Source organism: Carica papaya, chromosome 3 (genome assembly GCF_054855325.1).
Source record: "Carica papaya isolate Zhongbai chromosome 3, ASM5485532v1, whole genome shotgun sequence".
NCBI lineage: Eukaryota > Viridiplantae > Streptophyta > Magnoliopsida > Brassicales > Caricaceae > Carica > Carica papaya.
Genome location: NC_142311.1, coordinates 13,204,951 through 13,412,499, shown reverse-complemented (window position 1 = coordinate 13,412,499; position 207,549 = coordinate 13,204,951). Strand labels below are relative to the sequence as shown.

The 207,549-nt window shown below is 35.2% G+C and overlaps 31 protein-coding genes, 3 long non-coding RNA genes, 7 other non-coding genes and 2 pseudogenes across 63 annotated transcripts; 14 read left to right on the top strand and 29 right to left on the bottom strand.

Moving 5' to 3' along the window:
• Window positions 1–4,121: 4,121 nt before the first annotated feature.
• On the bottom strand, window positions 4,122–7,353 carry LOC110821746 (Phototropic-responsive NPH3 family protein). 4 transcript variants are annotated; one of them, XM_022051687.2, is made up of 3 exons: window positions 6,916–7,353; window positions 4,993–6,093; window positions 4,122–4,825 (listed from the first exon to the last, which is right to left on the bottom strand). In XM_022051687.2, the coding sequence occupies exons 1-3, from the start codon at window positions 6,976–6,978 to the stop codon at window positions 4,367–4,369; spliced, it is 1,623 nt and encodes a 540-aa protein (XP_021907379.2). In that variant the 5' UTR covers window positions 6,979–7,353; the 3' UTR covers window positions 4,122–4,366. The 4 variants fall into 4 exon arrangements, with proteins under 4 accessions (XP_021907379.2, XP_021907380.2, XP_021907382.2 ...); XM_022051688.2 differs by having other exon boundaries at window positions 4,993–6,109; window positions 6,916–7,352; XM_022051690.2 differs by having other exon boundaries at window positions 4,993–5,996; window positions 6,916–7,352.
• A 6,148-nt stretch (window positions 7,354–13,501) lies between these two features.
• On the bottom strand, window positions 13,502–15,622 carry LOC110821735 (scarecrow-like protein 32 pseudogene; annotated as a pseudogene).
• Window positions 15,623–20,212: 4,590 nt separating this feature from the next.
• SDG2 (SET domain protein 2) lies at window positions 20,213–33,945 on the top strand. Its single transcript, XM_088215980.1, has 20 exons — window positions 20,213–20,506; window positions 20,695–23,227; window positions 23,425–23,481; window positions 24,571–25,737; window positions 26,593–26,960; window positions 27,075–27,632; window positions 27,727–27,827; window positions 28,580–29,645; window positions 29,752–29,823; window positions 29,994–30,104; window positions 30,201–30,301; window positions 30,821–30,920; window positions 31,012–31,107; window positions 31,374–31,541; window positions 31,637–31,762; window positions 31,866–31,919; window positions 32,097–32,344; window positions 32,436–32,544; window positions 32,636–32,938; window positions 33,464–33,945. Exons 2-20 carry the CDS (start codon window positions 20,818–20,820, stop codon window positions 33,638–33,640), a joined length of 7,392 nt encoding a protein of 2,463 aa, XP_088072106.1. The 5' UTR covers window positions 20,213–20,506; window positions 20,695–20,817; the 3' UTR covers window positions 33,641–33,945.
• Window positions 33,946–34,018: 73 nt separating this feature from the next.
• LOC148266731 (uncharacterized) lies at window positions 34,019–35,290 on the bottom strand. Its single transcript, XR_015817826.1, has 2 exons — window positions 34,579–35,290; window positions 34,019–34,473 (listed from the first exon to the last, which is right to left on the bottom strand). It is a non-coding gene; the product is annotated as an uncharacterized LOC148266731 (long non-coding RNA).
• Window positions 35,291–35,538: 248 nt separating this feature from the next.
• Window positions 35,539–35,892, top strand: LOC110821757 (basic helix-loop-helix (bHLH) DNA-binding superfamily protein). The gene has a single exon (XM_088216040.1). The coding sequence runs from the start codon at window positions 35,539–35,541 to the stop codon at window positions 35,890–35,892; it is 354 nt and encodes a 117-aa protein (XP_088072166.1).
• A 1,523-nt stretch (window positions 35,893–37,415) lies between these two features.
• LOC110821768 (GPI inositol-deacylase C, putative (DUF1218)) lies at window positions 37,416–38,829 on the top strand. Its single transcript, XM_022051715.2, has 3 exons — window positions 37,416–37,941; window positions 38,038–38,243; window positions 38,317–38,829. The coding sequence occupies exons 1-3, from the start codon at window positions 37,843–37,845 to the stop codon at window positions 38,501–38,503; spliced, it is 492 nt and encodes a 163-aa protein (XP_021907407.2). The 5' UTR covers window positions 37,416–37,842; the 3' UTR covers window positions 38,504–38,829.
• A 1,251-nt stretch (window positions 38,830–40,080) lies between these two features.
• On the bottom strand, window positions 40,081–41,805 carry LOC110821827 (STOREKEEPER protein-like). Its single transcript, XM_022051781.2, has one exon. The coding sequence runs from the start codon at window positions 41,627–41,629 to the stop codon at window positions 40,382–40,384; it is 1,248 nt and encodes a 415-aa protein (XP_021907473.2). The 5' UTR covers window positions 41,630–41,805; the 3' UTR covers window positions 40,081–40,381.
• Window positions 41,806–42,188: 383 nt separating this feature from the next.
• On the bottom strand, window positions 42,189–48,393 carry FH3 (formin 3). Its single transcript, XM_088215981.1, has 8 exons — window positions 48,288–48,393; window positions 47,551–47,838; window positions 45,300–46,257; window positions 44,713–45,181; window positions 44,416–44,615; window positions 44,094–44,329; window positions 42,672–43,545; window positions 42,189–42,441 (listed from the first exon to the last, which is right to left on the bottom strand). Exons 2-7 carry the CDS (start codon window positions 47,677–47,679, stop codon window positions 42,688–42,690), a joined length of 2,850 nt encoding a protein of 949 aa, XP_088072107.1. The 5' UTR covers window positions 47,680–47,838; window positions 48,288–48,393; the 3' UTR covers window positions 42,189–42,441; window positions 42,672–42,687.
• Window positions 48,394–54,741: 6,348 nt separating this feature from the next.
• On the bottom strand, window positions 54,742–57,745 carry LOC110821682 (uncharacterized). Of its 2 annotated transcripts, XR_015817825.1 has the most exons (8): window positions 57,337–57,745; window positions 57,190–57,240; window positions 57,079–57,097; window positions 56,749–56,995; window positions 56,599–56,660; window positions 55,644–55,743; window positions 55,494–55,543; window positions 54,742–55,178 (listed from the first exon to the last, which is right to left on the bottom strand). XR_015817825.1 is itself a non-coding variant. In XM_088215979.1 (4 exons), the coding sequence occupies exons 1-4, from the start codon at window positions 56,613–56,615 to the stop codon at window positions 54,920–54,922; spliced, it is 426 nt and encodes a 141-aa protein (XP_088072105.1). In that variant the 5' UTR covers window positions 56,616–56,656; the 3' UTR covers window positions 54,742–54,919. The 2 variants fall into 2 exon arrangements, 1 of the variants encoding a protein (XP_088072105.1); XM_088215979.1 differs by lacking the exons at window positions 56,749–56,995; window positions 57,079–57,097; window positions 57,190–57,240; window positions 57,337–57,745 and having other exon boundaries at window positions 56,599–56,656.
• Window positions 57,746–58,805: 1,060 nt separating this feature from the next.
• On the bottom strand, window positions 58,806–60,733 carry LOC148266730 (uncharacterized). Its single transcript, XR_015817824.1, has 3 exons — window positions 60,012–60,733; window positions 59,759–59,906; window positions 58,806–59,659 (listed from the first exon to the last, which is right to left on the bottom strand). It is a non-coding gene; the product is annotated as an uncharacterized LOC148266730 (long non-coding RNA).
• A 1,497-nt stretch (window positions 60,734–62,230) lies between these two features.
• Window positions 62,231–63,449, bottom strand: LOC110821818 (uclacyanin 1). 2 transcript variants are annotated; one of them, XM_088215978.1, is made up of 2 exons: window positions 63,078–63,449; window positions 62,231–62,908 (listed from the first exon to the last, which is right to left on the bottom strand). In XM_088215978.1, the coding sequence occupies exons 1-2, from the start codon at window positions 63,232–63,234 to the stop codon at window positions 62,385–62,387; spliced, it is 681 nt and encodes a 226-aa protein (XP_088072104.1). In that variant the 5' UTR covers window positions 63,235–63,449; the 3' UTR covers window positions 62,231–62,384. The 2 variants fall into 2 exon arrangements, with proteins under 2 accessions (XP_088072104.1, XP_021907459.2); XM_022051767.2 differs by having other exon boundaries at window positions 63,006–63,398.
• Window positions 63,450–68,887: 5,438 nt separating this feature from the next.
• On the bottom strand, window positions 68,888–69,891 carry LOC148266729 (antimicrobial ginkbilobin-2-like protein). The gene has a single exon (XM_088214668.1). It carries the CDS (start codon window positions 69,719–69,721, stop codon window positions 68,996–68,998), a length of 726 nt encoding a protein of 241 aa, XP_088070794.1. The 5' UTR covers window positions 69,722–69,891; the 3' UTR covers window positions 68,888–68,995.
• Window positions 69,892–71,074: 1,183 nt separating this feature from the next.
• On the bottom strand, window positions 71,075–74,425 carry LOC110821680 (cysteine-rich receptor-like protein kinase 25). The gene is made up of 7 exons (XM_088215977.1): window positions 73,286–74,425; window positions 72,963–73,091; window positions 72,660–72,796; window positions 72,220–72,430; window positions 71,898–72,135; window positions 71,673–71,814; window positions 71,075–71,604 (listed from the first exon to the last, which is right to left on the bottom strand). The coding sequence occupies exons 1-7, from the start codon at window positions 74,076–74,078 to the stop codon at window positions 71,347–71,349; spliced, it is 1,908 nt and encodes a 635-aa protein (XP_088072103.1). The 5' UTR covers window positions 74,079–74,425; the 3' UTR covers window positions 71,075–71,346.
• Window positions 74,426–89,685: 15,260 nt separating this feature from the next.
• Window positions 89,686–93,723, bottom strand: LOC110821811 (cysteine-rich receptor-like protein kinase 25). The gene is made up of 8 exons (XM_088215973.1): window positions 92,971–93,723; window positions 91,982–92,861; window positions 91,663–91,791; window positions 91,346–91,482; window positions 90,860–91,070; window positions 90,538–90,775; window positions 90,313–90,454; window positions 89,686–90,244 (listed from the first exon to the last, which is right to left on the bottom strand). The coding sequence occupies exons 2-8, from the start codon at window positions 92,772–92,774 to the stop codon at window positions 89,900–89,902; spliced, it is 1,995 nt and encodes a 664-aa protein (XP_088072099.1). The 5' UTR covers window positions 92,775–92,861; window positions 92,971–93,723; the 3' UTR covers window positions 89,686–89,899.
• On the bottom strand, window positions 92,463–96,719 carry LOC110821730 (ERV-F (C)1 provirus ancestral Env polyprotein, putative (DUF604)). 2 transcript variants are annotated; one of them, XM_088215975.1, is made up of 4 exons: window positions 95,468–96,719; window positions 94,839–95,366; window positions 94,529–94,720; window positions 92,463–92,602 (listed from the first exon to the last, which is right to left on the bottom strand). In XM_088215975.1, the coding sequence occupies exons 1-3, from the start codon at window positions 96,221–96,223 to the stop codon at window positions 94,607–94,609; spliced, it is 1,398 nt and encodes a 465-aa protein (XP_088072101.1). In that variant the 5' UTR covers window positions 96,224–96,719; the 3' UTR covers window positions 92,463–92,602; window positions 94,529–94,606. The 2 variants fall into 2 exon arrangements, with proteins under 2 accessions (XP_088072101.1, XP_021907352.2); XM_022051660.2 differs by lacking the exon at window positions 92,463–92,602 and adding an exon at window positions 93,938–94,163.
• Window positions 96,720–96,948: 229 nt separating this feature from the next.
• Window positions 96,949–100,873, bottom strand: LOC110821729 (glycosyltransferase (DUF604)). 2 transcript variants are annotated; one of them, XM_088215974.1, is made up of 5 exons: window positions 99,446–100,873; window positions 98,591–99,121; window positions 98,261–98,477; window positions 97,271–97,454; window positions 96,949–97,070 (listed from the first exon to the last, which is right to left on the bottom strand). In XM_088215974.1, the coding sequence occupies exons 1-3, from the start codon at window positions 100,355–100,357 to the stop codon at window positions 98,370–98,372; spliced, it is 1,551 nt and encodes a 516-aa protein (XP_088072100.1). In that variant the 5' UTR covers window positions 100,358–100,873; the 3' UTR covers window positions 96,949–97,070; window positions 97,271–97,454; window positions 98,261–98,369. The 2 variants fall into 2 exon arrangements, with proteins under 2 accessions (XP_088072100.1, XP_021907350.1); XM_022051658.2 differs by having other exon boundaries at window positions 96,949–97,454.
• Window positions 100,874–103,242: 2,369 nt separating this feature from the next.
• Window positions 103,243–103,974, top strand: BBX31 (B-box type zinc finger family protein). The gene has a single exon (XM_088215972.1). The coding sequence runs from the start codon at window positions 103,323–103,325 to the stop codon at window positions 103,716–103,718; it is 396 nt and encodes a 131-aa protein (XP_088072098.1). The 5' UTR covers window positions 103,243–103,322; the 3' UTR covers window positions 103,719–103,974.
• A 1,310-nt stretch (window positions 103,975–105,284) lies between these two features.
• Window positions 105,285–109,930, bottom strand: BBX10 (B-box type zinc finger protein with CCT domain-containing protein). Its single transcript, XM_022051459.2, has 6 exons — window positions 109,514–109,930; window positions 108,703–109,342; window positions 108,152–108,376; window positions 107,602–107,945; window positions 106,764–106,938; window positions 105,285–105,928 (listed from the first exon to the last, which is right to left on the bottom strand). Exons 2-5 carry the CDS (start codon window positions 109,318–109,320, stop codon window positions 106,812–106,814), a joined length of 1,314 nt encoding a protein of 437 aa, XP_021907151.2. The 5' UTR covers window positions 109,321–109,342; window positions 109,514–109,930; the 3' UTR covers window positions 105,285–105,928; window positions 106,764–106,811.
• Window positions 109,931–111,919: 1,989 nt separating this feature from the next.
• Window positions 111,920–120,546, top strand: LOC110821677 (uncharacterized). 2 transcript variants are annotated; one of them, XM_088215970.1, is made up of 15 exons: window positions 111,920–112,181; window positions 112,426–112,517; window positions 112,829–112,962; window positions 113,078–113,208; window positions 113,388–113,426; window positions 113,551–113,643; window positions 113,738–113,854; window positions 114,695–114,790; window positions 115,984–116,097; window positions 116,527–116,580; window positions 117,379–117,426; window positions 118,581–118,731; window positions 118,867–119,032; window positions 119,815–119,884; window positions 120,115–120,546. In XM_088215970.1, the coding sequence occupies exons 3-15, from the start codon at window positions 112,881–112,883 to the stop codon at window positions 120,364–120,366; spliced, it is 1,413 nt and encodes a 470-aa protein (XP_088072096.1). In that variant the 5' UTR covers window positions 111,920–112,181; window positions 112,426–112,517; window positions 112,829–112,880; the 3' UTR covers window positions 120,367–120,546. The 2 variants fall into 2 exon arrangements, with proteins under 2 accessions (XP_088072096.1, XP_088072095.1); XM_088215969.1 differs by lacking the exon at window positions 112,426–112,517.
• A 522-nt stretch (window positions 120,547–121,068) lies between these two features.
• On the top strand, window positions 121,069–122,595 carry CYCP2;1 (cyclin p2;1). Its single transcript, XM_022051710.2, has 2 exons — window positions 121,069–121,901; window positions 122,186–122,595. The coding sequence occupies exons 1-2, from the start codon at window positions 121,480–121,482 to the stop codon at window positions 122,463–122,465; spliced, it is 702 nt and encodes a 233-aa protein (XP_021907402.1). The 5' UTR covers window positions 121,069–121,479; the 3' UTR covers window positions 122,466–122,595.
• A 750-nt stretch (window positions 122,596–123,345) lies between these two features.
• Window positions 123,346–130,098, top strand: PEX22 (peroxin 22). Its single transcript, XM_088215971.1, has 8 exons — window positions 123,346–123,704; window positions 124,986–125,222; window positions 125,319–125,366; window positions 127,445–127,501; window positions 127,580–127,681; window positions 128,962–129,027; window positions 129,473–129,574; window positions 129,695–130,098. Exons 1-8 carry the CDS (start codon window positions 123,588–123,590, stop codon window positions 129,797–129,799), a joined length of 834 nt encoding a protein of 277 aa, XP_088072097.1. The 5' UTR covers window positions 123,346–123,587; the 3' UTR covers window positions 129,800–130,098.
• A 555-nt stretch (window positions 130,099–130,653) lies between these two features.
• Window positions 130,654–136,454, top strand: ATXR2 (histone-lysine N-methyltransferase ATXR2). Of its 2 annotated transcripts, XM_088215967.1 has the most exons (15): window positions 130,654–130,808; window positions 131,011–131,086; window positions 131,170–131,255; window positions 131,398–131,756; window positions 132,343–132,455; window positions 132,579–132,610; window positions 132,709–132,860; window positions 133,136–133,223; window positions 133,777–133,825; window positions 133,931–133,985; window positions 134,072–134,141; window positions 134,227–134,296; window positions 135,284–135,360; window positions 135,532–135,588; window positions 136,063–136,454. In XM_088215967.1, the coding sequence occupies exons 1-15, from the start codon at window positions 130,725–130,727 to the stop codon at window positions 136,174–136,176; spliced, it is 1,482 nt and encodes a 493-aa protein (XP_088072093.1). In that variant the 5' UTR covers window positions 130,654–130,724; the 3' UTR covers window positions 136,177–136,454. The 2 variants fall into 2 exon arrangements, with proteins under 2 accessions (XP_088072093.1, XP_088072094.1); XM_088215968.1 differs by lacking the exon at window positions 135,284–135,360.
• A 1,334-nt stretch (window positions 136,455–137,788) lies between these two features.
• Window positions 137,789–146,868, bottom strand: LOC110821593 (Zinc finger C-x8-C-x5-C-x3-H type family protein). Of its 2 annotated transcripts, none has more exons than XM_022051485.2 (12): window positions 146,710–146,868; window positions 146,157–146,438; window positions 144,247–144,357; window positions 143,970–144,003; window positions 142,827–142,968; window positions 142,158–142,214; window positions 141,034–141,131; window positions 140,785–140,856; window positions 140,486–140,700; window positions 138,825–139,021; window positions 138,154–138,360; window positions 137,789–137,981 (listed from the first exon to the last, which is right to left on the bottom strand). In XM_022051485.2, exons 2-12 carry the CDS (start codon window positions 146,284–146,286, stop codon window positions 137,913–137,915), a joined length of 1,332 nt encoding a protein of 443 aa, XP_021907177.1. In that variant the 5' UTR covers window positions 146,287–146,438; window positions 146,710–146,868; the 3' UTR covers window positions 137,789–137,912. The 2 variants fall into 2 exon arrangements, with proteins under 2 accessions (XP_021907177.1, XP_088072092.1); XM_088215966.1 differs by having other exon boundaries at window positions 144,265–144,357.
• Window positions 146,869–147,136: 268 nt separating this feature from the next.
• Window positions 147,137–152,512, top strand: LOC110821784 (uncharacterized). The gene is made up of 9 exons (XM_022051730.2): window positions 147,137–147,787; window positions 148,546–148,593; window positions 148,727–148,786; window positions 149,645–149,728; window positions 149,826–149,930; window positions 150,310–150,423; window positions 150,543–150,643; window positions 151,784–151,895; window positions 152,104–152,512. The coding sequence occupies exons 1-9, from the start codon at window positions 147,281–147,283 to the stop codon at window positions 152,230–152,232; spliced, it is 1,260 nt and encodes a 419-aa protein (XP_021907422.1). The 5' UTR covers window positions 147,137–147,280; the 3' UTR covers window positions 152,233–152,512.
• A 517-nt stretch (window positions 152,513–153,029) lies between these two features.
• On the bottom strand, window positions 153,030–158,647 carry LOC148266721 (Radical SAM superfamily protein). Of its 4 annotated transcripts, XM_088215964.1 has the most exons (5): window positions 156,298–158,647; window positions 156,098–156,134; window positions 155,716–155,767; window positions 154,108–155,038; window positions 153,030–154,031 (listed from the first exon to the last, which is right to left on the bottom strand). In XM_088215964.1, exons 4-5 carry the CDS (start codon window positions 154,896–154,898, stop codon window positions 153,404–153,406), a joined length of 1,419 nt encoding a protein of 472 aa, XP_088072090.1. In that variant the 5' UTR covers window positions 154,899–155,038; window positions 155,716–155,767; window positions 156,098–156,134; window positions 156,298–158,647; the 3' UTR covers window positions 153,030–153,403. The 4 variants fall into 4 exon arrangements, with proteins under 4 accessions (XP_088072090.1, XP_088072088.1, XP_088072087.1 ...); XM_088215962.1 differs by having other exon boundaries at window positions 155,716–156,134; XM_088215961.1 differs by lacking the exon at window positions 155,716–155,767.
• On the bottom strand, window positions 156,898–156,983 carry LOC148266728 (small nucleolar RNA snoR77Y). The gene has a single exon (XR_015818174.1). It is a non-coding gene; the product is annotated as a small nucleolar RNA snoR77Y (small nucleolar RNA).
• LOC148266727 (small nucleolar RNA snoR2/U65) lies at window positions 157,020–157,168 on the bottom strand. The gene has a single exon (XR_015818207.1). It is a non-coding gene; the product is annotated as a small nucleolar RNA snoR2/U65 (small nucleolar RNA).
• Window positions 157,368–157,433, bottom strand: LOC148266726 (small nucleolar RNA U49). Its single transcript, XR_015818209.1, has one exon. It is a non-coding gene; the product is annotated as a small nucleolar RNA U49 (small nucleolar RNA).
• On the bottom strand, window positions 157,546–157,671 carry LOC148266725 (small nucleolar RNA snoR80). Its single transcript, XR_015818193.1, has one exon. It is a non-coding gene; the product is annotated as a small nucleolar RNA snoR80 (small nucleolar RNA).
• LOC148266724 (small nucleolar RNA Z152/R70/R12) lies at window positions 157,799–157,915 on the bottom strand. The gene has a single exon (XR_015818197.1). It is a non-coding gene; the product is annotated as a small nucleolar RNA Z152/R70/R12 (small nucleolar RNA).
• On the bottom strand, window positions 157,987–158,073 carry LOC148266723 (small nucleolar RNA R11/Z151). The gene has a single exon (XR_015818201.1). It is a non-coding gene; the product is annotated as a small nucleolar RNA R11/Z151 (small nucleolar RNA).
• On the bottom strand, window positions 158,295–158,393 carry LOC148266722 (small nucleolar RNA Z157/R69/R10). Its single transcript, XR_015818194.1, has one exon. It is a non-coding gene; the product is annotated as a small nucleolar RNA Z157/R69/R10 (small nucleolar RNA).
• A 685-nt stretch (window positions 158,648–159,332) lies between the features above and the next one.
• Window positions 159,333–161,022, bottom strand: LOC110821721 (peroxidase 3-like). The gene is made up of 4 exons (XM_022051643.2): window positions 160,643–161,022; window positions 160,367–160,555; window positions 160,130–160,292; window positions 159,333–159,971 (listed from the first exon to the last, which is right to left on the bottom strand). Exons 1-4 carry the CDS (start codon window positions 160,847–160,849, stop codon window positions 159,550–159,552), a joined length of 981 nt encoding a protein of 326 aa, XP_021907335.1. The 5' UTR covers window positions 160,850–161,022; the 3' UTR covers window positions 159,333–159,549.
• A 1,714-nt stretch (window positions 161,023–162,736) lies between these two features.
• LOC110821815 (peroxidase 1-like) lies at window positions 162,737–164,288 on the bottom strand. Its single transcript, XM_022051763.2, has 3 exons — window positions 164,063–164,288; window positions 163,775–163,960; window positions 162,737–163,685 (listed from the first exon to the last, which is right to left on the bottom strand). Exons 1-3 carry the CDS (start codon window positions 164,279–164,281, stop codon window positions 163,113–163,115), a joined length of 978 nt encoding a protein of 325 aa, XP_021907455.1. The 5' UTR covers window positions 164,282–164,288; the 3' UTR covers window positions 162,737–163,112.
• A 1,101-nt stretch (window positions 164,289–165,389) lies between these two features.
• LOC110821807 (peroxidase 1-like) lies at window positions 165,390–167,152 on the top strand. The gene is made up of 3 exons (XM_022051756.2): window positions 165,390–165,608; window positions 166,053–166,238; window positions 166,390–167,152. Exons 1-3 carry the CDS (start codon window positions 165,390–165,392, stop codon window positions 166,960–166,962), a joined length of 978 nt encoding a protein of 325 aa, XP_021907448.2. The 3' UTR covers window positions 166,963–167,152.
• A 611-nt stretch (window positions 167,153–167,763) lies between these two features.
• Window positions 167,764–169,323, top strand: LOC148266720 (Ubiquitin-like superfamily protein). Its single transcript, XM_088214667.1, has one exon. It carries the CDS (start codon window positions 167,868–167,870, stop codon window positions 168,642–168,644), a length of 777 nt encoding a protein of 258 aa, XP_088070793.1. The 5' UTR covers window positions 167,764–167,867; the 3' UTR covers window positions 168,645–169,323.
• Window positions 169,324–171,627: 2,304 nt separating this feature from the next.
• On the bottom strand, window positions 171,628–173,262 carry LOC110821794 (anthocyanidin 3-O-glucosyltransferase 2-like). Its single transcript, XM_022051741.2, has one exon. The coding sequence runs from the start codon at window positions 173,175–173,177 to the stop codon at window positions 171,723–171,725; it is 1,455 nt and encodes a 484-aa protein (XP_021907433.2). The 5' UTR covers window positions 173,178–173,262; the 3' UTR covers window positions 171,628–171,722.
• A 529-nt stretch (window positions 173,263–173,791) lies between these two features.
• Window positions 173,792–177,252, bottom strand: LOC110821676 (anthocyanidin 3-O-glucosyltransferase 2-like; annotated as a pseudogene).
• Window positions 177,253–180,551: 3,299 nt separating this feature from the next.
• On the bottom strand, window positions 180,552–182,425 carry LOC110821776 (anthocyanidin 3-O-glucosyltransferase 2-like). The gene has a single exon (XM_022051721.2). It carries the CDS (start codon window positions 182,302–182,304, stop codon window positions 180,838–180,840), a length of 1,467 nt encoding a protein of 488 aa, XP_021907413.2. The 5' UTR covers window positions 182,305–182,425; the 3' UTR covers window positions 180,552–180,837.
• A 574-nt stretch (window positions 182,426–182,999) lies between these two features.
• APO4 (APO RNA-binding protein (DUF794)) lies at window positions 183,000–187,102 on the top strand. 3 transcript variants are annotated; one of them, XM_088215960.1, is made up of 4 exons: window positions 183,000–183,397; window positions 183,663–183,937; window positions 184,536–186,417; window positions 186,582–187,102. In XM_088215960.1, the coding sequence occupies exons 2-3, from the start codon at window positions 183,681–183,683 to the stop codon at window positions 185,194–185,196; spliced, it is 918 nt and encodes a 305-aa protein (XP_088072086.1). In that variant the 5' UTR covers window positions 183,000–183,397; window positions 183,663–183,680; the 3' UTR covers window positions 185,197–186,417; window positions 186,582–187,102. The 3 variants fall into 3 exon arrangements, with proteins under 3 accessions (XP_088072086.1, XP_088072084.1, XP_021907117.1); XM_088215958.1 differs by having other exon boundaries at window positions 183,003–183,397; window positions 184,473–186,417; window positions 186,585–187,102; XM_022051425.2 differs by having other exon boundaries at window positions 183,003–183,397; window positions 184,473–186,417.
• A 1,268-nt stretch (window positions 187,103–188,370) lies between these two features.
• ICL (isocitrate lyase) lies at window positions 188,371–190,601 on the top strand. The gene is made up of 3 exons (XM_022051452.2): window positions 188,371–188,531; window positions 188,662–190,264; window positions 190,356–190,601. Exons 1-3 carry the CDS (start codon window positions 188,502–188,504, stop codon window positions 190,448–190,450), a joined length of 1,728 nt encoding a protein of 575 aa, XP_021907144.1. The 5' UTR covers window positions 188,371–188,501; the 3' UTR covers window positions 190,451–190,601.
• Window positions 190,602–191,178: 577 nt separating this feature from the next.
• LOC110821703 (uncharacterized) lies at window positions 191,179–195,781 on the top strand. 5 transcript variants are annotated; one of them, XR_015817819.1, is made up of 5 exons: window positions 191,208–191,383; window positions 191,480–191,583; window positions 192,329–192,424; window positions 193,328–193,476; window positions 195,387–195,781. It is a non-coding gene; the product is annotated as an uncharacterized LOC110821703 (long non-coding RNA). The 5 variants fall into 5 exon arrangements; XR_015817820.1 differs by having other exon boundaries at window positions 191,209–191,383; window positions 192,358–192,424; XR_015817821.1 differs by lacking the exon at window positions 192,329–192,424 and having other exon boundaries at window positions 191,204–191,383; window positions 193,211–193,476.
• Window positions 195,239–200,799, bottom strand: LOC110821675 (syntaxin-132-like). Of its 4 annotated transcripts, none has more exons than XM_088215957.1 (14): window positions 200,521–200,799; window positions 200,357–200,419; window positions 199,644–199,757; window positions 199,468–199,524; window positions 199,095–199,143; window positions 198,694–198,782; window positions 198,516–198,589; window positions 198,391–198,433; window positions 198,173–198,233; window positions 198,006–198,031; window positions 197,826–197,903; window positions 197,460–197,540; window positions 197,309–197,374; window positions 195,239–195,534 (listed from the first exon to the last, which is right to left on the bottom strand). In XM_088215957.1, exons 2-14 carry the CDS (start codon window positions 200,372–200,374, stop codon window positions 195,373–195,375), a joined length of 918 nt encoding a protein of 305 aa, XP_088072083.1. In that variant the 5' UTR covers window positions 200,375–200,419; window positions 200,521–200,799; the 3' UTR covers window positions 195,239–195,372. The 4 variants fall into 4 exon arrangements, with proteins under 4 accessions (XP_088072083.1, XP_088072082.1, XP_088072081.1 ...); XM_088215956.1 differs by lacking the exon at window positions 195,239–195,534 and adding an exon at window positions 196,731–197,204 and having other exon boundaries at window positions 200,357–200,409; window positions 200,521–200,784; XM_088215955.1 differs by lacking the exon at window positions 195,239–195,534 and adding an exon at window positions 196,731–197,204 and having other exon boundaries at window positions 200,620–200,783.
• Between the last annotated feature and the right edge of the window lie 6,750 nt (window positions 200,800–207,549).

Below are 207,549 nucleotides of genomic sequence, written 5' to 3'. Positions count from 1 at the left end.
TAACCTACACTAGCTCAATAAAAATATCACGCTACTCACCAACACATAAATGAAGGTTGATAGAAATCATAAAAATAGCTAATTGAGCTCTTAATTTAAATAAATTCGTATGTCATAAATAAAATCATTTATCACATACTTACCATAGTGTAGTTTCTAAAAACAACCTATAGAGTCAATAACATAACACACATCATCATTTCATATACGATCAGTCGGAATAACAACCTTTCCTTTTATCAAGCTATTGGTATCCATGGGTGTCCATAGGGATGTCTCCACTATGCATGAACCCTCTTTTTACATTTTACAATTAACGAACCGTCCCCATACCCCATCCGCTACGAGCACCAAAAGATACCATCCCTCAATACTCCGTCCGGTATGAGGATGAAATGGGTTGTCCCCATACCTCTTCCAGTATAAACACTCAATTATCAAACCTCAATACTCCGTACGGTATAAGACAATATTCATGGTAGGGTTCTACGTACCCGATCCATCCACCATCTCCCAAGATATCCAGTAAGGTTACCGTTTCATCCATCCACTTAATCAAACAATTTTATTTTTTTCTTTAATTTCCAGTTTTCCAATTCAACATAGTCACACAAAACAAGCAAAACATGCATCAAAGGAATACAATCGCATCATCATACCAATTTCAGTATATTATCATGCACTCAAAAACTGTAACATCAAGCAATCGGTTAAATATAGCAAACAATAGTAAATAACCGGTTCTATCTCCATTAATAACTTGTAATTAATTATAAATATTTTCTAAGTTTCACAAAATACCATATTATTTAAAATTAAACTTTAATTCCATAACAAGGAATAAAGTGATGAATTCTTACGCAAATTGATGTCCAAAATGCTAAACTTTTGACTGCGTCTATTTGCAGTCCCCAGGTTCCCTGAATTTTTTTTCAGGGATTAAAACGCGTTTTAAGTACCTAAAAATATCCCAAAAACCCCAAAATCAGTGTTAGGAACCCTTTTTTGCCAGAACATATTTTTTCGCAGCAGTGGTTTGCCTCGAGTCGGCCGTTTTCGGCTGTTTTCGACCGAATTCAGCCGATTTTGTACCAATTCCTGCGAGAAAATACGTTAAGGGGCCTCAGTTAGCCCAAAAAAATTAAAAAACCAAAACTCACTGGCGGCGGGTTTCTCTGATGCGATGGCTCTGCCGGCTCACCTTCGCGGTTGGGTGTTTTATTTCGGTCAACCTGTAGAAAAGGAAACAATGATTATAATGGTGGAAGAGTTACCTAGAACGAGAATCGGAAAGGGTCTCATCGGAGGCGATTTTTACAATTTCCTGCGGCGGCATCGCCGGACTTTGCTCGTGGTTTCTGGCCAATCTGCTGGTTCTTTTGCTACAATTTAGCCATGGGGGTGTTTAAAATCGAATTTTGAGCAAATTAGAAAATTTTTACCTCTTTTGGCGTTCAGAAGTGGCTCCGGCGCCACAGCCGTGCCGGTGGCAGTCGGCTTCCTTCCCTGCAGCTGGGTTTTCTTATTTGGTGAGGGAAAGGGGGGCCTGACGGTTAGGGTTAGGGTTTGGTGTGAAAAAGATTATTTATATATGTCCCCTTTTAATATGGGTCGTCCATTGTGTTTCATATGGGCCGTCCGATCGCAATTAAGTTGAAAGTGAATCTGAACTGTTCATCGCGATCTGATATGAACCGTACGATCGCGTTTAAATAGGAAGTGGATCTGAATCATTTATCGTGTCTAAATCTAACCGTCCGATCGCATCTGGGGAGAGAACAGATCTGGACCGGCCGTGCGCGCGGGAACAAATCTGGACCGTCCAAACGCGGGCATGGGAATCGCCAGCGTGGCCTCCCGCGTCAACGTAGCTTGCCACGCAGCGCACTTCGATTCGTCGGGACTGCTGACTGGGCATCCTACGTTGCACAATTTTTTTAAATTATATTTTGACTCCCGATTTTCGATTTTTCTTTCAAAAATATCCCATAACGTAAATTTTTACTCATTTTTTTCAAAATTATTTTTAATTTCTTAAAAATTACGTGTTAATCTTTTAAAACTAATATAATAATACAAGAAGTTGATGAATGTAATGTTATAAATTTTTAGACATGTAATATAGAAATTAAGAGTTAAATTGACGTCATTTGTTGATTAATAATGTATTTAGGTGATACTTTTTGCAGCTTCGGTTCACATATGTATATATATATATATATATATATACTTAATTGTATGAATTTATATTTTGGAACTTGCAATGAACAATTTATAGTTTATATTATATATATGTATATGTATATGTATATGTACATGTATATGTATATGTTTATGCCTCACCTTGAAAATAAAGAAGAGTAGCGTTTAAGGAATTCAGAAGCGGATGGTCTTGCGGGTTCTTCAGCAATTCGCCTCACATTGTGTCCACCAAACATGTATGTATATATATAAATAAGTATATATAATTAACCAAACCTGGTACGTACTCCACTGAGAAAACATATATTATAAGAACATTTTATTGTTGTCTGAAGATTCTAGATTATGATATCAATTCTCAGTTCCATGACAATAGTTTAATTAAAAAATTAAAAAATTATTATTATAGAGTTACTTAATGCTTAATAAAGTTAAATTAGATATTTAATTTGTTATAATTATTTTAATAAAAAATATAATTATTATTGAATTTTCTTTTTATTCAAAAGTACAATATATTCTTTTAAACTATATTTTACTGTGGTTTCAACACTAAAATAATAAATTAAAATTTTAATTTTATTAAATTAATAATTATAAATTAATTCATAATATAGTTACATAATTAATGATTTATCTAATAAATATAATAATCTTTTATCTATCTAAAAATAAAAATATAATTATAATTATTTAATTATTATTATTATTATTATTATCATTATCATTATCATTATCATTATCATCATCATGATTATTATTATTAATAATATTACCGCAATTATTATCAAATTATCACTGTCTATTCTTGTTAAGGAATAACTAAAACCCCGATTATCATACCTTTCATTTAATTGCAAAGAGCCATCAAAAAGCTTGTCTGCCCAAATTTCCTACATAATTCAAATTTATACCCGCTATTAATGATTAATTAATTAAGTTAGCAATTAAAAATAATGAGAAAATATCTAAAAAATCATTTATGTATTTTAAATAATATTTTTAATTCTAATAAATTTTTAGATAAATTACTAAATAAATTTCCAAAATTTCACATTTGTTACAATATGATTCTTAATATATATATTTTTTTTCATGAATTTTATTCATATAGTTTTCTATTTATTTTATTTTAAGTACTTAGTTTTCTTTATTTTCTAATAAAAAAATGTACAATGGTTAAAATAATATTTGGATACTTTAAAAAATAATTAATAACTAATTAGTAAATTAAAAACAATAAAAATAAATTTAACATTATTATTAATTTAATTAATTAATTAAAATTATTTTTGAGTTATTTTTTTAACTTATTTATACCCAACTTAATCATTTTAATATTAATTTAAATTATTTTTGTTAAATATTCTTGGTCGGACCCGATCTCAACCTCACGTTGAATCTGCTCCTATTTCCACCTGCTTCTCAGCATTCCCTTAATTTCTAAGTTATGTCAGATTGCTGCTACCCATTATATTCCTTTAGTGGAATTTTCCAAATATTTTATAATAATTAATTAAATTTATACAATCACAATTTCAAATTAAAAAAAATAAATAAATCCTGGAAGTTGACTTTTATTAAAACCCATATAATGACAAATTAATTTCAGTTCTGAAAAAGATGTGAACCCAATTTTTAGGTAACAAACCTTTAAAGAAGACGATGCTGCTGGGTAAAGAGTCCCAAAGATTCCTCCACTCTCCCTATCAAAAATGGACTGCCTCTGTCATACATAAATATATATATATATATGTACTGCTGCTGCTATAAATGTGTATGTATACACTCATATTGGTGTATGGGTTTGAGTCTTGCATTATAGGTCTCGATTGTTACGAAATTATTTTACTAGTGTACTGAATAAAAAGTTATGTTATTATCAATATAAAGATACCAATATGACCATGAGAAGTTAGTTACGTACAAAATGTATTTTATTTATGAAACTCATTACTATTTCAAATTCTCTGTAACTGTACAACAAATAGTTCAATCTTATATTAGAAAAGAAAAATATATCTTAGGCCCCTTTAAATTTCTGCAGAAAGTGAAAAAAAAAACTTTATAGACAGAAAAATGCCCAATTTCTCAGGCTACCTAATATACATAGATGAAATATATATATATATAGTAGGGAAGCAGATAGTATATAGAACTTAATTCATGAGCAAAGCCTGGGTAAAGATTTGGGACTAGTGTGGCTTGAGATTCTTGATCTCATAATTTTTCCCATCTGATTCTGCATTTTCCTGCATACTTTCTCCAATTCTGTCACCCTCCATTGCATGCCTTTCAAATGTGCTCTGAGCTTTTCATTGTCAGCTGTAATATCAAGTTTCCCAGCATAAAGCACAACCTGTTTACTGGCTTCGTCTTTGTAATTTTCTTTACTCGTAATCGCAGACAACCAGCAAGGTGAATTGGTAGAAGGATGAGAGTTCTTGGTGCAACGAAGTAGGCTTTTGAGTTTGGATTGCTGAGAAATCAGTGCATGAACTGCAGTTTTTGATGGAAATTTCGTATTCCCAGAAAGATGCATGCAAGTTTCAGCTGACAATTTCTCATAGTTCAATGCACAACAAATCTTCACTCTCTCTTCTTCAGACAATCCTGTATGGACCTATAAAAACCAGATCCAATCTAAGAACAGAATATATGATTATGGGTTAACCTAAAAATTCTTCAAGCAGCTCAAACAACAGATTGGTCAAACTCAATTTACATATTTATGTAGTTTGAGTATGAATTCGGCAAGCAAATTGGCCCTTGTAAAAGAAATCATAATACCTCTAGATACATGTCCATAGCGCTGTAGATTGCGTCATGAGAGTCTCTGGCAGAATCCGGCAAGGTCAGGACTAGAGCCAGAAACTTAGAAGGTTTCAAGCAAGGATCTGGGGCTACTTCTGACATATACAAATCCACCAAGCTTGCAACTTTCTTCAATCGTGGAATAGATGGACGACAGCCTCCTCTGGAGAGAAACGCCTTGACAAATCGAAGTACTAGATTCACATCATACAAGTAACTGGTCCCATATGGAGGTGGAATCAGCAGATTGTCTAGTGTAGCTTCACCCATTTGATAACCAATCATGGTCTCTAACTTGTTTCTGCAACTCTTGCAGATGTTAAGACCAAGAGAAACCCGGAGAATACCAAATAAACTCTTGCATGACACAGAGCTTCTATCAAGAATATAGAGCATATCAATGACAGTTTCTACAATCTTGCGCTTCTCAACTGATGAGGAAGAGTAAATCCTTGACTTATGATAATATAAGAGAAATCTATTTATCACAGAATGATCCAATTTGTGAGAAACCATTGATTTTACAACCATTTCAATCAAATTAGGACTAAAAACTGAAAGATCCTCGAACCACCAGGTTGCCCGCGAAAAGCTGTTCTTCAAACTCTCAGTGCTTTTTGTGTCACAGGAAAATCGAAAGCCAGAGCTATCTGGGGAAGAAGTAGATGCAGAAGGGCTTGTTTCCAGGGATAAACCCAATCTCCCAACAAGAGAATCCAAGCATCTCTCAAGGATGACTGAAGAGTTAGGACTCACAGAAAGTAAATGCTGCTGCTGTTTCAAAGCAATCAAAAGCTCAGGCCAAGTCCAGTAGCTGATCTCTTCTATTGATTTCTTTGTCTTTTCCAATAAGTTATGGGTACCAGTCATCTCCATGAATTCTGCAGCACAAAGCAGGAGGGAAAAATTGGAAGGGGTTACATCAATTCTGCCATTGTTGTAACAGAACCTTGAGATGAGCTCAAAACTCTCTACTCCTCCTGGAAACTCATTGAATATTACTTTCAGATTTCTCTTAGAACATGTAGATTTAGCAAACAGTTTGCTAAATTTCCCCGAATATGCAGAGATAATCTTCTGTAGTTATCGATGACTGAATAGAATCAGATTTAAATGATATACTAATTGACATTACAAGATTGCAATACCAGACATCAAAAGCAAATATGAAGAATATACATGGACAAAAAACTAGCTTATAGATCAAAAGAAAACCTTATTGATGGTTTCAAAGGGAAAACTCACTTTAAAGTGGTTGAGGGGGCATAAAAGAAATGACCCAGTAACTAATTTAATTCAAGAAAATATATTTAAAGAGAAAAAGCAGGATTAAAATTGGAAATCTACACAAGGAGCCTGCAAAAGTTTTTAGACAGATGAACAATGCCAATAAAAGAGATGTCTACTTGACATATACCAGCCAAGGAGGGAAATGAACAGTATTAAAATCCATGAAAGCAACCCCATAAGTCCTCAAAAGGAGTGAGAATATGACAAATAATGAAGTTATGAATGTCACAATCCGCCATTAAACCGGCAATAAATGAGAGGAAAGGAACAGAACATAAAAAGAAGAAGGCTCTACATATTTGTAGTTGATGAAAATGGTGCACGAAAACAATCACATGACAGGGAGGATATAAACCTCTAAGCTGTATATTTGCCCCATTTTGAAAACCATATAGCAGCAAATTTACTTCTGGAGGTACAAATGATGGGAAGAAGATATTGGGAATAACAGAAGAAAAAGAAAAAGGAGTTAAGCAATACAAATCATCTAAAAACACATAGCATTAATCAGAAACCAGAGCAAAAGAACAAAAACCCAGATAGGCAAAACACCAAACAGGTGACAGACATTGACACAACAAGAGTAGAATAATCAAATAGTGATTATACCTTGTCCACAAGGAAAGTCTCTTCGCCATTTACATCCACTTCGAGAACACAGCGATCTGCCATGACCCCTAAATAAGAAAACTACACAGAACCCACCTCAGAACTCAAGAATTTGAACCCTGCAACATTAAAGAAAAAAAGTATATACACGATTTTCGAGAAACCCAACAGAGAAGAAAAATATGAGAGTGGGGCCAAGTTGTGATATTCGGAGATGGAGAAGAAGACAAGCAGAAAGGAGATGACTTGACTAACTGAGTTTGCCCATGGAAATGGGGTGGTACTGAAAGAAGCTAATTGGGTCAGAACACCAACGTGGTGACTCTCTCTCTCTGTTCAGGTGCAGAGATAAGACCCAAAGAGGGTGTGAGAAGCAACAACATGCATAAAGACAGAAATTAGGTATATAATATATCACAATGAATCCCTCTGTGAGAGAGAGTAATCTGACATTCCTGTAATATATATAGATATATAGCTATATTCTACTAGCATTGCATATAATATAATTAGTCTGCGATTAAACGTAGTCTAAAGTTAATTAATTATTGTTTAACTACTCAAAAGATGAAGTTTTACATAGCAATCTGTGATTAAATTTTGAGAAGAAGGCTTAAGATTCAAGCTTTTTTGCTGGCTTTTTCTTTCTTTTTATCTTTAATTAATTTTTTCAATGTTAAAAATTTGTTATTCCATTTTCATCTCTGCAAGTCTGCACCAATCACGTTGCATTTTTGGTATTTTACCATACCATTCTTATTAAATTTTGAACTAATCCGGTTGCAGTTTCCATATCGTATTTTTTAAAAAATAATTTAATATTTTGTACTTTATTTTTTTACTTTACATATTTTTAAGTCAATTTACATTAATAGTTAAAATTTCTTAAATTATATATTTATATGTTCATGAATTAATTAATATTTATACATCAATATAACATAATTTATAAATAATAATATGGGAGAGCACAGTTGGAGTTCCTTCATTTCTCTCTTGAAGTACGTAATGACCGAACTACCCCCATGCATTTGCTAATTTTACTGGGGAATTAATGTGGGGCCCACCTGTTGGCTATTGCTGCGGGTGGTCCCACTGAAAGAACCACCCCTTACCTCGGGATTATGGACCACGTAAGTGGATTTAGCACGTCATTTTTTTTTTGTCTTTTTTGTTTATAATAACAAATATATATCTTTGGGATTTAAAGGTTAATATTACTTTAATTTTCTTGATTTTTGAACTTATAATTCTTACTGTAAAATATTACGAAATGCTTTTTCTACCATAATTGATTTTTTATTAATTAAAAATTTAAATATTAATTAATTTTATGATACATAAATACTAATTATGAGACAATAAAAAATAATATAACTAAAAATTTAAGAAACCATGATGCAATGATTTTTTAAAATAATTAAAATGTACAAATTATTCAACAAAAGCATAGTTGGTTAACCATTTAGTTTTCTAGTAAAACCCAAAAAAAAAAAACTTTTGAATTTTAAAAAAATTGAACTCACTTTTATCTTTTTTTGTTTTTAGAAAAAATCATCTACCATGCAAGTGTGAAGATGTGCGGCGATAAACAAGTGAGAGCATTTAAGATTGTGTATGAGGAGAACACCTAAAACTTTCCTTCCACATACCGCTCAAATCGAAATCATACACTAGAAAAAGCGAGACGCTGGACAGTTTTGTTCATGCGGTTAGATTAATGCTCGGGAGACTCACGTGAATTGTAACCTTATAAAAACTAACCACCTTCTATTTACAGTTTTACCCTTCGTTTTCGTCAATTAAAAACACAACTTGGACGTTGTCGTTTCAACTATAGCAGGAACCAGGAGCGTCTCTGTAAGTTTTGTGGGGGTATTTTTGTCATTTTAAATATGTAAAGTTATTCAGTACTTTATAGCTCCATGATGGAAGGCGAAGCAAATCGTGATAATCATTTGATAATCATCCCTTTTTTTTTTTTTTTTTTTTAATGTCATTATGAATAAAATTGTTGATCTTAAGAGTATAATATGTATTATCTTTTAATTTTTTTATGTTTTCCACATTTTCTATTATTTATCCTTAATTTAAATATATCAAATATCAAACCATATCATAAATATATATTTTTAAAATATGTCAAATTCTAAATAAAATAAGAAATTAATAAATTAATTAAAATACATTTTTTTTCTTAATATTCTTGAGTGGCAGATGAGTTTTATTCAAAATGGTCCACCAGCTGGGCTCTCACTTTACAGCCCAAGATTAGCTCTTTGACGTTTTTATTTATTTTTTATTTTTTAATTTAGATAATTTTCAGTCTTTAATTTTTGGACTGTTCAATTAATAAATGTTTTTAATTTAATACAATCTTCATTATTTACCCGATTATGTAGGTTCCCATATGACTTCCTCCAAAAAATTAACACTAATTTGGATTAATTAAATATAATTATTCTTTCAAAATTCAATGAAAAATATTTTTATATATCATTTTTATTTAAAGACTAACTGTAACATTTTGTTTTATATCATTGTGAAAATAGATCTAAATATTTTATTAAATTTCATACATAAAATTTATCTTTTGCAAATATATCTCAATTTAATGGAATAAACTAAAAAAAATTATTAAATATCATCAATGATTTTAAAACATCATATAAATATTTTTTATGTAATATATATATGTAACGGCCCCAAAATTTTAAAATGAAATGTGTGTATTAAAAATGTCAAATGCGAAAGCGAAATAAAAATTTTGGTTAACATCTTTTACACTAAAACCAAAAACGTACTCAAAGCATAAAAGAACAAACTAACTAAAAGAGAAACTCGAAAATAAAAACTGTAAATATCACTACGGAGTCTTTAGGCGTCCCCTTCGCCGTCTTCCTGCGGAACGGGTTCGGGAACAATGTTTTCCTGATCTGAAATGGTTAAATAAAGAATGAGCTACACCAGCCCAGTAAAGACATCACACTATCTCACCGTCACGGAGGTAAAGGTGGGTAGAAAACACAAAAAGACCAATGGAGCATAATTTACAACAAATTCTTTTATTAATAATAAAATCCTTTGCTATCCACTTATCTCGGTGAAGTTCATAAAAACAACATACGAAATCAATAACATTATCATCATCATGAAATCATATGAACTGTATAACATAATACTTATCACGCCTTTTGCATTTCAATCATTACACAACATATTTTTCCTCATTTACCAGCCTACTAGTATCCATGGGGATCCATAGGGGTCCCGCTACCCGTGAACCCTTAACACTTGTAATCAGATTCCAGGGTCGTCCCCATACCCCGTCCGGTATGGGCGCCAAAACTATAAACCTCAATACCCCGTCCGGTATGAGGGTGAAACGGGCCGTCCCCATACCCCGTCCGGTATGGGCGCCAAAACACATAAGGTCTCCATACCCCGTCCGGTATGAGAGACCACAATCCCGGTAGGGTTCCCCACGGACCCGATCCGTCCACCATCTCTCAAGATATCTAGTCAGGCTGACCACATTATACAATTATCAATTTACATAACATTTCATTCCCCTTTTCCTCAGTCAGCATCATTAAATCACACACAAACAAGCAAACCAGTAATTTATGCCAAACAAGACAACATACAACATCGGGTTCTCAGTCATTCAATCCATAATCAATAAAACAGTGATATATGCACACGAAACTATGAAATGAAAACATCAGACCTCATACTGCATTTAAAAACTGTAAAATATGTCAAACAACAGCTGACCGACAAACACACCAGACTCGAGCTCCATTAGCGACCTTAAATAATTTCACACATCTATTGATTCATGAAATACCGTTTTATCATTTATTGAACTTTAATACCGTGATAGAAAATAGAGTGAGGGGTCCTTACTTGTTTCGAGGTCTGAATACGGCTCTACAATGTGCCTACAGGCTGTCCCTAATTTTTCATGAATTTTTTTTCCGGGGAACTGAAACGCACTACTGGTACCTGCACGTGTCCCAAAAAATTCCAAATTAGACCCAGGCCCCTTTCGGCCAATATCGCAATTCCGGCACAGCGGCTCCGCCGTGCTCCGACGACGGTGCCGTCGCTTGCAGCGGCGATTCGCCTCGTGTTGGCCGTTTTCGGCCACGCTTGCATCAGTCCCTGCGATAAAACAACCCTAGGGCCCTCGAGGGCCAAAAAAATTACGAAAAACCGAAGCTTACCGACGGCGGTGCTCTCGGGTGCGGCGGCTCTCCGGCGGGGTTCGTGTTTTGGTGATTTGGCTCCGATCAACCTGTAGAGAAAAGAATGGTGATCACGGTGATATAAAAATTGTATCAAACGGAGGCCGGGAAGGGCCTCATCGGAGGCAAAAACTGAGGAGGGGCACGGCGTGGCCGCTGGGTTTCAGCCATGTTTTCCGGCCGTTTGGCCAGGAGTTTGGCTCCGATTTGGCCACAAGGGAACTTAGCATTGAAAAACGAGTCGGGGTATGAAATTTACCTCGATCGGCGGTCGAAAAACTCCCCGGTGCGGCGGCGGGTGGCGGCGGCCGGCTCCTCCGGCATCTGGTTCGTCTTCTCCGGCGAGGGCTGGCGGCTAGGGTTTTTGTGGTCAGGTGTGGGGGGTTTATTTATACCCTTTGCCTTTTAATCACAGTCGTCCATCTTGATTTAATCTGAACCGTTCGATCGCGATTTAATTTGGATTAAATTTGGGTCGTCCATCGCGATTAAATATGGGCCGTCCGTACTTGATTGAATCTGGACCGTCCGTGCGCGTGCATGTGGGCCGTCCGTGCGCGTGCATCTGGGTCGTCCGTGCGCACGCTTGATCTGGGCCGTCCGTACGCGCGGGGACGCATCTGGGCCGTCCAATCGCGCGCACGCGGATCGCCCACGTGGCCCGTTCCCAGGTTGGCGTGGCCTTGCCATGCGGCAGGTCCTGGTTGGCCAGGGCTGCTGACTGGGCCACTGACGTGGCTGATGACGTGGCGCTGACGAGGCACAATTTTTCTAAATTGCGTTTTGACCCCTGTTTTCCGATTTTCTTTTCAAAAATACCCTCAGAATCCAAATTTTCATCCCTTTTTTCGAAAATTAATTTCAATTAAATCCAAATAATATTTTTACCCAATTTTATCATTATTATTATTTTTATTTTTATTAAATTAAATTAAATAAATCAATTAAAATTTAAAAATTATAAAATAAATTAATAATAATAATAATAATAATAATAATGATAAAATTAGTGGGTGTTACAATATACATCAACTATACACCATACACAGTATTATCTTATTTGAATTTATAACTTTATATGAATGAAATGATGTACTGATCATTATGTTAAATAATAATAAATAAATAAAATATTTATTTACGTAAACCTTTAAAGTTTTTTTTTTGGATTGGTTGATGATAATTAAATGAATTCAGGCTAATAATTGTAACAATAAATATTTACGTTATAAGTTAAATAAGATATTTATAACTTATAATTTTATATGAATGAAAGAATTTACTGACCATTAATAAATAAAATATTTATTTATGTAAACTTTAAATTTTTTTTTTTAAAAAAAATTGGTCGATGATAATTAAATGAATCCAGGCCAATAATTTTGTTGGATGGTCAAGATCATATTCTACATTTGGGGTTGTGCATCGCATATGTATAACCATTAGCTGGACATCCATGGCATGAAGGAGGCCGAAGTCAGAAACAAAAGGCGTAATGTGGTCCTAATTTTTCCTCTTCTTTCTTTTAACATCAAAATTAGGTATTTTGCTCTTAAGACAATCTTACTATAGTTACAGATAGCTGAAATTAAATGCAATGATGTTAATTTCTTAATGAAAAACATAAGATATGCTAGTTTAATTACTTTTATAATGAATTAATTTCATTATAGTCTCAAACCATTCATATATATATATATATTTATTTATATTTATGGGGCAATAAAGTTATTCTCGAATGAGCTTTGTATATATTTTTTCGTTAGATAATTTTTAAAAGTGTAATTATTCATATCGGTATAATGAAGTTATAATATTTTTGTTTTAATTTATTTTAGATAGCAATAAAATTTAAAATAGATATATTACATTTGTAATAGAGTATAATCAATTTGTACAACTGAAGTCCCAGTAAATGATAATTATTAGTGTACTAAAAATGGCATTTATTTATATATAGTTTAGAGAACTCTTTTGTTAACGTTCCAAAACAAGAGAAGAGACAAGGAGCCTGCAGAAGTTGTAGTGGGACGTAAAAACTAAGTTTAATCTGGATTTTTTTTAATTAAAGAATATTAGATTCGTTTTCTATCCGTTGTGATTACATTAATTAAAGAAATATAATCGCATAAGATATTTCTTTCACCCAATAACATAATTTACTTATTAAAATTAAATATAATTTTATTAGTAATAACTTAAATAATTATTTTTTTTTACTAAATCAAATATCATAAATGGATTGATTACTTACTGTTAAAGTTAGAGGTCATCTCCATTACATTTTAGATAAGAATATGATGAAGATCATTATGGAACTCAGTGATTATGGAGACTAAAAAAGAAAGTTCTGCTTTTTCTGAAGCCCAGTGAAGATTGGAAAACGAAGTGATAGAAGATCTTGTCTTCAAACAAAGACAAATTTACGTACATTTTTCTTCTGATCTGTCGTTTGCCTTTCATGTGATCACAATACGAGAGAGCTCATCTGCAAAGGTGGTAGACGATAGTCTTGCTGCCAAATGAAGCTAGCTCGTTACATTATCTGTTAGATTGAAATTTTTTGAAATTTAAAATCTAAAAGATAAGTGCTTATAGAATAAGTCGAGCCGATCGAGCTTAATGCTTTATTATTATCTTATGTTTCGTTTTCTCCTAGGCTCCTCCTGTCTTATGCCAATTTGCAGCCTTTTGACAAAGACAAAAAAGCAACCTCCGGCCCCTTCTTTTGTCAATTTCCAATCACAATGGACCACTCAACCCATTTCCATGGCCACTTAGTCGTCTAACTCGCTCAGGGTTGGGGCCCAAGCGGTGGCGAAAACCGAGTTGTGACCCTTCCATGTGAGCATTAACGTGTCGTCTCCTCGCTTCATCCCCCAGCCGCTTGCGTGCTCGTCTAGCAAATCCTTTACTTCTTTTACTGTTTCTTCACAGAACGGAACACTGAAGAACCCGGCGGTTTTCATTCTCTGAGACAGTTTAGTCCCTGATTCTAACCTTTCTATCCTCTGCGAGCCTTCGAAGCTTATGATGTTCTCGATTTTATGGCCGATGTCTGACTCGTATTCCATTCTCTGGCTGCTGTCTTTAGGCAAGAAGGTCTCCAAAGCGTCGAAGGGTATCCATAGGTAGTTGAAGCAAGTGGTGATTCTTGTCGATAAACTTGATGAAATGAGATCACAATCCTCGTCCACCACCACTGCAACACAAGGGTTCAGGTCTTTAATTAGATTCAGGAAGGCGTCTCTTAAAGAAGCATGATCTTGAAAGCCTCCATTTTGCTCGTCGGAAAGATAACGAAGCCAGTTTTGGCAGTTTATCACTAAGGCTTCATCCTCTCTGAGGTTTAGAGAAGAAGGAGTCAAGTGGGTCATTAGTGATTCGAAGGAAAAGCTAGCGGGATGATCATGACAAGATGGAGATGGAGATAGAATCGGACTGTCTGCAAATAGAATATGGAACTCAAACGGGACATCTCTGAACTTGGCGAAATTTTTTAGGCGAAGGCAGACTTCTTCACTCGATACATTAAGCAGGGGAGGCACAGGTGGCCTACAAAAGGGCACTGTGATTCGAACCGAAGGAGGCCCTTCAGCCTTCTTTGCCAAAGCGTCTATAAGAGTAGGCCACTGCATGCAATAACTGATGCTGAAATCTAAGATATGAACTTTTGGGTAACCTTGAATTGCATTAAAAATGGCACTATTGGCTGCACAAAACCCGAATCTATGCCAAGGTAGTAGATCGACATACCCGGCAAGCTCAGTCACCGTCATTAGTCTCCTCTGAATACTACTGCTTCCGTCGTTAAAAGTGGTTGCGCTCATGGTGGTTGGGCAAACCCTAGCTGCCCTAGATATGAGTGCCCTCAAGAACCAGGAGGCAAGCCTTTGATTAGGGTCGCCAGTGAAGGAAGCGACATTGTTGAGCACCCACATGACTTGTTGAGCCAGAGTGACGTCGTTTGTCTCGAGGGCACTGGCGCAGTGAAGCAGAAGCTTCTCTATGCAGGCGCCGTCGAGGCTGCCAAGGCATCCTCTTAGAGCTCCAGAGAGAGAGGTTTGAGCTGGGGAATTGAACAAGGAACCTTGTGGAGAAAGTGACGACGTCCTTGCATTTCCTCTTAGTTCAGTTTTCATGGCTGTAAGTAAATACACTGATGGAGATAGAATTAGGGTTTTGTGGGTTTGACGTGCATGGATGAATACTATTGCTGAATTTCTCTATTGGGAAGCCATGAAAACGGAATTGCAGAGAAGTCAAGTATGAGTGTGTAACGTATGTATATATACTGATGGATGGGATTGAAGAAGAGGTAGGTAGCTAGGGTTTATATGCGGCCGTAATGGCGATGGAGTTTTCAAGATTTATCATGTTGAGAAAGTAGAACAATACATGACTTTTGATTTTTAATTGTATGTTTGTCTGGTGGCAGAGAGAGAGAGAGAGAGAGAGTTGAGAGAAGTTAATCTGCTAGGCTGAGGCAATATATATTGTTGGTGAAAGGTACTAGTATTCATATTATAAAATTTATTCATGAAATAAATTATTTTTGGATACCGATTATCATAAACTATGGTTTAATTTATAATTAATGTCGCCGTACATGCATGCAGAGAATTTCTATTTGGTTACTTTAACTTCTGCCATTTTTTATTATATATCTTACAACTACACGTGTGTATGTGAGTCTATCGGTATTTGGACGTGTGTATTTACATAATATATATAAGTATATCGATATATATATGTGTGTGTACACACACACACACACACACATATATACTGGAAAATAGATGGAAGATATTGTTAGGAAACCCCTAGCTGATTATGCATCATTGTTATATACATTTCTCTAAATCAACTTCCTTTTCATTGTTATCTACAAATTTTTGCAAACTTATTAAAACATTTTTAGAAAATCTTTGTTAGCAGCTCGTATTATCTTTTAAAAAATTATAAATTTAAATAATTATAGATGTTATTTGTATTATATTATAATTAATATATGTATATGCATTTTATACTTAAAAAATAAATAAATAAATAAAAAGTAAAATAATTAACTTACCTTTAATAAGTTTGCTAACAATGAACTTAATCTAATCAATTTTTTTTGCGTTGCCAAGGCAAAAGTTAATTATATCCATCAGTCTGATTTGAGCTAATTTGGCGGATTGCCATCAAAGCCAGCTCCATATCTTCACTATATGTGAGGCAGAGACAATAACATATAGTGAACAAAGAGTAAAGAGTAGGTCAAAGAAGCTGTCTTTGGCCGGCCATTCTTTTGTCCAATTTACACCAATTACCAATTAATTATTTTAGTTTAGTGTTAATTAATTATGCCCTCTTATCATCATATATATGCTTCACTCAAAGTAATCAATCTTTTAAGTTTCGACCACCAATTTTAGTGGGTATTTTTACTTATTTTCATTAAATCATGTTGATTTGAGTGGCACACTGTCGTCATTTCTTTGTTAATATAAAAAAAAAGAAATTATTTTTATTGCAAAGTTATATTAATTAATAGAATATAATGTATTGTGATTTCTAAGGTACTACACATAAATTAAATAAATCAATTAAATTAACTTTAGTTAAACTTTAATCCAACATAAAATAAATTAATTTTTTAAATTAAAATAATTCATTAATTATTATTTAACTGAATAATTAGTATATATATTTTTTATTTATAAGAATATAATAGTTCTTATATTCTGAGTTAAATTATGTTAAAAAACTCGACCTTTACATGAAAACATATATGTACATATTTAAATAAAAAAATCTTTCCACATGCATGGATATTGTATACGAACATACACAATCTTGATTGATCGTGCCACGTGATGACACAACTAGAGACAAAGTGGACCTATTGGGAGAAAGACAGGTTTTAGGTTTCTTTCACAATAATATATAAACACAAGCATGGAATTGTTTCATAATTAAACAATTGATTTTTTTATTTGCTCATTTGTTTCATCAATCTAGTGAAAAGTACCATTAAATCATTACCAGATTTTGGAATCATACCGTCACTGTTGAAATTATTGAATTTTAATATTTATTATTATTAATGTTGATATTTAATTCAATAAAATTAAAAATTTATGTCTTTAGGTGATAATAAAAAATATGTATATATATATATATATATATATTTTGTTAATTGGAAGTAGTTATGATAAGTTAAAATTTTGATATAATTAATTTGTATTTTCTTAATGTAAATAATTATTATTACTGCAGGCAAACTACTGCATGTATGTTTGGGACACGTCTCAATCACATATAACCAATATTATGTAGACAAGCCATGAAAATATTTCGATGACGTACGTGCATTCCTTTGCAGGTAAAACTGTAAAAGTAAAAATAAAAGTTCTTTCTACTTTCATGTTAAGCTCTTCCACTTGTCTTCACTCATGTATCGTCATCGCCTTATCTGCATCTGCATGAATTCGTTGCTTGCTCTATAATATATATATACATATAATATTTATCTATATATTGTGTACATCGATTGAACTAAAGTTATTAAACTGTTCGTTCTAATATATGTTAGTTTTCTTCAAATTTTAATTATATATATTATTAAACTGTTATAATACTAAACATATAACACATAGAAATAAAATTTTGAGTTAAAATAATATTTTAATTCTAAATTAACTCTATATTCAATTTATGTTATTTATTTTTATTTATAAATTCTTGTTAATAATTAAATAAATAAATAATTATTGACGATAGTATAAATAATATTAATTTAATTATATATATTCTATTATCACATGTCTACTATTAATATATACGAGATTTATCGTTTATTTAGTACTAACAGATATATTCATTATCAATATTAATAAAAAGTATAAAAAATAACGAGACTCAAAAGTTTTTATTTTATTTTCTTCTCTGCAATCAAATAATTATAAAAGAGATCAAATGCATTTGTGATTGATAACCAAAATTTAAGCTTACCTTATTCAAGATAATTTCTCAAGTTAGCATGGAGGTATATATATATATATATATAATGAAACTATCTGATACCTAATTAAAAATAATTAATGAAACTAGTGACGTCAGGCAATTAACATAGTTATTTTCACCCTCGATTTAGGTCTGATGATATAGAGAGCTGCATGTATATGGAAGTTTATATTCAACTGTTTGTAATGTTGATGGAGAATTTAAGTAGCCAGTAAGGATGGTGTTAATTAATTACAATTATTATGTGCTTAATTAACTTATTGTGTTTGAAATTATTGAGTGATCTGCCGAAATCACAACATATAGATAGATATATATATATATATATATATATAGAGAGAGAGAGAGAGCTAACTAAAACACTAATGAGAATCCATTGTATGAAGCACTTCCCAACAGATGAAGTTAACCAATAGAGAACAAAGCTTATAGTTGCAATTGTCTTTTTTTTTTTTCTCTATTTTTTTTATTTATTGTAAACGGTTAATTTTTTTATTTTCTAATATAAAAATTAAAATAACTACATCATATTTACATGTTTTAAAAATTAATTTTAACGAATAATATAATTTAAATATGTCATATTTATTATTTTAATTAAATTGTTAAAATTATTTTTAAAACTGTGTTTTAAAGTATTCAAATATAATCTAAACATTTTTATTATAAAATAAAAGGAAACTAGGTCACACGCAGTCTAGTCATTTTTTGAATTGTTCTTTAAAGTATATAAAAATAATTTAATTTTTTAATTTTTTTTTTACAAAGTAAAGAAAATATGATATATTAAAAAAATATCGGAAATAAATTATAATAAAAAGTATTTGTGATCATACTATAACAAGTACAAAACTTCCGAATTGATTTTGTAATTATGTAATTAACAAGCATTAGATTTTGAAAGTGAATTTAATATATATATTTTTTGGGTACAAATTCTAATCGCTCACATTTTTTTAGTTACATTTTCTTTTAATCAAGAAAGAAAAATTAATTAGGCTGGGATTTTAATGTTGAAATGCTTGGTTTCACCTAGGAAGACCGATTTATGGACCTCTTTTATAGTGTTATGGGCCGGATCTTGGACAAAACGCAAGTAGTGGTTTTCAAATTTGGTTTAGTTTGTAATATATTTTTAAGTGACTCTAATTTTAGATCACTAAAATCTCTATCCCATATTACACATGTTTATATAAATTAATTATACAACAAATAAATTATATGTAATTTAACATTGAAATTTTTATTTTTATATTAAAAAGAAAAAATTTAAATAGATAACCATTATATATGTTACATTTATAAATTAGGAGAATGTATTATTTATAGTCCATTAAAATTTTATTTTATTTGATATATATAATTATAATTATTATATTAATTTTATTTTTATATTTTAAAACTTAAACAAAAAACATATAATTATTTTTAAAATTTGATTCACTTCACGTGTTACAATCATTAAAATAAAAAAATTATAATTGTTTAATATGTGAACTTCAATAACTAATCTAATTTTTTTTTTTTTTTTAAAAAGTCTCTGGGCCGTTAGATCCTGGATATGGGCCAGATTATAATATTACTGAAATATCATAAAAGTATTTGTAATTCCCAAATATTTTGGGCTACAAATAAAATTCCAAAAGCCCAAAAGTTAAAAAAATTGGATTGACCTCGGGATTTGTACTCTCCCTCTCCTAACCAATCCCCGTTAGCCTCCCTGAAAAATATGTTCCCCCCCCCCACCCCAAAAGCAAGTTGAGCGCCAAAACGTTTACACATTTACCAAAATCTCCTTCCCAATTTTCATAAACCCCACGGATTACCCGAAATTACTAAAACACCCTTACCGGAGTCTCAACCGAGTCATTGGCTGACTCAACCGAGTGACTGAGTTACAGGAACAAAACAGCGAGCCGACGGGTAGAAACAAACATAATCCCATATCGATTTCTCTACGAGGCTCCGGGGGGCATTCCCGTGCTTTCAGTTTCTTTTTCACTCTGCCAATAATATAAAAAGGGCAGAGATCGGTAAAAAAAAATATAAAAAATAATAATAAAAAAAAGCACGAAGGTTTCGTCTTTCAGACCAAGAACAAGAACGCGAGCGAGCGAGAGAAAAATAGCAGAGCAAGACATAACAGAAGAGAACACACAGAGAGACTTTGATACGGAGAGAAAAGAGAGAGATATTTCGGCGCACTTATCGTTTTCTTGATCTGTATTGATATTTCAACGGGGAGGGTCTTCTCCATCGCGCGTTGTTTGGTTCGCGAGCTACAGAAGATATTTTGCCGATCTGTCCTTTCAGCACCTTAATTTTCCTCGGTAATCTTTCTTGTCTTCTTCTCCCTCGAATTCCAATTCGTTGCTCCACTCTTCTTGGATTCAAACTCTAGGGTTTTAACTGCGAGGCTTATTCAGCTCTTACTTCTACGTCTATATCTATGTATTGCTTTCAACGAAACCCTACATTTTGGTTTGGTGTTGATCTCGGCTTTATATTTTTTTATTAGGGTTTGCAATTGGAGGGAAGACAGAGAGAACTGAAAGCGAATTTTGAAGCATGAGCATCAATAGCCCCGGGATAGGGGAGAGCTAGGGTTCCGATATAAAAAGGGCGAACGGGCGAGGTTTCCATGGGCGATGGAGGTGTCGCATGCATGCCTTTGCAGCATATCATGGAGAGATTTGCAATTACGGAGAAGACGCTTTGCGGAGGCAACAACAATAACAGCAGCAGCAACAACAGCAACAGCAATAAGAATGGCAATGCTAACAACAATGGGCTCACCTCCAAGCCAGTTCAGCTACCAGAATTACAGCAGCGAAAGAAGAAGGTGGTGAAGGTGAGGAAAGTTATTACTGTAAAGAAGGGAGAACGTCTACTTCAACAGAAACAAGAGCAGCAAAAGAAACTACAACAGCAAACGGAAGAGCAGCAACAAGAACAACAGCAGCTACGACAACAAGAGCAGCACCAGCAGGAGGAGAAGAATGACTTGGGACAGGAGAAAGGAGGCAAGAGTTATTGCGGAGAAGTTGAGAATGGAGAAGATTGTGAGCAAAAGGAAGAGGTGGAGGAGGGTGAATTGGGCACTTTGAAATCTCCCAGGGCAGAGGAAAATGGAGAATTTTTGCTGGATAGGTCAACTAGGAGAAGTGAGATTGAGAAGGGGGAGATTATCAGTGAAAAGAAAGGAGAGAGTAAAGTGGACGTGGAGAAGGGAGAGATTATTTTGTCAAGAGGGCGGAAAGTTGATATGGAGAAGGGTGAAATAGTAGCAGATAAGATGAGTAAAGGAGGAGAAACTGAAAGGAAACAATTTGGATCATGGAGAGAACCCAGAGATGAAATTGAAAAGGGAGAATTCATTCCAGATAGATGGCATAAGGGGAATGCAGTGAAGGATGAGTACAGCTATAACAAACCGCGCAGGTACGAGTCAGGTAGGGAAAAAGGCTGGAAATATGATCCGGAACGCACATCTCCCTCGGGAAGGTATCCTGAAGACATTTACCGCCGCAAAGATTTCGGTAGAAGTGGTGGTCAGCATGCCAAAAGTTCTGCCAGGTGGGAGGGCGGCCAAGAGAGGAGTACGAGAATTAGTTCCAAAATTGTTGACGAGGAAGGTACATATAAGAGTGAATACAGCAATGGGAAGAACCACGGAAGGGAGTACACTTCCGGTAACAGGTTGAAGCGGCATGGAACTGAGTCAGATAGCAGTGAGCGCAAGCATTATGCGGATTATGGAGATTATGTAAGCTCAAAAAGTCGTAGACTTTCCGATGATAATAGTCGTTCTGCCTACTCAGAGCACTATTCACGCCGTTCTGTTGAGAGGTTTTACAGAAATTCTTCTTCCACGAGAATATCTTCACTGGACAAGTATTCCTCCAGGCATCATGATTCTTCCTTGTCATCCAGGGTGCTCCATGACAAGCATGGACGTAGCCCGGGCCATTCTGAGCAGTCCCCACGTGAACGAACCAGGTACTATGATCATAGGGATCGGAGCCCTGTTCGGCGCGAGAGGTCTCCTTATGGTCGGGAGAGGTCTCCTTATGGTCGGGAGAGGTCTCCAAATACTCGAGAAAAGTCGCCACATGATCGAAGCCGTCACCATGATTACAGGAACCGTAGTCCCAGTTATGCGGCGCGGTCTCCGCAGAATCGTGGTAGACCTCATGATCGCAGGGATAGGACTCCAAACTATTTAGAACGATCCCCACATAATCGAAGTCGGTCGAACAACTACAAAGAATCTGGTCGAAAAAGTGGAACAAGTGAAAAGCGCAACTCTCAGTATGTTAGTGAAGTACAAGAAGATAAGCTCAGCCAAAAGGATTCTAGTGGAACAGAATCGCATTTATCAGCTAAGGAATCTCAAGATAGAAGCAGTACCAGTAATGGTAATGTATTAGATGAGAAAAATGCAACGTCTGAATCTTTAGAAGAAGAGAAGGCTCAGAGTCCGAGCATGAATTGCAAAGAATCTCTGTTGAATGATGCAGTTCCTCCTGAAGAGTTGCTTTCCATGGAGGAAGATATGGATATATGTGATACTCCACCTTATGTTCCTGTTGTGGCTGATTCTTCAGCAGGGAAATGGTTTTACCTTGATTACTTTGGTATGGAGTGTGGGCCTTCAAAATTGTGTGACCTTAAAGCACTTATGGAAGAAGGGATTCTTTTATCAGATCATTTGATCAAACACTTAGACAGTGACAGATGGGTTACTGTTGAAAATGCAGCCTCACCATTGGTGTCTGCAAATTTTCCCTCCATCGTGTCCGATGCTGTGACACAACTGGTCAACCCACCAGAAGCTCCTGGTAATCTGTTAGCAGATACTGTAGATACTGGGCAACTTGGTCTTCAGAATGGCGAGGAAACAGATGCTCCTTTACCTCAACCCGTTTGTTGGTCAAATGGCCATGAAATAGGATTAGAAACTATAGAAGATCTCCAGATCGACGAAAGGGTTGGAGCTCTTTTGGATGGTTTTACAATCATTCCTGGCAAGGAACTTGAAACTATTGGGGGTATGTAATAATATACACATCCAAAAGTTATAAAAAAAATCTTAATGTTTTTTCTCTAAAAAAAAATCTGTATCCAATTATTAGCTTTTCTGTCATGAACCTTTAACTTATTTTGATTTGCTTCAAATTCCTTGTCTATCCATCTGGGAGTTGATTCTTTTTCTTAATCTCATCTTTAGAATATATCATCTTTGCAGAAGCTTTGAAAATGACATTTGAACACGGAGAGCCGGGTGGATGGGGAATCTGTGAAGGTACTTATTTATTAGCATTGCAATAGTTATTTAATCATATATAATAATTATTTACTGATTAAGTATATATTTTGATACTATTTTATTCATTTTTAGCTGGTTTAATACTATTTACCGGATATGCTAACTTTTTTTCCATACTGCTCTAGGGACTTATAGTTTCACTATTAACGGGATGTTGGTAGGTTAGCTACGACATTTTTTGCCCCTCAAGCAGAAAATTTAGTGATACTCAAACAGTGTCGCATTTATTGTTGACCAAGCTAAAGTCCTAAGGATACATTTTGTAATAAGTCAACATAAAGCATTGAATGGGCTGTTTATTTCAAAAAAAAAATAAAGCATTGAATGGGTTGTTGGTGTGGCGCACAGGTTATGGGCATTCTAACCCTTTTTTTGTTTGGTGAGAGAAAGTTGGAGAGGTTCAATTTGATTGGAAAATCCAGTAACAAGCTAAAATCTTCATAATATGTAAATATGCTCCATTGACAAACATTTTAACATTGTTATATTTTCATAGGAGCACAATGTTGAAAACTTCTTGCTGGGGTGAGGTCTAAATAGGTTATTGATGAGAAGCAAGTTGGAGAAGCTCAATTTAATGAGCTCTATTAAATTTATGGGACTGTTTGGTGCTTTATGAGTAATAATACTTGTTTCTATTAAAAAATTTTTGTTAATTTGATAAGCAGGTCAAACAAGCTTCAAAAGGAGCCTATTTAAGCAACAGTTCCACTATGTTTCGGGAACTTTCTTTGTCAAGACACTTATAAAATTAAACTAGATATATCAGTTGTCATGTTTATTTTGGGGTTCTATTTGATTTTAAGACCTAGTAGGCGGATTCTTTTCCAGTAACCTTTTATATTAAAGTTCTCTTCCCTTTTTTGATGAGTAGAACTCTTATTACGATTAATGGGATTAGAATCAATAGAGAAACTTACTCACCAAGAAAGGTGCGGAGTGATGATCATTGAGGCAAGCCTCATGGTCAAACTTCTGCATAGAAAACTGCTTTGGATTTGATTGCTATTTTAGCTACATTTTGAGGCATGCATTTCATGGAAGGTTCTATTTTGATATATGCAGGCTTTAGCTGGAATCGAGCTCCCACAGTTGACCAAGAAGATCAAAAAGCTGATGAAATCTCTAGATCTTCAGGCAACAAGTTGAGGGAAGGTGCAGAGTCTAGTTTAGTTGCATCCAGTGATAACAAGGATCATTGCTTTGTCAGTGGTGATTTGGATGACTGGTTTTCCAGCCGGTGGTCATGCAAGGGTGGGGACTGGAAGAGAAATGATGAAGCTGCACAAGACAGACCTCACAGAAAGAAACTTGTTCTGAATGACGGTTATCCACTATGCCAGATGCCAAAATGTGGGTATGAAGATCCTCGTTGGCATCATAAGGATGAACTGTACCATCCATCTCAAAGCAGAAGGCTTGAGCTTCCTCCTTGGGCGTTTTCTTGTCTAGATGAGAAGAACCAAATCAAGCCTAACATTGTAAGAGGGATGAAAGGAACCATGCTTCCTGTAGTCAGGATAAATGCATGTGTGGTTAAGGAGCATGGATCTTTTGTTTCTGATTCTCGCACAAAAGTTCGAGGGAGGGATAGGTACTCTTCAAGGTCTGCTCGGCCACAGTGTGCAAGTAGTGACCCGAAGAGAGCATCAACAGAAAGTGATTCTCACTCAAAATCTGCTAATGATCAAGAATTACACAGCTCTTGGAAGGGTACCGCATCCTTCAGCACCCGAAGGGACAGTCTTTTATCAGTTGACAACTTGCAATTGCATTTGGGTAACTGGTACTACTTTGATGGTGCTGGAAATGAACAAGGACCTTTATCATTCTCAGAGCTGCAGGTCATGGTAGATCAAGGAGTTATCCCAAAAAATAGCAGTGTTTTCAGGAAATTTGATAGGGTTTGGGTTCCTGTTACCTCTGCCATGGGAACTTCTGAAGCAACTGCCAAGAATCAGATAGAGAATCTTGCATCATGTGCTGATTCTGGGGAACTTTCTATTTCACAGTCACTGGGTGCTGCTCTTAGTGGAAATAGCATCGAGTGCAGTTCATTTCACAGTCAGCATCCACAATTTGTTGGTTATACCCGTGGGAAGCTTCATGAATTGGTAATGAAATCATATAAAAGTCGAGAGTTTGCTGCTGCCATAAATGAAATTTTAGATCCATGGATCCATGCAAGACAGCCAAAAAAAGAGATGGAAAAGCACATTTACCACATATCAGGTAGAGACGAGTTCCTTTCAGTTTCCCAGGGGCAGCGAGGGTTGAGATTAGCATTGAACATTTTCATCTTAGAAATTTTTGCCATGTGTTCTATAAATATCTAGTGTGGCTTCTCTAGAGGTTGCTCGTTGCTTTGCCAGATAAATTTTATTTTTCTTATTATTTTAAGTTTGGTCGGCCCGAAAGTGCTCTTGAAACATTCATGTTATTCTATTGTTATTTTCTACCTGTTATTCTATTTCATGTTGTCCAGAAACAACTTGGTCTTGGAGAATATTTTTTCTTCTTGTATTTCTTGTTTCTATAAAGGATGTTCCTTTAAGTTTCCTGTATTATCATCTTCCAACAAATAGTTCTAGTCCAATAAGTGAGTCAGTTGTTTTTTTCACAGAAACCTACTTGTATGGCTTCAATTTATTCTGGTAAGATCTATTAGAAACTTGGGTTAGAATTGTTGTTCTTTTCTCCTTCATAATTTTTTTGTATACTTCTATTGTATCTTTTTATTCAGTTTGTTAAATCAACAAAACAAAAATGCATCTGAGTGATACAACTCAACTGAAGAAAATCTATTTGCACCATTTGCAAGATTAAATAGGCAACTATGTTCTCCCTGTATCAGTGCTAAATGTTTGGACTTTCTTATCATATGTTCATTTTTTGTGCACCTTTTTTATGTCTATTTTCTTTCACATGTTAGAATTTTCAGATTTTTATTGTGCTTCTTTTCAAATTTTTGGTCTGCAAGTGTAGGATAGATAATTGGATTCATGTATTAGTTGAACATCCGTTTTTTTTTTTGTGTAATTCTGACACTAATATCTTTTTGGTGGATGCTTGTCATGCAATCTACAGAAGGTGATGCACATGCCAGCAAAAGAGCTCGGATGCTAACCAATGAGAGTGAAGAAGAATGTGAAATTGAAGATGTGCAATTACAAAAGAATGAATTAACATTTGAGGATTTGTGTGGCAATGAGACCTTCCATTCAGATGAAAGTGGATGCTCCGAAACTGAGTTGACTAGCTGGGGATTGTTGAATGGTCATGTTCTGGCACGCATTTTTCATTTTCTGAGATCTGACATGAAATCCCTTTCCTTTGCATCTTTAACTTGCAAACATTGGAGAGCTGCAGTGAAGTTTTACAAGGAGATTTCTAGACAGGTTGACTTGTCATCTATCGGTCCTAACTGCACTGACTCCATAATCTTGAATATCATGGTAGTCTGTTTCTTCTATTCAATTCTTTTTAAATGAAAAATGTTCTTCGAATCAACTTAATATGAGAAAGACAAATATTTTTTCCCCCATACTTATTGTTTTGTTTTCTTGCAGAATGGTTACAACAAAGAAAAGATAAATTCTGTGGTTCTTCTTGGTTGCAATAACATCACTTCAAGCACCCTTGAAGAAGTTCTTCGATTGTTTCCTTGTGTATCTTTTGTAGACATTAGAGGTTGCAGCCAACTTGGAGAGTTGGCTCACAGATTTCCAAATGTGAAGTGGGTCAAGGGACGAAGTTTGCATGGTACAAAGATCTATGAAGACTTGCATTCTAAAATAAGGAGCCTGAAGCATATCACAGAGAAAACCTCCTTAGTTTCTAGGGCCAAGGGGCTAGGTGGTGATATGGATGATTTTGCTGACTTGAAGGATTATTTTGACAGTGTAGACAAGAGAGATTCAGCAAATCAGTTATTCCGTCGAAGCTTATACAAACGGTCAAAGCTGTTCGATGCTAGAAGGTCCTCATCCATTCTATCTAGGGATGCCCGTATTAGGCGATGGGCAATAAAAAAATCTGAAAACAAATATAAGAGGATGGAGCAATTTCTTGCTTCGAGTCTTAAGGACATCATGAAGGAGAATACATTTGATTTTTTTGTGCCCAAGGTACTTTCAATAATTTGTTTTTACATCTTTATCTATCTTTATTACTTATCTTGACTGGTGTACTCGACCTTTACATTGAGTATTTATTGAGCAGGTTGCGGAAATTGAGGAAAGAATGAAAAATGGGTATTACATTGGCCATGGATTGAACTCTGTCAAGGAGGACATCAGTCGAATGTGCAGGGATGCAATAAAGTAAGCTTTTCTAGCTCTTTTTTTTTGTTTTTTATTATCTATCCTGATTAAATATTACAACATCGATAAGGTAGTTTAAGTATTTTTTTAAATAAGGTATTTTAAGTATAACAGTGTGTGGCTTTTGTTGAGTAAGGAGTGAATTATCTGTTTGGACATTAAGGGCATATCTAGTTTCAGAAAATTGTTTCAGTTTTCTATTTATAAGAAAGGAGAAAACGTGTCTTTAGAAATTTCCAATTGGAAGTAATTTTCTAACAAAATTATGTTAGTCTTTCACAAACTAAACCTTCTATTTGAATGCTGAAATATAATTGTTTTTTGGAAAAATAAGAAATTTTGCTATAATTAAACAATTCCTTGGATTCTAATTGAAATTGGTTTGGAAAATTTCTTTAAATAAAAGCACTTTTGAGGTTGACATCTTTTGTATGTCATCATTTACCGCCTTACTTGCACTTCTGTTTCTCCATTGCAAATTATTATTTCCGCTAGAAGTTTTTGCTCAAGTTAACCAAACCTTAACCCTGTTGGTTCAGTTGAATGAAACCTTACCCTTCAGACTATGTCATCTGGTTAAAACTGTATCTTTGTTCTTTACTTTTTTTTTTTTGCATTTATTTTGAGCAAAAATAAGGATTAATTTGTTACCCATGGTTCTTGCACTGTTTGTTCTTTTTTAGTCCATTATATTTTGGGGTATTTAGGGTTTTGTAACACTTATTTCTGCATGTATTTATATCTGCACGCAGAGCAAAGAATAGGAGTGGTGTTGGAGACATGAATCGCATTATTACATCATTTATCCAACTGGTGACACGTTTGGAAGAGGGTTCTAAAGTTACTTCTTCTCATGGAAGAGATGAGTTGATGAAATCATGGCAAGATGACTCATCTACAGGGTTTTGTTCATCAGCTGCCAAGTACAAGAAGAAACTGGGAAAAGTAGGCTCTGAAAGGAAGTACATGAGCAGGAGCTCTGGCGCTTCTTTTGCAAGTGATGTCTTTGATTATGGAGAATATACAACTGACCGAGAACTCAAAAAACATTTACACAGATTGGATAGAAAATCTCTTGATTCAGGAAGTGAAACATCTGATAACCTTGACCGATCTTCTGAAGATGATAAGAGTGATAGTGAGAGTTCAAGTTCTGATACAGAGAGTGACTTGGATTTCCGGTCGGAGGGTCGATCTGGGGATTCAAGAGGAGATGGATACTTTTTCGAAGATGAGGCTTTTGATTCTCTGACTGAAGAGCGTGAATGGGGAGCTCGAATGACAAAGGCTAGCCTTGTTCCTCCTGTTACAAGAAAGTATGAAGTCATTGACAAGTATGTTATTGTTGCAGATGAGGATGAAGTGCAACGAAAGATGCGGGTTTCTTTGCCAGAGGACTATACTGAAAAGCTCAGTGCACAGAAAAATGGCACTGAGGAGTTAGACATGGAACTTCCTGAAGTTAAGGACTATAAACCTAGAAAACTGCTTGGTGAGGAAGTTATAGAACAGGAGGTTTATGGTATTGATCCTTATACACATAATCTCTTACTTGACTCAATGCCAGATGACTTGAATTGGCCCCTGCTGGATAAGCAATTGTTTATAGAAGATCTTTTACTTCGTTCCCTGAACAAGCAAGTTAGGCAGTTCACAGGAACTGGGAACACCCCAATGATATATCCTCTGAAGCCTGTTATTGAAGAAATCAAAGAGGCTGCCGATAAGGACTGTGATATACGGACCATGAGAATGTGTCAAGGTATATTGAAGGCCATGGAGAGTCGTCCAGATGACAAATATGTTGCTTACAGAAAGGTATAGGCTGATAATTTTTTAACAAACTAACATCAATTCTATTGATTTCTTGTTGCTTGTTTTTCTGATGCTGATTTGTTTACTTTTGCTTGATCTATTTCACAAGGGTCTTGGTGTTGTTTGCAATAAAGAAGGTGGATTTGGAGTAGACGATTTTGTTGTGGAATTTCTGGGAGAGGTATGGATGTGAAATTTTTTCATAGAAACCAATTATGAATATTGAACCTGAAACTTCTTCCTTCACTTTGTTATTTACACGTTTCTAGGCTTCTGGCTCTAGCATGGAGCTTTTATTTTAAAGTTTAAATTAAGATTTTTTTTCTTTACTTGGGAGTTACTTATTTGCAGGTTTATCCTGTGTGGAAATGGTTTGAGAAACAAGATGGAATTCGATGGTTACAGAGAAAGAGTAAAGATCCTGCTCCAGAATTTTACAACATATACCTTGAGAGGCCAAAGGTGTCACTTTGATGCTTTTGAAAAAAGTTGCTTTAGGCTTGTTAAGACTCTCTGTTGGACCATTTATCTTAACATGTATTTTATATGTGATGGCAGGGTGATGCGGATGGATACGATTTAGTTGTTGTTGATGCTATGCATAAAGCAAACTATGCAAGTCGAATATGTCACTCCTGTCGTCCTAATTGTGAAGCGAAGTGAGTTATTTTCGATGTTATTTTTGTTTCTTATTTTTTTGGGTGCATCTGGGATGCATTGGCGACTCTTGAAGTATTACATGTAAAATTATTCTATTTCAATTACTTTTTTTTTCATTACACTAGGAAAAATCAATACCATCATCAAATTATTATTAATGCCCAATTTCAATCAGAAGATTTCAAAGTTACCTTCAAATATTGAAAATTATCACATAATCTAAGGCAAGGAATGAATTTGGAGTGATGTGTGTGGGATTGCATATTAAATATAATAGTAGTTGACTTCAGAGCGGAGAGGTTTTCCTGCTGCCATATGGTGGCCTTTAGGGAGCTTCAGCTATAACTAAAATATTATACGCACTGCACGCGCGTGGCAGCATCTCGGTGAGTGTGGCCACAAGAGCTCTCTTCCACCCTGCTATGTGCCAGACTCTTTTTGTTGCTCCTTAGCAATCTTATTATAACTAACGGATTTTTCCTTCAATTCAGTATTTGTTGACACTTTGTTAAATGTAGGGTTACTGCTGTAGATGGTCAATACCAGATTGGGATTTATTCTACCCGTGAAATTCAATTTGGTGAGGAGATCACTTTTGATTATAATTCTGTTACAGAGGTATGTCTCTTAGTCTTTTCAGCCTTTTTGCACAATTAGAAAATTTTCATATTGCTTTACCTAAATAAGATATGGCTCTTTCATCTCCCAGAGTAAGGAAGAATATGAAGCATCTGTCTGTCTGTGTGGTAACCAAGTTTGTCGGGGCAGCTACCTGAACCTTACAGGCGAGGGAGCATTTCAAAAGGTACAGATTCCAGGGCAACATTTTCTCTTCTTTTTTATTGAAATTAAAAAACAGTAAGAGGGGGATAAGACTATCTCTTTAGGGGTCGTTTACCAGCCCCTAAGTGTCATTGGCTATGGGATGGTCTGTATGAGCAACACACTTTTTTTCTGTCAGCAATTAAATAAGCCTAATTTTTCTTTTTACATGCGGTGTAGTGTTAGAAAGTTACACATTTCTTTCTACCTTGAGTTCTAACGTATGCTGTGACGTACTTTATTCGTCAGGTACTCAAGGAATGGCATGGCATTCTAGATCGTCATCATCTAATGTTGGACGCCTGTGAATTAAATTCAGTATCTGAAGAAGATTATCTTGAGTTGGGAAGGGCTGGGTTGGGCAGTTGTTTATTAGGAGGGTTACCAAATTGGTTGGTTGCCTATTCGGCTCGTCTGGTGTGTCCTTGATCTCTCTCATATCTTTGTTTGCCTTTGGCCAATGGGTCTATTTCTGTAACCTATAGACATTAACCTATTCTTTTTTTCTAAAGGTGAGGTTTATAAATTTTGAAAGAACGAAGCTTCCTGAGGAAATCCTGAGGCATAATTTGGAAGAGAAAAGGAGATACTTTTCGGATATATGTCTAGAGGTTGAGAAGAGTGATGCTGAGGTTCAGGTGTGTAATGACATTGAATTCTCTCTCATAATAATCTGTCTTTGTAAGGATATACAGGCAGTTGTGGATGCTCATCTTGTTATATTTTTTTAAAATGAGACAGGCGGAGGGTGTTTATAATCAGAGGCTTCAAAATTTGGCTGTTACGCTTGACAAGGTAACTTCCTTTTACTGCTAGCGAATTATTTTTATCCTGCAGCTGTATATTAGTTCATATGTTGTCTTGTGTGTGTGTATACATATATGTGCTGTGTTTGAAAATCATACTTTTTTAAGATGGATCATATGTTTTCTTGAGAGTATTGACATTTTTATTATCTAATGTCCTGCACAGGTGAGGTATGTGATGAAATGCGTGTTCGGTGACCCAAAGAAAGCTCCACCTCCATTGGAAAGGCTTAGTCCTGAATCAGTTGTTTCCTTCCTCTGGAAAGGAGAGGGATCACTTGTGGAAGAGCTTCTTCAGTGCATGTCTCCTCACGTGGAAGAACACGTCCTAAATGATCTTAAATCAAAGATTTCTGCTCATGATCCATCAAATTCTGATGATATCATGAAGGAACTTCAGAAATCTTTACTATGGTGAGTAGAATGCTTGCTTTGGCTGTTGTCTGCTTCTGTGTTTCAACCTGGTAAACATAAATCGTTTGACTGCTTGGTCTTCTTTGCAAAGGCTGAGGGATGAGGTACGGAGTCTTCCATGTACATACAAGTGTCGGCATGATGCTGCAGCTGATCTTATACATATTTACGCTTACACAAAATGCTTCTTCAGAGTTCGGGTTAGTCGTGCTATTCACTTCAGAGACTATTTCCAATTTTGTTTGTCTGTTGATCCTCATTTGATCTAGACTACATTCCTGTTTGGTACAGGTATATAAAGCTGTAACTTCTCCTCCTGTCTACATTAGTCCACTTGACCTGGGGCCGAAGTACTCCGATAAGTTAGGAACAGGTTTTCATGAGTATTGCAAGACATATGGCGAGAACTATTGTTTGGGGCAGCTGATTTTTTGGCATAACCAGACTAGTGGTGATCCAGATTGTAGCCTGGCCAGAGCGAGTAGGGGCTGCATGTCATTACCTGATATTGCTTCCTTCTATTCCAAGGTTCAGAAACCATCAAGGCATCGGGTTTATGGTCAGCGAACTGTAAAGTTTATGCTGTCACGGATGGTGAGCTTTCTGTGCACTTGGATGTCAATTTTGAAATCTTTAGGTTACAATTTATTTGAGCTTGAACTGATACATAATAGAAGTGTTCTGTATGTGCTCAGTTGTCTACATCTTTATATCTTAATCCTCGGCTTCTCAGTGGTTGCCCTTGCTACCTTAATAATCGGGAGATGGAGCTCATTATCAGTTCTTCCTTTTGTGCCTTAGCCTCTTGTAATAAATAAATATATAATCATGCTTGTCCAAGGCTGTGGTAATCTTGGATTAAATGGTTCATGCTGAAGTTATTGTTTTGATCTTTTGATCAGAGCCATTATAATTCCAACATAAGAGGTGAATCTTACATGCAAGAGCATATATACAGTTAACCAAGTTGGTTAATTTAATGATGAATTTTCCTCTCCCTTATATAGAGTGGGATCTTAGACAAGCTATTAATATTAATGAAAATTTCTTGTTTAAGTGGCTAAATTTCTTTATAGCTAAGGTGGGTGATTGATTAACTATGGATTCTGTTTTTAACAGGAGAAACAACCTCAAAGACCATGGCCTAAGGACCAAATATGGTCATTCAAGACATCTCCAAAAGTTTTTGGTAGCCCGATGCTCGATGCAGTTCTGCATAATACTGCTCTGGATAGGGAAATGGTGCAGTGGCTTAAATATAGAAGTATAGTATTCCAGGCCAAGTGGGATCAGTGAAGTCTAACATAGGCATCATGTTATGATTAATTGTTGTCCAACGCTTTCATTTGATGTTTTGGAATGATTTCTAAGTTTTGGTACCCGGCTGCCCCTTTTAACACGGGAGTTGGCAATCATTCCAAAACTTCCTTTTTTTGAAAAGGAAAAAATCTTCTTTCTTTCTCCTCATTCTTGTGTACAGTTTGCTGATCTTTGTAATTTGTAATTCAGTGTATGGGAAGTAGGTTGTGTTTTTTGCTTGTTTTCCCTCTCTCCTCGTAAAGAAAAAAGAAAAGGAATGAAAAGAGAAAAGTTATTATAGAGTTTGTGTGTGTAAGGGATCTCAATCTTTATTTATTTATTTATTTATTTTGTTAAAAATGAAAAGAGATTGCATAAAATAAAGTTTGGGTTTTATTTTTGGTACTTTTGGGGTTTAAAAAACCCAAGCAGTCTGCAAATGAATTCCATTGTCCGGTAACCTCGCAGAATTCCATCCTACTACTGACTTGAAACGGTTGCATCTCCATTTTGCTATCCTACTCATAACGGGGATTCTCCGTGGGAGAAAATGCTCGGAATAGATCAAGTTTTTTGAGTGATTAGTCATAAAATTGATCTGCTGGTGAAGCCTGCCGCGGGGTGGAAACTTCAATGTCAAGAATCTGGCAACACCGTGAATTGGAAATCGAGTAACTCCTGAATCAGAATGGTGAAGAGGGGTTTTATTCCATCACCGTAAAACTCAGACATGAATATTTGATGGAGGAAGACGACCGGATTCAATCCAACGTTGGTCTCTCTGTCAAACCAACGGTTCGTTGCGTAAAGATTGATTAGGGGCGGTTCACCTGAACCGGAACGGGCCGGACACGGAGGAGAGACAAACCGGCGACATGCAGGCGTCAGTTACACATATGACAAAAAAAACAAACAAAAAAGCCTGTATTACGTACCTCACTCCAATCGTCCTCGACTCTCGTGTCGCCGTTACATAACTCTATACACTCTCTCCTATAAACACCCGCCACGTGTCCCCAGGTGCCCACACACACAAAACTTACGACCTTTTCCTCTCCCCCTCGCTTCAAATATATTTCCATTGATGTCTCATCCCTTTCATTTTATTCCCTCTGGTTTGCAGATAATATGTTGCACTTTCTGCTTCTTACGTAGTTCTATCTCTGCCTTTTTTTTTTCCCCTTGGTTGGTTTTGATTCTTGAAAATGGAGATGAGGGATATAAAGCCCGTTTTAACCGCCGACCATCACCTCACGGCCTCTGCTTCTTCCTCACCGGCACTCCCATTTTTTCCCGGCGAGAATGTTTCCGATGATTCCACCTTCTTCTCGTCTCCTGACAGCACTATTCTTCAACCATTAATCCCTTTGCCTTATGAGTACTTCTCAACTTCGCTGTCTCCAAATTTCTACGCCGATGATTATCCGCCACTTGCGTACGATACGCCGGCCCATCATTTTCTCCAGTTCCCTGATAATTTCTCTTCTTCCTCCTGCTCAGCTCTCACTTCGCCTCTCTACCTCGATTCACAGGCTGCTTTTGACTCCAATATTAACTTACTTGACTTCTTCTCCAAACCAGCCCCAGATCTCTTCTGCAATCCGGGAACCTCCTCCTCCTTTACTCACTTACCCCATCTTCACTCAATCGAACATGCACAACTCAACCACTCATCTTCTTCCTCATCCGCTCGTAACAAACGAGCTCGCTTCGACTATGCAGCTGCCAGTTCATCGCAGAGCCTCGATTCAATCCTTCAGAACAACTTCAACTTCCAGAGCTACACCTCAGCTCCACCTTCGGTCACTCCTTCAAATGAACTGCCTCGGCAACGGCGTCCAAGGATCAGCGACAAGACTCGGTCCCTGCAAAAGTTAATGCCCTCCGACAAGAAAATGGACACGGCAACCCTGCTCGAGGATGCGTACAAGTACGTGGAGTTCCTCCAAGCGCAAATCAAGGCTCTCCAGTGGATGCCGGTAGGCTCAAGCTTCAGCGGCACCGGAGGCGGGGCTCTGACCGAGGTCGGTGCTGGAGTTAACAATAATGTACTGGGTTCGCTGGAGACGTTGAATAGACAGCAGCTGTTGCAGGTGATGGTGAACTCTCCGGTGGCCCAAACCATGCTTTACTCTAAGGGATTCTGCGTTTTCTCTCACGAGCAGTTGCTTCTACTCCGGCGGATTGCGCAGAAGAAGACGAGTCTTCTCGAACAGATGCTGTTTGATCCTTCGAAGAGTTGTCGGTGAAAGAGATGGCGGCATCGCGGGTGAGTTTCTTGTTCTGGGTCATTTTCATATTATGGCGTTTTGATCAGAGACGACTGGTGTTTGGCACGGTAGAAAATGGTAAGCTTTCACTTTTTGGTTTCTTTATTTACGGACAGAAAATTAATATTTTACCGGGTTATTAATACTACAAGTAGACGATGCTGTGAAGTTTTAGTTCTGGAAATAGTTTACTCATGGTGGGGAATCTTTTATGAATTAATTTTCCTGAAAAAAAATATAATTTAAATCCACATAAATTAATTAAAATTGTATGTATATATTAACTGAGTATTTAATATATAATTTCCAAAAATATTTCTAAATTTATAAATATGATTATGCCATTTGTTTTTCTTGTTTTAGGGAAAAAAAAAAACAAAAACATAATTAAGAGAGATTTGTGATCTTGATAAATAATCTATTAAAATTTTTTTATTTAATTTACCTCAAAATTATATTTAATTTTTGAGGGCAACTATTAGAAAATAAAAAAAGAAATAAATAATTAAATGGGCCAATTTTTATACTGAAGTAGAAGTTGAAGTCCATTATGCCAGATGGGGAGTTTTACACTTTTGCATTCATATTTAATATCCCACTCTAAAATGATAAATATTACAACAAATTCTGTTTTATGTATAATTATCAAGTTATTTGACTATTTCGAACAAATTCTGAAATTCGAAACTCTATCCATTATTCAATAAAGACCTAAAATTCTTAAACAATAAACTATTAATAAATAAGAAATCCATGGATAATTTTGTATATATCATGGCATGTTTACAAATGTTCATGCACCAACAAACTAATTATACCAACAACATATGTTCATCCACTTGTAAAATATTAACTTAAACAGCAATAATAATAATAAATGTATCTTTCAATTTTTACATTAATTTAACTTGCAACTTTTTGCCCCCATAAATCGAAAATACAATTAAATTTATTTGTGAAAAGATATTCAATTTAATTTGTATATTAGGATTATAAAAAATTAATTATATATTTTTTAGATCCTACATGAATTACATCTTTTAGGTCAAGCAATATTTTTATGTCTTAAATAATTAAAAATTACAAGTTGGATTCCTAATATTTCTATATACATTACGTTATAGAGGAAAATGATAATTTTATAATAACACAATAAAAATTTATATGGAACTAAAAGGCAAAACATTTTACGATTCATCAAATTTGTTATATTCTCTACATATGATTTTGTGTTTGGACATTTAATTTTAATTTTAATTTTTTTTTTTTGGTGCCATCTTAAGTAATTCACTAATTTTACAGGCCCTTTTTCGTGTGTGAAACTGGTGAGGCAGAAGAAGAGTTTGTCACTGAGCCGTGTTTGACTAAATGGGTAATATACATTCATTGAATTTCGAGCTTTGGCTTTATTCTTTGTAGTACTATTTTTTAACACGGGAAGAATTATTCATCAAGAATTAAATGCAAATTCACAATTCATGCTTCAAACACATAAAAATCTATAGGTGGGTAGAAATCTATAATATGTATACAGTGGTAACATGTAATCAGTAAATATTCCCGAATTAATTACAAACCCATGATAAAAATATTTAAAAAAAATAAAAAAATTGGAAAGATTATGAATTAGGGTTTTATGCACGCTCCTCCATGATCATGAGCTGGTTTATACCCTACTTTCCTTCTTCCCCCATCAAAGGAATCCGAAGAGTGATTTAAAAGGCGAAAATAAAGGTATTCACTGTATCGACAAAAGAAACTTTTACTAAACCTGTCCCAGCTAGTTATAACCCATTTTAGGTTTACATACATGCACTTTACTACTCCTTATACACACACACAACACATATATATATACACTCGTTAGCATCAGTTCTCTTAATCATTCCAATCTCAGCGAGAGAAACCCAGAACAGGGAAAAGAAAAAAATGGGGAAAATTGTAGGTGTTCTTCTGTGTCTGTTGATTGTAGGCATGGATGTTGCAGGTGGGCTTTTGGGCATTCAAGCAGAAGTTTCACAAAACCGGGTATGTTATTATACATGTTTCTTCTTTCACTAAACAGTGTGTATGTATATATTATATCTGTATATATTTCTGTGGGGTAATGGATAGATTTAACAGGCGAAGCATATGAGGTTATGGATATTTGAATGCAAAGAACCAAGTCAGGAAGCATTCAGGCTGGGATTAGCAGCAGTCTGCCTTTTCATATTTGCCCATGTTGTTGCAAGCTTGATGGGTGGCTGTGCATGCATTTGTTCTCAACAAGAATTTGAAAATGCCTCCCCTAATCGCCAAATCGCCCTGGTCTGCCTTATTTTTGCCTGGTAATTAACTATTCTCAAATTTATACATATATATATATAAGGGGGGGAAATATTTATATGGGTTGATGAACAGGCTTATATTAGCGATTGGGGTGTCAATGCTGGTGATTGGGACTCTATCAAACAACAAATCTAGGGCTTCTTGTGGTTTTTCACACCACCATTTTCTGTCCATTGGAGGGATTCTCTGTTTTGTTCACGCTCTGTTCTGTGTTGGACATTACGTCTCAGCCACTGCAGCCAATGAGGAAGGAAAGTGAAAATGGTTCATCAATACAGAATAAAATTGTATATTATATTTATATTGCTTTTTCTTTTTATTTTTGTAGCAAGACACTATTAACCTTTCTTTTTCTTTCCACCGCCATTATTACCTCCTTCCCCACTGCCACTGTAAGCTTTTTCACATTTCTTACTCTATGTCCCATTAGCTGGTACTTTTAACATTATTCTGCTTCCTTTAATATTCTTTTAGATATATATATATATATATGTATACATATATATATATATATATTGTTTTGTTGATATTGAAAGTAGACTACAATAAAAGAAATATATATTACTAAAGATGCATTATTGATTCCATTAGATGTCAATGTCCAATAAATAATAGTTTCTCATTGTGATGAAAACAATTAATTCAATTTTTTTATAATTGTTTTAATTAGTAACTATCAACTATTTCTTTCACTTAGAAACATAATGACTCAACATAATCGTTGCAACTTTTAAATTAAATTCTCACAGCAAATTAGCTTCTTCTTCTTTCTTTAAGCAAAAATAATAATAATAATAATTCAAAATTCAAAATTTTAATCTATTATTACTACAATTAAAAAAATATAAAAATTATAAAATATTTATTTATAATAAATTTATTATTATATAATTTAATTATTATAATTTCACCAATACATTCATAAACTAAATCTTAATTGTGAATTAACTTCTTATTTTCTTTTTCTTTTTTTTATAAAAAAATTAAGATAAAAATTGATTAAATTTTTAATCGAATATCACTGTACTAATTAAGAAAATTTAGTAACTATGAAATATTCATTTAGCCCAAAAACTTAATAAACTTTTAATCTAACTCAGATCATTTCTTCCCAAATACACTAATAAATAAATTAAATTTCTTATTACTAATTAGCTTCTTGTTCTTTTTTTTTTTTACCATGAAATTTCATCTTTAGTGATAATTTAGTTATTTAATTGTGGTTATAAAAGTATATAGGAGAGCAAATCTAATTAAATTTACAAGGGCCTATATGTGCAATTACATGATATTGCTCCTTGTATTCCTCTATGATCACTACAGTTATACTCCATTCCACTTTATGATCAATTACTCTATACTGGGTATATGCTAACTCAGCATCCCTTCAAAGTTTTACTGCCAAACTCCAAAATTTAACTCCTGAAACTCCATCAATCCTGATGGAATTCAAATAAATCAAACTCAATTTACCAGCCAAATTTCAGCTTCGGAGTTACCTGAAATGGCTTCTGAACCTCAAAAAAGCTCCCCGATCTAAATTCTAAATGACCAGCAAACTAAATAGGGTTTCTTGCAACAAGAAATTTGATTTCATATTTTTTTGCTTCGTTTACCATAACATACAAACATGATGTTAATGTTTCAATATTCATCAACATTTTAAGCACCGACTCCATTATAAGAGCAATCTCTGTTGCTAGAAGTAGCGTCAATTGTCAAACATCCGGATAATCCAATTCATCTGAAAAGTCTATCTTCTACAATAAGCACAGGATTCCGCTAATCACGGGATGTAAAAGCCAATAACTCTCACATGCAGACACAGTATGGAGATTTGCCATTAATGATGATTGGATAAACAGAGCAAACCGTACAGGAAGATGAAGTTTCAAAGAACCAATAACACACCCGTAGATCGATAAAGAAAGAGAGAATTTAAGTAATAAAGCAACATCAAAATCGTGCATGTTTAATATATATATCATCGGCTGATAAGCTCAATTCTCCATCAAAAACTTCCCATGCCCACAAACTGGCAAAGCTGCAATCACCTGTTCTGCCAAATGTTCATACTGAAAAATGAATTCTGAAAAACCCATTTGAGTAAATTGAGATATTACCTTCTAATAGAGGTCTATGAGTCTAATTTCATTGCATCCACCACCAGGGTTGCTTGCTCTTTAACCAAATCAATCCTCTTGATGTACAGCTTCAGTTCTTCCTCCCTCAGCTTCCTCCACTTGTCTTCCATCTCCTTCGCCTTCTCGTTCCCGATCTCTTTCATCGTATCTTTCAGATATTTTACGGAGAAATCCGGCATTGGAAACTGCTCACTATTCAATGACTCGCTAAAACAGGGATAACGTGACCAAAAGTCATCTAAATCGCCATTGGGTTCCTCAGCATCGACTTTGATTTTGGCGTCCTCTTTTTCCTCCTCCTCCGTTGCTTTCCGACTAACCATTATCTGGCTCTGCCTCTTGCCACTCGCTTCCCGACTGGGCAAACCCAGAGTAATCGGAACGTTAACCTCATCGCTCAACTTGCTATTGGTGTTAGTACCGCCATTGCTGTACTTTGCTTTCTTGTTGATACCATTAACGCTGTTGCTGTTGTTCTTGACGGCAGTATCGATTGATTCCTTGCTGCTAGCCCAAATCTTCTTCGAAAGTTGAAAGCACTTGAAATCATGGGGCTTAGCGAATTCCGGTTCCTGTCCGTTCTTTTCCCCTTTCTCAGCGTTTACTTGGAACTTCTTCTTCAGCCTCCTGATTTTATCATGCAACTGAGATTTCGAAACGTCGACATGCAGAGATTTCTTGATGAATTCATGGAACGCAACCATGTCGGCGTTCGGGTCGGTTCCGGTCTTGGATCTGTATTCGGTTATCCCCTTCAGAATTGCGATTTCGTCGTCCTCACTCCACAGCCGCTGAATTCCGGACCCTTTCTTCGCGTCCTCTTCTTCGGCGCCGTTCTGTGTTTTCTTCTCCTTCTTCTTTGGTTCGGTCTCGCTAGGCTGAGTATCGGCGGCGCGCTTTGAGCCGGCTTTGGAGGCTGCCTTGTTGGGCTTAGCGGGTTCAGGCATGGGCTTGGAGCGGATCGGCTTGATGGTGAAGTCGGAGATGTTGGGAGAAGGGAGGCTCCCTTCTGAGTCGGAATCGGAGCCTGAGTCTAACGCCGAGTTGGTTTGAAGGGCAGGGTTTTTCGCTTGCGTCTTTTCTTCTTCTCCATCAACGGCTTCGTTGTCGTCTTCATCGACTACGTCGTTTTCCTCGGATTGCTCCATCTCCTCTACCTCTTCTTCTTCTTCGCCTTCTTCTTCTTCTTCTTCAGAAGACTCAACCGGCGGTGGATTCTCGATGTGCCGCTTTGGAGCCATTTTTTTTTTTTTTCTGGTTCGGAATTTTAGGGGAGAGTGGACAGAAGCGGAAAAAGGGTTTAAGAATTTAGAGAGGATGGCTTGGAGAAATTTGTCAATTCCCCCTAACTAGGGTTTTGACCATTTAATTCAGATTACGTGTTCATTTCAATGATTCCCGCCAAGACTGATTTGTAGAGGGATATCAATCGCCACAACTGAATCCCGTTTTTAAATTCCATCAGATTTAAGATTATGTATGATGAAATTACATTTAATTCCGAGTTGGAGTAATGTTTTTATATTGATGCCCCTTTCAATTTAATGAGTTGAAAAAAGTTTTTTTAATAGCTAAACCTTATTTAATTACTCTGAAAATAATTGTTTACAAACATTATGAAAAAATCCCTCACCAGAGAGATATATTAGTTTATTTATGTATTAAAGATCAAGATCAGATGATATAATGAAATGCTTTTGATTTACTTCCATATCTGTAATTGAATCATTTTGGTCAAATCCATTAAAAATATATATATATATATATGTATTGAATTTTTTATTTTAGCTAACTGAGTAGTAATAGCCAAACTATAATCATCTGTTGATTTAATATTCATATAGTTTTGCTGTACAAATTAATCAAGGTGTTAGTGTAAAGAATTCTAAGAGATAGCTTTCACCTCCTCAGCCAACCCTCACCAAGAAACTTCCCCGAGATTACAAACAGAAAAAGGCCAAAAACGGAAAAGGCAAAGAAAATCTTGACAATGAGGTATGACTGAAAAAAGCTTAACACAACTATCATCATCCCTCCAAGGTTTTCAAGCCACCTGATTAAACACAACAGAGAAAGAAATAAAAGGTTAGGAACTAAACTGCAAAAATGATCAGGAGCGTACTTCTCTGCATATCTAAGATTGTCAACGAACAGAATAGTTTGAAGGGTTTGAAAGGTGCAGGTGCGCTAAGGCTACAATAACTAGGTATGAGGGATACAAACAAACCTAAGCCAATTCAGATATATAGAAATACTTTTAAAACCACATGACTCTGTCTGTACCTTGTAAAAATGAAGGCTACGGAGAGGAACTGTCATCATCTGAACTATCACTATTCCTTTGTCGGTCTGCTATTGCTGGAAATAACCTTTTTCTGATATCCTGCTGCCGGTTTTCTGAAGAAGCTGACGCTTTTGCTGCTTCTCTCTTATAAGTCTTCCGAGGCTTGGTCCTTGTGTCTTGGATTTCTTTACATGCCTTATCAACCATTATTAAGAAATCCCGGACAATTGCAAACAATCTCAGGCCTTCATCCTTTCCTGAATTTCCATGAAAGTAATCGCCTGTGCTCTTGACCAAAGCCATTATCCTCTTTTCTTCCTCCAATAACCATGAGTAATCGGCTTCTGTCCGTTCAACAAAGCTAGCCAATGCACGGTAAAATTCACCACCCTCATCCGTATTTTTCATTTCGCTGTCCAAGAAATCTTTTGTTTTTTCCAGTGAATTGCTTACTTTTGACATGGTAGATGTCAGGGTATCCAAATCAATAATTGCTGCTTTTTTAATATCAATAAGTTCAGTGCTTAAACCAGAAACGACCTGAAGCCCCAGTGAGCGGAGGTGCTCTGCTGATTCAGAGCTAGGATCATCCACCACAAGATCATCTGTTTTCACACTGGAGAAGCTCCGGCTTGATTTGGCTGTCCTAGCAGCTCGTATTCCTTCAGAACGGATTATCTCCTGAACAACAAAGTGCAAGAGAGTGGTCTTGCCATCCGTTCCTTTCACATCAGACAGTTTCAAGAGTGTGTCAAGTTTGAAGGCCTGAGCACCACCGCGGTAAGTACCATCATTCATGCGATTGCCAGTCTTCAATACTGCTTCTAAGAGTTTCAGGAATAATCTACTACTTCTGAGTTTGTTGGAAGCAACCTGCAATAAAAACATGGATAGGCTCAGATAAGTACGTAGAGCCTTGGAATTGACAGGGATGCAACTTTCCCAGGCTTGGTATACGGATATATTTTGTATATTTCTCTTTAGTTAGTCCCCACAAAAGAAAGTGTTTCTTTTTCCCCAAAAACTAAATAATTATTAGTATCTTCACTATTCACTTTCATAACTGAAACAAGTGAAAGAGAGCTAGTAATATGTTTTTGTTAATCATCATTAGTAGGAAAAGACTACGAACATAGGCAAAATACAGCAAGAGTTTTTTCCCTAAAACGTGTAGTAATTGAAAATTCAAGGTACCATATGCAAATGAGGTTTTATATTAAACCAAACAGATCCTTTCTGAAAACAGGTATAGTCCACTCCTAGACACTTCAGTAAAAAAAGGGTCTGATAATGCAAATGGCAGAATCTATCTACATTGAAGTATTATATTTTTCATAAAGAAAAAAAGAAATATCATAAATTTTTTTGGGATTAAAACCCTACTTTTTCATCAAAATAATTTTGTATATCTAGCATCTAACCTCAAGCGTTGCAAAGGACTCCTTAAGAGTACTGATATCTTCTTGAAGAGAACTCATGAATAGCAATGATTCTATCCGTTTAAAAGCACATGGAATTTCAACCAGGACTTTGAGAAACCTCTCTGCTGGGCCAAGCTGAGCAACATTGCCAGGAAATAATCTAAGCTTCAGTTCCTCTTCTGATGTTGGTGCCATCTTCAACAAAGTTTGAAGGAGCTCCAACGGAAGCTCATTGCCTGAATCAATTAAATCATTCAAATACACAGAAGATATACAGTATCTTTCATGCATAGAGTCAGTAGCTACAGGGAAGGAAGAATACCTTCTTGGACTGCATCAACAACTTCTTCTATTGTCACATTCAGTGCCCGGAGAAGAATAGACAAGTTTTGAGCTTTCCTAGGATCAATTATCTGTATATACTGGACTGAAGATTCAAGGGATGAATCTTTTCTTCTATCAGTTCTTTTGTCTTCGGCAACAGTATAACCAAATAGAGACTCCATCATCTCCTCATTGAACCTGAAATAATTTTAATGCAACTTGACATTTGGAAAGACAGACTTGACACTCTCATTCATGGGAAGATGATATCTTTTAAGGAAATCAATAGACTTACTGGAATGAACCAGCTTTAATTTCATGCCAAACCATGGACTGATCAGGGTTGGCCATAACTTTATCCCAGAAAAATGGCTTTAGTTTGGCCTTGGGAGCTCCAGATTCACTATCAGATTCATCCGCATCACTGGAAATGCTATGTCCCCGATGATGTGGAGCACCACCTCGAACTCCTTTTGGTGGCATAGGCGGAGGCCGAGCACCTTTAGGTGGTGGTGGGGGCCGAGGGCCTGGAGGCTTTGGAGGGGGTGGTGGTCCAGGAGGTGGGGGAACTGATCTTCCAGGGGGAGGTTTTAAGGTAGGGCCTGCTCCTTGGTCCATAGAAGCTTCTGACTGTGTCTCAGCCAGTGAGGAATCATAATTTCCTGATTTCATGGAAAAATTGCTACGAATAGAAGGATTTTTCCCGCCATTTTTGAAAGCTTTGCTGCTTGAAGTTCCTAAGCTAATTGAATTCTGTGATGAACCTGAAAGATGAAACAGGTTGAATGAAGATCATAGTCGTAAGGAGAGATAACTATTGACAATACAAATAATTTACAACTGCATATGATAGGAGTAGGGGAAAGAACAACAATAGCATACCTGCCGAAAAATCACTTAAGCTTAAATGGAGAAGAGGACTTTCGTCCCTTCGTCCATCTCTAGGGCCAATTTTGTTTCTTTTACCGCGAAAGCAACAAAAGAAAAGCAAAGCAACCATAGCAAATGTTCCTATTGCAGTTGCAACAACAGCAATTATAGTTTCTTTCAAGATGTCATTCTGTTTTTTTGACGGAGGATGCTTGCTAGCTTTTGGACGAGGTGGAGATCTTTTAGAATTTTTAGGTGGTGGAGGAGACGCAAATCTACTCGCTAGTTCTGATGCCTTGACTGGAAAATAAGAATTTGGAGATGAAGTGCTTGCAGGTCGTAAGCCATAACTAGGAGCTGGTGCTGGGGATAGAGCTGGAGCAGAACCATAACTAGAGGCTGCTCCAGGGGCTAAAGCTGGAGCAAAATGATAACCAGTAGCTGGTTCTGGGGATAAAGTTGGAGCAGGACCATAACTAGGGCCTGGTTCTGGGGATAAAGTTGGAGTAGAACCATAACTAGGGGCTGGTGCTGGGGATAAAGTAGGAGCAGCACCATAAGAAGGGGATGGTGCTAAGCCTGTAGCTGGAGCAGAACCATAACTAGGGGCTGGTGCTGGAGTTGGAACTGAAATAGGGCCTTGTGCCATATGTGAGTCTAAGTAGGTAGCCAAATTTCTTCGAGGATGACTTGGCCAAGCAAAGAACCACTCTAGGTGTTTGACAAACCAAAATTTCAAGGTAGTCTCTTCCCCAGAAAAACGAAAGGAATGACTTTTTCTTCTTGAGCAATCCAGAAGTCTCTGTTTCAAGTGTGAAGGCATAAAACTTGCCTTCTGAATGTTTTCTTTTGTCAATAATATTGATTTTGAGTGCTTGATTGCTTCCTTGGAGATGTGCAAGTGAAAATCATTGAGATCATCTTTTTTGTCTACCAATTCTTTCCTACAGTGTGTCCATGCTTGCTCTGCCTGTGAGAATTGAGTAAGGCATCATTTTTTTTACTTAGAAATTCGCACATACTATTAATTAATTAAGTGAGACACACACATATATATATGTATCAGAATAGAACCTCCTAACACAACTTACATGTAGTGCAATACAAAAGTATCATAAGAACCATAATTATGAGTTCAATAAGGTGATAACATACATATCCTTTCTCTTCATTAAAATTATTTGCAGTCTCTACAAATGCAATAATCATGCATGCTTTTTCTAAGAATTCTTGCAAATACAAATTTATATCGAAATGGATTATGTAACTTTTCATAGATAAATTCACTTCAATAGTGATAGACATGGATTAAAGTCTCATCAACCATCAAAACTAATTAACTGAAAGTAGGACCTCAGGTATCAGCATATGCTACAATCTGCTTTAAAGCCCCAGAAAGAACACTTAAACTTCATCCTATCAAATGGTTGCCAATTTCCAATTTTGAAGGGAACATAAAATAAAGTACAATTCTTCCTCTTGAGGAGAAAAACAAAACATCATCAGTTTTTGAGCACTATATTTCTGTTCTTTTGGTTTCCAGAATCTTAAAAATGAAATTGCTTCAAGAAGAATAGCAATAGTAACTTACACTAAATTAAAATGGCATTGTGACTATAAATATTGAAGGGGCTTCTTAAAGACAAAATTTTCAATGTGACTTATCTTTCCTACTTTCCCGAAGTGTCTGCATGTGAACGACTTTCCACACAGGATTCTACTTCGTGAATAAGTAGTTTTCTTCTATTTGATTTACAAACTCAATTCAGCTAACAATTCCTAAACGTTAACCACAAGGATAGTCTGGCAAGTAGTAGTATTCATTGTTTTAATCATCTGGATCCGGTTCTTGTATTGATGTGTGAAAGCTGGCCTAATATTTTCTTACCTCTGAAAAATAAAGATTCCTAAACATGTATCATTTAAACAGAAGAAAATGGCTGCATTTGTCAGTTGTCATTCCAAGTAGACAAAACCCCCTGCCTCCCCCCTCCCCCCCACCCAAAAAGGGAAAAAACAAAAGAAGCTTATATTTCTAATCTTTGCTTCCAAGTTTTGTAGCAGCAAAACAAACATGGCCAATACCCACTTCACCGCAAATGTCCAATGTTATATGAATCCAATAACCCAGAAAAACTCATGCAAATCATCTTAAGACTCAAAAGCTCAACAATTTTGTCTCCCATCACCATTAACAGCATAAATCATAAATACATGCAAAAAAAAAAAAAAAGAAAAGAGGAAAGAAACAAAATCATTTTACCGTTTCTTCATCATCGCGGGCGAAATTTTCCGGTGGGTCGCTAATCTTGGCTTCTGGATCTCCCATGGCCATCGCACAAATTAACAAAATGAAAACAATGGCCGCACGACCGCCTATTCTCATTTCCATTGCCTATCAAATCACCATCTAATGCGAGTATTTTATTTCTCATAATTTCATCGAAGGCTGAGAAACCAATCTAATTAATCTTCAAAATTCAATAATCAAAAGACGAAACGACGACGCCAGTTGCAGAAAACGACGATTTCCCTCCTCCTCAACCTCACCCTACAAACAAAATGCCATGCAGAAACATTCTCAGTCTCTCTCTTACCTCCTCTTGATCACAACAAACCCCAATATTAATTCCAAGCCCCTCAATCTTAATTAACTTTTAATTAAGACTGGAACGTGAAAACGATGTATCCGTCTATATGTAATTATGATATTAGTATTATACGTATAACAAGAAAACCAATCAAGTCTTTGCTGGCTCATGTCAATCAACATGCATTACACACACATACATACATATATATACATATTATACACATATTTCCCGAAGAACAAAACCAAAACACCACGACTGAAACAAATTGATTCAAAATGAGAACAATTATATTACATAAAGAACGAAACAGGAAAAAAATTTTACAAAGGATAAAATAGTTATTAAATTGGTTTATTTGCTTATTAATCTTTTTTAATTTGGGATTTTTGGTTGGATTGGATGTTACCTGTTTTTCAGGTGTGTGAGCGAGAGAGAGAGAGAAGAAGAATTGACGCGTCAAAGAGACGTGGGCGGGACAATGCGATACACCCATTCGCTTGTCGCTTTCGGGCCCCACCGTTTCTCTCATTTAAAAATAATTTATTAATTTTTTATAATATTCTCCCCGCTCCTAATAATAAATTGTAATTTTTATTTAAATACATAACATAAATTCTAGTAATGCAATATATGTAACGGCTTCGAAATTTAAATGAAGATGTATGTATTAAAAATCTTAAATGCGGAAGCGTAATAAAAATTTTGATTAACATTCCTTACACAATAACAAAAAATGTACTCAAAACATAAAAGAATAAGCTAATTAAAAGAGATACTCGATATAAAAACTATAAATAGAGCTATAAGGTCCTTAGACGTCTACCTCGTCGTCTTCCTGCGAAACGGGCTCGGAAACCACGTCTTCCTAATCTGAAATGGTTAAGTAAGGAATGAGCTACACTAACTCAGTAAAGACATCACACTATCTCACTGTCACAGAAGTAAAGGTCGGTAGAAAACAAAAACGACCAATTGAGCATAATTTATAACAAACTCATTTATTAACATAAAAACCTTTACTGTCCATTTACCTCGGTGAGATTCATGAAAATAACCTATGAAAACAATAACATGATAATCATCATAAAATCATATCGACTTTGTAACAGAACGCATGTCCTACTTTTGTACTTCAATAATCAGACAATAAATTTCATCTTTTACCAGCTTACTAGTATTCATGAGGATCCATAGGGGGGATCTCTGCTACACGTGAACCATTAACATTAATAACCTGATTTCAGGGCCGACCCCATATCCCGTCCGGTATGGGCGCCAAAACTATAAACCTCAATACCCCGTCCGGTATGAGGATGAAACGGGTTGTCGCCATACCCCGTCCGGTATGGGCGCCAAAACACATAAGGTCTTCATATCTCGTCCGATATGAGAGACCACGTTCCCGATAGGGTTCCATATGGACCCGGTCCGTCCACCATCTCCTAGAATATCTAGTCAGGCTGTCCACATTATCCACTTATCAATTCATATAACCTTTTTATCCTTTTCCTTGGTCTCAATTATTCAATCACACACAATATGTAAATCAATAATTGACACCCAACAAGACAACACAGTATCTGGTTAACCATAATACCAACCACAATAAAAGAAACCATGATTCATGCATACGAGACCATAAAATAAATACATTAAACATCATACTGCATTTAATACTGAAAAATAGATCAAACAATAACTGACCAACAATGTACCAGATTCGGACTCCATTGGCAACCTCAATCAATTATACATTTATAAAGTCACAAAATACCGTTTAATTATTTATTAAACTTTAATACCGTGATAGGAAATAGGGTGAGGGGTCCTTACTTGTTTCGGGGCCTGAAATCGGCTCTACAGTGCGCCTACGGGCCATTCCTAATTTTTCTGAATTTTTTTTTCGAAAAACTGAAACGCACTACCAGTACCTGCACGTGTCCCAACAAATTTTAAATCAGACCTAGGGCCCCTTTTGGCCAATATCAAAATTCTGGCACGGCGGCTCCGCCGTGCTCCGACGACTTACATTGGTCCCTGCGATAAAACAACCCTAGGGCCCTCGGTGGGCTAAAAATCACGAAGAACCGAGACTTATCGACGGCAGTGCTCTCGGGTGCGGCGGCTTCTCCAGCGTGAGTCGCGTTTTGATGTTTTGCTCCAGTCAACTTGTAGAGAAAAGAACGGTGATCACAATGGTATAAAAATTGCATCGAACGGAGGCCGGGAATGGCCTCATCAGAGGCAAAAACAGAGGGGAGCCGCGGCGGCGGTGCCGGACTTCAGTGGGGTTTTCTGGCAGATTGGCTGGTGGTTTGGTTCCAGTTTGGCCATAGGCGGATTCAGCATCGAAAAACGAGCCAGGAGGAGAAAATTTACCTCGATTGGCAGTCGAAAAATTCTCCGGTGCGGCGGCAGGTGGCAGCGGTCGGCTCCTCCGGCGTCTGGTTCTTCTTCTCCGGCGAGGCACTGGCGGCTAGGGTTTTGTGGTCAGGTGTGGGTGGGGTTATTTATACCTTTTGCCTTTTAATCTCAACCGTCTATCTAGATTAAATCTGGACCGTTCGATCGCAATTTAATTGGGATTAAATCTGGACCGTTCATCGCGATGCGATCTAGGCCGTCCGTGCCTGATTGAATCTGGGCCGTCCGTATGCGTGAAATCTGGGCCGTCTATGCGCACATTTGATCTGAGCCGTCCGTGTGCGCGGGAACGGATCTAGGCCGTCCGATCGCGCGCACGCGGATCGCCCACGTGGCCCGTCCCGTGTCAGCGTTTTCTTGCCACACGGCGTGTCCTGGTTGGCCGGGGCTGCTGACGTGGCACAACTTTTTCAAATTGCGTTTTGACCTCCGGTTTCTGATTTTTTTTTCAAAAACACCCCCATAATCCAAATTTTCACCATTTTTTTTCCAAAATCAATTTCAATTAAATCCAAATAATAATTTTACCCAATTTTATTATTATTTTTTTTTTATTTTCATTAAATTAAAATCTAAAAAATTCAAATACAAAAAATATAACTTGGGTGTTACAATATAGTTCAACTATATATTAATCCGAATCATACATAAAATAAAAAATATATATCCTGAAATATTAATGTACAATACAATATAAAAAAATTAAAATATATTTTCATGTTGTAATACCCGGATTCAGAATTTGGTCTGTGATTAATTTTAAAATTTAAAAAAATGTAAAAAAAATATAAGTTTGAAATTAATAAATTTTTATTTAATGTGAAATTAGGGAAAAAATAGGTAAAAGATGAAATTGAAAATAATTTTGAAAAAAAAAAGATGAAAATTTGGGTTCGAATGGTGTTTTTGAAAGAAAAATTGAAAATAGGAGGTCAAAATGCAATTAAAGAAAATTGCACCACGTAGGACTGCCTAGTCAGCAGCCCCCACGAATCGGAGCGCGCCGTCTGACAAGACACGTTGACTTGGTGCCAGGGGGGAGGCCACACTGGCGATCCGCGTACCCTGCGATTGGATGGTCTGGAAGCATTCCCGCGCATGTGGATGGTTTGGATCTGTTCCCTCATCAAGTGTGATTGGACGGTCACGATTAAACGCGATGAACGGTTCAAATTCGTTCCCTCTTTAAATGCGATCGTACGGTCGAGATCAAATCACGATGAACAATCCAGTTCATATTCATTTTCTCTTTAAATGCGATCGGACGGTCAAGATCAAACGCGATGAACGACCCAAATTTAAGTAAGACGGATATAAATATCTCGCAAAAGAAGAACCAATCGCCAGAGAAAGGAATCGACCGCCGTCCGCCACCTTGCCAGAGCCACCTCCGACTGCCAAAAAATATAAAAATTCTCCTATCCGCTCGGAATTTGATTACAAGCACCCCCATGGCCAAATAAAAGTAAAAGGAACAGCAGATGAGTCAGAAACTGTAGGCAAAGCTTGGCGGTCCCGCCGCGAGTAAAACACGCAACCGCCTCCAATGGGTCCCTTCCCGTTTCTTGTTTCGTGTAATTTTTCTACCATTGTGTTCACCGTTCTATTTTCTACAAGTTGATCGAAGAAAAATGTCTAGCCACGAAGGTGAGTTGGTGGAGCTGCTGCACTGAAAAATTTTACTGCTGGTAGGTTTCTATTTTTTCACTTTTTTCGGCCAATCAAGATCCCCTAACGTATTTTCTCGCAAGAATGGGTATAAAACTGGCTAAAAACAACTAGACCGAGGCAAACCACCGCCGCGAGCGGCGGTGCCGTCGCTAGAGCATGACAGTGTCACCGTACCGAAATTTTAAAATTGACCGAAAAAGATTTTTAACACCAATTTTAGATTTTTTAGAATATTTTTAGATACATGAAGCGTGTTTTAATCTCCGTAGAAAAATTCAAAAAACCTGAGGATCGTTAATAGGCGCAGTAGAAAATTCAATATTTTAGACACCGATTCGAAGAAGAATCCATCACCTTATTCTTTGTTACAGAATTGAAGTTTAATGATCGATAATATGATATTTTGTGTAATTTAGAAAAATTTTAAAAATAATTACAGGTTACTAATAGAGTCGGAATCGATTAGTTCTTTATTTGTCATATTTAACTTATTGTTGAATTTACAGATTTAAATACATGATAATATATTGGAATGGTTGAATGATTCAGTTGTGCTTCCTTGATATATATATTGTTTGTCTTGCGTGATTTACAATTGATTTGTGGAATTGAAAATTAATATGCAAATGGAAAATTATTTGGTCATGTGAATTAATGAATGACAGCTCTACTGAATATCTTGGGATATGGTTGACGGATTGAGTACATAGGGAACCCTACCGTGAATGTTGCCTCATACTGGATGGAGTATCGAGGAATGATATTTTTGGCGCTCATATAAGATGAGATATGAGGACGGCCGGTTAGTTGATAATGTTGAATATTGGTTCACGCATAGTGAGACATCTTTATGGGCATACAAGAATACCATTAGACAAATAAAAAGAGAAAGTAGTTGTTATTGCTCACTTGAAAATGAGATTGTAATGTTATTTAAGTTATTGTTTTTATAGGTCGATTTTGAAAATCTCGTAACGGTAAATATATGCAATAAATAGTTTTTTTTTTATAATAAATAAATTTACTTAAATTAAGAGTTCTGTTGGTTGTTTTTATGATTTTTACCAACCTTCAGTTTCTGTATCGGTGAGTAGTGTAATATTCTTAGTAGGCTAGTGTAGCTCACCCTTTCATTAATTATTTCAGATCAAGAGGATCAAGACCCATATCTCGATTAACAAGTGAGTTGTGAATAAGTTCACCACTCAGACTCCTTTCAGAAGCTAGTGAAGGTTGTTCTAAAATGCTCAGTTATTTGTATTTTGTTTATTTTTTTAATTTTCGTTTGTTTTTTTAGAAAGAACATTCTCGTAACCCTATTGAGCATTCTAAATTATTGTATAAGGAATATAAACCCTGAACTCTATTATTTCGCTTTCGTATTTAATTTATGATTTTATTACTTTTTAAGTTCCGAGTCTTTACACATGTAGCAAACAATAGCTTAATCTATCATAATATATTTTTAAATAAAATATTTATTCAATAATAAAATTATATTATTATTAATTATCATTTTTAAAGTTTGTTTTATACTGTTCAAGATTAAATACAATTAGTTTTAAAACTCTGCGCTACAATATCATAATTTAATTTTTTTTAAAAAAAATTTGCGTTCAAAACACATGGTAAAAGTACACCGTAAAATATTAAGATATATATTATTGTCGGATTCTAATTTATTTATTTTTATCATTCGTATATTAATCATTTTAAATTTTTATATAACGAGATATTTTACATTAGACAAGATATATTTATAAAAATATGAATATTATTTCATCTTAAATTTACCTTTTTTTTTTCTCGTTCGCATATTAATTATCTTAAATTTTTATATAAATATTATTTCATTGAGTATTAAAAACAAGATATATTTATAAAAATATGAATATTATTTCATGCATGCAAATATTATCACCAAATCTTTTGCAAGAGAGCTAATTGAAGAGAGAATAAAAGTCAATAGATAGAAATTTTAGGAGAAAATATATATACACATATAAAAGAATACCGAGAATTAAAAGGTATCAATTCCTCAAATGATAATTTTATTTTATGATTTTAAATTTAGTTGTTTTAATCATTAATCAATTAACAAAATTTTATCTGAAAATCTAAAAAGTCTAAAAATAAAAATAATTATGATGATTGTTGGGAGCTTCATATGGAGGACCTATAAGTAATTTAAAATTTAAATATTAGAATTATTTAATTTTTTAGTATAAAAATAGAATTTAATTTTTAATTAATTACAAATATATATAATAATTATCTAAATATTTAGTTCATTATAAATTCTTTGATGACCTATTTATTCCTCACATTTTATATGTCATGCAAATCTTCTAAAAAATAAAATATGATAATTTTTTAAATTAAAATTTTTCTATATTTATGTTATAATTTTTTTATATAATTCTTATAAAATTATGTTATGTACACAGCATAGACTGTAAATCTAGTTTAATTTAAAATAAGGGAAATAATTAAACTTCCATCACTATGTGTAACAGAATCAACTTGAGATCTAGATGTAATTACCAAATTTAAGTAGGAAATATTTTTTAAAAGATTTTTTTTTTGTTATATAGAAAATTAATATAAGAAACTAATCTTACCGATATCTTCCATTTTTTTCAATCTTGACATGCTATTAAATTTATAATTTTAGAAAGAACAAGTTCATAAAAACAACAAGAATCGATCTAATTCAATTCTTCAGTGCATATATTTAAATCACACACACACCAAAATGAAGTGGATAGTCAAAAGGCTAGTACTTCAACTAGAATATTGCGAGTTCAAAAATGGAGAGGTTAAAATTATATCAGTTTCATGGTAGCCACCCCACAATTACTTTGCTGAAGTTTGTAGCATACAAAACAACTACTTTTTAATGAACCAAATAGACTAGAAACCAGCTGGACTAATAACTAACATTCACTTACCACCACCGTTGCTGTTACAACTTCCACTTGCACTTCCACTGCGATTGTTATTTGCACTCCTATTCCTTTTGCCATTGCCATTGCCATTGCCATCACCAACAACACTGTCATTGATATTGTTCGAGTTTGATTTGTCTACTCCAATTTGAAGCTTTCCGTCATTAGCCTTTTTAAGTAGGTAATGAAGGGTGAGATGGGGTCCAAGATTGTCGTCTGCTTCATTTTCATCTTCTATAGGCTCTAAATTCAACCTGTCATCATTAAAACACCAACATATATCAAATTGTAATCACTATAATCTCCTTTTACCTAAATGAACATATGCTAGAACCTTAAATTCAAGTACCAATAATACTTGTTTAATGATACTTCAGACTTGAATAACTTCATCAGAAATCTTGATTTAAATTATTCATGGTAAATGACACATATAACATAAGGCTCAAAGTCATTTTTAGAGACCACAATAACAGATGTTCGATTACATTTGTTTATACATTAATTAGTTCATAAAACGGTCAATACGGAAAAAATAAAAAGAAATAACTAAGAACAAAACTCCATACCTATTCCTTCTAGACTTAGAAGATGATGACTCAGTGGAAAGCATTTCTGCCTGTAAAAGAAAAAGGAAGGAAAGATTTTTCATTCCATTACTCAAAATTCCTAGTAGTGAAGCAATTTACAGGGAGAGAAAGTATGCAGATGCTAATTACTTTCATTTGTTGCACTTGTCGAAGTGAAGTCATAAGAAAATTCTGGTACACATCTGCCTCCAGAATTGTATTAATCTTTTCAGGGTTAACTTCATAACATCTGTTTTTTAAACCATCCAAATTAAAAATAAACAAATAATAAGTAATACAACATTAAACTAACTGGTAAAAATAATAAACTTAGAACTGATTTTTTTCAAACTGTACAACAAGTAATAATTACTTAATCTATTAACACATTTTTTATGTATGAATTCAATATATTCAAAGCCTATTGAAAGCACACACAGACTTGGTTTAATGCCTATTGAATAATAATTCTTTTAAGGTAAATTTTGTAAAAAGTAAAAAAAAAAACAGAAAACTTAGTTTATTATTCCATATGATGTTTATTGTTCTAGTTTAAATAAATAGTTTAGTTATTAACCCACAAAAATAATAATCACACCTCATACTTGTGTTTAAATTTATTTCAAATGGAACTATATCCCAACAATGTTTAGTATGATCTTAGATGTAAACACGTAGAGATAAAAAAATCTATATATTTTATCTCAATTGAGACTTAGACAAAAAAAAATCAATATAAACGACAATTATAAAAAAAAAAAAAATTTAATTAAAAAATTATCCATTTTAATCGTAACTGAATCAAATTGAAAGATACGATCTGATTCGGACCATCAAACACGTGTTCAAGAGTTTCGATCCGATGTAGATCATCAAACATCGTGTTTAAGGGTTACGATACACTTCACTTAAATAGAGAAGATTGCCAAGTAGACAATAGAGAGTATTCTATCACATTTTCTATTGAAATTTTTTTAAGGCAGAAAAGATGTAACAACATACCATACCAATGAAGAAGGCAAAACAGTTATTCAGACATTCATTTAATAAATCAGAAAAAAAAAGCGATTAGAAATTGAAAGATATAAAGTTCAAGATACTTGACTTTAGTCTAGCTTCCATTTTCTCCTTCTTTGAGTTGACTTCTTTCAGATTTTTCTCAAGAGCCTTCAAAAACAGAGAGTTCATGTTAATTTCAGATTTGAAAAGAAATAGAAATCTTAATTATAAGACAGGGTATCAAATTGAGGGTTACCTCGATCCTGGGAATGGAACCATCCACATATGAAAAACAAAAAACAAAATAATTTAAAAAACATGAAAGACAAAATCTCAGTAGAAAAGGACAAACAGAGGAGCACGTGTTTGTTCATCGAGAGAGAGAGAGAGAGAGAGAGAGAGAGAGAGAGAGAGAGAGAGAATGAGAAAGGAAAAACCGACTTTGCTATCATGCCAAGCATTTCTCCTTCGTTTTTCATCTCGTTGAATCTCTTATAGAAATACTGCAAATCATGAACAATCAATTTCTGATATCCATCAGAGACATTGACAGAGATAGAAGAGAGATAAATCAGAGAAATGAAACCTCTTCGTTTTCCAGGGTGCTGCAAATGAAACCAAAACGTAAATTATCAATCATGGAGAAAACGACAAGAAAAAAGAAGAAGAGGATTAAAAAAATTGAAATGAGCTGGACCTTCTTGAATCTTCCGAAGAGTCCAGATATCGCAGCAAAACATTCTCAAACCTGCAAAAAAAAAAAATCAAACAATCGAAACAAAACAGAGAATGAAAACTCATTTTTCAAAATTGATTTTGTGTTTTTTTTTTTAATTTTGCAAACCTTCCGTTTGGTCCAGTCCCAAAGTTGGTCAATCGGCCATTAGGTGAGAACATGAGCAGACCGACATCCGTATCGCAGAGCACGGACAACTCACTTGCCTTGTTGATAAGTCCTTCTCTGCGCTTCGAATAGGTTGCATATCGACTGGAAGGATTCTCAATCTGCTTCATCTCCAGCTTCTTCCGAACCATAGTAAAAAAAACAGAGAGCCGTCGGAGAAGACGGCAGCGAAGAGAGGAGGAAAACGAGAGAAAAGAGAGTAAATCAATCTGAGGTGATGAAACGGAACACTGAATTTAAAGGTCATGCAAGAAGGGAACAATGCATCAGGAGGAGATGACAACTGTCCTTAACGTTTCAAGCCACAGAGCGAAGAATCCACTCCTTTTATTTATTTATTTATTTATTTCCGGTTCTATCTGGGTTAGATAACATTCAATTAATTTTTTTGAACAAATATATACAAAATAATTAATAATTTTTATTATTAAAAAATTGAAATTGCGAGAAAGAATAACTACACATGGTTCATTGAAATGCAATAGAGCGTCACCTTTCTGGCGTATCCGAAATTTTCTACCGTTACAAACATCTCTGATTGGTATCACCAAAAACGATACCAGCTGCCATGAAAGCTATTTTGGCTACTTGCAAGGAGGCTTAGAGTTAATATCTACGGCACCTTGATTTACACTCTATTTATTCTTAAATTTTAATTTAATTACTCTAATTTGTTTATATATTTTTTTTATTATATTATTTTCACCACGTCCGCTTCTTTTTTTATCCCGTAAAAAGTATTTTTTTTTTTATAATTATTTACAAAATTACATGTAATAATTACTTAATCGCATATTTATGGTTTTATGTAAGGCTTTTAAGTTTATAAGGTGTATTTTCTTCATTAAGTGAAAATATATTTCGATTAGTGAATTTCTATAATTAAATAGAAAAGTTAATTTGTAACCCTTCATTTTAAGTTATAATCCAAACTTAGATCTTATAATTGTTATTTTTGTAAAACCAACTTATACAAATTAGATGTCAAATCAATTACATCCTCCTCGCTATAGTTTGTTTTTTGGCATCAAAATGGCCAATAATGGTAATTTTTTTTTTATTTACACATAAAAAATGACCGATTGATGTGTGACTAAGATCAAGCAGAATGTGTTAAAAGTGAACATTTGGGATAGTTATAACTTATATTATGAATTTTAAAAAGGTTGTTAAAATAGTTATTGATCAAAAGTGTTTTAATTAAATATTATTTAATGTTTAATAAAAATAGTTGTAAAAAATAATTTTATTTTAAAGAAGTAAAAATTTTGTATTTAGTAAAACTGATTTTTAAAATATTAAATATAAATTTTTAATAAAAACTACAATGATATTTTATATTAAAAAATATATTTTGATTTTCAATACTAGCAAAGGTATTTTATATTTTATATATTTGGTTTAAAAAAAAAAAGTAAAAATATTGTATTTAATAAAATTGATTTTTGAAATGTTATGCGTAAAATTTAAATAAAAGCAATTTTTTTTTTTTTTTTAAATTACACATTATAACTTTTGACTTCAAACATTTTGAAAGCATATTTTGACTTTGACTATTGGCAAAAACATTTTCAATCTCTTCTCAATTTTGAAACACAGATTAGGACCTTAATGAATATGGATCCAGAGATTCTTTTCACGTTACTCTTGGCCCTTCCCACTCTATGTTAGACTCCTTAAATCCTACAGAAATACTTTCTACTAAATTTTGCAATACAGGATTTATGCGACACCAGGCCAGTTGTCTCCATGTTTCTCCTTTTCTTAATCTATTATAAAAATCAATTTTAAACTATTAGACATTACATATGTTTGATATTATATGCATGTATGTATGTGTACATAAACTCTGCAGCATGACCTTCAGCTTTATATCACCAATGAATTCACCTGATATCTTTTCAAATTTGAAGGGTTAATTAATTAAATTATAGAGGTACCCTTCCTCTTGGTGTCGAAAATCCCTTCTCAACCACCCACGGCGGCTGGGGGGATGTTAACGACGTCTCCTATGTTGCCTCCGCATTGGTAAAACGACATTATAGCCTACCGTTTAAGCCCGCACTCCTCAACCACTTGGAACAAGCTTCTGTAAGCACCCCAATCCTATTGCCGAGAGACGTTTGATTCCACGATCCCCCACCTAACTTCTACCATCGTACCGTCAGCTCCGGCGCCAATTAGCTCCTTCAGCTGCCTCTCAAGAGCTTCTTTCTTCTCAAAAATGTCGTCGTTTCGTATGACATCAAGCTGCATGCATGTCCTAATATTTATACATGTACACACACACACACATATTGAGAATGGAAAGGAAATGAAGCAAACAGAAGGTGAAAGCAGGAAGAGAGCATTATCTTCTTACATGGGACAGAGTGAATGCCTTAATTTATGAAAACTCTGCATTCTACTTTTGTTTGATACAACCCAGATGCATATCTTCTGATATGGACCACTTTTTCTTTCAGATTACTTTCCTCCTCCTTTGCAATTAGCAGGAAAATTATAGGATACTGATTCAGGGTTAAAATCCAGATTTGACAGTAAGCTTAGTTATGTACTGGGAACAAATTCTTTTACCCAAAAATTACTTATTCTCAACAGTAAATGTAATTTACCTGAGCTGGCTCCTCCGTTGTCGCGCAGTGAGAAATCATGAAGCTGCCATGGCTGCTCTTCCAACATAAGATAGCTGATCTGCTTAAACAAGAAACCATGGCTTGCTGGGTTTTTTTCCTCTTTTTTTTTTTTCTTCTCTATTTTCAAATTATTATTAAAAAAATCAAAAGGCTTTCATGTTTGTTTATTGTGTTGATAGAATGATAAGGACCACATCTTGATTTTTTGTTTTTGCAATTTCTTTTCTTCCAAGCATGATTCTCTGAGTCATTTTCTTTCTGCTTTGTTCCAAAGAAGGACACTGTCATTGGGAAGAGAGGCTCCCAATCAGTAGATTCTACGGGCGCCGCGCAGGGGAACACAGCAGACATACCCAGTCCACTATACCACTTCATTAGTTCATCCTTAATTCCTATTTTGCCCCTCACTTCTCAGATTCCCTACTTACTAAAATTAAGGACATTTCTGTCAAAACAAGTTTTTAACAAAAATTATTCTTTTGGTTAAGAAAATAATGGCCTTCACGTGTTACTCAGTAACTTCTTCGGCCAATTTCATAAATTCCCACAACGCCATAACACCCAACTCCATTCCAAATGCATGACTCATCTTCCTCACTCCAAAATCCACCATGAAAATAAGACGACAAGAATCCAAACCCAAACCCAACACCATCTCTGCAAATATTAGTCTAATACCCAGAAAGTAAAAAAACACCATCTCTGCAAATACTCACAGTTTTCTCTGTCATCAGTACGAAAATGTGTTATGTGGGGAAGGCTACCAAGATCTTCATCTTCATTATGACAGTGCTTGTCGTTCTGGGTCTCGTCTTGGGATTCGGCCTACTACATCACCGCCTTCAAAAGCCCCATCACTGCGCCGGCGACTCCTGCGACGGTATTTCTACTCCACCCTCTGTTTTCCCCAACCCGAATCCTAACCCTAACCCACCTGATCAATCCACCTTCAACCAGCCGACCCCACCTGGTACCGACCCACCTTCTATTCCAATCTCTAACCCTCCTCCCACTCAACCCAGCCCGCCCACCTCCTCCAACCCACCTAGTCCGCCTATTTCCAACCCCTTTCCTCCTCCGCCCATCACAGAAACTAATCCTCCTCCTCCTCCTCAATTTTCCCCTCCGCCGCCTGCGACGGGGACGCAGTTAGCAGCGCCGCCATACAATCAGCCGACTCCAGTCATTGTGAGTCCAGCTCCTGTGCATGCTTAGCCTCTAGCTGATTAGTGATTATAATGTACTCGATTTTTGTTTTCACGCTTTCGTTAAATTGACAGAACAATGTCATTGTTTTTTTCTTGGTTTCCTTTGATTCTTCTTCATTTCGTTATCCATTTTTGGATAATTTCTCAGAGATGGCCCTTTTTTTTTCTTGTATAGTAAAAATTAAGGTAGAAATTAAATTTTGAGTGGTGGGATGTGTTCGATCTGGTTTTTGTAACGATGGGTTCCGATTCTCTTTACCGTTATCTAGAATGTACAGTGAATGTAGAGTTTTATACAGAGCTGAGCATGATGATGGTGATGTGAATTTTTAGCTTCAATGTTGGTGTCACAAGAGTCAAAGAAATGTCAATTTCAGTTGACTGCTACTCGTTTGTGGCAATCCAGAGCGGATCGGGATGTGTGGATCTTGATTTGGGGTATGTTTGGCCTCTAAGAAAATTGTTATACCCCCTTTTTTTTCTCCCGTCTCTGACGTGGCAAATGACAATAGAAAATTAGAATATGACCTTCGTAATTTATTATTTGTTTTCCTGGTAAACAAACATATATGGGGCTTTTTCATGTGGGGGGTACCGATCAAAATATTCTTATATACTTTCTTCGCAGGCAAACACTGTTAGCTTCTAGACCTTTATATACACACACACAAATATAACTGAGATATTTACATATACATACTATCATATAATAGAAAAATACTGGAGTTTTGATGGGCAAGCAAAAGTTGATAGGTCAGAAAAAAGGGGTGCTGTAAGGTAATCACAGACAAAGTGGGTCAAAAGGTTAAGAATCCGATAAAAATTAAGTTGATTGTAGACATATTTGATGGAGGACAAAATTTGAGAGAAGGGGAATCTGCAAGGCTGGATTTGTCAGATGCTCCCACTTTCTGCTGAGTTATTGTCGTTATAAAACAGTAATAAATTCGGCCAGCTTGACTTTTGGGAAGAAGAAATCCTGGAAACAAATTAGCGTGAATTGATCGATCGATTGATTTATATTTTCATGGTGAATTCACAAATCGAAGTACATTCCACTTAAACTGATCTTCACAGCTTTTCCCTCTCCAGATCCAGGACCGTAAATGGAATACAAAGAAACTAAAAATTCACAATAAATTTCTCATAAACCAAGAAGCAGAATTATCATCATCACGCTCAGACCAATTACAGCTTCGTATTTGTTTGCCGACGAAGGAGATGGGGGCGGCAGAATATCACCACCGAAAGGCGAGTTAGCTCCAGTGGAAGGAACATCAAGAACAGAGCTGATTGAAGAAGGCGAGTCATCTGGCGCTGCAGGATTGACAGGAGACTGGACCTGCAACTGAGTGGGAGCTTCAGCTTGTTGGGGAGCTAGAGAAGAAACAGGAGTAATCAATGGAATTGAAGGAGATGACTCCGGTGGGCTTGCCGGAGATGGGATGGTTGGTGGAGGAGTAGCGGTTGCCAGAGTCTCCACTTCTAGCCTCATTCCTTGACTGCAATGTCCTGGTGTTCCGCAGATGAAATATCGTTTCCCCGGAGATGGCAGAGGGATGGCCGTGTTGCCGTCTGTGTAAGTCTGAATTGGATTTGTTGGCTGGCATGAATCGAAGTCTGTCTTGGTTACTTCGACCAAATCATGGCTCGGGGAGTACTGGAAAACTGCAAGAATTAATGGTTAATTTAGTCTTAATTTACATATACACACACGTATATATAAGTACGTCTCTGTCTCTGTGTGAAAAATTAAAGAACTAACTGAGATTATCTCCAACCAAAAATGACTGAGAATCAGCCCATGATTTCAACTCTGTGCCAACGGCCCACCCACCACTTGTCCCACCCACGACGTAGTTTGTCGCTGCCGCTAAGTCGATCAACATGGCTGTAAGAGCCAAGATAGTCAATGTCCTCACCTTCATTGCCATTAATCCTTCCAAACAAGAACCACTTTTCATGAAACGCACTTCGCTGGTTTGTGATTTCATGCATGTACAAAGCTATATATATATATATATATATACACACACACGCATATATGTGTATGTATTTGTTAGACTTTGGAGGAGCTGGTTGCAGTTGGTTTTTAAATATTAATTGCACGATTACAGATTTATGTTATGACAGGTTGGTTTCTCTCCACTGTATTCGTTTATCTTCTATATTTTTTGAAGTCCTACTAACTTCCTTCCTTGCTTTTGGCTGACCATTTCATGGATAAAGAATTTCTTCTGGTGTCTCTTTGTTTTTGGGGTAGGTGTCCTTTAATACTTAAAACATATATATATATATATACATACATGAGAGAGTGGTTAATTATAGGATCCATGTGAAAGGAGATGACTTTTACCCGGAGGTATTAAATATTAATACACCTAATCCAAAATATATATCTAAACCATCATCCATTGTTACACCAATTTAAAGTTCAATATAAAAACACGGATACTAACATACATCAACACACACACACATATATATATATATATTCACATTTGAGGCGGCCAATAAAATTGAAGGCACGATCATCTTGCTTTTTGTCAATGCATATCAATTGGTATGCTCAGGGAAATAGTCATCTATGCATTTAATTTTTTAATTTCATGACCATTCATAATATGTAGTAACCATTTTTAATTGAATTAATGAGTATTCGTAATTTTTCCAATAATAATATATTAATATTTCAAACAAAAAATAAAGAAAATAAGGCACAATCAAATAATTAATATGTTATTTTCTCATATTTTGAATTTATATCTAATTCAAACCAATCTATTTGCTTACATACATATTCAAATCCAGTTCAAGATGTAATTTATGAGATATTGGAGATGTGATTGAACTCAGCATAAATCTTAATTTATATTCAAATATAATCCAAAACCTAATTTATGAGAGGTTAAAGATGTGATTAAATTTAACACAAATGATAATTTATGTGTCTATATATATAATCAGATTCAGTCTAAAGTTTAACTTATGAGATGTTGAATATGTGATTAAGTTAGTCCAAACCATAATCCATGTGTCTGCATATGTATTCATATCTAATTCAAAACCTAACTTATAAGAGGTTAGAGATGTAATTAAACCCAATCTAAACTATAATTCATGTGTTTACATACATATTCAGATCTAATTTAGGCTTAAATTATGAGAGGCTGGAAATGTGATTAAGCTTAGTCCAAATCATAGTCCATGTGTTTACACGCATATTCAGATCCAGTCCATGGCCTAACTTATTAAAGATTGAAGATGTGATTAAGTACAGCTCAAATCATAGTCCGCGTACCTAAATACATATTCAGATCCAGTTCAAGGTCTAACTTATGAGAGGTTGGAAATGTAATTAAACCTAATGCAAATCATAGTCCATATGCCTACATATATATTCAAATCTAGTCCAACACTTAAACTTATGAGAGGTTGTAGATGTGATTACCCTAGCCAAAACCATAGTCTATGTGTCTATGTATATATTTAGATCCAGTCCAAGACCTAACTTATGATAGGTTAGAGATATTAATTTCAGCCCAAATAATAGTTGATGTGCCTACATAAATATTTAGATCTAGTCAAATACCTAACTTATGAGAGGTTGGAAATCTTATTAAGTCAGCTCGCCTTCTAAATGACTTTTTCTTATTTGTTGAATTTAATGAATAAAATTATTAATAGCAAATAATACTATCAAATGAGCTATGAAATTGAGTTAGTACTAAACTAGAAATGTTCAGATAGTTGTTCTGACTCGTTGATAAAAATATATATTTATACTCATTTTATACCTGAAGTTGGTAGAAATTTTTTATTTACAAAACTTTCTTGTTTATATTTTTTTTAATTTTAAAATTTTTTTATAATAATTTAAATAATAAATATTAAATAGTAATTAAAATAAAATGTTATTTAAAATAATATTTAAATATAATATTTAGTAACAAATATAACTAATATTATAAATATACAACATCATCAAATTTTAATTAATTTGAATAAAATTAAAAATGTATTAATTATTAAATTTATACCCACTACATACTCATTTTGGGTTTTTAATTTTCTATTGACACATCTCGTCAATTACAAATTTTTGTTTAAGATAAACTAAAATAAATTAGTAAGTCACTCTATCTGTCACTACATAAAGATTAGTTGGACTATACCTAATTGTCCCTAAAATAAATATTAATCTCATATTTTGTTTTATTTAGGATACCATTAGCACAATATTTATATATGTATATATGTACATATACATATATCAATGTGATGATCGTTTTTATTAATTATTTAAAAGAAAAAGGAAATGACCATAAATATTAGTTGAAAACATTGACCATCTCTTTCAGGCATTGTTCTAATTCACTCTACTTCTACTTCCCGGTGTTTGAGTTCTTTGAAAATGGATGACATAGTGGGGGGTAGAAGAACATTAATGTTGACTTGTTTTTTTTTTTTAAACTATGTGCTAACCTTAGGTTTTAGAGGAAAAGATTTGGGGTGCTACTATGAGATATTTTTTAGTAAATTTATATTTTTTATAAATTAATTTTTATATATTATATTATAATAAAAATAATTTTTAAATAACGATATACAATTTAACTTAATCTAAAAAAAATGTAATTGAATATCTTATATTTTTTTTTATAAAAAAAATTGTAACTAAATAAGTATATAAAATGAGTATATTAATGATCAAAATTTTGAAAGTACATTTTCTTTAAAAAAAATTAGAATATTTTTAATTAAAAAAAATTATTCTAGTATTATTAGACACACAATAATTTATAATGTATATTAAATATTTTATGTAACAACTCGAAATTTAAAAGAAAATAAATTATAAATTGAATGCAGAAGTGAAATAATAGAGTTATGGTTTACATTTCTTACACAATAATTTAAAATACCTAATAAGGCTCTAAGAATAATACTTCTAAAAGAACAAACGAAAAATTAAGAAATAAATGAAAAGTAAACAATTAGATATCTTACGACAACCTTCACTAGCATTTGAAGGAAGTCCGGGTGGTGAACTATTCACAACTTCCTTATTGATCGAGATCTGGATCTTGGTTCTCTTGATATGAAATGGTTAATGAAATGTGAGCTACATTACCCCAGAAAAAATATCACACTATTCATCGATACAGAAATGAATGTTGGTAAAAATTATAAAAACAACTAACGGAGCTCTTAATTTAAGTAAATTTATTTACCATAAGTAAAATCATTTATTGCATACTTACCGTTTGCGAGATTTTCAAAATTGACCTATAGAGACAGTAGTTTAACAACATCATAATCTCATATTCAAATAAGTAAGAATAACAATTTTTTTTTTATTTGCCTACTGGTATTCATGGGGATTCAGAGGGATATCCCACTACGTGTAAATCCATATCAAAACTTGTCAACCAACCGACCGTCCCTATACCTTATCCGGTATGAGCGTCAAAAATATCATTCCTCAATATCCTGTCCGGTATGAAGATGAATCGGACTGTTCCCATACCCCGTCCGATATAAGCACTAAAAGTATCATCTTCTTAATACCTCGTCCGGTATGAGGGTACATCGGGCCGTTCTCATACCCTATCCGGTATGAGTACCAAAAATACTATGCTTCGATACCTCATCCGATATAAAGTAACACTCACGGTAGGGTTCCTTATATACCCGGTCCGTCCACCATCTCCTAGGATATCAAGTAAAATAACCGTTTCATTAATTCACTTAACCGAGCAATTTTCTATTTACATTTAATTTTTAATTTTATAATTTAACTATAAATCATGCAAGACAAGCAATATGTACATCAAGAAAACGCAACTGAATCATCTTACCAATTCCAATGCATTATCATGCATTTAAAATTGTAAAATCAAACAATTAGTCAAAACATGACAAACAGTAATAAACAATCGATTCCTACTCCATTAGTAACATATATACAATTAATTCTTGAAATTTTTTAATTTACACAAAATACCATATTATTTATAATTAGACTTCAATTCTATAATAGAGAATAAGGAGAGAGATTCTTATGCGAATCAGTGTACTGCGCCTACTGGCGGTTTGCAGAGGTAAAAACACGCTTCACATACCTAAAAATACTTCAAAATATTCAAAATCGATGTTAAAAACCTTTTTCGGCTAATTTCGGAATTCTGGCACAGCGGTACCGCTGCTCACGGCGGTGGTTTGCCTCGAATTGTCTGTTTTCAGCCAGTTTTGGCCAATTTCGGCCGGTTTTATATCCATCCCTGCGAAAAAACACATTAAGGGGATTCGATTAGCTGAAAAAAATCAAAAAATAAAAATTTACTAGCGGCAGAATTTTTTGGTGCGGCAGCTCCGCTGGCTCACCTTCATGGTTGGCATTTTTCTTTGGTCAACTTGTAGAAAACAGAATAGTGACAGAAAACGGAAAGGGGCTCATCGGAAGCGATTTTTTATTTTTTCCCGCGGCGACGTTGCCGGATTTTACCTACGGTTTTTTGCTCATCCACCATTCTTTTTTTGCTCTAATTTAGCCATGAGAGTATTCAAAATCAAATTTCGAGCTAATAGGAGAATTTTTACCTTTTTTGGCTGTCGGAGGTGGCTCTGGCGCGGCAGTGGGTGGCAATTGGCTCCCTTTTTCAGCGACTGATTCTTCTTTTCTAGCGGGGTACTGGTGGCTTGGGTTAGAGTTTGGTGTGAAATGAGATATTTATACACATCTCTCTTAAATTTGGACCGTTCATCGCGTTTAATCTCAACTGTCCGATTGCGTTTAAAGAGTGAATGAATCTGGACTATTAATCGTGATTTGATCTAGACTGTACGATCGCGTTTAAAGAGAGAACTAATTTGAATCGTTCATCGCGCTTAATCGCAACCTTCCGATTGCGCCTGAGGAAGGAACGGATCCGGACCATCCACGCACATGAGAACGCATCCGGGCCGTCCAATCGCGGGCACGCAGATTGTCAGCGTGGCACCGAGTCAACGTGTCTTACCATGTGATACGCTCTGATTCGTCGAGACTGCTGACTGGACGGTCCTATATGGCGCAATTTTTCTTAATTACGTTTTAACTTCCAATTTTTTATTTTTCTTTTAAAAATACTTCCCGAACTTAAATTTTCACTATTTTTTTTTTCAAAATTATTTTTAATTCATCTTCCACCTATTTTTTCCCCTAATTTTACATTAAATAAAAATTTATAAATTTAAAAATTATATTTTTATATTTTTATTTTTTAAAAATTAATTCCGAACTAAATTTCAGACCTAAATATTATATTTTAATTATTTATTTTTTATTTTAAATTAGTACATATAAATAATTAAATTAATTGTACGTTGTTAATATATTTTATATTGGTTCAATCATATTATTTAAATGTATAACTAAAATAGATAAAAGTAAAAAATAATTAAATTAATTTTAAAAATAAATAATATTTTCTTGATAATATGATATTGGCGATGCTTATTCCAAGCCACATATATATATATATATACATACATATAATGTGGTGATAAATTTGAGCATATCATAAAACTAGTATAATTATTTTAATAATTTAGGTTAAATTTATTTAATAATACACGAGAATAATAAAACTTGAAATTAAAAAAAGGCACACAAAAGATAATATATAATTAATTGTTTATTATCACTTATTCTTCTTCATACTTCATATATATATATATATATATGTATATGTATTTATATTATATTATATACTAACTATGATAATTGAGAAAGGGATATATCTCATATCTAAAATTACAATTCGGCCCAACAACCCTCCCTCCTTCTTTCCCATCACAGCACCTCGGAAGCTCACTGATTATTCCATCAAGACACGTCTTGCAAACTCCGTTCGAAAGATCTCTCGTACACTGAGTCAACCCGTAAAGCTTCCTCGACCCATCAAGCTCCGACTCACCCGCCGCGAACAGTTTAGGACTCAAGTAAGCTTCCTCCGCGAGTTTACTCAGCAGTTCTTTAGTCTTCCCATTAAACTCAGCCGGGTCACTCACAGTCCTCACGTTCCACATATAGAACCTGTTCTGGTTATCAATCCGACCAAAGAAATCTTCATCGGAGTATTTCAATAAACAGTTATCGTACCAAATGACGGCGCCTTTGTTGTACGGACAGCGGCGGCGGATCTCGGCGCTTGCGTCGACTATGCAGGTTTTACAGTCGGTAGATGAGACGTCGCCTCGGCAGAGAGTGAGCCCGAAGGCTTTGCTCGGAGACTGGCCGACGGAAGCAACGGCGAAGCCGGAGGAAGGAGCTTGGGCGGAGAGAGAGGTGGCGAGTTTGTTGAGGTTGGCTTCGTATGGGTCATTGGTTGTGAAGTTTCCCGTGTTTAAACAGAAATGGAAGAGAGGGCCTTGTGCTGAGACAGTTTGTACGAAGAGGAGAGCAAAGGCGAGGAAGGAAAGAAAAGAAGAAGACATTGTTGTGAAGATATAATGTGTAGCGGAGGTGTGGTAGTGAGTGTAAATAATTTGGGTTTACGTGAATTTATAGGGATGCTGATGATGGTAGCTGGTATTGACCAAGATGGTAGATAAATGCAATACATGAGGGAGATGAATTTTCTCTTTGATTTTTTCTTTTAATTTCCCGGAAAAGTTTTATCTTTGAACTTGCCGAGTCTTCACTTTGACATAGATTCTTTTCTTTTTCCAATATGAGCTTGCAGAATTTAAATATTATTAATGGGTAATTAATGACTAAATCGCACTTCTAAACCACTTTCTTCATACTGTTTGCATGGTGCTAGAAAGCTTACAATTTTTTAATAAATTATTATATTTATTAAATAGTTGATACATATATTGATTATAATATAATAGAAATGAATTCTAAACAAGTATATATATATATATATATATATGAAACATTGTGTTAAAGTTCAAATACCAAATTACTTATTTATATGAGACAGTATACATATAGTCGATAAAAATAGATATAGTGCTCAAATACCACATTCTCACTTATAAAGTTCCGTATAGTTTAGTTTGTCTTTAAAAAAAAAAAAAAAAAATTAGTCAGACATATGCACTAAAATTAAATTATTTTCTTACCGCACATTAAACTTAATTAGTATTGACTAATTAATGTTTACAATAATGGTACCTCGAATGCTTTAAAAAATTATTAGTTAAATAAATTTATAAATTAATTTTAAAAATTACAGGATTAGCGCTTGGTTGAAATTAATAAATCCATGTTTGACGAGTAGAATGCACCAATCTCCTTTTCCATAGGACCTGCTTCTTGTCACTGACGTGGATAAAACTATGGAGTACTCCATAATTAATCAGAAGATTACAGAAAGAAGTGAATGTATATATACATATAATATATATATATATATATATTTAGGTGGTAACGCACAAATACTTCAGTAAATAATACTCAACCAGTGTGTTGTCAACAGTCACTTTCTGATAAATTAATTGGTAATAAAAATTAGATATATATATATATATATATAAAGTTGAATGAAATTAATAATTTTTCAGTTAATACTTAATGTTCTTATTTATTTATAAAGTGCATTCAAATTTAAACTATTTATAGATGTATGATAATGTTCAATTGTAATTTTTAAAATTTATTTTGTGCGTACTTGTAAAATAATTAATTAAATAGTAGATTGATTGTGATTATGATTATGATTATGTTTGTTCATTATTTTTAAGAAATTAGTTAAAAGGCAACATAATAAAATGTTTCTGTTTGGATAGGTATGTATTGTATATACGTTTATAAGATAGTGTCGTCTTTTAATTGTATTTAAAAAAAATATATATATATATATATATATGTGTGTGTGTGTGTGTGTGTGTGTATATATCGTATGCGTATGTATAGGATACATATTATCTTATATGCATGAATGCCGACTTCCTTTACCTGTTCTCATTCAATTTTGGCTTGGTAAACATGTCCAGATGACAATCCCAGCATCACCATTCTCTTTTCTTCATGATTACTAGCAACCGTGTAATCCGGAGATTGTGACCTCATTTACGGACTGTTGAAGTGGATTTGAATTAGACTTTCCCTGTCACCTGGTGGTGCAATTTTCTGCTCTTAAATCTGGCGCATATGCGAAAAACGCAGGGTGTGAAGGAGCTGGAGAGGAAATGGTCTGACTACTCAGCATGGTAATTATATGTGACATTGTAGGCCTATCAACCGGAGCTTCTTGAACACACAGTAAACCAATTTGAATGCACTTGATAACTTCATCTCTTGAACATTCGCCGTCTATGGCTGGGTCTAGCAGGTCCAAAGCTGTTCCATTTGCCCAGTGTTGCCATGCCTGTAACAAGTTGGGATTTATATACAAACCATTTGATAATCAAGTCATGTTAACGACAAAAATCTTACCCGACTTTGAAGGTTTATTGAATCACAAGAACTGGAGTTTTTTCGCCCAGAAATGATTTCCAAAACCAAGATTCCAAAGCAGTACACATCAGATTTTGTTGAGAACTGTCCTTTCTTAATATACTCCGGTGCCATATATCCACTTCAAGCCATAAAATAAGATATATATTAGCTGTTTCTCAACAAAAATCACAGAACAAGACTGGACATATCTGATGTACTTACTATGTCCCAGCAATTCGCTGTGTGTTGGCTTGAGTCTGGTTTTCGTCGAATAATCTAGCCAAGCCAAAATCGGAAATTTTTGGGTTCATGTGTTCATCTAAAAGAATGTTGCTGGCTTTCAAATCTCGGTGAATCACCCTGAGCTGAGAATCTTCATGGAGATAAAGCAGGCCTCTCGCAATTCCAACAATGATTTTGTATCGTCTCTCCCATTCTAGACTAAGCTCCCTGCTTTCATCTATATCATCCAATTCTCAATTAGTTGTTAAGTAAAACATCAATGGAAGATTTGAATGAAAGACTAAAAGAAAAAGTTTTGTACCAAATAGAATTTTGTCCAGGCTGCCATTAGAAAGGTATTCATAAACTAGGAGCTTCTCTTCTTCTTCTATGCAGAAGCCCAACAGCTTTACAAGGTTACGGTGCAGCATTTTAGCGACCAACATTACTTCAGTTTTCAGCTCTTCTACGCCTTGCCCTGATCTACTTGACAGCCTTTTAACTGCAATTTGCTTCCCATTATGCAATTTTCCCTGCACAGGATTATTCAGTACTAATCTCATTTGATAAAAACATATTAAACCACTAACGTTAGTGTCGAGTTTTGTTTTAATTTTTTAAAATAAGAACGACAAAATGAATTCACTCATGCAAATATGTAGATTATAATTAACTTTTATGTACTAATAATTAAAAATTGAATGAGAATAAAATAAAATTAAACTAAAAAGAAGGTTAGTAAAGACATTGAAGAAAGAGCACCTTATAAACTGGACCAAAACCACCTTCCCCGAGTTTATTTGAATCAGAGAAATTTTCAGTTGCAGCTTTAAGCGTAGTTAGTCCAATCAACAGCGACTCCATGCTTTTCTCACCCTCTTCATTAACAATGACATCACCTAAATGATGGAAATTAATATGCTTGGAGAGTATAATCTGTGAAGATGGTATGTCATTTTCTTTCTAGTTTCTTGATATTGCGGAGATTTTGATAGGCAGAGCAAATAGAAAGGATATATATGAACTTTTTGGTTCTAATTAATTAGAAAAAAAGAAACTAACTACCAGCTGCTCTTTCCGTCTTCATCTTTCTTCGGAAGAAGATACAGCAGATCATTGCCATGACCACTAACAGAAGCCCAGTAGCTACAGATATGACCACAATAATTATGTTTTTGGAGCCTTTCTTCTTACCTGAATTAACATGACACAATTACAAAATCACTATTCTCATATGCACAAAATCTGATCTCATGTAAAAGGCTGAAAAAAGGTATTGAATAATCGTCTAGTAAAATAGTCATCAATCCGTATATCCCAGTAATTATGGTTCATGTATTGGAGAAAGAATAATAAGAAGAAGAATTAAGAAAGGCAGTGAGAATTACTTGTGGGAGTGGGTGTCGAATTAGGCGATTGAGGCCTAAGAACTGGAGTAGATGGAGGAGGAGATGACAATTGAAAGAAGGAGTATATCTCAAAACGAAGAAAGCAACTTGGACAGAACACCTGACCACCTTCTGGTCCATTGCAACATGGAATAACAGCAGTAATGTCTTGAAGGCAACTCTGGCAGCCATCTTCTTCTAAATCTCTTGTACACTGTACTACAGCACTTATGTTGGTAAACTGTGTGTAAGGAATGATACCTGAATCAAATTTGGAAGGACTCAAAACAGCTTTGGACGACAGATTCCCTAGTAATGAGACCAGTTGACGATTAAAAACAACTGGGTCGGATACATTCTGGGTGTTTAAGTAGACAAAAGTTGGTTGACTACTGGCAGTAGAGAAGAATCTCCAGTATGAGTAGTGTAGCCAACAAGGACCACAACCAAGAAAAGCTTCCATCTTGAAAGGACAAAGTTGGTGAATTTCTACAGCTGCAGCAGCTGCACAGGCTTCACAGACTTCCTTAGAGATGTCTCCTCTGCACTGGATGAGTCCATAAACTGTGTCAAGGTTCTCGCCCTCTGAGGTCTCGAAGTAGCCAGTCTGCGAAGCATTTGCTGCAAGTGAAGCAAGAGTCAGGTTCAGATTTCGCTCATAAGCACTGCCAGAAGTGTAAGTAGCAGTGCTATCGCAGCTGGGAGACTTGTATTCCAGCTGAGCTTTAGCAGTAAAAACAGTAAACACAAGTAAGAGTAATTTGAAGATGTCTAATCCAGGGGACTTCATCATTTCTACAGGTAATTAATAGCTTTTCTGTAATATTAGTTTCACGTTGATTGATACTCACTAATCAACACTCTGCCTCCTAGATCATCTTCTTCAACTTCACCAAACTGATCGACAAAACAGAAGAGCAGCCAAGATCAACAAAACTATTGATGGGGATCAAAGAGGTAACAGAATCACTAAGATGCTGTCCTCATATTTATGAGATTTATTTACATTAATCTTTAATTCATTTCTGAGTATAGGTTGACTTGAAGAATCATGCAAGTCCAAGCATAAAATCCAAATGATCCGCTCTGTTTCTAGGAGAAGATTTGAGCAAATATTACAAGTAAATGATCTAGAGCAATATTTATTTTTTATTCCAGTGAAGCAAAAAAGAAACAATGTTAAATTAGTATTCGATGGTCAGAGAAAAGTTGATAACAGACCTTTCTTGCTAACATTAAATTACATTTATTGTACGTGTTTCTGTATCTCTATTTGCGAATGTACATTGACTGTCAAGCCGGCGATGCATATTGACTTTTAAGCCGGCAATCTATTCAGAGAGATTTGCTTGAAATTTTTATAACGAACTAAATAAAAGTTTAAATTACATGGACTTACTAATTCTAACTAGAATATATCATAACGATGGATTATAACGCTTGCGTGGTATACAGTAAAAAATAAAAATAAAAATATAATCTAATTTATTTGTGATTAAAAATTATATTACAGATTAAATATTAAATTTAAAATATATGTGACAGTAAATTTTTAAATTAAAATTATTTAAAAATATAAATATACTATGCGTATTCATACCGAAACTAATCTTTATCGTTAAATTTTTTAATTAATGAAACATACAAACAAATTGAATAATATAAATATGTTAAAATTTTAAAAGAGAATTAACCATCTTTCTTTTTAATATGCGGCTCATTTTCTAATTCCCCTCTCTTACTTTTCAAAACCCCCCCACCCATATATATATATATATATATAGGTGGCATGGGTGGATAAGTTACTTTTGGACTCTATCTGTGTGACGTACAAATTTATTTGGAGTCATCCAACCTTTTTTTTTTTTACTTTTTTTTCTTTTAACACTAAAAGACTTACACATATATATATTTCTCTTTTTTAATTATTATTATTTAATAAATAATTTTATAAATTAATTTAATTTTAAAATAAATTTTATAACAATCTCAATTACTATAATAAACACACATATTATATTATTATACTAATAATATAATAATTAAAAAATAAATAATATTAATTTTTAATTTTAAAAATAAAAAAATTTAGTTTATCTATAATATTAATTATATTTTCAATACTAATAAAAAATATAATAATATTTCATTTAAATTAAAAATTTTATTTATTTAATTAAATTAAATTTTCTAATTTAATTTTTAAATAATTAAAATAATTAATCTATTTAGTAAAAGTCAGAACACTCGTTAGTGTGCGACTAAACCAGTAACAAATTGGTTAAACTAATTTACTAATTAAGGTTGGCATATAACAATACTCTTCAACGACCGGATAGTATGAAATATACAATTACTCTTAAAAACTTATTAAAGAAATACGTAATATTTATTTATGTCATTATTGCTTCGGGTTAAATATAAAATATGGTTTAACCGTCAAATCTCAATAGGTGGTTATGTTTCATGTTAATTATAATTTACTAATGAATGACATAATAAATTCTTTTCTTCTTTCATTCAACTGCTCTGGCTAAAATCTTAATTTAATCATTATAATAAATGATAACATAGAACTTAAACTTATTACCCAAGTTGACAGATTCTGTCTTGACCAATCATTAATTTTACAAGCATTTAATCACAATCAATATTTTTTTAACTACAGTTCTGTAACACCCAAATTTTTTATTTTATTTTATTTTTATTTTCATTTTATTTTAATTTTTATTAGAATTTTGTTTTATTTTAATAATTAATTTATAATGTTTTAATTTAATTTAATAGAAATAAAAAAATAATAATAATAATATAGGGTAAAATTATTTTTGAGATTTAATTGAAATTAATTTTGGGAAAAAATGATGAAAAATTAGATTCTGGGGGTGTTTTTGAAAAGAAAATCGAAAACCGGGAGTCAAAATGCAATTTAGAAAAATAGTGCCACGTCAGCAGTCCCGGCTAACCAGGACACGCTGCGTGGCAGGGACGCTGATGCGGGAAGCCAAGCAGGATGGAGACATGTGGGCGATCCGCGTGCGAGCGATCGGACGGCCCAGATCCGTTCCCGCGCGCACGGACGGTCCAGATCAAAAGCGCGCATGGACCGCCCAGATCGCATCGCGATGGACGGTCCAGATTTATTTTCAATTTAATCGCGATCGAAATGTCCAGATTAAATCATGATGGACGGCTCAAATTAAAAGAAAAATATTATAAATAATCGCATCCACACCCAACCCCAAACCCTAGCCGCCAGAACCCTCGTCGGAGAAGACAACCCAGCCACCGGAGGAACCGGCCGCCGCCACCCGCCGCCGCACCGGAGGATTTGTCGGCTGCCAAACGAGGTTTGTTTGATTTATTTTACAGTTTTAAATGCAGTATGGTGCCTGACGTGTTTATTCTATGGTTTCGTATGCATGAATCACGGTTTCATTTATTATAGTTTGAATTATTGTGAACCTGATATTGTGTTGCTTTGCTTGGTGTCCATTACTGGTTTACGTGTTTATATTTGATTAGATAATTGAGATCAAGAAAAGAATGGAAAAAGGTATGTGAATTGATAAATGGATAATGTCGACAGCCTGACTAAATATCCTGGGAGATGGTGGACGGACCTGGTCCATAGGGAACCCTACCGGGAACGTGGTCTCTCATATCGGACGGGGTATGAAGACTTTATGTATTTTGGCGCCCATACCGGACGGGGTATGGGGACGGCCCGTTTCACCCTCATACCGGACGGGGTATTGAGGTTTATGGTTTTGGCGCCCATACTGGATGGGGTATGGGGACGACATTGGAATTAAGTTATTAATGTGAATGGTTCAGGTGTAGCGGGGATCCCCTATGGATCCCCATGCATACTAGTAGGCTGATAAAAGAGGAAATTTGTTGCATGATTATTGAAATAAAAAAGTATGATATGTGTTATGTTACAGAGTGTGTATGATCTTATGATGTTATTATTTCTCATAAGTTGTTTTCATGAATCTCACTGAGGTAAGGGGACAGTAAAGGTTTTTATTATTTATTAATGAGTTTGTTATAAATTATGCTCAATTGGTCGTTTTTGTTTTCTACCAATCTTTACTTCTGTGAGAGTGAGATGGTGTGATGTCTTTACTGGGCTAGTGTAGCTCATTCCTTACTTAACCATTTCAGATCAAGAGGACTTGGTTCCCGAGCCCGTTCTGTAGGAAGACGGCGAGTAGAAGCTAAAGAATTTATTAGTTTTCCTCATAGCATTCATTCATAGTATTTTCTTTAAGTTGGTTTATTTTTTCATACATTTAATTTGTTTTGGTTATTGTATAAGGGATGTTAATCATAATATTTTTTATTTCGCTTCCGCACTTAGAATAAATATATACATTTTCTTTTAATTTTCGAGGCCGTTACAGTTGGTATCAGAGCCAGGTTCCTCGAACCCGTCCCTTACACAATAATACTTAGATGAATACCAAACTGAGAATTATTACTCAACCCTTCCTTGTGAAATACAAGTGCAGAGAGATGAGGAGAGGGAGACCCCCACTAAACCGAGCAGCCTGGGATGATTCGCTTCGGGAGGATGTTAACAGAATATTTGAGATGTTCGAAAGGATCATTACTGCTCAACAAGGTCGAGAAGAGAGAAGGGAATTACCCGACCATCCCCCACTACCACAGTTTGAGCCACCGCTGCAGCGAGCGGATCCGGAGCCACCCCGACAAGAGCCTGCTCCTCCACAGTACCACCCGGCACCACCGCCGCAGTATAATCCGGTACCTCAGCCACAGTATTGCCCGACACCGCCACAGTATGATCCGGTGCCCCCACTATATCAGCAGGTGCCACCGCAGGGCCCCCCAGTCTATCCTCAGCCCGACCCAGTCCCTCTTCCACGGGACCCAGCTCCTTCCCTGATTGACCTGGGCTACGTAGAGAGGTACAATAGACTAAACCCTTCCACTTTTGTAGGGGAGTCCTCTTTCGAAGATGCCCAGTACTGGTTGGCGGAGACAGAGAAGGCTTTCAAGACCTTATGAGTGGTTCCTGAGTAGAGGGTTACTCTTGCTTCCTACATGCTGGTGGGGGAAGCAGATCGTTGGTGGGAGCTCAAGCAGACCACCCTGCCTACGTCAGTCACTTGGGAGCAATTCTTAGCAGCCTTTCATGCGGAGTACCTCCCCGAGCACATCCGACATTTAAAGGAGACGGAGTTTGTTCAGCTAGTCCAGGGAAACATTACGGTGTCGGAATATGCTCGTAAGTTCCTAGAGCTGGGCCGATACTCCCCTGAGACATTGATGGATGAGGGCAGAAAGACCAGGAGGTTCCAGTGGGGCCTCCGCCCAGATATCAAGTGGCACTTATTGGTACTAGAGCTTAAGACATATTTAGCCGTTCTGGCAAAGGCGTAGATCGTGGAGAGAAGTTTCAACACCCTTTCTCAGTCAGCAGGGAGTCACAGACCCTCAGTTCCACCCCGCAGACCAGCACCTACTGCACCTGTCCAACAAAATAAGAGGCTCAGATCGGCGATCCAGGCCCCCCCTCAGGCTCTAGGGGCAGCATGTGGCAAGATCTGTCAGCACTGCGGCATAGATCACGGGGACCGACCATGCTATCACCTCAATAACACCTGTCGCATATGTGGTAGTGCCCAGCACTATGCGAGAGAGTGCCCAAGGAACCAGAACCAAGGAGGACCTCCTTTTTAGGGCAGGGTTTACAACCTCACACAGCAGGATGCCTATACTGACCCGGACGTGGTACAAGATATGTACACTATCTGTGACTATATTGCTCATGTTTTATTTGACATTGGTGCATCGCATTCATTTGTTACACATTTTTTGCATCCAAACTTAATGTATCACCTGATAAACTTGATTCAATGTTATTTGTGCCTACTGCTGGGGGTAAAACACTATTAGGGAAAGTTGTCTATAGGGCTTGTGTTGTGGAGATAGTAAATAGAAAACTGAGTGTAGACCTAATAGGGTTAGACACGGAGAATTTTGATGTAATTTTAGGGATGGATTGGCTAGCAACGTATCACGCCACCATAGATTGCTTTAACAAGAAGGTTGTATTTAATCCTCCTAATGAGGAGCCATTTACAAATTAATAAAATCATTTGATACTTATTCCTTGATGGCAAGTTTCCTTAATTTTCAAGCACTTTAACCTTGCTATTTTCTTTAACTAGGCAAGCTCAAGAAGGAAATTTGTATCCAAGAGATTCTAGTAGTCCGAGACTTTCCAAATGTGTTTCTGGATGAACTGCCCGGACTACCAGTGGACAGGAAATTTGAGTTCACTATAGACCTACAACCAGACACCCAGCCCATTTCGGTTGCTCCTTACCACATGAGCCACGTTGAGATGGAAGAGCTGAGGAAACAGATCACTGAATTGCAAGACAATAGTTTCATTAGACACAGTGTATCTCCTTGGGGTGCCGGAGTCACATTTGCCAGAAAGGGAGGTGGAACGTTGAGACTGTGTATTGATTACAGAGGATTGAACAAGGTCACAATCAAGAACAAATATCCCCTTCCCAGAATTGACGACCTCTTCGATCAGCTGCAGGGTGCGCAGGTCTTCTCCAAAATAGACATGCGATCAGGTTACTATCAAGTGAAAATAAGAACAGAAGACATCCCCAAAACGGCCTTTTGAACCAAGTACGGACACTATGAGTTCCTACTCATGCCATTTGGGCTAACCAACGCCTCGGCCATCTTTATGGATCTGATGAACAGGGTCTTCAGAGAATTTTTAGATCAATTTATTATTGTGTTCATCGATGACATCTTGGTATACTCAAAAAGCAGAGAAGAGCATGCTCACCATCTAGCCCAAGTTTTTCAGGTCCTCAGAAAAAAGAAGCTATATGCAAAGTTGAGTAAGTGTGGATTCTGGCTTGAGCAGACCGTCTTTCTAGGACACATCATATCGAAGGAAGGAGTATCAGTAAATCCTGAAAAGGTTGAAGCAGTACTTGGCTGGGAGAAGTTGACATCAGTTAAGGAGATCCGTAGCTTCCTGGGAATGACAAGTTATTACCGCAGGTTCGTCGAGGGATTCTTTAGTCTAGCGGCTCCCCTAACCTGGCTCACAAAGAAGAATGCTAAGTTTGAGTGGAATGAGGACTGTGAGAGGAGTTTTTCAAAATTAAAGGAGTGGCTGACCACTACACCCGTACTGGCTTTACCGAGTGGATTGGGGGGATATACAGTTTATAGTGATGCCTCCTATCTAGGCTTAGGTTGTGTCTTGATGCAGCATGAGAAGGTCATAGCCTATGGGTCCAGACAGTTAAAGAATCATGAGAAGAATTACCCCACCCATGACTTAGAAGTTGCCGCAATCATACACGCCTTGAAAACCTAGCGCCATTATTTATACGGAGAGACCTTCCAGATCTATACCGATCATAAGAGTCTGAAGCACATATTCACTCAAAGGATCTCAACATGCGTCAGAAAAGGTGGATGGAACTCCTTAAAGACTATGATTGTGATATCTTATATCATTCGGGTAAGGGCAACATGGTGGCAGATGCTCTCAGCAGGAAAAGTGCAGGTATCTTAGCCCATTTAATGGTTTCAGAACGCAGGCAAATTGGGGCCACACAGCAGGTTCGGCTTCAGGACCTGAAGAGAGTCGCATGTTTGGGCTGTCTGACCGTCCAGCTCGAATTAATACAGAGAATAAGGGAAGCCCAGTCAGTCGACCCCGCCCTAGTTGTTAAGAGATTCGGACAGTAAAAGTTTTTATTATTGATAAATGAGTTTGTTATAAATTATACTCCATTAATCGTTTTTGTTTTCTACCAACCTTTACTTTTGTGACAGTGAGATAGTGTGATATCTTAACTGGGGTAGTTTAGCTCATTCCTTACTTAACCATTTCATATTAGGAGGACTTGGTGCCCGAGCCCGTTCTGCAGGAAAACAACGAGTAGAAGTCAAAGAATTTATTAGTTTTCCTTATAACATTCATTCATAGTATTTCCTTTAAGTTAGTTTATTCTTTCATACGTTTAATTTGTTTTGGTTATCGTGTAAGAAATGTTAATCATAATTTATTTTATTTCGCTTCCGCACTTAGAATAAATATATACATTTTCTTTTAATTTTCAGGGCCGTTACAAGTTCTATAACTATAAGTTGGAGAATCAAATATTATTGATTAACCACCGTCGCAAATAATACACTCTACAAATAGCTGAGTTCTATGTATTTAATGTATTTAATGATATTCAAATTCATGATCTTTAAAGTAGAGCACAAAAATCTTAACTATCATACTACTCTATTGTTAATTAGTTTATGTTTTATTTGTAAAACAATTTAAATTGATTTGATACGATAATAACATAAAATAACATCTTCTAAAAGTAAACTAAATTAGAAATATTAAATATAACAAAAAATTGACTTCTTTTATAGACACAAATTCATTCACAGACTAATTTTATCAGCCCTAAATATAAGATAGATATTCCCTTCTATGCCTATACCATATTTTATATTTACACAGTAACATAAGAAGGTGACCTAGAAATCATAAACTCAATAATTTACATCATAAGGAAGATCCTCCTCATTCTTAAGACTATGGTAATAATGTTATATAAATCGTCTAAATGCATGTCGTAACGATGGTTTAAACTCACATCGCATCAAAATGTTGATGATTAGCTAGCGAGCATCTAATTTAGAAATGGTAACCTCATTTACAGGTACGTGTAAGGAATATGAATAGAATTTCGGAGCTGGGTAGCGCTGGAATTTCTTGCTTCTAGATTTGCATAAAAACTTTATGTCTGCAGCGCCGATCATGTCCAGCTGCTGGATCTAACAGCTCCAGAGAATGTTCCTATGCCGATAACAAATTGAAAATGGTTAGTCATTTAATATTCGTGTTATGAAATATTAAAATTATATAAGGAACATAAACCTCATAGAATCTTGATTAATCTTACATAAGTTTGAAGATTTATTGAATATCGGAAACGAGAATTCTTTCAACCTGTTATAATTTCTAAGACTAAAATGCCAAAGGTGTAAGTATCAGTTTAAATGAAAAATGCCCCATTCGAATATGCTCTGGTCACATGCATCCTTATGCCATCAAAGATACAAATATGAGACTCCTTCAATAGGAGTATGCATATATGAGAAGTCAAATAATAAACAGATAAAACCAAAATGAAATTAAAGGAAGTATCATGTGTTCATAAAGTTAACTAGACTTATAAGTTCATTTGTGAACTGTGCTAACTTGGAATAAACATTGGTCACCTAAGAATATGTTAATTATTTAAAAAAATATGTATTGAACTTAACTATATTAATGCCCAAAATCCAAAAGCTACATATAATTTAATTTACTCATAAAAAATTGAACATAAGTTTCAAGATAATTAAATGTCCCACTAATTATCTAACCATTGTATTGCAATCAACATATAGCATTGAACATATTGGGTTGCACTTACCATGTCCCCCAGTCCGATCCATGTTGCCTATAATCTTGCCAAATTGAAGTCAGAAATTCTGGGGTTCATGTAATCTAATAGAATAGTGCTGGCTCTCAAATATCTGGGAATGATCCGAAGCTGCAAATTTTCATGTAGATAAAGCAGTTCCCCTGCAATTCCATTAATTTATCTTGTACCATCTCTCCCATTCTAGATTATGTTGGTTTCGATCTACACCATCCAAGTTTCAATTGATTATTATTAACATAACAGAAATGAAATTTTTTCAAATACTTAAAAGGGAAGGACATGTCCCTAAAAAACACATGAATAATAATTTTGAAGAATGGGTCTGTCTAAGCTTATATTGAATCTCTCTATTAGCACAATGTTAAGCAAAGGTGTAAGCAAATTTAAAGGAAAGAATGAAATGTACCAAAAGAAGGTTTCATGCAGGCTGCCATTAGATAGATATATATAAACTAGTCGTTTCTCTTCTTCTTCTATGCAGAAGACTAACCGCTTTACCATGTTCCTATGCAGTAATTTAGCAACCAACTTGACTTCAGTTTTTAGCTTTTCTAAGCCCTGTGCTGATATCATGGACAACCTTTTTACCATAATTTCAAGCCCATCAAGCAATTCTTTCAGACATAATTTTATACAGTAACATAATTAGCTCATAAAAGCATAGAGAATTTGTGAAATAGAAAGCATATGTTAAAGAAAGAGTTACCTAATAAACTAGAGAAAAACCACTTTCCCCAAGTTTATTTGAGTCTGAGAAATTGTTTGTAGCATCTTCGAGTGTAATTAGTCCAATCAAAAATGACACCAGGCTTCTGTCAGTTAAGAAAACATATTATCTTGGTTGATATGGAAATTCAGACAATTCTCAGCTGCTTGATTTCATTCAACAAACTATTGTTGCGAGAGTGATACATTTATAGAGCTCAATAGCTCTTTTCAAGGATTAAAAGAAAAATACAAATGACACAAGAAAATAGCAAACATTTGCTGCAGAAGAAACCAGAAAATATATGGAGCTTTAACGATTTTCAGTGAGGGATAATTTTGTTCTATCAGAAAGACGATTGCATGCTAGTTGTCGGTCGTGCATGTTTGTCTGGGAGCTGTAAGATGAGTTGGCAAGCTGACTGGGACCGTTCGCTGACCTGGACAAGTTGACACACTTGTCTTCTTGAGTCGACTGTTGACAGTCGTTCTTCGAGTGATCAGTGTTCTTTACATTCCCCCTCAAACTTATCAAGGGAAGCGATCGATGAACCAGTCCAAGTTTTTTTCCTGAAATACTTAACCTGTGTTTGTGATAAGGGCTTGGTGAAGCAATCGGCGGTCTGATCACATGAGGGCACGTATCTGATATCAAGAGCTCCTTTTGTCACTTTGTTGCGAATGAAGTGAACATCAATTTAATATGTTTGGTTCATGAATGAAACATAGGATTGCTTGCAAGGGTCGTGGCACTCATATTATTGCACCAGGCTATTAGAGTTTGCGGAGTGGTGATGTTTATCTCTTTGAGTAAGGACTCTAACCAGGTTATTTCACAAGACATGTGAGCTAGGGCCCTGTACTCAGATTCGGCACTTGACCTTAATACAACATTCTGTTTCTTTGAACTCTAGGAGATCAAATTCTCTCTAAGATAGACGCAGTAACTCGAGGTCGAGCAGTGATCATCCTTTGAGTAGGTCTAGTCAACATCCGAATACCCAACAATGTTCAGTCTGTCGCTAGGTTTAATGTGGAGGCCGAATCAGTCGTTCCTTTCAGATATCAGAGAACTCTTTTCAAGGCTTTCATGTGAAGATCAGTTGGTTTTTGCATTAATTGACTAAGTTTGTTAACAATGAATGATATATCTGGCCTTGTATGAGTTAGATATTGAAGAGATCCTATCATTTTTCGATAGGGAGTCGGATCTTCCAGTTCTCTTCCTTCTTCAGTGGACAAGTTGTTGTCGATTACTGCCGGTGTCGGATATGGTTTAGCAGAGTGCATGTTGCCTCTTTTAAGGAGTTCTTCAGTGTATTTTATTTGAGTATGGAAGAGATCATTATCATCCCGCGTTGCTTCGATGTCGAGGAAGAGATGAATGTCTCCAAGGTCTTTTAGTGTAAATAAGTTATGAAGTTGGTTGATGACACTTAGCATCATATCTAGTTTATTTCCTGTAACAATTATATCATCAACATAGATTAGTATGAAGATTCTGGTTGTCTCTGTAAGGAAGAAAAAAAGTGATGTGTCTATTTGTGAGTTCTTGAAGCCTATTTGAGCAGTGAGGATTTGAGCTTGTCAAACCATGCTCTTAGAGCTTACTTGAGTCCATAGAGGACTTTGTTGAGTTGACAAATATAGGCAGGGTGTTTGGGATCTTCGAAGCCTTTAGGTTACTTCATGAAAACCGTCTCTCTTAATTCTCTATTTAGGAAGACACTGTTCACATCCAGCTGTTTGATGTTCCACCTGTTTATTACTGCTAGAGTCAAAATCACTCGAAGCATTCATGCCTTAACTACTAGGCTGAAGGTTTGATGAAAGTCTATCCCAGGTGTTTGATGAAATGCTTTTGCCACTAGTCTAGCTTTACACCGTTGGAAGCTCCTATCGGCGTTGGTCTTGATTTTGTAAACCCATTTGTTGCCAACCAGATTCATTTCAGGATGAGGAGGAACCAGCTTCCATGTCTGATTGTTCCTGAGGGCAGACATTTCTTCTTCCATGGCCAATTTTCAGTGGGGAATTCTGGTTACTTCATTGATCAAAGTAGGTGTTGTAAGATTTCTTACAATGACTGCTTTGAATAGTTGGAAGTCTTGTGGCAGGTTCCTTGGTTTAAATATCCCAACTTGAGCTCTAGTCAGCATCTGGTATCTTGGAGCTTTTGTCAGGGTATTTTCAGCTTGTACTCTCTCTTCTTCTTGGTCTGATGGTGTTATGCTCTAACTGGGAGAAGACACTGGTTCTTCTTGCAACAAATTGTCACTAGTCGAAAGATCTCTTGTTGAGTGTTGCGGTGAGGATTCTGTCATAGGGGAGGAAGCTGGTGCTAGAGTTTCTTTGACGACTTGTCTACTAAGACTCCCTGGGAAAGGAGAGGCTGATGTAGGGTTGGAAGCTATATTCAGCCAGGAGGGTTAGTATGATTCTAGAGACAGTTTTAAGTTGATGTGTTTTTATGAAACTATGGTGATATAGGAATTCAAGTTTATTGAAGACAACATTTCTGGATACATACTTCTTGCTGGTGGAGCTGAGACATTTATATCCTTTGTGTAGAGAATTGTAACAGAAAAAAACACATTTTATTGAGCGAAAAATGAGCTTGTGATTCTGATATGGTTGTAGGCATAGAAAACAAGCACACCCAAAGGTCTTTAGCCGTTTGTAGTTGAGTTTTTATTGGTAAAGCTTTTCAAGTGGCGATGACTGATTCAAGATTGGTGTAGGCATTCTATTAATCAAGAATACGGCAGTTTCAAAAGCATCGAGCCAATATTTTAGTAGCACTCTCGACTCAGCAAGGAAAGTGAGACCGATTTCGGTTATATGCCAATCTTTTCTTTCAGCTCGTCCATTTTGAGCCGATGAGTAGGGACATGAGTATCTGATCTTAATTCCATTGTTTTGAAGAGTTTGGGCTAGGCCAGTGAACTCTCCTCCCATGTTTGACTGAAGACACTTTATTTTCTTTCCAAATTGGGTTTCTATTTCATGTTTGAACATGGTAAATGCCTGATAAACTTCTGATTTTTGTTTCAATGGATAGAGCCAAGTGAATCGACTGTAATCGTCAATGAAAATTACGTAATACCTATGGCCTGAGGGTGAAGGGAGAGCAGATGGTCCCCATATATCAGTATGGATAATTCCAAAAGATGTTTTTGCATGTGATAAAGACAGAAAGCGAGGGAGAATGTGGGATTTGCCCAGTTGACATGCATCATAAAAGATGTTTTCATTGAACTTAATCGGTTCATTACATGTTTTTAAGATGACAGATAAAATTTTTGAAGATAGATGTCCGAGTCTTCTATGCCACATCAGTGTTCTTGATTCAGGAGTTTGGTTGTTTTTGCTAGTGATCAAAGCTTGACAAGGAGGATGATAAAGAGAAATTGGTCTTGAGGAGCCCAAGCAGTATAAGTCGTCTTTAAGCTTCCCTAGCAGTAGTACCTTGCCTGTGGCTTTGTCCTTCACAAGACAAAAAGATAAGTTAAAGATAACTTCAACATTGTTAGATGAGGTATGTTGAGAAACACTTAGTAAATTCTTATTAATTTTTGGTATATGTAGCACTTTGTTTAGGGTTATTTTTCTGTTTCTGGGAGTGTAAATGTTTGTCTTATCGATGTGTCGGATAAGCATTTTTTCACCATTTCTAATCATGAGACTTTCACTTCTTTCATATTGTTGCTTTGACTGTAGTATGTTTACATCTCCTGTTATATAGTTGTTATCACCACTGTCTACATACCAGAATGGGTCTTCAAGGCTGTCTTCAGGAGTGGCTGAAAAGGTTGAGCTTTAGTAGGCCTTTGGGGAGTTCTCTGGAATGGTTCCCATGTAGCTGTTGTTGTAGCGATAATAGCAGTGAGCGGCGGTGTGTCCAATTTTGCCACACACTTGGCAGATTGGTCTGGAGTTACCGCTGTGTCTTGCTCCTCTTCTAGTGCTGTGAGGACCTCTTCTATTAAAGAGGCTGTTACGTCCTCCTCCTCTGTTAATCGATTGAGAAGGTGGGTTCTAATGGGTTCTGTTGTTCCTAAAACTAGAAAAATATGTTGAAGGACGTCCGAGGTTTAGGGCGGTCGTTGTTGTGTTGAGTTGTTCCAACCATCTTTCATAGTTGAGAAGTTGAGATTGAAGTTCGACCCAACTTATGCTTTCCTTTTCTGTGATTTAGTTTACGAGTGGGTTATATTCAGAGGAGTCTAAGCCAGCAAGAACTTGAAAAGTGAGATCTTCCAGGGTAACAGGGTGTCCTGCTAGAGCAAGGTTGTCAGCGATTCCTTTAATGGATTTGAAGTATCCTTCCATCTTCAAGTTTTCCTTTTGTATTTTAACGAATTTTCTTTTATAATAAATTATATTTGCTCATGTTTTTACTGCAAAGAGATCCCAGATTCCTTCCTATAGGAGTTTTGATGTTGAGTGCCCCATTAGTTCGAAGGCTATGTTTGTTTCAATCAAGCTATAAAGCCAACCCAATAGCATCTGATATTGTGCAAACCAATCTTCGAATTCTGGATTCACTATGGTTTCGACTTCAGTGCTTCCTCCTACAATTCTTTCTGTATATTCTGGTGGGCTCGGTTTAGCATCAGTGAGGAACCCTTCGAGTTTGTTTCCTCTTATAATTGAAAGCACCAAATTTTTTCAGAATAGATAGTTATCGTGATTGAGTTTCAAAGTACACACAAAGTTCATTGAGCTGCTAGATAAAGTTTGAGTTTTTTGAGGTGTTGGGTTAAAGGTTGAGGAGTTGTTGTTTTCTCCTGCCATTTGCTAGCTCTGATACCAAGTTAAGAAAATAAATTATCTTGGTTGATATGGAAAGTTGGACAATTCTTAGCTGCTTGATTTTCATTCAACAAACTATTATTGCGAGAGTGATACATTTATAGAGCTCAACAACTATTTTCAAAGATTAAAGAAAAAACACAAATGACACAAGAAAACAACAAACATTTGTTGCGAAAGAAACTAGAAAATATATGCAGTTTTAATAGTTTTCAGTGTGGGACAATTTTGTTTTATCAGGAAGACGATTGCATTCCAGTTGTCGGCCATGTGTGTTTGTCTTGGAGTTGTAAGATGAGTTGGCAAGCTAACTGGGACCTTTTGCTGACCTGGACAAGTTGGCACACTTGTCTTCTTGAGTTGACTGTTGACAGTCATTCTTCAAGTTATCAGTGTTCTTTACACCGTCACCCTCTTCATGAGCATCACCCGAAAGAAGAGTAATTATATGTACGGACTAAAAGAAGAGCTCAATCATGGGCTTATTATTGCATGTGTAACGCCCACAATAAGCACCTGAAAACTCGAAAGGAACAAGGTTAAATATGTCTACAATATCCTAGCAAGGAGCAAGAACACAAGAAAAATCAAAGAATAAATGAAGTGCAACACATTTTACAAAGCGGAACAAGTAAAACATATCGTAAATCTTCTGTTTAATGCCACTTACCTGCAAGCCAATCACGCTTTCATATAATTACAGTTTGTACGAAGAGGGGAGCAAAGGCGAGGAAGGAGGGGAAAGAAGAAGACATTGTTGTGAATATTTCAGATCAACTCTTATATGTACAACTAAATTAAATTATTTCCTTTTACAGCATATTAGACTTAATTAGTATTAATTAATTAGTGCTTAATTAGAAATATCATTTAATTAATAAATATATAAATAATTAAAAAAATTAGTATTAATAAATTGATATTTGACTAGTAGAATGCACCAATATCCTTTTTTATAGGACCTGCTTGTCACTGATCCATAATTACTCAGAAGATTACGAAAAGGAGTGAATGTATATATACATATAATATATATATATATATATATTTTTAGGTGGTAACACACAAATACTTCAGTAAATAGTAATTAAATAGCTGTAACATTGTTCTTAAGAAATTAGTTAAAAGAAAACGTACTAAAATATTTCTGTATGGATAAGTAAATATTATATGCACATTTGATCTTTATTTGATTTTTTGGTAAAATGGTATCCATTTTTTAAATCTTACCTTAACGCGAAATAAATATATATTATGCTTCATTTAAAAATGATATATATATATATATTATATGCGAATGTATAGGGTACATATTATATGCATGTATATCTACTTCCCTGGCCGGATTCTTGAGTCCTAGAAAGGTAAAATTTGTGGTTAAATCGATAACCATTTTGAATAGTGTGTATGAATTTTTGGCTGGGTAAACATGTCCAGATGACAACCCCGGCATCAGCATTCTCTTTTCTTGCTTGCAATAGCTATAGCAATACCAATAATACTGTGAATTACAGTCATACGATAGATGATTACTGTGTAATTTGAAGATTAAATTAAAAAGGAAGTAATACGATGATTCCTATCGACCGTGTAATTCGGAGATTGTGACCTCATTTATGGATTGTTGAAGTGGATTTGAATTACACTTTCCTTCTTGTGTGGTGCTAGAATTTTCTGCTCTTGAATCCGAATCAAAACCTGATGCAGACACGAAAAATGCAGGGTGTGAAGGAGCTGGAGAGGAAATGGTCTGACTACTTAGCATGGTAATTATATGTGACATTGTAGGTCTATCAACTGGAGCTTCTTGAACACACAATAAACCAATTTGAATGCACTTGATAACTTCATCTCTTGAATATTCGCTGTCTATTGCTGGATCTAGTAGGTCCAAAGCTGTGCCATTTGCCCAGTTCTGCCATGCCTGTAACAAATTGGGATTTATATGCAAACCATTTTATAATCAAGTCATGTTAACGACAAAAATCTTACCCGACTTTGAAGGTTTATTGAATCACAGGAACTGGAGTTTTTTCGCCCAGAAATGATTTCTAAAACTAAGATTCCGAAACTGTACACATCAGATTTTGTCGAGAACTGCCCTTTCTTAATATATTCTGGTGCCATATATCCACTTCAAGCCATAAAATAAGACATATATTAGCTGTTTCTTAACAAAAATCACAGAGCAAGACTGGACATATCTGATGTACTTACTATGTCCCAGCAATCCGCAGTGTGTTGGCTTGAGTCTGGTTTTCGTCGAATAATCTAGCCAAGCCAAAATCAGAAATTTTTGGGTTCATGTGTTCATCTAAAAGAATGTTGCTCGCTTTCAAATCCCGGTGAATAACCCTGAGCTGAGAATCTTCATGGAGATAAAGCAGGCCTCTTGCAATTCCAAAAATGATTTTGTATCGTCTCTCCCATTCTAGACTAAGCTCCCTGCTTTCATCTATATCATCCAATTCTCAATTAATTGTTAAGTAAAACATCAATAGAAGACTCGAATGAAAGACTAAAAGAAAAATTTTTGTACCAAATAGAATTTTGTCCAGGCTGCCATTAGGCAAGTATTCATAAACTAGGAGCTTCTCTTCTTCTTCTATGCAGAAGCCCAACAGCTTTACAAGGTTACGATGCAGCATTTTAGCAACCAACATAACTTCAGTTTTCAGCTCTTCTACGCCTTGCCCTGATCTACTTGACAGTCTTTTAACGGCAATTTGCTTCCCATTACGCAATTTTCCCTGCACAAGATTATTCAGCACTAATCTTATTTGATAAAAACATATTAAACCTTTAACGTTTGTGTCAAGTTTTGTTTTAATTTTTTAAAATAAGAACAACAAAATAAAAATATAAATATATTATTATAGAATTGAACATACAAACGAAATTAATTCAATTATACAAATATGTAGATTATGATTAACTTTTGTGTAATTAATAATTAGGAATTGAATGAGAATAGAATAAAATTAAACCAAATAGAAGGTTAGTAAAAATATTGAAGAAAAAGAACCTTATAAACTGGACCAAAACCACCTTTCCCAAGTTTATTTGAATCAGAGAAATTTTCAGTTGCAGCTTTAAGCGTAGTTAGTCCAATCAACAGCGACTCCATGCTTTTCTCACCCTCTTCATTAACAATGACATCACCTAAATGATGGAAGCATGATTATGGAAATTAATATGCTTGGAGAGTATAATCTGTGAAGATGGTATGTCATTTTCTTTCTAGTTTCTTGATATTGCGGAGATTTTGATAGGCAGAGCAAATAGAAAGGATATATATGAACTTTTTGGTTCTAATTAATTAGAAAAAAAGAAACTAACTACCAGCTGCTCTTTTCGTCTTCATTTTTCTTCGGAACAAGATACAGCAGATTATTGCCATGACCACTAACAGAAGCCCAGTAGCTACAGATATGGCCACAATAATTATGTTTTCGGAGCCTTTCTTCTTACCTGAATTAACATGACACAATTACAAAATCACTATTTGCATATGCACAAAATCTGATCTCATGTAAAAGGCTGAAAAAAGGTATTGAATAATCATCTTGTAAAATAGTCATCAATCCGTATATCACAGTATGGTTCATGTATTGGAGAAAAAATAATAAGAAGAAGAATTAAGAAAGGCAGTGAGAATTACTTGTGGGAGTGGGTGTTGAATTAGGTGATTGAGGCCTAAGAACTGGAGTAGATGGAGGAGGAGATGACAATTGAAAGAAGGAGTATATCTCAAAACGAAGAAAGCAACTTGGACAGAACACCTGACCACCTTCTGGTCCATTGCAACATGGAATAACAGCAGTAATGTCTTGAAGGCAAGTCTGGCAACTATCTTCTTCTAAATCTCTTGTACACTGTACTACAGCACTTATGTTGGTAAACTGTGTGTAAGGAATGATACCTGAATCAAATTTGGAAGGACTCAAAACAGCTTTGGACGACAGATTCCTTAGTAACGAGGCCAGTTGACGATGGAAAACAACTGGGTTCGATACATTCTGGGAGTTAAACAAGATAAAAGTTGGTTGATTGCTGGCAGTAGAGAAGAATCTCCAGAATGAGTAGTGTAACCAACAAGGACCACAACCAAGAAAAGCTTCCATCTTGAAAGGACATAGTCGGCGAATTTCTACAGCTGCGGCAGCTGCACAGGCTTCACAGACTTCCTTAGAGATGTCTCCTCTGCACTGGATGAGTCCATAAACTGTGTCAAGGTTCTCGCCCTCTGAGGTCTCAAAGTAGCCAGTCTGCGAAGCATTTGCTGCAAGTGAAGCAAGAGTCAGGTTCAGATTTCGCTCATAAGCACTGCCAGAAGTGTAATTAGCAGTGCTATCGCAGCTGGGAGACTTGTATTCCAGCTGAGCTTCAGCAGTAAAAACAGTAAACACAAGTAAGAGTAATTTGAAGATGTCTAATCCAGGGGACTTCATCATTTCTACAGGTAATTAAGAACTAATTTTACATTAAAGCTCACTGATCAACCCTCTGCCTCCTTAATCATCTTCTTCAGTCTCACCAAACTGATCACCAAAACAGAAGAGCAGCCAAGATCAACAAAACTATTCATGGGGATCAAATTAGTAACAGAATTTCTAAGATGATGTCCCAATATTTACGAGATTTATTTACATTATCTCTAATTCATTTCCGAGGATAGATTGACTTGAAGAATCATGTAAATCCAAACATAAAACCCAAATGACCATCCCTGTTTCTAAGAGAAGATTCGAGCAAATATTATAAGTAAATAGTTTGGAGCAATATTTAGTTTTTATTCTGGTGAAGCAAAAAAGAAGCAATGTTAAATTAATATTCAATAGTCAGAGAAAACTTGATAACAGACCTTTCTTGCTAATATTATATATATTAATTTTACGCGTTTGTGTGTCTCTTTATGAATGTATATTGACTGTTGAGCCGGCGATCCATTCAAAGAGATTTTCTTGAAATTCCAGGGACTTACTAATTCTAACTAAAATATATCATACTACGCATTACATGTAAATATATATATATATATATATATACACACATATATGTTAGTTTCAGATTCAAAAAGATTGATCCTTATGGTCAACATGCCAAAATCATTTGCATACAAAATTGTTAATGAAGTTTTGTGCTTCAAATATATATTCATGCATATATATATATATATATATATAGCAAAACGCAAAACAAAGGATGACCAATCCATGCAAACGTTTTTTCCCTAGCCTGTAAATGATAATCTTTTACACACTTTGACATGGATAAAATATTACTGAAGAAATCCAGATGTTATAAATTACCGGCAAAATTTATAACTGATATTTTTTATAAGGTATAAAAGGCTAGATCACATTTTTTTTCCTATGTTACAACTATTCTAAAATAAAGAAAATTTAATTGTCATAAAATATATATTTTTTATTTAAAAATACATAACTCAATAAAATAAAGTCCAATACAATCACTGTAATTTACTAATATATATTAATGAACTAATTTTTTTTTAAATTGTTATTTATAAATTAATAATTAAAATAAATCTTCTACAATTTAAATTACTTCATTAATAGTGTAGAACAGGAGTGTATATTAGAAAATACTCTAATTAACTATCTTAATATATATTTTTTTTTTTAAAAATAACTATTGAGTGTTTCTCAAGCTTTTTCACATGCTACAGTGTTGCAATATAAGTATATGTATAAGCTCAGACTTTGAAATTGAATAAATTAGGATGGTGATGTTCTTGGAACTTCTTGAAGCAAGTGAGATGTGAAAAGCTCTTTAAATTCATCTTTTACATCTCCCTTCCCATAAATCTCTTCAAGAGCCTGAAAAGGAAATTGTATATTTTACTTCAATAAGATTTGTAAATAAATTTCGTAAAAAGATTTTAAATTTACTCAAAACATAACTTAAATTTAGCATTTGAGCTCAGTTTTTATTTTTTATTTTTTATTTTTTTAACAATTTGAAAACAAATTAAATCAAGAAAATTCATATTAATATACAATACTTATAAATTTATAAATGTGAAATATAAGAAATATACATTGAAAAAATTAAGCTATGTTGAATAAATGAAAATATTTTCTAATTTTAATTTAATCTAAATTCACCTTCCAATTGCAAATAAAAAAAAAAAAAAAAAAAAAAAAAACTTGAGAAGCAACCTGGTGCTATGATTTGTACATACCTCGCTAGTGCTGCGCTTTGGACGACGAAGTCAGATATCTGTTTAATTGAATTGTTAAGCCAAACCAAACACTAATTACTAAACGTGCATGTGGATTAATTCATCTTCTTTGCATTCTCTGATGGAAATCTCCATTACTTTCCCAGTAGAAGAAGGTAACACCTCGCAGCAATGCCTTCTTGGAGCCTGCAACTGAATACACACACCCACAAAGAAGAAAGAACAGTAGCAATTTGGTTAATTGCAGCATGAGATTTCGGGGAATATATATATATATATACATACATATAATAAGAAATAGCGTATATACCTGTTTGATACCAAGGCGTAGTTTGTCTGAGAATACTCTGATCTCTTCAAGTTTCCTGGGGGAAGCCATGTCGTACGAGCAATTTTCATAATGTTTCTTATAAATGCTTCGGACTCCATTCCTGCCCGACGACGACAAGGTGTCCAGGAAAAAAATTGTGGGTCGCCGGCAAGGATCGGCGTGAGGTTGTTTTATGTCGAAAGAGTATGCCAAACCATCGTTGCCTTTCCACGGCCGGAAAGTCTGCTGCGCCGGCAGAGCGTCTGGGAGAAACAAATGATAGCCAAAAACCTGCACTGCGTAGCCCCACGACACTGATATCGTCCATGAAAACCAACGATCATAACAAACTGATTGCTGCAAGATCCTATCGGAGTCAACTTTCGCAGCTTCATACAAGTGAGTCAGAGCATTGACGGCGGTCATATTTGGGAATATGGGGTTTATGTGATCTATGTGATGTAGAGAAACCAGCGGCTTTAATGGATGTGCAGCCAACAGACCAAACGCGTCGCCCCGCACATCAAACTGCTTGAATTTGACGTACCCAAATGAAATTAAAAGAAGATTTGTCAGATTTAGAAAATGGGAAAAAAAAGGAGTGAGAAGAATGGAGGTGAAATTGTGACCTGATGGAAGCCGGGTTCGTGGGTCAAACCGATGCCAAGCTCGGCCAAACAGGAGTGGACTCTGGAGGCACTTCCGTAGAGATGGGGATACCGATGGAGACAGGAATCAAAAACTTTCGCTAGAGCTTTAGCCAGAGGACAACTTAAAGCGAAACCAGCTCCACCAAACGCCATCCCAAATCCAAACTCTCTGTTCTGCTCGGAAGTCTCGGAGTTGGCTCCAACGTAGTACCAAAGCTCGTGATCGTATTTCGAAAGAGTCTTGGCCAAATTCTCCGGGAAGAACACCGTGTCGTCGTCTCCAAACACATACCATCTAACATCATAATGATTCATGTTAACAGTCTCTAACACAACGCGCGCCAGCCGGATGGCCGACGGGTGACCACCTCTGTTCGTATATCGAAAACGGGAGGTATCTTCTGAAACGCAGAGGGGAGGAAGAGAAGCGTTGTCATTGGGAGAGGTGTCAGCGTCATCTTGGAGGCTGTCGACGAACACGCAGCCGCGCATCTGGCGAGGCTTCCACCATAACTTGACATACTCCTTGCGGGAAACCCATGTGTTTTTGTTGGCCCCAATGCCGAAAAAGAGGTGGTGGAGAGTGGTGGGGACGTGGTGAGGTTGAGGAGAAGAGTGATATGGGTTGGAGGTGTTGACTAACAAAAGAGAAATGAAAAGATAGAGAATGCAGACAGAGGACAAGAGGAGGAGGAAGGTGAAGCGGGAGGTAAGAAGCTGCATTTTGAGGTCCATCAATTGTTGGTTGTTTTGGTGACTAAAAATATGAAACCGGGGCGTGGAGGGGAAGCTAAACACAATGTGTTTGTTACTTTTGAGCCGGTTCGTATCCACGAGAATTGTAGGTATTAAGTTTAGAAAATCATGAATATTTTAATCAGAAGATTAAGATAAAATCAAGACAAGATGTAATTAAAATAAGATTAGGGGCTACTTTTGATACTAAAAATCATGTGCTTTCCTAACAAGACCAAAATCATACTTCCACTACCAAAATTATACTTTACTTTTCACAATTATAAATTAATCTTTAATTTTTTTTTGTGATCTGAATTATTTGCATCATATTTAAAAATTTTAATGTAAACCATCCATCAATTTTAGATAGTCAATTAAAATTCTAACTTTTTTTTTTTTTTTGGTTTAAAGTTATTGCTCAAACTTCAAATCAGTTTTAATTTCTCAGTAGTTTCCCCACTTTCACCCTTCTACATTTTCAAGCACTTAATTTGTCCGTACTTGGATAAGTAAACATGTCCTTCCCCATCTTAAAAACACTCCGTTGAATTAATAATAGGAAGGAAAGTTCAAAGCTACTGGGCTCTCTTGTCTCCTTCCTCAGATTTACCTCCGGATGGTAAGGTAATATTAAGTCACAGTTGCTCCCAATAAAATATCGGCATTTAAGCAATTTGTTCGGCTTTACATCATAATGTTATAAATAAAATGAATTTCAAATGGGAGAAAAAGTAAAAAATTTTACACAAAAGATGTGAATTAAGAAAGAGTAACAAAAATTACCATGGACTGGAAGCTGGGTTGGTAATAATGGATCATGAAGCTGCTAAAGATTACGAGTTTCCTAATCAAATAGACAAAATTAAAATTAATCAACATCAGTGTTCTTTCTTCTCCTTCAGGGTGCAAAGGCACAAACAAACCATAACCGTAAAGAAGATGTAATTTGACAAAAGTGTATCTCAAGAACTAACAACACCATCAACTGAATTTGGGATTCATTAGCTCCCACCTCCCAAGATCCAAATCAGATACAAGTGTTACCTGTCACTTTCAGAATTCCCTTGCTACAACCAATAAACTTCAGCTGGTAAGAGTAGTTTGAAAGGTTTCCATTCATGCAATCACTCAGTTTCACATCAATTCAACAGCATACAAATATCTGCTTGATGCCATAATGTTATAACATACACCACAAGCCCTCTCTAAATGCTCTTTCTCCATCATTCTGCCACATACAAAAGTTGATCAAACCAACCAATCTCAGACGCAAAATTTACTTCAAGCAATATAAGAAATTAAGACAAGACACAGGCATAAGACTAATACTAAGTTCCTGAAACATCCCTCTGTAATTTTTTAAGAAATAAAAGGTTTGAGCATCAAAGACCATTCACAAACATTCAATCAAAGAGCTCACCAAAAGTGAATAAAACTATCGTCTTTAAGGGCTTTTTGCTGGCACAAAAGCTCTCATAGAACAAAAATATTCATTTTACATAACCTAAGATAAGGAAACACAAGCCAAATCCACATGACCACTTACATGTTCTTATCTTGCAACTAACTTCAGTGCATGGCAACATGAAATATCCATACCACAGAATGGAAGGAAGGTACTTCAAGAAAGATTATTGAAATGGATCTCAATGAAGCATAGTATATTTGAAGGGTGTTTATGGAAATTACTTCCTCTTTTCTACCTAAACTAGATGGGGGTTGTTCAGATAGAAAATCATCTCATAACATGTCAAATAACATATATGAGCATGGAAAGTTTCTTCGTCGCATCTCCTGAGTTTCTTTAGCATAATGAAGCAGTTATGTCTCAATCTCTTTTGCAGGGAAGTAAGTACCTACTTCTCCTTGTAAAAGCTGGATATAAACATCAAGAGAAGTGAAGGGAAATTGTCTATTCCAGTTCTTCCTATGAAAAATAATGCTATGCATGCTACTATAAGTTTCCTTTCAGGACCATAACATATGCGTCTACAGAGAATTGAATGCACCAAAAACACACCAATAAAGAACTACCTCAAATCTTGGGTGCAGAACTCCAACAGACATAAAAACTGATTCCAATTCCCGGGGCTCACGGCCAACTGAAAATCTTTCTCAAAGAGGCGTTTCAACAAAATTTCTACTAATGCATTGAGATTCGCTCAACTGGTCCACACTGCCTGATGTGAATGACCATTGATTCATTATACGAAGGTAAAATGTCACAGCAACTACGACGGGGAGCCTTCATCTACAAGAGAGAAGGATAAAACTGGGAAATCAAATTAAATAAAAGGGGTACAAATACGAAAATAAAACATGATTCAGCAGTTATCAACTTCAAATCATGCAAATCCCTGATACCTGTTCAATATCAAACTCTAATTTCTGTGAGAACACTCTGATTTGCTCTAGACTCTTTATGGCTTTTGCTTTAACACAATTCCCAACAACATGCCCGGTGTAGTTGCTCCATGAACTCTTTTTACCTGATTCAACGCTTTCTAGGAAAAATACAACAGGTCTTTGACATGGATCTCTATGATAATCTCTTGTATTAAACATATAGTTATGTTGAACACGTGCCCCCCTCTTCCATGGTGAAAATGTTTTCTGTAGCATCAACAGATTGGGAAGAAGCTCATTGCCTTCAAGTACTTGAATAGCATAACCCCACGCAATTGAGATCGACAATGAATTTAGACTATCATAGCAGACAGTTTGCTGCAAAATCCTAGCAGGATCTACAAGCACAGCGTTAACAAATCTTTCCAATGCTTGAGTCTTGTTCATGTTTGGGAAAATTGGGTCAACAGCATCCAAATGGTGAAGGGATAACAAAGGGGACAATGGATGTGCAGAAAGCATTCCAAACAGATTCCCCCTCATGTCAACCTGGTAAAATCGAACATTATATTGCAACTTTTCTATTAAACTCAAATCATCCCTTGGTAAATTAAGCCATGAAAACTACGGCACCAATCATAAATACAACATATATACTATCTAGCAGATCAGACCAACAAAGGTTCAGTGGATCAGCCCAACGTGTGTGTGTGTGTGTGTGTGTGTGTGCGTGATGGGTGTAATTAAATGGGGAAAAGGAAAGCACAGCAAAGGAAATGATTGAAATGGACAAGGTACATTTTCTATAATTAATTGTCTAATTAAGGGTATAAAAAACTTGGAGAAAATGGACGTGGGCAAATATAAATTTACCTGATGGAAACCAGGTTCGTGAGTTAACCCAACACCCAGCTCGGCCAAGCACGAATAAACCCTTAAATCACTCCCGTACAAATGCGAATACCGCATCAAACAAGAATCCAAAACCTCAGCCAAAACCCTCGCGAGAGAAGAGCTGATGGCAAACCCTCCCCCGCCAAACGCCATTGAAAACGAATGTTTCACATTCTGCTCGTAACTCTCCGAATTACTCCCAACATAAAACCACTTCTCGTGGTTGTACTTCGACAACACCCCAACAAGATTGTCCACGAAAAAAACCGTATCATCATCTCCGAAAACGAACCACCGAACATCCGGCTCATTCCGATCCACCGCCTCCTTGACGACGCGCGCCACGCGGATCGCCGACCGGAGGCCTCCGGGAAACGTGTATGGGAACCGAGAAGTGTCGTCGGATACCACCACCTGAGGAAGAGCCGGATCATGTGGGACCGGACGGTCGAGGAAGGCAAGAGCGCGAGTCGAATTGGATTCCCACCAAAACCGAATGTATGGTTTGCGGCGGGGCCAGGACGCGTAGGAGGAAGCAATCACGAACAAGAGGTGGCGGCGGCGCGTGGGAGGGGAAACATCAATTCGCAAAAACAACGTAGAGGGCGCGTGGAGGCGCGGATTGTACAAAAGAAGGAATACAATAACGAGAAAGGAAAGTAGCAAGAGGATATTCTTTGCCCGGGACGGAGTCAGCGTCAGCATCCTCGAGGGCGACGCCATTTTGATAGAAGCGGAAGCAGTTGTTGGAGAGAGAGAAAGAGAAACGTCGGGATCCTTCTTCTTCCTTCTGGTATGATTGTACATTAGAGCCTTTTTCTTTTCTGGGTTAGCAGGAGCGTGCGAGAGAATCAAAATGTAAACAACACTGATGGCACTGACCCTGAACATTGAATTCTTTACTAATTTATTTTTTGGAATGTTTCTGCTGCTTTTCTTTTTTCCTTTTCTTAGGGTGGCGGGTCACCATGAATGGATCATCCTGTGAGCTTTCACAGCCGGTATTATAAGCCCAAATCTTTGTCTTTCCGCTTTAAGTTGTTTTTTTCTGAACTCGATCTGCCTTTGATTACTGGGCTTTATCGTAATTGGAGGTTGATCTCCAGGCCCTGAAGTGAAAACAACTGTCTGATGAGACACGAAACCTGTATTTTCATTTATAAATGGAACACAATTCGTCAAAATTAACGCACTAAACACTCAGAGTAACATTATTTAACAGAGTGAAAGAACTATGATATCAAATACATATCTTTATTAATAGCTGACTAGAATGCAATTAATTAGCAATAAATATAAACAAAAATTTGTAGAAATATAAAAACTCTATTAAACAAAATCCGGAAAAATGTCGAGGAAAAAACAATCAAGAACTTGGACGTGTTGCATGTAGATTAGATAGAGAAATGGAAGTTTTAGATAAGGTGTCTCCCTTCATATATATTGTCTATACGTAAGTGGAGGAGTGAGCCAACAAATTAAGCATCTTTTTCTTTATTCAAATTAACAATTATTGTTTCTTTTTTCTAAAATTAATTATTTTTTTTGGATCTGACAAAATCAATAATTGGATAAATGATTATGAATGTGGAGTGATAGTTTATATTTAATATTTTAATTAGAAATTTGGTAGTTCATTTAGATAATATAATTTGAATTAATTAATTCAAGAGATTTGTTTGAAATTTCGGTGGTCCATCTCTCTCTTTTTTTTTTTTTAAAAAAAAAAAAAGCCAAAATATAGGCACCGTGATTATGGTAGTCTCTTTAAATTTATCCAAACTTATCATTAAAGTTCAATAAATATATTAATAAATTAAATAATTTATAATACTTATTTAAATATAATTAATTATACTTAAATAAGTATTATAAATCAACTTCATACACTTATAAAATATAAATTTTTGTACTTTTAGACGTACCAATATTGAATTAAACATTATAAATAAATTATCACCATCTCATAACACTCACAAAATAATAAATTTTAAGTTTTCAATAAAATTTAAATTTATATTATATAAATATAATATAAAAATTTTAATTATTATATTGTCAGCGAACATAATAATTTATAAAAATATATATATTTTTTATAAAAAAATATCATTAAAACGAGATAAAATATAATATAAAGAATATTTGTGTAAATTATATTTTGAATTAATAAAAGATAGTAAGCAAATATTAGCTGATTATCATAAAACATACACATGCCAAAACCTAATAACATTATACCGTCCATCAATTATTTTAATATAGAAATTCCATTGGTGTCACAAAATTTGGTCCTAATACATTTTATTTATATATATATATATATATATAAAAAGTTACAAATTGTTTTAATTAATTATTTTAATTTATCGTAACTATTGAAACGAAAAAAAAAAATTAATAACTATGAAATATTAATTTCATTTAAGAGTAGAATAATTTGGCAGAGATCTAATAATTAATAATGTTTAGTTTTTATTTAAAAATGAAATTATAAACACATAAGATATGATTTTGATATATAAGTTTTGAAAATTTCATCCACACAGGTGGAGTGAGGAACCAACGCTCACCCAATTTGTGGACACCGCCATACATCCACTCCCGTCCTTCCGCGTAGCCTTCTAAAATCTATTCATCCCAAAAATGGATTTTGCACGCAACGCCAGAAATTCCTTTAACACGTGTGTGTGTGTGTATATACATACATACAGATATTTTACTATAATATTTAAAAATAGGATTTGGTCTCAGTCGGTGCAGTTTCTGTTCTACTATTAAAATAAGAATAATATAATTTGGATAATTAATATTTTAAATACCGCAGTTGATTTATATTTTTAAAATAAAAAATATTTAATTAAACATATTTATATATTAAATAAAAAAGAGAAAGAAGAATTAAATGGGAAAAGAAAGGAAAAAAACAAGTCAAATCAATGGGTGCAGCCTCTGCAAACAAACAAGTGATTGCCCCACGGAGTGCTTTAATTCTACACCATACAACAACCTCTAGTAACTCAAATTGACACGGTAACCACCTCCCCCCCCAAAAAAAAAAAAAAAAAAAAAAAATCATGGTTCGTAATTTCCCTTCTACCTTAATCAATCTCTTCTTCTTTTTCTATTTATTCAATTACCCCTTCTGCCCTTCTCTAATTACTTTGATTAACTCACTAATAATTGATTTTATTAACTTTGTACGCCATACCGGCAACCAACCAATTCTAATTTTATATATCTATACCTATACCTATACCTATATATATATATATATATATATGTGTTTTATGTAGACCCACCTCGCCTCTGGTGCTTTATTCAAATCACCCATAAAAAGAATTGAAGATTCTTCCTTGAATCATACATGACCATCATTGTATTTTTCTCTCAACCACACATTTCAACCTTTGTTCCAATTTCATATTTATTTCACTTTAATTTTCTAAAGGGTAAATAGTTTTAATGATTAATTTTTATGTCTCTGACACGAACCCAAATACAGAAATTATCTCATATTCAAGCCACTCATTTTCATGTATCTCTATCTCCATATATGCAAATAATATATTTCAAAAAAAAGATTTAGTAACAAAAATAAGAAACAGCAAGGAATTTGCCATGCAGTGGCATTTATGTCATTTTGCTGAAATTCCAAGGACGAAGATGATCCACACAATCGGCTGCATGTGAAAATTATTTTTATTTTTTATTTTTTATTTTTTATTTTTTATTTAAAAAAAAAAAACAAACCGTTCTTATATAAATTGCCGTTCTCTTTCAACTTATATTGGCCTCGTCCATAATAATATTGCATAATATTCAGCTACGCGCTATCTTCTTCCTCCCCATAAAAATGTGCAGAGGTGTCGAACGAGAAGGAAACGACGGCGTTTTTCCGTCACAGCAGAGAGCAGAGATGGTGTCTTGCGAGCTCTGCGGTTCACGTGCCTCCTTGTATTGCCAAGCCGACGATGCTTTCCTCTGTAGAAAATGCGATAAATGGGTGCACCAAGCTAACTTTTTGGCTCTCAGACATGTCCGGTGCTTGCTGTGCTCTTCGTGCCAGAAGCTCACCCAGCGGTATCTCGTCGGAGCTTCGCGCGAGGTGGTCCTACCGACGGTTGTTGGTTGGCCGGAGACGACAAGACAGCCGGGGCAGTGTGATAATATCGAGGTTGATAATGAGGATGATCAGTCGACGACCAAGATATGTTCAAGAACGCTCAAAACGCCTTTTCTTTTTCTTTGATATCTTTACCTCAGCTTCTTCTTCTTCTTCTTCTTCTTCTTCTTCTTTTCTTAGTTTCATGGGTGATTAATCTTGGATCGTGTCTGTGGGTGGCAGACTTTCGTGCTGGATCCATGTGAAAAAATTATATTTAGGGGAATAAAAAATTTGAGAAAATTAACAGTGAGAAGAAGTAGGTAGAAATTAAGGAAGAGTAGTAGTACTGTACTCTGAAGGTTGATATCAAATCATGATCAGTATCATCTTCTTCGCCATATTTCTTGATCTGTAAACCCTGATTAACATGATCTTTTATTTTTTGAGAAAATATTAACTTTACCAAATAATTAGCTTGTCGCAGAACGTTCTTCAAATTCTTGAACTCGCTCAGATAGCTTTTTTTTTTTTTTTTTACGTGAACTCACAACTTTATATAAAAGAAGAAGAGGCGTACGAATCACAAAACTAAATAATTTGCCATTTATCAAATCAAAATAATTTATCTTCAGCACAAAAATTTATTATTTTTTTTTCAAATCAAGTTTATTTCGTGTTGCTTTAGTGATCATAAAGTTATACCTTTGGTTTAGTAGTGTGCAGTAAAATGTATTCTAAAAAAATATGCATTTTGCTCCTCCAAATTTTTAATTCAGACCGAATACTTTATAGAAAAAGCTAATAATATATTCTTAAATCATGCACAATTTAATGGTTAATTTGTTAATTTTTATATTTGAGATCATAAATTCAGATATAAATGTGGTTTAATTTAAAAATTATTTATAATATATTATGATTAATATATGTATATTACATAATTGATAATAAATATATGAATTTTTTTTCTTAGAAAGGACCGACTCATGTTCTCATATATATATATATATATATATATATGAATTTACCCTCTATCCCTAGAAGATATGTATATGTTATATTCTTACTAATAAAATGCAGTTAGCTCTAAGAGGTGATCACAATATCTCAGGTTGTGGGCAAGAATGCAGTAGAAAATTGAGTCCAAGTAGTTTGTCAAAACATTTAAAAGGGAGTGGGGACTTGATTCCAACGGGCGGTTCCTACCAGTATCTCATCTCTTGTTTCCTCTTATGGGACCCATTAAAGAAAATAGGTGGAGTTGCGGACTCCTGTCAACCCTCCATTAAAATTGAACCCTATTAATTAGCTGCACTACCAGATCCTTAACGTGGACTTTCAGCAACATACTATTATTATCTGTAAATTTTGAAATCTGACAGGAGATAACTTTCAGAAACAGAGATGTATAAAAGGGAATAGTTCCTTCAATTTCTGAAACAAAGTTCAGATATTTTCATGGAAATATTTTCCCACCTTAAAAGGATTGGTGAAGTGAAGATGCTGAATGTGTTGTGTTTTGTTAATGAGCAAGACAAAACTGAATGCTTGTGCCCTGTAATTTCCCAGAATGTTCTCTATATTTATTTTTTTTGTAAACCATAGATGCATTATTGCTCAAAATTGTTCTTACAGATGCATTTACAGGTCTAGCTACCATAGATGTTCTCTAATACACAAGATATCTATGAATAAGTCAACCAAAAAACAAATGGAAATGCTAGCTAGACCTTTATTCTTACAAACAAATTGTTGATTACACAGAAGAGAAACTGAAAGATTATAAATTCATCTAAAGACAAAACCAATTTCATTTGCCACTGGGACTTTTGCCCTTTGGCAAGAAGCACGCAACGGTCCCATGAGAGAAGCAGAATGACAGGTCCCAGTCAGAAACCAAAGTGTGATTGCTAATTATTCTACTTGAGGTGAGAATAAAACCATTGATTTGCTGAATAAATTTTCCTCCCCTTTATTGACTGTGCTGTGTTTGTTTAAACATCCGGAAATCTAACTACTGCTTCCGACTATAAAGAAAGCAGGTGCTAAAAATTAGTAAAGAAAAAGAATTTAAATTAAAAGAAAAATAAGCAGAGATAGGCACGACTGGTATTCTGGCTTCTTCCACGTTCTTCTACTTTCCTCACGTCCTTCATCTGCTTTTCTCACGTTTTTCACCTCCTTGTTCTGCTTCAGCTGCGCGTCTCTGTGATCCACTTCAGACCGCATATCTCGGGTTCCTTCTCGGAACTCTTTGTGATTTTCTTGCTCTAACACAGAAGAAGAGTTCATAGACATTGTCAGACTGCATTGCTTCACCAACTCAATCTGCTACTGGAATTCCTCTATGTTAGCTGGTGTCAAAACAAAAGAAAATGTTACTTGCTAGGAAATTGAGGCATAGTAGTTCTTTTTCAAGTGTGTAAAGGCGAATGGACATTCAAGATCAGGAAATCATGATATTAAAGGTTTGCAAGTGCCATTATCATAAGAATGAATGGAACACAATCATAAGAATGACAGCTGAAGTAGTTCATAATTTGTCGATATACAATTGGGTTCTTCTGGTTTCTGAAACTCAAACAGTTCAAGGCGGTCAACGCTATAGATCTGCCAATATGTTTATGAAACATACTCCGATAATATAGAAGAATAAAACCGAGAAAGCTTGCAGGCTGTTTGAATTCTATTTCCAAAAAATTTAGGTGAGAATGGAGCTTATTCAAATATGAAAATTACAATGCAGTTCCACCTATCAATATTAGCCTGTTAATTGAGCAGGGTAACATTGAAACAAACGCAGATAAATAGTACAAGAGCAAATAGAGAAAGATCAGGTAGACAGAGATAAACCCATGAGATTATGAAGGTTGAATCCATTATCGATAATCCCACTCTGGATAGGAAAGGATGATTAGCTGTCGATATGTCAACTATCCCCATAATCTTTTGTTGACAAATTTTGGTGAGTGCACTAATTAATTTGAAGTTATTATGATCAAAATTTTGATATACCACTATCTCATATTCAACCCATAATTTTCATTGCCATCAATAAGACTCTGGGTTCTCATCATTTAACAAACGCATTGCATAAAGCAGAGTTCAACAGTAACTACGATACGCAGCTGAACTAACCTAGACAGTAACATGATAGACTTGAGAATAAGAACTAACTGCAATATATACCTTTTTGCTCTATCCTGGCTGGAAGTTCCAGATATAAGGAAATCTAGCTCAGAAATCCCTTGTCACAAGAGGGTCATAATCATATGCTTCACCAGCTTTCACAAATCTACCTTTCACCCGTTTCCTGGTATCTGCTCTGGCTTTACGAGAGGCATATCTTATTTGCTTGCCAAATCTGCACCATGACAATCATCAAAGATCTAGTAGAAGCAGAACTTATCATGTAAACTTCTATGATCAATGTGAAGTATCTTTACTCGAGCTCCATGGATGGATAAGAATGAACATCTCTCAAACAGTCCAACCCAACATATTAAAAAAGTTAAAATGACGGATGTGGATACATGCCAGCATAAAGTACCATCATTCTACATAAGATGAAACAGCTGGTAAGCTTACAATAAAATATGCTCTTGAATTTATTTCAGGAAACGAACACTTAAATCTGGGAAATAGATTCTCGATTGTGTATAAGATGTTTACAGTATAGCATCTGAAAAAAAAAAAAATCTGTTTCTGCCATCTAGTTAATAAGAGTATTATTAGGAAAAGTTCCATGAATCCCAGACGTACTCTTTCAGTAAATTAAGTTATTTACACTTTACATCTTTCTAGATGCAGAGAGAAGTGTAGCACATAAAAATAGAATTTTCATAAACAACCTAGATCCCATTTTGGGGTGACAAAGGGCCTTGTGGTTGAGAACATCAACAAATTGAAGACTCACAAGAATATCATCCTAGGATGTAATTCTCTAAATCTAAATTTGCTATATCTAAATATCTCTCCTAAAATATCAAGAGAACAATCTTAATATAATTTGAACTAACATACATACGTTCGTGTTTTCTTCTTTTCATTGTATCTCATCTTAGCCTTATCTCTTGCTTGTGGGCAGCTAACTTCCAGATTTGATTCCCATGGAGATTCACTATTCAGGAATACTGGAGACAATCCACAATCTTGATAATCAGCAGCACTACTTTCCCCAGTAATGTTGGAGACTGAAATTGATATGCCTGAATGAACTTGTCCGGCAGGAAATCCTAGATTGATGCTTCTGTTGCTACATGGATTCATGACCATGCAACCACTGCTATTCATTGCCTGCATGACGTTAGCTGACCTTCCAACACGAGAGGATTGAAAAGCTGCACAATCTTGTTGTCCTGAAGATGATGCCTGAACAAAGAAAGAAGCAGCAATTAACACTGGCAAAACATGAAAGCAAAACATTAATCAGCTTCAATGCACAAACAGAACTTCACAGGAAATATAAGTCCCATACTTTTGTGCAACTATGTTAATTAACATAATAATGAGAACAAGAACACAAAACTATGAAGCGTCTATGAGAAAGCTATGAGAAGCTGGAGTTTAGAGAAAACCTCTAAAGCACTTTCAATATGACCATTAGACTCGGTAACTGATAAGTTTTTCCCATTCAACAGGCAATCTGTCTCTAAGTCCTCAATCTGGTATCTCTTATGACCTTGATGACAGCCAAATATCTCATCACCAGCTTTAAAGTTTAATTGTACGTCACCCATATTCAGACTTTGACAGAGAGCATCACCATCATGAAGTTTGAGATCCCTGAACTTGGAATAATCCTGCAGAACATTTAATAAAAAAATACATCAATTAAATTTGTGAAATTATTGATTTTAACCAATTATCTAAAATTAAGTTGGTAGAAAAATATTCATCCTATATTATACATGGACATGCTTCCTCTATATATTTTAGTTTGAAAACGTTAATCAAACACAAACGCTCCATAATCTCTTATACAAAGTAGCAAAATTGATTGCTAAAGCTGAAAGGATTTAATCAATATATGACGAAAATTTACAGCAGAAATATACTACTAGACTTCAACCATTCAAGAAACCAGAAGACAACACCTACATGCTTATACACACAATTTGTATGTTACCTTTGTCACATGCAACTCCTCAGGGAGAAAAGCTGGTTGATTCCTGAAGTTGGGAACGTAACGTGGATCCAGAGGAATCATAGAAGAAGAGTCAAGCCAAGAATCAATGTTGGTACAAGACTCAAATTCACTCATCTTTGCTGCCACCAATCCGAACGATCCCTCATTATGATCTCTTTGCTCCAAACAACTACTCATGCAGTTGTCATTCACAGGAAAGTAAGTAAGTGACCCCCAGCCATTGTTATCAAACCCACTTGAGGAAGAAGAAGAAGAATAAAGAACCGAGGCCCAGATCCTTGAAAACTCAGCCAACGAAGGACACCCTGAATAAGAATCCAACGCCTGTAGGGAGTGGCCCAAACTGGAGCAGCCGTTGCCGTTCAAATCACAACTCTGACACACAGACATTTTATCATCCAGGCAGCGGGCAACCGCAGACTGCGAGTTGCACATATCACACAACAAAGACCGAGGGTGTTTACGCGACAAGGAATTTGCAGAGTGTACGCACGAGTCACAATGCAAACAAAGCCTAGCTAAATCTGATCTACAATAAACTACTGCTCTCACTACTCCACAGAAATCACATAGAGGTTCCATGCATGCTTCCTTCATCTAAGTATTAACGTTCAGAGTCCTTTCTCGCAAAATAACGAAACAGAGCATAATCAGATTCATAAAGCTAGCAAAAACAAGTTCACCTTTACACCATTTTCTCAGCTTTCAATCACGAAAAACCACAAAAAAGAGGAAAACGAAAGCGTATAAAAAATCAAAACCGTAGCTAGTGTTATGAAACAGAACTCACCAGCTGAAATATGCCGAATTCCCGCCACTAAACTTATCGACCCAGAATATTCAGCAAATATCGAGGAACCCAGAATCCATTAGTGGAGTCAGAAAAAGAAGGTGAAGTTTTTTTCACGAGACTTGATGAAAAGCAGAGTCAAGAATAGCAGAGTAATGGTAGGGAAAGCAGAGAGAGAGCTTTTTCGCTTTGGCGGATGTCAGTCTCCAAATGAGTTCAGTCAGTTCGGTAGTAGATCTCTGATTATTTTTAATCACGTGTTTCGGAGGAATCATGGGAAATGCCATGTGGCGCAATATGAGCTTTGAAAGTGATTCTTTGCTGTAAGAAATTGATCGGTCAGCCATTTTCTTCGGAGATGACAGCGAGCTTGCTCAAATTTGTGGCTGAGATGGAATTTGTTCGTTACAGGAACTCGGTGTGGCCGCGTCTAAATTCTACGGTCTACTCCACCATAAGAATCTGCACCTCCGTATCTCCAGATCTAGTCCATGCCACGTGGCAGTTTTCTATAGGGTCACCTTTTTTTTTTTGTAAAAAAAATGTTCTGAATAGAAATAACACCTCATCATCCCTGCGCTTTTCTTATTCTACTTTTTCTTTCGTTGTTTTTTTTTTTTTCTGGGGAAACAAACAAGGGGAGGAGGTTGGTGGTGGAACGCGGCTATCCGCGGAGAAAGTTTTTTACGCATTCTGCGGTAGGATGAAAAATGCGCTGAAGGCGTTTGATGAAATGTGAGAGATTCGTTTTAGATTTCTACTAACGATGAATTTCTTTTATATATCTGCTTGATTGTTTACTGAAGAAAGTTCAAATTACTCGTGCTTATAAAAACTGAGAGAATTTGATATGTTTACTGAAGAAGCAAATTGCATCAACTGAGAAATTTGCAGCAATTTAGAGCCTCCGTTCTTTTTGAAAAGTAAATATACAATTTACAAACCCTGAAGAACCAACGAAAGTTTTTCCATAAGATTTTGCAAGGATTTACGATGGAAATATGAGAAATTGTTGCGGGATATTTAGAATTTTACTTGGTCGAACACTGATTTGTTTTATATGTTTGGGTGGATTCTATTAGTACCGAAGACTTCTAATCATTTTATTACTAGTATTCGCTTGGTTGACAAAATTAGTCATTAGCAAGAACAACCCTGCAAGAAGGCGATAAAGAAAAACAAGAGGAAAAATTAAATCTTAAGAAGAAAGAGAGAAAGAACGAAAGAGAGATGTGTGATTTGAATAGAATAAAAAGGGTTGTTCAGAACTTATTCCATGTAATTTTATTAATATATTAATAAATTAAATATTTAATTAATACACATAATATATTTATAGAATATCAAATTTTAGTGAATTTTGAAATTTTGACCTTAAAATATAATACAAGCTATTTAAACTAATATACCACTAAATCAATAATCTTTATTATATAAACACAAAAACCAAAACCATAGTACATTTTTATTCTTCTATTGCTACTTAATACAATTTCACTAGCATAATTTTCTCTTCAACAGACTAAAGTTGTTCAAATATTTTAAAGTATCCATAAAAAAAAAAAAAAATGTATTGCTATAATAATATATGAGTGTTACAGTTTGGGAAATTGCATTCCCATATTATGTGATCTATTTTTTTTTTTTCAATTCAAATTATGTGATCTTTTTAACAAGTGATATTTAATTTTCTTCTTGTGTAAAATCATATATTTTGATAGTATTATTTATAAACGTTTTATGTTCTCTTTGAATAACTAGTAATTTTATTTTTTTATTAAAATAACAAACCGCAAATAATTGAAAATGTAATTTATTTTATAATCTGATTAATCAACTACCACACACGTTATCAAAATTTAAACTGAAGTCAAATACCCTCCTGTGAAATGGTTGACTATTTTTGCTTCAAATATAAGTATTTAATAAAGTCATAATCTATAATTAATGAGGTTAGCAAATTACGCATAGCTTGTCACACATTGGGCTGAGAAAGTTGAGCTTACCGTATCTGTTCGGCCCAACTGAAACCCCTTGCTTTGCTATAAGCATGATCTCTCTCTCTCTCTCTCTATATGTATATATATTAAATAAAATAATAGCAAAAACCATATAAATAATTAAAATATTAAAAAAAATAATTTTTTTTAATGGCAGTCACAGATTGAGTTGGTCTAATATTAAACTCAATATAAATATATTTTAATGTTTTCAATATTTTATATGAATTATATATATATATTTTATATAATTAAAATATTATTCATGAAAATTAATATGAGTGTTAATCAATTTAATTAAAAAAATTAAAAATTACAAGAGTTATTGTAGTTTGGCAACTGATGCATCAAATGCTTGCACATTAAAGAAATTACTTAAATTGCTTCTCTTTCTAACTTGACATTTTTCATTTTCACCGTTTTAAAGAAAAACACGTTTAGGAAAGGAACCCAAACGCGCCTTTAATTAGCCATTTCCTTAGATCCTGAACCTGAAACCAAACCCATATAAAGCTTCCAATTTTGCAAACAAACTGCCTTTTTGCTTATTCTCTCTCATCTTACCTTCATCCTCACTCAAACCTGCTCAATTTGGGTGGTGAGATCCCTAGCTAGGTCCGCATTTCAATCAAGCACAGAGTTCGAAGCCATTCCGACTGATTTTCTCTGTAAGTACCTCCTGATCTGATCTGAATTCGATAAATTTCAATAGCGTGTAATTTTTTTTTTTTTTTACTGGTTGTTCAAAGAATTTGCTGAAAATTATATTGGTCGATGTTTTTACACTGAAGAAAGTGGTTTTTAGGATTTTTCAATTGTTTTGGAACTGGGTAATGATGCCCAACTTTGGGGTTTCTTAATAAAATTTGACGCAAATTCCGATGTTGGGCACTTCGGATTTGTCTTATGCAGATCATCATTGTAGAAATTTAGAAGCGAATAAGGTTTCGTTCCTATTTTGGGAAGTTACGTTCATGGCTGCGGTGCATGTAGGGTTGTATCTTGTATGATTCTGGTTCCTCTACAACTTTTGGCCGATTGCAACTCTAGTAATTGTTGTCCTCTCGAGCTTCAGTTTCGTGAATATCTGAAATAATCTTTTATTATAATTTCTCATGACTGGTTATGTTATTTGGTATAAAGTTGGAAATGCATGCAGCTATAGTGATTTTGAAGTTGAAATCTATATGGTTAGAAGAAATAAATTATCCTAATTATCTTTTGAACACGATCTGGTTGTTCCCAGTTGTTAGTTATGAAACTCCTGGGATTCAGATTTGCTTCGATCATTGCATTTTAAATTGGCCTTTTGCAGATTATTGAAGCTAAGTGTGGCTTACGATACCATAAATTTTCTGTTTACATCTATGTTTGGGGGACTATTATCAACTCCGACTAATAGTCCCCATTTGAGGAAGTCCGGAAGCAAGCCTGTTGTCTCTGATCTCGGTACGAAATAATAAGTCTTTGTGATAAGAGCAGTTGAATAGTACCTTATACCTTCTCAATTTCCTTTTATGTGATGGTTTATGGGTACAACTAATAGCCCTGGAATCTTTGTCAGGTGACGAGTTTGGAGATGCTGTTGAGGATGGTCTCTTGCATTCAGCGGAGGCAAATGATTTGAAGAGTACAAGTATGCCAATGGTTACCATTGCAAAAATGCCTTCTCCAATATTGTTATGGAGATTCAAGGTTTGGTATCATTGTTCTCCTGATTTTTTTCCCCAATTACTATTTTTACACATCACTTTTACGCTCGAAGCACTATTATGATGATATATTGACTTTTGCCCAGAACATTCTTTTTTTTTTTTTTTTCATTTTTTGAATTTTTTTAGTGTTCCAAGCTCCTAAATTAAGCTCATGTTCAGGTATTGCTGTTCTTAATCTGGTCTTTCACTTGCTGTAAGGTTAGTTTTACGTAATTCATTTCTACAAACAATAGCTGTCAGATTGAATGATGATTATTCTTAAACAGCTATAGGATCCACTACTTATTTATTGGTTCTTACTAGTTGTATTTGAAAATTGCAGTTTGGATGGGATTCTGTAATGAGAATGAGTGTGGACTTGCGGGACCTTTTCTTATACGAGGCATTTCTTTATTATAATCCTCTTCTTCTTGTGGTTAGTGGAGGTTTTCCTAGAGAAACTGAACTGCTTTTAAAAATACTACATTCCCCTTATATAAATTTGCTTTCTTAATGGGTTTATACTGCAGACAATGATGGTTTGGCTGTGGGGGGTTAATTTGTGGGTTTTTTCCCAGTCCACCGTCAATTATGCAAAAATTTTTGATCTGGACCAAAATCATCTTACTCACAGAGAGATATGGAAGGTAAAATACATATATGTTAATGCTTTAAAGTTCTTTGTAATATGCTAGTACAGTTATCTGCTGGTTAAGGTTTACAAGCATGTTATACCTGCTCACTTATTGTTTTTTGGTGTTCTGTACTATTATACATATTGAGCTTTCATTCTCTTGTTTACACTCCCATCTGACACTTTCTGGTGCCAGTTTCCCGCTTTAAGACATACTCATTATACAGAAGCTTGGTGTTTGGGTGAAGCTTTCTAAGGAGGAAATATCTATTCACACTTGCATTTTGATTCATAAATTAGTTGTGTGTGACATCTTGCCTTTTGCTAATCAAGCATTTTATTTCTCCCCCATCTATCTGTGAGGAATTATTCTCTTGAAAGTGCAGAAGTATAGAAATAAGATCACATGAACAAAGTTTCATGCGCTTCTGCTTTCAAGAATGACTCATTGTATCATTTATTGGAAACTGTTGAAAGAAAGAAGAAAAGTTTATGCAAGGAGCAACAGGAAGAACTTAGCTGTTTTTGCTTGTCATCCACTGGAATGGATCTATAAGTGGCATGGAAATGTTTTAGTCTTGGAAGCATTACATCAATCCTTCACTGTTGCTAGCACTTAAGAAGACTTCTGAGCTAGAACTAGCATTGTTTCATCTGCTTTTATAATGTGTCAGAATTCTCTCTCTTTCTCTCTCTCTCCCCTTCTTTGCTCCAAGTCACTGTTGTATTTACATAACAGGACATGCATTCAACTTTTCTAAATAAGCTTTATGTACCAGCTTTTTGTTTATTTATTTAGTCAATGTGATTGTGGTATTTTCCCAGAGTAACTGCATTGATTCTGTGTTTCCAGTGTGCTATGTGGATGACGATCATTGTTCCAACAAGCATGACAGCATATCTCTATCTATATTCTCATGGGGAAGTATCATTGGCTGCATCACAACCAGTGTAATAGATGCATCCTCTTTTATTAGTTATAATTAAAGACTTATGTTGACTTATTGATTAATTATTTGCTTCTATTTATCCATTAAAACCTGTTCGCTAGTTGTTTCTAGTTGACTTTTAATCTCCTTCATAAACAAATAGTCCACAGTAAAATTTGGTATTCTGCCCTATTTAAATTCAGCCAATTAGATTTGGACTCCTCATCGATATTCATCAAATCAATTGTTTGTTTTTAACCTGATATTTGGTAGTCTGTGGTGTTTGTATAACATTTTTCTTGTTTTGCGGTACTTTTTTGTGAAGATAAGTCAAGAGTTGATCCGTTTAGAAGTGTTTCATTGAGATGTTTACCTGAAGATAAAAGGGAATGGAGGCAAATTAGTCTTAGGTGTATGCATCCAACAGAAGCTGAGCCCTGCGTTTGTAATGTAAATGATGAAAATGAAATTACAAAAATACTCTGCATGACAAGTTAAGCTTTCTGCAGTTCAAAGAAAATGATAAGTTAAGCTTTCTGAGAACAAAAGTTTTGGTTTGTAAAGGTCATTTCATCTGCTCGTTCTTGTAACTGAAAGCATAGTTGTGTTATCTGAAGAACGAGCATATGGTCTACAAAAACTTGCCATTGTCAATTCGATGACTGCAATGGTTTTCTATATCATTTATGATGCAAACAAATGTAGTAGATTTCAATATCATTTTGTACGGTTGCATGCAAAGACATTGCAAGACTGATGCTTATCCAAAACATTTGAAGATGAGGTGTCCCATAAGACTTGTGGTTCTAATGAGGATGAATTAATAGGTCTCGATATTGTGTACAAGACATGAACCACAAATGAATTCATTGGTTATCTTACTTATAAAACAGGAAAAAGACACTGGATTCTATAAATCCCTTCTCAATTGTTTGGACAGCCAAAGCATAAAACAGATTCTTTGTACATTGGGAGTTTCTTTTCTGTTCAAATTAATTCTGATTGAATTGATAAGGAAAAGAGAATCTGGTTGTCCAATCAAAAAAGAACAATTTAGTTTTTGAGAAATCTTGACCATAGAGTAAACACTTGTCTGACAATATCTAATAGTGAGTGTGAGTATTCAGATTTTGAAATGATTTGATTAGTTCAAGTATCTTTTGATGATTTTACTAGTTTCAAAATCATTAAGACTTTATGTTTTATACTGCAGGTGCTGCTATATTGTGCTGCTATGATGATTTTGATATTCCCTTTTGATATTTTCTATTTTTCTTCTCGTTACTACTTGCTAAGGACTCTTTGGCGCATAGTTCTGCCCCTGCAGGCAAGTTTGTTGTACTTAACGCCGGATCTGATTACTCTCCTAATTATGCTAATCTCTGCATCTTGCATTCTTTTTTTCAGCTTATATTCTGCAAAATTAAAAATGATGAATCTTTTTTAAATGAAAATTTAAAGAACTCAATGAACAGCTGTCTTACCTTTAGGTGTCTCTTGAACTCACTTGCTGTGATCTAAGATACATAAAAAATAGTAAATGCAAAAGTTCCTTATTTTGCCAATTATTATTATTACCTTAATATAGTTTTTGCAAATTGTTTTTTGACTGGCATAATAGGATGAAGTCATGTCTTTAATTTTATTTATAATTTGCATGCTGAATAAATTACTCCGTTTCAGCCACTGATTTGAATTTCCTCTTATGTGGGCCTTACTTTATATATCCTTATATTATGTCATCTGGTGAATACAGGCGATTTCGTTTTCCGACTTCTTCTTGGCTGATATCTTGACCTCCATGGCAAAGGTATGGTTTGATGTATTTCTTTCTAAGTCTGTTAAAGATATTAGGACTAAAATTTTGAAGTAGTTCATTTAACACATGGTAAATGTTGAGCAAGTTAACCAAATTGGTTGGCATCAAGTTACAAAATCTTGGTACAATCATGATCTCTTTTATGCTAAATTTTGAGCCTTTAAATAGAAAGACAACTTACTCCAGTTGCATGCTTGAAAAATTTTCTTCCTGAACTAACTTGATCAACTGATCAAAGTTGGTGTTGGAAACATAATGCCAGCCGATTAATACTCAAAGGAAACTTAATTAAACCAATCTTTCGGAGAGTTGATTTTCATTTGCTTAGCAAGAAGAAAAAGTTCTTGTTGAATCTATTGTAGCAGCAGTTTTTTTTTTAGCAAAGGATGTTGTGGTCATAGTTTGAAGGCGGACTTATGTATATTTTATTTTTATCATAATGTGTTAAATGAGGCCAGGAATCCTATATTTTTAAAGTGTTCAATAACTGTTTAAATAATATTTAAGGTTACTTTTCTATTCAACAATTTAAAAATATAGAAATAGGATTCAATACTAAATTATTTTCTAGCAATGTAACTACTGTTTCTTAAATATGTGTCACATGACTTGATTATTGTTAGATAATGGAAGATGTAATACCTGCTATATAAAATTGTGAAACAATAATCCATGTCTTGATGATGAAAAATCCGGGAATAATTTGTTCTTTATTTTCTGCTTTCAGTCATTTTTGAAAGTTCTAATTTGTTTATATATATATATATATGATTCTCAAACTTCATGCAGGTGTTCTCAGATTTGGAACGTTCAGTTTGTCGAATGGTCCATCGGCAGGTTAGTTAGTTGACTCCAGGAATTGGTAATGAGGCCACTATTAGTTACTGGTAATACAAAGACTGTATAGTTGTAAAACTACCTTCTCAAAAAAAATTATTGTTGGTTCAAGTAAGCTTCTTTGAAAGATTTTTTTTTTAGTTTGCCTTTTTGCTCTAGCAGAATTTACCTTTATGAAAATGTTGGTTAATGTTTTTGTCCGTAGACATGTAGCAGTAAAACAGAAATAAATTGATTGGGAACCAAATCATCAAAACTTGAGAAAAACTTTGCTTACTTGAACATCTTCCCACAATAGAAATGAGCTTAACTTCAATTCTAAAGCAGAATCAATTTGCATGGGAGAGTTGTAAGAATAAGGTTGAGAAAGTTAAGCAGGACTTCCATCTTCAATTAGTAACATCACTTTAACAGTGTTCAGATCGTTAGCTTTATGTTGGTTTTGGAGTCTTATTGAGAAAAAGTTCTTATTTAAGAAGTAAAGATACTTGTCTAGTAATTAATTACTTACAGGAATCGGAGAGAAATTCTGAGAGAAAACTTGCATGATGACTTGCATATGTTGCTTCAACATAAATATTTTGTGGAGAAAACTAGTGGTCTTATGTGTGTTTCAGACGGGCTATATTTCACTTCCATCTGTTGGGGTGCATGGATTTAAAAATTATGGTAGTTTTCATTGACACCATGCTTGCTGAGGAAGAATGTCTACCGTTATCTGCCATCAACTTACTTGACAGGGATAAAACAGATGATGCTTCTCCCTGATTCCACTGATGAGTGATTGTTTCATAGTTTTTTAGACTCAAACATCTTTATTTTAACCTAGATAAGCTTGTAGGGGCCGACCTCCAGAATTTAGAGATCTCAAATCAAGAGAGGTTCATATGGGCCAGGGAATGTTGATTCATTGACATGGAGTTCTATATGCAAAATTAGGGGAATAGAAAAATCCATTTTAAGATCCGGAAGACAACTGCTCTGCTCTGGTTTTTGTAGCTGCAGGGGACATTCGATGTGACTATTTTCCATGTCTTCACATAGATGTGACACTTCTTTGATGATATTGACTGATGATATAACTGTGCATCTTCATTTTAGATTTAACCTTTCCAATTGTCATGTCTTTTTAAGAGATTTTTGGACACATGCAGGTTGCAACTATTGCATGGTTTGAAGCTGACTCTGTTTGTGGCAGTCATTCTGTTGCGATTCCTTTAGTTCTTGTTTTACCTTACCTTTTCCGTCTATTCCAATGTCTTCGACAATATAGGGATACTGGGGAGAAGACAACCCTTTTAAACGGTAAGATAAGTTTAAAAGGGGCTTGTAAATTCTCTATTCATCTCCATTATATTAGTAATTTATGCTGGAATTAGATAGACAAACCATGTGTTTCTCGCCAAAGTGCTCTGCTAACTATAATTCCCTTGGTTTCAGCTTTAAAATATTCAACTGCCGTACCAGTGATTTTTCTCTCAGCCCTTAAATATCATGTATTCCCTGATAGGTGGACAAACTTTTACCGGCCTCTCTGGCTTTTCTCGAGTGTTTTGAATTCATTGTATTCATTTTACTGGGATGTTACACGAGACTGGGACTTGAGGTAAGTCATATTTTCTTTTATTCTTTCAGAAATGTAATCTACAATTTAGATCATCAATGACCCTTGACTATATGAGCAAAAAGCACTTAATTATAGAACTGTCGTCTTGTATGCCATGTAAAAATATTTTTTCATTTTTCATTCTCTAATTCATTTATACTTGTACATAAAAACATGTATGGTTGAATCTATAATATGGTCTTTTAAGTAGAAACAGAAATAATTTTTCTAGAAAACATTTTCTTTGAAATAAAAAAAATGTTTTCATTATCATTAAAACAAAAAATTTTTTTAGAAAACATTAAAACAAATTTTTGTTTTTTGTTTTAAACTCATGGCATATTTTCACTATCATTTCCTAAGCATTCATTTCGTTTTCAACTATTGTACATGCTTTTACATACAAATTTATGTAATATAGGAAATAGAAATTACAAAAAATATTTTCTTATACCAAATATCTTTTCTACTATTTGATTCCGTAGTGTTGGCACGACATATTTTATGGTAATTACCTCGATTCCCCTAAAATATTTTGTTGTGTACCGCAAAAAATTTGTGAAGTGTCTATACAGACATTTGTTAAGTTTTAATGCTAGATCCATAATTTTGCTCTAAGTTCTACAAATTGAGTCGTTCCCATCCTTCTCATTGTTTTCCAGAAGATGACTCACAATTCAGGTCAAGTCTGTCATAACACAGAAAATCTCTAAGCACTTCTATGTTTTTGTTGCTGCCAAAGTGTACTGTCTAATAAAATTACAATTTTTAAATGTTGCCAGTAACTTTACTCGGATTTTCAAGTTCAGCAAACCAAGTCTCTTCTCGCATCTTTTCTATGGACGCAAATGGGTAAGAAATCTCATGGTACTCGAAGAATTCAATTTAAAGTATGTTCCTTCTGTAAATCGTTTAGCCTTCTAAAACAACCAGGTTTCTTTCTTAGCAACCAGAACACTGTATTGGTTCTTTTTTTTTGTTTTTTTGAAAGAATAAAATAGGACCCATTACAAAACACTGAGACTGACTGGAAGGCTTGGTAAAATACTATACATTCATATGAAAATTGTGTGGATTTGCAGGTTTATTTCTTGGTCATAGGAAGCAATCTGATTCTGCGTTGTACATGGACATATAAGCTATCTGCCCATCTCCGCCATAACTACCTCACTGTGTTTGCCATCACTGCCTTGGAGATGCTCCGGCGCTTCCAGTGGGTTTTTTTCCGAGTAGAAAATGAGTGGAACAAGATTAACTCCAGGTCAAGTGTTCAGCTTCACGACATTGCAGATGAGGAAGACAAATTACTTGTTTCAAATGAGCACACTGTATAAATTTTTTACCCAGATGGCTATTTTGGCAGACTCAGCAGAGGCTAAGGGCAATAGCCATCTTCTTTTTCCTTTTCCTCAGAGAAAAACGGTTTTGAACATTGCATTTTTGGTTTACAATGAACATGATCATATTAAATTCTTTTGTTCATAAAAAAGAACATAGCTTGGTGATTAACATAACATTGTTTATTATCTGTTAGAAGCCTGTGTCTATGTCAACGTCTATCGATCGGGATTGCATAAAGTTTGCTGGAGAACTGATCCTTAGGGTTAAAGTCACTAGAGTTCCGGTTCTAATCACTATTGCAACAATCAGAAATTTGAGGGGGAAGGGAAAGGAAGGAAATTGGAGGGGATTCTAGGTGAATATAATAAGATGGAAATTGTTGGGAGAAGGGTATTATGCAGTGAATTTAATGTAGGATTTCTCTTACCCCTTCTCTTTGGCGAATTCATATGAAAGTTACATATTGAGCTGTGTATTAACAAACCTTGTGCAATTTTCTGTTCATGTGTTCAGTAAAAAATATGAAACTGCTCAACTCTTGTAGGAAGAAGAAAGGCATCTTGGCTTGGCAACTGAGTGCAAATTTAGCAAGACTTAAAATTACAAGAACCAATAACCCAATGCTGCTGCTTTGCAAACTGCCTGCCTACTCCACCTAATTCTTGTTTAGTAAAAAAAAAAAAAAAAAAAGGCGATAATTGATTATGATTGAAAAATTCAAATCTCTCACATTTGTTTATCGGACTCTGCAAATGCTGATGGAACTTACCAGACTCTCAAAGCTCCAGAAAATACTAAAGAGATTTCTCTACCTTAATCATTGTGATAATTTCTAAACCCAAAACACTAAGTTAAGCTGTTTTTAGGAATTTTCTTATTTTTACATGGTAAGCTCTCTAAATCTTAAAACTAACCTCAAAAGCCAATCACTATCTACTTCTCTCCACGCACCACATCTCAAAGGACCCACAAGGGAGATAACATCCGCAGACACCCACAAAACACAACCGATAACTGTTAACCCATAACCACCCAATTCTCCAAACCACTCCACACTTTCCTTTCAACACAAACCAAAAATTATGGCCTAAAGCCTAAAATTAACCATGTTAACCACCGGCAACTACTCCGACCACCACACCGGCCACCCAGATCCCACCACCACTCCCAGAGTGCTGACCATCCTCTCTTACGTGCTGGAGAAACTAGTGGCCCGCAACGAGCAGCTGGTCGAGGGCTTGAGCCAGCAGCAGCAACAGCTGGACCACCAGCATCAGGGGCTGATGTTGACTCGGCTGGGAAAGAGCTTGAACGCGTTTCACGGTGTGAGGGCGCCCAGCATTAGCATACCCAAGTATTTGGAGAGGATTTATAAGTACACCAGTTGCAGCCCGTCGTGTTTGGTGGTGGGGTATGTCTACATTGACAGGTTGGTTCACAGACACCCTGACTCGCTCGTCGTATCATTGAATGTCCATAGACTGCTGGTTACCAGTGTTATGATTGCTTCAAAGATGCTTGACGATGTGTAAGCTTTCTCTCCCACATACAGTTCTTCTTTATTCAATTAATTATATAATCCACTTGGGTTTACTTATAATTTTCCTAATGCTGTAATAATTACTCCCACTAACTACCCATAATGCTGCTTCCACCATCTTTCCTAATTTCTTCACATTGCCCTGCCCTCTTCTTTCCTCTTGAATACTTCTCAACTTTTGGGTATTTGGTTAAGTTGAGGTTATTATATAAGCACTTAAAAGAATTGAATGCTTTTTGTTGGGTTCTTCCTATGTGATAAAAACTGAACAGGCATTATAACAATGCATTCTATGCACGAGTTGGAGGGGTGAGCAATGCAGAGCTGAACAGGCTAGAGGTAGAGCTGCTTTTTCTGTTGGATTTCGGTGTGATGGTAAGCTCTCGAGTGTTTGAAAGTTACTGCTTGTACTTGGAGAAGGAGATGCTTTTGAGTGGTGGAGTACAGAAAGTTGAAAGAACAATCTTCTCCCCTGAAATTTCAGCCAAAGCTTCTGACACCATAAGCTCTGAACCTCATGATCTAGAGAAAGATAATCAGCCTAGTCTATAATTTGTAAATTAAGTTAATTTAGTATTTGGGTTAAGGTTTTGATTTTTAATTTTCTAATTTCATTCTAAAAAGATACTTGCTAACAAAATTTTAAAAATTGTTTAATTATTAGGTTAAGTTACATTTAAAATCTTAGTTCTCAAATTAGTTTGAACATGTATAATTAAAGCATAATTTGTTGTATTTAAGTTACTATAATTTAAATTTAAAATTTTCAATAACTATCAAAACCAAATATTACTAGTACTAGGGTTCTGAGCATAATTTATTGCATTTAAGAACAGTAAAAAGGATTTAATTATTAACGAAAAAAATGAAAGGCAATTAAGACCAAAAAATAATAAGAAATTAAATATGAATTCGGTCATTATCTTTGAGTGTGCTTATTTTGTTTGATATTAAATTTGACCTATTAATTTTTTAATACTATCCAAATTTAATAAATAATCCTAAGAAAATTTAATAAGTCACAATCTAAACTATCCCCCAGATTTAATTTAAAAATCTTTTTATGATTGTCAACTATAGTTTTAATTAATTTTTAATAAATCATTTTCTCTGTGTGTTCGATTTGAATTATTCATATATAATATAAATTGCAAATTGAACAATTTTAATTATGCATGGAACGAAACGTTTCGATCCGACCAAACTTCCATTGAAACGCACCGTAAGTTTCTCTCAGCATATGATCCGCTAGTTTGTCTCCCATGGTAAATCCAGCTCCTCCGCTACCATCAACGGTCTATATTCCGCCACGTAAGCATTCAAAATAACAGGACTGTGAAACAATTACTTTATCATAAAACACAGCGAATGAGTCCCTCGCAACAGAAGAGGAAGAAAGAAAACGAAGCAAAACTTTCCTTCCTTTTTTTTTTTTTTTTTTTTTTTCCTTGACAACATCGCATCGTACTCTCTCTCTTTTCTCTCTTCTCAAACACACACCATCCTTGGCGCTAACAAGCTTTCTCTCTCTGTTTTGTCTCCAAAGCCAAAAGTGGTTACTTAATTTCTAATGGCAGGCCTGAGAATCTAACGCTCTCTCTTATTAGGCTAAAGGTCGGTCTCACCTTTATCAAAAACGACGTATCTTTAAATTGGGGAGGTGGGGGGGGGGCCATGGCAGACGCATCGTCTTCATCACCAAAGGAAGAGCTGGTTCAGCTGATCAAGCGGTTCGGGGCTTTTCTCACCCTCAAGATGTCCAATTTATTTTCGATCTCCCTCCGTAGTCTGGTTCGTCTCTCTTGTTCTCTCTCTCATATTCTATTCTCGTTTTGACATTCGTTTTGCGAGTCTTCTTTCTTTTTCCCCAAACTGGATCTGGTGGGATTTTGTCGTTCTTATCTTTATTTCGTAGTTTGGGAACTTTGATTCTTATATTATTTTGACTTTCGTACTGGTTTTAATTTTCGGGGGATTTTGGGTTCACTGTTGTCTGTGAGTTTAGTAATACGTGATACTTCCGATAACTGAAAATTTTCTAATCTATCCGTGGCCACTAGGTCAAATGTGCTTACCTATTTGAATTGCTGGCTGGAGTTTTTACACTGGTAGTGATATGTAATACAGAAGGTGGAAGTAGAGATTTTGTTAGTTCATCCAAAATCGTATTTTTTGGTGGGATTAAATTCATGGGGGAGAGCAGATACTCGTTCAATAGGTTCTCAAAATGATCGTTTGTCGGGAATATTGTTTGATTTGATATTTAATGCCATTTGAATTTTGCATAAGTGCTTCTGTATTTAGTCCTGAGAGATATTAACTAGCAGTGTCCACATATGATATTTACTAATTATGGATTATGATTGATTGGGCAACAAAATGTGCCAGCTAAAATAAGTTATCAAAGTTTTGTTGCAATTTTGTTTCTTTTTGCTTCAGGATCATCTTTGTTGGGCCAATAATGTTACTGAATGATGAGTGTGTCAGAGTTATCCAGCTGTTCCTTTGTTGCATTTGCCCACGTTTTTATTGAATTAACTGTATTGGTTTGACCTCATCGTTCTTTATCAGTTTACTACTGGGACTTTATCATATAGTGCATTGTTGATGTTTACTAATTACATATTTGCAATAAGCATGCACCACCAACACGCGCTCATTTGTCGGGATATTTTGGCTTTTCCCCTTGGATGACTTGTATATTTTGAGAAGGAAAAAGTTCTGGGAAAGGGCTCTAAAGAAAACAATGATTATTCAAGGCACGATTTCCATGTGTAGGCTTTTTGTTAGGATTCTGAATTTCTGATGAGATTTTATGTAACAGTAACTTTACGTCTTGTTTCTATACCATTTTGAGTCTAAACCTTTATACCTCCAAAGTATCCATGTACTCAGTTCAGTGGTAGCATGGGTGAGGAGTTGGTGGAACTATTTGTGCTATTTATCAGGAACTCATTTTGAATGATTTTTGCTCATCAGTATCATGTTATCCATATTTATATTGGAGATCTGAAAAGACAGGCCATGTCTTTAAATAACTTCTGGTTCTTCCTACTGCCAAATTGATGTCAGGATTCACGATCTGTTGGGGCTATTGCTGGGCTTGCTGTTGCAATTGTCTTCACTTGGAGACTGTTGAGATCACCTGACGGACCTCAAAGAAGGCAGCCAAAACGACAACCTCAGGTAACTGGTAGTTCTGTCATCAATACTCAGTCAAATGAAACACAGATGCCATCTGGGGTTTGTTCTGCATCAGAGGACACAAAGGTGCAAAATGTTGTTGATGAGCTCTTTCAGCCAGTGAAGGTAGATCTTTAATTTTTTTTCAGCATCTCTAACTGTATATTTCCTTATATTAACTTATTATATTCTTAATCTGCATTTCCCCTTTGTTTTTGGCAGCCAACCTTGGGGCAAATAGTTAGGCAGAAACTTAGTGAAGGACGAAAGGTAAGTGGCTCCTACTCTCTAGCTCACTTATGATGTGGTTTGATTTTGCTTAGTGGTTGTTGTTAATCTGAAGCAGGCAGTCATAGCGCTTTTATAATGATTCATGATAGACTGGGAATCTATTAATAGGCATATTGTGACCTTTTCTTCGTTGATATGGCTTCATGTATTTTTTGAGCCTTTATATTTTCTCTAAAATGGTTAATTTATATGCTGATGGATCCTCTATTTAAAGCAGATGTTAGAATTTTTAGGTAATGGTCTCAGTCAGTCCTTGTTCTTTGGGATAAATAAGTTGTTTTCGTGCTTCTTTTGGCAAAGGCTAGTGGCTTCTTTAAGGGGAAATTTTATCCACACTGCAATGGGATTGTGACAGCATTTTTTCTTTATGCATCTTTATTTCGTTTGCTTCTTCTTTCATCCTGGAGGATACTCTTTCCCCTCCATCAAATTTGCAATCTGTTCAGCTCTCTAATAGAAGTAGGCTGGCTAACAATTGGTTGTTTTTTTGTGAGTCAAATTGTGAGAATCATCTTATTGCGTCTATGTAACAATAATATGAATATCATCATGGCTGCATGTACAATGATGTCCAGAGGAAAACTCTTTTCTGGATTTCAAGTAAGTGCTGAAACGTACAGGTTGATTTGTTGAGATCAGTGGTCCAAAATAGACCCTGATTGGTCATGATGTGTATGCTGTATTCATAAATTACCTTTAGAATATCCCAAGCTTATTCCTATAGCTGGGCCTCCCAAGCTAGGTCCCATGGAGGTATCTGTACATTATTTTAGTAACTTCCTATTAAAAATAAAGTGCAGGATAAGTACACAGAGAGATTTGATCTAGATATGGTCCTGAAGTAAATGTACTAACTTGTCATGCTCAGAATTGGATGTATGATTAATCCCTTGGTTTATAGCAAAACTTAAAGATTTCCTATGATCAATTTCGGATTGCATCATTAATCTGTGGGATTGGCACAACTTTTTATTAACTTCTTCAATGGCGAAGATGAAAATCCATGTGGCTTCACAAATGCAGGGAAGAAAATGTTTCTATCTCCTGTCAGTCTAACGTGCCATTTACATGAGAAGAATATCACGTGATATTAAGAGGAGTAGTCAGATTGTCTCGTTAGCATGACTAGATTCACTCTTGGAAACAGAGAGCCCATGTGCTTGTACTGGATCCTTATTGACAGAATCTTATGCTTCCGCTGATGCAAAGGAGGTTTAACACAGGAAACTATGGGACAGAAATAGTACTATCCTTAAACATATTCAAAATCTGTTGCATTTCTAGTACTAATTATTTAGCATTTAAATTCTCTTAAGTTTCCAATTGGTTCTACTTGGATTAGGGGACCTTGGAGGCTGTACGTACTCAAACTATCTCTTTCAGGATAGAGTACTATCTATCCAGAAAATTTGCAACAATTTGTACTCTTTATGATTTGGTGAAGCAATCATTAGCTGGTGTGAATTTTTAGGACACACTAGATGTGATGTCTAAAAAGGTTTTGTTACTGTTGATGCGCCAAAACAGCACATAATTCCTAAGTTGGTAGATCATATCAGTTTATCCTACTTCAGCATGGGCAAATTCATATTTGTATTGCATGTATGATGCAGCATACGTGAATTGTTGTGTTGATTGGTTACTTTTAGATTGTCATGCGACTTTTGGTATACTATTTTTCTGTAGTACTAATTGCTTCCTGTTCCTCCTGAAGTTTCTACGATAACTGTTCCACCTGTGTGTATTTTTGATCGTTGGCTGTGGTCTTTACTATTTTCTAGTCTTCTTGAGTATTGAGAATCTGTTGTCTGATCTGAAATTAGCATTTTCATGGTACCTATATTCTTGAAATATATGCTAACCTATTTTTTTTTCCTCCCCCTGAGCTTCCACTTTTAAGCATGTCCTGGATCCTAGTTCTGAAATGTACTAATCATGAGAATTGTGAGCGATTATGGCTAATGAAGTCAGTCAATTTCTATGATATGAGTTTGAGTCACTTTTAATTCATATATAGATTTCGACACTGACATGAAGAATTCAAATCTTTTTTGTAGGTAACATGCCGTTTGCTTGGAGTAATCCTTGAGGAAACAAGTCCAGAGGAACTCCAGGTTGTAATCTTTTCTGTGAATTTTGATCTCTAAACAGCCATTGGGTAAAGAATCACTGATTTATTTTGTTTTGGACAGAAACATGCAACTGTGAGATTGTCTGCGCTGGAAGTGCTGTTGGAGATAACAAAATTCTGTGATCTTTATCTCATGGAAAGAGTTCTTGATGATGAAAGTGAAGTGCGTGCTAGTTTTTTGCTTGGTTATTAATTCACCATCACTTACCTTTTTCTGGTTACTTGTCATCATGGTAGAACTTGCTTGAAAGTTGTATTATGCATGATGTTCTTTATTGTGGCAATATGCGAATGTCCTAAAAAGTAGATCACTCTCTGTTCTTGCTCTTTCATCCTCATCTGCATGTTTAGATAATGAAATTTTTTATTACTTCTCTTTTCAGCGTACTGAATCCACTTTCAAGAAAATTGATATGAAATGTTACTAGATTTTCTCACATATATATGCTTAGATATTCATGTAGTTGCTATGTAACATTAATAAATTCTAATAATGTTTTTTCTTCGCTTGGTTATATCTGCCTTATTGATTAACAGTTTTATCTCTTTGTTTTTTACATCCAGGTTTTAGATTAGTGATATCTGTAAACCATTCAAAGAGTTTATTGTTGACCTAAACTTCTATTAATGTCGTTAATTGTTACATCTTTACGTTTAGTCCTTGGGAGAATAAATTCCTTGGTGTTCTCATTAACATGTTAGCTCTAGTATATTTCCATTTTTTTTACTCCGAAGTTGCTAAACATGTATGAGAAACTCATTACTCAGAATGTAGAGAATCCCTTTAAGACTCTTAAGAGAATGATATATGAATGACTTTCTACTGAGATATTGAGTGCTTATTTACCTGATTCAAGATTCAGCTAGCACATTCCTTAATTTATCAGGATGTCATGTTGATAATTCTTTTGGCATCCATGAATTAAGTTTGAAGGTCGCTTTTTTTTTTCTTTTTATATGCTAGCTGATGTAGTGGAAATCACTGGACTGGGTATTTTTCTTTCCATAACTAGTATATTTTTTGTTTTTCTATTAAGCAAACTTAAAAGGTCAGACCCAACTTTATCGGTATGTTTTAGCACTCCCTTTACATGCAAACCCAGTCTCTGGTGTGCGTCCTTACTGCGTGAGGAAATAAGATCCAAATGGATTAAGAGCTATAGGAGTTAAAAGCTCTAACGCACCCCTTTACAAGATTAGTTGGCAATTAGTTAGTGAGAATGGTGTCTATGGGGGGATTCAAACATGAGATTTGAAGCTTCAGTATCTTGTAAAGGAAATTTGAGTGACTTATTCAAAACCTTAAATGGTTAGAAAAAGAGATGCAGGTTTTGTTTTATCTTTCAGAAGATACTTCGCTTGTATTTGTTCCTTTATTTTTTATATGCTAGCAGAAGCAGTTTGCATACTTTTCAGTTATATAAAAAACTCTATTATCTGCAGAACAAGGTTCTTCAGGCTCTGGAGAACGCAGGAGTATTTACTTCAGGGGGTTTGGTGAAAGACAAGGTAAATGAACTCATACTTGAAACTGCTGACTTTATTTTTGAAAAATCAGTAGAGCATTCCATGTGTTGCAGTGTGTGACTTGTAATAGAAGTCACGATTTTAAGCAACTGCAACTACTTGGTTGCTTGCGTTACAGAGTTTTGAGAATAATCTGGAGAGATAATTATATGTTTCAGGTCCTTTTTTCGAAGTCTTCCTAGCAAAGGCTCATAGAGTTTGTTTTGATGCCTGTATGAAGTAACTTTTCTATGGGGCTAAAAATAGATTTCTTGCAGCATATGACCTCCAAGTCCCAGCCATGTTTTAAATTTGAACTCTGAGATCTGTCTTCTACAAATTTTAACCTGTTGATCTCTGAGTGCAGTTTTATATTCTGATTTACTTTCTCTGATTCTTTATTTTTCTAAAATATTGCTGACATTGCATTATGTTGAAATGCATGCAGGTCCTTTTTTGTAGTACGGAGATTGGGAGGTCATCTTTTGTTCGTCAACTAGAGCCAGATTGGCATATTGATTCAAATCCAGAAGTTCTTTCTCAGTTAGCGGTATGTGTTTGCCTACCAATTTCTAGATACACCATTGCAACCCCTTCTACCATTTTCTCGCATTGATTTGCTTTCTATTAAGAAAGACTAATGCAAGTTTCATCTTTAATTTGACTGCAGAGGTTTATCAAATATCAGCTCCATGTTTCTCCTGTACGTCCTGAACGAACTGCTGCTAACGTGTTCAGCGCTCCATCCATAGAACAGTTTTTTGGATGTACTTGATTCACAAACTAGCAAAGACAACAGAAATATATATTAGTCTTCTTTTTCTCCCGAATGGTTTTTAATGTTGCAGGTCATAGTTCTTGCCTGGTTGTTGTTCTGCACAGGTGGTTTTAGGTCGAAGGGAGAAGCTTTGTTTGTCTCAAAATTTGTGATATAGGTTTACATCTGAAACTTTGGTGACTGGGAAAAAGGTGCATGAAAGAATTGGTGTTTGTAACTTATGGTAGTCAAGGAATATGTAATTTTTAGCAATAATTTTGGTGGTCGATACCATATATTCCAACTCATCTTTTTCATGTATGGTGGGTTTTTGCAGGATTTCTTTTAACATGTTCAGCTAAAATGAAGGAGTGGTTTTTTTTCTTTTTTTTTTGGTGTGTTTATAGTTTAAATTTATTTGCAAAAAATTAAGAAAAAAATAATTTTTATCCAGACATATAATTAATTTTGATACGAAATTTTATTTACTTAAATTTTTTTATTTTTATCTAAAGTTTTTGTAATTTTAATAATTTAAATAAATCAAAATATGATTTTTTTTTTTTTTTTTAACAAAGTTTGATTTTCTTTTTTCAAAATATTACATAAATGGATTTGGCATTGAAAATTAAAAACGTATTTATGCATCAAATCATTTAAGGTAGTCTGGAAGGTGGATGGTTTAGATTCTTAGTATTTTTCTTTTTCACACTAATTTCGTTAACTCACTTTTGTCAAAAGAATTAAACATGTAAATTGCAAAATAATAAATTTCAAACCTCATTAGTTTTTATTCTATATAAACTTAATTAAACACCAAAAAAAAAAAAAAATTGCAATAAATTTTAATTAAAATAAATTCTACCAATAATTTAAATGTACAAGTCATAATATAATTATAGCTTTAAGAGTTGAAAGGGAAGCAGCAATCGGAAACTAAACAATGGACTCCGTTTGCCCAATCGACAAGAAGTGCGCCAACGAAATCTCTGCTCTTCTTCAACCTCCTCCATCTCTTCAAGTCCAGGCAATCTCTCTATACCTCTCTCCATGTACACACATAAATGTTTGCACACTCGCGGTTTCAGTATAAATAACTTGACTTTTATTACGAAGATAACTGCAGCAAAAGGATTTAAATTCTAATAAGCTTTTACAACACTGTTTTTCTTGATTCCTCTTACTGTTGACTCCAGAATTTGATCTTTTTCCCCTCTAATCATATTCAGGAGTATTTTGATGAGCTTGTATCCGCCAGACAATGCCATGGTGTTAGAGTTAAAGAGAATACAGAGTCCGGAAAGGGTACTATATTGATAGCTCTACTTTTTTCTCCAGAGATGAATAGGTTATATATAATGATTTGCTTAACTTGTTGATAAGTTTAGGGGTGTATGCTGAGATGGACTTTGAAGAAGGGGAACTTGTCCTGAAAGACCAAATGCTTGTTGGTATCCAACATCCTTCAAACAAGGTCCTCTCTATCTCTTTCCTTCAACTTTTGCCTCAACTATTATTTTTCATTCCTTTGATATTTATTTTCTCTTATTGTTTCCTTCTCCTCTTTTTTTTTTTTTTTTTTTTTTTTTTCTTTTTCTTTTCTTTTTCACTTGCAGATTGACTGTTTTGTCTGTAGCTATTGTTTTCAATTTATCGGTTCAATAGAACTACAAATTGGGCGGAAGCTTTATTTGCAAAACATAGGTGTTTCCACAAATCATGAATGTGATACAGAAACCTCTTCTTCACGCAATGTGAAAGATTGTCTTAGTAGTGGTTCAGTTGACGAAGAAGACAATTCATACATGAAATACAGTGAAAAGATGAAAAAATGTGCCGTTGGACAATTTAGCCATTCCAAAGGAGTGGCTGAATTGTTAATGAATGGAGATTTGGTGTTGCCATACTCGGACAAGTTTTCTCTGCCTTCAGTTATTCAGTGTTCCGGGGGATGTGGAGAGGCTTACTACTGTAGGTAACAATGTAACACCTTCTTGCTTGGCAAATGTTCTTGTTTTCAAAATCTACTGTTTTGTTTAGAATTTTTCCTTCTCCACTGGATCAATTTGTACACTGATAAGAAAGCAAATTTAGGCAGCCTATTACTGCTAGGGGTGCTAAGGCCTTTTAAAGAAAATTCCTTCTAGATCTATACATGTCATACAAGAAGTTGGCCTTCCTACTTCTAAACTACTAGAGAGGAAATAAACTAGACATACACCCTTATTGTTAGAAAAACTGCTTGAATAATCATTAACTGGCTCTAGTTTAGTTAATTTTTACCATTATATAATTGTTTTCCTTAAATTTCTCCCAAATGGAGAATTACTAGCCTCTAGCATTCCAACGACATAACTAGGACACTAGTCATTACCACTTAATCTTTGGTAAAGATCATATTCAGCACCCAGGACAAGGTACTTGCTTGGCTCTTTGACCCCTTTATAGTAGTATTTAAAAGGTTAGGTAATTGCATAACTTATTTCGAGGGTGTGGTTGCTCAAACTTTGTTTATGGCAAGCATGCATTTTTACTTGTGATAATTTGCCAATGTGATTCAGCAAATCATGTGCTGACTTGGATTGGGGATCATCTCATTCTTTTCTTTGCACCGGACAAAGGTCACAATCGCTATCAACAGATGCACTTTTGAAATTCATAGAACATGCTAAAGGTAAAGCTCTAATGTCTTGGATTCTTCCAAATGAAATTTTTTGTCCCAAGTAAATAGTTCTATCTATGCTTACATTCCTTTAGGTTTTCTTTTATCATCTACTTGTTATTTTGCTTTTTCCAGAAACAAATGATATCTTCCTTCTTGCTGCTAAGGTCTGTTCTATTATAACTACAATATGCTTAATGTTACCTAATGGAAGCTTGATGGACGAATAAGAAATTTACATCCTTATTTTGCTTGTCATCTACAGGCAATTTCTTTTACCATTTTAAGATACAGAAAACTAAAAGCGGATCATCTGAAGGAACAAGGGAAGGGCAATATACAGTATTTTTTGGAAAGTCCCAATCTGTCTTTACTTTTAGAGGCATGGAAGCCAATTTCAGTTGGATACAAGAGAAGGTGATTATTTATCAGTTTTATCCATTTTGTAAGTATGAAGTCTTTAGGAAATACAATGACCTAGTATGCAGATGTATAGCATGTATTAACCAAATGGTTTCTAAACATCAAAATGTAACATCACATTGCACTTTACTGGATATGAGCATTGTGATTGCATTGGTAGATAATTGGGAGGTATGTTTTAAGGTGTTTTTCCTGTTTGCCTATATTCTATTGCAGGCTGTGCTCCCAATGTCACATAATACTTAATACTGCTCTCTTGTTACTCTTAGGTGGTGGGACTGCATTGCGTTGCCAGATGATGTTGAACCTTCTGATGAAGTTGCATTTAGGATGGAAATAAGGGAGCTTGCATTCAAGGTAAGGCTTCATTTTAGAGGCATGGGTGTGAAAAAATGCCAGGTTGAAAGGCAGTTTCAACCAGGTATCTTCATAATGCTTGCATTTTAGCAAAAATTATCAGGCTACAATCTAGTCCTGTATCTTATCTGCATTTATAGCCTCTTTCCCGGTTTATTCTAGGAAGACACGTTATGTTTCTAGTAGCAGAACAGATTTGTTTGGTCTTGATATGATTGCTCTCACCAATTATTAAGTGTCTGCTAACTGAGGTGCAGATTATATTAGATAGGCAGATGATAATCTAATTGATGGAACTGGAAAGGACTGAACCTAACTCGAGACTTAATTGGTAGATTACATGGATATTGGCTTTCGTTTACTAAAGGAAACAATCAATTTGATGATCAAAAGTGGGTTACAGGGAAAAAATCTGTCTACATGTTAGTAACATCGTTTTCATGTTCCATAATTCCAATAGTCAGTATGTGTTTTGCTTTTGCCCTCTTCTTTTTGACTACTTTTCCTCAACATGAAAGTTCCTTTAACCTGACAATCAGTTGTGAATTCTCAGTCACTGCAGCTCCTTAAGGAAGCTATTTTTGACAAGGGATGTGAGCCATGTATCCTTTCTAAGGTGTAGATCTTGTGGAAAATTCTTCTTTGCTGTAAAATATTGCTTGTACTATTCCTATTGCTCAAACATAGAACTCCTTGACACTAACAAGTATTTTCCCTTGAAATATATGGGCATATTATTGGCATGTTTGAGCTGAATAATCTGTAAGTCGTTGCAATTTATTTGAGGCTTCTAGTTCCTGGTTAATCTTGACTATCTATTCGCAAATCTGAAATTTTGTTTATGACAGAGATTTGGTTGTTGCATCACCTGTGGAGGATTACTTTTTGTATATTGATGACCTTCAAACCAGTAAGAAGGTTAGAGCACGGGCCCTTGATGCTTCTTTTTTCCCCCTCCATAATAGAACCTTCTGATGCCCTGCTCTGTTACTTATTATCTCAGAAAGAAGCCGAGGCAATCACACGACAACTTCTGGATGCTCTTGGTGATGACTATTCAGTTTGTTGCCAAGGTATGCTTTGAGGCAATTTTCCAGTTTATGCTGATCAATCCATTGTACTAAACTTTGCATTTTTACGTGCAAAAATTTCTGTATATTCTGCCATTTGCTTCTTAATACTGAATTATAAAGACAGTTTAATTCATTGCTATCTTAAGAAACCCAGGTGTGGAGCCAAAACTTTTTCTTTTGGTTTATTTGGGGCTTAATCAAACTTGAGCTACAGCCTACAAGTATCATGCAGGTTTTAGTTGACTCATAGAATATTAAGTGGTGGGGCATGTGAGGATTCACAAAACAGCTCTTATGAGCTTGTTATGTGCCAAAATGACCTCAGTTCTATCCTTCTGTCAGCTTTCTCACTGCAATTGTGAAGCTTCCTTGGAGCCTCCTGTCATTTGGAGGCCTTTGGTCATCTGAAATTTCAGGCTCAATGTTGTCTGCTTTGAACCTGTCAAAATAGCCCTCAGGCTTTTTGTTTTTAAGGAAACTCAGAGTTTCGACATAGTATTATGACTGACATTTTTGTGGAAGTCTTAGATTTTGTGATAGCCATACATAATGATCATGCTATTTTGCCTTTTGAATCAATTTTATCAAGTCGTTCTGATTTAAATAAAAGTTACCATTTTTAACCTGTGACTTGTATGGATCAGTGACATCTCAAGACCCCAGCATATTTTCCTAACCACATACAACCTTTGTAAATTTTTTTATTTTACAACACTTTCCTGATCTCCTTGTTTCTTGTAATTGGACAATAAGGTTGTCTATTCATTTTCTCAAAGCCCAACGATGTTCCCTAATCATCTTGTTCTTATGTAGTACATACAACCGAAACTTCCTCTTCTCCTCATGTTTTGCTAAATTTCTGCATCTTTTTCGCTGTTTACTCTTTCTTCCACAATGAAATTGCCCAAAGTTTTCAGATTAACCCATGGATCTGATTGAACTTTCTTTCTGCTTTGTGATGCTGGGATCATTTTGGGGTTCAATTAGGCACTGCATTCTTTCCTCTGCAGAGTTGCATGAACCATTCGTGCTGCCCTAATGCCAAAGCATTCAAAAGAGAGGAGGTATGAGAAAATACAAGTGCATGCAAATTACAGATGCTGTTTGTTACCTTTAATGAGTTTATTTCATTTTCACCCTACTTCATCCAATGTGAGATTTTTTCATTCACGTGGCATAAGTATCTAGTTGAAGATTGAATGTAAAACATGCTTTTATTTGATCTTCATTTGCAGGACAGAGATGGTCAAGCAACAATCATTGCTATGAGAATGATTTGCAAGGGAGAAGAGGTAATTTTCTCAGCATGTGGCATATCCAATCTTAACTTATTGATTAAGATTATTTTTGGAACAAATGCAGAATTTGTGGAAATTCATTTGAAAAATATACACTATATCTGATTTGTATATTCATAATTCTATTAGGAAATTTGAAGTATTTTGATAGAAGTTGGAATACATAGTTTCATTTCTAAATGAAATTTCTAACTTAAATTTTTATGATTTTCAGATACAATTTTGACAAAGTATTGACTCTCAAATTAATTCCACAAAATTTTTTAATATATTCCTGACATAACCTAACTAAATCCTCCAACAAAATACTATTTTCACATGTCACTAGTTACTAATTACTTGTGATAATTATATTTATGAAGAAAAAAAATATATATGAACATACAGTCATACAAGGGTTTAGTCATGTTTGTCAAATCTTTGAAGAGTTATAATCATATCATGCAAGAGTTAATTTTCATTTTTCAGATCACCATTTCATATATAGACGAGGACCTGACATTTGAAGAGAGGCAAGCATCCCTTGCAGACTATGGTTTCAAGTGCGTATGTGCCAAGTGCTTGGAAGAGAGCCGGAATTAACGTTTAAGATAGATTAACTGATTAAGTTCTACCTGGAACAAGAGGGAAGGAGTAAAAAGGGACTCAAGTTTCACCAAGATGGTTGAGTTTTTCCTTTGTCTACTGGATATTTGTTAGGGTAGAGTTTCATATGTTGTCATGCTCAGAATCAAGTCAACATTTTAGCGCTTGTCTGGTTTTGAAATTTTAATCCTCTCGATTTGCTTATGTAGTTATTCTACTACATCCACATTTACCTCAAGAGTATATCCAAAATCAGTTGTGTTTGGTTTTTTTCAGTTCAATTCCTAATTAAGGTCATATTTATTTTAATATGCATAAAGAGAAAAAAGTTTTTGTTTGAGTTATTTCTATCTCTACACTAAATTTTTGTGTAGGATGGAAATTCATTTTCAACTAAGAAATTAATATTAGGAGATTCAATGTGAGAGACCGACAATTCAGATATAGTAAATTATGTATATTAAAAAACGTATAAATCAAAAATAAATTTTCAGTAGAAGCAATGTTAGTTATAGTTTGACAGTGGAGAATGGAGAGGTTAAAACTATCATTTTTGGGGCATCCACAACAAACATAAAAGCGTTTCTGTAGATAGCAGACTATACTGGGAAACTATCTGCATGTTGTATTATGGTTATTTCCCTTCTTTTTCATGGAAATAACGCAAAATTCAAATCCTATCTTACTAACTTACCATAATTTTTTTTGTTAAAATACTATGAATGGAATTTTTATCATGTGTTTTTTTAAGTTTTATTTTCCTAGCCTAAAGATTGGACAATTTCCTTAGGTAATTTCATTCATTATTTGATTGTAAGGTTATTACTATTAACATTTCGAAAAATTACAGACCGCGGAATAACTGCATCTGTAAGTGCAAATTGGTCTCCATAACCCTATAAAGACAAGTTCACCAATCAGCTTTTCAGAGGAACTCCATTTAATAAATGCACAAAAACTGACCAAAATTTTCACATAAAATTTTTCAATTCAGTAACTTAGATATCTAAGTTGAGAAAGTGAGACGAGACAGTTTAAATTCATCGCAGGACTGAACCTACCAAAATCCAAATTCAATTGAATAGAATGGAGTTCCATCATAATTGAATATGGTCCTTGGAAAAGTGTTCCTGTCCATGATTATGTACAATCAGTAGACGCCCTTTGGGAAGTGCTGCACCCTGCAATTGAACTTCCATTCAACTAACAATCTCTTCTACTTCACCATGCCAATGCGATTGATTATTCAGGCAGAACCTAGGACAGGATCATTTTTTGAAGAAGTGTAACTATTGGTTTTCCAAGACTAGTATTGGTAATCTTATCTAAAATGGAACAGGTGCGACCTCAACCCTGCAAAGATATGTGACTAATGGATAATCATAGCTCCTATCAAATCATCAGACATCCAATTGCTCAACTCAAACAAAATTATTTGAGCTGCATTGCATTCAAAAAACTCGAAAAAGACTCTGGGCCTATATGGATGTAAGATTTTGATTCTTATACCCGCTGCCTGTACACCATAATAGGGAGCGGAGTGTTGGTCAAAGAGTGCTCTTTTGCTAAGCTTCTGATAAATGGATAGGCTCAGGAACCCATTGCAAGCTGAGAGAAAAACATGCATAGCCCAACATATACACAAAATTCACTGTCAACTTGATACGCTCATTCAAATTAAAATAGCAAACAGGGCCCTAATCAGATATTCCATAGTCATATCATTTTCTACATTAAATTATGTCCACATCCACCTGCTCTTCAAGACCATCCACGTCTACATTCTCATCATCACCTTCAAACTGCAAAGTAAATAACTGTCCATATTAGATGCTTGCCTGTGAGGATTTCTTAGGAACTATGATGTTTTTTCTTAAATCACAATTGTTATGCACGATTTCCAAGTACTAAAAAAAATAAAAAATTGACAATAACCACCAAATAAAAAAGCCATGCTCTAGAAAATGGACTAACCTGTGAATAAGTATTAATGGAAACCCAAGGCAGTGGTGGAGGAATTGAAAATGGAAAGCCTTTTGACTCATAGGTAGCTCCTCCCTCAGGTTCTGTCGCATCCATTTCAACTACCTCTATCTTCTCTTCAATTTCAACTACCTCATCAATTGCATGGGCAGCCATGCTTGTTGCTGGCAATAGATGCCCTGAACCAGAAACTTTCAACTGCACAATAAATATAGAAGGGCCTGAAGTTTCCTTATGGTCTCCAATTAAAAGTAGAATTAAACTGTGTCCAATAAAACACAGCAGGCATATCAGACCCAGGACCCAGGACCCAAGACATCAAATCTCCACAAGACCATTTTCTGAGATGCCCGTGAATTACTTCTCTTAATTATCACCAAAGATATGTAAATTAATTAAAAATCTGCATTATAGTACTACCAGGACTTTATCGTATGTGGATGACAATAACTCAAGAGGATTGGGTTGCTATAAAATTACTAGTTCAATCTACTATTGTAACTTGAAATGTCTTCACAACTTAAAAAATGTTTACTTAGTGATCATTCAGCATCCGGAAGTTAATGGAACTTTCGCATGCCTGCGCATGGAGTAAAAGAAACAATGGCATTTGAGTCTCCATTGCATGGTAGGGAGACAAACTCGCCACTAAAAATAAGTACCTTATCTGCAGAAATGATGCCAGAGGAGCCATTCTTTCCTCTTCTTAGCTTGCCTCCCTTAGCTAAGGCCTCATCATCATTAGCATGTCCATTATTAACTACCGAGATTTCCTTTCCAAAATTGGACTGAACAGGCTGCATACTCCACCGAGAAAGTTTCTTAAATCTAACAGTATCAGCTCGGTCTTCTCCATACTCTAATAAAAAATTTCAAAACATATTAAACACAGAAACATATGCCACATATACAACCATATTTTTAAAGCTAATTGAACTTCACAAAAACTGTTAACTGACATAATTACATAAAAACAGCCGGAGAACCAACAACTGTCTACTTTCATCTCCTAATACCAAGAATTCATCTGTAGCATGATTATGGGAATATGCTACATAAGCTGAGATGAAATGCAAGACCTGGCTTGCACCAATAGCTAGAGACAAAGAGTAATGACACTCCGGAATTCTGCAACATTATTATGGAAACATGTAACATAAGCTTAAGATGAAATGCAAGACCCGACATGCACAATAGCTAGTGGTAAAGAGTTACACAATAGTATTCCATGCAGCCGATGACATAAAACAAAATGCCACAGAAGAATAGATACACCAATAGCTAGAGGCAAAAAGTTACAAAATCAGCATTCTGTGCGACCAATAGCAAAATAAAAAAAATACTATAAAACAGATAAAGTAGAAGCTCACAAGGGACCAAAATTCTCTGTTTTCCTTCCACAGAAATGAGATTGCATATCGATGACATTTTCAGATTGCTTCCCCACCTAATTTAAGTGTTAACTAAAGCTAATATGGCAGTTTGCATAGCATGTTCAAGTTCAGTCAAGTTTGTAACTTGATTAGGAAAGAGAACAACAGTGCTATGCCAGGCACATCTAATCTGTTAACAGTTAGCAAGACACGCACAAGCACCAAAATCAACTCCAAGATATCACTTCCATAGATAGAAAAACTGTAAAAATCAGGCTGGAAGACTATTAACCTCAATATTGGCATAGTTCTATCATCTTGTTTATGCAGTTTATAAGCATTATAGTAGACAGGCATGTGCAGCATATTCATAGGCACAAGCAGGAATATTAATGCTACTCTTACTTCTATTTAGAAAAAATTAGGTATGCAGTTTATAAGCATTATAGTAGACAGGCATGTGCCGCATATTCATAGGCACAAGCAGGAATATTAATACTACTCTTACTTCTATTTAAAAAAAAACAAGGCACAAGCAGGAAAAGTCATATCAAGTAGACTTCGAAACACCATTTGCTATCTTATTTGATACCCGATGACAAGATAAGGAAACGGGTAAGATCAAGTTGAAAGGGAATTTATGCTTAGAAGCTCAAGTAATCCCAAAATTTTATCTGCAATAACATGGGAATATAAAAGCCTGTTTCAATGCCTGATACTAATTTTACCTTCAACATTGCTCAAGATATGTAATTAGGATTATCATTCTAAAGAATGATCAGTCCCCCCTCACCTCCAGCCCTCTCACTCCCATTCTACCAATCAAAAAGAAAAGGACAAAGACCAACCTACCTCGAGATTATAAGTTTGCTCAAGTTAGCTGAACTTAAATCTGTATAAGAGATTACAGCAGCCACATGTTTAATGCACAGGAATATCAATTAAAGTACCATCTGCAATAGATTCTTTAGCAGCATCTCGGTCAGAATGCAATCTTTTCTTGCTCCGTGAAGAATAATTCAGTCTCTCACTACGGGGACTGAATACATGATAACCTGTTTCCGCATCACTCACAATATTGATGCTCAAGTCCTCTTCATTGCCTTCAGTTCTAGTAACATCTGAGAGAAGCTGATCTCCCATCTTCTTAAGGCGAGCTTGTGACCTATGTATTTAGATAATATAAATTAGAAGTTGAATTTACCAGCTCCTTGGAAAACTCATATAGAAATGTAAAAAAGAACATTACCTCTTTAGTTCGTCTTGTACCCACGATAAACGATTATGTACCTTGACAAATTTCTTGATTTTTGAACTAATCCTGATATGGTAATAGCCAAGCAAAGTGGTTAGGAGAGATCATATTGCCAAAAGGAAGAGTTCCATGAAATAAAATACCTATTAATAAATATGCATGAAATATGCCTTTTATGCCTTCTTTTTTAAACATAAGAAGGAAAGAGAAGAGTAAATGAAGCCTAGTATCCTCAAAACTTACCTATTATATTCCTCTTTCTCCTTGTCTAATTGGGCCTCAAGTTCATTGATCCTAGAAGTAAGGCTGTCTGCTTCTTGAACCTTCTCTTCAATATCAATCTTTGTAAAGATATGCATCAGCCATCAAGCATAAACTAATTATTGTTATTTTTTCTCTTTTTTGTAGAACAAAGAATAAATTTTTTTGCTTAAACACACAAAGGAAAATAATACATGCATGTAAGATGGAAACAAAATGATGCAGAAGGACAAAAGACTCGTAAACATGGATCATCGCATCAACCATTATAATCAGTTTTTCTGCAACCCTACAATCTGGAGCTTAAAAAAAAAAGGAACTTATGCCGATGTTTGGTTAGAAACCTCCTTTAAGTTTACTTAGAAATTACATTTGTGTTTCGCTATTTCTTTTTCAAAAGAAAAAGACACTCAAAAAATGATAAAAATGGATGTCTCTGAAAAAGTCTGACTGCTGTTAACTATGCATAATATATAGATAAAAGTCTTCATTAAGTTGTGTTCTCTCTGCGTTCAGTAGCTACTGGCTCAAAAAAATAAAGTGGCACTATTAACATAAAATTTAAAAGTACTTCTACTTTTATTGCATTAATTTCGAGCAGTATGTCAGATTAGTTGGTGGTGTTGCTTTGGCGAAGCCTGGTCCAATCGAGAAGATATGAACATAAAGAAAATATCGACAAAGCATAACAGATTTAAGCGAAAGTGAGAGAAAAAAAGTCTTTACTATGGTGAAGTGATGGAGCCTACTCCATAGAGCCACCTGTGGAATTTTCATTATTGAAAAACTACATCTTACAAAATGTTTACTAATGAAGAACATACCACAACCAGGGTTTTCCTTTTAGATAGAGGAAGGAAAAACCATACTTGCAAGAATACCACGTAACTAAAAACTGTGCTACACTCAAATGACAAGAATAATTTAACTAGAAATAACTAAGTTAAACTACCATAATTTAGAAGCAAAATAAAAATTCAATTAAGTGTATCCAAATTTCGTCTTCCACCAACCAAAAATGCATGAAATTGTATAAGAGGACTAGGAATCAAACAGAGAGCAGAAGATCTGAACAACAAAATTTGGAGCTAAAAGGAGTAACTAACCCCTAACTGAAGTTTGCGGCGATCAAGCATGTCAACGTCCAACTCAACTTCTTTTATCTGAACACAGTTCCAAAAAGTAGCAATTAGAGAATACGAGAGGAAGATAAACTTATGGGTACATAATGTGCATTCTTGAGCCATTCCAAAATACAACAGAGATGACTACTTAGCATGTGATTGTTATACGTAATTTTAGTACCCTCATAACAAGATATGTATGATTTACTAGTATGACCTGCTAATATTTGTCCAGGCAGAGTTAAATGCACTATCATGAGATGAAACAATGATTTATCAACCAAGAGCTGAGTAAACAATTCTCTAAACTCATAAACTAACTTACAGTTATACCTAAATCTCAAAAACTCTTTTATAACTTGCCTTAATAAATTACTACTGCCAGCCCCAAGTTTGGTTAACATTTTCCTTCTATAAAAAGTCATGATCAAAAAATCAAGTGACCAAGCTTATTTTGTTCCTCATAAATCTTTTTTTTTCTTTTTTTGATAGAAAAAGTAGTTCCCCATAAATTTTTGGTATGAGTGAGTTGCCATTATGGGCATAAAGGAAAAATTCCCACAATTCTTACTACCTGAAATGACAGGCTTTCTATATTAGATTATTCAAAATGGAACAATGAAGTAGGAATATTAAACAAAATCTTTGAACCTGCTCCTCAAGAATATTTTGGGAATTAGAAGTTGTATCTTTTCCTTCTTCAGCATGATCTTCAGGTCTGTTTGTGCCTATCAAACTTCCAGGATAATCACTTTGAGAACCCAGCTTTTGTCTCTCCTTGTGTTCTCTATCTCTGTCACGAAATAAGTACATATTTTCAGCCAAATATACATGCGTAATAAAGTCAAAAACAGATAGAAAAAAACTTGCTACTATTACGCATAAAAAAGTGGGGCAAAATAAAATATTTAACGATATTATAGAGAGAATAATGCAGACTTGTAAATTTGGAAATAATTTACTATTAGAGAAGTTTTTGATAATCAATACTATTATTTAGATATTAAATTTATTAAGAATTAGAAACTTCCCATTTCCTCTTTCATTACTTCAGTATCCCAAATAAAAGAAGTTATGATTAGACAATTAGAGGATGATGAAATGAGAATTTCTTTTGTTAGAGTTGTATTAACAATTATCTCTGTGTTCATTCTCTAGTTACCATTCTATCTAACCTATTTCATCCAAATTCTCACAATACTTCTTCTCTTTGATCTCCAATTTCCTTAGGTGTACTTCTAGTTTTCTCACCTAAATTTCTTCTATTTCTAAATCATCCCAGTAGTTCTAATGCTACTTATTGTACATAGGTATGCCCCTTCATATCACCATATGCTCCTCACTCCACCCAAAACCATGCAAAAAAGCAGAGATAAAGATATCAAGTCAGGAGGATACAGCATAAAATGCCAAACACGGAGAACAACCTATTCCAAAACCTTCCCACAGCATTAACCTCAATGACAACCTGCATGCTATAAATTCCAAGAGAGAATTTTGTTTCTCCATTCTGCATTCTTTCTCGTTCCATCTTAAAATGCATTAAGAAATGCCCACTTTGTTGTAATGTTATGCCATGGCCATTTATTTCTTACTATTTAGATTTGCCTCTGGAGATCTCCATTTTTCAGTTTGGGGACCAACATAAAATAGAAAAGAGAGAACAAAAAGTTGATTCTATGGCATAAGAATTGTCTACATATCCCAAAATGAATGAAGGCAAAACCTAAAAGAAACTTTGAAGTCAAATACATAATGAAGACATTGTAAAACTTATCAAAGAATTTTAATTACCTCTTCTTCTCGAAAGACTTCGGAGGGCTATATCCTGCAATTATAAATTTCAACAGAACATAAGAACAACAAGAGGAAAACTAAGAAGAAATGGTTAGCAGCCAAAAAGAATAGAAAGTCAAGACAGTTACGGAAGTGATGAAAGAAATGAGGGGATTAAAGAGGCAAATAGAATCAATAATGAAGAAATATTAAGATGCAAAACAAATAGGGGGATGTGAGAGAGAGATTAGACTGCCACAAGAAGAAGTAGATGATTTTAAGCAGTAATTTCTACCACTAAACGTTGGTCGACCTCTTGAATCTCTTCCAGGAGAGAACCTTCGATCATGGGATAGCCTTCGGTCAAGCTTATCCCTCAAGTCATTACCTCGACTCTCCCACCTACCTGCAATGAAAAAGATAAGAGTTCCAGTACAACCAGATGAGAATTACTACCAATCTCCATTTCAAATAAGAATACCCATGATATTAAGTAAAAGAAAAGCTTTTGCATTGATGGGAAGAAACAAATAAGACAGCTCGGCATGTAAAAGGCATGGAACAGCATGAGTAACATAATAGCAAACAGTAATGGTGCTTACTTGCCAGTTCCAAAGGGATCACAAAAACTAGAGCTCTCGTCTAATGAATAGAAACAGAAAATCCACATTTGAGCTTATATGATTGATATAACCCGTCGTATATCAAAGATGAATTGGGTATATAATACTTGATAGATCTCCACGTTCGTGTTGAGCAACAAGAAATACAATGTAATCTGGATAGTACCATTTTCTTCCCAGGGCCATATAATGATAGAATTAATATCCATCCACATGCAAGGGATTTTGATTCTTCAGACAATCCCATAAAAACTGCATTCTTTCTCCATCCAAGAAATCCCCTTTTGATGTAATTGAAGGAGATGTAAATGAAGCTCTTACCACATGCTCCACAAACATACAAACTGCGGAACTTACTATAAATGACATTTGATTGTTTCAGCAAATAGGCTTGTGATCCCAATTCATGGATAAATAAATATCCAACAAAAACTTAGAACAGATCCATCATAAATACTGCTGTTTCGTGAGAGCATTATGACAAACCAAGAATCCATTCTGAAGTAAAACAATACTAACCTGTTAGTTGATAGTTCATGTATTAATGCAACAGCCTTATTGCTTAACAATGCAAGTGTTCTCAAGACTTCTGATTGAAATCCAATCTCAAGGTCACAATATTATCATTCCGCTCACATACATATCAATCATCAGAATTTAAAAACATCAGTCATCAGAAGTACCATGCCCTTTAGTTCAAGGTAGCATAAAATCAACCAATGTCTGTAAGTTTCAATCATTGAAATGGTCCACATTCCATAGCCGTGAGCACTTCAAGTATGGTAATAGAACAAATATAGGCACCATATGATTTAGTGGAATGACAAGATCCACATATTAACTCACAGTTTCTGACACAACCAAGTAAATGCAAAAGGAACACAAGTCAGGAACTGACGAGTTTTGTAACTTTTAGATTGCAGGGTTCTCCTGTGTAAGCTTTCTGCATGAAATGCATTTAGCAACAAAGCATTGAAATGCAATACATGGCAGAAATTACTTGTGCATTTTCTATGGATTAGTATGTTTCTCACACAATTATCTTAAGTTAGATACAGATAACAAGCCACAGAGAATTTGCAACCAAAATGTAACTGCAAGAGGGAAATTAAAACCTCAACCTACCAACGGTTGTAAACAAATTCACTACAAAAAAAAAATATCATTAAGGCAGCAGAACTACACTAGCAGCTCATCATCATCGAAAAATTCCAGGTTGACACCATTTTGCATGGTTTTGCTCTTGTCAATCCCAATTACTCATGATTGCCAAAGGACAACAAAACCACAACAAATATACACTTTCAACATAAATTTGCACACTAGGGCACCATCAAGCCTCACAAGCCAAGAGGTATATATGTAAAAATTTTACAAATTCCCATTTGGATTTAACCCAATGCTTATTAACCATTTGGCATCTGCTAGGTGGCAGAGAAGTCTATGTTTCTGATTGGAAGGACTTGGGTTCTAACTCTATGCATACACGGCTTTCATCCACATACTCCATGCAAAAAATGGAAAGAAACAGCTAATCACTACTTCAGTTTACAAACGTTATCTTGAAGAAATAAGTCATTACCTCCATGATAGGAATCGATTAATCGCCTGAGCTCAGCATTTCCATGTGCAAATGAGCAATTCTGACGTGAACAACGACCTCTTTCGTACAACACACATAACTTCGTTTTATACAGCTTCCTCTCAACCATGATTATCAAGATAAAGAAGCCTAGTCTTCCAGCTTAAACAATCGCGTTCCCTTTGTCAGAGAGAATATCCAAATGAACCACAGAATAAAATATCATACAAGCTTCGTTATTATAGATAACTCCAAACTATTCAATTACTGATAGAACAACTCCTGCACCAAACGATAAATTTAAAAAAATAAATTAAATCACAGAAAAAAGAGCACGAGCTTAATAACATCGTGCTTCGTTGGATGTGCAGAAAAAAGTAAACTAATTCGAAATACAGAATCATAACTTTTCATTTAGGCTAAATTGCTACCTGAGGCCATAAGACGAGATGACGAATGGAGATTCGAGAACTTACCATTTTATTCTCCTTTATCTTCCACGGTTTTAGGTAACCATAAGGAGATTAAGACAAAATAGGTGCAGTAAACGTACCCGGAGAAAAGACGATAGATAGACCAGTTGACGAAAAGCCAAATATCATTGATGCAGAAAGCTTCCGAAGCAGTGAGAGAGAAACTCCAGTCTAGAGAAACGAATACTGAAAAGCTTGCGGTTTTAGGGATTGATTTCTTGCTCCTCCTGTTTGCTCTTATTATAATAATAATAATTATTTTCCTTGTTTCTTTTTCGGTCTCGAATAAGTTGCTACAGCGATGGTGACGTGGGTACCCAAGCGTCACCCCAAATTGCCAAGGATTAATTTTTATTTTTAGAATATTTTTAAATATTTAAATTAATTTTTTTTTTTTTTTACAAAATACATATTAATTTTTATTTATTTAATAATTAGTGAATTTGTCGAATATCATCTTATAAAAAAAAAAAGTAATAAAATCATTAAAAATAAAAGAAACAAAATCTTCCTTCTTTATTTTCTCAGAACCCAGTGGGCAAACTTAATGTTAAATAAATATGCAGTGAAAATGTACACGATAGGAACGTTGATCCGAATAAGATCTTTATAAACAGCAAAGTGATTACCCGGTTCATAGGCTCGATTTTTATGAATCGCTTGAGTCGCACAATCACCTCGCTCAACTCGCGCGATTCACACCATTTCTTGATTGAAAGCATCCCTGCCAGAATCCCTCTTCGACTCACTCCAAACATCGTTAATTTCACATCTTGTGGCGTTCGAAACCCCAGAATTATTGCTTCTGCCATCACCGGCTATCAACGAGGACTCGACCCTATATTTCCGGCGATGGATCCACCTCATGCACCGCCGCCGGAGTCTGAGCCACCCGCCAGCGAGGACTTTGTTCACATTGAAACGCCTAGCCCTAAGATGGAGGAATTGAGCGAGAGCATCGTGAAAGTAGAGGATGAGTTGCCAAATGAGGGGGAACCCGTTTCGGTGGATGGCGCGGAGACTGAGGGTTCCTCGGAGCCGAGGAGGGAAGTGCCTCCCGATGAGCTATCCAGAAGCGTCGTGGTTCTCACGTGTGAGTCAGCGGCCGAGGGTGGCACATGTGATGTGTACTTGGTTGGCACTGCTCATGTTTCACAGGTACCGTTGTGTGATTTCTAGTCTTCGGTTTGTGTTAGGTTGCTGGGAAAATTTTGCGAGGAAAGAGGATAAATTGGAAACTTCAGGACTCAATTTTAGCTGTTCTAGGTACAAGAAGAGAATATTTAGCTGTGCGATTAACATATAATCCTTATATTTTTGTTTTGTTATTTCCCTCTGCAAGAAATTATTGCCTCTCTCCTCTATAAAATTCGAGTAAAGAAAAATTCTCTCTAGTTTTTTTTTTTCCTAAAATTTGAATGGTTAAAGAAATTGCTTTAGGCATGATTTTAGTCATTGCATGACAAAAGCTGAGCCTGACGAAATTAATGTACTATAGTTAGCGATGGGTTATGCAGGTATTGTCAATACAGTTGTAAAGTATAATTGTTGTCCATTTTATTGAAGTTCTCTGTTCAACTTAAAGTCTTGGAACACCGAATAGTTATGTGACCTTAGTTGAAGAATATGGATATCTTGGAATTAGTTCTCTTGATCATTTAATTGTTTATTTTGACTCCCCCCCCCCCCCCCTTTTATATATAAGTTTGCATTGGTTATTGCAAGTTTATTTTCAGAAAAGTAGAATATTAAATTTCTCCAACAATGAAGTGATCTAACAAGATTATCATTTTTGTTGTTCTTTGTAATGAGCCTTCTTTTCCTGGACTTCAAGTTTGCAATTTTTTCGACAGTCTATTGATATTTTGATACCATGGAGATATAGTTAATTTGATTATTAATTTTTTCAATTACAGGATTCATGCAGAGAAGTTCAAGCTGTAATCAGTACTTTAAAACCTCAGGTGCTTTCCTTTTCAAACTTAAAACTTGATTGATGGATAAGTCATGTGGTAGGTTAGCAGCATGCATTTAGCATGTTTTATTTCTGGGGATATATTAGCATATAAAACCTAAGTGTGCATCTCTTAACTACAGGTCGTTTTCTTGGAATTATGCTCAAGCCGAATAGCAGTGCTTAGTCCTCAGAACTTGAAGGTTTGCCTTCCTTCGAAGTTTATTTTTTTAATTCATCTTTTCATGCTTTAGCATTGACAAACACAGAGAGCATTGTCTTTTCCCCCTGTCATGAACCTGATACATGATTCGAATCTGGAAGAAATAAGAAGGAAAGAGAAAGAAAGCCGAGAGATAGAGAGAGATAGAGAGAAAGAAAGCCGAGAATCGGTTAGATTCGGGAGAAAGATTTGATTCCAATTTCAATAATTTTCCATCTCCGTCATTCATTAAGTACATGCTTAGGTATAGGCTATAGAGTAGGAATTTGTAACCGCGGGATATGATGATCCAGATCTTCCTCTCCTAATTTATTATGATGGAAAAGACAAAACTAGCCTTGTCCAACTTATCCTTTTTACCCTTGAATTTTATTTTTCTATTTTCCTAATTTACCTTTGGTCCCTTACATGAGCTTTTATTTATTATTATTCTCCTCTTTGAGCCAACTTCAGGAAACCAGCAAATTATAGCATTTTGTTTTTACTTATTGTAAACACTTATAAGTTATTGTCAGCATTCTACTATTGCATGGGGATACCTGTATAATTGCTATCGTTCATGAGCTAATGATGGAAAAGTACTAAACCTTATGTGATTTTTATCTTTTTTTAAGTTATTTCTAGCTGCCAATTATGGTTTCAGCAGTTACACTTCTGTGCCTCAATAGTTGATCAGGTGGAGTGTGTAAAGAATATCTCCGTATCTTATTAATTCCTGCCTTGCCAGACGTTTATAATGTGAAAAAAGCTTGCTCTCCCTCTTTAAGAGTCTTGCCAGGGCAGTAATTTCAAGCCCTAAAATTTCTCCTTACATGTATACTTATTTTTGGTGCACCAGGTACCAACGGTGGGAGAAATGATAGACATGTGGAAGAAGAATCATAATATGTTTGGAATACTTTACAGCTGGTTTCTTGCCAAGGCATGTTTCTTTATTTTAAAGCTTTAATTTCTTTAGGGTTTTTTTTTATTATTGTATAAATCTATTTCTCTTAATTTGTTGCCCAATTTTGTGCTAGGTTGCTAGCAGGCTTGAAGTGTTTCCTGGTTCTGAGTTTCGTGTGGCATTTGAAGAAGCAATGAAGTATGGTGGCAAGGTGATACTTGGTGATCGTCCAGTACAGGTGACATATTTTTCTAATGGTGAAATTTGAACTTCTCTGTTTCCCTCATCATGATTCATTTGATCATCCATCATTTGATGTATTCAGCCGTCAATCTGCCCCTTTGACCATATACTAGGGTTGCTCCATTTGACCATTGGCTGTAAAGCACCAACTAGATGTCTGTATGTGCAACTTAAGATTTCCAACAGTTACTCGCCTTTTGCTTTCTTCTCGATAAAGCAAGCAGTACAGGATTTATGATAGCTGATTGTAAGATTTAAATCACATGGGGCTTCATGCAGGCGGCTATTTTACTTATTTCTTCTGCATCACCTAGCCTATGCTGGGGATTGATACAAAGAGCATTTCAGTTATGAATTGATTTTGGTTGAAACAGATTACATTACGGAGAACATGGGCAAAGATGCCACTCTGGCATAAGACAAAATTATTATATTCATTACTTTTTCAAGCAGTCTTCTTGCCCAGTCCAGAGGATCTTAACAAAATGGTGAGCCCACTAGTTTTCATTTAATGCACAAATTCAATTCTTTGTAGGTATAGGCCCTAAGAAACACTCATTTATTTTATTTTCTAAAATTTGGTTGACAATGATGTGGTTGTCTTTAGCTGAAGGAAATGGATGATGTTGACATGCTTACACTTGTGATTCAAGAAATGAGCAAGGACTTCCCCACGCTAATGGAAACTCTTGTGCATGAGAGAGATCAGTCAGTATAATCTTTTCCCTACAAACTACTTGATATCAAGTTTATACTGTTGGCTATCAAGTTTTATATGGTGCTTGAAACTGTTGACCAACTTTCTAATATATAACCAGAATTTTAATTACCCCTTTTGTATGCATGCTGCAGCAGACTAGCAGATGTAGCCATTCTTTAGAGTACTGTGTATGCTGAACTTGCTTAAAGTGGATGCTTTATTATTTTTTTCAGTAGGCTTTAGTAGGTTCCAGTGTTATTTATTAACCATACCGGTTGGTTTTTTACTCAAATCAGTGTGCAGAACTGGTTCTCTAGTTTTTGTTTTTTTTTTTTTTGGTTAAGGTTGTCTACTCATTTTTTCCTTCATGCCTAATGGAAACATGATAGAACAAATTTAACTACACAGGCTATTCTTATGTAATTTTAAAACCATTTTTCATCTCCATCAATCACCAGAGATATCAAGAAGCCCATAAAAATGTTTCAGTTTGTTATGTTTATCTCTTTGCTATTGTCGTTTAGGGTAAACATTATCTGTTGGAATGTTTCCTATTGGGAATAGCACACCATCTTATCAATGTCGGCCAGAATCCACAACTATAAGTGTCAAATTTGTTTACTCTCTAATTCATTCTTTGACAATGTAATGTTCCAATTGAGGGAGCATGACTCTCTTCCGCCATGAACATTGAAATAGATATTTTATCTTAATATGTATCTTTTGGAAAGATAATCACACACCTTGAACCTTTTTGCATTTTCATCCATGTCGTGTTGATTGATTCTATAACTATTGCATAAAGAATTTCATATGGAACTGGAAAAATGCTCTTCCATCAGATTTGATAGAGGGGAATGTATTGTTCCAATTCTATGGAATTCATATGATGTTAATATTTTCTTTTCTAATAAAACATAATCTTTTCATAGTTGAGATAAAATTTGGATTTGCAAATAAATTCCATCAATTTTCTAGATTTGTTTCAAATATAGCTAAAGATGAACATCTAGAAAATGCAAAGTTTAGAGCTCTGCTGGTGATGGCAGAGTGATTTCTCTTCTGAAAGCTCATGAGGTAACTTCATGGACTCTTTAATTCATAGTTGTTTTTTGTCCTCACTTTTCTATGATCTGCATAATCTGCAGGTATATGTCATCTACCCTCCTAAAAGTTGCTAGTGAGCACAGCTCTGTCGTGGCAATAGTTGGAAAAGGGCACCTACAAGGAATCAAGAAGTATTGGAAGCAGCCTGTAACAGTCAGTGAACATTTTCCTATCCTACTTACTTTGCTTTGTATTTCCTTAGTAAATCACACTTCCTGAAGTGAACCACAAGCACTTTTCTCACTATTTTACCAATCTGGTCCAATGGAACTTATAGATTTGCTTGTTTTGTACTGAAGAAACTTCATTGGCTGGACATCAATTTTCCTGCTTGATCAGTGTTTTGTTCACTTTGTTGCAGCTGCAAGAGCTGATGACGATTCCTTCCCAGAAGCCAGCTCATTCTACTATGAAGATTCTTACATCTCTAGGTGCTGCAGTTGCTGGGGTGGCCATTTTATCGGGTATTTACCTTGCATGCAAGAAATAGTTTGGTTAGATAATTGTTTCCGGAGAGAGGTAGCTGCAATGGGAAATTGCTCGTGCAATGAGATGTCCAGGGGGATCTCACACCCAGGAATGTGATGGTAATGAAGGCAATGAAGTGAATGTGCTTGGCCAAAAACTCTTTCTCTGTTTCTCTCTTTGAACTTACTATTCTGCTTCAAAGAAGCCAATGACAAACAAAAAAGAAAGGTTAGGCCAAGGATTTCAGCCATTTACTCATGGAATTTTGTATAAAAACCATTTTTTACTTCCTTTTCTCCTTATCATTTGAGTTTTTAAAAGAATCTGGATTTGTTGGATGGTGTCCTCTGAAAATAAAAAATTGTTAGGAAATCAAGATTCCTTATTGAATGTTCTGTGGCTGAAAAAAAAACCATAGAATTCAACAAGAAATTCTCACTTTAGTTCAATTAGAAAATCCACACTGAGGTTCAACTAATAAGAGATGCAAATTCTTTTAAAATGAAAAGTTGAGCAATAGATTTTAGATTCTATTTAGTTAATGAAATCCGAATGTCTACATTTCTATTAATTTTCAAACACAATACAAAGAACACAATGTGCAATAAAAACATATTTAAAGATTCGGGATGCAATATAATTTCTATGAACCACATATATATTTTAAAAGTATTTATTTTAGTTCTTAATGAAAAATACTTTCAGTTACATTGTTATTTATTACTTGCTATTTTATATTTAAGAAAAGCCGTCCAATTTAATTTTTAAAAAATAAATACAAATTCCAATGATTTAGTATTAATCTAAAACACCAATATATGATTTCAATATTTCTCCATATTTTATCCCTAACAAAAAAAATATATATATTCTCTCCATATTTTGTTTCACAAACAAATTGTCCCTTCACCATAAAAATTCTTGCGAAGGCCTAAGCTTTTCGAGAACTAACAAAATAATCATCTTGTCAATGTGCTTAGCTGGTTTATTCCGAGAATTGACAATTGAAAATTCATCTTCCCATTTGCACTTTCTTTTTTTTTTTTTTTTTTTTTTCCATCTATGCAGTATGCAGTAGCTAAATTTCCTAGTGTTAATGATGCAGCACACTCTGCATTTCAAGAAATATTTCAGTCTCCATACCCAGATGTTGCAGGTTCTTTCAGAATGTTTCGACTTCCGAGCAAGACTGTCTATGGAGCTATAGCACCAAAAGCAAGCGATATCAATTCATTTGATAATAAGAAACCGTCTGGGTCACCGAACCGAATATAAGCAATCCCTTGCGTGATCTTGCCTTCACTTGATAGCAAGCTACTGAACTGATCAGCAGATACATTTGTTCTCTGCTCATCCAAGCAAACCACATGCCCACTTTCTACATAAAGCTTAAAGGCCTCGCAGATAGAGTTTACCAGTGAGCAACCAAATGCTTCCTCAAAAGACTTCAACTCTAGGCCTCTAGCAGTTCTAAGCGACAGCATTACCACATCCATTGCCAAATCCTTGGCATCTACATGGCCATTTCCACAACAGTCCACGACCCCATTCTCCAAATTCTGCACATACTCTGCATACTCTTTCATCTTCCTTGGTCTTGAGAACCTCATTCCTTTGATGTAGCTAGCAGAACCCAGGCCGAAACCATAAAACGCCTTGTTCCTCCAGTATGTAAGATTGTGCTCGCATTCAAATCCGTCCTTACAATAGCTACTAATTTCATAGTGGTTGTAACCAGCCTCTCTGAGCATGTCTGAGGCCATTCTATAGAAATCTGCGGATTGTATTTCCGACGGCAAAGGAAACTCCCCTGGAGTATACCTGCAATTAAGCTTAACATAAATAAATTGTGCAACAAGAGAACCATAGTTTTCGTGGAAAGAATACTATTACTTACAAAGCTCCAAATTTTGTGCCTTGTTCCACTTGCAAATCATAAATGGACACATGCTTGGGCTGTGCTTCAATGGTGAGTCCCAAGCTCTCTTCCCACATTTGTGGCGTCTGATGTGGAAGAGAAGAGATAAGATCAAGACTCCAATTCTCAACTCCACATGATCCAATAACTTCAATAGCCTCATACACCTCCTTAACACCATGAGCTCTTCCACAGGCTTTTAACATCTCATCTTGAAATGCTTGAACTCCCAAAGAAACCCTGTTCACTCCCAACTCCATTAGTTGTTCCATTTTCCTAGCATCAAAAGTCCCTGGATCCATTTCAATTGAGATCTCAGCATCCAAGCTCAACCCAAACTTCACTCTTAAGGCATTTAAAATCAAGGAAACAAGACTTGGCGGCACAAGAGACGGCGTCCCACCCCCAAAAAAGATGGTTTTAAGAGGTGGGTTGGCCTGGCAATCAGGTTTCATAGCATTAATTTCTCTGCAAATTAATTCTACGTAGTTGGATATCCGTGGGTCGTCCTGATTATCTTTGGTAGAAGACAAGCCAAGGGCAACAATAGGGAAGTCACAGTAGTGGCAACGTCTTCGACAGAAAGGGAGGTGAACATAAGCTGAAGCTGGGGGGAGTTGGTGCCTAGTGGCAACATTGAGTGACGCCTTTTGTTGAACAGGTGGGTGGCTGCAAAGGAAAGCACAAGAAACAGAGTGCAGAAAGAGTTTTGATGTTCTGGGTTTGATAGGAAAGATTGAAAAGAAGGTAATGAAGGTTGCTTTAAGCATGATAGTGGCAGTTCTTAGAGGAAAAAAAAAAAAAAAAAGCAGGATTCTTAGAGCAAAATTAAGGCCAAAAGATCAACAACTTTCATCGAGAGAGACAAAGTTGAATGGCGATATGAAAATGCCCACCAAGCAAAGGAGACCTGCAGAATATCAAAGTCCAGCAAATTAACAAAGAAAAATCACGAAAGAAAATTGGAGTGTTTCCAAAGTCCTGTATAGGAAAACTTCCTCTTCAATCATATATTCTGGAGAAAATGCAACATGTCCAGCTTGTGGTCCCAAAGTTATTTGACTAAAGAGTTCACAAGAAAAAGTAGTAAAAAAACTCCTAGCATGATTTTCAGTGAAATAAACCAGTTAAGATATCCTTGGCCAATGAAGGTAACATAAGTTAACTCATATAAATCCAATCCAACAATGGATATATCATCTTAAAGCCTCCCTAGACATGTTATCCACTAACCTGGACATCCATTCCATTCATTCCTCAAGATTAAAAGAATATAATAGCAAAAATAGCACCCATTAATTAAAAAACAGATTAAAGAGAGTTATGGCATAATCATGCAAAACAATTTTATGAATCTTTTCAAAGACACACTAGAAAACACAGTATACACATGTTTAGGAATTGTTGGCACCGTTGGCATAACCTTATCCTACAGCTACATGATACTAAACCATGCAAAACCACATTGCAAAGAGTAAGGAACTCAAGTAACGAGACAGAAAAATACAGGATCCTACGGCTACATCATTCAGGCTTACCCTTCTTCAAAAAGTTATTGCATAAAAAGAAAAAGTTAGAACATAATACCAGTGTCAAGCCTTAGTTCACTTCAATAGTTCATCCTCCCTCATCAATCATCCTACCATTGTAAACAATAACTAATAGCCAAAAAACAGGGGAAGAAATCATAGTACATCTTAACTGGCTTTCTTAGGAATTTATTCAAACATATGGTACCGCAAACTAAAGTACGCAAACTAAGGGGTTTAACATATTTCATGAGTCCATCTTACATGAACAACTTAAACAAATCTTAGCATTGTAATCAGTTACCAGATATAACAGCGAAAGAAATGTGATAATAAGGAAGAAAACTGTTCGATTAACAATGGAAGCTCATGTCTCGAATCAATGGTTTAAGATCCTCAAATCCACTAATAATACATTAAAGGGAGAAAAGGCTACTCACAGAACGGAAACGTTATCCCAAACCAAATCCAGTAAAGCTGAAAAGCAGAAGAATACAAGATGAAATTAACCTGGTAACATTTTATTAACTTCATCAACCATTACAAGGAGAGAAAAAGAAATCAAAATCCACGCTGATAATCACCATTTTTCTGAGAATTTACAGTAAAAGGGAACATCCAAAAGAGAGAAGAATTTTACCGCTGAAGCAGAAAATACTGACTTGTTGTGTTTCACTTGCTTCACAAAATCTCTCACGTCTTAGCTCATTAAATAACACTCTGTTGGGTTTACATCAGAACAACTTCCATAGCACTCGAGCGTTCTATATTCCTGCTTCTCGAAACCCAGAGCCTATTTTCTTGAGTCGCAGCTTGAAGAAGCTTCACCAGAGCTCCTCTCTCTCTCTCTCACGCCTCCACCTCACTCTGCCTTATTATTCATATGTTGTCTTCGACCATTTACGTCAGATAAATTTGGCGTTATGACTTGATGACGTATTTTGAGCGGTAGAGGAAGCTCTTCCGCTTGATGGATGAGGGTGAAATGCTTAAGCCCTTTCGTCCTTGCTCTGATTTTCATTTTCTTTTTCTTGTTTCCATTATTGTATTGATTATTCTGATTTAAAAGATCAAATTTTTTGCGCAATTAAATTCACAAAAAAATCAACTTTATGACCGATCACAACATTGATTTAAGGAATTTATCAGTAAGGATATTAAGGAAATAATTCTTCTACACAATGTGTTCATATATTTGTTTGTTCTCTGAACATCATAATTAAAATAAGGAGATATAAAAACGGAACCTCAGAAAACCAGTCTAAAATGACATCAAAAGAATTCAGACGGTAATTCCAACTAAATATAAACAATCCTCATTGGCTCCACCTCAATTCACTTCATTGCAATTAAATCATTATAAACTGTAATCGCAGAAATCGGCTCCATGGATCACCCGAACTCAGATCCATAGGTTCCTATCAGCAAGCGAAACATGAAATCGCTCTTGGTCCAATCATAGCATCGCTTATCATCGCCATTTTCGGCTATCAGCGACGTGGCATCGGACCTCAAAAAACAAACTTGAATATTCTTCAAAAAAATTTATAAACAAAACCTCAGGGACCCGTTACAAATCACCCACACAGCAGAGCACCGTATGCCCGATGATCCCGACCAATCTGCGGCGCCCAATGAGAGCGAATCGGGAGAAGATTCGTATCAAAGGGACCGTGATTGGGGGCAACCGGGACCACCAGACTTCCGGGAGCCGCTGCTGCTGATTAAAAGTGTCATACGGCACTTCCTATTCTTGGGATTTCTTCCTCATCGGCAAAATCTCAACACTCTTTCCACCATTATCGTTTATGAAATCAAAAACAGAGAAATATTGCTACTAATCTAATAACTGCACAACATAAAGTTCATGTCTTGATTGAATTGAAGACAATATCTGTGGTGTTTCCGGGATCAAATGCCATTGAAGAACACCATTGATCAGGATAGCCACATAACTTGGATTTCGCGTCCGAGCCATTATACCAAGAGGAACTCATCATCCCCCAGAATTGGTAATGGACGCCAATTTTCCACACAAACAAACAAACCCTAATTCCACTTTCGCCTTTTTCCTGCCAGCCTACCAAATCTTACATTCAACATCTCCAATCTTAAGTTATAATACGATTACCAAAGGGAAAAATGCTCAGTGGAAGGAGAAGTCGTTAATGAAAAGAGAGCTCACGGCAAGAACCTTTTTACAGGCTTTGTCCACTACTCTTCAACACTTTTCAAGTGCCTCATCTCATCATTGCATCCAATTCCCTTCTACCGTAATACTAGAAAGAATATAAAATAAAAAATTTGAATTTGGAACCAAAAAATACAAAGGCCTCAGTGTGTGTAACAATCAGATCATTGATCGTGAAATCTCACTGAAATCCGCTAAGATAATTAGAATTATCATCATAAGCCATTTGAATAACAAGAAGAAAGTGATAAGGGTTGTTTGGAAATAGCCTTTTCTCTCCCTCTATCTGTGAAAATAGATGAAGGGAAAAGGGCTTTTCCCAAAAAACCCTAATACTTCGATAGAAACATCTGACGATCAGAATATGAAACCAGATCGAACCCAAACAGGAAGGTTCAGATGAAGAGAACACCTTTGAATATGCGAAAAAGAGAGGTTTCATGAAAAGGATTACTCAGACAGCCAAGGGTTACTCTTCAACTTCTGGGAATGAGACCCAGATCTGAAACTCTAGTCCAAAACAATTGCTTCCTCACCGCATCCTTTTCATAAGAAAAAGTTGGGAAAAACGAAATTGAGAAGAAAAAGAACAAATTAATGTCGATGAGATAGAAGATGATTAAGAATTGATTTATCACAAATACCTCACTGATGAAATCAAATTAATATACAACCAAGAAGAATTTGAGAGACGATGAATGAAGAACGACTGGGTGATATATATAGAGGAAGACACAGAAGGAGCGTAGAGAAATTAGGGTTTCAACAAGATTGGTGAAATTAGGGTTAGGAGTTCTGTCAAAGGAAACTTTTTCCTTTTAGTTATAGCATTGAACTACCAAGATATGGGCCCTAAATGGGCTAGAGCGTTTGGGCCCATATCCATTTTCATATATTTTGCATTTTTTTATTTAAAAAAAAAATAAGTGTGGAATGTTTTTTTCAGTCAAACTGAAATTTTAATTAAGATGCGATTTTATCATAAAATTTTTGAATTTTTAGATTTAATTATTTATAATTTATATAAAAATTTTAGATTTTTAGAATATTTTCATGTGTTTAAATTAAAATTCAAAAATAAATAAAAAAATTATTAGATTATTGATTTTAAAATTAGTAATTTCATGTTTAATAACAAAATAAATCCACCTGTCTTTGATTCATCATATTCTTTACATAAGCATTAGACGAATATTTCAAAATTTTTATTAACCATACTGTAATTTAATAGTTTATAAATAATATTTTTTTTGAATAAAAATTTATATATATCATTTGCATACCAATAATAATAATAATAATAATATACTCAACATTCAAATAAAATTACAGGGACGGAACTCACACTTTCATAAGAAACAAAAATGAAAAAACTGAGCAGACAAGAGATAATAATTTAATTTTTTTATGATTTTAATTTTTTTTTTTAAATATCAGTTTCATTTCATCTGTTATTTAAAAATTAATTTAGTATATTTCTAAAATAGGTAGAAGGATAAATTTTATAAATAAATTTATTGAAAGCAAACAGCAAACAAGGAAGCTCAAAAATATTGACAACAAAGAAAACAACACATCAAAAGAATTGATCCCATACAAATACACAACAAATCCCCTGCAACTACATAAATTAACACCCTGAAAACTAAAATCAAGATTGAATTTTTCTTTTTTTGTGGGGACGAGGGTGGTTGGGTTGATTTAGGCAGCGGCCACTGAACATTTTTTCCTTATGACACCGGCGGATCCGGTCTTGACATTGACTCCTCCCATTTTCTCCATGGACTTGGCAAACTCTGTAAAGAAGTCTTGAAGAGATCCCTTGAGCAGCTGGTTAATGTAAGAGAGGGTTGTGGAGGATGTTGTGAGAGCAGAATCAGATTGGAATAGACCTCTTCTCTTGATCACCTGTTTGTAATATCCGAGATCGAATGTTTTCCGACTTCCTGGGTCCATTTCCACTAGTGTGTTGTTGTCACTAAGGCTCAAACTTCTGCACTTAAAGGCCTTTAGATTGGCTGCATATTCGCTGTCAAGAGCAGGGTCTTGATCGCCTCTTCCGGTGAAGTTAAATAGCCGGTTGTTGAACGATGAGCAATGAGAAACTCCAATTGTATGAGCACCTAAAAATACACCAACATACTAATAAATTTTCTTCCGTACCAATTATTTTTTGACTCTTGTGTTTTAAAATTTGTCATGATTAATGTGTATATATTGCTTAATTAATAAAATATATAAATTTTTGGGAAACAACTGTAACTCTTTCGTGGGTTTTTACCGGAAAGTAAAACCAAGTCTTTGAGGTCAAGTCCTTGATTGGCGAAGAGTCTTTGCAGGGTGGTGAAGTTGCTGAATGGAGATGGGATATCATTTAAAGCTTCTGAGGAATTTGAGATCAACCCATCTCGTCTTCCCGTTGGAACTCTCCAAGACGGTCCTCCCTTTTGAAAATCAAATTAGGAACCCAACAAAGAATTCAAAGAAATGAAATTTGTTCTGCAAAGAAATTACTTACAGTGAGTACAACGGAATCTCTTGCGGCCAAAGCAATTATATCTGCGCAGGAGACAACCCCAGGACATTCAGCTTCCAGCAAACTCTTTATACTCTCAATGAAATTGAACCCTCTAAGTGTCAAATTTGGTGTAGCATCCTTCTCTGCGTTGCCTGAAGTTGAGTTTATAAGCACAGATCCATCACACCCCTTGCCACCCACATAACAAAAACACAAGAAGAGTTTCAGCACAGATCATGAGTTTTGAGCACTTCAAAGACAAAGTTAATTACTTACTCTGACAAAACAATCATGGAAATGCATTCTGATGAGCGGTGCAGCCAATGATGGAGCATTATGAATGTGCTTGTTGATGAAATCCTGGACAATCTTCTCAGCTTTTGGGCAAGTCCTAGCATAGTAGTTCATCTGCAACTGTGCTTCACCCGATGCTATTACTCCTAAGAAAACCAAGAAGACTAATAAGCCTGACCAATTCATCATCTTTACTTGATCACAGTAGACTAGGATTTTCTGGCTTTGAACGTTTGATACAACTGGTGTATATATATATGTGTGTGTGTGTTTATTTATATATAGAAACCTCGATTTTTGATGGATAACAAGACCTGAAAATGGACCACTTATCTAGCTAACATGTGCTACTTTTGTATGTTGTATGACGTATTTCTTCATTGAAAAAACAATACTCACAGACACGTATATATATATAGACAAGTATGTATTATCTAAAGTAAAAGGTTACTGTAAGGTTCCAAAGTAAGGTAGATTATTAAATATGATGATTAGTTATGCTCGTGTCTCCAACAAAAGTGAGCGTAATATTCAAACATCCTTTTTTGATCTGTAAAAATTGGCAATTTCCTTCTCTGACTTCTTAAATTAATCTTTTGCAGGATTAACAAGAAATTTAAGACGCGTAAACTTCTTAATTATTTGATTGGCAAAAACCGAGTTAATTAATTCCCATGCAATAATCATTTCTCAAACACTTAATGGAAATTCCTTACCGAAGAATAATTTGAATATTAAAGTATGACTTATAAATTATATGATATAGATTGTAATGTCTATCTGTATGTTTGTGTGTGTGTGTGTGTGTGTGTGTATATGTGCATGTTTTGTTGTGTATGAATGGATTTGGTGAAGATCTCTTCTTACAGTAGCAGACTAGTGAGGCAAATACAAAACTGGGTAAGTAGAATGAGTCAAATTATTTACCTGCTCTCTAATATGATATAATTGGGTAGGTTGTTTTACCAAGAAAAGCTATATTGATGAATTATATAGCTCGATTATATATATATACACACACCAAGGGATGTACGATAATTGGTTAGCTGCAGCCACTTCTCGTAGCCGACACTTGGAAAAAGTTATAAGCTATGATGCCTTCAGAATTTCTTTCTTTTTCTTTTTCTTTTAGAGGGGGAAAGAAAGAATAATGAACTGCAATGATTATTCTATATTTTCTTTACTTAAATTTTTATCCCCGTAAATTCTTTGAAGAAGCAAGAAGCCATTAATTAACAAGCTTTCTTCACTTGTTTTTGGTGGTCAAAGATATATGGCATTGGCTAGTTAGCTTCCATCCAAAGGCAAAAAACAAAAAAAACAAAAGGTTGACACGTTTGCGTGTGTATATATATATACGCGTGTGTGTGTGTGTGTATTTACATGATGATCAGGGTGACCTACAATTTCTACGTGGAGAATTGATTTTGTTCGCATAATTTTATGAAAATTAAAATGAGGTTATTTAACTTAGGAAATTTAATATCGTGAATTATTTTTCTTTTTTAATTAAGAAACATTATAAATCTGTTGGGGTTTAGTTTAAATAACACATTAGTAAATTTTTAATTTAATTTTTAAATTAACATAATATATATAAATGTATGTATATGAGAAATTATATATGGAAATCAATTTTTTCTGTTTGTGTATGTATGTTTTTTTTTTGTCTAAAAAGTTATTTTTATTATGGTATTATTGATTGTACATGTATTATATAATTTATAATTTATTTTAAAAAAGTTTAGAAAAATTAATAATTGGGAACTATACATGATGCGAGTGCTTAATTTGGAAGTAAGAATATTATTGTGTTTTTTGAACTTTTCTTTATAAGACAGAAAGTGAAAGGAGCACCTTTTTTTGTGGGTGCACCGTCCATGCAATGCAAGCTCCTTTGTCCTTTCAATTTGAACAAAATAAATAAATAATTAATTAATTATTCTCCCACAATTTTTCTAAAAGTTAATTCCTTTATAATTTAAACATATTTTTATAAATTACACGCACCCATTTTGCATATATTAATTTACTAATTATATATATATATATATATATATAACAATATTGAATACATAAAAAACGAAGAACAACCCGTTGGTATTTCTTTTTTGGGTGGAACGAAATTGTCCCTAATGTTGGTAAGAAAATTATTTACTCATACACCCTTACAGATATATATATATATATATATATATATCATGGCCCGATCCAGTCTAATTTGGGCCTGACCCGTCAGCCCAATAGGAGCTATCGTGTCTATTTCTCGAGAAGTGAAATAAACCACTTGCGGGGAATACAAATTGAAATTTAATACAAAACGGGATCAAACGGAAACTTCCCACTTCCCACCACCTGCATCCATGCGATCTCCAATTTTCCTTTTCAGAAAAATAAACAGAAACTCAACAAATCCGCCATTAAAACTCAAACAAGTAATTTAATACGTACTTCAATTCACGAAAGCGCACTTCTTCCTGATTTCACTAGCTTTACCAGTCAACACTCCAATTTTCCCCATCTTCACCATTGATATTGCAAAGTCTCCCGCAAAGCTGACTCCATCATTCTCCGCCTGGAGCTTAACATAGGCTTGGGTCTGAACATCGTTTAGAAGTGCTGCATCAGACTGAAACAATCCTCGCCTCTGAGTCACGACTTTGTAGTAGTTGACGTCGAAGGTTCTGAAGCTACCAGGGTCCATCTCCACAAGGGTAGTACGGTCCCCTGGTTTGCACTTCTTCTTCAACCAAACGACGTAGTTTGGATCCATAGATGGGTCGGCCTCGCCTTTTCCGGTGAAGTTGTAGAGACGGTTGCCGAAGCTTCTGCAGTGAGAGATTCCGATGGTGTGGCTTCCGGACAAGACGACCAGGTCTTTGACGCTCAGACCCTTGACGCTGAACATTTGTTTGAGCACTGTTACGTTAGAAGAGGGAGACGGCACGTTGGGTCTCACCTCTGATTTAAGTGATACTCTTCCATCTCTTCTGCCGGTTGGAAGGTCCCAAAATGGTCCACCAATCTGAGACAGACACATTAATTATAAAATTGTAGAAGATGAATGCATTAGTTTACGTGTGTCGAAAATATAGACTATGTATATATATGTACCAGAGAAACTGCGTCTCTGGCAACTAAAGCAATAATATCAGCGCAAGAAACCGTGCAAGGACAGGCCTCTTCTAGTGCAGATTTTACAGCATCAATAACTTGAAACCCTCTTAAGCTGCGGTTTGGACTGGCATCTCTCTCCGCATTCTCTTTTGAAGAAGTTAAAAGAACAGACCCATCACATCCCTGCAAATTGAACCCATCTCATTAGATAGTAGCAATAACTTTAAATGATATACGTATATATATATATATATATATACACATAATATTGTTGTAAGAGCATACTCGAACGAAGCAGTCATGAAAATGCATCCTTAGGAGGGCAGCTGCAAGAGTTGGGGCCTTGGAAATGAATTTATAAGTGGTATTACGAACGATAGCCTCGGCGTTAGGGCAGGTGTTCTTGTAGAATCGAAGTTTCAGGCGGTGCGCATGTGCGAGGTGCAGGGCTAGAACAAGAAGGAGTTGAAGTAAGAGGAGCGAAAGACGCTTTCGGGTGGCCATTTCTCACAACCAGCTACCTATATGCACTGAAGTAAATGTTGTTACATATATATATATATATGCTGATTTTATGGTGGAACCAAATTTGGTTCGGCCTTTGGATTTAATTTTTTGGAATTGGATTTGGAAAAATAATTTAAAGCCCAAAAGAGTTGGGCTGAATGAGACCTGAACTACAAAATCTTTAATTAGATTTCAGCCCGGTCCAAACCGAATCCGCCGAGACCCATAAATACAAATGGGCCCATTAAAAACTGGTGTTACCCACAAAGAACAACTTTTTAGTATATGATTATTTATTGTTATCATATCTATATATATATATATATATATATATGTATATAAATCATATTCAATGTAAGAATTATTAAATTTTCAAAAAATAGCATCAATTACTAACATGTATAAAGTATTATATGAATATATTGATTTAACTGTAATTTAAATATTTTCTGGTACTTCCAAAAGAACATTTATACTACCATACTTGTGGTAATATGTGTCTGTTGGATATTATTAGTGTATATAGAAATAGTGGTAGTAACGCTAAGTTGAGCTATTATATATATATATATATATGTTTGTATATAATATGATCATCAACTACTAAGATTGGCTGGACTAGGGAAAATTAAAATAGCTTGAACTTGTCCTGCTATCTGACAAGCTGCACATCGTGCATATATAATTCTTAATTTCCTACAATTTTAGAGTCCCCCACTACAAACAAGTTGCTTCAATAACGTGCAAACATATATGTCTCACCCTTTAGGTTCTTGAGAAAGACATTCCCAGAATATATATGCGTGTATATATATATATTATATTATAGATGTACGTACATATATCTTACAGATGGAGAGACATACGAATTGTTAAGATAAAACAGTAGTTAATCATCTTAAGGTTTAAAATTAACAATTATGTAATTAAGAATTAGCAAGTCAGATATGTATATATTAACCTTATAAAAACAATTAATAAGAAAATTCATAGTACGAGCAATTGCCAGGTTGTGTGAGATGTTGAAAAACCCAAATCTCAACTATAAAAGCAAGTGAAGACACACCATCTGATCATGAACTCAAGCTCCTGACAATTGACAAACATGGCTACCAAAAACCTTGTTTCTGCCTTCATCTTTCTTCTGGTTTTGGTTTTGCCCGCACACCTCGCAAATGCCCATTACTTGCATCGAGATTTCTACCGTGAGAAATGTCCTCAAGCTGAGCACATTGTTTACTACATTACTTATAAATTCATCTCCAAAAACCCTTCTCTTGCAGCTGCTTTGCTCAGGATGCATTTTCATGATTGTTTTGTTCGTGTAAGTTCACGATTTTCTTTCTTCGTTTTAAAGAGCATTATACTCATTGTAAGCGTAATGTTTTTTTTTATTGTCCCAATTCAAATATGTAATTAGAAATGCATATTAATTATGAAAATAATAATTATTTATCTTAGTAAATAATTTAAAAAAATATATATTTTACTGAGGAATTAAGATTATAAATATGTGCATTTTAAATTTTTATGAAGGATTCATATCTTAAATTTAATTATAATCATAAATGAAACTTAATTATGATACAAATATTATAGTGTCTATATATACTCATATATTCATAAATTATTATCATAAAAAATTAATTTTTTCTATTAGTTTCTGATTCTTTTTTCTCCTACTTTTAATAAATTATTACCTACAGTTAGATTATCTCTTAACATTTTGTAAGATTAATTACTGATATAGGTTGGGGAATATTTGCAGGGATGTGACGGGTCTGTACTTCTAACTTCTTCAAAAAAGAATGCAGAAAGAGATGCGATTCCGAACCTCAGTTTGCGGGGATTCGAAGTAATTGATACTGTAAAATCTGCATTAGAAAAGGCTTGTCCAAGAGTTGTTTCTTGTGCTGATATTCTTGCTTTAGTTGCTAGAGATGCTGTTACCATAGTAAGTATATACTCTATACTTATGAACAATATACATATATATATATATATAATAGCATTATTACAAATATTTCATAACAGTTTCTATAAGAAATATATTATATATATATATATATGTATGTATAAAATAAGAACGTTCATGCGAATCTCAGATCAATGGCCCGCACTGGGAAGTCCCAACCGGACGACGAGACGGTAAAGTGTCAATTAAATCGGAGGCGCTAACAAACTTGCCGCCACCTTTCGCCAACATAACAGTGCTCAAGCAAATGTTTGCCGTCAAGGGTTTGAACGTCAAAGACCTGGCTGTCTTGTCCGGAGGCCACACCATCGGAATCTCTCACTGCGGAAGCTTCAGCAACCGCCTCTATAACTTCACCGGCAAAGGCGATACCGACCCAACTCTGGATCCAAACTACGTCGTTCAGTTGAAGAAAAAGTGTAAGCCTGGAGACCAAAATACCCTTGTGGAGATGGACCCTGGTAGTGTCAAAACCTTCGACGTCAACTACTATAAAGTCGTGGCTCAGAGACGAGGATTGTTTCAGTCTGATGCAGCACTTTTAAACGATGTTGCGACCCAAGCTTACGTTAGGCTCCAGGCGCTTACTCGTGGACTCACTTTCGCCGGAGACTTTGCTGTGTCTATGGAGAAAATGGGAAAGATTGGAGTGTTGACTGGTAAGGCTGGTGAAATCAGGAAGAAATGTGGTTTTGTGAATTGAGATTGACTTCATTAATTACTGGTTTTTTAAGAAAAATTTGGATTTAAGTTACTGTGTGTATTGAGCTTGAAATTTGGAGATGGCATGGTATTCCATCTTGCTTTGTATTTGATTCAATTTGTTTTTCCCAATTGATAAAAAGAGGAAGAACACTGTTGTTTATCTGTTAATTTTACTCAATTACTATGGAAGTAGTCAACATAGAAAATGAGATAAATAAATTTTGATTGTATAACTTTCCTAACTGAAATAAATAAAAGTACATCTTATATATACTTATTTTTTAATTAAGTTGAAATTTTAATTTATTATAATTATCTCACGATAATACACTAACTAAATGGTGAACATTAATAAAATTCGAACTCTGTATTACTATATATATATATATCCGATAAACTTAAAAAAGAGATGTAACAAATAATGGAAAAAATATAAACTAGGAATGGTTATTATTGAAAACAAAATGTTATAGATTATATATGTTTTATGTAAATGCATGCTCCCTAAGTACACATAGAAGAATATGCTTTCTTCACCAACGGATCATCTTGGTCAGTGTTCAAATTCCGTTTCCATCAACATGACCATCAAATCTCTGTTTAAACATTTCTTATTGCGAAATACTTAATTCAAATTACCGTTAAAAAAATTATAAATTTTATTTATTATATCATTACCAGTATACAAAAATTATATAATTATTAAAATATAAAATATAATTTCAAAAAACATAAACTAACTACCAGAATCAGACCATGTATTTTGTGAGTATTTCTCACAAGTTTCTTGTTACCCAAATCATTCATTTTATTTCTCTTCAAAAAATATATATAATAAATCTCTTCCTTTTTAATCAAGTTTTCCAGAGAAAAAGCAAAGGATACAACAGGAGAAAATCAACAATGAGAGTCAATATTGTGGCATGCACACAAGAATTATTCTCCATTGAAGTAGGCGAGCAAGAACCCGTTCTAGAAATCAAGAGGAAGATCCAGCAACTCCTCGGAATCCCATTAGCTTCCCAGACTCTCTCGGTCTCCGGCTGGGAACTCCTCGACGGATTAGACATGGAGGACTATCCAATCGTTACCGACGGCACAAAAATCGACCTCGCCGTCAAGCTAACTCCGCTACATTCACAGCCCATCAGCCACCGGAATCACAACAGGATCCAAATCACAGTAAAATTTTCAGCCAGACAGGTTAACATCGAGGTGGACAGATTAACCGAAACGGTCCGCAGCCTGAAAGAAAAAATCCACATAATAGACGGTATCCCGGTCAGGAGGATGCTGCTTTACTTTTCCGGCGTGGAATTGGAAGACGATTATCGGAATCTGAGCGAGTACGGGATAGGGGAACTGTCGGAAATAGTGGTGTTTTTTAAGACGGTGAATGGAATGAGAGAGCATAATGCTGGGAGGAAGGTGAGCGTGGTGGTGCAAACGGCGTCGTGTTTGCTGAATTCGGCTAGGATTCCTGCAGAAATGAAGGATTCAAACACAGTGTACGAGCTAAAGCAGCAGCTGTTGAATTCGAACATTCTTCCCCGAGATGATTATTTATTTATACACAAGCAAAGGATCATGAGGGAGGATTGTAGTCTCAAGTGGCATGGTGTGGAAGATGGAGATACACTATATGTATTTAAAGGAACTGTTAGTCGTGGCGGCTACTAGATTAGTATAGCCATACGCCATTAACTAATTATTAATTATACTAAACTAGCATAATTAATTATAGAAAATAGTATGGAATCCCTTATGGATTAATAAGGATTATTTTACAAGTCTAAATGATTCTTGATAACTAATAATAAAGTAATACTGTAAAAAAAGAGTGAAAAAAACTTCATAAAAGAATCAAATAAAGTCGGACACTGCCACTTTAGAATTGGATCAAGATCGACACAGACAGGACACTCTGTGGGAGTACCGATACAGCCTGTGTGGGTAAGATTGGTAGAGACAACAACGTCAGTGGCTTCGAGGTCACTTGTGAAATATTAGCACCTGCTCCGTCCTACAGGCTGAGCTTTGGAGGGTCTAGATGGTCTAGAACTAGTTTGGAACCTAGGTTCAAGTAATGTTATCTTAGAGATGAATAGTGCACTTGCAGTCCAAATTTTGAATAGAGTTCTCAATAAAGAGTTGATTCCTCTCAATGCTAACTCTAACCTGATTCTGACTATCAAAATTTAGTTACTAAAAGATTGGAATGTCAATATACAATATGTCTACCATGAGAGAAATCGTTGTACTGATTACTTGGCGAATCAGGCATTCTCGTAGCTCTCTGGATCTTATTACATGCAACACCTTCCTACAGATCTCCTAAGCATCATGAGAGAGGATTTCATTGGGGTGTCCTGGTTTAGAATGTGTAATCTCTACATTTATTTTTATGTTGTGCTTGTTTTGCGTTTGTATCATTTTCTTTGTATCTAAAAAGAAAAATCAAATAGAATATAAGACTTTAAACTTTCATGTAGTAAAAGAAAATTAGAATTCTGATCGCGTGACGGTTGAAAAATGAATCGTAATTAATTATGAATTATATATTATTTCTCTATAAAAGGTATTTATTCAACTTCATTAACATATCTATTAAAATTTTTTGCATACTTAGACATTGAGTATGATTAATTGGTTTTAGTTTGTTGAATGTAATTAAATTGTGAAAAACGTGTCATCTATGACAAAAAATTTTCCTATCCAATTGACAAAACTTACCTAAAACATGCTTGGGGGAAAAGAATAAAGAGACTGTGAATGAAGATTATCAAAATGTGTATACCCATCTTTTTTAAAATACTTTAATTTGTTAACAATTACTTTTTAAGGGGGGAAAAATCATTAGAAGGCTAAATTCATAGGAACCCATATACATACATACATACATATATATATATATATATTTGAGATGGGATAGGGACATGTTACAATTTCAAGTCATTAACTCAACTGTTACAACTTTTTTAAATTAGTGTATTTTCTTATCTCTTAATTAAAATTTAAGAAATAAAAATTCAATAACGATAAAATATGTTCTTTATACTCAATTTATAGCCATTCTTACAAAATATGGAATAGATTTTTCATAAATAAATAATTAATATACATACGTGGACATATATGTGTACATGTATAGTTGTAAAGTGATTTTCACAATCAATTTCGTCACTTTCAAAACGGTAGCTCCACTCCACCCAACGAAACCTTCCATTTCCCAAGTGTTTTTGCACACTAAACTGTCATAATTAATTTTATGCATGCTATGCCACAAACATAGACATACACACACACACACACACATATATATAGAGGTAATCATGTATCATTTGTTAATTATGGGCACAAACACCATTACTCCACATTAACATATCCATTTAAGATGGGTACTAGCAGATCAGTCTAAATTAAAACGTGTGGAAAATTAGTCTACTAATTCCGACGGAGAAAGCTAAGAAAAAGCATACACGGTAAACAAGCAGTTCCCTTATTTCTTTTTTTTTTTTTTTCATGAATGAAATTAATTAATCATAGCTCCGAGAAAGAATATATGAACTTAATCTTCAATAAGTCTCTAAAAAAAAATGAAAATTAATCTCACAGCTGTATGATCTTTTCTCTCTAAACATCTGTAAAAGATTATAGATTAATCAGAATCAAGAAGATGAGGGTAAAAAGTAAAAGGTTGGATTGGGTATGATCTTTTACGCAGTAGCAGTGCCTGGAGAAGGTTGTTCAGCGGGTGAATTAGTAGTTGATGATGGAACCTGATGTGGGTCGATAATCGGAGGAGTGAAGAAGAGATAGAGATGGGATCCATCTTTAATCCCGAAATCGACCAGAGGCTTCTTATCTCCATCTTCATCATTGATGATCACTTGGAAGCTCGGATTCAGAATCAAGATCATACGGTCCACAGGCAACTTCTCCTGAGCCCCAATCTCCCGCTTCAGCTCTCCAACTGTTGCATCGTCTTTCACTCCCACGTAGAAAAAGTTCCCTGTCAAAATCTCTACAGCCACCTTCATGCTCTTTATATATATATATATGAATGAATGTATGTATGTATGTATGTATGTATGCGTCTCTCTCTCCTTCGATCTCTCTCTCTCTCTCTCTCTCTCTCTCTCTCTATATATATATATATGTATATATATGGAGAATGTAATAAGTATGTTTATGTATATAATAATTATTATGAATATAAAGTGAAAGAATTTGGAGACATGCGCTGTTGTAATTAGACCATCACGTTTGCTGCATTTCTTGTATAGTTAGTTCGCCTTGGAGCACGCCGGTGAGATGAATTTTTCCTCTGGGAAAATATTAATGTAATCAATTAATGGGCATAGATTGCGTTAATTACTGATTAATTAATTTAATTAGTGATTTAACTTCTGGGTAAGAAAGGTTTGAATGATTATGAAGGTGATGACGATTCACGTGCCAGTTTTTTGGTATTTAATGTGGATGGTAATGCTCCGGAATGCAAATTTTTAGGAGGGACAAAATCTAAATATTCCTTATTTGTTGACTAAGTCATATGAGCTAAACTTGGAATTGCCGAGATATCGTTCTTTATAGGTTAGATGGTTGACTAAATTTTAGGTCAACTCAATGAATTAAATACGTTTAATTTAACACACCAAAATTAGAAAATATATCTTTTAAAATTTTATACAATATAATATTCAAGCAAAAGAGAAATGGCCCAAGATGGACAGTTGGAGAAGAACTAGAAAAGCTTTAAGCTGAGATGTTATTCATCACATCTTCAATAAACTGGCCCAATACAGCGTGTGAGGACCCACCATCCATCAAGGCCTTTCTGCTGATCTCACTCATCTCCTTCACCTTCTTCCTCGCATCGTTATCCTCCTCCATCAAACACCTAATCCCTTTCTCTATCACTTCCGCACTCACCCTCTCCTCCTGTAAGCCCAATATTGCATAATCCTTCCTGTAATCCATTTTGATTTCCACCGCCAGTCCCAGCTCCACCACCATGTGAAATGCATTGAATTGCTGCTCTGCGTACAGCGGCCATGCCGCCATCGGCACCCCAAACCACACGCTCTCCAGTATAGAGTTCCACCCGCAATGGGTAACAAATCCTCCGATCGACGGATGAGCGAGCACCGCCACTTGTGGGGCCCACCCCATGACCTTCCCCATTCCGACGGTTCGATCCACAAATCCTTCCGGTAAAACTTCCTCAAAGTTCTCGTACTCAGTGGGGAACGACATCGTTTTATCCTTGGGCGGAGGACGACGTAGGGACCACAGGAATCGATGGCCACTTCCCTCGAGAGCGCGTGCGATCTCCTTAACCTGCTCCTCATCGAAGCTTCCCAAGCTCCCGAAGCACAGGAACAAAACTGATGACGGGGGTTGATCGTCGAGCCACGTCATGATGTTAGAATATTTATGGGCCGTACACGTGTCTGAATCTTGACCGTCGCCCTTGAAATTGATTATGGGTCCAACGGTGTAGACAGGAGGGACAGTGCTATTACTGAGCGAGATCACCGCATTGGATTCTATCTCAGCAAACGAGTTTACCATAATACCCTTTGTTTTTCTAAACCCTCTTGCTCCGTTCAGGACGTAAGGAAGCCAATCCTTGTTTAACATGGCGGAAGGCAAGATGGTCTTGGCCGGAAGTGGGTTAACCAAACCGGGTATGGGTAACATAACGTCCGAGTTCTTAAACTCAGTAATGTCGACCTCTTCTTCGTCGGCGAGGGTTTGGACATGGAATTGAAGCGCGAGAAAGGAAGTGCTCGACGTGAAAAACGGGTAGGAGGGCAGGCCAAGTTCATCTGCGACCTCGATCATGCCGACGCAGAACATGTCGATGACGAAACCAGCAAGACGATGAGAGGGGTCAAAAGAGAGAGCTAGATTGGTGACTGCTTCTTTGACGATAGGCTTGTTGTCATCAATGACAGACATAAAAGGCCTTTTGGGTTCCTCTTCTGAGTCCAACTCAGGGAGGTGGATGAAGCGGATGCGGTCATAGTCAGAAGAAGCAATTAAGGAGTTGATGTAGGTGGTGATAGAGGTGGTATATTGGGAACTAATGAGGAGAACTGTGATGGAGAGACGGTCGTCACGATGAACAAGGAGCTTGGCGATCTCCATGGTTGAGGCGATGTGGCTGAGGCTGGGCATGGGAATGAAGATGAGTTCTCCTGTCATATTGTGTTTCCAACTAGCAGGTATCCACTGGGCGTTGTAATTCTCTGTGTATAATACGGAATGTTAGTACATATGCTACTGTTGGGTTGAAGAAGATAAGGAAATTGTGGTGGTTGTTTGGCACGTAATAATATTTTGAAGTGTCTAAAGAAAACGATTGATCGGAGCGGATTTAGACTTGTCATGGAGCACCAATGAGAAACGTTATGGCTTTGCTTATCACTAATTGAGAAAGAATGTAAATAATTTATTGACAAGAAGAAAAATAAAAGTATCATAAATAAAATTTTGAAGATCAAACAAGAAAAAAAAGCAAAAGATGAAAATGAAAGAAACTAGCCGTGTAGAGAAACTAATGAGGCTAGTTAATGATAATAAAGAAAAATATAACACCTTCGATAAAATGATGGGAAAGAAATAGATAGGAAATAAAGCAATTGCATTTTTTAAAATTTATTTGTTTATCTAGCAGACAACCAATGAAAGGAAACCATGTTAAGCAAATGAAAAATAAGGCTACTCTTCAACTTTAATTTATAATAATTAAAGAAATTATTATAAATTATTGAAATCTCAAAAACTCAAATAAAATACGATCATTTAAATTGGACTCACTAAGATTGGCCTTTTGAGATGGAGATGTTGTCCATCACATCTTTGATGAATCGGCCCAATTTAACATGTGAAGATCCACCATCCATCATAGTCTTCCTACTACTTTCACTCACTATCTTCAATTTCTTCCTCTCCTCGTTATCTTTCTCCATCAAACACTTGATTCCTTTCTCTATAATTGCATTAGTCACAATCTTTTTTTTGCCTATAAGCACATCATTTCGATAATCCATTTTGATCTCCACTGCCAATATCTTCTCTACTACCATCTGAAATGCGTTGAATTGTTGCTCTGCAAACAATGGCCAAATTACCATTGGCACCCCAAACCAGATCCTCTCTAATATAAAGTTCTAACCACAATGAGATATAAACCCACCGATTGAAAGATGAGCTAGCACAGCCACTTGTGGGGCGCACCCTATGATTTTTTCGACCTTTGACGTTCGAGCAAGTAAACCTTTCGGTAGCACTTTTGTAACGGCCTCGGAAATTTAAATAAAATATATGTATTAAAAATCTCAAATGCGAAAGCGTAATAAAAATCTTGATTAACATCCATTACACAATAACCAAAACGTACTCAAAACATGAAAGAATAAACTAACTAAAAGAAATACTCGAAATAAGAACTATAAATATAGCTATGGAGTCTTTAGGCGTCCCTTTCGCCATCTTCCTGCGGAACGAGCTCGGGAACAATGTCTTCCTGATCTGAAATAGTTAAATAAGGAATGAGCTACACCAGCCCAGTAAAGACATCACACTATCTCACCGCCACGGAAGTAAAGGTGGGTAGAAAATAAAATGACCAATGGAGCATAATTTATAACAAATTCTTTTATCAATAATAAAATCATTTACTGTCCACTTACCTCAGCGAGATCCATGGAAACAACATATGAAAATAATAACCTTACAATATCATGAAATCATATACACTTTATAACACAACATATATCACACATTTACATTTCAATCATCAGAAAACAGATTTCCTCTTTTACCAGCCTACTAGTATCCCTGAGGATCCATAGGGGGTCCCCTCTACACGTGAACCATTAACATTTACAACCTGATTCCAGGGCCGTCCCCATACCCTGTTCAGTATGGGTGCCAAAACCATGAACCTCAATACCCCGTTCGGTATGAGGGTGAAACGGACCGTCCCCATACCCCGTCTGGTATGGGCGTCAAAACACATAAGGTCTCCATACCCCGTCCGGTATGAGAGAACACGTTCCCAGTAAGGTTCCCTACGGACCCGTTCCGTCCACCATCTCTCAGGATATCTAGTCAGGCTGTCCACATTATCCACTTATCAATTTACATAATCTTTTTGCCTTTTTTCTTGGTTTCAATCATCCAAACACACACAACATGTAAACCAGTAATTGACACCAAATAAGACAACACAGTACCAGGTTCACCATAATACAAACCATAATAAAAGAAATATAGTTCATGCATACGAGACCATAACATAATTACATCAAACATCATGCTGCATTTAATACTGAAAATTAGATCAAACAATAACAGACCAACACTGTATCAGACTCGGGCTCCATTGGCAACCTTAATCAATTATACATCTATAAAGTCACACAGTACAGTTTAATTATTTATTTAGTTTTAATACCGTGATGAGAAATAGGGTGAGGGGTCCTTATTTGTTTCAGGGTCTGAATACGGCTCTACAGTGCGCCTACAGGTTGTTCCTAATTTTTCCTGAATTTTTTTTGAAAAACTGAAACGCACTACTGGTACCTGCACGTGTCCCAAAAAATCCCAAATTAGACCTAGGGCCCCTTTCAGCCAATATCGCAATTCCGGCACTGCAACTCCTCCGACGTGAGTCACGTTTTGATGTTTGGCTCCGATCAACCTGTAGAAAAAAAAACGATAATCACAGTGGTATAAAATTTGCATCAAACGGAGGCCGAGAAAGGCCTCATCGGAGGTAAAAATTGAGGAAGAGCGCAGCGGCGTGGCTGGGTTTCGGCTGGGTTTTCAGGCCATTTGGCCGATGGTTTGGCTCCGGTTTGGCCATAGACGGACTCAGCATCAAAAAACGAGCATGGAGGAGAAAATTTACCTCAATCGGCGGTCGGAAACTTCCCCGGTGCGGCGGTGGGTGGCGGCGGCCGGCTCCTTCGGCGTCTGGTTCTTCTTCTCCGGCGAGGCACTGGTGGCTAGGGTTTTCTGATCAGGTGTGGGTGGGGCTATTTATACCCTTTTTCTTTTAATCTCAGCCGTTCATCAAGATTAAATCTGGACCGTTCGATCGCGATTTAATTGGGATTAAATCTGGGCCGTCCATTGCGATGCAATCTGGGTCGTCCGTGCCTGATTGAATCTGGTCCGTCCGTGCGCGTGAATCTAGGCCATCCGTGCGCACGTTTGATCTGGGCCGTCTGTGCACGCGGGAACAGATCTGGACCGTCCGATCGCGCGCACGCGGATCGCCCACGTGGCCCGTCCCCTAGTCAGTGTTTCCTTGCCACGCGGCGCGTCCTGGTTGGCCGAGGCTGCTAACCAGGCCGCTGACATGGCTGCTGACGGGGTGCTGACGTGGCACAATTTTTTAAATTGCGTTTTGACCTCCGGTTTTCGATTTTCTTTTCAAAAACACCCCCAGAATCTAAATTTTCACCCTTTTTTTTCAAAATCAATTTCAATTAAATCCAAATAATATTTTTACCTAATTTTATCACTATTATTATTTTTATTTTCATTAAATTAAATTAAATAAAAAAATCAAACAAATAAATAAAAATAAAAATAAATAAAATAAAAAATTTTATTTTTATTTGGGTGTTACAACTTTCTCATAATTCTTATAATCACCAGGACACAAGATTGTTGTTTTAGGCGGTGGTTTTCGATGAGACCATAAGAATTGATGGTCGCTTCACTCCAATCCATGTGTTATTTTTTTAACTTGATCGACACTTAAAGTTCCCATGCTACCGAAGCATAAGAACACAACTGAAGACATTGGTTGATCATCAAGCCATGCCATGATATTGATAGACTTGTGCACCTTAATCATTCTTGAATCACGAACTTTACCATCAAGGTTAAATACGGGTCCCACAGGATATACATGTGGAAATTTTTTTTCCAACAATGACTTCATTATGTCATATTTTAATTCCACGAACGAATTTACGATAATACCCTTTGTTTCTTTATATTTTCTTGCATTATACGTGAGAAGATCCAACCATTGTTTTTCACTATTCTTTAACATCGTGGAAGGCAACACGAACTTTATAGGGAGCGGATTCAATAAACCTGAAAAAGTCAATTTAGCATTTGACTTGTTAAATTTAGAGATGCTTGCGTCTTCCTTGTTGATTAAGGCTAGAATATGATCCTCGAGTGCAAGAAAAAAAACACTTGATGTGTAAAAGATGTAGGCAAGAACGTCAAATTCATTTGCAACATCAATCATCTGTGTCCAAAATATGTCTATGATGAATCCAATAAGGTGATGCAAACGAACAGATAAATCAAGATTGACAACTGCTTTTTTAATATATGGCTTGTAATATTCAATGGGTGAAACATGATAATTGTTATAATTACTATATAACATGAGTGGTTCTAAATCTGGAAGGTTAATTAATTGAATACGATCGGGCACAAAAAAGTAGTTAATGATTGAACGGAATTGATGATAGATGGATCATTTTATGATTTCATGACTAGTATCGTGGCGAAGAGGCGGTCATCTCAATCAACGAGAAGCTTGACAATCTTTATCATCACATTATGTAACTGAAACTTGGAATTATTATGAATATTAGTTCTACTTTCATGATTTTTTTTCTAACTAATTAGTTTAGAAAAACTATGCAATATAAAAAGACTAGAGTACTTCTCTAAGTACTTTGAATCTATCAAATTAAAGGGTAATATCTATCAATCAGATTACATACCGTTAAAATGATATTATTTATAATACCTAGTTGAGCACCAGCTAGGTACAAAAAAAAATAAAAATAAAAAAAGTACAAGACACCTCAGTAGGTGAGGTGTCAGGACAAGTCAGGTCATTCGGGCACGTGTGCGTACACGTGGCGAGATCTGAAAACGTACAGTCCATATTTGTCTTACAGATCCGACGGCTCCCAAAAGCCTATATACGAGCTTAATTTTTAGCTCTTAGAAAGGAAAGAAGAACCCTAGCCGCCAGGGAAGCCTAAGCGGCATCAGGGCCGAGAGAGCGGAGTGAGGGGGGAACCTTGATCGCATGAGGAGGAGGAGTGAGCGGTAGTCGCAAAGGTAGGACGCGACGGAAGGGAAGACGTCGTTGGAAGAATAAAGAAAGAGAGAATGGGAGATCGTCGGGCAGGAGAAGAAAAAGAATAAGAGAAGAAGAGAGAGAAAGAGAGAAAAAAAAAAGAATAATAATAAAGGAAAAGAAATAAGAAGAAGAAAAGAAGAAAGGAAAAAAAGAAAGATAAAGAAGAAGAAGAAAGAAAAAAAGAAGAAGAAGAAGAAGAAGAAATAAAAAAAAAAGAAGAAAACGAAAAAAAGGGAAAAGAAGAAGAGAAGAGGGAAAGGCCACAGGGAAGAAGAAGGAAGAAGTAAAAAAAAAGAAGAGAAAAAAAAAGGGAAAAAAAAGAAAATAAAAGGAAAAGAAAGAGAAAGAAAAGAAAAAAAAAGAAGAAAAAGGGAGTGCAGCGACCGAATCTGTTGTTAGTACGTCGTATGTGGCAACACACACAAATCCCAGCATCAGCGCATGGCATATTCAGTGACACATGTGTGTTGATGCATGGTGATGTCAGTGACTGGGACCGCATATCCCAAGGTAAATATCCATTTATCATTTCACGTAATATAGTTTTCAAAATTATTTATAATTTAATATATGTGTTTTCTATTATAAACGTGAAAAATTATTCAAACGATATTCGGATTTCTAAAAAAATCGTAGATCGAGGTAGAACCTAAAGCTTTTCCGATCATACGATAGGTAAGAATTATGCGTCTTCCATACGGAGAGATAAATTATATATTTATGTTAATGTGTATATATATAGTGCAATATGTGTGAATGTTTAAATATATGTAATAAAATAAATATAATTAGTATGTCTAATTTGTATTTGTTTGTATTTATGTAGTGTATATATATGTACGTTGTTACATATGTGTGTGTGTATATATATATATATATAAAATACGATAAATATTATATGAATTGACAAGAATATAATTGATAAGAACAAAGCTGATAAAAACAAATACGTGAATAGTTAAGTATGGTGTGCTATAATTATGCATACGTGTTTAAGTATAAACGTGTGTGTATGTATTGGTAGATATTGTGTGTGTGTAAATATAAATATATATTCTGTGTGAGATATGTAGTGAGGGTACATGTCTGTATTGTAATATATGTGTACATATGTTATGCATATAAAATGTATAACCAGTGTGTATACGTGTAGAATTTGGGTACACTGCACTTACTGTGTGATCTGGTGCAGATGTACAATACATTGTACTTGCTGTATGATTTGGTACAGTTGCATGAGAAATCTGAACATCTTATGTTTGCTGTGTGATCTAGTACAAGATGATTCAGGAAGTAGTTTGAAATGTATGGCTCTGATGTGCGTGATGATATCGTATGTTTTCTGTGTGTGTGTGTTTGTATTTTATCATGCATAAAAATTGATATCTTAGATATGAAATAAGTGAATTAAAAATGAGAGAGATTTGAAAAGAGTGTAGAGTGTAAGGACCCTAAATACCTATTTGTTTAGTCTGAATCGAAGAGGGGATTGTGTGTATGTGGTTGAAGTTCAGCAGGTATGATAAACCTGCACATGAATAGAGTTTGAAATCTAATTCAAAATTTGATAAATGTTTGTGAGCGAATCACTTAGTAAACGTAACTGTTGTGACCAATGTGAGATTATGAGTGTGTTATCCATGCGATGAGGGGATTCATTTAGTCTTTTCTCGATGACGATATAAATAATATCACGCAATAAAATCTTATATGTGGTATTTCGAGTGTTTTGTGATATTTTGAGTGTAAGTGTAATTTGAAATAAGAACAAAAATTATGTTATAAGAGTAAGGATTATAATATGTTTCATGTGATGGTTTGTTTTGTTGTATATTTTAATTGGGATGTTTTGTTTGATATTTTCTTGATCATAAATATTAATATATTTTATATATTGCATGAATGTATGTACGTAAGTTTTAATTATAGAATTTTTTTTTATTGAGTTCATGAAACTCATTTTAATTCACCATCATCCTGGTAAGAAAAGATGAGAAACAAGTTTAAGATCAATGGAAGATGACTAAGAAAACTTGATTAGTTTTTGTTTTAATATTATAAATTAATTTAGGTACCTCAATTATTATAAACACGTAATTATTCTGTCACAATAGAGGTATATTAAAGTGTAATTTTATTGCATATTTAATATTTTATATGTTCCATTAATTGAAAATATTATGATAACGTCTATACTCAATGATATTGAGATTCAGGTTGTTATATTATTTATAAAAATTATAATAATATATCATTAATTTTTTACTTATATATTTGTATTATATAGTTTTTAGCAGAACTGAAATACAAGAACTTATAAATGTAAAAATTAAAGAGTCAATTACATTTATAGAATCAATCCATTCATATATCTACTCTCCAACATCAAATAATTAAAATACAAACTCTTTTTAATTAAATTAAATTAAATACCTAGATTCCTCTTTTGCCTCGAACTTATTAGAGCTATATGTCTACAAATGTATATATTTAAATATTTGACACCAAAATGCCAACTTTAAAGATATATATCTACAAAATCTCCTACATACCTTCTTATCATTCCACTCTTTGAACTTATTTCAAATTTGATTTTAGTCCTAAAATTATTTTTGTTACATAAAAAAATCATGGAATTTTTAATTTCTCCTTTCAAAAATTAATTTCTTTTTTTTTTAACTTTTATAATTATTTAAATATTATATTATAAAAATCAAAATAAATTAAATATTACATGTCACGTGACGGCATGTTGTCCTTCACGTCTTGAATAAACTGGGCCAATGCAGCGTGGGAAGATCCACCGTCCATCAAAGCCTTCCTGCTCGTTTCACTCAGTAACATCACCTTCTTCCTCATCTCATTATCCTGCTCCATCAAACACCGAATCCCTTTCTCTATCACTGCAGCACTCACGATCTCCTCTTCTTCCCCCACCAAAAAATCTCTCCTGTAATCCATCTTAATCTCCGTCGCCACTCCCAACTCAACCACCACCATAAACGCATTAAATTGCTGCTCTGCATAGAGTGGCCACGCCGCCATGGGCACTCCAAACCATAAGCTCTCCAGCGTCGAATTCCATCCACAATGAGACACGAACCCTCCGATTGATGGGTGGCCCAGCACGTCCACTTGTGGCGCCCATCCTATGATCTTCCCCATCTTAGCCGTCCGATTTAAAAATCCCTCCGGCAAAACTTCCGCCGGATTCTCGTACTCGCCGGGGACCGACATCTTACTCTTTCCCGGATGTTGACGAAGGGACCATAGAAACCGGTGCCCACTCTTTTCTAGCGCGTCTGCTATCTCTTTCACTTGATTCTCACTAAAGCTTCCCATACTCCCGAAGCACAGGAACACAACTGACGTCGGAGGTTGATCATCGAGCCAAGCTATAATATCATCAAATTTCTCAGTTTCAGTCTTCTTCGAATCACGACTGTTTCCCTTGAGATTGAGAATGGGTCCAACTGGGTATAGAGAAGGGAATTTGCTATCAAAAAATAAGTTTAACACATTAGATTCTAACTCCATAAACGAGTTGACGATAATCCCCTTGGTTCTTTTGTACCTTCGAACGTTATTCATGACAAGATTGAGATAAAATTTGTCTAACATGACACCGGGCAAGACAGCCTTAGCAGGAAGGGGGTTCACAAAACCCGGGATTAGAAACTCAGCATCCGAGTCTCTGAACTCGGTAACGTCCACGCCATGGTCATGGTAGAGAGATTGGAGATGAAGCTCGAGTGCGAGATAAGAAGCGCTGGACGTGTAAAACAAGTAGCTGGGCACGCCGAATTCGTCTGCCACGTCAATCATGGATGTGCAGAACATGTCGATGACGAACCCGGCTAAACGATGCGAGCCGGAGAGAGCGAGATTACTGACGGCTTCTTTGACAGATGGTTTGTGCGCTTCGATGTAAGAAAAGAGAGATCTTCTTTCGGTTTTGTTTTCAGAACTGGAGAGGTCAAGAACTGGGAGGTAGATGAAGCTGATGCGATCAGTCACGGTGGAGGAATTCAATGACTGGATGTAAAAGTCAATGGATGAGTCATTGAATTGTGGTTTCATGATGATAAGAGTGATGGAGAGTCGCTCATCGCGGTTCAAGAGGAGTTTGGCAATCTCGACGATTGAGACCATATGGCCGACGCCGGGCATGGGGATGAACACCAGCTCGATCTTCATCGTTCTTCTCTCTAAAGCTAGCTCCTTTCCAGTGAAGTGTTTTCTGTATTCTGGAATTTGGTTTCTAGTGGGTGCGGTAGAAGATAAGAATGGGAGAAATTGGTGGATGGCAGTACTTGCTTTTGTAAATATTGAAACATCATCTTTTAGAATTGTCTGCATGCTAAAGGGTGTGCCAGTCACGTCCATTATTGACTTACACGTATCACTAATCGTTTAACTTTTGCTCGTATGGTACAGACAGGTTAAAAGATGATTTAAAGATGTTTATATTTTACTTGTATAAGTTATGAATATCATATTTTACTGAGTATCTAATTATAAATTAGAAATGATTAATTTTAATATTTAATTTAATAAAATTAAAAAATTAATTTATTAATGAAATAATAAAATTATAATAATTAAATTAAAATAAATATTATTTAATTATTTTTCCACAAAACAATACTTCAGAACCTCCATGGTCTATTATCTATCTATTAGAATAAACAGATATTTGAAGATACTATCATATGTCATATGCTAATAGTTTTTAGGTAAATTACACGTCCAAAAAATCTGGGTATTTTAATAAACAAATTATTTGAATAATTAATTTGAAAATTTTGTGTATATATATATATTTTTTCAAATATTTTCTATACTATATATATATATTATCTTATCATATTAATTATATGGAAAAACATGTCAAGGAAAAAAAGAATTTACGTGGGTATTTCCAATTGTTACACCTTTGCTGTTACGCCCTCCCACGTTAGGCCCATTTTCTCGCCGCCTATTCTATAGCTCCCCAGTTTCAAGCCCATGCTACCGATTTCCGGTTTACGCCGAAACAATTTGTTCGACAAAAGACTCGAGAGATACAGAGATGAAAGGTGGTCGGATTGTTACACCTCCATTGCTCAAGCCTCTTCGCATCGCATCGTCTCTCACTCTACCTTTGATTCGGAATCGTGCTTGTTGAAGACAACGGCTTATTTCAGCCACGAATTTTCCCTTCCGCCAAACAGCTTCTTCAACCTTCTGATCGCGTGGCAGCTTATCAAAATTAAACCCCTTTTCCTCTCGACCTTTTGCTTCCGCCCAAGTAAATTATTTTCGCATATATTTCGTTACCTACCAACTAAATTTCTGATTTTTTTTATGAATTAGCCACTCAATTCGTTTGCAATCTACTACATGGCTTTAATATCACTTGAAATTACTTCTGGGTGTTCCAATTTGTTCGAATTCGAACAGCTTATACGACGTTTCTTCTCTCTTTTTGTTCGGATTACTTGCACATTGAGAATTGAATATCATTTTGTTGACTTTCTTTCCCTTTTTTGTTGCCCACCAAATGTTTGATGCAGGGTCTCTGTGATAATTTAATGGCGTCTTTGAGATGGGAACTGTATCGGAATCTTTTAGGAGAAGTTAGTAGCTACATTATGCAACCGCGGTTTTATAGCTCGAAAGTTGACTTGAAAAAGTTGCGACCTATGATACTGAAGAGAATTGAAAATCGAGCAAAGGATTATCCGGTTCCGGCAATGATTCCAGTAGCAGAAGAGGTTCTTAGTGCAAGAGCTCTTCTCATCCGAGGCGTCTCCACGCTTCTCAGAGTTTTTTCTGTTGTCACCTGCAAGTAAGTCGCCGCATCAAGGCCCATATTATCAAAATAATGCCATATCAGATTCTCTCTAAAAAAGTCAGCATGAACCTATGTATATATCCAACAACAAAATTGCTCATTTTAGAATGCTTTAATCAATGGTTCTCTGAATTTAAACTTACGAAATTTAAAATGATAAAATTTTTCATTTTGTGAATGCTGCTTACTGATTTGTGATTTGTGTAGTGTCGACGACAGCAATGAACCTAAAAGAGGGAAAAGTATCTCCTAAATTGTTGGTTTGCAAAAAACTTGTAAAATTTTTCTTTTGGTATTGACACCTTCATATTACATTGGACATTGCATAGTGATCTTCTGTATATTTGATGCCGAGTTAGCTTCGAATTGGCTACAAGTTGGCAGTTAAATTACTGAGTTGGCTTTAGAAATAGAAACCTTTTTATGTTTATGCCATCTTCACAATGAAGCATAGAAATATCATGAATTTCATATTCACAGTTCTGTTGAATGGTATGCCCATTTTTGAGGAAATCGTGAATTTTTACAGGTTCTGTCCAGAAGTATTTGTAGGCGAGAAAGGTCACTTAATTCAGACTTGCTGTGGTTACAGGCGTCGAGGCAAGAATCGGGTTCATGAATGGGTGAAGGGTGGCTTGAATGATATAATTGTACCGGTAGAAGCCTTTCACCTGCACAAAATGTTTCAAGATGTTATTAAACATGGTGAGAGGTTCGATTTTGATCGTGTTCCAGCAGTTGTTGAGCTATGTTGGCAGGCCGGAGCAGATCCACACATTGAAACATTAAATTCCAGCCCTTGGAATACCAACAATGATTCCTGTGGCATTGAAGGAGTTGAATCTCTGTCTACTGATGAGGTGAGGTTGATAGCCACGGGCACTTTGAAAGCATGGGAGACTCTTAGATCTGGCGTGCAAAAGTTGTTATTAACTTATCCAGCAAAGGTATGCAAGCACTGTTCTGAAGTTCATGTAGGGCCAAGTGGCCACAAGGCACGGCTTTGCGGAGTGTTTAAATACGAGAGTTGGCGAGGAACCCATTTTTGGAAGAAGGCAAATGTAGATGATTTGATGCCTCCAAGAACTGTATGGATACGCCGGCCTCAGGATCCTCCGGTTCTTTTGAATGAAGGCCGGGACTTTTACGGGCATGCTCCTGCAGTGGTGGCACTGTGCACAGAGGCTGGTGTAAGTACTCCCACAAAATATTCTTGTATGATGAAAGTCCAAGGTTTACCAGGGCCTGTTTGATTCTTTTTTTTTTTTTTTTCAATCAATCTGCTGGTAAATTCTCGAATTGGATTGGCATCGACATGGTCCGGTATCCGGAGCAATTTCAGGTGATGTTCCAACTCAATTCAGCATGTCGAAGTTTTATTCACTGAGTACATCCTCAAGGTTAGAGTACAGCCCCATGTAACTTCTAGCTCAAGCATGGAAATTTTGTTTACATTTTCAGTATCTTTCTCCAGATATATCCTTGTATATGTGAAATCATAGATGTGATCATTGTATTTATACATGTTGGCCAATAATGTTTCATTATCCGGCATTTAAAAAGCCAAACCTAGGCCTCCCATTCAACTTGATCCTCTCATTTTTTTTTTATCTTTTGCTCTTCAAGTTTTACTTTAGAGGACATTTGGATTGAGAACTCAAGAGAATAAAAAGTAAGCTTCAGATTCTTTTTAATGTTATTATGAATTCTGCCACGATCATGGTGTCCTACACAGCTTCTGTTTAGCTTTATGCGAGTTTCCTAGTAGTGGGTTATGAAGAATCTCTACTTCAACTCGACATTGAATTACATAATAACAAATATAATTAAATCTAATAACTATATTGAAAAAGATTGAAAGAGATGCCATAAGATTAAAGTAAAAAGTTTTCAGAGGTTTCACCTGATAAATTCTTCGGAAATGAGGAAGTTATAGCACCTCAAATTTGATATTTAGATAAGTTATAACACTGTATATATATATATATATTTCATAAATATATAAAATTCACTTATTAAACAAACTTTACCCATCATATCTCAAAATTTTGGTGTGCATGAGTTTTCTGTTTAAAATTGTAAATATATATATATATATATATAATAATTTATAAATTCGACCGTTTGTAAATAATTAGTAATTTATAATTAATTATTATCATAAAAAAGATGTATAAACTATGCTAACTAACACTTGAAGAAAATTTTTCAACAACCGATCAAACTTGGACCAAAACAAACAAACAAACAAACCCCATCAACTACCATTCTTCTTTCTCCTCTATACCCTCCAGTCTTCTCCACTCCAAATCTTCTTTTCTCCTATTAATATTACTTTCAGCTCCTCCATTTACGCGCACACTTCCTCCCCTCAAAACACCTTTTTCTTTTAAGTCTTCTTTTTCATCATCAGCTCCGAGTACTGATGTCTGACTCCGATCACTTTTCAGACGACACTTCCGTGGATTCTATAGGTAAAAAAACACATTCGTCATCGACAAATCTCCCCCCCTCCCCCGTCTTTTGAATTCGCAAATACCTTCTGGAACTTTGGAAAAATTGCTTTGTGCGTTTATATCTGTCTTCCTCTGATCTCAAGTTGTGATTTGAATTTTGTGATGAACTTATGATGTGACAGAAGATTCCAGCCACGATTCTAAGCTTGAGTTCTCCGAGGATGAAGAAACCCTGATTGTCAGGATGTATAATTTGGTCGGTGAGAGGTGGGATTGTCATAAATTTTATCTTTCTCGTTGATTTGCTAATATAATTAAAGAAAATAAGGAGATAATTCTATTAATTACTAATTACTATGAAAATGTAAAATTGAAAAAATAAATTAGGTGGTCTCTGATTGCTGGGAGAATTCCTGGAAGAACAGCAGAGGAGATTGAGAATTACTGGAATTCAAGGTATTCAACGAGCGAATGAATATCAAAATCTTGATAATTTAATTTAATTAAGAGCTGCAAAATTTGGGGTTTCTTTCTTTTTCTTTCGTTTGATTGGGGGGAAAAGTTTGGCTGTATGAGATTTATTACACCTGTAGTTGTTTGTTTCCTACTTTTTTTGGGTATTATGATATGATTATGTAAATTGTTATTAATCATTTATTAAGTACATGCTAAGAAGAATCTGTCTGAATTTAAAGTTAAACAACACACCGTCCGAATTCAAGGGCATTGCGGATCTTTTCATATGGGTTTGATTCAAAAATAAATACAGATCTTGAACCGGATTTGTTTGTCAATTCTTAATTTATTTTAATTAAAAAATAAAAATAAATTTCACAAATATTTTAAATTCACTCCTAAAAATTATTGAGATATGTAATTATTAAGCACCATCTAAAATATCAAGATACAAATAATTAATATTTTAGTTAGTGGTGTTTGGGTTTACACAAATTCTCACTTTAGTTTATAAAAAATTCAATCCATATTTTTAATATTAAAATAATAATAAATAATATATTCATGATAACAACTGTTAGTTTTTCACAAATATTATTTTGATGAAATGAAAAATGCGAATGGTTTTCCTCGAAGTGCTAAATAGATTGGATTGGGCTAGGACCCTCATCCAAGAAAAATTAACATTTTTTAATTTTCAATTAATATATAATATTTTAACAAATTAAAATTTTCATTTTTTTTTTTTTAAAAAAAATTTGATTTTGGCTTGTGGTATATATAGAATTATTACTTTAACGCGTATAATTATTTAATTTAAAACCAAAATTAAATCAATTAAGATATTAATTTCTCGGTTTTTATATTCTAAAATGCCTTTAGTGACGAAATATACATACATTAGCCAAATAACATAAATATTATATCCATGTTTATCCACACCGCCAAAACTATCCGACAAAACTCAAACTCAAGTGACGTCTTTAATTTGTCATAATAAATTTTATTATTTTTCATTAAAAAAATAATAATAATAATTTCGTTAGAAAATTAAACCTCAACAAATTTTATTTTGTATTAGAATATCAAGAGAAATTGAATAAAACTAAGTTAAATTTTAACTTTAAATTTATAATATATAAAATGTAAGGAAGTAAGTTTTCAGAATTCCTGGTTTTGAGGATAGAATTTAGGAAGAGGAAGTTATAAAAAGGATGAGATAGGGTTATCTTCCAAACTTCTCCTTGGGACTCTAAACTGTCTGTTTTATCGGTTTCATTCGTAAAACGACGACGTGTCTCTACTTCAATTGCCCACCTGTTGTCCACTTGCACATTTTGGCAACCCAATATCGCCGCAATCTAAAACTAAAAACTTTTAATTCATCATTTACATCCCTTTAAATTATTAAATTACTATCTAAAATTTAATTATGTGAGTTTTTTAATAATTTCCTTTATTTTCTTCTTTCTGCTCCTTATCCACAGAGGGGGGGGGGGGCGCATCGGTTTCGGTGAAATTAATATTTCAGAGGGGTAAATGAATCCATAGCTTTATATAAATTGAGAGCTTTGGAGAGCCCATTGCATGAACTTCTCTTACTTTTATACACAGTTTCCTTAACCAAACACGTAAACGTTCTGGCCATGGCTGCATCTTTCTCTGTTCCTTCAGTGGTAATTATATATACACACACACACACACACGTATATGAAACACCACATTACTCTTCTGTATTTTTTTCTTTATATATTGGGAATCGTTTAAGTTAATCTTGAGAAAAGTTGTAACCTTTTTCATCAACAGATAATGGAAGAAGAAGGGAGATTTGAAGCTGAAGTTGCAGAAGTGCAGGCATGGTGGAACTCAGAGAGGTTCAGGCTAACCCGGCGACCATATTCAGCTAGAGACGTCGTGGCTCTACGAGGAAACCTCAAACAAGGCTATGGTTCGAACGAGATGGCAAAGAAACTATGGAGAACTCTCAAAATTCACCAAATAAACGGCACAGCCTCCAGGACTTTCGGTGCACTTGACCCTGTTCAAGTAACCATGATGGCCAAGCACCTTGACTCCATTTACGTGTCTGGTTGGCAGTGCTCCTCAACTCACACCACTACCAACGAGCCAGGTCCAGACCTTGCCGACTACCCTTATGACACTGTCCCAAACAAGGTCGAGCATCTTTTCTTCGCACAACAGTACCATGACCGCAAACAGAGAGAGGCAAGAATGAGCATGAGCCGCGAGGAGAGAGCTAGAACTCCTTATGTTGATTACTTGAAGCCGATTATAGCTGATGGTGACACCGGTTTTGGTGGCACCACGGCCACTGTTAAGCTCTGCAAGCTTTTCGTTGAACGTGGAGCTGCCGGAGTTCACATCGAGGACCAGTCTTCTGTAACCAAGAAATGCGGCCACATGGCTGGTAAGGTGCTGGTTGCTGTTAGCGAGCACATTAACAGGCTTGTGGCTGCGAGGTTGCAGTTCGACGTGATGGGTGTGGAGACTGTGCTGGTGGCTAGAACTGATGCTGTTGCAGCTAATCTGATTCAAACCAATGTGGATACGAGAGACCATCAGTTCATTTTGGGTGCAACAAATCCGAATCTGAGAGGCAGAAGCTTGGCTACTCTTTTGGCTGAAGCCATGGCTGCTGGTAAAACAGGGGCTGAGCTTCAAGCCATTGAGGATAACTGGATATCCATGGCGGGACTCAAGACTTTCTCTGAATGTGTGATGGACGCCATCAGAAACACGAATGCTGGAGAGGATGAAAAGAGGCGGAGACTGAATGAGTGGACGAACCATTCTAGTTTCGATATGTGTCTGTCCAACGAACAAGCTAGAGAGATTGCAGACAGAATGGGGCTGAACAATCTTTTCTGGGACTGGGATTTACCAAGAACCAGAGAAGGTTTCTACCGGTTTAAAGGGTCTGTAATGGCTGCAATTGTCCGTGGCTGGGCTTTCGCTCCTCATGCAGATCTCATCTGGATGGAAACTTCGAGCCCAGACTTGGTTGAGTGCACAAAATTTGCAGAGGGTGTGAAATCAAAGCAACCGGAGATCATGTTGGCTTACAATCTTTCACCGTCTTTCAACTGGGATGCGTCGGGAATGACCGATGAGCAAATGCGGGATTTCATTCCCAGAATTGCCAAGTTAGGGTTTTGCTGGCAATTCATTACGCTGGCAGGGTTCCACGCCGATGCTCTGGTCGTCGACACATTCGCCAGAGATTTTGCCCGGCGGGGAATGCTGGCTTATGTGGAGAAAATCCAAAGAGAGGAAAGAAACAATGGAGTTGACACACTTGCTCATCAAAAATGGTCAGGTGCAAACTACTATGATCGATACCTGAAGACAGTTCAGGGAGGCATCTCTTCCACCGCCGCCATGGGCAAAGGTTTGCCTTATTCCCATGAATTGTTTAGGAGGTTTGAGATATTGCCATTAATTTTCATCAAGTTCTAATCACTTGTATGTGTGAATTGCAGGAGTTACAGAGGAGCAATTCAAGGAAACATGGACGAGGCCGGGAGCCACGGACATGGGAGATGGCAGGGTGGTGGTGGCGAAAGCGAGATTGTAAGGAGAGCTCAGCTGGCTATGGTGAAAGGGTTGATACTGGGGGGGGGGGGAAGGGAATTAATGCTCAGTTCCTGTATTTGTGGAACTGAGAAGGAATAATCAAATATATTTTGTGGTGTAATAATTTTGTTGATGATGATGCCTTTCGACTTTCTGATTCTGGGAATTTTTTTGGATCAGATTATATTTGTTTCAATTACCTCTGGAAATATATATTAAAAGTAAATTATAATAAAAAAATTTATATACTAATTAAATTAATTAAAAATTTTGTTAATTATCTGATACAACTATTGTAAAAATTAAAAATATTTAATCAAAGAATTTTAGTAAAATAACTAAAAATGCATAATTAATTAAAAATTTTATTAATAGTACATTTAGTTCATAGAACAAATTATTAATTTTAGTTATTTAATTAGTACAATTGACTAATTTTTGTTAAAAAGTACTTTTTTTATAATTACAATTAAACGTCTTATTTTTTTAGAAATAAAAAATTTATTCTTTGTAATTAAAATATATAATTAATTAATATAATTATTATTTCAGATTATATAATTAGTGACATATATTTAATAATTATTTAAAATCAGAGTCTATTAAATGCTTCAAAAATTTGATGAGTTAATTTATACAAAAATTTTAATTTAATTTTTGAAAAATTAGAATTAGACAAGAACAATAATATACTCATTTGCATAATGTGCGATAAGAGGCAACAAGAGAACGTGACACTGCAGGGCAACTAAAAACGGTGCGTTTTGGTTCTTTAATTCCTCCCCCCCCCCAAAAAAAATCAAGACTAAACTCTTCTTCCAACCAAAAAAAAAGAAGAACAAAACGAAAAATCGCTCTCTACCGACGTTTCACGCTGTGATTCGAATCACACCAAACTCTCAATAGCTTCGTCGATCATGTTATCGACTTTCAGGTATGCAATTTCAGTCCTTATCACCTCTGCTTTACTGTCACAACCTTTTTCCCCAATAGTGCCAGCTTATATAACATTGTTTTAAGATTTGAACAGCTGGTCAGAGATCAGAATTTGCACCCAGTTTTTCTAATAGGATGGGTTGATTGATTCCGCTGCTCTACTGCATTTTATCATAAATCAAGAAGGGAATTTTATGTGTGAGTTTTCCTAGCATGTTATATGAGTATGCATTGAATTCGGTATGGTTGTAATTTTTAATTTTTCTATCGTTTTCTCTATGGGTCGATGGTGCTTGTTAAGGATGATAACGGGATTCAATATGTGAAACTTTTATCTGGAACTTTATCGTGGGTGCTGCTAATTTGCTCATTTGGAAAAAAGATAAGAAGGACTCTTTCTTCAAATGGAAAGAAGACTTGTATATAATGTTCTAATGGTTGATTTGGAGGACTGTTAATCATGTTAAGGTTACCATCATTAGAAGTTTGTAAATTAGGATAATGATTTTTGTAACTACTTTAATGGGACAAATCTCATAGATAAGAAAGCTAATAGAATTTAGAGCGTTCAGCGATGCTCCTTTGCCCTTATGGTTGGACGAGTTTAACACAAACGTCACACCTCAAACGCTTGTATGATGTGACCTAATTGGAGAAGACATGTTGTTTATTGGTTCTTGTTAGGGTTTGTATCAAATTCCCTTTTTGTTAAGAATTTCCATCTAGACTTAATTAAAAAACATAAATTTTCTCTGTAAGTAGACTTTTTATGTATAATATTCTATGAGTTGATTGGAGAACACTTTAGTGGGAAGAGAAAAGATGCCGAGTTTGGTAACTGAAGATCAGAATGGAGAAATAGATGCAAAAAGATAGCAGTTATTCAGTGGTCATTGTAGAATGAGGTCCTTTGCAAAAGTCATGTATGAAAGATTGGCTGCAGGGTTATGGCTTAAATTGGAATCTTAACAGATGAGGAAAAATCCAAGGAGCAAGTCAGTTTTGAAGCAGCATTTGTATAAGTTCCAGATATCTGAAGGTCCGTTCATCAAGTCTCATATAGATAAATTTAACTCTGTTAATGGATCTAAAATAGAAATTAAATTAACGATGAGTATAAAGCTCTCATATTGCCGTGTTCTTTGCCTCCGTCATATACGCATTTTAGAGAAACTATGATTTATGATAGGGGTACCGCTTCAGTAAAGGATATGAAGACAACTTTGCTCTTAAAAGAATTGATTGATAAAATCCATAGAAGTAAATAATTGTTTCTACCTAAGAAAGGGATTCTGGTAGTAGAGATATATCAAAATCTAGATCCAAGTCTAACCACGGGAATCTTGTTTGCAACTATTGCAAAAAGAAAGGGCACATCAAGATTGATCTTTGGAAATTAAAAAAATATATATAATGAAGATCAGAAAGACCATACCCTGGCTGAAAGTGGAATGCAAATCACAAAATTAATTATTAGAACGTGAGATTATTTGGTCACATGTTTTGAATGACACAGGTAAGAGAGAGAGCAGTAAAATTAGAGGGACTTCTGGGTATATTTGGGATATGGATACTGATGTATTCAAATATTGCTTTCGTAATCTTGTGGGTTTTGTTGTGTCTCTAAAATGAGTTCTTTAATTTAGACTTTGTAACAGCTATAATAGTGGTTGAACTGCAGTAAATATTCTGCAATAATTGTGCAACGGGATGAGGGATTGACAAACTTTAGACACTTAACTTCAACCATTTGCTTTCTCCATTTTAGAGGTTTTTATGTAATTAATCTTTCTTACAATGTCTATTCATTGTTGTCTGAGGTTAGAATTCCATTATTGGAGATTATGATGTGTGGATCAATATGGACTTCATTCTGTTTTGAAGAATTAATTCAAAGGGACAAAGTGAACAGGGGTCAATAAGTTTCTCAAATATGTATCAGGCTGCAGCGGAGGGGAATGCTTCTGTTGAGAAAGTGGGTGTGTAAATCATCCATTGATTATGCTAAGAATACAACGGAGAAATGGAAGCACTAGATTGTTCAATGACCATGTTCAAGTGCACGTGCTGACATAGGACTGTATCAAGGAGGTATCCTTCCTACTTTTATGAAGAGCTTGTCACCTAAAAGTTCTACTTTTACAACCTGCTCCTTTTTCTGCAGAATGCAATTAGAATAGGAATCTTAGTTAAATTAAGTTCTGAGATTCAATATTCAAACATTATTTACTAGTGATACCTTACAAAGAAATTCTTACTCCATTCCATTTGTCAAACAAGGGGATTGAACTAATAACAGAAATATTATCAGCAAAAGTGTCATCCTTTTAACACATACCAATTGAGTCAATTCTGCTGTTGATGTGGTTCCCTGGAAGTGCCAACTAGCCCTTGCAAGCTAAGTCCTTTTATAATTTATTACTGGATTACTTCTTACAGAGTTTTTGTTAGTTTAATATAGAGTCTCCTTCAGAGTTTTTTTAGCTTTATCTTGTCTTTGGCAGACAGTTCTAACTTCTGTTTCTACCTATTATAGTTTCCTGTTGTTGGATTTAGGAATTGGTTTCGTTGGTTATGAGAGTTCCTGATTTATCAGGGTGGTTTTTGTTTGTCCTGGAGAAGGTATCTATAAATAAGTGATTCTGGCAGTCCATTTGCAGGTTGAAAATTTTGAGGTGTTCTCTCTTTGCAGACCCTTATTTTTTAAGAGGTTGAAGGATTTTCTTGACGAGTCCTTACCTTCTTCCACAACAAACCCTTAACAAGATCTAATCTAGGGGGCTTAATAAAATTAGATTTAGGACTTTCACTATATATGGGAGTTTTGACATTAAAGCTCAGAAAGGAATTTTTGACAGACAGGAAGTAAGTGTAAAATGAGAATGACTCCTATTTAGGAGGTTGAGGTTGAACCCCTGTTTCAGATTTACGATTGTCATAGTCTTGCTTGGGAGTATTGAGTTGTTGCCTATAAAAGAGAGTTTAAACTGGCGGCGGAGTCCCAGTTTCTTTTTTCCTTTTTGAATTGTCTCTTATCTGAATAGGAGAGAGTAAACAATATTCTGAAGTCAGTGTTATGTTCTAAAAGGAAAGCAGTCTGATAAAGGATACGGTAGTTAAGCTTGTATATTCTTGTAGTAAAGCCAGCTATTCAAATTAGAGAATTTGATGGTGCCTCTTAGGTGTTCTGTCCTCTTTATCTAACACCATCAAATAAAGAATCAATTATCATAGTTTCTTTTATTTGATCCTTCAGTTCTAGAACTGGAAGGTGAAATAGTTTTGATCTTAACTACTGATAGATAATTGCTTATATTTGCACATTGGGTAAAAAACCATGTGCAAAACGCATTCAGGTGCCTGTACTTTCATTGACTACTCTTATAATGCTGGAGAGTGAAATAATGAACAATTTTCAGTACATGTGCAACTTATAATGCTCAGTGATGTCTTTTCATCAGTATAATATCCATGAATTCTTTATATAAGTCTTTGCATTAGTTCTCAATCGCTGTAAAAATTCAGGACTTACCTCAAGAGTGCAGAGCTATTCATCAACCCTCTTGTTGTTGCCTGAAATCAGAAATTAAGCATATGCTTGTACTTGTTTTATTTGAAACAATGATTTTGACATGGCTTATTTACTGTTTATTAGTAGCTTTAAGCATCATGTTTAAATTTTACATATTTGGTAATATAATAAGCAAGGTCCTAACTTTTTTTTCAGTTTCGACATAAAATGTTTATTTTGATAACATGTTCCTTATTCACTCTGACATAAAATGGATATTTTTTGTTTTAGCAACCTTAAACAACCTCTTTAACTGACAACTAGAGAGGGTTAGAAATTAGGTTGCCAAAGAAAATTACTGCATTTATTAGTTCATGTGTGAATAAAATATCCAAGATGGTTAGCAAGTAAAGAAAAGAATTGTGAAATGAAAAGAATTTGGTGGGTAAGAAATTGAAATGTTATCTTGTGTGGTATTATTTCTTCCAAGGTTTCAGAATGGAGAGCACGATGATGATTGCAATGATGAGAAGGATGATGATGGAGATGATCATGCACTTTCTTGATTTCTTCTGCAAGCTTTTAGCATGATGGAGAGCATCTGTTCCCATGTTCACGTGGTCTACTGCACTCATCACCTATAAACACCCACCACATAGATTTCAAAATCCAAGTGTAACGATTTAACATGGTATGCAGGAGACCCAATTAGATTTCTTGTTTATGCATGTTGCAATTAGTTGCTGGCATGGTTGATTAGGAGTTCATATGTGTATGTGTGTGTACATAACCTAACTTGACTCCTACCTATATGAGTGTGAAATGTGAACCTGAGATTTGTTCTCTTATGTACACATTGTATATATCTTTTTAGAGCTTGTTTTATGTGGTGTTATAATTGATGTTAATATCACTTATGGATGAATGCACAGATTTTTATTAAAAAAAAAAATAGGGGGATATATGGAGAAGTTGGTACCCAAGGGAACTAAATCACATCTAAAAAAGTATAAAGAATTAAAATTCAGAGTAAACTGCAAAGAAAATTAAATAATAGATTCTGAATTCATCACCAAATCATAATCCTTAAATATAAATGGCGAGTTGAATCTGAGTTCCTTTAGGGACAGAGGTAGGGGTAGGGGTAGGGGTAGGTGCAGGCCAATTGTGAAGCCTATACTCAATAACCAACTAACAAGAAGACCCAAAGATTTCCAAAATCCCCCATATACACATTACATATATATATGTTTGTACATATATATATATATATATATATATTTGATGTTTAAAAAAAAAAAAGGAAAACATTGAGTCGGAATTCTCCCCCATTGAAGAGTTTCTATTTCTTTTCCCATCCAACTCAACAATCTTTGATTAGTTTAAGAGAAGATATTGGATTTTGTTTGATACATAAAAAGTCTTTTATTTTTTTTCAAATATGTTTGTTTATTTATAAAATTTTTATATGTAACATGTATTTGTAAAACAATAAAATATATTTTTATATTTATGAAATATAAATTTTAGAAAACTCAAAACTTTTTGAAATTTATAAATTCAATCGTTATTTTTATTATTTTTAACTTTGCTATATCTACATACTTTATATAAGTATGTATAAATTCAAAAACAAAAACTATCCAATCAAAAAGAAAAAACAAAACAACACAAAACAAGAACATAAATATTGTCATATAGTAAAAGGATAATTTAAGAATCATAGTTTTAAAATTTTCTTGGTGCACCCTTTTGAATCTCAATGGATGAGCTTTTTCAAAATCATTTTTTGGTTTTCCAATAATTCTGTATTAATTTAAAGATGATATTCAAGTTTGCAAATCAGAAACAAACTTCACATCATGAAACAACAAAATTCTGTCTTATGAGGTCTAACTCTTCTCCATACCCTTGAAACCACAATTCACACCACCACCCACAAACCAAAAAGCCTCACACTGAGTTCAAATAGGTATAGAAATCAATAAGGATCTCGAAAATCGAAGGAAACAACATGAAGGGGCAAAACATACTCTTGAAAAAAGGAATGTCCGAAGTTTCCACCCAAATACAACTATTTTACGTAGCTGGGTAACGGGAGGAGAAGAAGAAGACGAACGAAGAAAATAATGACTCAAGCACCGTTTTTATTCTGCCAAGGTTTGAGGACACCAACAACTACAACAGCTACTATAAGCAAGAGAATTATAATGGCAATACACATCCATTTTCTGGAATTCTTCTGAAGTTTCTTTGCATTTTGAAGTGCAGTAGTCCCTGACTGGACCTGGGTGACTGCAGTAGCGACCTGAACAAGATTTCGATTAACAAGCAAACACCAAACGAAACATATCCCGACATCCATGTGTGACTAGACCTGTCTGGAAATTTTATGTGCGGATAGAAACAAACCTGATTTTCAATGTTATCTAAAATTTCTCCTTGGGCTTCAACAAGAACCGCCATGTCAAGGTAAATCTGACAAAATATTAAGAAGTGTTAGATAAGTTCGTGCTGATTCAGAGTCCATGCTTTTATCTGTTTGGGTTATACATATATATACCTGCTGCAAGTCAAGAAGTTTTTTCTCAATATCCCTAACAGCATCATGTCTCTCTTGGATTTCTTCCAAAGTGTTTAGGACCTGCAGCAATGGCCTCTGTCAATAATAATTGATAAGAGACTGCATTGAAACCGAATATTTTTATTCCCTAACAAGGACCTAAAGATAGAGCGTTCAAGCTGCAATGAGCCTGCAACTTCATTGTGAACTCTTACATATCTCGACTTTTTTTCCTTGAAATTTATTATTATAAAAAGGATGTCAACAGTGAGACACATCATCTATTAACGTCTAGTATTAAATTTTCTAACGCAATAAGTAGCTGGAACTCAAGAGCAAAATCATTTTAAGTCAATAGGATCTTACCTGCCCCCGTCCTTGTTCTTGAATTGCCTTCTGGAAGATTTGCTCACTATTTCCAGTTTCGATTAGGTTGTCAATTGTCTGAAACAGTTGCACCATTAGAATAACAACCATCTCCATTATCTAAACTTCAAGTTCAAATTCCTCTCAGGAAGAACAAATTAAGTTCAAATTCATACTCACCTCATCGTCCGGTCTTGATCCCGTGACTGTTCAACCAGAAATCACAAAGTAAAAGAAGTATTATCAATAAAAGCTCAATCCTCTATTTAGGGAAAAAATGATCTGGAGAACAATAATCAACCATCTACATTTTGGATATTTTCTAATCTGAAGTTAAGTGTAAAAACCTGTAATGACTCTCCTCTCCACAACTTCTCGGTACTCATCTTGGATCCTTTGTCTTAATGTCTGAAATGTGATAATCGGATCAGAAATGTAAGGGGATAAAGAAAAAACTAGAAAAATCACAATAATAATCTGGAACTGGATACAAGGGCGAGTAACTAGAAAAAGAAACTCAGGCAAAAATAATTTTAACAACCAAAGGAATATTTAACCACCACACCTGAAACTCTGTCATTATATCCTTGAACTTCTTTGTCAAGGCACTGCAAGCCAAAAAAAGAACAACCTAGTGAATCTCCTTGCTAAAATCTACTATAAATTCAAATATTTGCCCTTGCAACTCACTTTGTAACATTCATCCTGGATCTGTCAATACTTGTGCCTTTCTCACATCCAGGTTTTCGTCGGTTGTCTAGATTCTGAATTAAAATGAAAACAGTAAGTAAACACATACCCTTAAACGGTTTAGCTATTCTCGCGAGATATAAAGTGAACTCTAGAAAGACCTAAAAAGGAGATTTACATCTTTGTTTACTGCTTCTAATTTTGCTTTGACACTGCGTGCAATCTTTCCTACTTCATCAATATCTTTTTCCATTCGCTTCTTGATTGCTGAAATGATTTTATAGGAATGTCAATAGTTGGTATAAGAGTATAATCACATTAACTTTACAAAAATGAATACCATGACCAAGAATTAATAGTAAATTTTCGAAACTGTCAAGAAAGACAACTTAGTGGAACAGCAGGATTCGCCCCAGTGCTCTGCAAAATTTGATCATAATTTAGTCATATAACTTCCAGACTTGATCTTGGAACCAACTTTCTTCATGTTTCAAACTCAGACTACAGATTGAATAACAGCCACTTTGCCATGCAGACTTGCAATGGGTAAATAAATAGGTAAGAAGGCGAGACTTCTACCTTTCATAGCTAATGCTTTTGTCACGGATTTTGATTCTTCATTAGCATCCTGAAGAAAGAAGTTTCCATAAGATGTTCCTTTTCTCTTAAGAAAATTTTAGCCAGCAGCAGTAGAAGTAAATAATCACTATCCTTTCCTCTTAATTAAAACGGAAACATGACCTATGAACCAGAAGCTTCTGGCAGGGTTTCATTGAGAAATAAAGTCTTAAGATAAAAGAAAATTTATATCCATTGCAGTAATTTGTAGATTCTCTATAACCTTTCAGTTCAAGAATCAGAAGTTCATTTCACAGAATCTCAGCTAGATGCTTATATATTTCACATGGAAAACTGAAATGAAAATATAATCTAAGATGAGTGTTTTACATACCTTAAGTTTTTTAAGCAACCCAGATAGCTTATCAACTTGTTTCTCAATCTCTTGTGTCTAAATTACAGGAATGAAGAGAATGAAAACCAATTAGAGGAATTCGCAAACGAAAAAAGAAAAAAGGAAAATTGTCATAGAATTATTTCTGCTCATTGAACCGAAGGCATATAAGGTACCTGCTTATTAAAAGCTTCCATCCCAATATCAGAGTTGCTCCTTGGGTCCTGCCTTCCCATTTCGATATCATTATCTCTAGGAGGCATGCCTTTGGCATCCCCAACAAACGAGTCCTAATCCAAACAAACTTGTTAAATTAGATATCGGTGTATCATATCATAGACCAGTCATGTCTGAACATAATAGACAGAAGCCGAACTAAGAAATTGATCCAGGCCATCGAATCCATTGAAGCTTTACATAAAAGCTTTTCAGCCCTGAAGAAAATGCAGTATCTAGTGATAAAACTATACATTAGTTTCGGTGCGTTTTCTCAGAAACCAGCCAAAAGTTCAATTTTAGATCCTAAATTCCGAGAAAATGAAACAGAATTCTGAGTCAATTCAATTTGAAAATTTTGAAGAATCAATTCACAGGAAATAATCAAAAACTTCAGATTCAACGCCAGTTCACAGAAATTTTATCAACTTTCAGTGTGATCATCACCACTTTCAGTGGCGAATCCAAACCAAACCCACAATTTTCTAAGCTCCCAATCACCCCCGCATACGAAGATATAAGGAACCCACCAACAGATACAAGCAGAAAATGCAAATAAGGAAAGAAACATAACTGCCCATGACCTAAACTTCCCCAAGAACCGAACTACACGGAAGTAAATAAACAAAATTAGGAAGCAGCAGAAACCATGAAAAAAAAAAAAAAAAATTACCGTGAGCAGATCATTCATCTTGATTCTTGATCAAATCACAGAGAGAAGAAAGTCTGTTCAAAACTTTGAAAGGAAAAGGAAAGCAACTAGAAAAATTAGATCAATTTAAACAAAAACTGAAAAAAAAAAATAATAAAAAGAAAAGGGTTGTGATTATGCGTTACCATACTACTATCGAGATGGAGCAGCAATGTTTTTCTTAGCCGGCATAATTTAATATTTAGTAAACTTAAATTACACAGCAAAGCAAATATCCTACGAACCAAAGAGCTTTCCTTGTTTCAGATCGCCCAACTAGATCTTCTTCTTGTCAGCTTTCCTTTAATAACAAATATCCTTTCGGTACCGCTGTTATTTTCTTCTCTCAATAAAGATTGAATTTTTAGTTACATTTCACTAAGATTATTCTACGAGGGTATTATTAATTTTTTATTATTCAAAAAGAAAAGTCTATCATCAACTTAAATTGTTTATTTCCTCCGAACAATTTGTTTTCTTTTTATATAAATTTATAATGACAATTGAAGAAAATGAAGAAAGAATCATTTATTGAAACGTTACATTTGCGTCTATAATGTACGCATATATTGAATTTTAAAAACTTACACCGTCAACCCATTTTGATTTACAGAAAGCTGGGCTTCGAAAACAAATTAGATTTAGCCCATTTCACAATTCAAATTATCAACCAAAAAAATGGCATAAACTAATGTTCCATTGATTCCCAATTAAAAATATCAAACCCCACAATGTAAAAATAAAAGATACCCATATCAGATTTCTAGCAAAAACATATTCAACATCATTAGATTCAACTTTTTGTAATTAATTCCCAATCATTCAAACTATATACATATATATATATATATATCATGTATAGCCATAAACCTATCACTAACAAATTTATCTTACCCGATTATGGCACCCAGAAAATTTTCTCCAAGGAGTCTGATAATATGTTGTGCAGCTACATTAGTTTTTTTGTTAATTCTTTACTACTTTAGCACTTACTGTTTTCAAACTTAGGCAACCAGAAATTACGACGAAATTTATCGGAATCGAGAATATTACAATTGGCAGCAACACCAATTCAAACACAACAACTATCAATGCAACAATAGCAATGATAATCACCATTGATAATCATAATTATGGAAGTTTCAAGTACGAGAAGACAATAGGATTTATGGATTATCATGGAGAAATTGTGGCGGAGATTCCAATTCCACAACAAATAGTGTCTGCTCATCGAAAGATTAATCTTAGAACATCAGCAAATTTTATGGCGGACAAAGTGGTAAATAATCCTTATTTTTTAAGGGATACTTGAATTTTACATCAAGAGCCGAGTTGTACGGTAAAATAAAAATGACCAAGATATTGAGATTACATGCCAAAGTAATTATCACTTGTCACGTTTCTCTCTCTCTTAATTCTCAACATGTTCAATCCAAGTGTGAGTCACGAATCAATTTATAATTTCCGTAAATGTGTATGTAATTATAACATAATTTACTATTCGGTGTATTAATTTTTTAAATGTGTTCATTAATTATATAAGATAATATTATGGTTAATTTACACTTTTTTATAAGTAAATACCATCAGACATGTAGTTAACTTAATCTAGTTTATAGCCATCATGAACTAATACAATATTTTCAATACAGTAGATGTACATTAAATATACTAATATATTTAACATAATAATTCATAACTAAAAAAAATATTTAATTTAAAATAATTGAGATTAAACATTTAATTAATTTGAGAAAATCTAATTGGTGGGTTGACTTCAAATTCACCATGATTGAATTTGTTTAAGTCTCCTAGGACCAATCAGTCAAATACAAATGTTAAACAGCCTATAATTACATACAACATGTAATTGTTCTACTTTCGTTTTTTTTAAAAAGGATATTATATAATATTCTAATTGACTTTTAGTTAAGTTTCTCTCCATATAAAAGAAAATTATTATTATTTAGTGTTTCATTTAAAACTAGTAAAAAATTTACGAAAATAGTTAATTAATTATAATTATTGAAAATAAAAAAAAAATTATATATACTTGTTTGATCTGATTATCATTTGTTAAACTCATGAGCATTACCTTATTATCGTTCTACTTGTAGGAATTCAATCAAAATGTAGTAAATTAATAAGATCACACCAATAGTAAGTTTCAGAACACATTTTTAAGGTGAGAGAATACATTTATATAATGTATACACACACACATACGCACACGCACACATATATATTTATACACATACACACACACACACACACACACACACGAGATTAGAGTCTTCTAATACATGTTAGATATAATAACCCAGGTGAGCTCTTCTGTGGCAGGTGGTGACCGGCGCCACTAGAAACTAAACAAACACAAGAAATTCAATTGTTTGATCTGGAGCATTGAGTTTCGGGGGATACATACATACATATACATATACATATATATGTGTGTATGCATGTGGGTATATATATATCATAAAAGCACTGGAGATTCCAGCTTAAAAAAAAAAAAAAAAAGTACTAGAAATTCAGTTCAAATTCATGTGCCCTGTTGCAGCAAAATGTGTACTGGGTCTGGCATTTTATGAAAGTACAAAATAGATTAGAAGAGCTAAAGATGTCTTTAATTCATGAGGGGGAGAGAGAGAGAGAGAGAGAATAAAAAGTGCAGATTGTCAAATTTAATTTCTTCACCGTATAGCTTTTCAAGTCACGGGTAGGTTTTAAGGTTTGCAGACTTATTCATCAACAATATGACTTACGGTCACGGATCATTTAACAAAAATCATTTTACTACATATTTATTATTACTTAAATTTAATTTAGTAGTTTTTATTTTTTTTTATTTTTGAATTGAAGTCAAATTATATTATGTTAAAATACTTTATATTACTTAATTAATAAATATATTCATTATTATTAAAAGAATAATTGTTACATTTTTTTAAACTGAAAATACACATTTAATTTTTCCATTATCACCAACAAACATTTATCTTTAAAATATTGAAATTATTAAATTTACATTTAAAATATTTTATTATGAACTTAATTTTTTATATATTAAATTAATAAAATCAATTAATCTAATTATTTGAATAATAATAATAATAATAATACAGTAAAGTGGAATAGTATAAGCGGGGGAATTTTGTGGTGGAAGCACATGCACACTAATTAATGATTGAATATGAGTGTGGGCCCCCCATGATTGAGGAATAATCATATATATATACACGTAGCTCTCTCAGGGGAAATCGCCCGCCAATCACGCGGCCCCCTCGCCCGTCAAGTCTCCATTCCTCGTTCAGTTCTCTCCTCTAATCGAAATTGTAATTACACGTGATTATATATAAATTCAAGCTTTATTAAAATTTAAAATAAATGTAAACCTAAAGTTATAAAATAATATCTTAATTCAAATTTAAGGTTTATTGTATGTAACGCCCTATTTTTTTTCTTCAGCGACATTATCTCAATTATTTTAGCATACAGATCACTCGTTTCTCATTCCAAATCGATCATATACATAAAAAAAATATTGAAAACTAATAGTTCAATTTCTAAAAAATTTTCAAATATAAATGCATCAATATATTAGCTTATGAATTTCACAAATCTCTGTTTTTATACATGAGTTACATTGCTACCAAATACGTAACTATCATGTTTTACTAGTCGTAAACTCTGCTCCGTTTTCTCTATACGCTAGGTTCGGAAACCAGTAACTCCAATTCAGTCTTTAGTCATGCTTCATATGTAATTGATACGGAATGAGTATATATAACACAGTACAATAAATTTAAATCACAAATATAACGTAGAAACCCAATTAAAATCTCATTCTTTTATGTTTTCCCCTCCCGTTATATTGGTTATGCCTTCTCTTCTACCAACAATCCCCACAACTACTCATCTAACTCTACTGTAACTATCACATCTCCTTGATAATAAATTGTCAACTATACTAGGTCTAGTCACCTCATGATACCATCCCCTCGACCCTGACCCAGCCACTAACCCACACTATTACCCCTTATTCATCACCAATATCGGCGACCCCTTTTTCTTTTCTACCACTCGACCCCAAGCTGGCCACCCACACACATACTGTTACTGTTTTCTTTCGTCACCAACATCGGCAACTCATCTTGTTACCAATCTAACAACTCTCAGACATCACTAATATCGGCGATCGACATACCATTTTTAAGTGACGACAACCAATATCGAGGTCCCAACCTCGACCACCACTAATGCAACCTCACCCCGTCCATACTCAATACGCCACACATACATGCATACTTAACCCACACACCGGTCATTCCAACTTCAGTTATTGCCAAACAATCAACATTTTCATGCAATGTTTAAATTTACAAGCATATGTACATAGTATACACAAATACTCACGCACACAAATACACACACACACACATACACAACCTGTACATGCACACACTCACTGTTCCCTAACCTTCTTCCCAATCCCCTTTCTCTTTCGCTCACTTCACCCCTCACCACACCTGCAACTGTAACTCTTTCCAACCACTCCAGCTCTCAGTCCCTCAGTTCCTCAACTCACAACACTCTTCTCGCTATCATTATCACCCACTCTATGCCTTACACGGCCATCTGCAGCCGTTCTCCCTTCCTGCCTCCCTCTCTCTTTCGACATTCCGCCTCCCATTCTCCCATACGTATTCTGTTTCTCCCGACTCACCCTCCCTGTACTAGTTCACCTCTCCTCTCCACAAATTCCCATGCACCTATTCACTCACCGTCCTCCTCCCACTTTTCCATAACCGAAATTCTTCTTTCACTCCCCTATTCCTTCCGTCCTCTACTTCCTTTCCTATTTCCTTACATTGTCTCGACAATACATTTTCGTACCTATTGACCTCTCATCCCACGACTTCCTCTACTTCTCTTCACTCACAATCCTAATCAAACCTCTCCGATACTTACTATCTCTCTCCACTCTCTTATTCCATCAATCACCTATTTCATATTTCCATTTCCTTCACTGTCTATAAATTGTTTCAAAATTTGCATAATCAAATCCGCATTACACTATCATCCTATGTTTGAAATTTAAATTCACCATACCTTCGGTCTCCATCGTTCTCCGCACCTCCGTAGCTCACACCGTCGCCTTACTCGTCTCCTCCTTCTCCCGCTCTCTCTTCTCGTCCCTTCCCTCTCCGACTTCTCTCTCTCGCGAATCTTCTATCACCAGCCTCTTCCTTATTTTTCCCGTTCTCCCTTTTCTTTCCTCCTCTGTTTTTCTCTTTTTCGTTTTTTTTTCTTCCTCCTATTTATACTCTACCTACTACTCATCCTGGCCATCTATCCCATCCCACCATCTACACTCATCCCAGCCGTCTATTCCTTTCACAAACCACACATAACCTAGTCGTCCATCCCATCTCCCAAACGACACTTTTCACTCTTTTCCCTCTCATATATATATATATATTATTATTATTATTATTATTACCACTCTTTTTTTTCAACCCAAATCTCAATTACTACATATTTTCCCCCTTTAAAAGAAATTTGGTCCATCAAATTTTGTTATATTACCTCAAAGAGTTGCGAATAATTACTTCTCATCTTGTCTTCCCGTTCTCACGTTGCTTCCTCATATGCGTGATGTCGCCATTGTATCTTCACCATATGTATTATCCTACTTCTCAATTTCCTTTCTTGTTGCTCGAGGACCCGAATCGGTTCCTCTTCATATGTCAAATCTTTCTCCAATGGCAACGATTCGTACTATATAATATGTTTCGAATCTGGATGATATTTTCGTAGCATAGATATATGAAATACATTGTGAACTCCACTATATTGAGGAGGAAGTATTATCTGGTAAGCAACCATACCCAGCTCCTCGGGAATTTCAAAAGGCCCTATGAAGCGTGAACTTAACTTTTATTTATTTCTAAACCTTAACAAACCCTTCATTGGGGATACTTTCATAAACATATGATCCCCTACTTCAAAGCTCAAATTCCTAATGCGATGGTCTACGTATCTATTTTGTCTAATTTGGGCATTTTGCAAATTCCTCTATATTACTGACACCTTAACCGTAGTTTCTTTCACTAATTCAGACCTAACAACTGTCTCTCTCCAACTACCTCCCAACACACTAGCAACCTGCAAGGCCTACCATACAGAGCCTCATAAGGAGCCATCCCGATGCTAGTATGGTGACTATTATTATAGGTGAACTCCATCAAAGATAGCATATCTTCCCAATCTCCCTGATGTCGATAACACATGCCTGCAACATGTTCTCCAATACCTATATAGTTCTCTCTGTTTGCCCATCTGTTTGTGGATGAAAAGCTGTACTGAAACTCAATTTGGTACCCAATTCCTATTGTAAACTTTCCCAAAACCTATAGGTGAATCGAGAATCCTGATCTGAAACAATCGATATGGGAATGTCGTGTAATTTTATCACTTTCTTGATATACAACCTAGCCAACTGTTCCACCGAATCAGTCACCCTCATTGCTAAAAAATTGGAAGATTTAATTAAACAATCAATTACCACCCAGATATTATCATGCTTCTTGCGATTCCTTAGCAACCTGGTCACAAAATCCATGGAGACATGTTCCCACTTTCACTCGGATATGGGTAAAGGTTGTAATAAACCCTCAGGCCTCTGATGTTTCACTTTCACTTGCTAACATGTCAAGTATCTCGATATATACTCGACCACATCTCTTTTCATACCCCTCCACCAGAAACTTTTCTGCAAGTTCTTGTACATCATAGTACTTTCCGAATGTATAGGAAATTTGGTGTTATGAGCCTCACTAAGTACTTCTTCCCGTATCACACGATCATTGGGAATACACACTATGGTTCGAAATCTGATTAACTCATCACCTTGTACACTAAATTCTCTCGTCATCCCCTGTTCTACCCCCGTCTGGATCATCTGTATCTCGGTGTCCATCATCTCTCCCTCCCTGATTTTCTGAACTAAGGTAGGTTGAGCCCTTAAACTAGCTACATATTTTCCACTAGTTCCTTCACGAATTTGTAGCTATTGCATGGCTTTCCATGAATTCCACTCAGACACTATCAAATGAGCCAACACCCTAGTAACCTTCTGACTGAGGGCAACTGCCACCATATTTTCTCAA

Bases quoted from the DNA above. Each gene is read 5' to 3' on its own strand.
- LOC110821811 (XM_088215973.1), bottom strand. From the start codon at position 92,774: ATGATGAAGTCCCCTGGATTAGACATCTTCAAATTACTCTTACTTGTG. The intron at 91,792-91,981 runs GTAATTCTCACT...ATGTTAATTCAG, and splicing joins TTCAACACCCACTCCCACAA to GTAAGAAGAAAGGCTCCGAA. The intron at 91,483-91,662 runs GTAGTTAGTTTC...TCCATCATTTAG, and splicing joins GAAGACGAAAAGAGCAGCTG to GTGATGTCATTGTTAATGAA.
- BBX31 (XM_088215972.1), top strand. From the start codon at position 103,323: ATGTGCAGAGGTGTCGAACGAGAAGGAAACGACGGCGTTTTTCCGTCA.
- LOC110821730 (XM_088215975.1), bottom strand. From the start codon at position 96,223: ATGGACCTCAAAATGCAGCTTCTTACCTCCCGCTTCACCTTCCTCCTC. The intron at 95,367-95,467 runs GTCACAATTTCA...AAATTCAAGCAG, and splicing joins ACGAACCCGGCTTCCATCAG to TTTGATGTGCGGGGCGACGC. The intron at 94,721-94,838 runs GTATATACGCTA...GTGTGTATTCAG, and splicing joins TACGCCTTGGTATCAAACAG to TTGCAGGCTCCAAGAAGGCA.
- LOC110821675 (XM_088215956.1), bottom strand. The intron at 199,144-199,467 runs GTATGTAAAACA...TTCTTTCTTCAG, and splicing joins GGTTGCTTAAAAAACTTAAG to GATGCTAATGAAGAATCAAA. The intron at 198,032-198,172 runs GTTTTTACACTT...CTGGTTGAACAG, and splicing joins GGAGAGGAGAGTCATTACAG to TCACGGGATCAAGACCGGAC.
- LOC110821807 (XM_022051756.2), top strand. From the start codon at position 165,390: ATGGCTACCAAAAACCTTGTTTCTGCCTTCATCTTTCTTCTGGTTTTG. The intron at 165,609-166,052 runs GTAAGTTCACGA...GAATATTTGCAG, and splicing joins TTCATGATTGTTTTGTTCGT to GGATGTGACGGGTCTGTACT. The intron at 166,239-166,389 runs GTAAGTATATAC...TGCGAATCTCAG, and splicing joins CTAGAGATGCTGTTACCATA to ATCAATGGCCCGCACTGGGA.
- LOC110821746 (XM_022051687.2), bottom strand. From the start codon at position 6,978: ATGGCAGATCGCTGTGTTCTCGAAGTGGATGTAAATGGCGAAGAGACT. The intron at 6,094-6,915 runs GTATAATCACTA...CGATAACTACAG, and splicing joins AGACTTTCCTTGTGGACAAG to AAGATTATCTCTGCATATTC. The intron at 4,826-4,992 runs GTATTATGATTT...TGGTTTTTATAG, and splicing joins CTATGGACATGTATCTAGAG to GTCCATACAGGATTGTCTGA.
- BBX10 (XM_022051459.2), bottom strand. From the start codon at position 109,320: ATGAAGGAAGCATGCATGGAACCTCTATGTGATTTCTGTGGAGTAGTG. The intron at 107,946-108,151 runs GTTTTCTCTAAA...TTCTTTGTTCAG, and splicing joins ATATTGAAAGTGCTTTAGAG to GCATCATCTTCAGGACAACA. The intron at 106,939-107,601 runs GTATGTATGTTA...GTCATGGTGCAG, and splicing joins GAAAAGAAGAAAACACGAAC to ATTTGGCAAGCAAATAAGAT.
- LOC110821729 (XM_022051658.2), bottom strand. From the start codon at position 100,357: ATGTTCAGGGTCAGTGCCATCAGTGTTGTTTACATTTTGATTCTCTCG. The intron at 99,122-99,445 runs GTAAATTTATAT...CGATTTTACCAG, and splicing joins ACGAACCTGGTTTCCATCAG to GTTGACATGAGGGGGAATCT. The intron at 98,478-98,590 runs GTATCAGGGATT...TCTCTCTTGTAG, and splicing joins TAGAGTTTGATATTGAACAG to ATGAAGGCTCCCCGTCGTAG.
- APO4 (XM_088215958.1), top strand. From the start codon at position 183,681: ATGGCGTCTTTGAGATGGGAACTGTATCGGAATCTTTTAGGAGAAGTT. The intron at 183,938-184,472 runs GTAAGTCGCCGC...GAATTTTTACAG, and splicing joins TTTTCTGTTGTCACCTGCAA to GTTCTGTCCAGAAGTATTTG.
- FH3 (XM_088215981.1), bottom strand. From the start codon at position 47,679: ATGGAAATGAGAATAGGCGGTCGTGCGGCCATTGTTTTCATTTTGTTA. The intron at 45,182-45,299 runs GTATGCTATTGT...TTCATCTTTCAG, and splicing joins CTTAAGTGATTTTTCGGCAG to GTTCATCACAGAATTCAATT. The intron at 44,616-44,712 runs GTAAGTCTATTG...AAATTATTTCAG, and splicing joins ATTAAAGCTGGTTCATTCCA to GTTCAATGAGGAGATGATGG.
- LOC148266721 (XM_088215962.1), bottom strand. From the start codon at position 154,898: ATGCTTAAAGCAACCTTCATTACCTTCTTTTCAATCTTTCCTATCAAA. The intron at 154,032-154,107 runs GTAAGTAATAGT...GCTTAATTGCAG, and splicing joins GGCACAAAATTTGGAGCTTT to GTATACTCCAGGGGAGTTTC.
- PEX22 (XM_088215971.1), top strand. From the start codon at position 123,588: ATGGCAGACGCATCGTCTTCATCACCAAAGGAAGAGCTGGTTCAGCTG. The intron at 127,502-127,579 runs GTTGTAATCTTT...TGTTTTGGACAG, and splicing joins CAAGTCCAGAGGAACTCCAG to AAACATGCAACTGTGAGATT. The intron at 129,028-129,472 runs GTAAATGAACTC...AAATGCATGCAG, and splicing joins GGGGTTTGGTGAAAGACAAG to GTCCTTTTTTGTAGTACGGA.
- LOC110821721 (XM_022051643.2), bottom strand. From the start codon at position 160,849: ATGATGAATTGGTCAGGCTTATTAGTCTTCTTGGTTTTCTTAGGAGTA. The intron at 160,293-160,366 runs GTAAGTAATTTC...GATTTTCAAAAG, and splicing joins GAGATTCCGTTGTACTCACT to GGAGGACCGTCTTGGAGAGT. The intron at 159,972-160,129 runs GTAAAAACCCAC...GTGTATTTTTAG, and splicing joins AGACTTGGTTTTACTTTCCG to GTGCTCATACAATTGGAGTT.
- LOC110821776 (XM_022051721.2), bottom strand. From the start codon at position 182,304: ATGAAGATCGAGCTGGTGTTCATCCCCATGCCCGGCGTCGGCCATATG.
- LOC110821680 (XM_088215977.1), bottom strand. From the start codon at position 74,078: ATGATGAAGTCCCCTGGATTAGACATCTTCAAATTACTCTTACTTGTG. The intron at 73,092-73,285 runs GTAATTCTCACT...ATGTTAATTCAG, and splicing joins TTCGACACCCACTCCCACAA to GTAAGAAGAAAGGCTCCAAA. The intron at 71,815-71,897 runs GTAAGTACATCA...TATGGCTTGAAG, and splicing joins CAGCGAATTGCTGGGACATA to TGGATATATGGCACCGGAGT.
- LOC110821794 (XM_022051741.2), bottom strand. From the start codon at position 173,177: ATGACAGGAGAACTCATCTTCATTCCCATGCCCAGCCTCAGCCACATC.
- SDG2 (XM_088215980.1), top strand. From the start codon at position 20,818: ATGGGCGATGGAGGTGTCGCATGCATGCCTTTGCAGCATATCATGGAG. The intron at 29,824-29,993 runs GTATGGATGTGA...ACTTATTTGCAG, and splicing joins TTGTGGAATTTCTGGGAGAG to GTTTATCCTGTGTGGAAATG. The intron at 32,939-33,463 runs GTGAGCTTTCTG...TGTTTTTAACAG, and splicing joins AGTTTATGCTGTCACGGATG to GAGAAACAACCTCAAAGACC.
- LOC110821815 (XM_022051763.2), bottom strand. From the start codon at position 164,281: ATGGCCACCCGAAAGCGTCTTTCGCTCCTCTTACTTCAACTCCTTCTT. The intron at 163,961-164,062 runs GTATGCTCTTAC...TTCAATTTGCAG, and splicing joins TTCATGACTGCTTCGTTCGA to GGATGTGATGGGTCTGTTCT. The intron at 163,686-163,774 runs GTACATATATAT...TGTCTGTCTCAG, and splicing joins CCAGAGACGCAGTTTCTCTG to ATTGGTGGACCATTTTGGGA.
- LOC110821768 (XM_022051715.2), top strand. From the start codon at position 37,843: ATGGGGAAAATTGTAGGTGTTCTTCTGTGTCTGTTGATTGTAGGCATG. The intron at 37,942-38,037 runs GTATGTTATTAT...TAGATTTAACAG, and splicing joins CAGAAGTTTCACAAAACCGG to GCGAAGCATATGAGGTTATG. The intron at 38,244-38,316 runs GTAATTAACTAT...GTTGATGAACAG, and splicing joins GTCTGCCTTATTTTTGCCTG to GCTTATATTAGCGATTGGGG.
- LOC110821682 (XM_088215979.1), bottom strand. The intron at 55,544-55,643 runs GTAATTAGCATC...TTTCTTTTACAG, and splicing joins GACAAGTGCAACAAATGAAA to GCAGAAATGCTTTCCACTGA. The intron at 55,179-55,493 runs GTATGGAGTTTT...TAATGATGACAG, and splicing joins TCTAAGTCTAGAAGGAATAG to GTTGAATTTAGAGCCTATAG.
- ATXR2 (XM_088215967.1), top strand. From the start codon at position 130,725: ATGGACTCCGTTTGCCCAATCGACAAGAAGTGCGCCAACGAAATCTCT. The intron at 132,611-132,708 runs GTCTGTTCTATT...TGTCATCTACAG, and splicing joins TCTTCCTTCTTGCTGCTAAG to GCAATTTCTTTTACCATTTT. The intron at 135,361-135,531 runs GTATGAGAAAAT...CTTCATTTGCAG, and splicing joins AAGCATTCAAAAGAGAGGAG to GACAGAGATGGTCAAGCAAC.
- LOC110821784 (XM_022051730.2), top strand. From the start codon at position 147,281: ATGAATCGCTTGAGTCGCACAATCACCTCGCTCAACTCGCGCGATTCA. The intron at 148,594-148,726 runs GTGCTTTCCTTT...TCTTAACTACAG, and splicing joins TCAGTACTTTAAAACCTCAG to GTCGTTTTCTTGGAATTATG. The intron at 149,931-150,309 runs GTGACATATTTT...TGGTTGAAACAG, and splicing joins TTGGTGATCGTCCAGTACAG to ATTACATTACGGAGAACATG.
- LOC110821818 (XM_022051767.2), bottom strand. From the start codon at position 63,234: ATGAAATCACAAACCAGCGAAGTGCGTTTCATGAAAAGTGGTTCTTGT. The intron at 62,909-63,005 runs GTTAGTTCTTTA...TAATTCTTGCAG, and splicing joins TTTGGTTGGAGATAATCTCA to TTTTCCAGTACTCCCCGAGC.
- LOC148266720 (XM_088214667.1), top strand. From the start codon at position 167,868: ATGAGAGTCAATATTGTGGCATGCACACAAGAATTATTCTCCATTGAA.
- LOC148266729 (XM_088214668.1), bottom strand. From the start codon at position 69,721: ATGTCTTCTTCTTTTCTTTCCTTCCTCGCCTTTGCTCTCCTCTTCGTA.
- LOC110821677 (XM_088215969.1), top strand. From the start codon at position 112,881: ATGTTTGGGGGACTATTATCAACTCCGACTAATAGTCCCCATTTGAGG. The intron at 113,855-114,694 runs GTAAAATACATA...CTGTGTTTCCAG, and splicing joins CTCACAGAGAGATATGGAAG to TGTGCTATGTGGATGACGAT. The intron at 118,732-118,866 runs GTAAGATAAGTT...CCTTGGTTTCAG, and splicing joins GAAGACAACCCTTTTAAACG to CTTTAAAATATTCAACTGCC.
- LOC110821757 (XM_088216040.1), top strand. From the start codon at position 35,539: ATGGACACGGCAACCCTGCTCGAGGATGCGTACAAGTACGTGGAGTTC.
- LOC110821827 (XM_022051781.2), bottom strand. From the start codon at position 41,629: ATGGCTCCAAAGCGGCACATCGAGAATCCACCGCCGGTTGAGTCTTCT.
- ICL (XM_022051452.2), top strand. From the start codon at position 188,502: ATGGCTGCATCTTTCTCTGTTCCTTCAGTG. The intron at 188,532-188,661 runs GTAATTATATAT...TTTCATCAACAG, and splicing joins CTTTCTCTGTTCCTTCAGTG to ATAATGGAAGAAGAAGGGAG. The intron at 190,265-190,355 runs GTTTGCCTTATT...TGTGAATTGCAG, and splicing joins CACCGCCGCCATGGGCAAAG to GAGTTACAGAGGAGCAATTC.
- LOC110821593 (XM_022051485.2), bottom strand. From the start codon at position 146,286: ATGGTTGAGAGGAAGCTGTATAAAACGAAGTTATGTGTGTTGTACGAA. The intron at 144,358-146,156 runs GTAATGACTTAT...TTTTCATTGCAG, and splicing joins AATCGATTCCTATCATGGAG to GTAGGTGGGAGAGTCGAGGT. The intron at 138,361-138,824 runs GTACTTATTTTT...TTTATTGTGCAG, and splicing joins GCATCATTTCTGCAGATAAG to TTGAAAGTTTCTGGTTCAGG.